This window comes from Thamnophis elegans, chromosome 1, assembly GCF_009769535.1.
Source record: "Thamnophis elegans isolate rThaEle1 chromosome 1, rThaEle1.pri, whole genome shotgun sequence".
Taxonomy (NCBI): Eukaryota; Metazoa; Chordata; class Lepidosauria; order Squamata; family Colubridae; genus Thamnophis; species Thamnophis elegans.
The window spans coordinates 141,197,994-141,400,594 of NC_045541.1; the positions used below are offsets into that span (position 1 = coordinate 141,197,994).

At 37.3% G+C, this 202,601-nt stretch overlaps 2 protein-coding genes across 3 annotated transcripts; one reads left to right on the top strand and one right to left on the bottom strand.

Moving 5' to 3' along the window:
* Positions 1 to 29,682: 29,682 nt before the first annotated feature.
* On the top strand, positions 29,683 to 52,369 carry CHGA (chromogranin A). The gene is made up of 8 exons (XM_032230725.1): positions 29,683 to 29,915; positions 30,869 to 30,915; positions 38,638 to 38,731; positions 38,950 to 39,018; positions 41,091 to 41,189; positions 44,439 to 44,972; positions 47,771 to 48,210; positions 52,170 to 52,369. Exons 1-8 carry the CDS (start codon positions 29,870 to 29,872, stop codon positions 52,251 to 52,253), a joined length of 1,413 nt encoding a protein of 470 aa, XP_032086616.1. The 5' UTR covers positions 29,683 to 29,869; the 3' UTR covers positions 52,254 to 52,369.
* Positions 52,370 to 54,443: 2,074 nt separating this feature from the next.
* On the bottom strand, positions 54,444 to 175,409 carry ITPK1 (inositol-tetrakisphosphate 1-kinase). 2 transcript variants are annotated; one of them, XM_032233340.1, is made up of 11 exons: positions 174,544 to 175,409; positions 142,640 to 142,664; positions 109,039 to 109,164; positions 95,891 to 96,008; positions 73,080 to 73,178; positions 71,616 to 71,656; positions 69,234 to 69,399; positions 66,090 to 66,182; positions 65,269 to 65,336; positions 64,513 to 64,675; positions 54,444 to 61,430 (listed from the first exon to the last, which is right to left on the bottom strand). In XM_032233340.1, exons 1-11 carry the CDS (start codon positions 174,636 to 174,638, stop codon positions 61,111 to 61,113), a joined length of 1,314 nt encoding a protein of 437 aa, XP_032089231.1. In that variant the 5' UTR covers positions 174,639 to 175,409; the 3' UTR covers positions 54,444 to 61,110. The 2 variants fall into 2 exon arrangements, with proteins under 2 accessions (XP_032089231.1, XP_032089240.1); XM_032233349.1 differs by lacking the exon at positions 66,090 to 66,182.
* Positions 175,410 to 202,601: the final 27,192 nt, after the last annotated feature.

Consider the following 202,601-nt stretch of genomic DNA (forward strand, 5'->3'; position numbering starts at 1 on the left):
TATATCAAAGGACAAATCATAGAAACAGAGGCTGTTATAGTTCTATGGTTGCTCTTAGATCTATTATTTTCAGTCTAAGAGTTTACTCTGTATTTCAGGACATTTTTACATATTACAATTGCCATAGGACACCTACAAATTATCAATGTCAAATGTGTAACTTCAAAATTTCTGTCCCTCATTAGCTAAGAATCTTCTTCGTTTGTATTTTAAAAAATTTTTTAAAAAGATTTTTATTTTATTTTAATTCCATACATATAATCACAAGTATACCATTACATCTGAACAGAATCTTTTTTGTATTTCCATTATTATATCATTCCCTCAATTCATAACAGCTGTCATTTGCTCTTCTGCTTTCAATAGCTAAGAATCTTAATCAGGTTAAATTCTATCAGGACAAGCAACCAAAACCACTCATGAATAAGATTTCAAACTTTATTGTTTAGCACCCATGTTACAAGAATCTCACCAAACTTCCTTTGGGAAGGACCAGATAAAGCTTCATAAATTCTGGGGAGGTCGTGCTTAAGCAGTTTTCAGGTGTGTAATAACACCAAGCTCAGCTCTTGCTTGAGCCCTCCCTCCAGCCTAGCTGCCAATCGCACCCCTGCCCCAGATTCTCACAAGTCTAAATTCGGGTGTCTTAATTATGAATACACATTTATATATTGTTCATATGTTATGCAACTGCTACATAAAATATAGGTGTGATGTCTCCTTTTCCTACAGCATTTATCAAGTTGTGTGGGATATAAGTAGCACTCTTTTTCTCTGCAGTAATAAATAACGCATTCAAAATTGTTTCTGTATCCACAAAATACCAAGCTAGAGAATGGGGGAAAACTTTGATCGGATGTGGGAAAATAGTGATATTAATGTTTTCTGTTATATGTAAAACATTCTCGATGTACCAGCAGCCCGTACTGGTAAATGGAAAATAGTCTATTCTTATCAGAGCAGAAAGTTCAGTAACGCTTCTGCACCTAATGAGGGTGGGCTGTTTTCCACTGGAGGGCATCCTTGGCACATATTCACCTTTCCTATGCTCAGTTTCAACATGAGATTAGAGCAAGTACAGCAGCTGAAATCACTTCAATATCTTGTGTCTGAATATATTGTAAATCTATTCTTGCAGGAAATGTCTGTCTACCATGTTCAGTAACAAGCACCGCAATCACAGCCATTTGGAAAGACAAGGCTTTTAAATGCAAAAATGCTACTTTACAGGCCACACAACCTATAACTGTTATATTATTCTGCCTTTCTTGAAGAAAGAACCAGAGCAGCATAAAAAATAAGGATAAATTTTTAATGACGATAAATGATACTTTAAAAAAACAAATCGAAACTTTCAGATGCAAGTTTGCTCTTCTGCTGATTATATAACCTGCTCTTCAACTTGCTGTCATGGTGACCCCCCCCAGGCTTTTAAATCCATAATTTATAATTATTACAATAAATCTTCCTCATTGTGTCTCACAGCAACCTTTCTGAAGACGCCTATTTTCCCCCCAAAGAATTAACATGACAAATGTCTACAAATACACTGTGACAAATATATGACTTAGAAAAGCAGAGAAGAAATGCTAGCAAAATACTTAATTTTACTTTACAGGGTAGGAAAGAATGAAAAAATTGTTAGGGACAGAATATTTTAACCATCTTGTATCAGTACATCTTGTAAACAAGATAGTTTTCTCTCCAAGGGCTAAACCTTAAACCTATTCACTCTAGTGTCTGAATATTAATATAGACTTGGAAAAAGACAACAAAGGAATATTCCAATTTTATTTCCAAAGTGCATGGTTGGGCAAATAATCTGGTGGTCTGAAAAAATTATATTTTATCTGTCAACTTTAAATCTGGCAGTTTAGAACTCTTCTATGAAATTCTGTTCATGACCCTCAAGGAAGCAGAATGCAACTAGGCTACTCAATGCCAACCAAAATGGAATCATATTATGATTCAGTATTGTGTATGAATCATATTATGATTCAATATTGTGTATTTGGTTATTTTATCAAAAATAAAGATGAAATCCATGCTTCTGAGTATTTCCTTCATTCCAGATCAATCTTATTCATAATTTCATTTTCAGTGAACTCATTTTTAATCATTAAGTTTTCCACAGAAAATGAAAGTCTTAATTGGGTGATAGAAATGTCCATTTGATTGAAACAATATATTTGACACAAACGACAAAAGTAATAAGTAATGGGGCTGTCACAGAATAATTTAATATTTGGAAAAAAGTAAAGCAAGGATGTCCATTATTACCCTTATTATTTATCCTAACATTAGAGGGTTAACAGAAATCAGAAAGAAACAAGAAATAAAAGGATTAAAAATTTAAAAAGAGGAATATAAAACCCAGGCATTTGCAGACGGCATAGTATTTATTTTAGAAGAGCCATTAGAAACAGGAACTAAATTAATTCAAAAAATAGAGGAATTTGGTAAAGTAGCAGGACATAAAATTAACAAGAGCAAAACAAAGTTCATTACAAAAAATCTTACTAAAAGACAAGAGAGAATTAGAAGAAACAATGGGAATGCAGATAGTAAAGAGAGTAAATTTTTTAGGAATTTGCTGACAGGGAATTGCTCAACAATCAAAGAAGATAATTATGATAAAACAATACAGAAAATTAAAAAAGATTTGGAAAATTTGAGAAAATTGCAAATTTCACTAATGGGAAGAATTGCTATAGTCAAAATGAACATCCTATCAAAAATCCTGTTTTTCTTCCAGGTAATACCAATAAATTTAGGGAACTTTTTTTTTTTGCAGATCTAAATAAATTAATAACACAATTCATTTGCCTAGGGAAAAAAACCATGAATTAAGTTAAAATTATTACAGGACAGTAGAGAAAAAGGAGGTTTTGGACTCCCTGATTGGGAGCTCTACTATCAGGTAGCAGCTCTCACCTGAATAAGGGATTGGATAAGAGAATACTAACAATAGAAGGGCATGCCTTTATCTGGGATGGGAAAGACAAAACTCACGGCTGCTTTCAAAGACACCAAATTAGAAATGCCCTACTTCAAACATGGTTAAAAATTAAAAGAAACCACTACAATAAAATCCCAAGTTGGTTATCCACTAGGAAGCATTAATTTACCTGAACATATAGTTATAAATAAAATAATAATATAGGAAGATATATTAGACAATCAGGAAAGACTAAAAACAAAAAAGAATTAAAGAATGAGGGAATAGATATAGATTGGTGGCCATATTTACAAATACAGGTGAGATATAAAAAAGATCGAGAAGCGGATGGATTCTATAAAGAGCCATAAGAATTAGACAAAATTCTACAGGGAACTGAAGAGAAACTGATCAAAAAAATTTAGCACTATCTACTAAGATTCAAGATAGAAGAAGTAGTAGTGCAAGAGACAATGATAGCGTGGGCAACAAATTTTGGATACACAGTAGAATTGGCAGAATGGAAAAATCTTTGGGAAACAAACTATAAACTAACAATGGCAACGGCATACAGGGAGAACATATATAAGATGTTTTACAGATGGCACTTACCAACCGTGAGAATTGCAAGAATGTTTCTGGAATGTTTCTAGAAGTGTAATCAACTACACGGAACGTATTATCATATGTGGTGGACGTGCGAGACCGCAAAAAAATATTGGACAAAAATAAAAGATTGGTTTGAAGAGATTACTGCACATCAAACTGGAACTATTTTTATTAGAAATAATTAATGGGAAGTATGAGAAGAAAATCAAATATCTAATTTCACATATAACCACGGCAGCAAGAATCTCATATTCACAGAATTAGAAAAACAAACATACACCAACAGAAGACAATGTGATAAAAAAAAATTGGAATGCGCCAAAATGGACAAGCTCACAAAAGAGCTAAAAGACAAAGAGGAAGCAGAATTCTACTTAGTATGGAACTTGTAGTATAATTGGCTAGAGGAAAGAGGAAAAAATGATAGTAACAAGAAGAAGAAAGATCAAGAAACTACAAAACAAATACAAAACCGCAGAATCAACAAGAGGGGGAAATACAAGATAGATTGTAGATGAAATAAGAAATATGAGAGGATCAAATTATATTATGTATGAAATAAGATGTGTAAAATAGGTATATAGATAAGGATATAGTTATACAAGATATATATGTATAGATAAAGGAAACACTATGGATATATAAAAGATGTAAAATGTGCTGCAAAGACAATATGATTGTAGAAACAAAATTATAAATTTAAAAAAAGAAAGAAATGTCCATTCTACTTACTTCTTACATATCTTTTTTTAACTTAATGCCTCAAAAACTGAAAAGGTTAAGAACTCAAGTTGGATGAGCTGCAATTGCTGTTTTTTTATATGTACATGTATATGTACAGTATGTGTGTATATTTACATTTTAGATTTATATAAAGTATCCATAAATCTGCTAAAAATGAAGGATTTGCCCTGTTTTCACAGCAAAACTCTGTCTTTACAGATTACATATCCATTAATTAATTTGGATTATAGAAATTCTTGTGAATATTTGCTGAGTTAAACGAATTAGGTATCTTCAACTGAATCAGAAAATGTGGGACCGTCAGCATAACTGATGTATCATTGAATAAGGAGGTTACAGCACAAATCTACACTGACTTTTCTTGCAGTTAGCTATTAACAATAGGAATATTTAAAATAGAGGCTAAGTCATCTTAACAATTTTAGTAAATTCATGATCAAAAGAGTTTTACTGAAGGTATTTTTGTTGCTTTTTAATGAACCTGTATTTCTTCTCAACTGTTTGTACATGTTCAGTGAAGTAAGGCTATATGAATTGATATTTCATAACAGTTAATATTATTAGTAGTAGCATTTATATTCAATAGTGCTAGAGAGTGGTATTTAACACACCCTCAAAAACTACTAATGTACCAGCCTCATAAGAACTTTGAACCTGAGCAAAATTTCTTTCTAATCCTCTGGTGGCTGAGCCTCATCTGGATTTGATGTTTTATTCTTTGTTGAAGAACGCTGTAGGATCTCTGCTAGCGGCTTTTTTTCCCAAATGCGACTTGTTTGATTAAAATTGCTTCTAACTTCCTTGCCTGTCTTCTTGTTAACCCAAACACCACCTTCCTCAGGAGTTATTTGCTGTAACCGGGGAGGTTTTTTCTCCTCCACCGGCTCCTCAAATCTTATCCGTAGTCCTTCTGGGCATGAACTTTCTGGGCCATAATAAGCTTCTCCTGGTGTCGGGATACTTATAGTACTGTCCTGGGATAGCTTTGCTTCTCTAAACTGATTGCTAAGTGTCAATTCCTCTTCTTTTGACAGCAGATCATCATTTTTAGATTTCTCTCCCTCCAGAGATTGGGAGAGCTCAAAGGAAGCCTGCTTATTTTCTGTGTCCCCAGCCGAAGGTGGTACTTGATCTTCAGCATCGGTACGTTTTTCAGTATCTCCACTTATTGCAGGTGTTTTAGGACGAAGAATTTCTGCAAGGGGCTTTCTTTCCCAAACGAGACTTGTCTGGTTAAAACTGTTGCAAAGTGGTTTGCCAGTTCTTCGGCTTACCAATGGTGGACTAAACTCACCATCTATTTCTTTTACATGTTTTATCGATGCTGTGTTACTGTGAAGGGAGTACTGACCAACAGAAGTATGACTTTTTGGCTGGCTTGAAGTTTTATTACTGCCGTGATGGCACTCTTCTGTCGTTTTTTGCATGTCACTGCTGGAAATAAAAGGCTGATCATGTTGTTCCTTTGGGTGTTCATCATTTATTCCTTGAAAGATACTTACTACTTCCGGACTTTGTTCGGCATTTTCTGAAATGTCCTTAATTTCTTCATTTGTTTCGTTGTTTGCATCCTCTGTATTTTCCATCCTTTTATTTTTATTTTTTTGCTGAATGTATCCCTACTTGTTGGTTGTCTTCTGAAAACTATCAGTCAAGAATACTTGAGAAATACTTGTCTTCTTATTTTATTCCCTTAAAAGTTCTTTCCTCCCCTTCTTCCCATATGAAATCCATTTGTATGGATGTTGCATAATCACAGAATAATCCAGAAGGGAAATAGAAATTATGGAATATATACCAAAACACAGAGTCCTAACTATGCTGGAAAGGGCTTCCTATGGTGTTTTCACATGTTTACTGGACTTACCACACTGTTCTAGAATGTAGGGTTTTCTATGACCTCATAGATTTTCTTTTCTATTCAGTCTAATCATTTTATATGTCAGTAGATTCATATATGCCAGTTACCTTTTATGCTCATCTTTACAGCTGAGAACGTGGTTTGCATAGAATAATGTGAAACTGTTCGCAGTGGATGGTTCTGTTTGTGGCATACTGGTCAAAATATGCAAAAAGAGAGTGTGCTGTGTTTATTGTAAGTAGGGAGTCTTCATGTGGCAGAGCTATCTAATCTGATGTTTCTTTTGCTTACTAAGAAGCATTCTGTGAAAGGGAAGGTACAAGAAGGTAGGAGGAAGGAAAGAAGGAAGGCTCCGAAACAATTTCCTCCTTGGTCATTTCCCATATAATTTGGTTTTGTTCTATGTTTTCTTATGTAGATTCAGGAACATTGACATTAAAAAAATGCACACGGCCTGAATAGCCTTTGCCTTTTCTCTCTGTGGCTCTGAGAATATTTTATACCTTGGAGTGATTTTTATTTCAAGAATGCCTATGTTCACCAGGCAAGCAACTTCTCCCAAGTGATATCTAAGTTTGAAAGGCGTCCACCTTTTTCACCGGAGGATCTATGCAGCCATTTGCACTCCACCCATTTACTTGTTTGTATGTGTGTTTTGGTGTGTTTCATTTTCTTCTCAACAAACCCTCAGTTCGCAAATGGGGGAGCAGGAATTTTGTTCCTATCTGGTAAATATAGAGGAGATTCCTTGTATTATTTCTAATATTGAGCCATAATTTGAATAGAGCAATCCTCCCATTCTTTGGCTCAGAATAATTGTCTCACCACCATCCCACAAAAATACCCTTTTCCTTGGTTGGGATAGGTTGGCTGGTTTCTAATTGTTCTTTAAGAGACTGAATGGGCCCAACTTTCTATTTTAAACTCAATAACTACATCCGCATAGATCAGTGTTTCTCAACCTTGGCAACTTGAAGATGTCCGGACTTCAACTCCCAGAATTCCCCAGCCAGCATTCGCTTGCTGGAGAATTCTGGGAGTTGAAGTCCAGACATCTTCAAGTTGCCAAGGTTGAGAAACACTGGCATAGATCAATAACTGGAAAAGCACACTTAAGGTGAGGGAACATTGTCAATCATGCTGAAGTACTGTAGGTGGAACCTGGTTATTTTAGGCCTGTTCTGTGTGATGTAACTGGCCACCAGGTAAGTGTTTTTCTCTTTTCTCATTGTATCAACTATATTTATTCTGGTGATAGAGCTAATGTGGTTACCATATTCTTCTTTGCCTTTGTACCCTATCAATAGGGCCATGTGGCAAAACAAACAGGTCTTTATGAAAGTCTTCTATTTGCTAGCAATCAGGGCAGGAAAAATAATAAGGAAACGGACACCATCTTTTCAAACTAATATCTTGTTTTATGATTATTAACACTGTTAATATACTGGGGGCTGAAATTATCTATTATTATCTTTCATTAGAAAAACAGTTAAATATACAAAGAAAGGCAGCTGGAAAAATTCTGTGAACACAAAGGACACGCAAGTTTTACTTTTACTGAGTGGGCAAATATAATGAGATCTTTCTCTTTATTTTTAACTTAGCTTCCTTATTTTTCTCCCTTGGACTAAAATATGACTTTAGCTAAAGTTTTGGGGTAATTTTTTTTAGAGCCCTTAATTGATTAATTAATTAATTAAGGCCCTTAATTTTGGATTCAGATATATATGTTTCCCCCCAAAACGAGAAAGAAGCATTCTCTTTTGCTGCCATTAGCTATGTTAGAAAATAAATGTTGTTGAAAGTAGCACAATGCTCTTTCTGCAAATGCAGAAAGATAGAATGACAAGTGATTTTGTGATTCAGGTTTATGCATTACTTATGGTCAATATTTCAAACAATCTGAAAGTGTTTCAGATAATGGCTATGTGAATGGTTAGAAGACAGGAAACCATAGGGAACAAAGGACATGGATATTCTTAGTTGACGTGGATATGCTTAGTTGAGAAGGAAAAAGATAGAGTATATGACAACAATCTTCAAATATCTGAAAAGGTCAAGGCATCTTTGTCATTCAGAACATAAGGCAGAGAAGGGGATTTAGATAAATGATTTCGATCAGGGGTGTCAAACTGGATCTGTTCAAGGGCTGGATCAGCAATGTAGTTCTCCGTAGGCCCGCCGAGGGGGAGGAGATGGGACGGATGGCTCCTGCAGCACTCTGCTGACCAAAACAGGGGGGGACATGTGGGGGGGGGACACACCCCATTTTGGCTGCCAAAGGCAACATGGGCCAGTCCTTTACTATTTCTAGGCCGGCCCCATGGACCAGAGTTAAGTACCCCACGGGCCAGATCTGGCCTGTGGGCATTGAGTTTGACACCTCTGATTTAGATTACAGGAAACAGTTTTCAGTTGCATGTTAGAGAATTATTTTTGAAAATAATAATAATAAGAATAGTTTGATTTTAGAGCAATTCCCTGGAGCGATGATGGATTCCTCTTTGCTAGATGTATCTAAGCAGTAGCCAAGCAGCCATTTGCATTCCTACACTAAAGAGAGGGGGAAAATGGCTGATGAACTTCTAATTTTAAAATCAGGTAAAAAAATGTTTTGATGGTTTACACATGTATGAAAAGTCCACAGACTTTTTCACAGATATCATTAGCTTCAAGTAAAGATCTCAGCAAATAAAGGCAGTACAGGGGGACGGGGATAAAAAAACCTAATGCTTCTAAAGAAGCCAGATCAAAAAGATACACAAAATACATAATGACTGCAAGAGAGTCACTTCTCTAGACTGGCATTTGGTTAGAACCAAGTTCCAGGTATAATTAAACTTTTCTTTTAAAGCAGTAAACAGTAAAGCAGTTTTACTGCGTTAAAATAAGTTCTTTATATTGGCTTGTAGATAATTCTCATAATACTACTTTCAACTTCTTCTTATCCCTCAGAGAGAAGCTCAGTTGAAACAAGGGACTGGCCTGCAATCCAGTGGTCGATTCTGGATCCCGTTGCAACTGGTACGCTGCGCACAGGGCCGGGCATCCTAGTCGGGCATCCGCACTGTACATGCATGTGCATGCCACTGTCCTGTGGCACTCAGCTGCTTGGCAGAAGTCACACGGGTGGCACGCTGTGCGTGCATGTGCAATTGGCCTGGTTACTTCAAATACAGCTCTGGAATGCGGGTGGGTGGGCCAAATGAGCCACCGTACCTGTACAGTGGCCACTGCTCCTGGCTACTACCGGTACAGCCATACCGGGCCATACTGCCCAGAACCCACCACTGCTGCAAGCAGCCCTTACTTTCTCCATGGCCAAAGGGAGACTAAACTTTGGGCATTCCTGATCCAAATCCCCAACTGCTTATCTTTTCAGAATATCAATCCGGGACCCCCAGTCTGTCTATAACAGTGATGGTTAACTTTTTTGATGCCAAGTTCCCAAAGCGCATGCCCGAAACCCCAAAATGCAATGTGAGTGCCCCCCTGTGCATGCATCTCCAGCCCTCCCTTGCCCATTTTTGGCTTCCAGGTTGCTGCAGGAGTCCTTCCAGGCCCAAAATGGGGCACTGGGGGCTCACACGGCGCTCCCACACCCGGTTTTGGCTTCCAGTTTGGTGCAGGAGCCTTTCCAGGCCCAAAACAGGGGGAGGGAGGGTGTTCATGCACGTGAACCCCAAAATGCAATGTGAGCACCACCACCACCACACACGCATTCCCCACATGCACCCTGCCCCCCGCACATGCACAGCAGAGACCCGAAGATCAGCTGGCCAGTGAGAGGTGTGCCCGCATACGCGGTGGAGCTGGGCTGGGGTGACAGCTGGCATGCCCGCAGAGAGGGTTCTGCATGCCACATGTGGCACATGTGCCGTAGGTTCGCCATCATGGGTCTATAATTAAATTTGTATCAAAATGCTGAGCTAGAATTTGTCAGGTTTTATTATTCATGCTACTACAGGTTATCAATTGTTCCCATTTGATACTTCTGCAAGCAGAAATATGCATCTGAATTAATCACGAACTTAGAAAAATATGGAGAGAGGGGGGGGAGGAGAATAATTTTATTCAAACCAATACTGGCTTTTAGGTTTCAAATGGTTAGAAAAGTGAGAATTTGATTCAGACATTATTTTCTGCTTCAGTAAGTTTTGTAGAAGCAGCCAAGTGGGAACAATTGATTTATTGATCTGATCCAGCAACATCTCATCATTCTGAATTTGATTGCCTTAACTGTTATGCAAAATGGGATTAAATTAAAATATAAAAAATAGGTGTTTAAAATGGTAGAAGTAAAAAGGTGCCTGCAGCATAATAACTGTTTAAAAAGCAACAGTTCACATTTTTTGGAAGGAAAGTATTGATTTTATTTCTATATTTCCAAAAAGAAGAGCCAAGAAATTTAGTACCTAGAAGGCTGCATTTTGCCTGTGCAACTTTCCAATATTAGGTAGTGAACATAGTGATGCAGGATCTCTGGGGAAAAAAAGGAATTAACGGGAACATTTTATTATTTCAGAAACTAAACACTATAGGGCAGAGATGTCAAACTCAAGGCCCTGGGGCTAGATCCGGCCCATGGGTGCTAAGATCTGGCCTGTGGGGCTGCCCTGGAAACAGCAAAGACCAGTGCCTCTGCAGCAAAAGCAGAGCTAGCCCGTTTTCACTGGCAAAGGGTTGCAGGAGGCCATTGCAGTTGAAAATGGAGTTTGCGAGGGCCGCGGGTGGCTGTCCCCAGCTCCATTTTTGCTGGCAGAGGGTTGCAGGAGGCCATCGCAGCTGAAACAGAGCTTGGGAGCCCATTTTTTCTGTCAGACCCTTCAGGCCATCACAGGCAACCCCCCCCCCGACCTGAGTGATGTTGAGCTGGCCACACCCACCTGGCCACACCCACCCCAGCCCCCCAAGGTCAAACACAACCTTGATGCGGCTCTCAATGAAATCAAGTTTGACACCCCTGCAATAGGGGACTAAAGATTTTAGAGAAAATATTTGCAAGCTTGTAAAAATATTGCAAAGCATTATAATAATAATTCTGCTGGCACTAGAACTGAAAAGATGATGTTTTGTGGATTTGTTTATAGTCAAGAGATGGGGTATGCAATGAAAAGATAAATGTTTGTAATCATGCAGGAGGTGAAGGGTCACTAATTTTTTTATATCTCTGATAAATGTTAGATGTTACTTCTTTAAATATTTCTTTTTCTTTATTCTTTATTCTTCTTTTTCTTTTTTCTTTCTCTTTTTTTCTTGTACATTTTACTCTTTTCTGTTCCCTTTTTAAAATCTTATTGTATTGGACTATATTTGTATAATTAGAATTTGCAATTAAATTTATATACATTAAAAAAAATAAGTTTTCAGCTGTGACATTCTGTATCCTTCACAGAACATGGCAATATGTAAGCTAACCATGGTTGATCTTGAAATGGCTAAGCAGAGTTTGACTCAGTTAGTATTTGGATGGGAGACTAATCCATAGCTGTAGGCTAGATTGGTAAATTAAAAACAAAAACATCCCAGAAGGCATTGGCAAACCACTTCCATATTATTGCTAAGTAAATTATTGAGAGTTGAGATCAGTTTAAAAGACTTTGTTTATTGTTCAAAAATAATTCCCAGGTTTATAGAACTTTTCCTGATTAGGAGTTTTTTTGGATAACTGGAGAGAATTTGTTCAACATTTGAGTATCCAAAAGCTGGCAGGGGGCTGGGGATTAATCTTTTTTAAAAAGGGGAAAATATCAATATATTTAAAGAAACAGGTTAAACTAAACTGGTTTCAGAACATTCAATTCTTCTGCAGGCTAATTAGCAAGAAAAAACAGGCAGTCTACTTTTTAAGTTGTACAGTATAATGGTGATAATTATGGGCTTAACATTTTGCCTAGCTTATTCAAAGAAATTATATTGTGTGTTGGCATGTTAGACTATGCCTGCGGAAAGCTGGTTTCAATCTAACCAACTTCACAGAAAATAATAATAAGAGATACATTTGAACTGCTTTAAGCTCCTTTAAAAAAATAAAGTGGTGGACATATATTTTAGTAGAGAAAAATGCATTATTTCACTGATCATTACAACCAAAGTGTAAAAAAATATCATCTGACAAGGGAGACTTGTAATAAAATAATATAAACAATATTATTCAAGGCTCTGGCAAGACATTTGGTGAGGAACCAACAGTGTATAATAATAAAATAAGAAACACTGAACTACAAGACGAACAAAATCCGAAGCATGAAAGAAAGCGGGGGGGGGGGGGGAACGACGACATATGATAAGTTTACTTCTACTCAAACAGGCAGAAATCATAAAGACAATTGGAAAATCATCAGATTTAATTCACTGACTCAAATATAGGAAAAGGGTTATTCCAGAGCTGTCAAACTTGTGGCCTGCGGGCTATTCCACGGCTGCCGCGGCCTCCATACCCATGCCTAGTTTAGCAAGGGGGGGGAAGTCCTGATACGTCACATGATGCCGCCGTGATGACACAAGTTTGACACTCCTGGGTTATTCTAATGCAGAAGCTGCATTTTGCTAAGCAAAACCTATTAGAATCAGCACCAAGTTCTCATTCAATACATATGTTTTCTTTGAGACTCTCACATCCATACAATCTCTACATATTACAACCAATTAGGTGTCATTCAAGGAGGACAACCAGCATGCTGGCCCAGTGGGATTGTGGCTGGCCCATTATGTTCCTCTGGAGTCTGGACCCTTCCCATGTTCATTGTCATAGAAATGGATAGAGACTCATTTAACTGAATAGATATTGTTTGAGACCCTGGAATTCAAAGTGCATGATAAATACTTCTAGGCAGAGTTCAATTGGTCACTCCTGGTCATTGGTCATTAGAAATGTGTTATCTTCCAGAGGAGAGCTGATATTGCCATGGGACAATGTGCAATCTTGGTGCTCCGAGATCGCATTCGAATTTCTGCCACTGGATGGTCCATTTGGACCTGAACCATCCCGCAGAGACGGTGATTGAGAAGGGCACATCCTGCTGATCTCAGGGACACCGCAAAATCCCTGAAAGATCCAGGAATAGCCCTTTTTTTGGTGACAGGAATGCAGTTAATGAAGCTGCTGAAGTTGGGACAGCTCCAGAACAGAAAGAAGGTGGAAAGAGAAAGTGTGTCAAACTGGTGAGGAAATTTTATTATTAGAGGAAGAGACTACCCAAGAATTTTTTTTAAAATTAAGTTAAGATTGAAGACAGAAGATTGTAGGCAGCGAGATTGATCTGCATTGAACTTAGTGTGTTATCCAGTTTCTAATTTTTTTTTCACGGATAGAACTTTTGCAGGGTCTCCCTATTTTTAAACTGAATGGATTAATTCTTTCTTCTTCTTTTTCACTTTTGCTTATACCTATGGATTAAAATTCTCCTTTTTTCATAATGTTTGATTTGATTGATTGGATTTTTTAAAATCTCCATTTAAGGGTTTTTTCTTTTTTAAGCTTTGAATATAAAGAAGATAAGAAGGATTATAAAGAGGGTTGTAACAACAGACGGAAAAGCAGTTACACTGCCACAGAGGCTGGAGGCTGGATACATTGTTTTTTCTTATTTCTCTTTGATCACTTGAGATTCAAAATTCTTTCAGTTTGTTTACTGACAGCGATAGTAGGAAGAGCACAAGTTGTTTATACAGGTGCCATTTGGAAGTTCTATCGTTAGCTATTGGAGGGAAGACAACATTTTGACTTGAAAGATAATAAATGAACCTGTTTGGAATTTATTAAAATAGCCTTGAACCCTATAGTGGTAGTGTCTGCAAAATTGAAAGAATGGCTCAGCAGGAAAAAGAAACTGTAACATTGCAAATGATTATGTTTGAAATTCAAAATCTATTAGTTGTGACGGAGAATTGAAAAGAGATTGGAGAATATCGAATACAAAACAGAAAAATCTGATGGAGAAACTGAAGATGTTTATCAAATGAAGAAAGTGGAAGACAGAGTTCAAAAGATGCAAGAAAAAAATGAGCAAAGAGATAAGAACACTGTGGATACTGACAACAAAGTGAGTGTGGTTGGTAATGGTAAGAATGGAATATGGAAAGGGGAGATAGATGTATTGGAACTCTACCCCAGAGTTCAAAGCATAGAAGAAGAAAAGAGAGAAAAATTGACAGAACTAAGGAGAGAAATCTTGACAGAAGCACTAGCAATAACCAAAGATAAGCTGATGGAAAGAACAGATGTTGGGTTTCAAGCTTTTATGAGATATGAAAGGAATAACATGTTGCCAAGAGAAGTCTATAAAAGATTTATTAAGAAAGTAACTAGAATATTAATGCTACAAATGGCAAGTGATATAAGACTGTACTATTACTGGAAAGATACAGAAAGGAAGGAGCGGCTTGGGTTCCCCGGGCAGCGGAAGGAGAGGTGTGGGGGGGAGGAGTGGGGGGGGAGTAGGAGCCAGAATGGAGGCGAGGAGGGGGAAAAGAGAGACACGCATAGCACAGAAGATGCTGGGAAAGCAGCTCGCTCCGAGTTATGGAGGTTGATGGGCAGAGCTATGGAAGCCAAGAGGTACCATTTCTGAGGTGTAAAACAAGGCGGGGAAAATAAAATAAAATAAAGGAACATGGGATGCGTGTACGCTGAGATTCCCTATTAAGACTGTTACCCATGCTTAGCATGGGTGTCTTAATAGGCTTTGGCCCCTGTCCTGCGGTCCCCTGCTGACCCAATCGCACAATCTGCTCTCCGCTCTGAGAAGGCACGAGCTTCTCGCCTGCTTTTGCGATTTCGCATTCTTCGCAGGAAACTCAGAGCTTCAGCCCTTTTCTCATGCTCATCTCTTGTGCACGTGTGCGCAAGCAAAATGCCCTCCTGGGCCAGGATAAAGGTGGAGGGGACAACAACTCTCCTCCCGCTGTTGCCACTGTGCAGTGAGGTCAGTAACTGAGTAAGCAGTGCAGGAGACTCCTCAACCCCAGACTCATGTCAGCGCGAGCCGCAGTCCCCTTCGTTTTGGCTCAGGAAGGAGGAGAATGGGTAGCAGCAGCAGCAGCAGCAGCTGGTTGGGTACAGGGAGGGAAGAGCTCCAGTTCTTCTGCGCTGCGCAGGGCTCTGCAACTCTTCCCTCTCTGCATCCAGAGACAGCTGCTCTGGTTTTTTCCTGAGCTAACACGAAGGGGATCGACCTGAGTCTGGCACTGAGTAGTCTCCTGCGCAGCGCAGTCAGCTACTCACTTCTCAGTGGCAGCAGTGATCCTGGCCCAGGAGGGTATTTTCCTTGCACGCGCAAGAAAGAGATGAAAGAGAAAAGGGGAGAAAGAGAGAGAGATAGAGAGAGAGAAATGAAAGAGAACTGGAAGGAGAGAATGGGTGGGAGGGAAAATAGAGGGAAACAAATTAGAGGGAGAAGAAGGAGAGGGAGAAAGAAATGAAAGAGAGCTGAAGGGAGAGAATGAGAGAGAGAGGGAAAAGACAGGGAAACAAATCAGGGGGAAAGAAATGAAAAGAAAAGAAAGAAGAAAGAAAGAAAGAAAGAAAGAAAGAAAGAAAGAAAGAAAGAAAGAAAGAAACTTTCTCAGACCTATGACGAAAGCAATGGCAAGCTAGATCTCTTGCCAAGAAAACTGCAGTTTGCCAAAAAGGACAAATTGGAAGCAAGTCTGATTTAAAAATAATAACAGAGATGGCAAAAAATGTATCTGAAAATAAGATTATTTATAATTTTGGCTAACATATTATATTGTCAAACCCAAAAGAAATCAAAATATATATCCTATTGCTGTTAGTACAATCTTGTCAGCTTCTATCAACTTAGAGTTCACTATGAAAAGATTACAGAGAAGCAATTTCCTACAATTAATAACTTTATTTTGGATTTGCTATCGTATTCAATGAGAAAGAAAGAAAAAGAAAGAGGGAAGGAAAGAAGAAAGGAAGGAAGAAGAGGGAGAGGGAAAATAAAAACAGGAGGGGGAGAGAAGAGAGAGAGACCCTTTTCTCACAGAAAACTCTGAGCCATGAAATCTTGGTAGGCATCTCTGCGGGGGGGATGTCATGTGACTGGGTGGGAGTGATGTTGAGTTGGCCACACCCACCCAGATTATGTGGCTCCCGGTGTTACATAGTAGCAATGAAAATAGTTTTATGGTTGGGGGGTCACCACAACATGAAGAACTGTATTAAAGGGTCGTGGCATTAGGAAGGTTGAGAACCACTGATTTAGAAGGAATAATTTGTTATGATCCAGAGATGATCAAACCTCCCTCAGGAAGCCTCATAGAAATTTTGGTTAATGTCACATGCATCAGATTTAATGCTGAAAGATGCCTCCTGCCCATTTTGTTAATAGTGTGTCTGTCCATATTTTTTCCTGGATTGTGCTCACTACAAACTAGAGCATATCCTTACAACATATATCATATTTTTCTGGATAGGCTTACTTGGTAAACCTTTCTTGATTAAAACCTCAGTTCAAACAGCTAAGGTTACTTTGCCAACTTATTAAAACTCATAGTCCTCATGTTATTTTTTACATAAATCAATTAATTTCATGCATGTTTATAAAGCAAGAAGCAATGGCAATTTAATTGGATGTTCCCTTTGTTTAGTCATCATATCTCATTTATATGCTGTGCCAGGATATTAAAAACAGATGCATTGCTGACAAGAATCTCACTTCATGATCCAGGAAATAATAAAAAATACCCATTAAGGAATATCCACTGTTGCACAACTTCTTTAAAATATAATAAGAAGGGAATTAAAACTTTTGATTAACAGAAACAAAAGCGATATGAACAAAAATAATTTTAAATCTGTCATGGAAAGAACAGAGTTCAAAAAACACCTATTCATGTTTATTTAAAATGAGAATTATATGCTTGAGTTGCCCTCAAGTTGCTTGAAAGGCAAGATACTGGAAATGGTGCCTTAAGGCGTATAATGTGGTGCCTTACTAAAGGTGCCTTTGTGATGCATGGAAGTGACACTATTTAGGAATCCAATATATTCCATGAGCAATTGCATGGTAGAAAATATGAAAAACAAGATATAAATCTAGTAAGCAAAGTGATAATTGCTTATCATTTAAACCATATTGCATAGTTTTATTCCATGTATGTTTACATAGAACACTATATTGTAAATTACTATAGAACACTGAATTGGGATGATCCACATCTGAAGAATTTCAGCAATGGACTCACGCCAGTATAGTATACCTTGGCAACATTAAGATGCGTGGATTTCAACTTCTGAAGAAAATTACATGCATGAAATTCAATTCCTGAGTTCTGAGGGTTGAAGTCTACACATCTTAAATTTACTAAAAATAATAATTTGATATATTAGTCATAGGACCCATCCACATTCAGATTCCTCAACAGCCTGATGCTCCATCGGGGAAGTGTTGAATGAAAGATTGGACAGCCATTTGTCTGGGAATCCAACAATGGAGAATCTTGCCCTAGGCAGAAGGTTGGACTAGAAAAATTCCAACCTTCTAATCCTATAAGTTTAAAATAATAGTTTTTTTTAAAAAGGAACAATATGTTGTTTAGTTAACTAGGACATATTTAAAAACCATTTTAATTAACATATTTAATCAACAATATGTTGAAGTCCTAGGTTCCAGATTGTAATGAAATATACAGAAAAGATGGGACAGGGAAAACCAGGACTTCATTCATGGAAAATCTGAAAGGACAATCGGGTTCTAACAGATGCCTAGAAGATGCATCAGTGGGCACTTTACAAAGTTCAGGGAGGAGAGTTTTCTAGAGTACAGGTCTGTCTGTGCCCAACCACAAGATGAATAGAATAGAATAGAATAGTTGGAAGGGACCTTAGAGGTCTTCTAGTCCAACTCCCTGCTTAGGCAGAAAACCCTACACCACTTCAGACAAATGGTTATACAACAACATCTTAAAAACTTCCAGTGTTGGACCATTCACAACTTCTGGCATTTACATACAACACAAACAAAGCATATTTTTTCTGATTGCCTTAGATGCTACCAAGTTTGTAACAGTAAAGGCAAAGCATCAAGTAGTCTCATCACAATTTTTTTGTGCACTTTGACAAAAGCTTGAAGTTGATTCAAGAGTTAATTGGTAAGCCATGCAGCTGCTTCAGGTGTAGAGAGTCACAGAAATGGCTTTAGAGAAACTACACCCTTTCTCTCTATATAATCATCAATCAGCTACAACAGACACAAAGAAAACATTAAGAAGAAACTCAGTTTCACACACTCGTTGAAAGCAGAACTCCAAGGCAGGTAGATTCCTCAAATAACAGGCTTATTGGATACATCATATTGGCATAGCCAGTGAAAACCAACTCTAAATCTGGTTACCAACTCTATCTACTTCCCTCTCTCAGGCTTCGTGACAACTATGAGGCAGCACAAGATGGCTTCAGCCAAGTTCGCTTCAGAGTACATGATTTACAATGACAATAAAGGCTATATTACTAGAGTTGACAGTTAGAGTTGCATATACTTGCCCTATGTGATATTGGTTTCTTAGTCTGATTCTCACCTAACACTCAGGTTGATTTGGGATGTACAGAGCATCCTCCACTGAAATGACCCTGTTGGATTTATGGGGAGTGTTAACTACGGTCTCTTCTTTGCACTGTTTTTTTCTAGACAGCCTCAAAGAAGCAGCTTTTACAGTTACCTTCATTCTGCTCTTTTTCTTTCCCAACTAAACATTCCTGATATTTTATTCATGTTAAGATGCCAGGATGCTTTTAAAAATATGTATTTGGCTTCTCTACTGTCATTGGTTTGTCAATTTTCATTTGTGCTAATGTCATCTCTCAGTAACACCGATCCCCCCCCTCCCCAACATCACTCATTCGGCTTGGTTTTAGCAAGGCTAGCCAATATATCTAATGACATCAGGCATGCATGATTTATCAGACATATTACTTAAAAGAAACTATGTGCCTCTTCAGAACAAAAACTTTATTCAAAATATCTACTGCATCCCATATCACTTCAGGCAATGGTAAGAGATCACAAGAGCTAGTACCAAAATGGGTTTTGGGGGAAGAAATGGCCAACTGAAGATGGTTCTGCTAAAAGGAAAAACTGACAACTCTAGCAAAATGAAAAACTAGCAAGTAGTTCAGCTCTTCATAATTCCTCTCTGGCAGTGGTGGGTTGCAGGCAGTATGCCCCAGTACGGGCATACCAGAGCCAGTCCGGAGCACCGGATACCATTCCAGTACAATGCTCTGGAGGCCCCCCCTGCCCACCCATGCTCCTTACCGGTCTTTAACATCTTCTGCGGTTCCGCGCATGGTGTGTACAGCACCTGCATGATGCTCCACTGAGCAGTTGGAGTGTCACAGAGGTTCGTGGAGGTGCTAAGATGCATGCGCGTGCTGCACGCGTCCATGTGCACACCACCGGGCCCGTTCCAAACATATTAGTTGGAACGGGATCCGGAACCCACCACTGCTCTCTGGACAAGAAGAGGACTTGAGATTTCCCCAACAGTGCTCCATATAGTCGCTTCTCACAAGGAGACCACAAGACAACACTCTCTGGTGGGTTTAAAGCTCTGGGAGATAGTAATAGCAATAGCACTTAGACTTATAAGCCCTTTTCACGGTGCTTTGCAGCCCCCTCTAAGTGGTTTACAGAGTCAGCATTTTGCCTCTTGCCTAAGCCACAGTTGGTGCCTTCAAAAGTATAAAGGGTTTGCATACTTCCTTTCGGGATCACTTTTGGAAATTAATTGCTTTTTAGCTTTTAGGAATCTTTAGATCATGTGTGTCAAACTCACGGCATCACGTTGCCCTCACATGATGTATCGTGACTTTTTTTCCTTTTGTGGAGCTAGGGCATGGCCTGCGCATGGCACATCCGACCTGCGGGTCACCAATTTGACACCCTTGCTTTAGATCAACAGGTTTTACAGCAATGACTGAGTTTCCTTCAATCTTAAATTCAAGTTTCATCAATTTGTACAGGTTGTTACTTGGAAACTAAGTTATAATATTCAAAATCTATGAAAAAAATGCTTCAGACAATTGTCAGTCAATTTGCTTTTGGGGACAGTATTCTGATGAAGAAGAATTAGATATTTTATTGTGCTATTCTTTTCATTTCCAAATAATGAATTACATTAAACTGTTTCTGTTTTTACTGTAAAAGCTGGTCAAAGACTGTAATAAAGACATTAGATTTGAATGAATATTCAAACAACAAACCAAAACAGTAATCTGGATAATTTCCCTATATTGGATTTACAAAAGAAGCTTACTAAAATTTGAAGAATTTTATGAAAAGGGATAAAGAAAAAAAATGAAAAGAAACCAAGTTCTTTTTCTTTGAAGAGACTAAAGATCAAGATTGTTAAAAGTACAGAATTTAAAGTGGGTTTATTTGATTAAAGTTAAAATGGATGGATTGTTGTCTCTGATAATCCTTAGGGGACTTTTGCTGATGAGGACTGAAATGATGAGATTTTAAGGATTTGTTTATAAATAAGAGATGAGATATGGGAAGAAGAGATTATTTATTGATTTTAAGAGAAGGCAATAAGTTACTAAAATTGTTTATATGAATTGTCATTTATTTATATATTTCTTTTCCTTTTGAGTAACCATGAAAACTGACTTGCATCATAACTCTTTTTAGCAACATTTAGCAAAGATCTCTGCATATTCAGTCATTTTGCCTCCACTGATATTTACAAATGAGCCTACAAATTGCACACATTTGCATGAAAAAGAGACATCCATTTCCTTTGGTCAAGTCTATGTGAAATGTGACCATCAACAGTTTGCAGTCACAATAGTTAGCATTAGACAGACTGTTTAAAATATTTATCATGCATGAGAACAGCTGGTAAATTAGATGAATAGTAGAATCACCATCCTCCTTGGAAACAAAAAATAATAATTCTCAGCTATAACCTTTTGCTACTTTTTTATACTACAAAAAACTGTGAGTATGACTGTTTTATGGTCAGGGGACGTAAGCCCTTGCAGCAGTGCTGGGATTCAAATTTTTTTACTACCAATGTGGCTTGGTGGGCATGGTGTAGCTTGGTGGGTGTGGCTTGGTAGGCATGGCAAGGGAAGGATACTGTAAAATCCCACCACTCCCGATCAGCTGGAACTTGGGAGGCAGAGAATAGATGGGGTGGGACCAGTCAGAGGTGGTATTTACCAGTTCTCCAAACTACTCAAAATTTCTGCTACCGGTTCTCCAGAACTGGTCAGAATCTGCTGAATACCACCTCTGGCTTACAGGTACCTTGTTTTAAAATTTCAAAAACTGTAGCAATCTTTCTAAAATAGGCCTAGAGCGGAAGTGTTTTTTTAATGTAATGACTGTTTAATGGTACTAATGTAGTGGTAGCTGAAAGAAGCATCCCATTTATAAGGTCTCCAAAGAAAATGGATCCAATTAATTAGACTCAGAGGAGGATGGAAGGGTTTCAGAATGGATAAATGTATTATTAGATTCTGCTTCATCCTCCCATTGGAATATATCTTTATAACACAGGCAGAGAAGGTGCCTAGGTACAATGGGGTGGGGGGGGAGGGAGATAAGATAGTTCCAAGGTAGAATGTTATGTTCTTCTCTTCTGAATAATCTTCTGAATTTTCTAATCCTTGTACTTTCACTTAGTCTTCATCAGGTACCCAATTAGGATCATACGCAGGAGAATTGGACGCATGATTAGCAAGTTACATCACTGTCCTGTCCAATAATATAATTTCATTTCTTCATTCTTAACTCCCTAAACTTGGTCTTCAGTGCTACCAAATTGCCTTGTTCTGTACTTCAAATGAATTTTTCTATGTCAAGCAAAGTGCTGCTACATTTTCCTTCCTTGACATATTTATTTGGTTTCAATTCTTTCATATTTTTGCATTATTAGGTACCTTGGGAATTCTAACTGGCAAGTGGAATATAAATACTTTACATAACAAATTCATGTCCTAATAAAATATAAAGTGAGTACAGATTAAGACTGATTTTCAGGATTTCTTGTAGTGCTTTATTTATGAAATTGGATAATTATGCAGGATTTTTACCAACAAGATCAGGCTATCATTGCTAGTGCAAACAAGCCTGGGGAAATTTATGCTAATAGGATTGATCTGGAGTTGGCTTTCCTATATTCAGCTGGATAAAATACAACGATTACAAGCCTGTGACTGCAAAAGTCTCACCTGACTTTCCACCCCACTCCAGCGAGTGTGGCATACAAACATTTATTCGAAGATAGATGGGTCCCAGCTTCATTAAAAAGAGTAACCCTGAATAAAGGAAGATGTGGACTTTTGTAGAAAGCATAGATTGTGAGCCAGAAAGTCTAAGGGCTCTGATTCACTTGCAGCTGTTGGGAAATAGCAGACACGTTCTTGTCCCAATGTTCCATGTAAATTAGCAAAAAATAAAGTCAGTTCCTAAAAAGGTGGGAAGTGGAAATACTCAAGTGCATGTTCTTGGCTGGGAGTGGGGTGCCAGCAGGTTTTGGCTGCTATCTTGCAATTTCTTTATTTACAGGTTACACTACAGCATGAGGGGGAGAAGGAGGGATCTTCTTTTTTTGGCTTGGGGGCTCTCTGAGTCTGATGGGAGGAAAAGCTGGATTTTGCATACATCATATCTGGAAGGAAGGAAGATGCAGAAAGTTTCTTAGCCTCCATTTTGATCCTTTAATTAGTTTCTCCACCAAGGAAGTCCCACCCGTTTCTTAAATCTCTCATATGCAACATGTGTAAAAATGGTCACAGCTAACTTGCCATGGCCAACTCACCACGGAACAAGAGTTACACTAATGTTGAAGAAATAGAATAGAATCACTAAAGAAAGAAGGCCAAAGGAGGGGCAAAATGAAATTTGAATGACAAAAATTAAAATATTTTAAAAACTATTTTAAATAATTAAATTGAATTGTTGAATTGTCCCGCAGTGAGTTGTTCTGCAGCAAGTTGCCCTGTGATGAGTTGGTCATGGTGAATTAGTCATGGTGTCATTAGTTGGCTATAGCAAGTTGTCCCATTCCAATGTAAAAAAGAAGCAAAACGACCTTCTTGGTCGTTTTATCCACACACCCTTTGCAGATGCCTCCCTATCTGCATGATCTTTCAACTCTTCCCTGCCCTGATATATAGCAACATTTACCTCTTCTTTCTTTATAGACTACGCTTTCTTCTCTCCCCCGCCCCCAAATCAAGATGTCTATAGTACAGGTAAGGTTGGAACAAGAGGATTGGAGAAAAATAATGGACTATCTCTTCTCCTGAGGCCCTGAGGAATGGAAACATGTGAGGCAATTCCCTTAGCAGTATTAATATTTTTGCCTTTAAAACCAAGGTAGGAAAAATTGAGACTCTCCAGATATGGATGGATTCCAGTTTCCATCTGCAATTATGATTGTAAGCTGCCCAGAGTTACCCCATGATAAGATGGATGGCCAATCCATTGTATAAATAAATAAATAGCCAATATGGGGATTATGGAGTTAAAGGCCAATAAAATCTGGCAGGGCATTCTAAAAACTTTCTGTTTACCACTCTCTCTGCTCATGATCGTGGTCCTTGGAAAAATGAAATCTAGCTAAGTGGGCTTTATGGAGTGCTTGATGCTCTCTGAGCTTAGTAGTTTTCTTACAGGTATTTTGTTATCAGGTTAAGTAATATCTTAACTGATATTATCTTCAGTTTAGTAATACCTTCAGTTTAGAAGAGAGTGGGGTTTGCTCCCTGTTTTACATACAAGATCTTGTAGTACCCTGACAAGTATCATGTCAGTATTATTTCATTGTGGTGGGGATGTTGTTTTCTTCCATATTCTCCATGGAATATATTATATATTCTGTTCTATTTGGCCAAGGCAAATTGGGCTTCATTTTGGCCAAAAAATCAATCATGTCCTGAAGCTATGGTTAAGAATAAACATTTGCTCATGTTGTGCAATCAGGTTTGAGAGTGGCGTGCAAACTTTATCACAGAAGCTACAAAACCTTTTCCTATCAAACAAACACATCTCCATTCATCCAAACATATCCTCTAAACCACTTTGATAAATTAAATTGTAGGGCATCTGGCATTTTTAATACTGATTTTATCATGCATCAAAGGATATAAAACCTCTCACGGTCCTTTTTTATTTGTTTATTTAACAAAGAGATATAAATATTCTTCCTCATCCTCGGCTGGATAAAAGATAACAGTCTTATTAGATTGACTGCTGAATGTTATTTCTTCTGAGCATGGATATTATATGCCTTGAATATCTTCCTTAACCATTACATCAACACTTACTGTAATTAAAGTGAACTGAGGGCCTCTCTTACAAGGACAAACAAGGTTACTGCTCACCATCATTTAACAGTGTTACTCTATTTTGGGCATGATTTCAAATGCTAAGATTTATTGCAGAGACTGCTGTACTTAGGTGCTCATTCCAATCTGCCTGCAAGTTTTCTCCTAGGCCACTTTTAAGAATACAAGGCACACATTTCAGGACTCATTGCCAAAAGATCAATGAGGTGGGGTCAACTTGTGGTTTGACAAACTTATTCTACACTACTGCATATGAAAGGGACAGTTTTTCAGTGGAGATACATCACATGGTTGGCTTGACAGATCTCTGGTTCCATTATTGTTGCAAACGCTTTTGTAGGTGGTGACCAAGATTGAGATCATCAATATGTGGGAGGAAAAACCTCCAGGTTTATACTATAGCAATAAGTAAAGTTGTTTAAATGTGCTTAAGACATCTATAGCTGTTATAACATATGTTTTCTCCAGAGTTACAATTTATGTCAACCACCCTGGCTTTACTGTATAATACTTCAATTTAAAAAAAATAATCATATTCACATTTTAAATAAGTAATCTACCTTAATTTACTAGCCCATTGACTAGCCCTTGATTGAATTGTAAGGAACACTTATTTTAATTAAAAACCTCAGGTTTTGTTTGCTTACAAATCAAGAACAATACAGCATGACAGCTGTTGCAGCAACACCAGATTTCACACACCTGAGTTTCCAACAGTACTGTGCAAAGATAAGCACATTAAATACTGTATATGTGGGAACAAGATATCCCAGCCATGATTGTTTGAACAACAGATCACTTTTCAGGTTAGTTAAAATGGACTCCTACTTAATAAAATTAACAGAACAGTAATAGTAGTTGATCACCATAGCCAGTTGGGAGAATACTGTAATTGGTTTGTTTAAGTATTGTTAAAGATCGTTCAGTTGGTAAGCATTTATATATACTAGATTGATAATATGAAATCTTATACAAACTGTAAGTGAGGATCATGGAGATGATGTTGAAAAGCCTTTTTATAAAAGATAAACAATTCTATATAGAATAGAATATAAAGATGTAATATCATTGGATGATTTCAGGATGATGTAATAAAATGTCATAATATAAATTTAATATGCCTTATGTTGAAAGGATGTAATAATAGCTAGGCTTAATGGATGTTTAATAATTATAACAATTTGTATACATGTATATTAGATTGATGATACTAATAATGTGGGGAAAACATGGAATTGAACATTATTAGACAATGTTATCTATGCTAAAATAATAGAATGGCTTAGAATATGAGGAAGCATAATAACAATGTATACAAAGATATCTTGATTGTCAATAGGTGAATTTTGATAGAATTCAAGTGATTACTATGGAAAGGACACAGAAAGACCTTGTAACCAATCGACACACTGTGTGTAGTTGAAGAGACTTTTATGTTATATTGTGTTGTGTGTTTGTGTTTGCCTGAAAATAAAAAAATTATTAAAAAAAAGATCGTTCAGTTGAGTGATTTAACAAAATTCCTAGATTTTACAATATATCCATCAGGTACAATATTTGACTGATTAAGGAAACCATTGCCTATCTCATTCAATCCAGTACAACTCTTCTTGCAACACCTGTGAGAATTTGGAAATTGAGAGTGAAGTTGAAAGATCTATCAGTCATAGACCTGAACTAAAAAGTGTTTCTTTACACAATTAGTTATGAAAATCATAATGCATATTGGATGCTTAGTAAGATTTTAAAAGCCACCTAAGCATTTGGGCGATCCTACATAGCTTATACATCTCAATGCAATCTTACCATTTGCTGCCTATGAAATAGAGGCTCTATATTGTAACATGTCCTTGCCAAATGGTAAGTGGAACCAACAGTTGCCCTTTGGACTACTGTATACATGCCCTATGGATGACTCCTTGATATTTTCTGCTTGTGCTTTATTCCAGCTGCTGATACGTTCTTCAATTTCTTTAGTCTTATCCCCAGAAGGGAACTATAATGAAGTAGAATTAAGAAGAAGAATTGCCATAAGGAGAGATTGACAATCTAAGATAAGAAAATATATGGTTAGGAAGCAACTGGTTACTATGAATGAATTTCAGTCTTTAGGACCAAATCAGTGATATCCAAAAGTCTTGAGGTAGCTTGCAGATATTGTCTTACAGCTTTTTTCTGTGTTCTCTGAAAATAAATGGACAATGGGCATGATATTTGAGAAAAAGAAAAGTTCCTATCTTGAAAAGGAAGAAAGAAATGACTGGGTAATGACACACTCATTAGCTTGACCGATACCAGGCAAAACTCTGGAATAGTTTATTTGTCATGCCAAAGTAGCCTTGTATCAAAATAGAGCAAAGCAGGAAAATCAACTCTACAGAACTAAAATCTAGTTTTATTGAGTTTAATTATAATAATAGAATATTAAAGGTAAAGATTAAGGTTCCCCTTGCACATATGTGTTAGTCGTTCTGAACTCTAGGGGGCACATCTCCGTTTCAAAGCCAAAGAGCCAGCACTGTCCGAAGATGCCTCCGTGGTCATGTGGCTGGCATGACTAAATGCCGAAGGCACACAGAATGCTGTTACCTTCCTACCAAAGGTTCCTATTTTTATACTTGCATTTTTACGTGGTTTTGAACTGCTAGGTTGGCAGAAGCAGGTACAAGTAATGGGAGCTCACTCTGTTATGCAGCACTATGGATTAGAACCGCCAAACTACCAACCTTTCTGATCAACAAGCTCAGCATCTTAGCCACTGAGCCACTGTGTCCTTTTAATAGAATATTAGGAGTCCAATTATGCTGTACCACTTCCCTCTTCTTATACCCCAGAGAAATAGGGAGGCATTTATCTAAGCCACATCCGAATATTATATTGTTGCTCTGGACTTTTAAAATGCCTGATTGTCTTTTATCTCGGTAACAGTTCTTGACATATTTCTCTGAAGGTTATCTTCCTAACTTTCCATACTGGATCTCCCATTTTGATAGAATGAACGGTTTCATTGGCCATAGGAGTACTATAGTGACAGTATACCTTTACTTCAGCAAAACAATCAACCAAGTTTCACATGAAACTAATAGAGAAGGTAGTATAGTATGGGCTGATTTATGTTATCATTAAATGGATACAGAGCTAATTGGACCATTGAATCCAACAGGTATACATTGGTTGTGCCTTAAGTTGGAAAGATGTGATGAGGGCTTGTAAAAGGAAAGGAAGAGGGCCCTGATAGACATGAGCCAGATGGTTTATATGTCATTTTTATTAGTTTGTCCACAGAGTAAAGAGATACAAATTTTGAGTTAAGAGAAAGACAAAAAAACCAATAGAAAAGTAGAAAAGAAGGAAAAAGAAAAAGAAGAGATAGACTAAAGACATTACCACAGTGACAAAGTGGTCTGGTCCACCTGGTAGGGTGACAATGGTTTACAATGTAAACCTCTTTTCTGGGCCCTGTACTGTTCAAATATGTATACGTGAAGTTTGAATAAGGGATCAAAAATAAGACTTATCACATTAATGGACAAGACAGGACAGAGAGCAGCAAGAGAACAATTTCAAGACTGAAAATGCTCTTAGAAGCTGGACATTGGGTAGGAAAAAAGGTGAATTTGATCAGGGACAAAATCAAAATACTGATTGTTATTATTGTAATTGTTCCTTGATTGTTAAGATTGTTATCATATCAGACATTGATTTGAAGGGGGAAGGGAAACAGAGTGCATAATGGTTGAAAACAAATCAAGAATAACCCAATAAGCATACTTGTCTGAACTATTCTTCAGCGAGATGCTGCTCCAATGGATATCTTCCATGTTCTGTTGGTGGAAACAAGTCTTTCCTATTTTGTAGCTGTAATGGCAGAATTGTGCAGAATTAAAGTTCGGGGTCTCCTTTGCTAAGTGACTGATATTATCGCATTATCTAAGTAATGATAAACAAAATTAAACCTGGGAAATAATGATGCTTCAATTAAATGTTCTTTGAGGAGGGACTTTATGGAGTTCAGAAGAAGCAATTTTACAAGAAACAAGAGCCCAAATTTAGTTTCAGACTATTGCTTCCTGAACGAGTCAAGATAAAATGTCAATTGGATTAGTAATTACATTTGAACTGATTATTTCTATAAATGATTGGCATAATTAGCACCTAATGATCAAAAGCTCCCATACGGTACTGGTCAAAATTGTGGAAACCTTTTGGAAAAGTGTATTTTTGAGGCTTGATGGCCAATAACACCACTTGTTTTGGAGTAGTACCATAAAATTATATATCAATGGAAAGAAAATGTAATCAAGAATGCAATGCAACAAAGTTTGTTCAATTATCTGTATTCTGTGAAAAGTTATAGCCAAACATAGCCAGCAATAAAACCCAGTTAATAGACGCAATCATTCAATCTTGGTTTCACATTATAAAAGCTCCATGGGAAGACATTGTAATTCATGCTAAAGGTTACCCAACTAAGTATTAACTGACATGGTGATAATTTTTGTATATCTTGTTTTTTTCTAAGTGTTTCACTTTTATTCTTTATAACTGCTATTCTAATAGCAAATCCTTCATAAACGTTATTGCATTACATTCTTGATTAAATTATCTTTCCACTGATATAAAATGTTATGGTATTACTCCAAAAAAGTTATTAGCCATCAAACCTCAAAAATACTGTACACTTTCCCCAAAAGATTTCTACAATTTTGGCCACTACTGTGTTTAGATGAGAAGGCGCCTCCTTCACAGCTTGGGAAGACAATCTCTCCCACTCCCGGGTTGGCCGTTCACTACACTAAAATGTAGTCCTAAAATGTATCAAGCACAGGATCCTAAAGATGCTTCAGAAGACATCCTGTCTTCTCTGTTTCTCAGTGTGAAGGGCTGAGCTTTCATCTCCCAGCTTATCCAGCACCAGAGACGGTCCAACACCCGCGCACTTTTTACAGCTTGGAAAGAGAGCGGTCGAACTTGCTGTTGGTTGCCTCTTTCTTCCAGATGCGAGACGCTGCTAGCTGCCGGCCCCGCCTTCCTCCTTTGCTTCGTTAGGTGATCAGGCGAAGGGTCAGTTTCACCTCACCCTGGCTTTGCAATCCCCGCAGAGGAGCGATTGGACGGGGCCTTCCTGGGAGGGGGAGTGAGCTTCCTCCTGACGCCGTTTCCGGAGGAGAGGGGGCCGAATATATAAGCCAGGTTGCTGCTGCAGTGCTCGGTCGGAGATTGTCGGCAGCCGCTTTCGAGAAGGCAGAGGATCTTGGGACGGGCAAGGACAGCGGATAATCTATTTCGCGACTCGGCGCTCGGTCAAGGTCAGCGCCCCACTCCCATCTTTTTGGCCCGCCGACAAAGCCAAGAAGCGCAGCCGGACGGCCCCACCCTTCACCCCGCAGTCCCTTCGGCCAGCGGAATGACTCGCGCGGCGTTTTTCGCAGCCTTCCTCCTGGTAGCCCCAGGTAAGCTCAAGAGGCAGGTGGGAGAACTTGTTCCGAGGCGCTGTCCTCTTTAGGCTGCCCTTTTCAGCACCAAGGACAGAGCCGCCGCGGCCATTGCCCGAATAGCCAATGTACTGGCCGGCGCGATGTGGTAGTGTTCGGCGCCTATTCGAACAAGAAGGCCTGCTTTGCGATGATGATGATGAGGAAGTCAGTGGTAGGAAATCTAGTGACACTTCATTAGACTATTGCCAGTGACAACAAAATCATCCTTGAATGTCAAGTTCCCTTTTACTAGACCCAAATGTGCTTTTTCAAGAGGCAACTTGGACTTTCTGGTTTTTCTTTGAAGACATTTAGCTTCTCATCCTGAAGCTGCTTCTTTAGAGCTGAAGAAGCTTCTTGGATGAGAAGCGAAATGTCTACAAAGAAGAAAAAAACCAGAAAGACCAGTTGCCTCTTGAAAAAGCACCTTTGGGACAACCATGACCTGGATGACTGAGAATCTCCATAGAATCTCCTTTTTACTCAAACTTTTTAAAGTTCCAAAACAGCAAAGCACAGTTGGCAAAGAGTTTTATTTTAAAAACCAAAAGAAATTGCAATTCTAATCTTCAGTCTTATGAAATGTCCATTCTTCTCAGTTACTGCTCTACTTGTGTCTTTGAATGCCATGTAGTGCATTTACGGACCATGGTTCCATTCACTAGTCAGACTCAACTGATTGCAGATTGAGTCCTCCATAAATTCATCCGCTCAGTTCATCCATTCTTTTTTTTAGTAGCAACTATTTTTTAAATGCAAAAGGTGAGCAAATTTCTGATGCTTGTTTTATATACTAGTGGTCTGGTTTACAGTCTCCTGTGTACCTCTCTACTGATTTTCTTCACACCACAAATCTATTAAACATACTGATTGGAACTGTCATAGACAATGAAATATTAAAGTCATTCTTCCTTTTCTCTCTTTCTTAGTCATTTCACTTCCAGTAATAAATCCAACAACTCAAGATGACACCAAGGTGAGTTGGGGGGAAAAAAAGATTTGAAGTAGGAATATTGTTATGTATTATTGGTAGGTATGTACAAATCTATAAATGTATGATCTATCATTTTTAAACCTTCTTGAAATAATGGGATTGCTAAGTCTTTTCACACATTAAATTTTCAAGTGTACATAGAAGTTTTGTAGATCTAACTATGAAAAGTAATTGCAATAAATATTTTAAACTCCGTATATAATTGCAAGTGCATCCATGAAGAAATAAAGAATGTGTGCAAATATACAGTTATAAAATCAGGTTTGTGCTGATTTTATAACTGATAGAGTGTCTGAAATGAAACTACAGAGAATTTTTATTTGTTATAATTTTTTGGCTCCTGTTAACATGCATGGCAAATAATACAATGGGGAAATTCGTTTAGCTTTCAGAAACAGTTATAAATGCTTTTCTTAAAAGTATGAAAATTTAATGGATCAGCTTTTCATATATATCCTGTGTAAGTTCATTGTCAGCTAGACTTTACCTGTTGCTTTTTAAAAACTCAAGAGTTGCTGACAGCATATTGAAAATGGTCATTACAAGTCACTAGATACAGAGGAGGCAATATAAATCAAAAGGAAGAGCCAAAGGAAGAATATACATATTTATATTATTCAGGTGGCCTAAAGGAACAGTAAACTCCTGATAACTGAAAGCATACATGGTATATGCATAGTGGCGATGAGACAAAATTACCGAATCTGGATTTGAAGAATTATTTGCATGAATGATATTTTTTGCCTCTGAACTCCAGTTGGTACTGACATCTTTGGAATGTATTTATTCTTCTTGCCAAGTTATCCATAACATTTAATCTTGGTGCAGTTTTCTGGGGCACATATCAAGATACCTTTGATTGAGAAAACTGTGTATTGTGTATGTGATACGCATAAAGTATATCAGGCTTGTGTGAATTGAACGACATGGTGCCAATGGAGTGGAGGGTTTTGCTTTTTGGTTTGGTTTGGGTGTGAACTAGATGTTCCCTTTCATGCTTTTAAACTTTCTGGGCAGAAGGGTTGGGTTCAGAGATTGCATGAAACTATAATGTGATGGGTGGTATAGCTTACCATGATGAACCCAGATGCTGTATTTTGTGTAAGCCATGTTTTATATCTTAACACAATGTGTGAATTCATCTACAGTGGTATATATATATATCTACTGTGTAACGTAAAAGGGACGCGGTGGCTCAGTGGCTAAGACACTGAGCTTGTCAATCAGAAAGGTTGGCAGTTCGGTGGTTTGAACCCCTAACGCCGCGTAATGGAGTGAGCTCCTGTTACTTGTCCCAGCTTCTGCCAATCTAGCAGTTCGAAAGCATGTAAAAATGCAAGTAGAAAAATAGGAACCACCTTTGGTAGGAAGGTAACAGCATTCCATGCTCCTTTGCTGTTTAGTCTTGCCGGCCACATGACCACAGAGACGTCTTTGGACAGCGCTCTGGCTTTGAAATGGAGATGAGGACTGCTCCCTAGAGTCAGGAATGACTAGCACATATGTGTGAGGGGAACTTTTCCCTTACTATAACATATATACAATTAGAATCTGGAATATTTTTTCTACTGTGTGGCAAATTGGATGAACGATATACTTCTATCAATTATGAGATTGAGATATGAATACATAGGCTATTTCACAGACTGCATATTAACAAGTAAATCCATTCATGAAAATGAATTCATACATTTCTAATTACAGGTTGCCAATGCTTGATTTGAACATTGGTTGATTTTTATTGAATGGATACAGGGGCAAGTTGATAAGCACATGCCTGGCTCTATGAATATTCTTCCCAGGTTAACACCTTCCACATAAGGCTAAAGTTGACCCAAAATCCTGAGACTTGTAGAGGCTATCAAAGCTTCCAATGCTGGGTCTGATATCTACTTGGGGCTTGTCTATGTGTGTGGCTTCCAGAAACAAACAGTTTATACTCTGAGTTTACAGTCAGAATAGTCAATTATTTTGTTTAATATGCTGGATTTTCAAAATTGCTGCCCTCTTCTAATTTTCCTAAATAGAAAATGTAGTTATTTTCCTCATTTTTAATGTAATTAATGACAAGGGATTTCTCAATTTTCCCTTGATGGAAAAACAACAACCAGGAAACATTTCCCAGCTTCTTTGCTGTATTAATTATCCTTAATCTCTACAAACAGACTATAATTTCCAATACTGTTAAAACTCTACACTCTGCAACTCTATCCAGTTTCTGCCAGCCGGGTGGCTGAGGAGCTGTTTGGTTTAGAAGTCAGCATATCCAACTAGCAGTTTTTGGAAGATTTCAAACATCTTGATTGCTGTCTTATTTGGAAGCCCAAAATGTTACATATTCTTTCATTAGGAGTACATCAGTGCTTTCAATGGCACTGTATTATGCAGATTGCCTAATGATTTGCTCTTATTATGCCATTTATGAGTTTCCTAAAATGCCCATAAATTCCCCTCTTTCTATATATACAGTAGATGCTTCAATATGCAATTGAATCTGTGATGCATTTTCTTTCATTTTAATGATGCCATCTGCAGCGTAACTCTTGTCCATGGGTTGAATTCATGTGTTGCACTATAAAAAGACATGCTATGCTATAGAATTCAGTAACAGAAAATAGAAAAATACTAGAAAAAGCACAAAGCAGCATATTGTTGTCAAAGATAAAAGAATATGGCACCTGAATAATATTTGTATAAAAGTTCACTATATGATATGACATATAATGTCAGATATACTATATGTGGACTAGATATAAATGGGTTTAAGCAGGTTTTTGCTGGATTGTGGGCCAAATATAAGTGACCCTTCGCCTCATAAAAGGAAAGCACTAGAAATAGATTGTTGTACAATCTTGTATAGGTTCAGTCAAATGGAAATGATCTGAAAAAGCAAAAAAATTGAGAGAGAAGAATAGCATAAGGTACACACAGAAAAAGAAAACTCTTCTTGCTGGTAGAAAAATGGATTTTATTACAGCTGTATATATTTTGGATACAAATCTACAACACAAAGAGGAAAATAGTACATGAGCCAGAAAACCTATTAAAATAAAGAGATTTATTTTAAGAGAGAGAACCTGGAAATAAGAAAAATTTTCCTGACAATGAGACCAATTAATGGAAAAACTGGAATTGTGGATGAGGTTTTCAAGAAAAGTTTGGACAACAATTTGTCCAGAATAGCATAAGACTTCCTGCCTTGGGCAAGGAGCTGGACTGGGAGACTTCCAAATGACCTTCCCACCCTATGATTCCACTATTTTATATACAATTAATACTTAAACAATCTATTGGATATTTTTCTATAATGTCCAAATATAATCTAAAAACAATTAAATACAGTATTATCCAAGAAATCCAATGAACTATATGGAAATGAGAATGTAATAGACTATTACGTGAAAATGCTGGGAATCTGAAACCAATAGATTGTTACATGGGGGAAAGTCCTATTGAAGCTCACAGCAACAAATAGTTATAGTTCAGTACCATTGGTAAACACTCGGCTCATTTACTGTACCACAAGATGTTTTCCAATAACACTATTTCTCATTTAAAAGCGCTTGAAAATCAGTGGGTTCCCTTGTAAACACAAACGAAAAAATTCCCCCGAGTTGAATTCTACTTCTGTGAGTGTGTGGCCACATCCACACAGAGAGAAATTATTTGCCACCTAGGATGTTTTGCAGTCTCTGCTTGGAAGTCCTTGGTGATCACATTAAACAGGCCCCATCCAGCTTAGGTTCTAAATCCAGCCAAGGTCAGCCATATGTTGTCTCTTGCTGAGACACGTAGCCAAATTCTAATCTAAAGTTGACTTCTGTAAGCAGCCCTTCCAGCAACTGAGACTCATCTAGCATAGCTGACAATGTAAGAAGGTCAAATATATGATTATACATTCACCCTACTTCCACAGCAAAAAAATACCAGCATCATCCTTACTAAGTTCTCAAGTAATACAGCAAAGTGCAGCTCCACAAATGAAGTTTCTATGGCATGGGTATCCAACGTTTTGGTTTGGCTAGGCTATACTGAGTGAAGAGCAATTATCTTGGGCCACACATAAAATATAATATGGTTAATGTATATAAATAACAAATGTCCTTTAAAATATATTTTATTATATTTTGTGAGGCTGCATTATTAACTGTTCAGGGCTATATGTAGCCTACAGAACATGGGTTGGACATGCCTGTTCAATGGATAGATAGATGATAGATAGATAGATAGATAGATAGATAGATAGATAGATGATAGATAGATAGATAGATAGATAGATAGATAGATAGATAGATAGATAGAAGAGAGAGAGAGAGAGAGAGAGAGAGAGAGAGAGAGAGAGAGAGAGAGAGAGAATAAGGAGTTATTTACTCAGTGGTTCTAAAATAAAATTCTATTATCCTTAACTTACCTTCAAATCAAATAAGAAAATAAGCAAAAGACACAAATGAACCATTTCTGAAAACAGGAAAAAGTTCAAAGCTGGTCCCCCTGAATTTGGCACTTTGCTTTTATATCACATTGGTTATTGTTAGAATAATATGAAAGATTCTCACTTCTTTTTGTTGGTGTTCAAACTACAAGACAAATTTAGGGCAATAATTCTAATTTTGCTGTTTGCTACACAAAAATTCCCCACTCGATACCTTTCTGATTCCTTTTGTTCTTTTCTTATGACTGCACACTGTTTACTTGAAATGAAGGTTTTTGAAATCCTGACAGTCATGTTTATTTGATGGAATGGAGGTTAATTTCTAAAAATAGATATTTTTTTGCTTATATAATATGAATTAGCATTTCTTGGTGCTTGCTATTTTAATATTTTAGGTCAATTCTAGCGTTGTGTGTTCCACATGCACTCAATATCTATCTATGCATAATAATAGAAAGACAGTTCATCTGAATAATCAATTGTTTAAACACCCACTTCTTCAGATATTCATTTGTTCCTTTAATTTGATGCAGTCTTCGAAAGACAATCAAAACCTTCATATTTTCTCTCCCACACATGTGCAGTCTGTTGTTATGTGCAATTCTTTGATGAAGTTTTAACACATGCTTAGCAATGAAAGGCTTGCCAGTTCCAAATAAGAACAAAATGTCTAAATCTCCAGCATAGTGAAAGACAGAAGTAGATATAGCTTTGGCAAGAGAAAGAAAGTTTCCCTCGTTATTTGCACAATATGGTTGGATGATATTAGAACACCTTCAAAATATTAATGTGAAACTTGCCAAAAAAGTTTCAGATGAGGGATTAGTAATTTTCAAGGATATCAACCAATAATATCCAAGAGTGCCTTTCTAAAATGAGTTTGATAAGTAGGGAGATGTAGTAGTTGTAATTGTTGAGTGGATTGTTCAGAAGTTTGAATTTGATGTTAGTTATAGCAGTGATCCCCAACCCCCGGTCCGCGGACCGGTGCCGGGCCGTGGAGTACCTGGCACCGGGCCGCGCAGCGGCTGGGGGCCATGATCGCTGCAGCGGCCGGGGGCCATAGTTTCTTTCTGTATGCAAATTAGGGCTAACTGGCACAAGAGGTGTTACTGGACCGCTGGTGGCACTCTGATGTCACCAGCGGCCCACCGCCCCCCTGTGTCCAGCGCCGCCCTTCTCATTCCTTTTCAGCGCTTCAGCGCTGGCCGATTCCTGAAAAAAACCTAAGAGCGCCTGCGCAGCTACGTAGGGCTAGCGTAGACAGCGCTAGTAGCGTAGCCTTGCACTTTATATTTATGTAATTGTATTTTATTTTGTAAGGCATGTTTAAATACAATAAAATAACAATTGTTTAATCAAAACAATCTGATATATAAACAATCAATGTGTCGTCGCGAACAACGCCCCCCCACCCCTGCGCGCGCTCAGCGGGCCACGGTAAAATTATCAAAGGCTGACTGGTCCGCGGCAATAAAAAGGTTGGGGACCACTGAGTTATAGGATAAAAATATCTATCTATACTTATCTTTTCTGTTTATAACCCCCAGGTAGGCTATAATGGGTTTTCGTAGCGAGCCATGGAGGTGGCTTTGAGGGAAATATTCAGAAGCTGTTACAAAAATAAAAAAGCATTCTTTAAGGCCTGGGAAGGGAGACATTATTAGGAAGAAACTCAGGATGGCTTCTCTTTGACTCACTCAAGTATAAGAGAAAGAGAAGGGGAAAAAACAATTAGACTTGCAAGATTCTAATATAGAATTTAGTTCTAATCTTTTTGTGAAATCTGTATCCTGATCTGGACAGCTTCAAAGGGCTGACACTTTTAGAAAGAGCTTTTGATGGATAAAAGCAAATAAATTGAATCATTCCACACAAGATGGAGATGTTGTACATAGAAAAAAACCCAGTAATTCAAGCAACAGGTCCAATTTTTCTTGGTGCAGATGCGAGGTACATGAAAATCAAGAATAATACTTTTCTCCAATTGAAAACCAAGTGAAAGTTTCTACTAAAAAAGTCTTATAATATAGATATAAATTTCATAGGTCTTTTTATTCAGTGTATTTAAAATAAAGCCTTAAATCCACAATAAGAGAGATTTTAAAAAGCAGACGTATATCATTTTACAACTCTGCGTGTGCATTTATCTAATTTCTAATCCCACAGATATCATTTGCTGGCTGGTGACCCAGACTTGTTTATACAGTGACCTGACCTAGATTTTACCAATAATATATTCGTCATTTAAAAAAACAATAGGTGGGCTTTACAAAGATTAGTTCTCTCTAAAGAGTTCTCTATCATAACTTTCTGTTGGATGATATCCTTTATTAAAAGCCTGCTCAATTCAAATTTGATACAAACTAAAGTATATGGGAAGAATATAGGAAGCAAAAAGGAACATGAAAAAGAACAGCATAATCAGTGGTGGGTTTCAAATTTTTTTAGAACCTCTTCTGTAGGTGTGGCCTGCTTTGTGGGAGTGGCTTTCCAGCCATGTGACTGGGTGGGAGTGGCTTGCCAGCCATGTGACTGGGTGGGCATGGTCAACTTGTAAAATGTGGTGAAACTCACTTAACAACACTCTTGCTTAGCAACCAAAATGTTGGCTCAGAAACTCTGGCATTTGAAGCACGCAAGTCTTAAAGCTGTCAAATTACAAGACTCTTGCACCCCTAATCCTTTAGAAAAAAATCCCAGGGGTGTTCAAACTTGACAGCTTTATGACTTGTGGACTTCAACTCCCAGAATTCCTCCTCTCGCTCTTCGTCTTGATGATATGTGGACAGGCGGGGGAGAGCTGGAACCGGTTATGAATGGCGCTGTAGATTTGTGGAACCTCTTCTATAGAAAAGGTTAGAACTGGCAGGAACCCACCCCTGAGCATAATGGAAAAAGAAACAAAACACAATTTTAATGTCAAGGATAGTAATTCCGACTATGAGAAAATAGCAAAAATTATGCTGAGAAGTTGGCACTGCATTTAATTGAAATCACAAACAGATTTTTCATTCTAATGGGACAATATTATGTTAATGTTGGATTAGAATTCAGCATGGCAGAAAGGAATACCAGGTTCAAAACCTTCCTAGCTTTCAAGCTTTATGGCTAACCAAAGCCAGGTGGCTCCCAATCTGTGCTATTTCACAAGATTGTTGTACGGATAAAACAGAACAGGAGTGGTGGAGGGAGAGTTTCACATATAAAACAAAACACCATGAAGGAAAATTTAAACCTAAAATCCATATAAATATATTGTCTTTTTCTAGGTGATGACATGCATTGCCGAGGTTATTTCTAATACAGTAGCGAAGCCAAAACCACTTTCAATCAGCCAAGAATGCCTAGAAACTCTCCAAGGAGGTACATTTGCTTTCCAATTCTCTTTTAAACTATTTAGAAGTTAACAAGATTGAATGTTAAAGTTTTAAGAACATGTATGTCAAAAACCATTTTTAATTTTTTTAAAAAAAAAGTTGAACTCAAGTAACTGGTTTGCCAATAAAACTATGATGAGCAAAACCATTGCATGGCACCTCAATTTGTTGCTACTAAAATAATAAACCCTTCTGTTCTTTCAGATGAAAGAATTCGCTCCATCCTTCGCCATCAAAACTTACTAAGGGAGCTTCAAGAGATTGCATTTCAAGGTACAGTTCTGTTGGAATGTTGTGCCTTTTGTGTATGGGAGCTATCTACTATTATGGGAATTTTTAAAAATGTAATACAGATAGGATTATGTCTATACATAATGTGAAAATGCCACATAATATTTTCCCTGGTTTCCAAAAGGGGGAAATAGAAAATGCAGCAAATGACAGACCAATCAAGTTGGCATCAATGCCTGATAAAATTGTAGGGCAGATCACAAGGAGATTGTAAATGCTTCAAGAAAATATAGTAATTAACAGGTCAGCATGGATTTGTTATGAATAAATCTTGTCAGACCAACCTCAGGTCAGAAAACTCAGAGAACTACTTTAATGGATGTTGGGAAGGCTGTATATATATAATATACTTTGATTTCAAGAAAACATTTGATAGTACATTTTGAAATGCTGTCCGACATAAATAAATAAGTAAATACTGATAACTATGAGCTGGACGTCATGGGTATGGATAACAGCTGCCTCAAAAACCAGTCATTTGGGAAGCCAGCAGGAAGTTGCAAGTTGCTCTGTAATGCTCTCCCATTCCTACCACTTTTTGTACGGAGAAGCCATGCTACACAATACAAGATTCTGGTGATCTTGTATTTTATAGTACCCACCTGCATGCAGCACCCCTCCATCTGCACTCAGTAACACTCATCTGCCCAGTTGCATTCATGTCAGGCTGCAGCTCCCACCTCCAATCCACTCACACTTGCACTGTGCCACAGCACCTATTCCCCACTTGCCCTCCTGCACTTGGTAGCATTTACCTGCCCACCGCCCTACTTGCAAGCAATCTAAGAAAAGACTTGCTGTGACTGGGACTTGCAACTTCCCGTTGACTTCCCCATTGAGTTCCTGTTGGAATCTGTCAGAAACTGGCAAGTAGCTTCTTCCCTATCAACCTGTGATCCTTGCGTAACAACAACAACAATTGGAACTATCTGGATTGCCATCGCTAAGCAATCACATGACATTGCATTTTATGACCAAATCATTTAACAACAGAAATTCCAGTCCCATCTATCAATGTTAAGTGAGGACAACCTGTATATCCATTGACTTTAAGGGAACATACTCCCAGGAAGCTTGATCAGAAATTGCACTGCTATCGTCATCATGATGAAAGCAGAATTGTTAATGAAAGAAGTATGAATTAATGCCACAGCTGGTATTGATTGTAACCAGGGGTGGGTTTCAACCGGTTTGCAGCGGTCCCAGCGAACCGGTTGGTCGGTGAGCCCGGAAGTAAGTAACTTCCGGGAACGGCGAAGGGCCTGCCCACCCGCCCGTGCTCCTTACCCAGTTTTGATGAGTTCTGCGCTTCCATGCATGCGCAGGACGCATACAGCGCCTGCGTGATCCTCCAGGAGCAGCTGGAGCATCGCACAGACGCTAGTACGCATGCGTGCACTGCGCGCATGCACGAGGACGCCGCCAGCCCCGTTCCAACCGAACCGGTTGGAACAGGGCGAGAAACCCACCCCTGATTGTAACTGTAGTTGAAGTCATAGTTAAGTTAGCTGACCGTGTGACATTCTGTGCACATGTTTTTATAGTAGTATACATCATAGTCATAATTATTCCAGTTGTAATTATTCTTTCTCCTGCTCCCCTATTACTAAATAGGAAAGATTTAACAGAATAACAGAAAACTGCAGAGTTGGAAGAGACCTTGGAGGTCCTCTGCTCAGGCAGGAAACCCTACACCATTTCAAACAAATGGTTGTCCAATCTCTTCTTAAAAACTTCCAGTTTTGAAGCGCCCACAACTTCTGGAGGCAAGTTGTTCCACTGATTAATTGTTCTAAACGTCAGGACATTTTTCCTTAGTTCTCTTTGATTAGTTTCCATCCATTACTTCTTGTTCTGTCTTCAGGTGTTTTGGAGAACCGCCTGACTCCCTCTTCTTTGTAGCTGCCTTTTAGAATTTGGAATATTGGATATTGGAACCCTTAGATTTGACTCTTGGTATACTATGCATTTGTATACCAATATTGATGACGACAACAACAACTAAAGAAGTGCTGAAAACATGTTTATATTCTTCTTTTCCATTTCTGAAACAGGAGCAAGTGAAAGAACAGAGCAGCAGAAGAAAAACAGTGGCTTTGAAGATGAGCTTTCTGAAGTCCTTGAAAGCCAAGGCAATGGGAACACAGAAAGAGGTTGATGTCAGCATAACCTCTACATAATCCTTTCCAAGCAATGTAAATGTGGATGTTATTTCAAATGGCCTTGGGACACACACCTGCCTCACAGCCAAACTGGTTTCTGTGACAACTGTGACCAGGTCATCTCCGCACTGCTTGGTTCACAGCAAGGACAAATTTTGATAGCATCTAAAAACCTTCTGTAGTGCTGATCTTAACCAATAAGGAAAATTATGTTACAAACAGCTACAGACACCATATAGCAGTGTTTCTCAACCTTGACGACTTTAAGTCCTGTGGACTTCAACTCCCAGAATCCCCCAGAATTCTGGGAGTTGAAGTCCACAGGACTTAAAGTCGCCAAGGTTGAGACACACTGCCATATAACTTAAAAATTTTGGAGGTCTTCTAGTCCAACCCTCTGCTCAAGCAGGAGACTTTATACCATTTCAGACAAGTGGCTGTCCAGTCTCTTCTTAAAAACCTCCAGTGATGAAGCACCCACAACCTCTGAAGGCAAAGCTGTTCTACTACTTAACTGTTTTCACTGTTAGGAAGTTTCTCCTTAATTCAAGGTTGATTCTCTCCTTGATTAGTTTCCATCCATTGTTTCTTGTCTTGCCTTCTAATGCTTTGGAAAATAGGAAAAAAGGGAAATAGAAAAAAAAAAAGAAATTTAACAATTTTTCAAAGTGGTATAAGCCAGCTCCCTACACTACTGGATATAACCAAAAACATATTCAATATAATACAGCAATCATTTAACAATTACTGTTAATGCCAACAAAAACAGAGAAATGTGATAAAATATAACCAGGTGTGCAGCAGTCAAACAAGCTAATGTAATCCTAGGCTGCCTTAACAGAAGGAAAGAATCACAATCATGTGAAGTCTTAGTACCACTTTTTTATGCTTTAGTAAGACCACATTTCGAATACTAGATCTGGTTTTGGTCACCAAAGTATAAAAAAAAGATGTTGAGATTCTGAAAAGAATGCAGAGGAGAGCAACAAAGATGGTTAGGGGGCTGGGGGCTAAAACATACCAAGAATGATTATAAGAACTGGGCATGGCTAGTCTAGTGCAGAGAAGGACTAGGGGTGACATGATAGAAGTTTAGAAGTTTAATAACATTTATATGCTGCCCAATCCCATAGGACTCCGGGCGGCTGACAATACAATAAATCAAAAAAAAAAAAGAGAGAGAGAGAGAGAGAAGAAAAGAAAAGATAGATTTAAAAAACACACCATGCACTCCATTTCTGAGTGGGGCTGGACCATATTTTGGAGTCAACAGCCCCAGGCCTGCCGGAACAGCCAGGTTTTAGTGGCTTTACGGAAGGCCGAGAGAGTGGGAACGGTTCGGATATCTGCGGGAAGATCATTCCACAGGGCCAGGGCAGCTACAGAGAAAGACCTCCCCCGAGTAGTCGCCAACCGGCATTGCCCGGTCGACGGTACCCGAAGGAGGCCCAATCTGTGCGATCTTATAGGTCGTTGGGAGGTATGTGGCAGGAGGCGGTCCCGTAGGTATCCAGGTCCCAAGCCATGTAGGGCTTTAAAGGTAATGACCAGCACCTTGAAGCGCATTCGGAGACTGATGGGAAGCCAGTGCAGCTCGCGGAGGATAGGTGTAACATGGGTGTACCTAGCAATGTTCCAATATTTGAGGAGCTGCCACAAAAAGAAGGGCTCAACCTATTTTCTAAAGCAACAGAAATCAGGACAAGAAGCAATGGGTGGAAACTAATCAGAGAGAGAAGCAACCTAGAATTAAGGAGAAATTTCCTAACAATGAGAACAATTAATCAGTGGAACGGGCTGCCTTCAGAATGTGGCACTGGGTCCTCCATCACTGGAAGCTTTTAAGAACAGACTGGACAGCCACTTGTCTGAAACGGTAGAAGGCCATGATGGTGAACCTATGGCAGGTGTGCTAGAGGTGGCACACAGACCCCTCTCTGCTGGCACGCGAGCTTTCACCCCAGGTCAGATCTCCGTGGCAGTTTTTTGTGAGCTTCTGTTTCCCTGCAAACGACAAAACAGAAGTTCACGAAAGAAAAAGATCTTTCCACTTGCCACACTGCCGGTGTTGGGATGCCCCGCCGGCCAGCTGGTTATTGGGTCTCTGCTGTGCATGCATGAGGATGTCTGTGCACGCATGTCCCTGCATGCATGTTTGCACATGCGCACACTCGTGCGTGCACCTTTCAGTTTGGGCCTGCATGCACACACAGTTTGGACATTTGGTGTTTAAAAGGTTCACCATCACTGGTATAGGATCGGCTGCCTGAGCAGGGGGTTGGACTAGGCGGCTTCCAAGGGCTCTTCCAACTCTGTTATTCTATTCTGTTAGAAAAAGGAAGTACAAATACCTGAGCTGTTTTACCTTCCTGAGTTACATTTCAAACAGTACTTCCTCTGATTGGTTAGATAGTGTCATTGATTCAATGAACATAATTTTGGGCAAACTCCAGGAATTAGCAGAGGATGGAGGGCGGGGTGTTGGGCGTGCTATGGTCCATGGGGTTGCAAAGAGTTAGACACAACTTAGCGACTGAACAGCAAATTATCTGATGTGTCAATGTACATGAAGATTTCTAGGGTTGTGGGAAATTAATCTAGTGTTACATTTGTAGCAAACTAATCACTTTATTTAAAAAAAATGTAGGAGCAGAGCCAAGTTAGTCTGTGATGGCAAAAAATCCAGAGTCCCAGGATACCTTTTGGCAGACTCAAAGTGAAAATTTTGAAAAACTTTAAGAATGCATTTCAGTTATATTTATCTTATCCCATATTCTAAAAAGAATTCTATCTAGACATTCTTTTGTTTGCATCAGAACAGGAAATAATTTTTAATGTACGCATTAAAAAAATCTTCTTGGGAATCCTTAACCAAGATAAAATGAAGAATATAACTTAATCCAGATCTTATACTTTTTAAAATTATGGCTAAAGCCCAGTGATATAGAGTATCAATTTACTCCAATTTATAGCTAGGATATTAGGGATAATAAACTCATATGTTAGTGGAATAGAATTAGAAATAGAATAGTCTGATCTACCTTTAAAGCATGAAATTCAATCTTGAAATAGTAGATTGGGGAAAAAAATATGCTGCTCTCTAGTTAAATAATTGCAGGTAAGAAATATATAATGTTGTCCAAAAGGACATTTGAAATTGATTTGCTTTGAGTTTGCAATTCTATTTTAATATGGCTTTCAATCCATCTTCGGTTTGCTTGTCCTATTTTTGACCTTCAGATCCATCAGAGGACACCTACAATGAGAAGCCAACGGCCTCTTTGGCCGAGCTGGAAGCAGAAAAGTCTTTTCAGAGTAAACAGGATGTTTTGAAAGAGGAGGAGAGGAATAGCTTGGAAGAGAGAGAGCCAAGGAGTCAAGATGTTGATCCTGATGATGAAAAGGAGAACATAGCAGGATTTGAGGGCAATGAAGTTGATGAAATGGAAGGATTGCCTTGGAGTGATACAATGGACAATCACATCAGTGACATCAGAGAAGATGATGTACTTAAGCAGACACAGCAGGAAGTTGAAGAAGTTGCAGGGACAGAGGAATCTGAGGATGAGAAGGAGCATGTTTTCAAAGAGAGTCAAGAGGAAAGGAAGGAAGAAGAAGTTGACAAGATCAGAGAGCAAATTGAGAAGGAAGAAGAGGAGGAGGAGGAGGAGGAGGAGGAGGAAGAAAAGGATGAAGAAGAAGAGAAAGAGAGGAATGCTTCTGAAGAGGAACATCCTACCACTTCAGATAATGTGGATGATCAAAGGGAAGATGGTATGTCTATTAGTTTCGGCTCAAACTCAACTTTTAATATGTGGGGTCGACCCATATTTGCCATCTTTTAGATTTTGGCTGAAGCAAGTTTATTGGGGAACTTACTTGCTAGATAGCTTCTCCTTATTGCTAAGATGACAGATTTTGCAATCTTATCCTGTCAGCGCTAGTAGCTTTGGGATTAACTAAAGCAGAGGATCTGGATATAGATATCCAAAATGATAGAGCCAACGTTCCCCATAGCTTTTACAGCATAATTTCCCCTTCTCCCAGGACTGTTCCTAAGTATATTTTTATACAGTCCTCACGGTAAACTGTTTTCTTTGGCCCATATTGAGGCACTACCTATTAAGACAACATCTGAGCCCTGGTGTAGTATTGCAGACAAACTCTACCCACAGCCTGGAGTTTGATCCTGACTGGCTTAAGGTTGACTCAACCTTCCATCTTTCTAAAGTTGGTAAAATGAGGACCCAGATTGTTGGGGGCAAAAAGCAAATAATGTTTTTGCATTATAAACTACCCAGAAAATGCTGTAAAGCACTATGGGGCAGTATATAAGCTTAAATGCTATTGTTATTACCCCATAAATCCCTGGGATTGATTGTTGGCTTGAGGGTGCTCCTTCTGCCTTTTAAAGTTTTAAACTTACAGTAGTTATGCCCCATTTTTAACTTTGTTTTTATCTATATTTTTATATGGCTGTATGACTTTTATTTATAAACCATCTAGAGCCACTTAGGTGAAATGGATGGTGTATAAATTTGATAAATAACATGCATAAAAATAAATATATAAGTCTCCTATATGAAAACCAAACTTGTTTTTGGGCAGATTTGGAGCTAGAATCTGTCTCACATGCTATTAAAATGTCTACTTTACAGTCAACGATTATTGGACTTAATACGTGTACACAACTCTAATTTTTGTTGCAACCTGGAAGCCATTACTTTTCTTCTGGGTGATGACTCTTGAGAAACCTCAGAAAAGATTGCAACATTTTTATAAATAGCCCTGGTTATTGCAAACCATCTGGTTCCTCCCTCATGCTACTGTATAGCAACTGTTAATTATTTCAGCATTTATCTCACAATTTTTATTCCTTTTTATAGATTGTTAGTCTTTTTTCTTGCATTTGGCCTTGGACCAGGGGTGGGTTCCGGCATGGGCGCCGGAACCCACCCCTGGTCCATGCTGGTTCGCTCATGGGCGTTTCACGTGCGCTTGATGCACATGAGCAGAAGCAAAAACCAAGATGGCGGTGCCTATGGTGCCGCCCCGAGAACCGGTTTGAGGGTGTGACAGGCCTGGGTTGCTGCCAGTTCCAGCGACCCAGGCCACCAAACTACTACCAGTTTGGCCAAACTGGACTGAACCGGTAGGAACCCACCACTGCCTTGGACCATAAATGAATTTTGACTGATTGCATGAATATGTTGGACATTAATTTTAGTGAATTTTGTAAAAACAAACAAACATGCTCCCTACATACATTTATTTCTAGCTTCAGCAAATAAAATTGTCACCTTAGATATTCCCCAATCTTCTCCAAATAATAATTCAACCTTTCATAACATAGTGCCTCCAGTTGTGTAGGATTTCAATTTCCAGCAAATGGATATGAAAACTGGGAAATTATAAGAATTACAATCCAGCATTTCTGCAGGAAATAAATTGGAGAAGACACATGTTCTTATTTGAGATGCATATTTGAGCCCTGCAGCAAACAGCTTTCCTAAGTACTGGGGTGACAACCAAGATCATCTTGTTTCTATGTAAGCTCTTAATAGTAAATGACAGGAACAGGCGTCAAAGGAATGGAAATAGTTTCTTGTGTTAAATAGGTCTCATTAGGAATTTAAAAGTTAGTATCGGCAATTAATTGACAACCAGTGGTTGCAACATATCACGTATGGAGTAAAACTGTGTTAAAATATGTTGTATCAATTACATTTCTAAGCATGAAGTTGATATTCTAATACTGTAGTTGTTTCTGTAATATTCTAAAGTCTAAATTACAGTGGTTAAATCTGCAATCCTGGGCAAACAAATGAAACAATTCAAAGCTGATAGGAGGCTCACAGAGCTATAGCAATTGTTCACATTGATTGAGAGTTGTAGTCCAGGGTATTCAAATATATATGATTGGGGGCAGTTGCCGCATGGAAACTATGCAATCCTTAGATAAAGTATTGTGATGGTGCAATGGTTAGAATGCTGTAGTGCAGGCTAATTCTGCCAAGTGCCAGCAGTTCGATTTTCACCTTTGATTCAGCCTTCTATCCTTCTGAAGTTGGAAAAATGAGGACCCGGATTGTTGGGGGCAATATACTGACTCTGTAAACCACTTAGCATTGTGAAGTGATATATAAGTCTAAATGCTATTCCTATTATGATGACAATTGAAATACCCACCTGTGCATACTCTGAGCTCCTAATAGATTTTATATCAACTATGTATAACAAAGCAAGTCACACAGAAGATGGTTAGCATTCAGCATCATTTTCTGTCCCACTGAAAAAGAATTAATTTGGTAAACTGGGGTCAGTGCACCAAATCTCAAAAATGGCTTATCTTTTTACACAGCACCAGATGATTGATCAATTTTATGACATAGCACCATTTCACGTACTCTGCAAAGGTGATTTCACATCCTAATACACTCCAATTCCTTGTATTTTAGATTGCCATATGACAAGGCTTTAAATCAGCTTTCTTCCTTAGTGATAGCACCAAAATCTAACTTCTGAAGGAAAAGAAAACAGATGATTTATATCTAATTCTATTTTCCTTATAGATAATCAAGATGATGACAAAAATATCTCAGAAGATACAGATAAGTATCATAGTGTGAAAAGTACAGGGCATCATTTTCTAGATGGAACAAGACAGGATGATGACTCCCCCCATGACAGCAATTCCAAAAGTGAAGAGATGGAAAAAAAACCTTTCCAAGATGTAGAAGATGCTAAGAGATGGAACAAGATGGATGAACTGGCCAAACAACTGACTACTACAAAGCGTGCAGAGGAGAATGAAAGTGATGAAGATCCAGATAGATCCATGAAAATGGCTGTCAAATCCCACGACACACGTGACCTCCATAGCTCTCCAGAAGATGAAGCAAGGCGGCTGCAGAAGCATCATTCAAAAGAGGACAGCGAACAAGGTTTTCCACTTCTTCCCATCCCTGAAGAAAAGAAGGATGAAGAAGGAAGTGCAAACAGGAGGACAGAGGTAGGTTGACAAATTCTTGTAGAAACCATGTTTTGAATGAAGTGTTAAAAGCCAGAAGAATGCTTGAGAATTTCTCTTGTTGTAAATTTTGAGCTTATTTTCTAGTCAGATAATAGAAGATGGGAAAACCAGAGAGGTTGCAGGCTTCTGCAGAAATGCTGACAGCAAAAGACCGGCCATCCACATACCACACTTGACCATGTCTTAAGTAAATTAGGGCAAGAACACTCTACCCCTTCCAAAAGAAATTCACAGGAATTTATTTCTCCTCTGAAATTGTAAACCAAATCAAGGGAGAATTGATACTGGAAAGTGCAGGGCAACTTTTCTGCACTATTTCGAGCTATTTCAGGGTTCCCTCTTTTATTCTGTCTTTTTCCAAATTGTAAGGTTGTGTTTTATAAACTTTCTACAGTGATGTCCACTGGAGGCGGATAGGCAAAATAGGAAAGATAGTGGTTGTCCCATGATAACCCCATTTATACATGCATACAATTGTCATCTTGTGATTGCTACTCAGCTCATTATGTGAGCTGAGATGGATGTAGCAGAGAGTCTTTTTATTGTATCTTTAGAGGTAAATGATATCTAATATAATTCTTTTGTATGAAATATCCTGAATGTTTTAAGTGGGTTCTCTTATGCCTAGAGAGTGACTGTAATGTGACTCGATGATCTCTGGATTCAAGTTCACAGTTCTTATAATAGTTCAAGCCTGTAACAACATGCCTGTAATAAAGGAGACAAGGAAAGTTGTAATAAAAATTGCCCCAGCATGTAGTCCTTATACTGTAAAGTATATGTCTTAAATTTCAGTAATTACATGGGATATTATAAAAGCTGCTCTGGTCAAAGATCCAGATTCAAAAGCTAGAAATCATTCTATTAAAATGCTCTGAATCTGAATAATCTTTAAATATATTTCCAAAACCCTTCTGGATGATAACCAGACTGAGCTTGAGGGAGAGGTCAAACCAGTGGTGGGATTCAGCCAGTTCGCACTAGTCGGGAGAACCGGTTGTTAACTTTCTAAGCAGTTCAGAGAACCGGTTGTTGGAAGGAATCTCCTTTTGGTTTTTCCCACTTTACAAGGCTAATCCTGTAAGGAAGGCAGGAAGGAAACATTCTGGTGTTATTTCTAGCCTAATATTTATTGCCCTGCTTACAGAAACTGCCTCTCCGGTTAACCCTTCTTACATTGTAACAGCTAAGGCGAAGCGCCTATCAACGTGAGTGACATTGAGTTGGTCATGCCAGGGGTGGGTTCTGCCAGTTCTAACCTCTTCTATAGAAGAGGTTTCACAAATCTAGTGCCATTTAGATCCGGTTCCAGCTCCCTCCCCCCGCCAGTCCGTACATCATCAAGATAAAGAGCGAAAGGAGGAATTCTGGGAGTTGAAGTCCACAAGTCTTAAAGCTGTCAAGTTTGAACACCCCTGGGATTTTTTTTTCTAAAGTGTTGGGGTGGAAGGGTCTTGTAACTTGACAGCTTTAAGACTTGCATGCTTCAAATGCCAGAGTTTCTGAGCCAACATTTTGGTTGCTAAGCAAGAGCATTGTTAAGTGAGTTTCACCACATTTTACAAGTTGGCCATGCCCACATAGTCACATGACTGGCAAGACACTTCCACTCAGTCACATGGCCAGCAAGCCACTCCCACAAAGCAGGCCACACCTACAGAAGAGGTTCTAAAAAAATTTGAAACCCACCACTGGGTCAAACGTATCATAAATCATGAGTCCCTGTCCACCTGCAAGAGATCTAAGCCAGCCCACCTTGAATTCCTTGCTTAACTCCTGCACATTCCCTTAAGGGTCACTTGGCCAGATTCTTGTAGAGCGTTAAGCTTGCAATAAATCTTTATACTCATTTGAACTGCCTGAATCTCCTGGTTTTCCCAGTGCTTGATAGCCCTTCGCATTTTGATTACAGCTTCAACCCAAGGACTGAAATAAATAATATCCTAAACATTTGGAAACATTGTTATGGCCCCTTTTTAGGGAGTGAACTAGAATTACTCATCCCTGTTGACAAGTCACCGGCTGAAATACTATTCTCTGCATATTGACCCAAAGTAGCTTGCTGCTTTAAAAGAAAGCAGGAGATGCTTGCTCATTCTTCCCCTTTTATTACATAGAAGCCAACAAAATTAGCAATTGATTCTTACTGCAAAACTGGGCATTATGTCACTTAATGCAGTGGCCCCCAACCTTTTTGGCACCAGGGATCAATTCTGTGGAGACAGGTTTTTCTGTGAACTGGAGAGGGCGTGGTTTTGCATGCTGCCTGCAATCTGGTTGCTGGCATACCACGGACCAATGCTGATCCACGGACTGGAGGTGGGGATCCAACTTAATAGCAGTAGGCCAATTAAGTAGTTTATAGCAGAATACGCATCTCCGTCTTTGATTGTTCTATCTCTCTAGTACCTTCCACTCTTTATTCAGTTCTTTTACTACCAGTTCCTTGACACAAATACTAGCGTAGGAGGACTGATGTGCATTGAATGAGCTGAACAGTGGCTTTGTGTGTGTGTGTATGTAGGTCTGTCTGTCTGTCTGTCTGTCTATCTATCTATCTATCTATCTATCTATCTATCTATCTATCTATCTAATCTATTGATTTACTTTTATCTCCACCTCTTGATCAAGAGACTCTTCAGGTGATTCCACCTATTATATAATTTAGTGAAAATTATTAGGTAAGATATCCAGCTTGCTTTAATCAGTAATGAAGCAGCATCACCATCATGCTGTTACTTAGAGGTGGGAAGGAAACAAGTGACAGTCCAAGGCAGTTATTTCATTTGGCTGCACAATAGAGTGAATTTTGCTGAAGACAATATATAAAGGATTGCTCCTCCCTTTTCTCCTCTGGTGCTCTGTATTTGCAAAGCTTTGTACCCAAAACAAAATAAGCCCACTTAATGAATCACAAAACCAGGTGATTATTTCTTTTCTTCTAATCTTAACTATTTTGGCTTGCTTTCACCTTTCTAGCATAGGTTTTCATGGAATTGCAATAACAATGCATCAGGGAATCAACAAGATAACCTTGACAACAGTTGCTCAGGTACCAGTAGGAGAAGAAAACTCTTTGCCATCAGCTGAGTACAAGGAGAAAAAGGAAGAGGGGGATTTTTTTTGTCTCATTGCTCCATGCTTCTTTGAATACTCTTGACTGTATGGATGAGAGGAAAAAGAAATATGACAGGGGCACATCCATTTAGACATGTACATCCATTCATGAAAGAACAATGGTTAGGCTACTAAAGATAGTAATTGTCAGTTGTAATTATTCATAAAGTATTGTATTTCACAACCATTGTATTTCACAACCATAAATTCTTTTTGGCATCAGAAAAATCTAAATTGGCTTTTTCTTAAGAGTTTTATCTTATGGACTGAATTCAGCAGACAGGATCTTGTGAATATTCTTGTGCTTGCCTCCATGGAATCACTTTGTGCTGCAGGCTGTGCCCTTCCAATATCCAGAATGGTAGAATATCCTAAGAATGAACCCAGAGAAGAATCACAGTAGTAGACACTGAAAGTTGAGGTTCAGTCCTTGGCTATTTTAGGTTAGGCTGATAGATGGGAATTTGTAGAACCATTGCCAAATAGTACAGACCACTCCTCCTTAAACTAGAACCTGTATCAGATATAATGTCTCTGCTGGCATTTGATACAGGCTAATGAATATAGGAAGTGAATTTGACTGTTGAGTTATGAAAATTATATTCCAAAACACCTGAAGAGTGCTAGATTGGAGGAAGATAGATCCTTACTCCAACTTGATAGAAATCAACTTTATAAATGCACCTAGCCAACATTGGCTAAATTCCCCCAAGTTAAGCAGTTTTGAATCCGTTGGTTAGTACATGGATAGAGATCAACAGTTAAAGCGAATACATCATTCTGCTTTAATGATTTGCATCATTAATTTTTTTTTCTTTTAGGAGCAAGAACTGGAAAGCTTGGCTGCAATTGAAGCGGAACTGGAGAAAGTTGCTCGCAAGCTCCATGCCCTGAGAAGAGGTTAATGCACCATAACATGGGAGCAAGACACCAGAAATGTTGGATCACTGTTTTAAACACTGCATTTTATTTTAAAATAATAAAGTAATAATGGAGGAGGTGATTTTTTTTTTTGCAAAAGCCTGTATTGCAACAAAAAAACCCAGCAATTTCTTTTTTTTTCTAGTGATGCTTTCTTGCTTTTTGTCATAATTTGCTTATTTACTTTCTGCTTGCTTAAGTAATTATTTTATTTTGTAATGTTTTGATTACTGCATAACAAGCAGTATCACTTAACTCACGTATTCTCTATTGCAAAAAAAAAAAAGATTGATTTATAATTTCCTCTCCTGTTATTTCTTTCCCCCTCCTCTTTTCCCTTATCAGCTTTCTAGAATTATTTCTCCCATTAGATTTCCTGGATAAAATTACTTGCAATAACTTGTTAACCTTCTGATTTAAAGATAGCACTCTTGACTGCAATATATTCTATATAAAAACTAAGGATAAAAATAAAGACACAATCTTGGTCTCCCTTCTTTGCCTAATTCAGCTGCAATCTAATGTACTTTTAGGTAACATTTTTGCAAAGGCTCAAGACAGTGCAATGATTAAAGTGCCGATTCTGGATTCTGTGTATAGATATAGCTTCACACACAATTCCCCTGGTTTGTTGAATAAATTTAATATTTTTAACGTAAGTTTTTAAAAAGTAGTGAATAAACCTGGCCTGTATGCAGGGTGACAAGGAAAGTTGTATTTTCTAAAGCAGGATGGACAATTTGCAGCCATTGGCTTAATAACTTCAATAAGCAATTGGCTTAATAACTTCAATAAGCATCAATAACTTTTCAAATAGCCTTTTCTAGAAAGTGAAGCTTTATTAGCAGTCTACTGAATTGAGAAGAAGAAACAGAAAGACAAAGATCAAAACCCATGTTCATTCCTAAAATGTAACTCTTTTTAATGAACTATTTTTGCCATCCACAGATCAACTCTGCCAGCCAAGTGAAGGAGTATAAAGCAACAGTATTCATCAGCTGGATAGGTCATTTTGATAGTACTGTCAATCAGCTGTCCCAGTGCCTGGAGGCCATGAGGGTCTGGATGGGGTAATAACAGTAAATGGCTATGGATATTTGGGCCTCCTAGAATTGGTGAATGGGAGTTGCCCCTTCAGATAGTTTCTGGAGCAGTTCATAACTTCCAAATACAATTAAAAAACATAACCAACACCCAGGGAGGGATGTATTACCTCACTTAGGGCCTAGTGAGCAATTTGAGGGGCTTTTAAATGTGCAACTTCTGCTTGAAAAGCAGGCGATAGCTCTGATCGAAAAGGCATTTACGTAGATCCAACTTTACCCTGATTGTACTGTTTGGCCAGAGATGCTTTGGTCACTTCACATATGGACTATTGTAACATGCTTTTATACCTCAGATCTTGAATACCTCAGAAGTTGCAGCTGATTCAGATTGCAGCAATTTGGGCAGTCACCGATATGCTTCAGTATATCCAGCTAACATCTTTGATTTAGGAGATGTACTGGGGTTAACAAAAGGCTTTCAAGTATAATTCAAGGAGCTGCTTATTACTTTTAAACCCTTAGCTACTTGAAGGATTAGCTCCCAGTGTTAATCTTTTCCAGCTGATCTGATGGAACAGGCTTTTTAACCCTACAGTCCCCACTTTATGCACTCCTGAAATCTTACACCAGAAAAGTTGTCTTCCTCATCTGCTAGTTTATTTTTATCAGGGGTACCAGGAATGCAGCCTCCAACTTTTTTGCGTGACAATGTAATTTATTAGATTTGTAGGGAGGCCCAATTCAAATCAGCTCTGGACAATGAACCATGTTAAAAATAAATGAAAATGATCAAAAATGCCTTGGTATACCTCCACGACGACATGAATACACTTGAAGGCCCCACCCATAAAGCTAATTGAAATCCTGGGAGAAAAACCAAGTTTTGAGAGCTTTTTGAGGGTGGCATCTTGCCAGAGAAAAGAGAGTTCCATGGTCCCATTGCTTGACATTTTATCAACAGGACCTGGGTATGTCAAATCTCTCTGAAATGGAAATAAATGCTTGGTGACGAAGTTGAATAAATTCACACCATGTTACAATCTCTCAGACTATACATAATTTAGGTATTCAAAGGTGCATCAACAAATCCAGATATATAATATTTCAGTCATTAACCAGAACACAGAATGAGGTTTTGTATAAGGCATTTATTTTAATCATGTTTTTGGAAAATGGAGTTTTCTCCCTGAAGCAGACATTGAAATAACAGAGGAGATTTAAGTGCATTTTAACTCTATAGTTAAAATACTAAAATATTTGTCACAAGTGTTTGGCAAGTAAGGATGAAATGAAGAAAAAAATTATGGAAATCAATGATTTAAGCAAGAGAAGCACCATGTGATTATTGAGAAGGACGTCAGTCATGCACTACAAGTAAACAGCCAAGGTACTAATATTTTTGGTTTTATATAGGGCTATTTTTAAAAAAATGAAATCATATATATTTATATGCATGTATAAATATGCATGTGTGTATCAGTGTGTACACACAGACTCTCTAAATACAAAAAAAAAATAATTTTATGAAAGTAATTTTGTGAACAGGGCCAAACACTCACAACACTCACACTTGCTATAACACTATCTAAAATAGCAGAAGACAGCACTGATATCCTTAATTCAAATGGGACATAATAAAGAAATGGTCCAAGATAACTTCAACTTTGAACTAATAAAATGCTTAAGCACACCTTAAGTTTTTGTAAAACATTCCACAAATTCTGTCCCATCCAAAAAAAGTAAAAAGGAGAAGGGAAGAAGAGAAGGGATAAAAAGAAAGAGATGTACAATCCATATCAACATAGAGATGAGTCCAATTCAGTGGGACATTGACTGGAATTGAACATAGGAGGAGACATATGAACTATATGAAAACACCAAGGAAGAAATCTAAAGAACTGGAAAAAAATACATCCCATACTTTTACTGCACTTTTTCATAAAAGTGATAAAGATTATCTCTATTAATTAAGAGTGTACACAATCTGAAATATATATGTCACTATTTTTATACTTACATATTTGCATTTTATAAATATGAGTCCTTTCACATACTAAACACGAAGGTGTTGCTGTGCAAATGGTGAAAGATACAAGTGCCAATGGGCCATAAACTACTCACAAACAAGTCTCCTTCTACACCCAATATCCTTATCATTACGACATGTATTTTGGTAGTGTCTTCTAAAGTAAAATCTAACAGCGCATTGAGAATTTATGTCTCAATTTTTCATTAAAAACAAATTGTTGGATTATGTATTGGTAAAATAAGAATAAACAAAACAATAGATCACAAGGAAAATAGATGTTATTTAAAACATTGGGTTTGACTATTACAAAATACCGGTTGGTCCTTTGAATCTAGCAAATAAATATGTTCCTTGACCATACTAATTCAGACTGCAGTAAGTTTGTACTAATTGAATTTTTCACTATAATCATACTGCAATATAATTATGAAAATTTGAATTTAATGGAAACTGAATTTAGTATTCCACAATCCAGAAACAACTTCCTCCTCTTCTTGTCTATTCTTAGTCCCAACTGCAAACAGAGTAATATTTTTATAAAGCTATTCTTAAATAAGATGTGTTAGCTAACTTTATTGAGATACTGAGGAAGGAGTGCTCTGTTATTGAAAACTGAATTGGTTTATACTGATTTGTCATTTTGAAACATAATTCAAAAATTAAAGAAGACAATATTTAGTAAAGAAATGTAAAGAGCCTCTAAAAAGTCAGCACTCGGTTTCTTCAACACAATCATAGGTAATTCTTGCCCTCATAAGGACCACATTTATCAGGAAATTTGATTTTTTTATATTATAGTAGTAAGATTGAACTGAATCAATGGTCAATTACATATTCTGACAGACTTAAATATTACTTGCAAATTACATCAGGAAAAATTAAATTTTGATACACTTTTAAAAAAACCAGTACTTATAAAAATGGAAGATTACACTGTCTCAAAAGAAGTGCTTTTGTAAAGGAAGTGTATTTCTTCTTGAACACCACCAACTTTACATATGATGGGTTCAAAAGGAAAACAGTCTGTAGACAACAAATTAAGTAACTCATTCATATTTATATGGGTGGAAACAGGAGGGAGAAACTAAGAATAGAAGGGAGTAAACAGTTATATGAAGTCAGCAAAAAAAAAAAAATCAATATCCTGGTATTGTAGGTATGTCCAACATTCTTTCTTCATTATGTATAACTCAGTGCCATGAATAATTTTCTTAAGACAGGCTACCATAGCATATTTTGAGAATAAAAAGTAAGGAATGTCTATTTCCTTTGAATACCACTGGGACACCAATAGTTACTGCATTATATTCCCAGTGTAATGGCTCAAGACACTTTTCTAGAAAAAAAAAGGGATTTAATTGATGTCAAAACACCAACCTGGCGCTTCTGAAAACAGCATTATTTTTATTCTTTAATATGTTTGGGAGACCAAACTCAATCCACAGGTGTCTGACACATCACGTACCTGTTTGCTCTTGCCAGCTCACACAATGGTGTAAAAGGAGAACAGGCTAGCAGTAGAACTGAGCATGGTATAAAACATTATGCGAAAAGATCTTATAAAATGCTCAGAACAACCTACAGTAATCTGCACTTTTGAGTTATCAGGCATGGAAGGGAAGCTGCCAACTAGTAGATCCCTTGCTGATGATAAGAGGCTGGCTGATTTAGAAAAATCTTGATCTGCTTATCCAGGTGCAAATGAAAGAAAAAGCCCAAGATAGAGTTATCTAAGAGTGGAGAATTTTATACTACATGTCTAAAAAATAATTATGTTACTCAGACAAAGCACATGTTTTGTTCATGTAATTAATAATTCTAGTTAATCATTTCTTAGCTTAAGTTCATTAAAAAAGTAGATTTCCAGTATTTATTAAATGAATTATGATTTATAACTGATTATATAAAGCAAAGGAACAACAGCATATATAAAATGTCAATTACCATATTTTGAAATTAACCTGAAAAGAGGTTTAGACTCTTTTTTAATATGATCTTTAGATCTTTAATATAAAAAGTATAATTGTTGCAGAATAAAAATTTGTAAGTTTAACAATTTTCAGTACCAACTATTTCTCATTTTATAGCTTGGATAATCTAGCAATGGAGCAGATATTATTCACTCACATACCTCTAACATATAATCTTCCTCAGATTTTGAATAGAATGTGATAACTCAGATCTACTGAGGTTTTTACATTTTAGCTCTTTTTAATCACATTAAGATTTTTACATCCAAACACTTATTTCTATAATAAGGAAGATGGACTGGTTTCTGGTAGAAGTTTAAAGTATATTACTGAAAATATACTTTACACAAAGAAACATTCTAATGAGAGTCACAAAATATTATTTGTAATGTATATACTGGAAAGTGGAAAAAATGCTTTAAAAGTTGCTTCTTATTTTCCTGCCACGAGTGGAGATGCAGTTATGGATAGTTATGCTTCCTTAAACAAACTAAACATGGATGCTATTTGTGTACATTTAAGTCTGTCTACTTTAATTATCCTTCAACAACATGCATTGGCCTACATGCATTGGCAACATTTTTGCTATTACTCAACAGACCCTCAAAAGTAGAGGTTGGTCTTTTGAGTTGAAACAAAAATTGGAATCATACAACCAAACTACAACCCTCCTCTCCCAGGGCTTTCCAGAAGAAAAAGGACAGACACATTTCTCTTCAATCTCTATGAGAAACGCGAGGCTGTTCAGCGCATTTCAGTTCTCACATAAAATTGCCTTTTGGGAAGAACACATGGCAGTGTATCTAGATTGAAAAAGAGTTCAAGAAATTTGCTGCAACAAAACAGAGATGAAATAATTGATTTTGCACTCATTTTTTTTAGTACCATATGTTCAGCGCTCTGCAATGCAATAGCACACTGTGCTCTCTCTGGAACCTGACAATATTATTCATATTTTATTCCACCCCAAATAGTCTGATAGAAAAAAAACCACAGAAAGGATTACAAACTGTTGGCTGGCCAGCCCACTTGCAATGCTATCTTATTAAACTAAATGCAAGATGTGAACAACTTTGTCTTTGTTTAAATAAGCAGCTGTTACATCAAGGGGTGAACGAAGCTGACAACCTATTTGGCTACAGAATTAAATTAGATTCTAGTTAAAGTCAAGATATGAACTGCACTTTTATCAGATATACTTTGTATTAAGACTTTGGAGAATTTACGAAATATATCATTTGTAAATAAATATAAAATGTACAATTATGTATCAGTAGTTTATTTTGGAGAAATAAAACAGTGCAAAATAGGCTAACCAAAATTTAGAAGGCAGCCATTAAAAGAAATTCTTCCTCATTACTAAAAATAGGAAATAGCAGAAATATATTTAATCTGGATCAAATAGTCCAGGTTGATCAACAATTTTGAAATGTCTTCTAACTAAACCAGATGGAACATTCTTTTCTCCAGCTTGCTCGCCTAAGAACTGAAATTTATTGCATAAATGATGATGTGGGTTTTTTTTCCTTAAAATTAAAAATAATCATAATAACCCTCTGAATTAGATAATAATGTTCCCTGAAGACATGCCAGAAAAACTAACCTATTATGCCTCTTCCCTTGGCTCTCTCACAAGCTGTATAAAAGAATAAAATGGTTTGAACCCTGTTGCAAATTGTTAAGTTTCTTGATCCATGCACGCAGCAGTCAAGGAGTGTGGTAATGTTCAGTCCAGCAATGAAATACTCTTGCCTTAATTAAAGTTACAGGGGAGTGACAGACTCAGGTTATGTTCAAAGGTGCTTTTCATCAGGACAATTTTAGCTTGAATTGTGTGAGTGTGTGTAATGTTAAAATCCAATCATTTTTTAAAAATATCAATAACTTTTAATAGTGTTGCTATTTTGAAAATAAGTTTTATGAAAATATGTCTGACCTACTTTTCACTCCCATCAAAGGCATTTAAAACATGTATGGACAAATATCAATAATTTATTGGGAAATTGCAGCAACTGTTATTGAGATAGACAATAATTCAGGATAATCATATGACTCAAATTTGAATTAGAAATAAACAAAATGACTGTATAGTCTCATATAAGAAACCGTTCTACAAATATTGTCTTCTCTTCAGCTATACCTATTGCAGAATTATGAATAACTTTAGAAACAATACCACAAAGGAACATAGCAATTCTCCTTCCTATTAATTCTTGAACAGTTTCCTGCACTTACACCATAATTTGGAATCATTTCTGGTCCTCCCTTTTTAAACTCCCTTTCATATTTCATCAGATATTTCCATTTTTTCCCTTACTCTAAAAACAAAGAAACAAATAAAAAGCTGCCATCAGCGGAGGAAAATATATTAATATCAGTTCATACATATTAAGAAATGGGTCATCTTTATAGGAACTGAGAGAATTCAAAACTTTCTTTAATCCAACAAAAACACAAATATTACCAATATATTATCCTTTTAAAAATTGGGATTCATGTGTACAACTTGTAGCATGTATGTCATATACATTCACACTACTACCTGAGTGTGAATTAGTCCATAGATCTCTAATTCATGATGATCAATTTTTCCAAATATATCTAAATGTGTAAAATACTTTAACAATGTTTCTTGAGACAATTTAAAAATTCTTTCAAATTAAGAGTCCCAAAATTCATTCAGTACCTTTTCAAATTCATGACCAGTTCAAAGCTGTACAAAGATGATGTGTTGAAAGAAACAGAGTTAAAGATCACTGTTGTTTTGTTACTTGTTCTTAAAATATAACCAGACTGAATTACAGGTTAGATAAATATTACCCTTATACTGTATCTCAAATGTTCAATCCCACAAATGATAGACCAGAAAGGGAGACAAATTACTGCTGATTTACTTCAACAAATTTACTTTTACTTCTACCCACCACTAAGGAAAAATTCTTGTGCATAGTAGTGCTTACAAACAGGCCCCTAAATCACGTTATGCTAATCCACAATTTGAATTTCTTGTTTAATATGATGCACAAACCCACCCTAACAAAGAAACCTGATTTATAAATCACAGTGAATGGATCTGTGCATCATACAAAGCTAAAAATAACCCACCCTATCAGTTAATAAATATGTGAAAGAGATGTCCTTTAGTCTCAGGATCAGTAAAGCAGCAGAAAAAGCCAAACTCCCTAGCTTGTTCTTATGCTAGATGTGGTAATCCTCCAACAATTAGGAAGTCCTCTGCCCCCAAATGAGATTAAGGGCATCAACCTATAGTTTTTCACAATAGCAAGCAAATACCCAGGCATTCTTCTTCTTTAGGGAAATGGGAAACTATCTGAAGAACTTTCTAACTTCAAAGTTTTCCACAAAGAAGCAAAATGCTGATCCTGGGTATGCAAGTTTCCTCTGGATTTAGGTGTCCGATCAATGCATGTTTTACTCTTTGGAATGGGCTGGAAAAAAGATGGAAGAGGGTTAAATCCAAGTGTGCAAATTTTCAACACAAATTCTTATCAATCCAGGACGATTCATCACCCAACTCTGGTCGATGATTACAAAGAAAAGAAAAAGGCATGGGGAAAAAAACACAAATCCATCCTCCCACATTAAGATATAGTGTTTAAGATACATGCACACAACAGGCACCCATACATGGATGGATAAACTCACTATAGAACTATAAGAGGAATCTGTTAAAGTGGACCCATATCACTAATTTCACTTTCTTTCAAAAAATTACACTGAATTCACAGCCCAGGGGCTGACTGCTTTCTTTTTCAGTCTGTGGCAGAGATAGGGATCACTGAGAGGAAGCTTTTGTGGCCAACGTGGCCACACAATGCTGCTGAAAGCTTGGTGACATGGATGAGTTACAGCCCAGCCTCTGGTGCTGCAGCTTGACTGAGCTGTTGGTCTCGTTCTCCACAATCCAGGGGTCTTGGCTTGCCATGCTCCGGCAGCCAGTGTTAGCACAGCATGTCCGCTCCCCCACGAGGCTGCTGCTCTGCTCTGCCAGGAATTTGTTATGGTTCAGCTGGGACAACTCTGGAGTTTGCTCCTGCAGAGTGGTGGCTATGTGGTTCAGGAGGTCAGTGAAAAACTCTGAGACACCTTCATATCCTGAAAGTAATGAAGAAGTCAGGCGATAAAACATTAGCTATGAGTACCTGTATGCAAATATTACCAATATATTATCCTTTTAAAAATTGGGATTTTAAAATCTTGTTAAAGTTCTCTTCCCCCTTCGCATGCAAGAAGATGGCACATCACCTGTAGCGACAATTCATCAAGTTGTGTGCTTTATCTCCTGGAAATATCACTTTTTTTTTCCTTTTAAAAATGTCTTTAAAACATCTCCCATGTTTTATTTCTATGGCCCCCAAAACTGTTAAGTGCTCTTTTTAAAAGTACAAAAGTTTTGCAGGCATCTCTAAACAAAGGAAACTCTAAGAGACTGTTTCCTTTCTCCTGACCAATGTCATTGATATTAATTGGTGCATGACTGCTACTGAGATAGGCATAGGACTCAGATTAGATGGAAAGATTCACTGGGGGATTAAAAACCTTGCTTCTCCAAAAGTGATGCTACAATATAGTGATATAAAACACATTGCCAGATTCCTGCAATACTTTTAGGAGATATTCTTATTTTTTCCAGAGAAATGATAATTCCTCTTGACACAGTAGGATAAACATACTATAGACATTTTTACTATGGCAATAAATGTTAATCTAAACACAGGAGAGAAGTATCCTGAACTTTTTGTTTTGTTAGTTAAAGAGTTTAATTCAAAGAACTAACTTTCCATTTTCAATCAAAGGATTATGCTGCTCTTCAATTTAGCATTATATGGTGTTCCATTCCACCTCTTGTTCTCAGGAGCAGCTCCACTCAGGAGTAAGTGCATTGTATGTAAAATGAAATTTGTGGTACATAAGTGCTTCTTATAAAATCATTTAATGTAATGAAAATCTTATTGCATCATGCTTGTCAGAAATACATTTGCTGTTGTAAAAGGTTTACATGATCTCTTTATGCACAGTGCAATATGATCATTTGGGATTTATTGGGATGCTGCAATGCAACAGAAGTCATTTTAAGTGCCTTATGAAGCCATTTTCATTGGAAGGACCACTTAGCTTTGGGGCAGAAATATTTTTGTATGCAAGAGGCCACCAGGGTTTAGACTTAATGGTCTCAGAAGCTGAATTATTCCTCATTCCTTTTTAAAAGCAAGGAAAATTATAGTAGTAGCAAATGTCTCCTATGAGAAAATTTATGATTTAATTTTCTGAAGAAAATTAGAATGAATTTGCTCTGCAGAATTTTGAGAGAACACTCAGTAAAAATGGGAAAGAACAGCTTGGACGCCCAAGACCAAATAGTACATCTAATTTCTACTGGCACTAATATCAAACTGAAACCATGCAGAATTGGGAGAATAGGGTGGGTTTGTTTTTGTGAAACACATCTCAAGAATCTAACATTCTTGTTCATATCTTAAACAGACTAACAACAGAGTTCTTCTGAAATGTTCTTGAATTTCAATGTATACTTTTTAAAAATATACGTTTTTAAAAACCTAGCATTTCTTTTGCTTCCATTCATAGTTTGGTATGATTCAGTTTTTAAATGTGATAAATTAATTAATTAATTAAATAAATAGCTTTGCAGCCTATATTCCCTAGAGTACCAACTTATTTGTAGACCAAAGGAAATCTATAGAAAAGTAGTTGGTTTTTGACTGATGGGAAGTCGCCCAAGATCTGGGAGTACTCAAGTGGCTGGAAATACTTAATGCTACTAGAGAAACCAAATGGATCTAAATTGGATGGTGATTGATCATATCTAGAGGCAGCCAATCAGCTGAAAAGAGGTAAAAGGCTGTTGTTAATTACATTACTAATGAAATCAGCTACAGAGTTGAAGACAATAAAAATATACTGAAGCAGTGAATAAAAGCAAAGTCTGCTTTCTGCATTAATTTACAGTTTCATAAATACACTTTAGGTAATCTTCCCACATCTTAAGTGTGCCTCAAATACACAGATGGACACAGGTGTCCTTATTGACAACCATGCTAGTGCAGCATTATGAAAGTTGAGAGCCACACCGTTAGGCACCCAGGTTGAAGAAAGTTAGACAATTCATGATAATATCTGAATATGTGTTTTACCAAGTTACTATTACCTTATTTAACTTTCCAATGTTAGCCTTAGCATGATCAAAAACAAGACATCACAGAATTGCAGTCCAAAACATTAAAAAAACACAATTTGCCTGCAGTGTATGTGTTACTTTATATGTATAAGTAGTCTTCAACTTAGAACCACAATTGAGCCCAAAATTTTTGTTGCTAAATGGTACATTTGTTAAGTGAGTTTTGCCCCATTTTATGACCTTTCTTGCAACTGTTGTTAAGTGAATCACTGCAGTTATTAGGTTGGTACACAGTTTTAAGTGAATTTGGCTTCCCCATTTACTTTGCTTATCAGAAGGTCACACTGCAATTGTCATACATGCGAATCAGAATTTTAACCGTGTGGCCATGAGGATGCTGCAAAGATCATAAGTGTGGGAAATGGTCATAAGTCACTTTTTTCAGTGCTGCTATAACTTTGAATGGTCACTGAATGAACTGTTGTAAGTTGAGGACTACCTATACTTAGAATTGTAAGGGGTCCATTGCATACTTTGAGCTTCTAACTCAATGGAGGATCTTACTCATGCAGATTACCTGTCTGCTCTTGAACTTGCTAAGGCAAGAATAAAATTCTGACTGACATTTTGATGCTGAATCTAGATCCAAAAACATGGCTCTGCCATTTTCTTCATCTAAGCCTTTAGAGTGAGCATATTTTAAAAATTTTAAAGGGAGAAGCCAGAGTTTGGAATCCTCAGGGTATCTCAAAAATACTTTTTTATTATGATAGAAGTGGAAGGAATTCTATTATTTGTATTTAATCTGATTTGATTTAATCTAATTTACATAAAATTTATATATTTATTTTTTTATCCTGGGCTCAGCCACTTTGTCTTGACCTTACTGATTTTTCGAAGTTGAATTCTTGGTATACCATTGAAAGGACAACTCTGGTGCTTTGTCTGAACAAAAATTCTCCACTCTTGCTTGAAATGAATGTTAACTTGGAAGTATGATATTTGTATTTTGGTGTATTGTATATAACAGTTTGCTCTCACCTGGAAATGCATTGATATCAATGACTGCATGCTGACCAGTCTGATTATTAATTATAATGTCAATGCCAAAGAGAGAAATTCCCAAAGTCTGCCTTAGTGTCTTCGAGATTGATCGGATAACGTCGTCATTTGGTCTTTCAAACACCCCTTCTATTTTATCAAGCTGCAAAAGAAAGACAGAATGAAATTGTAGAGGGATACTAAAGAAAAAACAGGTATCCTTGCATTTCCTCCAGACATGAAACACAACATCTGCAGGTATCACAGATCAATATTTTAAAATGTCTGAAATCTTGCCAGAAGGACAAAATCCCATAACTCTGGGGACAAAATGTCAACTTTAAAGTGGCAGGGCTAACAGAGGCAGTGGACTGCAGGGCAGCCAAAAGGACAGTGATGCAGAGGGGCAGAGAAGTGGTGGGTTGGTGGGAGAGCTGAAGGCCTCCCTGCGGCCATAAGTGCAGGTGAGCTGCAAGAGATCCAACTTTGGGGACCGGGCATAAGGGCCATTCACCTAGAGACTGTAATTTTGATTGGTTGCTGAATGAATGGTTCTTAACCAAGTATTATAATTCCTATGTTTCAAGGAAAGAAAAACATTTTCAGATACTGTATGTTTGTGAAAGATTTTGGATGATTCTGAGCTTCCGTTTTCCTGCAATAATTCCTAAAAATAAACTTGAGAAGAACAGAGTTAAATTGAGAGGAGTCTATTGGTAGAATCAGTGTTTGGAGAAAGAAGTCTGGAATACTTACTGCTGTTAAGATGGAAGAGGATTCTGGTTTTGATACATTGTGGCTGTTGAAAAATATTGACTCTCTATCTGTAGATTGGAAATTAAAGAAAAAAAATATATAAGTTACAAACAAATCTATAGAACTAAAAAAAATTACATGCAAGTACCCAAAAATTGTTCTTAAAAGTTACATTCAAAATCACTACTTAAGTCTTAAAAATATTTGAATCTACAAGCACTAGAGGGCGCTATAATCCAGCAATTTTATCCATATTTTCAACAAATAAAATCCTTGATATTTAAACCATTCCTATTTGTACTGAGCTCTATAATCAATTGCCATAACGCAATGTCCTGGCTTCAATAATTGACAAGGAAATGAGTTTTGTTGTATAAAGGAGCAGAGCTTTTATCGGGTTTTCTATTTATTTATTTGAAAGAATAACAAATTTAAAAAATGGAGGAAACGGCAGGAATTGCTGGAGAAGGGAAAAGATACCTGTGTCGATGCTTGCTTGCTTCAAAATAATAATAATAATAATAATAATAATAATAATAATAATAATAATAATAATAATTCAACAATGAAATAAGAAGAAGCATTGCCTTTTAAGAGTTTGTGCTGCTTATGCCCAGTCAGTGTAGACAGGTTGTTTGTGATCAGCGAAGAACATCTTGTTCATCTACTTGGTCAGGGATGTCTGTAAGATAATTCAGCAGCCTACTGTTTGGGCTAATTTTGGTAAAGCTATCTTTCTGCTGCCACTTTGCCAATATATTTGCCTAGAACTCTGATTAACACTCCCTTCTTTGACTTCCATCTCTTGGTCTGTGACTTACAATTTGTCCTATTCTCCTGGTATATATCTCCACTCCAAGCCCATTGGGAGATGCGGTGGAAGAAATGACTCGGTGTCTGGAGGCTGTCAGGGTCTGGATGGGGAAAAACAGGCTCAGACTTAACCCAAACCAGATGGAGTGGCTGTTGCTCCAGAAGCCAACTTCTCCATCTTTGACTTGATGGGGGTTTTGCTTCGCTGTGCACTCATGTCCCAGTCATTTCTAAATTAGGCTACTGTAATTCATTCTACATAGGGAAACCACCCAGAAATTTTGGATGATCAAGAATGTATGTATTACAACACATATACCCAGAGGCCAGTTACAATATTGGCATATGACAGCTCTGCACTGGTTACTAGGTGGTTTGTGAGTGCAACTCAAAGGGCCAGTCACTGTAAAGCTGTATCCTCTGGGCCATACTGTAGAGACCATTCCTGCCCCCCCCCCATGGTTTTAGACTGTTCCATCTGAACTAGGGAGCACCTAATGATCCCTGTGTACCACAAAATACAGTCGGAGGTGACCTGACAAGAGATGTTCTTTGCAGAACACCTCCTTTGGAATTGATTGCTCCCTGAAACAAGGGTGTACCCATCCTTATGGTTTTTCAGAAGCAGGTGACCACATAGCTCTTCCAGAAGATCTCAAGGGATTATATAGTCAGTGGTGCCAAACCAATTGTCAAATTAATTTGTAGTTATTATGTAAGAACCCTAATTTTGAGAATTAGATTATGAGTTTTATTATATAATAATTGATTTTAATATTAATTTTGCACGGGGTTTATAAAAGAGATCCTGTAAGCCATCTAGAGTCTGTTAGATTTCAAGTGGTAGATCAATCACATAGGCAAATCAAGAAATCAAGAGTTTCTGATACTGCAGCCTATTTGCCAATGTAAATAATTAGTCATATCTGAAGTACTCCCAAAAGAATGAAGACGTATTCATTGATTCGTTAGAAATAAGCAAAAGATGAATCATTTTCTATCCATTGAATTCATGGTCCCAAGTTTTCATTTCAGGTGTCAAATGAAACATTAAAAAATAAAGATGCAATTTTTGGCTAAAGCAAAGTGTGCATTGGCACTAAAACTTATGCTAGAATATGTATCTAAACTGAAAACTTGGATAAGGTTATAGGCTTTAACAAAGGTTATAGGCTTTAACACCCTAAATAGATATTTGTTGATTAACAATATGAAACTACTTCCAATGTTTTCTATTACATTGCATAAGCTAAAAGAATACAAAAAAGCAAAGCATAAAGATACAAAAAGCAAGAGGAAAAGTAGATCATAAGTAACAACATCGTAAAAGGTAATTTTGGTAGCATAATCACTCTTCCATTCCATTCTCTTTCCCAATCATTATACACAATTTCAATATTTATGCTATGGTTTTATTACTTAATATTAAACATTTGAGATTTTTGCTTATGTCTGTTTGTAATTTTGTTTGTTTTAAATTAGACTCTTTTTCTAAAAGCCATATTCTAAATGTCTGAATATGCCTTGCTGGGAAATGCACTGTATATAAGGGAGCCTTTCCTGCTTAAATTTGATTAAATTTTTATTGTGAATATATATTGTCAGTTTTGTTATTGCTGCCCCAATCTTGTATTGTCATTGTTGCTATTGTCAGCATATAAGTAAAAAAGTATCAATGTTATTAAATTATATTTTCTGGAATTATTCCCAAAATTATAGGAAATACAAAACATCCCAATTCAGGGCACCTGACAGCCTTGTTATTTCTGAATTTGGGTAAGAGTCTTTAAAAGTCACTGATATTAATGGGTATTGCTACAATATAGAAAGCAGAAGTCAAAAATTGACTATGCATTGTATGAAGAAAAAAAATCTAAAATAAATATTCATGTTGCTAAAATCTAGAATCATATCTATTTTGAATGGAACTTTTTGAAGGTACTGAAGGAATGTGGGAATAATTTTATTAATTGTTTGAACAAGAGACTACTAGGAATGACCACAGCTGTAGCATATATGATAACATTTTAAAAAAAACCCTGAAGAATCCAGTGATATACCTTAATAGCATGTACACTAGGAATTGAACTGAACCCAAATTAAACTTTTCATATCAATTTTAATCAATTTTATATTATGGTTTGTTATCATGATGTGTATTGATTTTTAGAGTTTGTGACTTTGGCAAATATCCTTTTAAAAATATTTCACCTTGTAATTTTGCATACGACTTTGGATAAAATATTTATAAATCAACACAGTGATTCAATATAAATAGTTAACTAAAAACCATACCTATTAACAGTTTCCAAAAATGTTTTGTTCATAGGAAGTAAAGAAAATAAATAAATGAAATCACAGTACATTTTAACTCAGTGCATTTTTTCTTGAATGATATATCATAATCAGACCATCTAGATATTATAAACTATTGTAAGAATTTTATTAGTATTATTTCAAGCAAATAGCAGGTGAATAAAATATCAAAGCCTTCAAGAAAGATCATAATATGGTCAATCAATCAATTAATCAACCAATCATTTATATAACTGCCCTTTTCAAAAAATGTGACTCTGGGCTCTTAACAATAAAGTTCAGGTAGAATGTACATATCATGCAGGGAAGAGTTTTCCAAATTTCTTAAAGAGAAAGAGTTTGGTGGAGATGGTCAGGGTCAAGTATCAAATAAAACTTGAAACCAACTGCATCTAGCAAAAGATTTATGATGCCATAATCTCAAAACCTCCATGGAAGCTAGACAGAATTAAAAACATGTAGGAGTTCCTAGTCATAACAATCTCTTCTGCTTCCATCTTGACTTGCTTGTTTTAGGAAGACGTCTGTGATGTCCTCCCCTTTTTCTCTAGTTTTAGATTAGTACTTTGGTACATAAATCTGAATGTACATGGCAGCTGTTGGCAAAAACAGTTGCTATCTCCCAAAGAAATTAGTGCTACAAGGGTTTGGGAGGATAAGGGAGAAATTTTAAAAAATATCAAAAAAATCCAAACAGTCAGGGAAACACTGAGTTCAGTCTTCTTCAACTTGATGTCCTCTACATGTTTTGTATTAGGATTCACCAAAATGGAAAATGGTGTTCTTCAGATTTTCCCACTAGTAGATCATGTTAAATTACTACTCCCAAAGCTTACCAGAAGTGCCTGCTGAGAAGTTCTTCACGGAGGGCCTCTTCACTACAGTATATGACTCCCCAACCACAAAGACTTTGTACAGGACAGCATTGTGGTTGATGAAACTTTGAATCACACATGGAGGTTGGATGGCTTTCAGGCCTTCCCGGTTGAATATGATAGCCATCTGAAAAATAAAGATATGACTTGCAATTACAGTCGTACAGATGAAAAATACATGTTTCACATAAACAAGCATTGTATTTGGTGGTTCCAATAGCAGTATGCACAGCATGCGTGCATACATATAGCTGCTGCTGTCGGTGGCATTAGTATCCATTCAGATGGTTTTAAAAGGGATTGGACAAATTGATGGAAGATTGGGTTATTAGTGTTTATTATTCTTGATTTGAGATAGCAAAACTTAAATACAAGCTAAGAGGGAGCAGGAATGGAAGATCATTATTGCCTTCCTTTCTTTTTGTTGTGAGCTTCTTGAATGCAGTTGATTAATCATTGTAAAACACATAATGTTGAAGTGTTTGAGATACTGGCTTGGTCCAGTTGCATAAAAGCCAAGTATTCAAATAAACTGGGGTGGGGGAGAGAAGATGCAGAACTGTGCTATCCAGTTTTAGATTTAGATTTTAGATTTAAAGTTTATTTATATGCCACCCTTTTCCCTGGGGGGACTCAGGGCGGCTCACAACTTAAAAGGGGGGGGGGGAGACAAACTTTTGACAGTTGGAAATACTTGGCAATCTGTCTTTCCAATTTACATCTGATTTCTTATTTAGACTTTCCCCCAAATTTAATTATGCTTATCTACTGCTTCGTTATGCCAAATCATTTCAAAATGGTTTACAATAAAATATACAATAAAATACAGAGTAAAGCAATTATGTAATGGGATGAAAATGGTAACAGTCATTCTACCTGATCTTCATAGATCCTTTATTAGGTCAGGATATTTCTCTTGTTCTTGTGAGATCTTTTAGCAGCATTTAGAAACATTGTTCATTGGTACAGAAATATTGGTATCTGTAGGGTTACCTACAGTTGGATGTACTCCACTTCGGTGCTCTCAGTGAGAATACAGGTTAGTCCTTGACTTACAACCACAATTGAGCCCAGAATTTATGTTGTAAATGAGGCATCTGTTAAGTGAGTTTTGCCACAGTTGTTAAGTTAATCCCTGTAGTTGCTAAATTAGTAACATAGTTGTTAAGTGAATCTGGCTTCCCCATTGACTTAGATTTTCCGAAGGTTGCAAAAGAGGATCACATGATTCTGTCACATTGTAATTGTCATAAATATGAGTCAGTTGTCAAACATCAAATGTAAATTACATAATTGTGGGGATGCTGCAATGGTCATGTGTGAAAGATGGTCATAAGTAACTTTTTTCAGTGCCGTTGTAACTTCAAACGGTTGTAAGTCGAGGACTATCTGTATCCAGTTTGGATCACTGGGGCAAGGAAGATGACAATTCTATGGTTTCTCCAATGCAAATCTCACAGGGTTTGGTGCTAAATATGTTATTTAACATGTCTGTGAAACTACTGAGATCATCTACCAAACTGAGATGAGATACCTTTGAAGATGACCCAGAAGTTGCAGCCAGTTCATAAGTGACAGCTGAACCAATGACGGGGTAACTCATCATTGCAGGTTGGCACCATTGTCAAAGTCTTCCCACTAGTTGCCAGTAGGCTTTTGGTCTCAACTCAAAGTGCTGATCATAAACTATAAAGTCCTATGTAGTGTTGCATTATGTTACAGAAGGCATTTCTTTGCTAGACTTAAACCCATTCATGAAGTAAAAACATTGTGAGAGGTCCTTGAGACTACCTCCCGCCCCGCCCCTCCACCTGTTTTAAGAAGACTAAGTGACAGGACTTTTCTGTTATAGTTCCCATATTTTCAAATGCCTTCTCTTCATGGGTTTTTGTAACCCTCTCCCCTCGGCATTTTGTAAAGCTGTCAATATCCTATTCCACTTTTTTATTACCCAAGTCATTGTTATTTAATGGCAATCATCTTAAGAGTATTTATTAGTCTATGTCTTTCTCTTTTATGTTCTATTTTGACAAATGCTGCCTCAAACCTGTACATTAGGATGGGTTATAAAATTGCAAATAAATAAACAAATGATGGACAGATGTGTATAAGTATGTATAACCTGGCCTTCAAAATGAGAGAAAAACAGATTTGCAATATTAATGAAGCCATAAGACTATGAAGAATGACTTTTATGTATTCATGAGAGACAACAAGAATAAAACCTCCTTACTTTTCCTTGAAGTTTATGAATCAAACTCATAGATGGACTAGTTCTCTTAATTCTCAGCCAAAGCAGTTTTTCTAAGTACATAGTATATGAAACCCTGTGCAAATACTTACCTCATGAGAGTTGGTCCCATGGGCGACTCTTGTCTTACAAACTTCAATAATAAAAAATAAATAAATTGTGAGTCAGTACAAAAGAATATACACAGAGCACTTCAGTACCATTTCTAACTAACTATTGATTTAGTGAATCCACCCAACTGAATGATATTAGCACTATTGCTGCCCTTCCCTTGAAATAAGCATTCTTTTATCTGGCGTTTTCAGCTTCCCTGAAGGCTCTGGAGGGCAAAAACTGGCCCTACGAGCAAACTGGAAGTGATTTCTGGGTTCCCCGTAGGGCTGATTTTTGATCTCTGAAGCCTTCCGGGGACTTCAGGAGGGTCTCCTGAAGGCTCAGGAGGACAAAAACTGGTCCTACAAGCAAACTAGAAGTCCGTTCTTGAATTTCTGGTTTGCCCATAGGGCCGGTTTTTTGCGCTTTGGAGGCTTCAGAGAAGGGCGAAAAACAGCCTCAAAAGAATGCCAAAGTCAGCTGCTCAGCATGCATGTGTTGACAGGGCAACGCCTTGCGTGCCCTGACAAATGGTTCCGTGTGCCACCTGTGGCACACGTGCCATAGGTTCATCATCACGGCTATAATAGATATACTATAATAGGATTGGATAGGGATAGGAATAGGGATAGAATAGTTTATTGGCCAAGTGTGATTGGACACACAAGGAATTTGTCTCCGGTGCATAAGCTCTTGGTATACATAAAAACAACTAAGTAATATAACCATAAGATAATAGTACATCTAAGATTCATGTTAGTATAGCATAGTTAAAAATGCAAAAAATAATTCAAGATGTGCCAAAACATTTCTCTGTAGTTTTAAATGGGCATTAGGGCCTTTTTCTAGTAAACCAAAACCAACATTATACATATTGAAATAAAGGCAGACACTTCCAAAATAACTCTGATAATTCACCTGCAAAATAGCAGAGACAGAGAAAATAAAGAAGAGAAAATAACATACTATATTACAGAAAGACTTTATGCACGATATGCACACATAGCCTTTACATATTTTTAAAGACAGATCAAACAAACTCACAGAAGAAAACATTAGTGTTTGAATTCTGATTGTTACAGAAAACTGTATTTTCATCATCTTCTGTTTAAAGATTTGAGGAAAGTGTTTGCCTGGCCTCTAGGTATGATGGATAGTGGATCAGATGAAACACTGACTTAATCTTGCAAGACTCTTAACATATGAATAAGATATCTTTCATTGTCACTATGAGAAAATACTGTATATTCAAAGATAAAAGAACTAAAATAGGGTATAGTTAGATCCACAGATTATTTTTAATAATTTTAATAGAATGAAAGCATATAATTTTATTCTCCAGCCACAAGCTATTTCCTGTGCAAGTCCTCTCCCTCACCCAAGGGTACTTAGCTAAATTGCGGTAGTGGAGGAAATGCTTTACAACTTTACTATTAAGTAAAATATAAAAACTGTTCACATACTGAATGGGAATGCAATTCCATTTTTTTCTATTTGCTTCAAGGTGTCTTCTCCACATGCATTTGTTAATTCCATAAATGGCGGAGAACAGATTCTGTCATCTGAGAAAAGAGATGGAAAAAACAGTCCAAACAGTTTATAGGTGTTTTCAATTTATCCCAGTTCTTGCTTTCTGTACTTTAAATACTCCTCAATTTTACTCTGCTTCTTTCAGCATTTTCTATAATACTTCCATTTGAGAAAGATATTTTGTGCCTGTGGTTCATGAAAGCTTCAATTCTGTTAGTCCTTCCAACAAAACATTGTTGCTCATGTCCTTGCTCACACATAGTGCAATGGTTGTGTATACAAATCTAACTGAAAACTCTATCCAAGCAAAGTGACAAAAATTAGTCAAAATTATCTCTAAAACAAATGTTTAAGTCATATCAATTTTATCTCGTAACAATATTTATTCCAAATATTTTACATACAAGAAAAATGCTTAATATATCATTTCCCAAATGCAATATTTTTTTTCAGGAGAATCTACAGCAAATTGATGCCAAACTGATGACAGATATACAATGACATCATCATACAATACATTTATTTGCATCCAAATTTCTAATGCAAGTACATAAGTCCTAGCATTTGTATAATGTCATCACACACATTATCATTTGCCTCCTTGTGGATACCAGTGATAAGTTTAAACAACAAATCCATTAATTAGAATGGAAATAAAAAAGTACTTATAAAAGTAGTTGGATCATCTGATTCAATAGCTTAAATATATACAGGTTATGCTAAAAGCCAGGCCCAAAAGAAATTAAATTATTATATATACTATATTACATTAAATATTTGAGTTGCTTGCCACTTTATTCTAGCATACTGCTTTGATGAATCACATTTGAATATTCTTAGTGCACTAACAATATTAATAAATAAAATATTGTGATTGGTCTATGGGACCTTGGTACACTCTGTATATATTTAAAATATAATAATAAACCCAAGCACAGCCAATTGGACCAGGAAGTTTTAGGTATCATTCTTCCTTCAGAAATTGTAGAGAATCACAGATATAATCTTGGAAAAACTATGTGACTGTAGTTGAAAAAACATGATTTAAATCCAGGACAGGAAGAAAATATTAGAAGGAAATTCAGATCAGTTCTGCCTGAGTAAGAGAAGGGAGGGAGGAAAGATGCTGTCAAGGCTTTCAAGATTTGGTAATTCTAACCTGTAAAAATAAAGTACCAGTCATTCTGTGGAGTCTGTTTCCTGATCTGGCCTATACAGATAGTCCACAATTTACAAGGGCAATTGGGACCAGAATTTCTGTTGCTAAGCAATATGGTCATGAAGCACAATTGCATTGCTCACTGATGGCAATTCCTGCAGTCCTAGTTGCCAGCGAATAAGTCAATGCTTTTACACTATTAAAATCATTAAAAATGAACTGCAGATCTAAATGTATTACAAGTTTCAGGTCTGTAGGCAGGTGAATCCAGACGGCAGAGTGTTGGTGAGGGTTCATTAGAGGTGCAGCGGGGCTACGCTATGGAGGATGCACCAGAGGTGCAGCATCAGTGTATCAGTGAGAGTAAGATAGGGTGCACAAGGGTGAAAGGGAATGCATGAGAGGCACTGCAGATGTTGGGGAGGCAAGGGACTGCATGAGAAGTATCGCATGGATTGAGGAGGATGCATAAAGGTGTGTGCCAGAGGCAATGCACACTGGAGAGGGCGTGAGGATGTGCACAAGAAGTGCTGTGGGGGTTGGTGCGCATGAAGGTGCAGCGCATGTTGGGGAGGATGTGTAAAGAAGGCATGGGGAGTGTCATGGAGGGTGCCTGAGGATGTGCAATGGCATGGCACGAGCACCAAGAATGGGGGAGACATACCTAAGTGACTTATGACCTTCCTTGCCCACTTCTCAAATGACTTTCTGGGGAAGCTAGCAGGGAAGATTGCAAATGGCAAACACATGATCATGGAATGCTTGAAAACCAGTCATAAGTGTGAATGGGTTGCCAATCACTCAGATTGTGACCTGGGTGCCGGGACAGGTGGAAATCCAAGGACAAGGTCATTGTAGATTATATTCATTGTCTGAATGTAAGTAGAAAGAAGAGAGATCATTTTATGGTTTTACTGTGGAGTTCAATATCTGAGTCAAATATTGCACTCTGCATTTGATCTTCCCCAATTCAACACTTTTGAACATAGAATATCTACTAAAGGAATTCAAATGGATCCTGAAAACTACAGTTCATAACTACATAGAAATGTAAAGGATGCAGAACATTTCTTTGCTTATTTGCTTATAATAAGCTTTGCTTATTTCTATTTTAATCTATTAAAATAATTAAAAATGAACTGCAGATCTAATTGAATTGCAACTTTCAGGCCTAAGCTGCTTCTATAAGATGTGGAACTATGATACTATTGATATAATTATATAATACATTAGTGAACTAGTTTTGTGCAATAGTTAAAATGTTGGTCTACAAACCAGGAAACTGAGTTCTAGTGCTGCCTTGCGCATGAAAAACCAGCTGGGACAGTCACTTTCTCAGACCAGCAAATCTCACAGGATGTTATGGGGGAAATAGGAGGAAGGAGTATTGCTATGTTCACTGATTTGAGTTGTATATGGAAAAAAAAAAACTAAAACAAAAAAATGCTTGCAGTTATCGAGGCACGAAGCACAGGTCTACTCTATACAGTTATCTATAGAAACCTGTGGAATTTGGAAGTTCTGCAGAAAAAAACAATCTCTCACACCCTGGCAAGTCAAATGGGCACAATTTTTCCTCTCATTTCAGTTTTCATATCATATATGTACTCCTGACTCATAGAAAAAGCTTCCAGATGCCCAATCATGGAAACTTGAATATGAATTTCCCCACTCATGTTCTCCTTCCACAATACTGCAGCCAAGCAACTTGGCTTTTCTCCAGTATTAGACCCTTCTGACAGATCTGAAGCAGGGAGACAGATTGTAGACCAGATTAGAGTTCAACGGAAACAATTGTATATGTCAGGGCTTGTATGGATGACCTCCAGGGACCTCACAGACTTATTCTTCATCTTTTACTTTAAATGTTGGCAATCCTTTTCACAATGACCATTTACACAAAGGCATATTTAATACTCTGTGTTAGGTGGCAGAGTTCTAGTGGCTGAGGGTGACAGTAGATGTCAAAGATCAGATTTTATCAAGAATGCTGCAAATATATATGTCATTTATACTCATAAAGGTTTGTGTGAGAGTTAATGTATTTTAAAACGTACCAATACCTTCAACGAACTAGTAGGCGGCTTCCACCTGAGACAGCTTGAAAATGGTCAGAGCTATGGGAAAGGGGATTAAAATAACTCTATGATTAACCAATGGCTATTGCAACGCTGATCTTCGTAGAGTAGGTGTATTTTATATCTGCTTTGCATATGATGCCTTTGGGAATCAGCATTTCCCATCAGATCAGAGCAGTTGAGAAAGGTCAGCCAGGAAGACAGGCTGTTGCAAGTTCACTGAAAGGAAACAAACAATCCTTTCATGAAAAGTGGTTAACAACAAGGCCCTTTTCAACTACCACCTCATTTTGGTATGAACTCTGAGGTTCAATACCTGTAGCACAGGGAGGTGTGTGCGCGCGCACACACACACACTGACTGAAGCAAGGCTATTGTTACTTCTAGTGTGGCATAGCTAGCTGTTAGTATTCAAATGAAATGCTCATAGAAGAGCCAGCAATGGAAAGGGTTTTTTTTGGGGGGGGGAGGGGAGAATAGCAGCATCTTTTGGCCCTTTCTTTTGGAACTATTTAACATTTAATGAGACTCAATTAAGTTCAAGGGGATTGAAGCTGGTGAGGCAGGACCCTCCAATTCTCAATGCACATCAGAGAAAGCCATTTTGTAAATAAGGCGCTGTGGCAATAACCTTCAGTCCAGGAAATGTGTAGCCTGAAAGCTACAGTTTTAAAATGGCAGGAGGGATTGAAACTTTGGGGCTAATATGGAGGGTAAGATTAGTATATGTTGTTAGAAGAAAACTTGTATGTATGATTTCTTAATTCTGTATAATAAATCTACTGATGTAACCTTCTTGAGTTTGCTTTAGGAAAGCAGAACAGGAAGAAACTCTTAAGTGCCATGGCTGATATAAAGCCTTGATAAATGCACTGTATGCTTTATGAGTTGATTTATGACTGGAAAATTGTAAGAGCATAGGAAGTTGCTTTTAACCAGTTCAGACTATTAGCCCGTCAACCCAATACTGTCAATTCTGACTGACAGATCTCCACATTCTTAATGAGATAAGCAATTGAAGCTGAAAAACCTTTAACATCTGAAACAGATTGTCCACCACTGAATTAGTGTTAACGGAGTTCATTTAAAGAATGGTACTACTAGGTTTTAAGAGGCTTCTGGGCCCCATGGCTTGGTGAGTGAATGTTCCAAACTAGAAGTATGTTCCGGATGCCGTCGCGTCCTTGTTGGGCATGCACACTGCACACGCAGGCACACGCCACCGCCCAGTGACACTCAGATGCTTGGCGGAGGTCACGCAGGCACCACACGCTGTACGCGTGTGCGCAATTGGCCCATTTGCATCAAAAAGCGGTAAGGAACGGGGACGGGTGGGCGGGCCAAACGAGTCACTGTTCCAGTAAAGTGGCCGCTGCTCCCAGCTACTACCAGTATGCCCATACCAGGTTGTACCTCCTGGAACCCACCACTGTTCCAAATCCCTTGTGCCCTTTTAGAGTAGCATTCTGAGGGCCAATCTTTCATTAAGGCCATGTAACAATGAGATTGCTGTTGACCTAACTTGACATTTTCCCCAAGTGAGATGTTTACTTATTAGTTGTTGATACTGCTGAAATTACCAACATTAAAAAACATATAAAATCCAGTAATAAATAATCACCAACAAATCACTAAATAGAGTCCACTACAACTGGGCAGTCAATGAAATTAAATACTAAAACAAAGAAAGACAAACCCAAGCTGCCCAAGCTCCAAGTGATCTTAGAAAAAGCTAAATTTTTACCAACTTCCAGAATATCATTAGTGTGAGTGCCCCAATGGTTCTTGGCTACTAGTGAGGCAACAATAATTGCCCTGAATCACAAATGACTATTAGCCATGATTCAGTATGTGTTTGGCTATCTGAAGTGTTTTATACAAAGATAGATATTTCTTTGTAAACTTCAATGTGAATAGGTATAAACAAAAAATCTTGTCACCAAACATTATAAACAATCCCATCAACTCAATGATCACGAGAATCTCTATGTATGGAGTTTAATTTGACTATTTACATATTTAGATGCCTCAAGGTATTGAGTGGGAAAAATTTTGTATTGCTGTAACCAGAAATCTACTACAAAACTGCAAAAGAATTTTCTTCATCTGGATTTATGCTGCCTAACAAAGAATCTGAAATATATTATTTTGTAACAAAAGAGAAAATGCTGGCTCTTTTTCAAAGAAACACAGCTAAATTCAACAAACAGAATACTTCTTACCATGGTCCAATATGGGTTTGTGTAAAGTAGGATTTGATTTATTAGACAATCTATTTCCTTTCTGTCTGAGTTATTTAATATCATTCTCTACACTCCAATTTATTTTCCTTTTGAACTGTTTCCATAAGAGCCGAGGTGGTGCAGTGGTTAAATGCAGCACTGCAGGCTACTTCAGCTGACTGCAGTTCTGCAGTTCGGCTATTCAAATCTCACCGGCTCAGGGTTGACTCAGCCTTCCAGCCTTCCGAGGTGGGTAAAATGCAGACCCGGATTGTTATTGGGGGCAATATGCTGACTCTGTAACCCGCTTAGAGAGGGCTGAAAGCCCTACGAAGTGGTATATAAGTCTAACTGCTATTGCTATTGCTAAATCTGCTCTACTGCTCCCCCTCCAATTATAGTTGGATAAAATCAAAGACGTCTCTCAACATAATCATTCCGGGGAGGGGGGGGGACGAGCAAATGAGCTAATGTCTGTATTTCTGTACACATTACTAAAATCTCTTGCATTTTTAAAATTAGAATACCAGAACAATCTTAATTTATAAGGGATAAAGGAGTCAAAATATTGTCATTAGATTATAACATGAAAGATAAATGAATACTATGATCTAACACTGGACTGAAACCAAGGAAAGGCATTACACATTTTAAATCATGTAACAGCAAAGGTTTGGCATTTCTGGGTCAAACTGTAGATGGTTTGGTTGATTTGGCAAAGTACTATAAATATATTTAAACATCCAGCTTTTAGAAAAGACCAAATCTTACTGAGCGATCTTACCGAGGTGGCGCAGTGGTTAAATGCAGCACTGCAGGCTACTGCTAGATCAGCAGTTCAGCGGTTCAAATCTCACCGGCTCAGGGTTGACTCAGCCTTCCATCCTTCCGAGGTGGGTAAAATGAGGACCCAGATTGTTGGGGGCAATATGCTGACTCTCTGTAAACTGCTTAGAGAGGGCTGAAAGCCCTATGAAGCAGTATATAAGTCTACTGCTATTTGGAGATTGTTCTGTTTCGAATTGCAAATAAGAGGTCACTCACTACACACATCTCATTGAAAAAAAAACCCTACCATAATTATATTGCCAAACAGAAAATAGGCTATACTTTTTGTATGGGATTTAAATTTATTTCTTACCAGGTAACATTCATTTATCAGATAGTCTACCTGTATTGTGTTAGAAGCTGACATGTGCAATGAAGGCAGCTCATTTTAATAAGCCACATGTTTTCTTTCTTACGTAGTTGTGATGCTGAATGTGGGGATTGACTCATTAATTAATTAATAAAAGTTATTGGGATAATCTTAATTGAATAATCTTTGTTCCAATAATCTTTGTATAAAATAAATTCAGAGAGAGAGAGGGAGAGAGGGAGGGAGGGAGGGAGGGAGGGAGGGAGGGAGGGAGGGAGGGAGGGAGAGAGAGAGAGAGAGAGAGAGAGAGAGAGAGAGAGAGAGAGAGAGAGAGAGAGAGATTGATTTGATAGTTGTAAAATGCCAGGATTTTAGTAACAGCAATAAGAAAACTAACCAGGCTTCATTCACTGGCCAGAGAACAAGCAGCTGCAAGGAGCTAGTTAACCTCTCCTTGCCAAGAAAAAACATTTTGCTCCATTCACGCCCATTGTCCTGGGACTTCAGCCTCTGCTACCAGCCAGGAAAAAAGGTCACTGCAAAATCTCTGTCAAAGAAAGGCCACCAGCAAGCAATGATCAGCTTAGCCCCACTAGATAGGCATGTTTCTTTACAATACCATTGTATATTGGTACTTTTTTCTCTCTTTTCCCTTCCCTGCTCATTTGTCCCCTGTATACTTAGTTTTTAAACCTTTATTTTTAACTAGTGTGGGCCACTTAAGAATAAAATATTTGTCTTAAAAATAAAATTATAATATAATCTGATTAGGATTATAAACAGTAAAATAATAGCAAAATAAATGTTCCTAATTTATAAGCAAACCCATGCACAAATTAAAAATTATAACATGAACTGATGTATTGCATAAGCATTACTACATGAATATTACTACAATAGAAAATCAGCAATTTAGGACTGGTTATAAAGAAAATATTATGTATTTTCAAGTAAGGTATAATTAAGATATTGTTTCTTATTCTGCAGCTATGATTTGCACAAAGTGTTCTAATATCACAACTGCAGTGTTTACTTGATTATTTTAAACTGGTCGGATTAAATTAAATCCCATACTCTTATACCTATTAAAATAATCTTGATAAAAATTCAATATCTGTGGATGCAATAAACTGAGGAAGATCGTATTAAATCTATCCAAATGGCTCAATCAATTGGAAAGATATAACCAATGAAACAACTGAAAAACCTTCTACTCCTACTGAATTATTGAACCTCTAACAAAAAAAGTGGAATAGTCTACTTCAATACGTAGGACAGAATACTTTTCTAAAATGGATCCAGCCACAATATGGAATATTGTTCAATTAATCTATCTATCCCAGTACTGTCTATTATAATATGCAGCTCTTGTATCACCTCTTGAGAGAAACTGAACTAGTATGGCTGTTACTCATTTATGGCTCCTGAACACATGGAAGTCCACTATTAACACAAATAGGGTTTTTTTTTTTAAACCTTCAGAATTATCTACTAACATGCAAATATAAAGATTTAATCCTCACAGAAATTGTAGGTTATTTAGCATATGGTTTTAAGCAAATGATATACTTATGTCTTTGGAAATAAAGGAATCTACCTTCCCTTCCCTGCTAATCCTCATATAATAGGATGAATTTATTCCTAAGTAATTATTTTGTTGTCATTGAAAGAATATCTGGTTCCCTGCACCTGTTTCCTTGATCACCATGGCTATTAATTCATTGCAAAGAACGTCTTTCAATAAACATGCTTATAGATGTCTCTCTCTCTCTCTTTTCTTTTTAACACAATGATCATTTGATTTGATTTTCTTTAAAAATGGAGAAATATATTCCTTTCATACCAAAATATACAAAGTTTTTCAGCCAATACCCAATGAAAGCGGCATTACCTTCTTTCATTTCCAAAAATCTATACTCATGTTTCCCTTTTTCCCTTGTAGCACAACTGTAATCTAACACAATGAACAGGTAAAATTGCCAAGTTTTACCCTATCTTCTTTGATGAGGAGGGAGAATCTTTGGAACTGGAAAGTCTTTAAAAAAAATATTGGGTTTAATTTTCTTGAACTCTTTAGGTTCCTATTGATTAAAAAAGGCACAAGAAACATAAAGCCTACCATTGGGAAAGGTTTTTAGTGCAAGATTTCAGCCCCAGCTCATGTCAAACAAGACAATAAGGTATAACATTCTTTGTATCAACTTTCCTCAACCATTGCTCCCCAATTCCCACCTAGAGGATCACAGTTAGGAAAGACTATTTGCATAAATTTCTGTATGTATGTATGTATGTATGTATGTATGTATGTATGTATGTGTATTTCTTGACGTTCGAGCACAATTGAAATTTCTGTTACTAAGTGAGACATTTGTTAAGTGAGTTTTGCCCCATTTTACGACCTTTCTTGCCATGTTCTTAAGTGAATCACTCAAGTGTTATGTGAATCTGGCTTCCCCATTGACTTTGCTTGTCAAAGGTCGCAAAAGGTGATGTCATGACCCCAGGACACTGCAAAAGTCAAAAGTACATACCAGTTGCAAAGCCCAGATTTTGATCATGTGATCATGGGGATGCTGCAACAGTCATGTGAAAAATGGTCATAAGTCACCTTTTTGAGTGCTGTTGTAACTTCAAACAGTTACTTAATGAATGTTGGTAAGTCAAGGACTACCTGTAACTACCTGGGTGTTAATTAAAACAATATTAAATGAGTTCTAATATTACACATCTTGACTGCAGCAAGAATTGTATGTGCACAGCAGTGGAAGAATGAAAATACCCCTACAGAGAAGATGATAAGGAAGATACTAGTCTGAGGAAATGGACAGACTAACGCTAAAAATAAAAGATAAAGGAGATACAGAATACTATTCAACATGGAATAGATTAAATCGATGGTTAGAAACACGAGGTAGAAGTTGGAATGCGAAAGAATCAGCTTAGGTTGACATGGAATGAGATATTATGTATGAATTATTATGTAGGTATTAGAATGATAGATGACATACTAGAATATGATGGTCAGAAACTACTGTACAACACTAGCACTGTTTAAAATAGTATATATGTTATTCTGTTTTTATTTTGTTTTATGGTAAGTGGAATGCCAGGACAATTACACTGTATTCAATATATTTATATGTAAACAATAAAAAATATATCTAAAACAAAGAAACAATATTAAATAGATATGAAACACAAAAGCTAGAATGTGAAATGGCAATGGAAATATGTATATGAATGGTGCAAGCTCCCTTCTAACCTGCAATAAAAAGTGGTCGTTCTTTGACTTCAGTGGCAATTTATGTCATAAAAAACTTTTTCAAAGAAGAAAGTTGAATAGATGATGAAAGTTCAACTATAGCCCAGACTTTGTGATATCCATATAACATGTCGGTTTAGATATTCTTAAATAAAGAACCACCCAATTAAAAACCCTGAACCTAGATGGAAAAACAAAGCAGATAATTTTCTGCAATTAGACACCGGAGCCATTTCCAGTCACATCAAAGAAATAAGAGCATGGGCCATGATAGTGAATTCTAGAATTTGTAGTCTAGCAAATCAGAAGGACATCAGGCTGATAAAGAATGGTTTGAACTAGAAAACTGCATCTTTTTTGTTATGGGTCATGGCCAAGGAGGACAAACTGGTTTCCAGTTTGCATTGCTTTCATCTTGATACTGATCTAGTCAAACTTCCAAGATACATTTCATTACTCTCAGCACAAGCCAAAATACAAACAAACAAAGCCCATTCTCCAAAATGGCACGGATTGATAATATTTTGGACCAAAGGAGAGGCTCTTTCAACATTTTGCAAAATTGTTGGTGTGAGTGTTCTATTTTTCATGTATCGCTGTATAAAACTTACGATGCCATAAGCACTGTTTTTTTCTTCCACCTTCTGTTTGCTGGGCATTTTATTTGGGTAAGAAACAGGAACACTGATGTGTCATTACTGCATTTGGGAAATCTAAAAGACATTTCTTTTATTGATGGGACAAAACTTGCCATAATTGTGGCCAATCATACAGTGCCTTGAGTCAAACTAAACCATAGTTTGAATCCTTCAAAAATATGTATTTTGCATTTTTATAAAGAAAATAAAAGACATTGCAACACAATTGAATACTGAAAAGTTGCAAAATCAAAGGGAGAGTGAGGTAGTCTTCAAAATTTTAGTATTTCAAAAAGAACTAAAAAAAGGACTATAGTATCCCACTTTTAGTTAAAGTTAAATAAGAAAATTGGCATTACACAATAATAAATGTAATTGAACAATAACAATGGTACCAAGAGAACAATTTAAGAAATTAAACTCTTTACAGTTTTTAATGAGCACATCAATCGTTGTAGCACATCTACACACACTTTATATCAATTATTTATTTATTTATTTATTTATTTATTTATTTATTTATTTATTTATTTATTTATTTATTTATTTATTTATTTATAGAATTTATATGCTGCCCAATCCCGAAGGACTCCGGGCGGTTTACAAAAAGAAGAGAAAGAAATAAATTATAAAAAAAGACAGATTTAAAAACACAACACATGCATTCGTTCTAATCGGGGCTGGACCTCAACAGTGAGGTCAACAGCCCCAGGCCTGCCGGAATAGCCAGGTCTTAACAGCTTTCCTGAAGGTCATGAGAGTGGGTAAGGCCCGGATCTCTGGGGGTAGCTCATTCCATTTTTAAAAAATTTCCATTTTTTAATCTATGTATTATTTCAGGAGCATATGAAAATTTACTGAAAAATCTGGGATAAGAATGTTTTTGGATTCTGTGTTATAAATAATTACAGGATAACTTAGGGGGAGGAAGTAGAGGAACAAAGTGTAAAAAAGAAAGGCCATAAATATAGAGAAAACAACTGCCTTGACATTATCTAGTCAATCCATCTACAAAAACTGTGTGCATATGGAAACTTTTGGAGTTAGTAAATAAATCAGGAATAAGTAGCAAAACTAAAAACAGCTCTTCTTGTTTTGGAAACAGGCATGACCTTTCTGGGACAGTTGAGTCAATAAATATCTAGCCCCATAAATTTTGAAATACAGTAATTAAGAGATTTACAATTAAGAAAGATGAATAAATTATGTTTTGTGTTAAATTCTGGTCTCAGACTCTGAGGTAGGTAGGTAAGAAGGAAGGAAGGAAGGAAGGAAGGAAGGAAGGAAGGAAGGAAGGAAGGGACCCAATAACTCCAAGATCTGTTTCATCCCTATGATATTCAGTGTTTCCCAAACAGCCATGCACAGGAGCTATAACGTCAACTGTTGACAGACAAGCAAATTCCAGAAAGCCACAATTTACAGTTTGCTTTTTACTCTCTTCCAGATATTAGTCAGGCCAAAAAACATTTCATGAAATCAAAAGGGGGACTTGGATTACTCTGCAAATCTGTGTTAGATATGGGTGTTTCTATGGGGAAAACATACACATTTAGATCATTGTTCATCTTCCAAATGTATACAGTGACTTACTGCTTGACAGTAGTGAAAATCAAAATCAGCATTGGTAGAGAGAGAAAATACGACTTTTGGGTGAAAGTAGGAACACAACTACAACTAGATCTCATAGAATCCCCCTTCCCCCGCGATTCACATACACTTTGAGAACACTGAGCTTCAGATTGCCAAAAAATAAAATAAACAAAACAGCTTTCTTCAACTGTCACTCTCTAGATGTGTTCCCAGGAAAGTGTCAGGCTTAGGCAATAAGCAGATGCCTATAAACAAATAGCATTGCATATCTTTATTGGCTGGCCCTTTTCTGCAGGCTAACTCACTTGTGGATGGCTAAATCAAAACTCGTATGAAAAAAACTTCGTCCTGAAATCCAAGCAGGATTTTGGCACAAAAGCATTTGAAGCATGAGGGAGTCCTCTTATCTCTGGGGATTGGCTGCAAATGTCACGTGCTGTAAATGTTTCATGCCAAAATCCTTCTTATATTTGAAGATGGAGATTTTTACCCAGTCCCCAGAAACCAGAGGGAGTCCTCTTACCAGGTGGCAGAGGTTTATGACCTTCTCTGCTGGCTTCACCATTAAGCCAGCAAGGAAGATTGCAAATGGTAATCACATGAATGCCAAGCGCCCAGATCACAATCACAGAACCATGGGTATTTTTTTCAGTGGCTATAACTTCAAGCATGAGTCATTAAGTCCCTTTGTTCATTGCCGTCATGATTTCAAACGGTTGCTGAACTAATGATTGTTAAGTGAGGACTACCAGTGAGGGACAGTTAGCCACAAAGTGATTGCTGTAAGTGACCAATTTAATATCTGCTGAAATTACCGAAAAAGCGAACATCTCCCTTTCTGTTGCCTATATTTAGCTTCCCCTACTCAACATATAACACTTACTTTGCTGCTTAGCAGACTGCCCTTTTCATCAAAAGATAACTGAAGTAATTTCTTCCCAAACCTTTCTGTATTACCATGTTCATTCTTCCATATTAATGGGATTATCCAAATTTAAGTGTTTTCCTCTGATTTCCATGCTGTTTTGGGAGGGAGGTGAGAAGAGTGCCTTTAAATCAATGTTGACTCCTGGAGTGGAGAAGCACTGCAGTTTTCTCAGGAAGGTTTTTTGGGAGTGGTTTGCCAAAGTCTCCTTGCTTGGGCTGAGAGTGACTGGCCCAGTCACCCAGTGGCTTTCTGCCTAAGGTAGGACTACAACCTGGAGACTCCTGCTCTCTCAGCTTGATACCTTAATCACGATACTAAACTGGTCCTCTCCTTCCATGCATTACACAACCACAAACATATGTCATGCTTCTTTTCTTTGTTGCAAATAGGGAAAGTACACATAATCCCTCTGGACTAGTCTCTGACCTGCTTGCTTTTATATCCCACTCCCATCATATCTCTCCTCTGTAGTCCCGCACTTCTCCTCCATGTGCATTTTCAAGGTCATGCTGCAATGTCCCCTGATCTTTCTCTGGGACATAGCTGTCCCTCCAAGTGTCTCCTACTTACCAGCTCTTTCTCCTATTAGTCAAGAGCTTAGAAAAGCATTTAATCTGCAATCAACAGCAGGGACCCATTTTAGTGGAAAAGCATTGGTGGCAGGAATGACCCATAAAGCAAAATAGTATTTCAGCTATTTCTCCTACTTTTTCTCTAAAAATGCCTCTAGGGCCATAGTAGCTCAAGAAAAATGCAACTATATACAGCAATGTCCTGTATTCCAATGTTATAGGTATCTTATTCCAATCTGAAACATCACAATAAACATTTCAAGAGAATACTTGGCCCTTACCTTCAAAGTGCATCGTCATCAAATGATTAATATTATATGGGAGTTTTTCCAAAACTATACTGAATATTTATTAGAAAATGTGGCATTGGAAGCTGTAACTCACGGATAAAATGTTTCTCTACATGGAACAATATTTCTCAAAATATTCCTGTGACACAATTTACTTTCAGTTCTATTATTCTGATGGGAATAAGTCTTATCAAAGCTGTAAAATTTAAAGGCCAGGTTTCAACACAACTGCCCGAATACTGACATGTGACCTGCAGGTCCCTTCCAAAAGTTGTCCCCACATCATAACTTTTAGTATGATAGAAATTAATGTTGAATATGTGTGGGATTAATTATTGTACATCATAATTAAGTTAAAATAAGTGAAATCAATTTTTCCTGTAATAACATCTACTTTTTGGACTGTAGTTGCTAGTACTTAAGGTTCAAAACGGAGTCCTGGCCCAGAAAACAACTGCTTTTATAGCTTATTTATAGGCAATCAGAACTTGCTAACAAGGAATAAAAGTAGGGTTTTTTAAAAAAGAAAACTCGGTCAGCTGCAGCAGGTGGCAGCACTTCTCTGAATTTGGTTGCTAAGAAGGGTCAGACCCAGTTATTACTTGTATACTTAGAACCCAAGGAAATGTGAGGATTATAGGATACAGCGGGAAGATGAAGAAATGTCTCAGAGGAAGGCAAATGCAAACCACTGTTGCTGAGATAAAATATATATTAGCACTTGTGTAGCCATCAAGAGGTACGATATTTGATGGTTTCTTTAACGACTTGAACTGAAAAACCTGGTGGGGAGGTTAAGAGACTTGCAACCACAATTGAGCCCAAAATTTCTGCTGCTAAGTGAGACATTTGTTAAGTGAGTTTTGCCCCATTTTATGACTTTTCTTGCCACAGTTGTTAAGGGAGCAGCTGCAGTTATTAAGTTAGTAATACAGTAGTTAAATGAATCCAGTTTTCCTATTGACTTTGCTTGTCAGAAGATTACAAAAGGTGATGACGCTGGGATACTGTAACTGACATAAATATGAGTCAGTTGCCAAACATCTGAATTTTGATCAAGTGAGCATGGAGATGCTGCAATGGTAGTAAATGTGAAAAATGGTCATGTCACTTTTTTCAATACTGTTGTAACTTTGAACAGTCATTAAATGAACTATTGTATGTCTAGGATTACCTGCATTAAGATAAAAGCTAACTTAACTTAAAGTGTACAAATCCATTAATGTGTTCATCACAGCAGAAAGAAGAATGGGACCAACATTAATATAATTAGGGAGGGTTTTAAAAAATAATAATAATGCTTTAAAAATTATTACAATATATTTATATGATTTAAGAGAGTGTGTATAAATAAGGGAAATATACAAATTAGAGTAAGGTATTAATTGCAGAGGCAACCATTATTTTCTATATTATTCCTCTGCATCACAAAGCAGTAATCCTTTCTCAGAGATTTTCAAAAACTTTAAAATGTTGATGAAACAGTTATAGGTAAAATATAGCATTCTGATAATTCCATTCAGTCTGTTTTTTCTTTTCATCCTAACATCAGAATGCCATCTAATCACAACTCAAACCAATGACAGGATTATCTAAGAATGTACTCAATTCATAACCTGATCAAAGAAACAACTCATCAACAGAAGAACAGGATACAACTGAATGCAAATCCTATGATCTTCTGGCATTTAGCTGTGCAGTACATAGAAGCAAACTAGCTGGAATTAAGTACAAAATAAGCAACTGACAGCAGCTATTGCATTGTAAGGAACAATTGTATAGATTATTTACAAAATTTCTACAAATGTTCTTTCCACCATTAAGTATCTTTGAAGGTAATGTGTAAACATAAATTTGTCATCCTGTGTTTAGCATTATAACAGTCTTCTGAAACATAAACTCCTAACCAAATTAGTGTGGAAGAATAAGAAATGTAAATATTACTGAACTAGATCCTGTCATTTCAACACTATGTTAGTAAAGAGAGAACCACAAAATAGTTATCTCCCATTTAAAGTGTATAACAAAAGTGTAATTTCTTCTTAGGAGAAGATAATGACTGGATAAATTATGTGATAAAGAATGAAAGAATAGTGCCATATCATAAACTGAGATTAAGAGTTAATTCTAGATCTAATCAGGTTGAACTCTAGACAGCCAGACAAGCATTTTCATAAACGCTGACTAGTAAGATTTCAATAATTCTTAGCCAGTATGAAAAGACTGAATTAAAGAATTCAGTTAACAGATTTTCAAATTTAACATTCAAATAAGAAGCCTTTATTAATGGTGCACACGAAGTGGAAAAGGAATAGTAGTAAGATGTAGGAACTAGGATAATATAGCAAACATACACAAACTTGTAACTAACACACATTTACAATAGATTTATTTTTAAAATGGTTATCAAAGCAAGAGGACAGAGTACCTCAACACTGGGGAGTTGGTCTCTGGAAATCTGATGCTGGCATTTGAATAGTCAAGTTAATTCTAATTTTATACTTTACAAATGGACAAAGAAGAGTATAGCTCAGAAACATTTGAATGTAAAAGATCACAGATAAAATTGGTATATTAATGTTAGCGTTTATCACAAATAATTGTAATGCCAATACAGGTGACTGGGCCAGATCTTTATTTCAGAGCAGATGAGACAGGATCTGCAGACACTGACATTTGTTCTTTGTCGTAAGTCAAGCCATTTCCTTATCAGACACTGGATCATAGACACCCTGGACCTTTGTGTGGACTCTTTAAAATGATCAGTCATGTAGTTCCAGAGAGTTTCTAGAGCAGCATTTCCCAACCTTTCTGGCTTTACGGACCAGCAGGGGGGAGAGAGGGAATGGTTATGTGTGCACAGGTCCATTTGCATGAATGGCAGGCATATGCACCTGCCTCTCACATAAATAGAACTGGGTGTGCACTCACCCACTGTTTTCGCAAGTGGAGCAGCGCACATGCGTGCGCCTGCCTGCTGCATCTGTAACATGATTCCGAATGGGCCAAGGCCCAGTAGTAGGCCACAGCCCAGGAGTTGAGGACCCCTGTTCTAGAGAATGCTTGAGAATGTTCGTGAGAATTTGGTGTACAGTACGTCTCATGCCAAGGTCATTTCTGGAATTCAGAGATGGCTAGAGAGAGAGAAAAGATTGCTCTTGTAAAATCTGCTTTTGCCAAGAGAGTATTCCTGCAAGTGGCTCCTTGGTTTATCAAAGACCTAGACAATGAAGGAACTGAAAGTACCTTCCTTAGAGATAAAATGGAAAACCAAAAACAGATCTGAACAAGTTAGAACTTGAAACTAACACAGCAACCGCCTCCTGAGACTCACATACTCACCCACTTTTCATTGCTACTTTTCCCCAGTCTGTCTGTCTCCTGAGGACATTAAATATGGTCCACAATGACCAAAAAGGGGTCTACCCATGATTTCAACCAATCATATTTTCTTAATTCTTTTTCTGTCTTTGAGCAGTGATTTGTCTTTTCCAGTTCTGTAAGGCTGGATAACTTGACTGAAGAGCCTTCTGTTGCCTTAGATTAGTTTAGGTATTATGTGCATGAATTACTCAATGACAACAACCTACCATAAGCAGCTATCATACCACAAAAATTAGCAATGTCGAGACTTAAAACATCTAATGCTAACTTTGCATTCAGCTGTTACAAGCTAATTACCTTTTGGTGGATGCATTTAATCATTACTTGGCAGAGGGATGTGTGTATGTGTGTGTGTGCATGTGTTTTTGAAATGGCAGGAAAAAAATGTTGAATTGAACCAGAGATTATGATATAAAAGAACCCAATAATACCCTGCAGTTAGAGGCTTTAGCTCTTTAATCATGCAGTACAATTTTTAAGATTGTGTTTTGGCAGGTGGAAAAGAATTCTTGTGACAGCTTGTTTCTACAGTAGCCACATTCCAAAGAATATAATCTTCAACATAATCAGAAGTATTTTGACTGTAGCATAGATTTCAACATACTCCACTTTCATAAAATACAAACATTTTTAAGGTGCCCCCCCACCCCAGTTATCTGTTACTTATTTTAAGCAACAGAAGATGTTTGCATATATTTGCAAAACACCAATTATAAATTTGAGGAGGAAAATATATTTTAATATACATCCATGTGCTTTCAATGCTCAATTTACTACAAATTCCCCTGCAAAGTAACAACTATGTAAAAATACATATTTTCTACAAACATTTATTCTGACTTCAAATTGCTTGGAAAAAATACAAACAGGTTGATAGTTGGAGAAGTATATAGTAATAGGAGCTAGCTGATAATACTCAATGTGTTTCCAATATATTTAAGAAAGAGACATAGGGAAGATAATGTGAAACTTTTTTAAAGACTGTTTCAGAAAGCCAGTGATTAGCAAGTAAAAAAGAGCATATGTCATAAAATACAAAATTAAAGAGAGAGCAGCTTGCATTAAAAAAATTACGATAAAAAGTCAAGAAATGCTCATATTAACACGCTGTATCCATATTACATATTAAAAGAAAATAGTTAAAAAAATAAAGAAAGAAAGGCAAAATGATGCACTATCATCAACTGATTCAATACAATACAATACAATAGCAGAGTTGGAAGGGACTTTGGAGGTCTTCTAGTCCAACCCCCTGCCTCGGCAGGAAACCCTATACTGTTTCAGACAGATGGCTATTCAACATCTTCTTAAAGACTTCCAGTGTTGGGGCATTCACAACTTCTGGAGGTAAGCTGTTCCACTGATTAATTGTTCTAACTGTCAGGAAATTTCTCCTCAGTTCTAAGTTGCTTCTCTCCTTGATTAGTTTCCACCCATTGCTTCTTGTTCTACCCTCAGGTGCCTTGGAGAATAGTTTGACTCCCTCTTCTTAGGGGCAACCACTGAGATATTGAAACACTGCTAAACTAATAAACTAATAAACTAACTATCATGACTCACATACCGAGTTCCTGCAACCGTTCTTCATATGTTTTAGTCTCCAGTCCCCTAATCATCTTTGTTGTTCTTCTCTGCACTCTTTCTAGAATCTCACATCTTTTCTACATCATGGTGACCAAAACTGAATGCAGTATTCCAAGTGTGGCCTTACCAAGGCATTATAAAGTGGTATTAACACTTCATGTGATCTTGATTCTATCCCTCTGTTTATACAGCCTAGAACTGTGTTGGCTTTTTTGGCAGCTGCTGCACACTGCTGGCTCATATTTAAATGGTTCTCCACCATTTAAAGGGACAAGATCCCTTTCACAGTTACTACTGTTGAGCAAGGTACCACCTATATTGTTCCTGTGCATTTCGTTTTGGTTGCCTAAATGTAGAACCTTACTCTTTTCACTGTTTTATTAGATCGTGCCCAATGTTCAAGTTTGTCAAGATCCTTCTGTATCAATTCTTTCTGATTCTGATTCAACCCATTACACTCTGCATATGCTCCAGAGATTTAACAAAGTGACTAAGTAAAATCACTTAGGACCAGGAGACAATATCCTCAGCCAGGGGTCGTCCCCATTGGGCCATGAATCAGTACCAGTCCGTGGCCTGTTAGGAACTGGGTTGCAGTGGGCGAGCAAGCCAAACTGAAACCATCCCCCCTCCCCCAGTCCTGGTCCAAGGAAATATTGTCTTCCATGAAACCGATTCCTGGTGCCAAAAAGGCTTGGGACTGCTGCCCTAAGTTGACTTTAAGGGATTCATTCACTCATCTTCTTCACAGATCACCTATTATCTGCAGTTTAAATTGTAAATGAAATATAGACATAACACTTTCAGGAACTCACAAATTTTCTAGAGCATTATTTCATTACATCCAAAGAACCTAGGTTCTGGGAAAACCAGAATTGCAGTAGAGCAGACAAGGGAAACTTATTTCTCCGAGGATTATTGAATTACAATTTTCATCAGCCCCAGCCAGCATAGTGATCACTTATGTACCGTAAGAAATACTGTGCTGTAGTGCAGTAACATCATGAGGGTCACATGTTCCTCATTCTTACACTAGAGGACAGAGTGTATTTGAGATGGCATCTTTCAATATAGTTTAGCATTAAAAATACATAATAGTACACATATTTTCAGTACTAAATACATAGATTGGAAAATGTATGCAAAAAATAATTTTTCATTATTTCTTAAAATGAAAACAGAATGATAACATCTTGAAACTGAACACATATGAAAATTGATGTAGATTGTTCTGTTGACTTCTAGTAATGAAATACACAGGAATTTGATACGGCGGTCTGTTCTTATTAAACTCATCTTAGAAGACTTTAAAAATTTTAAATAAACTTATTGTACTGCTTTCCCTTCATTTCATTCATCCTCTGATTTGTGAATGGACAGAACACCAGACTGCCAGCATACCTGTTCTTCAATTCTTTCTAAAGAAATTAAAAACTAATTCTAATTATTAACATTGTGAGCATATTTCTAAAATTAGCTGAGTAAATTTACCCATAAAATAAATATGCAAGATTAATTCATTAAGTAAATTAATTATATATTTAATCACAGAAGTTTTCAATTTTTAAAAATATCTACTATATTAGGGCTGTCTAAAACCATGCTGAAAAGGTACTCTGAGAATTGTAAACCCAACAGACCAAGTTGGAAAATATTGTATTAGGGGTTTTATGATACTACTTTTATTATTCATCTTTATTTCGTAATAATTATTTTTCTGTTATCTGTGTATGTGTGTTTATGTGTATGTATATACGGAATAGTTCTACTATTGGATATTTTACTATATCTGACCTTACAACTTTGAACAAATAATCCTCTTGGTCGCACAGTCAGCCAGATATTTAGACTGGATTTGGCATTTTTGTCTACCAATTGAATCTTTCCAAAGGCCCTGGGATAGGTAGGTGTGTGTCCGTGTGTGCGCGTGTATGTGTACACAACTCTGTAACCCCTTACATCGGGGTGGAGTCAGGGCAACTGAATGGAGCTGAGCATTTACTGGCCGGATGCTCTTACTGACGCACAGGTGGAGCTCACAGCACATATTTTCTTTCTGCGCTCAGAGGGAGAAACATCTGCCACTACCTAGGATTGAACTCACAGTCACCACTAGGCCACCATGCTGCTTGGATAGGCAGATCTTATTTAATAATACTAAAATTATCAGGATGTAACTGGTTCCAAATAAAACTACCTTTTGCAATTGACTGATGGTGATTTTGTCAATGATGATTGTGTTCAGAGGGTGCTCCAGTTGTTTTGGAATTGCATCCAAGGCACCTATTATTATAGGTGCTATCTTTACTTTCTTTTGCCATAATTGTTCTACTTCTATTTGCAGGCCTTTATATTTTGTGATTTTGTCCAGTTCTATTTTTTTTCCTGCTGTCTCTAGGTATTGCAATGTCCACTATCCATACTCTTTCTGATTAAAAAAGTCTGGAGTGTTATATGACAGACACTTGTCTGTGGCTATTTTGGGGTCTCATCAGTTGTTGCTACTTTGTGATGCTAGTATTTGTAATATGTCTATGCGATTTTCTTCCAGCAGTTAACCAGGTGGTCCACTGTTTCTGTTTTCTCAATTCTAGCTTTATACTCATTTATTCTTAAGGTTTGGTCTCACGCATCCAGAATTAGCCTCTCTGTCTCTTTCTTAAACTTTCCCGCTCTTAGCCATTGTCAGGTCTTGTTATCTGCTTTGTCTGCTAGCTTTTTTATGTACTAGTCATGTAATAATTTTTGTTGCCATGACACTTTCCTATTCTGTAAGAGCAGCGGTTGCAAAGTGGTTAGAATGCAGTACTGCAGGCTAACTCTGCTCACATTGCCAGGTGTTCAATTTCTTTGATCCTGACCAGCTCAAGGTTGACTAAGCCTTCCATCCTTCTGAGGTCAATAAAATTAGGGGCCAGATTGTTGGGGACAATAGGCTGACTCTGTAAACCGCTTAGAGAGGGCTGTAAAACACTATGAAGCGGTATATAAGTAAGTGCTATTTCTAGTCGCTGTTTGGCTATTTCTTGTAGGCGTTTGGTCTTCCCACTACTCAGTAACCCCTTCTGGTATACTGGCTTCAGGATGTTTTCTTCAGTATCTTCTTCAGATATTCTTTTTCTAACCCTTTTTCTTCTTCAACTGATGGATGTATTTGCAACACTCCATATCTGCCTATGCTTCTTGGTAAATAGTCTCTGTCAACATCTCTGCATGGATGAAAGGCATGATTCATTGTCATTATTTTTCTGGTCTTGTTATCCAGAGCTTTTAGTTCTGCTCGAGTCCAGTCCACTTTCCAGCTGTTATCTAATGACTGGAATTGAATGACATTTCCGCCACTGACTTTGGATTTTAAGATCTTCACTCTTCTGTTGTATTAACTACTAATGTTCTTCTTGACTTTGTTGCCAACCTGAAAGAGACTCAGGTATTTGTAATTATCTTCTTCATTCAGACTCTTGATGTTATTTCCACAGAACATTTGGATTCCTTTAGTTTTCAGTATTATACCTCCGTTGATAGCAAGGGTGCCATGTTTGTCCAGTCCAAATATCTTACTTTATATTTGGACAGTGTTGAGCAGTGATGCCATTTTAGATGGAATTTATTTTATGTTATTATCTATGTTATTATTTATCTTTATATATTATTATACTAAGTTTTTTTCTGGTATGTATGCATACATGTATGAACGTATGTATGCAAAAAAATCTACTACTGGATATGCTTTATCTATTTTATAGTCCTAGCAATTGTGGTATTTCTTGCAGGTATAAACTATTTCCTTTTAGTAGGAATGTATTTCTCCATATGCAAACACAAATGGAAAATACATAAGTTTTACCAACCCACCACTAGCTTTTAGTCTCCCAATAAAAAGTTTAGAGGCTTACCTTTCATATACAGTTCTATCTGTCTAATAAGTTCGTAAGACTTTGATCGGTCCAGTAATGTCCTGATAGCAGGAAGAGGATCCAGAATTATAGTTTCAGGATGAGCATCAATATATTCCTAGGGAAATGAAGAAATGGCATGTGATATTCTTCAGAGAAGAATTACTGTTGGAAACTTCGTATATGATAGAAAGATACTTCCACTACAGCATATCTTCAATTAACAATAATTGGATTTCAAGTAGCAATCATTTAAGTAATAGATGGTATGATTCTCAGCCATATCCCAAAATTAAAGTAACACAGAATATGGTGAATATATAGTATCTGATAACATGTTGGATGACAACTCCTGAAATTCCCACTAAAAATGGTATGCAAAAAATGGTATGCAGTTCCAAACAATTGGAAGACAGCAGGCTAGGACAGTTGATTTATAATTCCTCTCATTCCTCCTATGTTTGTATACAAAATTTTATTTACAATAAATATGCTAAAAAGTCTTATTTTAACATTGATGATACTTTCACTGCAACGAACACTAGCCTAGTAATAGCAGAAATTAAAACAATTTGTTATAGCTACTGTAAATTTAAAATAGTTTAATTTTTTTTCTATAGTTACTAATCATGATGGATAACCATAACACTTCCCAAGCTAGACAGTCAAATACTGAATATCAGGTATTGGAGCCGTAAGTGATGGATTCACATTGTGATTGTGAGTTCCCCATAAGTACATGACTGTGAGAACAGAATAATGGACAATCTAAATCTTCTTAAATTGCCACTTCATACAACTATGAAATCTTGATAGCAATGGAACCATTAACAGCTGATGAAGTTAGACTCATGCTTGAAAATATATATATATATATATATATTTATTTGTTACACATTTTGTGTTATATTTGTGCTGATAAATAAATAAAGGGAGACTAGTATAGATCTATTTCAAGCTATTTGGCTCTCATCAGCTAGCCATACCCTTACTGGGATTCGAATTTGATTCCATTCTCTGTCAATCGGCTCGTCACAAGAGTCCATCACGACAGAAACCCAATATTTTTACTGTTGCCTTTGTTATATTGGGTTTCTGTCGTGATGGACTCTTGTGACGAGCCGATTGACAGAGAATGGAAGCAGTTAGCTTCCTCCCATAATTGGGGCATACCAGGGGTTGTGACTTTAAATGTATGTATGTATATATGTATGTATATATGTATGTATGTATGTAATTCTGCTAACCTTATGCCTAAAGACTTAAGACTGTATGCAAAATGTAGTCACTTATGCAATATCTCAAGTTCAGCAGAGTTACCAATATGTCACATCTTTAATCTGATTAATCTAGATCTATATTCTAAAAAGCAAATTCAAAAATCTTTTAAAAACTCTTCAATAATTAAAAAGCCCACTAATAATCTCCTGACTCCAAAATGCAAATCAATTCCAACCTTCAACTGTTTTATTTCTGTCTTTAATCTGTTTAGTGCTATTTATGCCAGAATAGCAAGGATACAGATTCTATTTATATACAATGCCATGTTAAACACTTAAAGGGCAGTAGGATCAATTTAGTCTGAATACTGTGTGCGTACGCCTTCTATTACATTTTTAATACTATATAATCTAAACAACAAGAAATAAAGATATTTGGGAAAATGAACCTTTGCTTGGATTTCAGGACAGATATTTATTAAGATATCTTAAAAAGCTCACAGAAAATCAACAAGTAATTCCTTCATTTGTGAATCATCAGAACTGCTTGCCAAAGAACAGCGACAGTAAACTTAGTGAAGAGGTGGGTTTCCATCATTTTGCTTTTAAAACATGTGCTGCAAAAGGGAAACTACAATTTATATCTCTACTTTTAAAAATGTGACCTATATGTCAAACTGTTTATCTTCAAGTCTTTTTTGTGGAAATCTTACTAAAACCTGAAGGACAAATATTTTTAATAAAAATATTCTGATGTCATCTAAACTGTAAGTGCGTATGAAAGTAAGAATCAGACTCATGATTCTTCATTATTTAATAATATATGCTGCTCCAATTAAACAATACTCTGAATAACTTGTAATTCCATATCTACTATAAAGATTTTTTAAAATGACAATAACAAATAGAACGAAACATTACAAATTATAACAAAGATATAACAAACCTACAACCATTGCTACTAGCATTCTTCAGGATTGACCAGTCCATATCTTTAAAAGGTCCTCTCAAAGAGCTAAGTTGTAATGCCATTCTGAAATTATATCAGAATTGGGGATGTTCTAGAGCAGGGGTATCGATTTCAGTGAGGCATGCATTAAGATTGTGTTTGACCTTGGGCAGTCAGGGAGGGCGTGGCCAGGGAGGGCGTGGCCAGGGTGGCCAACTCAACGTCACTCATATTGGGGATGCCTCTGGTAGCCCGAGCGCTCTGCCAGAAAAATGGGCTTCCAAGCTCTATTTTGGCTGTGATGGCCTCCTGCAACCCTCTGCCAGCAAAAATGGAGCTTGGGAGTGCTGCCCGTGGCCCTTGCAAGATCCATTTTCGGCTGCCTCTTGCAACCTTCTGCCAATGAAAACAAAGCTCAAGAGGGCTGCATGCAACCCACCCAAGCTGCCTTTTCTCTGGCAGAGGCATTGTGGGCCAGTCCTTTGATGTTTCCAGGGCGCCCCGCGGGCCAGATCTAAGCACCCCGCAGCCGAATCCAGCCCCGGGCCTTGACTTTGACACCCGTTCTAGAGATATGCTGTTTCAGAGAAGTGGGAAAATGACAGAGAAGGTCTGTCCCTTCTCTGTTGAGAATCACAAAGACCAAACAAAGAAGTAGAACGATTGTGGCAAACAAAAAGATAGTATTGATATTAATAAATGCCTTGGGTGCAATTCCAAAACAACTGAGCATGTTGAACACCATCAGCATTGACAAAATCACCACCAGTCAATTGCAAAAGGTAGCTTTGCTTGGAACAGCTTACATCTTGTGATGATTCTTTTAATATCTTTAAACAGCAACATCTGTCTATTCCAGGTCCTTGGGAAGGACTCAATAGGTGGACAAAAGTGCCAAATTCAGTCTAAACCTCTGACTGTGCAACCATTCATAATAATTTATTAAATGTATATGCTGTCTGACTCCCAGAGAGTCTTCCCAGTTTGTTTTACATAAGTTAAAGTTGGGTATGTTAGCAAAAGAATAAAAATAATCTGGCTGCAGCAGGAATATAGAGTAATTATGAAATGTGTATTTTAAAGCAAGAAAAGATATGGATAGGAATGAAAAGACCCTGGATGAATTTGGATTGGATTAAAAAAAAAAGAATGACCAATGTGAAAGAAATACAGCAAGGTGGCTTGGTCATAGGAGAACAAATGAGGATTGAATCACAAAATAAATATATAAGAGTGGAGTGAAAGAGGAAGATCAACAGTTGCTGATGTGACACTCAGAAAAGAGGCAAGTGAGAATTGTGAAGAACAAAAGGTATTGTATGAAGCAGAGTAAGGACGTAACAAAAGCAAGAATGATTAATAAAGATAGTAAGCCATTAAGAAATATAGTGAATGATTATTGTATAAGCTACATTTAGCTATGTTTCTTTTTCTGTTTATCTCATGCTTTTTTTATTTCACCTTATTTCCACACCCTCTTCATTTCTGCACTCTTCATAACTTTGCTCTTACTTTGAAAGTAAACAGCATGACATATATTTGTATAGATGTATTGCCTATATGCATATAAACAACAATTTTTTTACTGATTAAACTCATTAATTCTTTTTGTGATGGAATGACAATGAATGCATGTAAGCAAGACTATATAAAGAACATTTGAAAGAGGAGCTTTGAAAAATGTGTTAGTGGAACATTAGTCCCTGAAATGTTAAAGTATTCTTTGCAAGGCAGGTGGGGTCACTTTGTGGCCGCCAGGTTACCGACTGTACAATATGTGTGTGTATTGTTTCTTTGATGACAGCCCTAATGGAAGTATGGTCTCTGCCTGCGCAGACAAGGAAAGGCAACTGTTACCATTTTAAAAAGAGGCTCTTTGCTTGCATTAAAACATGCCACAAAACAGGAGTTTGCATGCATATGCTGTAGATGAACTGCTTATAATTTAATGATGGGGTAAGCTGCCTCAAGTCTACATGGAGCTCCCCAATAGACATAAATTTTTAAGCACCAAAATTAGGCGTGGTGATTTTCAATAGCCACCTAAGACAGAACTAAAGATAGGAAAGATAATACAAGAGTTTTTATAAACATTCCCATCCATACTCTTTCTCTTCCCTCTAAACTCAGAAATTATATATAAAAAAGAGGCTGGAAATCACTGTATCACTAGGAGACTTGTGACCCACTAATATGTTAAGAAACTCAGGTGTGGCTTCTGCCCAAAAACATTACTCATTGCTAGTTTAAACTAATATGTAAAAACATTCCTGACTAGACATTATTAGTCCAGTTTATCTTTCCCAAATTTGGAATCATGGGAATTGAAAATACATGGAAGATTCAAATTGAGTGAAGGCTAATCAAGCCAAGGTGGCGCAGTGGTTAAATGCAGCACTGCAGGCTACTGCTAGATCAGCAGGTCAGCGGTTCAAATCTCACCGGCTCAGGGTTGACTCAGCCTTCCATCCTTCCGAGGTGGGTAAAATGAGGACCCAGATTGTTGGGGGCAATATGCTGACTCTCTGTAAACGGCTTAGAGAGGCCTGAAAGGCCTATGAAGCGGTATATAAGTCTACTGCTATTGCTATTGCTATTGCTATTGCTATTTTCTAACTTCCTAGTTCTTGCATGGGAGCATAAACTAGTACGTAGCATTGATAACTTAAAATTGGATGCCTTTTAATTCTGAGAAGAGTTGCTCAGTAATTCTTTCACTTAAAAGAGTGGGCTGAAACAGTTTGGAAGTAAACAGGATCAATTCCTAACTGCAGAAATGCGTTCGTTTAAATTTGAAACAGATAATGTGAAGAAATTAAGGAGAAACATGTAATACTTTGGAAACAGTTAAAAATTACCTGCCTGCCACTTTGAGTTATCATATTGAGTCTGAGAGGGCAGAAAGTCAATTCCAAACAATAAGGCTGTACAAATCCTGTTTTAACTACAAGGCAAAAATAATTTCAATGCCATTGTTCTATTAGGAACAAGCTTGCTTTTAATTTTCTACATATCCGGGAGAAAGAGAAGGAAATACAGCTAGACACAGTATTTTTCCAGGCTTTGGCAATAAATGAACAGTTGTGTGACCATGTCATCAACGGAAATATGCAACTTTTAAAATGCAAGCGAGGAAAATGCCCCCTTGAGCAACAGCAAAATAAAATGGCTATATTAAGGCATTGCATATTTTTAGCTTGACCCTGGATTTCTCCATCTGTATCTCTATTTTAGTTAGGCCCAAAGAGTAAAGCTGATGAGGAATACCTATTACCTTAGGCAGTTTGTTAATGGCTATGTCTCTTGGGAGACCAGCTTAGTTATTTTCACATGGGGAAAAAAATTATAGAGGAATAGTAATCTTAATCCTGATGGAGGATCGTTTTTTAGGGCAAAGATTTATAGCAAAGGCTATATTCCACACTCTGTAATCCCATTTGGTGAACAAGAAACTAATTACTAGTTCATCTACAAAGAATAAGCAATACTGTAGAAAGAAAATATAGATTCAGAGTTTCCAAATTAGTTTTCCAAAAACAGAATTCTAGGCAGGTTCCCTAGACTAGTATATAGTTATAGTTATCAGCAGGACAAAATAACCGAAAATATGTATTTTCTTCCTTTTTTTTTTTTTTTAAATAAATGAGCTACTTTTTGGTGACTAGGAGCTGCACTTAGCACTATTTAAGTGGCCAGAGGGATGCAATGGGGAAGGTGAAGAGAGGGATGTTTCATTCCATCCAAACCTGACTGGATTGATCTAATTTTTTGAGCATTTTTTAAAAATACTATGTTGTCTACTTTGGGGCTTATATAGTTGTGTGCTATTTTTCTACCTCAAAATGGCACCTTTTTTTAGCAACCAAGTCACCAAAATCCAATAGTGTTGTCAGGGGAGGGCTCTCAATACCACAAAATTTAACTTTGGAGGTTGTGTAAGGGGCACAGAGCGCTTCTGTTTGCAGAAGGATATGCAATGGTATTCTCCAAATCTGAAAAAGAAAAGGGAATTGATCCAAACATGGCAGATGAGGAATGGATGGGTATTTTAATGTAATCTCTTAATAAGGCTTCAGTCCACCAGTTAGGTGAGGGAAAAAGTCAAGCAGTCCCCATAGACCCCATTTTAATATATTCTCTAATAAATGAATTTTCATATTTGGTTTCCAATGTATTATCTAATCCCCCTTTTTTGCATTATGCCTGATTAACAATTTGCTTCCTGGCGTATATTGCGATAAGGAGCTTGACAACACATTGGTGAAAGTATATGTGCAATCATCTGCATGTACTACAAGAAATGGCAAGAATCAAAACACGAATGATATTATCATATTCATAATTTATATGTTGGTGATTTAGATCTTCCCTTCCAAGTATTACCATTTTTTTACTCAACAGGCCCTTCTGTAACATTTTTTCTTTTATTTTCAGGAGCCAATTCCTAGATCTGCACTCCTGTCAGTCTCCCATTTCTGATCTGCATAATCTTCACAAACTATGTACTCTTTGTTGGTGCATTTGACCTCAAGCTCAGATGATGATCTATGGAGAGATTCAATACCTAACAATGGACTGCATTGTCCACATTTCAATATCTAATTTTTTACTAATTTTGAGGGCGGACAATTATATTGGAGTGAATATAAAAAGTCAATTACACTTCATTCAACATGAGTTCTTTTTCAGCTTTCAGTGCCAATCTAAGAAGATGGTCTTTAAGTTATATTTTTCAAAATAAACCTTAAATATTTGAAAAGTTTTTATAAGGTGCTCTAGGGTATATACTTAATTCCCTCTTGTTTTGGGGGAGAGGGGTGATATTTGATGAAGCTTTGCATAAGTTGGATGATGTCCAAGAATGTATTCAAACCTCCCCTGCAGTAATGTGCCATAGAGGAAGACTACTAGCTCAAAGAAATTATTGATGTACTCCTCCAGGAACTATTTATTCACACAATGTCTTATAATCAACACAAAACTTCACTTCTAAATATTAATTGTACAAATTTATGAACTCTCTCAGGAAAAATTGTATATCTAAATTATTTTTATCATAACATACAGAGTGTAGTGATTATCAATACTTTGTTTAAAAGAAAGCCTAAGAAAAACACCAATTCTTTGCATTTGAAACAAATGAGTATATTTTTAAAATATTTACACAGGAAAAGACTCATTAGTATATCTCAGTCTTATTTTACTTGCTCAAATAAAATAAATATAACATTATTGTTACAACTACTTTCAAGCCCTTTCTAGTACTTTTCCATTCAATAAGATCAATAATCTTCAGAACAAATTAAACGCAAAGCAATTATGTTAAAGCATTTGAGCAAAAGGAACACAGAGCACAGAGCTGTAGCTCTGGGCAACGTACATTTGAAGCAATGACAAAATCAATAATGCTTAAAGAACTGATCATTGAACTAAAAGCATTCTACAGACTACACAGAGTGTATTCTATGGAATATCAAAGAATATGGTATACATTGCGTAATGAAACGGATTGGCTGCCATACAAACATGCAGCATCTAAATTAAAACAACAGCAACTAATGTCTATTTGCTAATGGAGAGGAGATAAAAGCAGATCTAAAGAGAACATTCACTGATGAACTCATCTTTCTTGTCTTTTATTCTGGAAGAAAAATAATCCAAGGAAATTCATTACCTATCTTAATTTTTTTACAGCTTTTTGAAAATTGTTGGATAATGTCCAATGAACTGAAGAAACAAGGATGAAGAAGAAAGAAGTTAAAGTAAACTAAAATTACTTAAAATGTATGTCTTTCATAAAAATCTGTATGTGAATTAAGCAGAATTTGTAAAAGAATCCTCTATAACCATGATGGCGAAACTATGGCACGCAGAGCCATTTGTCAGGGCATAGAGGCTTGCCCTATTAGCTGGCCAGTGCGCATGCGTGCACTTGGCAGCTCACTTTGGCCTTCTTTTGAGGCCATTTTCCGCCCTCCGGAGGCTTCAGGAGCTTCCCTGAAGCCTCCGGAGCACGAAAAACCAGCCCTACGGGCAAACCAGAAGTTCAGGAATAGACTTCCAGGTTGCCTTCAGGGAAGCCTCCTAGAGGCTAAAACTGGCCCTACAAGCAAACTGGAAGTCCATTCCTGAACTTTTGGTTTGCTGGTTTTTCACGCTCCAGAGGCTTCAGGGAAGCTCCTGAAGGCTCCAGAGGGCCTCCAGGAGGGGCAGGTAGACTGAGGAAGCCTCCAAAGGGCCTCCGTGGGGGGGGGGCAGGAAAGCCTCTGGGGCCTGGGGAGGATGAAAAAAGACAACTCAATTTCATTGAAGGCCACATCAGTGTTGTGTTTGACCTTGGGGCGCATGGCCAGCTTGACATCACTCGTGTCGGGGGCGCCTGTGGTGGCCCAAGTACTCTGCCAGCAAAAATTGGCTCCTGAGCTCTGTTTTTGGCTGTGATGGCCTTCTGCAGCCAGTGAAAATGAAGGTGGGGGGGTTGTGTACGGTACCCTGGGTCCTGTTTTCAGCCATGATTGCCTCCTGCAGCCATCTGCCAACAAAAATGGAGCTCTAGGGGCCACGTGCGGCCCCCTGAACTTCATTTTTGCTGGCAGAGGGCTGCACGATGCTGTCACAGCCAAAAGTGGAGCCTGGGACGATACTTGGGCCAAGATTAAAACATAGGAATTGGAAGCCTTCAACAAACACATCAACTCTGTGGACAGATTAAGTTACTCGGAAAGACGTTAAGAAAAATAGTCTGGCCTTTCTGGATTGTGCAGTATACCTTAAGGAAGACAGAAGCCCTACTATTGAAATTAACAGAAAGCCTGCACCCGCAGATCAATATTTATATTTTGATTCTCACCACCCACTGGAACACAAAATGGGAGTGATCAGAACCCTACACCACCGGGCTAAAAGATTGCCTATCACAAAGATGGAAAAGAAAAAGAATTAAAATACGTCAAGGAAACCTTCAAAACTTATAGCTATCTCAACTGGGCCTTCATCAAATCCAAAAAAAGACCCAGTAGGAGTTTCTTCACAACAGAAGCAACTTCGTCATTTCATACTTTGCAGGAATATCAGAAAAGCTCAGGAGGATTTTCAATCAACTGACTATATATGTGCACTTTAAACCCAAAATTACACTAAGGCAGAGACTTGTCCACCCCATGGATAAAATACCCAAACACAAACTGAGCAATGTGATATATGCAGTGAGATGTGTGTAGATCTGTACATTGGAGAAACAAAAAACCATTTCACAATCAAATGGTACAACATAGGAGAACAAATCCATTAAAGCAAGATTCTGCAGTCTATTTGCATTTGAAAGACAAAAGTCACTCTTTTGAAGACAGCAATGTCCACATTCTGGACAGTGAGGAGGAGTAGGAACGACATCACCTATCTCCTGTTTACAACACAGTCCTTTCAGGAGTTCCAAGAAGGTTTCACACCCACTTGCACTATTCAGGTGACCCTGATGGTACAGATACACCTCCAAGTGGCCTCAATGACTCTCAGAAAGTATGCTAACGAACAGATGACTGCAAAGAAGATAAGTCCTTCTATCCAACACCATTCACAGAACTGAAAAAGCTTCTTGGATGAGAAGCAAAACATCTTCAAGAAAAAACAAAATCCAAGTTGCCTTTCAAAAAAAATCACCTTTGGGACAACCATCCTGCCATTACATTTATCAGCCTATTCAATTAGGATGGATATTTCCTAACTTTCTTCCTCCAACATTTTGATTTTCTTGAGGCTTTCCCCTCTTCTTATCTGAATGTTTCCTAGACAGTATCCCTTCCCTCATCCTCCAAGGTTATCCACACATTCCATTACAACCATACAGCAGATTAGCAAGAACAACCTCCAATTCCTTCTGAAACCCATCCAGGTCCATCAGTCACCAGGGCTGGATTTATCTAATGAATCCAGCCTCTATGCAGTGGGTACTTGCATTACAGAATCCCATAGAAATCAGGGCATGATATGACCATGACAAGAGAGACACCAAGAACTCACTCCCCTTCAGATCACATAGCCACTGCTCTGGAAGGAACAACAGATCTGCTGTGAGCTCCCTGTCCCATGTTGAGCTCTGGATGATCTGGGATAGGCCCATGGTGATCATGGCCATGAACTCTCAAAACATTTCAGACCCCATTCCCTGAGAAGGAAAGTTAAAGTCTCCCAGAACCAAGTTTGGGGAACTTCACTACCAACTGAGAAATGGAGTTCAGAAAGAGAAGTTGTTATGCAGCAGAGAGGATTGTACAACATCAAAAATTCCAACTGATCTTTAGAAACCAACTTAATGAACAGGATTTCACATCTGGGGACCTGTGATGCAGCATTCCAGAAAGCTGTAAGAGATTCCTGGATGACAACAGTCATAATGTTACCTGGCTGATGATATATCTGAAACCCAGCTGGGCATATCTCCAAAAGAGCAATCACTTTCCAGAAATGGTGATACATGACAAGCTGACCCTCTCCATTAAATCACTAATGAAGGAGGCTTATTACAAAATGACCTAGAATTCAGTAGCAGCAGCTGAAAGCCAGGGCCATTGAATGTCTGTTGAAAAGGTACCAGAGTTGAGACCAAGGAACTGGAATACAAAACTGGCACAAGACAACAGTCCTGTGTTGCCCAAGAGTGGCCAACTCCTTCTCCCATATTTTCCTTTACCTTTACCCATCACTGCCATAACGCTATAGCCTTCTACCATTAAAATCAATTAATATAATTAAAAACAAATTTAAAAAAATTAATACTATAATAAAAAGATGGGAGACTACAGTCTTAACTACATACATTTAACAGGCTCCTCATTTTTGGGGGGCTCCCTAATTCCAGTGGTAAGCTTTAGAACAATGAAGGTACTAACTCTTAAAAATAGGATGAGGCCACTGTTTTATTAATCTGTGTGACATAATCAAAATATAATTTGATTTATTAATAATGAGCCCAAGGCCTATCCAAATATGTCACACAATGCCACAGAGAAATCTACTTTGAAAATCTAAGCAGAATAATATCTATGAATAATAATTTTACTGACTTTATTCCTAAAATATTACACAATTGTGGATATTATTTTGAATAGTTCTTCATTTAAGTACATTTCACCTTGAGGTGTGTCTCTACAATATGGGCCAAAAAGAAAAAAGAAAAAGAAAAAGAGAAGAAAAAAACAAAATTTGTCAAAACATTCAATCTAGGTCATATATTATTTGTACAAACTGTGCCTCTTAAAAGGAATACAAGAAACTAGTCATACGTTCATTTTGCCTTTTAAAGATAAGTAACTTAGGTTTTTAATTGCCTGGCCTAGTTAATTTTTCTTTTGCTTAGACAGTATAATTTCATGATTATTACTCTTAGTCTTAAGGGAAGAACTACTCGTTTTATATCTTATTTATTCAAGACAGTTTTACAGCCAAGCTCTCACAATATCACTTTAACATTTCTGAGCCAAGGACTAAAGTCCATGCAAGAAGAATGAGATAAGATATGTTGGATATATCAGAAATTATGAGATAAAAATTCTATGACTCACACATGTCATATAAACCCTTAAGAAAAGACAGCAATGAAGTAAGAAATGTTGAAGACCTTTTTAAAGTTGCTTATATAAGGAGTTAAATCAACTGCAATTGAATTCCATAAATATTGGATCAAGACAATTTTGTTCTTTGTGTAATAGATTTTATTAGCAGATCCTGAAAAAGGAATTAATGTATTTGCAATGTCATATAAATAAATGTGGCTATTAAGGTAATAGGTTCCAAACTCTTTAGAGATTTAAGACTAACATAAACAATTTGAATTGATAACCAATTCAACTGATGTAAATTTGTGTTTGATAATGTATTGAGAGTCTCTAACTCCTTAAACATGGTCATAGGTGTCAAACTGATGGCCTGGATGTGTCAGGCACAGGTCACCCCAACTCCAGTTCCACAAAGGCAAAAAAAGTCACAATATGTCATGTGACATGATCGAGTTTGACACCCAGGTCACTTTAAAGTGACATCTTTAAAGTGTCTAGAATAGATTAACTAAGATCAATTTTGGCTGATAATGAACAAACCAGAACTGACAAAAGGCTCTCCTGGCCACTGCCAACATTGTGCCTCTTCGGACATCAACATTTTCCTTACATTGAGATGTCCTTTAGATTATGCATGTTGCCAGATATTAAGCCAGGGATATTAATAGCATATTATAATTTACAGAGGTAAGTGGTTTTTGGTAGTATGCTTTTGTTGAACTTAATATTTATTTTTGCTTGCAGAGAATACATTCGCCCCATCTGAAACTTGGAACAAAATTGTTTGACCAAGGCATTGCCTCTATACAACAGTGCTACCCAAAGGTGGGCTGCTGCCAGTTCGGTCCAGTTCACCTGAACCGGTAGTGAAATGCGGGCCTGGGTCACAGAAGTGGCAGCGACCCAGGCCTGACATGCCCCTGAACTGGTTCTCTCGCTGCTGCTGATGTTGCTGCCATGTTGAATTTTAGTGATTGCACGTGCGCAGTTCCCTGTAAATTGTTCTAAGCATGCGTGCAGAACAATTTCCATTGAACAGGCACGCGGGGGAGGGTGGTGGTGTTGCAAACCGGTAGTAAGACCGGCAGCACCAACCCCAGGTACTACCATATACAAAATTATATTGCAGTCAGTAATGCAGTAGTTTTTAATGTGTGATTTGCATATTTGTTTTATTTATTCATGTCCCACTTTTTCATTGTTTTTGAAAGATGTGTTTTTAAATCTATGGCAACATGAAGTTTTTCAGGAGAGGAAGATTCAGTTGTGATAGCTCCTTCACCATTAAGGTTAAGAACACGTTCCATATTCTTTCTTTACATAAAATATTTTTAGGCAATTTTCAACTGTCACCTAAAAGAATTGTTTGAAGATGGATTGGAAAGATAATGTAGCTGATAATTGCATATAATAAATACTACTTACCTGGAACCTAAGAACCAACTCCAATGACTGGCTGTCATTTTGGTCAGCTTCAATTAGGACATCTGTCAGTTTATGTATGATCACATCTAATGGGCCCTGATCTTCTATCCGTTTGGTAAGGTCGAGCTGAGAAAAATGTGATAATGGAAGAAAAAAAGAGGATTATTCTATAAAGTTCTAAATCTGCCCTTCTGATATTTCCTTATTTCCCAATAACTTAATTAATAATATTTTCCACCTCCCTCCCACCCTGGTCCCACCTTCCCCATCTTTAATTGGATTGTAGCCTTTGGCTTGTATTAACTTATTTGTGTTTTTAGTATATTTATTTTATTGTATTTATTTCATCAAGCATGAATTAGATAAAAGATATAAGTATAGACATGATTGAAATGAATACGAATACAAGGGAATATTAGGACAGAGGAGGTAGGGACGTTGGTGTGATTATGCACACCCCTTAAAGACTTTTTAGGAATGGGGTGGGGTCGACAATAGACAGTCTAAGGTTAAAGTTTTGGTGGCTTAACTTACTATCGTTAAGCCATTCAGAGTTATGTGGTAAGAAGGGCAGCCAATAAATGTTATATATAAATAAAAATAAATTTTGAAGGAAATTCTTATGGAGCATAATTGAACTTAGGGAATCTCTCTCAAGCAAAATTGTAATGACTTCTGCATGGAACATTCACCTACAAACCATGAGCTACTTTATAAGCAAAGCTGCTGTCAGGCAAGGATGGGATTTGTAGGTTTATCATCTGGAATCAAAGCTGGAGGGATGAGGGTGACTCAGACAAGAGATTTGTAGACCTTACAGCAGAGTATTTTATAGCACTGTAAACACTTCTTAACCTTTCAGTTGCGGTCCTAAATGCTGAACTTGAAATATTGTGTGTGCAAAGCCTAGCTTTATTATTTCCCTGTCTATAATTCATGCTGAAGTTTTCTGAAATAGTTACAAACAGTGAGTATTCAAGGCAGTCAACAAAAATTAATTCCAAAATAAAATAAACCAAGCTTGTATTCATATTTACTTTAGCTATATGAACTACAAAATACTTCATTTGGATATCAAGCCAAGCCATGCAGTAAGTATGAATGTGTCATAAATGCACTGCTTGCATCCAACTGCCTCTAATTCTGCTTTGCTAGATATGGCTTCACACTAGTCATAGTGGAAAACCTGGCTATCTGGACACTTAATCCTTTATTCAGGAATTGGTTTACTCATCAGAAGGCTTATGGATATGACTCAGCAAGATTAGTCTTTTTTATTCTAGACAAGAGTGAAGCTAAAGTTAAATTCTACATATAGGTTCATGTTCCATTATTTAAATTCTAGATTTTTTTCTCCTGTTTTTCTTACTCAAAAAGTTCTTTAACTAGTCTCTTAAAAGGCTTTAGAAGACACTTGATCTAAATTGACTGAATGGTTTTCCCTAGCCCTGTCTTGCCTATCTTATTTCTATAATTAGCATACAACACACTTACTACACCTGATGCACAAGATTTTGAAACTGTGTGATTGAGGCAGGAGATAACTACAATTTGATTATTTAGAACATGTTTATAATAACCATTGTTGTGGCTTAAATGACATGTGACCATGGCTGTTGACTGACAAAGTGTGATGGTCTCACAGAATACATACCATTAATAAATTTCCTACTGAATTAAGGATTTTGAAAAACAAAAGTGTATTTGAGTATTTGAGTATTTGAAAATTTATTTATTTATATATCATAACTTATTATTCTTCATATATTATTTATGAAAATAAAAATTTAAACTATCTTGCCTATGAGTAGTTATGTTTCTACTAAATAACAAAGAGATAAAAGAGTATAACATATTGTTGACAGGAGCCAAATGGGAAGCTTTTATTTGTTAAATGTATATGCTGTCTATCTCACTATCAATTATATCAAAACTCTTCCAGAAAAACCTTGTGGTATATAAATTTGTAGGTACATACAGGATACAATATGTTACAAAATGGAGAAATAACTATTATTAGTGTCAGCTCTATATGTCTAAAGTGAAAAAGGGGAAACATAGAAATAGAGTGGTTTCTCACCTATCAGGAATAGGGACTTAATAAGAATTCCTGTAAATAACTTTGGGAAAAGCAAAAGGCCACTAATACTGTTAAGAGGCTACTGCTTATTATAAGTTATATTCCAATAGCTTCCACAGGGCTTTCCACTTGTGGAAATTGTACTTTTATCCCTCACCAGTTTAAATTCATGCATGTGATATACAGAGAAACACAAACCTGGATATACAGAGAAACACAAACCTGAAAACAGACATAAAGTTGAGTTTTGTATTACCGCTGCAATGCAAATCAAGTTATCAGTTACATTTCAGAAAGGGGAATTGAGTAACAATAACCTAAAGCCTACAAAATAAAGCCAGATTTTCCAAGGGAGAGGGGCATCTAAATTAAATTAAGTAATTAAATGCATGGCAATCCATAATGTGATTTATTTGGTTTAGTATATTTGGTTTATTTTACAAACTATGATTTAAACAAGCTTATTACAATGAGTGAACACAAATATTCTATTATGTATGTATGTATGTATGTATGTATGTATGTATGTATGTCTCTGTGTGTGCATATCTATATCTATCTATCTATCTATCTATCTATCTATCTATCTATCTATCTATCTATCTATCTATCTATCTATCTATCATCTATCTATCTATAATCTATCATCTTCCAACCGCTTGAAACGATAGATAGATGAGACCAGCTAAAAAAGAATAAAAACTATTATTAGGAGGATGGTGGGTAATGACTGTACAGAAAAAAAATGAATCAGGAAAACGATTGTACACCACAAGTATTTAAAAATCATATTCCAATATCTTATATAAAAATTATGAAGGCAAATCCTCATTTGAACATAGAAATTTCCTGCTGTCTCTTGAAAGTGGAATGTCATATTAATCTAGCTTATAATACTAATTTTTCTATGGGGATGCTAAGACTTGACATTGGAGCATTGTATTATTTCATTGCAGAATATTATGAACCTGTTCTCATTTTCTTTTCAACTGTTAAATACAGACCTTGGTGCCAAATCATCACTTTGGAGGTGAGAAATAGATAAGATTTTGAGAAGAACATTAGAGGGTGTATATATATATTTTATAATTACACGGCTGCTCGGTCAGGAGGCCTTACATTTACAGGATCAGTGTGATTTGGTACATCAGTAAACAAAATCCTATGGGGAGGTTTTAGCATATGTCCCCAAAATATTACTGGATTTAGCCTACATGGAGGAAATTCCACAGTATTGTGGAATATGGTGTTATCAGATGTATTAATGATTAGTCAAGCAGTTTATTTACTGAATGTAAATAAACCTGTATATTCATTATGGCTACAAGTACATTTCCACCAATTTGCTGCTTCTAATTTTCTTTTAAAATTGAGCCTAGAAAACAAATTTAAAAACCAGGTAAGGCTTGCTTGCCAGGTGCCAAAAGAACTGCCCAGGTGCAAATAACTTCCTTACTCTTTCATAAGAATTGCTTGAAAATGAAGGGAAAAAAAGTTAAACATTCAATAAGTTCAAGAGTTCTACAATGCATACTATATGCATATTTACTTAGATATAAGTGATATTGTGTTGCATAAGAGTTACTCCCTTGTACATATGCACAGGACTGCAGCTTCAAAGTTATATGTATTTTCAAGAGGTTTATGAATTTCAAATTCTCCCTTTCTTACCAATCATCTATCAATAGTAACAAGAATCTTATATTATACTATAATACATAATATGATGAAGATTATTAAAAATAAGAGGAAGTAGAATTTGAAATAGGGCAGTATAACAGAAGTCTAGATTCCTATATGTTAATATTCTGATAGCTATAACACATATATACAGTCCTTTTTTAACATAACATATACTGAAATGCATAAGTAAAGTCAAGAGGTATTATATATGAAAAGTAGTCTATCATCAATTTTATTTTGTTCTTTTGCAAAATATCAAATATTAATATAGTATCAAATATTCTATAAATACTAAATAATAGTAATTACAATACAATATAATAGCAGAGTTGGAAGGGACCTTGGAGGTCTTCTAGTCCAACTCCCTGCCTAGGCAGGAACCCTATACCGTTTCAGACAAACGGCTATCCAACACCTTCTTAAAGACTTCCAGTGTTGGGGCTTTCACAATTTCTGGAGGCAAGCTGTTCCACTGATTAATTGTTCTAACTGTAAGGAAATTTCTCCTCAGTTCTAAGTTGCTTCTCTCCTTTTATATACAAGATGCGTATAAAATCAAATCAAAGTAAAATCCTTAAAGAATGCATAAAATATGTTTTCTACAAAATTTCTGTGATGGTAAGATATATAATTAAACCTACTAAGTAAGCTGTAATCTAAAATTTAGAACGTGTTAATTTAATTCAGTTCAATTAAAACTTTATTACTGAAGCCAGGAGTCAGGAAGACAAATATTAATGAACAGCCTAGCAACAATGATACATTATATATTCAGAACATTATAAAAACAAGCTAAAAATTATGCATACTCTTCTGGGAGACACCAGAAACCATATAAGTAATCTAGACATTACCTCCTATCAACCTTTACATGTGATCACTGAAAAAATTGCGATATTATGTGTAATGTTTCTCATTTGATAGGAATAAAAAGGTGTAGAGTTGCTCCAAGTGATCTGGGAATTGCAGGGAAAGATGTATAAATAATACTTAGCATGGGACTTGCTATGAAAGGTATAGTATAAGATATGCTTAATGTTCACTATTGATCCTGATTCATAGGAGCTAACACAAACTAGCTGTCAGGGTTCCAAGTAACACCCCAGCGAAAAAAGGCTCCAAGGCAGGTAATACTATAGATGGGAGTACCTCAAATCTTGCTTTTACATATCTTCTATATTTTAGGATTATAAGTAAGATGAGTATCTATCAGACTTCCCTCTAGAGTAAACCAAATTTTGCTGATTCCATCTGTTTGACAGATTAATTCTTGATGATAGCCTCAGTCGATTGCTTTATAGGTAGTCCTCGATTTACAACAGTTCATTTACAATACTGAAAAAAGGGACTTATGATCTTTTTCACACTTACAACCTTTGTACCATCCCCATGATCATGTAATCAAAATTCAGATGTTTAGCAACTGGTTCATGCTTATGACCCTTGCTGAGTCCCAAGGTCATATGATCACCTTTTGCAAACTTTTGACAAGCAAAGTCAATGGGGAAGCCAGACTCACTTAACCACTGTGCAACTTATCCACTGCAGTGATTCACTTAACAACTGTGTCAAGAAATGTCATAAAATGGAGCAAAACTCACTTAACAAATATCTTACTTAACAACAGTAATTTTGGGCTCAATTGTGGTTGTAAATTAAGGACTATCTGTACTTGCTCATTGTCTATTAAAACCCTACGTGATCTTAAGCTTAGGTACTTGAGGGCCCATTTGTCTCCTATCATTTCTATACAATATGTTACATACAGTTAGCTCACTCTGTGTCCTGTCAATGAAGCAATGCCATCTAACAGGGCCCCAGGAAGAAGGCTTTCTCTATTGTGGAATTAGCCCTCTTGAAGAGTACCCTGATAGAGTTTTATATGGACCCTCACTCCTACTTCTTTAAGGTAAAGGTAAAGGTTTACCTCACACATACAGTATGTGTTAGTCGTTCCCGACTCTAAGGGGTGGTGCTCATCTCTGTTTCAAAGTTGAAGAGCCAGCGCTGTCCAAAGTTGTCTCTGTGGTGATGTGCCGGCATGACTAAATGCCAAAGGCACATGGAACGCTGTTACCTTTCCACCAAAGTGGTCCCTATTTTTCTACTTGCATTTTTTTAACGTGCTTTTGAACTGCTAGATTGGCAGAAGCTGGAACAAATAAGGGGAACTCACTCTGTTACACAGCACTACGGATTTCTTATTGACAAGCTCAGCGTCTTAGCCACTGAGCCACCACATCCGTACCTCTTTAGCAGCCTTCAAAAAAGGATGAAAACATGGACATTAAAGTCTACTGCATAGATTCTAAATGATATTCCCACTGAAAGGTAACAATATTTTGCCTGATATCTTCCAACTATGTCAGCAAACATTTAATAATGAAAACTAAGTCTGCCTGTTATGTCTGCCACATAGACAGACAGATAATATACAACTGGTGTTAATCTGAAGAAGGAGCTTATTGTACATATGCAGTTGCCCTGCAGGATTCTTTTCATTAGAACAAAGAAATCTTGTCAATTTATGTTCGAATGATGTCTAGAACTCTATTTCAGATCAAATAGGAAGTAGACAAAGCATATTTGCAGTTTTCTGGCCTGTTATAAATCACCAAATTTAAAAAAAAGGTTTTGTAATACTGCTGATTTCCTTTGAATCAAGCTTAACTCCTAGTGGATAGATCTGTTTTTGGCGACAGTACAGAAGTGTTTTGTCATGGCCTAAGTCCCGGGATCGCATCATGCATAGGCCACGCCCACTCCAGCAAGTATAAAAACATTGCAATATATCATGTGATGTCACATGACACGATCGAGTTTGACACCCTTCACTAGTCCATATCTCTGAAATTCTCAAGCAGTTCTCCATCTAGGTACCATCTAGAACTGACACTGTTAACTTCCAATCCTAGACAAGGTTGGCCAGCTTAAAGTGGAGAAACTCCCACATGTGACAACTTCACTGTCTTCTATAGAATCTCTCATATCCAACTATTTCTTTGTCTTATTTTCTTGTTGCTGTAAATGGTTTAAGTTGTAAGGTTTTTTTTAATGTTGTTGTGAGAATGAATGTTGTAATAGCTGGGGAAAATGCCAAAAGGATGTTTTGTTCCATATTAACTCTATTTCTAAATTAGTTTTTTTATATGATTAAAAAAATAAAATAAAGTCAGGAGCGAATAATAAGCTGAGATCAGCGAACATGTCAACACATGAAACCCACACATTTTGTCTCTGCTTCCCCCATTCTTTTCTTCCTCTCCATTCAATTGCACATCTTCTCAGCCCTTCAAGGTAGGCCAAATACAAGAAACAGACACTGCAGAAGCTTCAGGGAGGCTATTTTATAGTAGTATACTAACAGAATCTTTAATATAAGAAAGTAACAGTCACGTTAAATAACCATTCCATTACACAAGTATATTAAATAAAATTACATGAGTTGTGAGAACAAGCATTCCTTCTTACCAGGGCTCAAATAAATAGACTGTATGAAAAACAAACATATGAATACATATGTTAAAATATGATTTTACTGATTTTGCTATTCATTTATATTTTGTCTAGAAGTATCTTTCTATGCATGCACATGTCTTTGTATTCTGCCTTTTATGATATGACTATCACAATACAAAAAATTCCTACCTTGCTATGAACTATTCACTTCAGAAAACATATCCAAATGTGAAGCAGCATAAAGATCAATCTTGTGAGCTTTATTTTTTTTGCATGAGAAAATTCTTGCCCTTAACGCTTAGATAAGGAAGAGATTTGTTCCATGTGGTGTACACTGGCTTCTAAATATTAAATACCTTGCCTAGATCATAATTTCTAATAGCAAGAACTGACAATATCAGCCAATTATTAGACAGATTATAATGTTTGCAAGAATATTTCCAAGTTCTAAGAACAAGTTGTAACTGTAAAAAAGTAAATATTTCTAAACTGAACTGAATTTGGATTCTTTCCATGTTTTCTTTGTATGCTGGCACAAAGTCTTTATGTCAACAAAATAAAGCTTTTCTAACAGAAATAGCTTCTTCTTAGTGCATATTTCTTATGGACTTCTGCTGACCACAACTATAAACAGAATGTCATTTTCTGACTGGAATTCCAGTTCTCCTGTTACCTGCTTCTTTCAGTATTTCCCTTTAAGTAATATGTATATTTGACACAGTAACACTAAAACATTAATTTTTGGCACTAGTTCTGTGTATTGCTTATATATTCTGATTCCATAATCAGCAAGAAGAAAAAGAAATCAAGATGTGGGAGTTTTAATCTGAGGCACCCAATGGTAGAATTGAACAGTGATAGAAAATATGGTGGATTTTAGAAACAAAATAGATTCTAGACAAAACTAGACTAATTAGACTAGATTAGATTAATATAATTTTTAATACACTCACATACTAGAGTTACTCATGCAATTGGATTCAGCAGATAATAGCACAAACTTAAGCTTACATCAGCTCAGAAACTAAAGGCCTGCATGTGAGACCACCAGAAAATTGCTGGGCTTTAAGCAAGACTGCAGGTTGCTTTTTTACGTTATATAAGGGAATGACAAACCACTGCCATACTATTACCATTTACAGAGAATTGAGTAGTACCAAAATCTCTGCCACAATTTCTCCTAAAATGATCTGATTAATTTTTCCTTCTTCAACCATTTTTCTTGTACAATTATGTCACAGCTGCTTTTCTGAAATTTATAAGTAAATATTTTAAATTTGGAAATAAAATACATTTTCCCTATACTGTTGGAAATATTTTTTACTTTTTGTCTCTATGATGGTATAATTTCAATTAAAATCAACCCAATCTTTCTTAGTTGGTTGTATGGATTACTAAAGTATAAACCACATACTGTGTAAAATGTTACATATTACTATTTTTTTTATCTCACTGTTATTCTGTAGACTGCAACAACATATTTTATATATAACAGTTTAAAATTGTTTTACATATTTTCAAAATCAAATATGGTTAATATGCCATTGTAGATTAGAATTAAAGTTTAACATTTTAGGATTTGGTTTTTGTAATATTACACCTTATCTTAGGCACAAAGACAAATAGTGTTTGTACAATCCGTATTATTCAACAGAAGATTTATGGCACAACATAATTCCATAAATTGTAGTTCAATGCTTTGCCACTGATTTCAGTGCTTCTGGCATTGGACTTGACTTCTGAACAGAATGTACAGAGCTAGCCTTTACTAACCCTGTCCAAAGTCTATATGCAGTATTTCTGAGGCAACTGTAATAATTAGGGATTATTCTCTCAGGGTTACGAAGTCAGAAAACTTTTCATTTATTTGTAACTTGAGATTTCCACTTAACAAAGTGCATTAAAAACAAGCCTCCATAACGATATATAACACAACTGATTTATTTCTGTCAAATCTTATCTAGCTATCTACAATACATGTATATTTCTCTGGCTTTTGTGTGAAAATCAGGACAATATAAGTGATTCTCCTCACATATTATTTGAATGTGTGTTGAAATCAGAAATTTAACTAAGAAAGTGCACAGAATAAAACCTGCTGGGATTGAAAGCAGTTAAATCTTTTTTGGGTAAAAAAGTGGATGACAGAAAGGCACAAATGCACAGAGTTAATTTAGTCATTCACTCATTTCTAGCAGGAGTGGTGAACTTGCATATTCAAAATAATTATTAAAAATGAATTTTGAAGCAGTGTAATTCAGCCAAAAGCGTATAATTGCCTTATCAAAGAATTTGTCAAAAAGAGTTAAATATTAGATAAAAGAATCAAAACTGCACATTTTTCAGCTTTCAAAACTGGCACTGAATTGGATATAGTAACAAATCAGACATAAGAACAATGCAGAGGACATTAGAAACTAAAAGATGATCTTACAGAGGTTATATTGGCTCTTTCAAAATCTTCGTATTGTTTTTTCAAATTGTTAAATCAATACAAATTGAAACAATAGAAAATATTGGGAGAGAAATTTGATATAAATTGGTGCATATAGCATGCTCTCAGATATATAAGATTTATTTAGTATCTCAGACAATGTATTTTGTGCAGTAGCCTGGTTGCAAGATACATACCACACCCAATTTAAAGTGTTCACTATACAGTACAAAATCTTACATTGCTTAGGTCAAGATTTCTACTGAACCCATTTTCACCTTATGATCTGACTTTCAATAGGGCAGCTTCTGAAAGCTCCAACACAGATACATTTAACACCTGTATTTCTGGGGAGGGAGGCATGGCCATAAAGTACTGCACTTTGGGGTCCTACAGGGTTCTACTCCCTCTCTGCTGCTTTTATTTGACATCTTCATGAAAACACTGGGTGAGCTTAATACATTCTTAATACACTGACAAACATCATCAATATACTGATGATATACAGCAACACATCTCTACCAAGTAATTCCATCCAGGCACTTCTGCAACAGCAGGTAAGAAACATATTTCTTCTTAAGTTTATTAAAATAATTAACATGTTTTTAAATCTTAAATATTTTTATTATTTTGATGTATTTCTTTTCCTCTTCAATTTTCATTTGATATCGCCTTGGCAATATTATAGCATGTAAATATTTGTTGAAAACAAACTAAACCTTTTCTTCGTGTCAGTTATTTTTAGATTATTCCCAGTTTTTAAACTAGAAAAAATATTCTGCCTTTGGCAAGCCTCTAAGAAACTAAATCTTATTCCACATATAACCAATCCAAATAAAATGGAGCATGAAGAAACATGAAAACCCAAAACAATATTCTGCACACACTTTACAAAAACAATTTCGACTTTAATTAAATTAACCAGCAGGTTCACACATTTTTCAGAATTACCAGAGAAGCTTGCAAGTAATTCATAGCAATCATCATTTCCAGCAACAAGTCTTAGAAATCTTGGAAGACTTTACAGAAGCAGATTTCAGCTTTCTTGTGGAAAACTCTAGCCACTTATTGATTGATTTTTGTTAGCTTTATATTCAAGAGATCAAGACAACTTACAAGAGGATCTCTACTTTATCCCAAAAACAACAGCTTTTTGAGGTAGGTACCTGAGAGAAAAAGGCAAACATCAAGAGAGGTTTCCCTGGCAAAAGGTAGATCTGAAATTGAGTTCATGAAGTTCTATAGTAAAACCTAAATTATTGTACAACTTTGGCAACTAAAATTAATTTACATGAGCACATTTCTATTCGTGTCCACTTAAAAGAAGCACTATCTCAGGTTTTCAAATTTCTTATTTTTACAAAATATCTTCCTTTGCCACTATTCCTTTTTGTTATCATTGCATATATTGTACAGTTTTATACTATGCAAAATTATTATTTGTAAATTTTAGGAAACTTTTTGTCAAACAGGTATCCCCAAGGAATGATATATATCCATGGAGGACATGTGAAAGCTTCTCCAAAATATAGAACAGAATGATACTTTCCTCAAGCCAACTATTTTTTAAAATCTAAGACTCCAAAATTTCTATTTAGACTATTATGTCCAATACTTTCCATGCTCATTGGGCTGCATGGAGGGGAATGGGAGCTATAATCCAACAGTTTAAAGGGTCTTCTAAAAGATTTTTGGTCAAAACTGCTTTTTATCGTCAAGATTTTTGGTCAAAACTGCTTTTTATTGTCAATCCTAAACCAAGTTTGGATTATACCACACTGGCATTTAATATGGACATCTATCATTGCACTACAGAATTTCTCAACAGTTCTGCTTCTCCGGCTGTCAACTTGACAGCAAGAATTTTTTCTTGAAAATTAGAAGCATTAGAAAGAGAGCCTGTTTTATAACAAAACTTCATTCAGTAAGCTCACTAATTGGCTGTCCGTCTTTGTCACTAGCCAAAGATTTGGGAACAAAAATATACTGAAACCTTTTGTATCCAGATACAATAAAAAACACAAAAGCCAGATTCCTATTTGGATGGTTTTTCTTTCTTTCTAAATAAAAAAGCCCTTTTTTGATCATCAAAAGAGATGAAACCACTTCCACTTTAAATTCATTACAGGACTCTACGCGGTAAACCTATTATTAGGAAGAAAAAAATTGAATTAATGAGAACATTTAAGAAAATGCTCATAAGATAGAAGTTTGGTACAAACCAGTACCAATCAATACTAGTTTAAATTAATTGCTGAAGAATTCTCATAGAGCCAGGAAATAGGAATCAAGGCAGCATTCTTTGCTTACTCATATACAGCTATAAGTTGACAGCTGGAAGAAGATGAATTCTCCTTCACAATTGTTTTTCAAGAAAATATGTGCTTGAGTACATATTTTATTCAGGTTGAAAAAAAGACCATGCTAATACAACATGAAGGAATGTGTCACTTTTTCTTATCCCATCCTTCTGCAATTTAGCTCATGAAGCTTTTATTCTCAGCATCCACTGTTCTGCATACATTCTGACATAATGTATGAAATGTTGGTTATTGCTTTTAAAGCTCTGAATGACACAGGGCCAGATTACTTGAAGGACCATCTGTCTCTGAGAATTATGGCCACTCCAAAAGATGTAACAGAAAGGTCATGTTCCTGGTTCTATTAAATAGTGCCATCTTGTAGGACCAAGAAGGCATGCCTTCTCTGTCACAGTTCCTGGTCTATGGAACAGCTTCTCTTTGTGATGTGGAGGGCCCCTAATCCTATTAGCCTTCTATTAAAACTTAGCCCCAAGGCATTAAGGTCACGATACTGGAAAAGACTATCATGCATGTGTCTTGTTTTGTGAAAATGTTATAATGATACATAAATTTCTGATAATGCTTCTGGGGCAGTTAGTATCTTATTAGTATCTTATTTTGTTATAATAGTTAAAGTTATAGACCAGGACTGGGAACCAGGACTAGATCATTTCAAAACAATGAAAGTAAATTCAAATCCATCCTCAGTCATGGAAACTCACTAGGTAACAATCCAATCCAATCTATCTAATCGGATTGTTACTAGATAAAATAGTGAAAGATTCCTAGGTAAGCTTCCTTAAGGCTTTGGAAGAAAAAAATAGAATATTTAAAATTAAATTAAAATCTCTCATATAATTCCCAGTTGTTTTGCTGGATTTCCACTATATTACATAAAAGCCGGTAATGATGTTTATTTTTGTAACTTCATTCCCAACATTACAAGAATAAGCACCCCATCTTTAGAGAGGCATTGCAAAAGTCACTAATAAGTTCGTGTTAGTAAACTGAATATTAAGAGGAAACCTCTGGAAAAGGCTAATGAATCGATACCAAATGAAAACAAAGAACCAGTTTCTTTCCTTCTGGGTAGCAAAGGAACTAGAACAGCAACACAGAGAGGACTATACTTTTGGGCTCCATCAATAGTTTCCTAACTTAACTGGAAAAGTGCTTAATTAAGAAACAGGAATATTCACTGCTACCTGTGAAATCAGTAAAGCCTACACTAGTTATTCAACTGCCTAGTGGGCTGAAAATACAGAGCTAGCATTCTGTGAAAAGGTATCTGGCTTCATTTTGGAGTTTTTGAGTTTTTCCATAATTTTGACAGATATTTTTTTTTGTGCACACTAAACTGGCAGTAATACTGGCAGCAACCCACCCCTGCTGTGGTTACCTCATTAAATTGATTGAATTTGGGAGGAGATCACTTTTTCACATTGACATAGCACATGTTGGAAAATAAGTAAAGCCTGGTGCTATTTATTTATTCAGACATCATTTATATACAAAGAGAGCCTATATCAAGCTATGATAAAAGTCAGTGAAGAAATATTAATACATTTGTCTGCAACATATATAGGACAAACTGACAGGAGAATAAATGCACGCATCGCAGAACACAAGAACAAAGTTAAGAACAAAAGAAAAAACTTCCTCCCTTTTCCAGCACCTTAAAGCTACAGGACATGAAATTAATTTTGAAGGAACCAGGTTAATCTACAAAACTGTACACTTCAACAAGAGAATAATTAGGGAAGCTATTGAAATAGAGAAACATCCCCACAACATGAATAAATGTGATAATACCTCCCGCCTACCAGACATCTGGAAACCAGCCCTAGTCAACAAACGAGCCCCACCCACCACCCAGGCTGTTACAACATGAAACAACGGACACACAGCCAGCACCAATCAGCACCAATCTACCAATCATGATACAACCACACGACCAATCATTCCACTTACTGAAACAAAGCCAGCACGCCACCCCCCCCCCCAAGATTTATAGAAAGACGGCAGCTCCGACCATGCTTTAAGGCCAAAACCCAGCCTGAGGATGGTGAGTCAGACCTCGCTGAAACGTTGCCAAGACAATCTCAATCTTACATGGGAAAAGACCTGAATAATACAACAACAACAACAACAACAACAACACCACACACACACACACACACACACACACACACACACACACACACACACACATATATATATATATATATATATATATATATATATATATATATATAATGTCACAACCCCTGGTATGCCCCAATTATGGGAGGAAGCTAACTGCTTCCATTCTCTGTCCATCGGCTCGTCACAAGAGACCATCCAGACAGAAAGCCCAATATTTTACTGTTGCCTTTTTACATTTGTGTTGTATTTTATTTATTTATTTATTTATTTATTTATTTATTTATTTATTTATTTATTTATTTATCAGCACAAATACAACATATATATATGTGTATGTGTGTCTGTCTGTCTGTCTACATTGGGTGGATGTGTACACCTACATGTATACAGATAGACAGATAGATAGAGACAGACAGACGACAGATAGAAATTACATGCCTACATATATATATATAAACATCTGCATAGCTGAGTGGGTTTGGAGAAATAAGACCTCTATTTTGTGTCAAAAGCTGACAGAAGTTGGAAATCCTTTTAATATACCTGTGCTGTGCTGGAGATTGTGCTGTTTTACTCAGTAGCCAAACTGAATGCTCTCGCTATACCTATGTTAAGGAGTGGATATAAAAAGGAAAGAAATGAAGATTTGGGTGCATAGATTTTGTTATCACATAGCAATCTGATATTTGGATGCATTCTCAAATGCAGCAAAAGTCAATATGCATTTAAAAGTCCTGGGATGTCACAGTGAAGGTTTAGCAGCATAAAAACAGGAAATATTTCAGCTACAGAGGAATTGAGTGGGCAGTTGCAAAGCAAAACTTTACATTTCTCTATATCCTGCATTTTAAAAAGCAGAAGCATGTTGTTGTTGCTTCTTGTATGGAAGTGTCAGCAAAAAAAAAATAGCCTTTTTGGTCATTAATTTTACTTAAACAGTGCAAGTAATTGAAGATTTATATCGAAATTGATGAAGAAAATGCAACAGCAGGATGATCAATAGGCTTATTAGTTGTGGATTTCTACATTTATATATTAGAGCCAAAGCTTATATATTGACAATAAAGACATGCTACTACAGACACACTGTGAGGGAGGTGCAGTTTCTAAATTTGACGCATGCATATATACATAATCTGGCAAACTCTTTTCCTTTAAAATTTTGTATGACTGTGGCAGTCCTGCCTTCATGACTTTGTGTGTCATCCTTCTATGATTTTTTTACAGCCACAATGATAATTAGCTCTGAAGTTCACATAAAACCATTATCAACTACTAGTCTAATATTGCGGGGGTGGGTGAGTGTTGAAACCTTGATTATATTCCATCAAGGTATCTATGAAAGTTAACTTTTACAACAAAAAGAGGAGAAAGTGCAATGCCCAAGGGAAACACCTTGTACACACACAGTCATTTTTATTATTTGCTATTTGAGGAGATGACTGTAATATGCTATTAAGCAAGCAGCTCAAATTATAGGAAGTATATCTAATGAGTAACTGAGAATCTTGATAAGGAAAAAAACTACCCTTACTTTTAGGCATTTGACCATTTTTTTGTTCTTTTTCCATGAGCACCTACCATGTTGTCATTTTTGATTTCCAGGTACAACCCAGAGTCTCTCCTTGGCTTACAAAACCATTCCTTGTGAGGATTTTCTTGTTTTTGTTTTAAAAGCAGCTATCCTCGACTCGCCTGTGGTGCCCGGCTATGTTGTTTCCACAGCTAAATACCTACTTTCAGTTCTCTTGGACCAACTTAGTTGCTTTATCAGCCTAAAAAGATAACTGTTTCCTTCTATTTTGAAAACCACTTCTTCGTTTCATTTTATCTCCATATATGGCGTAACCAGTATACAAGTTCCTTATTTCCCTGTTGTGTGGTAGAAAATTACGGAAATGTCTCAAGTTGGAAGGAGCTTCCTAATCCACATGCTGGAGATTGGCATATTAATAAATCTTATTCTTGGTTTTTATTTTGTGTCTTTGTGTGTATGAGGGAGGGGGGATTGCCCATATAGGATTTTGCATTAATATGTCTCTCTATAGCTGCCACTAAAGTCCAAATGGCTGCAGCACCTCCACAAAGCATGACTTTAGGATTTCATTTTCTTATTTGATAGTTTACTCTTAACTGTACATTTTATTCTGGATCTGTTTAATGAAATAATTTCTGAATGTAAAATCACTTTTTAAATTTATAAACTATGAGTAGAAGATGACAAACAAAGGAGATACAAAAATGGAAGGTCCCTAATCTTTATTACAATAATTAAAAATAAATTATTGTTACATTATCACAAATTAAGTTTTCTTAGTTAATGAACTGAATTTTAACAAGAAATGCTATAACAGAATATCACTAAATTAATTCAACAAAAAGAACAAAATCTGGAAGCAAAATTGGATTCCTTGAAACTTGATAAAACTGAGAAATTACCGTATTATTTTGGAGCAAAGATGCACCTTTTTCCCTCAAAAAAGAGGGTCAAAATCTGGGTGCGTATTATACACTAAATACAGCATTTTTGGCCTCCCGAAACCCTGCCCCTTCATCAAAATGGGCCTGCATAGCCTTTAGGAGGCTTTCAGGGTGCTCCTGGGGGCTGGGGAGGGCAGAAATGAGAGAAAAATGGCGTGTTTTTTGCTCAATTTTGCCCCTCCAGCCCTCAGGAGCAGTCTATAAGCCTCCTAAAGACTATGTATGCCCTTTTTTTTTGACAAAACAGGCTGTTTTTAAATTGGTTTTTGCCCCCCCCCCCCACTCCCAGGAGCACTCTACAAGCCTCCTAAAGGCTATTCATGCCCTTTAAAAAAAAAAGGCACGTTTTTGGGAAAAACAGGCTGTTTTGGGGAGGTCTATAGAGTGCAAAAACTTTTTTTTAATTTGCCTCTTCAAAATCTTAGTGTGTCTTATACTCTGGTGCGTCTTATACTCTGAAAAATACGGTAAATCAGATCACCTGGATAAAGAAATTTGTAGACAGGACAATGACTAATTAAAAACAATTACATTTGGAAGTCAAATTAAAAATAATGGAAGAGAATTACATAAAAATAATGTAACATTCAAAAGTATACCTCAAGATTTGGGGAAAGAACATTTAGAAAGGAAAATACAAAACTTACTCAAAACCTTTCTCAATTTGGATATAAATGAAATTTTGGAAATTCAAACTATCTACAGAATAAGCTTGTGGACAGTACAAAGAACACTATCACAGCATACTTATTCAATTTGTCTATATTAAAACAAAATAAGCAACATTAGAATTTAAAAGTTATATTTCTTTAAAACCTGAGTTTTTATCAGATATACAGATAGTCATTGACTTATGACCTGGATATACAGATACTCCTCGATTTACAACCACAACTAAGCCCAGAATTTATTTTGCTAAGTGAGAAATTTCTTGTGAGTTTTGCTTCATTTTACAACTTTTCTTGCCACATTTGTTTAGTGAATCATTGCAGTTGTTAAATTAGTAATACAATTGTTAAGTGAATCTGGCTTCCCCATTGACTTTGCTTGCCACAAGTTCATAAAAGATGATCACATGACTCCAGGACATTGCAACTGTCATAATATTAACCATTTGTCAAGCATCCAAATAGCAATAGCAATAGCAGTTAGACTTATATACCACTTCATAGGGCTTCCAGCCCTCTCTAAGCGGTTTACAGAGTCAGCATATTGCCCCCAACAACAATCCGGGTCCTCATTGTAAATCACCTGACCAGGGGAATGCTGCAACAGTCATAAGTGTGAAAAATGATCATGTCAGTGTTTTCAGTGGCGTTGTAAATCCAAACAGTCACTAAATGAACTGTTGTATGTTGAGGACTACCTGTACTTAGAGGAAAGATCTGAGATTCTTGACAGCTGTTCTCCAAAGAAAAGGATCAGACACAGATTGGCTGCAATGACAGGCAACGCTCATCCCGGCCCCCCAAGAGCAAACAAAATCCCAACGTGACCTGCAACAGGATTGAGTTTGACACTCCTGGTATAGGTTCTCCTCATTGGGCAGGGGATTAGACTAGAAGGCCTCCAAGGTCCCTTCCAACTCCATTATTCTGTATTCTGAACATTATACCTAGAAAAACTGGTACATGTTTACCACTGGTATGTTACTTCAGCATTGTTAAGAACAGCAGTTAATTTTCTTTTAAAAAATTGAAAATTTATTGATCAGGCTACATCATTTTTTAAAAAAATTAATAACAATAAGAGGCTCCACAATTTTGGGAAATGATTTATAACAGAATGAAAGAGTTTCAAAAAGTGAATTTCCTTTCTAGTGCTACAATTTTTATTAAATACTACAGTACTAAACCTAATATTCCAGTGAGCTATACTGAACTAGCTTTGCACCTAGTAACTGCTGCAGGGATATTTTATATTTCTTACTGCAAAGTATATATGGATCTTTCTGTAGATAAATGGTTATTTAAATTGTGGAAACACATCTCAATGAAGCTGCCAGGAAAGTTGTAAGTCTATTGCACATGGCAGCAGCCATCCTGAACACCACCATGTTCTCAATGGCCACTAATGCATCTTCGTGCACCCACTTGTCTAACTGCTACCCTGTTTGTGACCTGTCTGGGATTTGCAACTGCCTGTCGGGTCCCCCTACTTGTTGGAAGCTGGCAGGAGGTTGTGAGGAGATCTTCACTTAACCGTAACAATGCTGGGATTGTCATTGCTAAGCGATGAAATCATGTAATATTGTATTTTACAGCATTGCTTAGTGATGGAAATTGCAATTCCAATTACAGGTAACTCACAACTTATGACCACAATTGGGGCTGGAATTTCCAATATAAGCAATCATAAAGTGAGTCAGCATGGGATCGGACTCAATTTTTTTATTACGGTTATTAAGTGAATCATGTGATTAAGCATGTCATGCAGTCATTAAGCAAATCTGGATTTCCCTGGTTGACTTTGCTTGTCAGAAGCCAGATGGGAAGGTCACAAACAAATCAAGATCACATGATTGCAAGATGCTGCAACCATCATAGATATGAGCTGCTTGCCAACTGCCCAATTGCAATTCAGATGACTGTGGGCGTGTGAGTGTAATATGACATTCATAACTTCAAGGGTGGGTCTTAAGTAACTTTTTCTGAGAAGCCGTGAAACTTTGAACTGTTGTTAAACGAACAGACATAAATCATGGACTTTCTGTACCATTGATAGCCAAGGACTACCTGTATCTATTCCAGTTTTTTATCTTCAAACTGGCTGAGGCTGTAATTTTTTAGCAATCATGACACAGATACAAGAGGCCATAGGTAGCCTTGCAGCCATAGTTTATTTTCCATCAATTTAAAACATGTAAACCATAGCAAACCAGTATCAAATTCTGGAAAAGTAACATTAAATAATTCTTCAAATTCACTCAGAAACAGGTATTAACAGATATTAACTAAAGCCAAGTAAGTCACATATTGTTGACTTTGAATTGTTTGAGCAGTCTCAAAGGAAGAACACTGGGCAATACAGCAACTACTACATGATACTACTTTATAATTCGATGAGAAATGAATACACAGCAAAATAATGTCTTTGGATAGTACTTATGTCAACCCACCCAGAGAACTGCAGTGTTAGGGCAGTTTTGAAGTACAAGAAAGAAAAGAATTGTATCAATAATACTTTATATGGTACACTGAGAACTGTCAAGATAGCCTTGCTTTTTAAGCCAATATGATATTCCATCTATCTAAAACAGTTTCATTATTATAAAATACTGCCCATGGTAACCTAATTTTTAGTAGCCATCTTTCTTAAAAGGCCCTAACATCTTGCATCTGAAAATCATATTTTTCTAGGATTTATGCTAATGCCTTGCATAGTTTTTAAGTATAAAGGCAAAAAAGGATTCTAAGGATGTTATATACAAAATTACAGAAGAAAATTTTATTATGCAGTAGAATAAAATGCCAAGTTAAAAAAATAAAGTTATCACTCATACTGAAATCATTTTAATTACTGCATGCATAACTGTCTCCTGTATTTGATTAAATATCAGAATAAGAACAGAAACAAACTCAGCTTCTTAATGGGACAGCTTTCAATCTTATTTCCATTTTTAAATCATAACTGTTAATGGTTACCATTTCAATCTGAAAAAATAGAAAATGGTGTACATTTATTGGCTCCAACCAAAACTACAAATAATTAAAACATTATAAAACCTTTTAATTAGATTTTCTCTTTTCTAATGCTTTAAGCACTTTTAAAAGGTGAGTCGTTGCAGAGAGGGTAGGCTTGCAATCTCATGTCCTAATATGCAGACAAATAGCTTATTTGAAGAAGGGTGAGACAACCTCACCCTTTATAGTGGTGTGATACAATTCTAAAAGAAAGGTTCAAAAGCTCAACTCTTAGGGCAAAAAATAGAATGCATGCATAAATTCAAAATCCTTTAAAAATGGTATTAGCGAAACCAGAAATCTTAACAGTTAGATCTTACAGTTAGAACAGAAGTCTAACAGTCAGATCTTAACAAAAGTGTAGCTGAATATGGTTGTTGGTAGAGGGCTCACAAAAAAGAATCTCTTCCTTGATTTTCTGTTGCAATGGAGAAAATAGGATTTGCTCTAGGTGCCCTTTAGACTTGTATTAATTGGAGGGAGGGAGGGAGAGACAGAGACAGAGAGACAGAGACAGACAGACGGAGATGTGAGTGCTTCAAATTCCTCTTGAAATCCATAGAGATCAAAAATGTTTATATTTTGTTTGAATCATGTTTGTTATGTCAAAACATAGGGAAGCATAAATAAAAGCAAACAGAAGCAAAATTTTAAGACTATATCCAGAGACCTTCTTCACCACAACTCATCTATTTCTGCATTTATTTGTATTACTTTTCTTCAGTTTGAGAATTGGGTAGTAACTTTGTGTATTCTTCAATTTAAGTGGTGTTTCTTTTATTCCTTTGTTAACATGTGCACATATAAAGGATTACAAAGCCTTTATTCTTGAATAGTTCATAACTACACAAAGCACCGGTAATTTTTTTTACAGCCTTTTACTTAGTATATTGCTTCTCTTATTACTGGAGAGCCATGACCCGAAAATTGCAAAAGGCTTCTCTCAGTGTAATCTTACACCCACACAAAAATTTAATCCTGTACCTATTCAAAAGCAAGCTCAAAGAGATCTACTGTGAGGGAAGCAAGTAAAGGATTGTACTTCTTGTAATGCTATGGCTTTTAGAAAAGTATTTAGACATTCACTTGCAAAAAAAGAAAAACTCAACATTAATACCTTGAGGAATTCTAAAACTGTCTTGAATCACATGATACGTTAAACAATGACAACATGACTTAGAGAAATATGCGAACTCATACAATTTGTCAAGTTCTATTAAAATTCTGGATGGTCAAAGAATTATTACATTGCATAAAATTGTAATGTGGTTTGGTGAACTTTTGTGTAGTGCATTGTAAAAATGCAAGCTACAATGATTCATGCATCATAGCATTTAGTTTAATAGTTTGCATAAGTCAACCAAGTATAGCGTAATACAAATCATTTTATATATAATATATAATAACTAAGGATTACCAACATGATCGCCAATGTCCGATGACGGATATGGCACAAGAAGAATAACAGCTACAGGTAGATTACGTATTATACTAACTAGGTGTTTGCTTTATCAAGTTTTCTAAGCCATCCCCTGCTATACTGTAAATTATTAATAAACCACAATGGACGTGTCTACATGAAGCAGTAGCCTAGAAGAAATTAACCAGATTAGCTTGATGTATGAATTCAACTAGAAATGTACCTATGTGTCCTCCTTTACGGAGGACAGTCCTTCTTTTGAAAAATTGCCCAGAACTAGTTTATATGAAGATTTGAAGTTAGCACTGAGTAAGCATGTAGCTAATCACCCTTCTTTAGTAGCAAGATGTATAATATTGTGTCTTCTTTTAACTGACATCTATATTTAAGAAAAATAATTGTTCCTTAATTTTCTTTTTACAATGCATACTGATGAATGAAAAGATGAATAAGCATAATTTAAGGTATATAGCCTATGTGGGAATATGTAAAGAACATTTAATTAAAATATTTAGGAAAATTTTAATTTCTACTTATTAATAAATATGTTAATATTTACAGCATTTATTACTGCAACGTATCTTGCAGTTTTATGCCAGTTTGAAAATAGATACGCAGCCATACTAGAAGAAGATATGAATGTAAAATTGCTGTGTCAGAGGCACGCAGCCTACTTGTTATAATGAATTTTAAAAGGTTTAATTCATCCATAGTTGCCTCAATCCCTAATCATACCACTGGCTTACTACCCTAATGATAGTGACACACAAAATGCTAGTTTACACGAATTTATCCAAGACCACCTTTTCTGTAAGACTTCTAACAACTTAAAAAAAAAAACTCAGTCACAGAATCTCCAGGTTTCTTTTTTATCAGTAATATAGCCATCGGCATTTCCTGAAATTTTATTCTAAATTTACAATATTTGTCTAATAAATTATTAGACTGTTTACAGGAAAGAATTAAAATTCTAAATACTTAATACACAAGTGCATTTTACAAACACACACACACACACACACACACACACACACACACACACAAACAAACTAGCAAGGTCATGCAGGCTCCATTAAGACTCAATTCTTTACCCAGTAAAACTTTCTTTATTTGCACCAGTAGCCATCTTCATTCTTGTTCCTAGTAATTAGATTCCCTTCTGTTTACTCAAGCCCAACACTCTCTTTTCTATCCTTTTCTCAGCGGATTCTGTCCAAGCATTCTAAATAATTAGCTAATATTTAGCAAGAAGACATTGGAAAGCAAAGGGGAATTGCTAACCTTTCTATTAACAACTGGAATAGTGATTTTTTTCCACCAGTGGCCTAGTTGTTGTTTTTTCTTCCTTAGGATGCATTTGTATGAACTGAAAATTCTAGTTTCATGAAACTGTCACTTTAGATACTGAATGGATCACATAAGTTATAACTATATAGAGAAGAGGGGTGTGATGGCTCAGCGATTAAAGACCCTAAAAAATTGCCACAAGAGAAATTCCTTGAGGTTGATTTTTAGGATCTCAATGGAGTTTTTGCATAATTGAAGGGCATTGTGCAAATATACATAAATATTGACATGGCACTTGTTCCCTATGGCACATCAATTTCCAAAAATTAAAAGGGCCAACTACCTGATGAGCACCATGTTGTTTATCCTTGTCCACACATGTACAATATACATTGTGTATATGTACACTTTTTTTCTGGCTTTACCTCATTTTTTAATTTATTGTTTAAGTAGTTTTGGTTTCATTGCAATGGTTTTAAAACTTTACTCTTTTTCTTTTTAAATTATTTTTGGATTCCTCTGGGAGGAAAAGTGTAGAAAATAGATATTTTACATTATTTTTTTTTCCAAGTTAATCACTGGAAATGTCATCTGGCATTTTGAGTTCTGAGATTTCAGAATGTAATACACAAGATTATCATTAACATTTCCATATACCAGTTGCAAGAAGTATTATTTTAAAACAAAAACATTTTTGTGTAGACACCATACAGTCTTAATTTATAATTTGTTTGATCCATCTATATGAAATGGAAGTTTTTAAACTAAGATAAATAAGCAAATAAGGGAATTTACAAAACTGTAGCTGTTTACATTTTCCTATATAGTATATGTGTATGTGGGCATATTTACACACACATATACATACACGTATGGATGTTGAAGAGTCAATGTAGTGCAGGTGTATCAAACTGGTGGCTCATGGTCCAGATGCATCACACGCAGGCCATGACCATCCCAGCTCCAAAAATGGGAAAAACTTCACGAAACGTTGCATGATGGCAATGTGACATGGCGAGTTTGACACCTGTGATTTAGTGCAATGGTTAAGGTGATGAATGAGGAGTGGAGAAATCAGGTTCTAGACCTCTTTTAGCCAGATAAGCTGATTGGGTGAGTTTGGATCAGTTACTCTTGCTCAGCTGTAGATCAGAGAACAGAAAAGCATTTGTTTACCAACCTGCACTGGATGGTAGAATAGAATGTATAACTTTTAATGAGGAATAATTCACTCTGCAGCTGATTTGAGTCAGGCTAAAAATAATATTTAACATTTGTATGACTCTTGTACTTCTTTGTATAAACTTAACAACAAAATATATGAACTTGTTCCATATCCTGAAGCACTAGGTAAGTATTTGGGAGCTCTATAAGAAATACTGGAACACTATTATATGCTTATTAATTTATATACAATCATTTCCCCTTAAGTGTAATGAGACTTGAGTCACCATGCACAAACAAAATGTGTCTTTGTATGGAACTGCTAGAGTGAAAGAAAATAAACACTACCCCTTTCCTGGTTCTACAGAATCACATCTCCAACATCATTTAAGCCAAGCTCAGCTTGCTTGGAGGGTTTCCAGTTTAGCCTTCATGTATATGTTATTGAGAATTTATTTTATAAGCTCACTTTCCTTGGGTATATTTCTTAACCTACTAACGTTTCACATAAAAATAACCCCCTCAATATTTCAGAAAAACAAGTGTTGCCTAGCAACTACTGCAAACTATTTTCAGCAGTCTTTTACTTAGGCTGAAGACAAATGTACTTCTTTGTAGTATTGTGATGAATCCAGCTGTTTCAAAACTGAAGGGAACTTTTCCCTGTGTTCCCATTTCAAAGTAGTAATTTAAGAACATACCTACAAAACTTGTAATTTCTCATGACACTGCTGCCCTATAAACTATATATTTAAAAACATATCCACTCCCATTTTCTATTAAACTTTTTCTGCACCACACATGACATTATATAAGTACATTACAAAGAACTACAAAGCAACAGGCAATTGAGTTTAATCCTCTATCGTTGCAGGAATACAAATTAAAGGGCCCCATACAGATGGGACTCTTTCTTCCATTTGAAAGCCTCCAGGGAAAGAAAAAACTCACTGACCTCTGGGTAACTGTCTTCATTTTTGAACTGCTTATTACTTTGGAAAGTTTTTTTCTAATGCTTAATCAAAATTTGCCTTCTTGTAGCTCAGACCTGTCAAACTGGCAGCCCTTGAGCCTGATATGACCTGTGCAGGCCATACCCACCCCAACCATGCAAAGGCAAAAAGCATCGCAATATGTCACGATATAGCCTGTGATGTGAGCGGGTTTGACACCCCTGACCTTGTAGCTTAACTCAATTAATACATGTCCTGTCCTTAGAGCACAGTTTTGAATGTCTCTTGTAAGTCTTTCAGGTACCTTATCTCCCTTCAACTTCTTAAGGCAAAACATGGCCAGCTCCTTTAACTTCTCTTCATAGGACTTCACATTCTTCTTTGAACCTATTCCAGTTTGTCTTAACCTGTAATGTTCGGAACTGAACACAATACTTAATAGAAGGCTAGATTAATAGTCTAAAACAGAATTATTTCCATAATTTAGAAACTATAAGTTTGCTGATGAAGCCTAATATTGCATTAAGCTGTTTTGCAGCCGTGATAAATTGTTGACTTATATTCAACTATCATTCTAAGATAGTTTTCACAAGTATTATTTCCAAGTCGCATACAGCCAATCCTCAACTTACAACAATTTAGTTAGCATCAATTTGAAGATACAATGACACTGAAAAAACAGCCAGTTGTCACAGTTATGACCATCGCAGCATATCCATGGTCACATGATCAAAATTTGAACACTTGGCAACCAGGATATATTCATAATGGTTATAGTATCCTAGGATCATGTGATTGCCATCTGCAACCTTCCCAGCTGGCTTCCAATAAGCAAAGTCAATGGGGGAAACTTGTAATTAATTTACAAATGGGATGATTTATTTAACAACTGTAGCAAAAAGGTCACAGAATAAGACAAAATTCACCAACAACCAAACCACTTTGCAACAGAAGCTCCAGTCTCAATTGTAATCATAAGGCAAGGACTACCCATATCCCTCATTTTATATCCAAGCATGTGACTACTGTTTCTTAAACAAAAATGTTTGTATATATGTCTTTCTTGAATTGTATAATTTTCTATCCATTTTTCTAATCAATCAAACCAGAAAATGTTCTCTCTCAGAACACATTCCTTGCAATTAGCAGTTTTTCAGAAGAGGACTTTTCCATCCCTTGTAACAAAGCACAGCCTCTTAGTAAATCCTGCCTTCCAAACAGGTCTCACTTAATTCCACTAGCAAACCCCTCCTTGTAGTCCTTTCTCACTTATAGTGCTTAACCCAGCTGCTTTATATTCCTTCTATATCTCTGCTTAATTATCAGGATACATTCAAACACATGCAACAGGCAATTAACAGTTCTCAGGATATACTTCTTGCAATCAGCAACTATTCACAGTTGAACAAACACTTCTTCAGAACTATTTTCTCTTCCATTCAGTCATGTCTGATTTCTCAGAAACTTCCTGGACAAGGCCTGTGGTTTTCTTGGCAAGATTTTTTTTTAGAACTGGTTTGTTATCTGCAGTTCAGCGGTTCAAATCTCACCGGCTCAAGGTTGACTCAGCCTTCCATCCTTCCGAAGTGGGTGAAATGAGGACCCAGACTGTGGGGGCGATACGCTGACTCTGTAAACCGCTTAGAGAGGGCTGAAAGCCCTATGAAGCGGTATATAAGTCTAACTGCTATTGCTATTGCTATTTCCCATCAAAGTGATACATATTTACAGTATCTACTTGTATTTTGCATGCTTTCGAACTGCTAGATTGACAAGAACTGAGATAGGTAATGGGAGCTCACCCCATCACGCAATCTCGACTCTCAAACCTGGACTGTCGGTATTCCAGCTGACAATCTCAACATCTTTAAACATTGAACCATACGAATTGCAATTCATCAAGAATTAGAAAACAAATAAGTCCCATATTTTTCTACTTGCTACAGTTATTTTTAGTTTGTTTCTTTACATTGCATGCTTTATGATTTAATCTTTATTTTGTTAACCACTCAGGGAGAATGACTCATGTCAGCAATATGAGAATTCTATGAGACTTAGCTTAATAGTATGCAACACTGGAAATAAAAATTAAAAGCAACTCTGCTGGTAAATACAAATATTCGTCCAATCAGTTCATTAAATATTTAGGATATTTAGCATTGCTATTTTTCTTATTAATATAAGAAAAAAAATTTAAAAATTGTAAACTTCACCTAGCTAAGAATTTGTCCATTTTCAGAAATAAGAGTTTCAGTTAAATCCCTTAAGGGTATATATATTTACCTTCAACATTTTTTCATAGCAATCAGAATAGTTCAGCAGCAGAGAAGTGACATCTTTAAGTACATCCTAGTGATTTAATGCTAGACATTTAGTAAAGATTTATCAGACTTTGCTATGTCTCCCCAAAACTCTTTTGCAGAAACAAGCAAATATATAACCAGAAGACAGTGGATATTCAAACCTCTAACATGAATGTGTAATTTTTTTGCTATTAAGTAACGGAATGCTTAATTAGTAAAATTATACACAAAAATGGAGAACAGTTCACACTGAACTGAAATAGCAAGCACATCAGTCAAGGATAAAGACAAAATACATTTGAAAAACTACAATGTTCTCTTGGACATAAACTGCTAGTTCAGATTAAATCACAATAACTTTGAATAACAAAGTTATCACTAAATGTAAGGGCTCTTCCTCTGTGCAGAAGGAATGAAACAAAGGTGGGTTGTTTCTCCTCAGTTATAAAGGAAAGCCATTATTTTTATGGTTTTATATGGGATCCATCCATGCTGTTTTATTGCATGCCATGATGCTCTTGGAATCCATCAACATGACATAATTTAAGATTTGATTTGCAATTTACTGTGCTTTGATCTCTCAACATAATCAATTTGTTTTTAAAACACAGATTGGCAACTTGTGGCGCTTCAAACATTGTTGGATTCCATGAGCTTTAACTAACAAAAGTAAATGGTGAGAGATAACAGGTATCGCTACCTCACAACACTTCATCCCATAGCTATTTTTGCTGTAAATAAGCACTTCTATAAAAACACAATTCAAAGTCCATTAATGCAGGGGTCCCCACCCTCCTGGCTGTGGCCCACTACCAGCCTATTCAGAATTGGACCACATGAGTGTCTGGCTGGAGTGTGTATCCCTGTGCTCAGCATGCGCAAGTGGCAGACTGGCAGGCACACAGCCCAGTTCCTCTCCTCCCCAAGCTGGACCGTCAAGCTGAAAAGATTGGGGGACCGATTCATGAATGGAATAGCATTGGGTTTAGTATACTCTAGAAAATAACAAGAATAAGAAAAAATGTTTTTGGCTGTGCAAAGGAAATAAAAACATAGCAAAAACCAAAGCTATGCATTTGTTTTCATATATACTAATCTAGGGATTTACTCTCTAAAAGTGTTTCAGATTCATGGTTTACCTAATCTTAACAGGACTTGATTTAATAATACCTGGATCAGCTACTAAAATATAGAATGTTGCAAGGATGTTATTCTATTGTTGCAAGGATGTTATTCTATTATTTGTGAATTGACATTTTAAACCAAATCTTCAGATTACTTCTGGCAGACTACAGCTTTAGAAGAATTTATTAACCACAACGCTGATACAGTGAGGAGGAGAGAAATTAGCACCTTTCTTCTGCAAATGTATTTCAGATCTCACTTTTCAAAGCAAAATTAAATATTAAATAGAATATTTTAAAAGATCTTCTATTCTACCAGCTATTTTAGACTCAATAAACATATTATAATGTCTATTTCTTTGTACTCAAAACTGAATTTTCAAACTTCATATAAGCTTCATATGTTAATGTAAATTTGTGTTTATTATGAAAGGACAACATAATTTTTTGACAAATATGTTCCCTATCTTGATTTTTTCACCTACAGTACAATAATTTTTAACTAATTTAATTTAATTTAACTAATCTATACAGATCATTTTCTAAGTATATATTGCAGTTTAAGATTACATGAACATCTCATTTTAAGCAATGTTTGCTTGGGCACCAAAAGGTATTCACCCATCCTATAATTTGTAAACCATGCTTTGTTCTTTGGGAAAGGTTCTGACATCACACTAATTATGAAAAAGAAAACAATGTTTGAAGAGGTTTAAGCCAATAACTGGCTGTTTTTGTTGCTGCTAAAAAATAATTCCTGCATATTGGCAATTCTTGTTATATGAATGACTACCATTAATAAGCTTTGACCTGAAAGACCACTACTAACAATATTAAATGATCAACTACCCATCCAGAATGATTAAAGTTATAGATGTAAAATCACAATAAATTATTTTCTCTAAAAATGAAAGTTGCTTTCAATATGTTTCATCACATTTTCATTTCTTGGAGTGTGTACTATACCACATTTTGATTATTTTTTACAATAGGTTTTCTACCTCATTAATGGTCTTGGGTGGCTGCATACCTCTAATCTGATTATAACTAATATTTATTATCAAGGTCATCAGGTCAACAACTCTGACCATAAACATTTTGGAATTGTATTGTTTATATACTTTATTTATGTATTTTTGTTACATTTATTTGCCACATTTTCCATCATGAGTCTATCATAGATGACTTGCTACAATAAAGAAGAACAAATTAAAAAAGTGTAAACAAAACAGAAGTAAAATAATAGACATCAGTATGATAATAAAAGATGATTGGGGGGAGACCAGAAAACGATGGAGTCTGCCATCAATCCAGAGCTGCCTCCAGTGTGGAACTTTAGTCCTTGTTTAGCTCGAGAATGACTATACCAACATTTTAAATAAAAAAATTTAAATGGATTGTATTTCCCCGTGCACAAAATACAGAATTACAAATCCTTCAGCATCCCCTCCTTAATCCACACACAACAATCACAAAGCTTGATTTGCTTAGAATGGTAATCTAGGCTAGTGCAAGCACTACCTGAGGTATTCCTGAATCCTCATTATAGCCATACTGTCCATACTGTTTTAAATTCTTTAATTTGATCTTCCTCAATTTGATACCTTAGCCTTTCTATCCAGCAACCTAAGACATATGTGAGACAGGAGGTTGTTCTAAGCAAAAATAATATATAAAAGCATGCATTGCTCTACCTGCAAGCTATTTCAATGGACTAATTCACTATGCAGATCAGCCATGTTTTATTTCCTACATCAAATCAGGCAACAGGAATTTTTGGATTTCTAAAGTAGCTTCTCTGATTTCAGATATAAATATAATTTTTTCTTCCATATGCCTCTGTAACTATTAGGTATATTTTGAAGCATTAAATATTATTGAATAAAATGAATAAGTTTATTTATAGGCCGCCCTTTTACCTGGGGGGACTCAGGGCGGCTAACAACTTATAGGGGGGGGGGATACAGACAGTAACATATAACATAACACATAATTAAAAAGTAAACAACATTCATTCATTCATTATGGTTTTGAAGGATAAGTAACAGAAGTGCTTCTAATTTGTAGATTACAAAAGGCAAGCTACTTAATTCTTACAATAAAAGCTATCACTTTCTATTAGTGTCACTGAAATTAAAAATGTTGAGGCACTGCCAATCAGAAAAATCAGACTGCAGAGAACAGCAACAAAGATGATTAGAGGGCTGACGACTAAAACATATAACGAATAGTTGCTGGAACTGGGTATGTCTATAGTCTAACAAAGAGAAGGATGAGCAGTGACATGATAGCAATCTTTCAATATCTGAGGGGCTGTCACAGAGAAGAAGGGATTGACTTATTCTCCAAAGCATCTGAGGACAGGACAAGAAGTGACATGTGGAAACTTAGCAAGGAGAGATCAAACCTAGAACTAAGGCAAAATTTCCTGACAATAAGAACAATTAATCAGTGGAATGGTTTGCTCTAGAGAAGTTGTGGGTGCTTCATCACTGCAAGATTTTAAGAAGTGGTTGGATGGCTATTTGTCCAGAATGGAATAGGGATTCCTGATTGAGCAGGGGATTGGACTAGGTCTCTTTCAACTTTACTATTCTGTATTAGACATTGATCTAGAAAATTTCATCATAGACACTATCTCACCATTGCTCAACTTCAGGAAGATACACAAGTTTTCAATTAATGCATATGTCACAAGATATCTCTTACTAAGAACAATGATCTATGAGGCACTAAATATTTATATGTTTGAAGAAATTTATATTAAAAAGAACTGTGTGGTCGCTATTTCACTTTGTACTATTTTTTCGGTAGGAGTGTTTCCTTAAAGACTTTGAATGGATTTAGGAAGTATATAGGTAGTCCTTAATTATGATAGCAATTGAGAATGGAATTTTTATTGCTAAATAATGCAATCGGAAAGCAAGGTAGGTGCAATGAGGGTGAGGAAGGTGTGCAAATGGCTGGCATGTCATGAGCGCAGAGAGACAGGTAAAATGTAAGTGGGATTGGAGGGGAGGGTCAAGGAGAATGTGTGAAAGGCATAAGTCAAGATGGTTGTGCGAGGAAGTGAAGGAATATATGAGAGACACAATGACAATCTGGAGATTGCACTGTGCTATGTAAGAAGTACAGGTTGGGGAAGTTGTGTGAGGGTGCCTCAGAGGCACTGCATATGTCTATGCAAGTGTAAGATGGTGTGTGAAAGGCATGGTGGGTTCAGAAAAGGTGTATAGGGTTGCATGAGAAGCATGATTCAGAGAGGGCACGTGAGGGAGCATAAGGGTGGAACGTGAGTTGGAAAGGGTGCATGGGGGTATGAGGGAGTCATGATAAGGGTACATGAATGGATGGCATGGCATGAGCTCAGAAGGGCTTGGGGAGGATGCATGGATGTGGGCGATTTATTGCAGTGAATTGCTGTTTTCCCTGCCAGCTTCCATTGACTTCCAAGACAGCAGGGAAGTGATCATGGGATGCTGCAAATAGTAGTAAGTTCAGATTGATTGCAAAGTGCCCAAATCATGACCATGTGATTGCAGAGGTGTTGGGATGGCTGGAAGTCTGAGGGCCAATTGTTCAGGCTATCATAATTTCAAGCAGTTTTAGCTTAAGGACTACCTGTATTAAAAATAGAAGAGTTTCTATACAGCAATGCAAGCCCAATTTTACTTGTGGTCTTCAATTTGTGCAATACTAATAAATACAATATGAAGTCAATCACACTGCAGATTTCACTGGATTATAGAAAAAAGAAATAAAAGAAGGAAACATAATGTACTAAGAGAATTACAGAGATTTGAAATGGTCTATCTTGCATTTGCAAAGCTACAGCACAGATTTGATCTGCATAAAAATTAAAGGAATGGAAAATACACAATGTCAATTAAATTAAAAGTCTTGTACTTCTCTCTATGAAACATTGCTAAATTCAGTGAAAACCAAGTGGCTTCCACCTGCCACACTGTACAAATTGGAATAGTTGTTCTTTTATAACACAAATAACAAATCTTCCACCTTAAAACAAGGAACATTTTAAATACAATAATATTTGGGGTTACTCATATATGCAATTATTATTCATAAAAATTCATAAACTACAGATAATCCTCAATTTACAACCACATTTAGGGCCATAATTTTGCTTGTAAGTCATGACAGTCATATGTTGAGGCACGCACATAACCAAACATTTTTCTAGTGGTCGTTAAATGTATCAAGTGGTTATAACAGGCATGATAGTTGGAAATAGTGGTCATGTGAACATGAGATGCTACAACTGGTCATAAACATGACCTAGCTGCTGTGCCCAAAACAGGACATAAAGCACCCTTTCCAAGGCCACTGTAACTATTCTCTCTCCCCCTCCCCCCAATTTTTTAAATTTTATTTTAGTACAAATAATCCATCTTCCATTAAACAGTGTATCATCTGGGTACAAATGTGCAATAACAGTTAAAATTTACAATCATATTCATTATTTAATCTATTCTTAGCTTAATACTAACACATTAAATATCTGATACTTTACATCCTTAGTTCGCTTAACTCTATTAGCTCTATTAACTACTTTCTATATTTTACTCATCTACTTTTATATCTGATTTTTATATTTATCCTCTAACCATCGATAAAATGTTTCCCATATCCCATAATAACCAGTTTGTTCTTTCTCTTTAATTGCCAGTGTTAATCTATTCATTTCTGCACATTCTAATATTTTCCTGATCATATTCTCCTCTGCAGGAATCTCTTCACTTTTCCAGTTTTGGGCAAATACGATTCTAGCTGTGATTATTACATGAATAATCAAATATACATTTTCTTTACTATAAGTTTCTGGTAAAAGCCCAACAGTAATATTTTATCTTTCGATATTTTCAGGTTTCCAATATTTCAGATTTCAAGGCCAGTGTAACTCTGAACAATTGTTAAATGATTGATCAAGAACTCCCTTTATTCAACTTATAGTGTTAGGTTTTAAAATTATTTTATATGTGTAATATATAAGATCAGAAGAGATTGATGCCATACAAGCATAAACATAACCATTAAAATAGAAATCAAACATAATGCACTCACCTGTATAACCTCTATCCCTCTTTTCCTGAGGAAACAAAAAGGAAAAAATATTAGAGAAATACACAACCAGTTATAAATTTAATATTAGTAAAACAGTATTTGGGATTATTTTACCCCTGAATGTTTAAACTTTTAATTCAGCATAAGAAATCCTTTGCTAATTTAAAACTTTTATGGTTCATTTCTAAACTATTTACTAATTTGTGAACAAGTTCTATTAAAGTTAATGGCATTTCATTTTGAGCAAAGTTTTGATTAGAAGAAATTTTATAACTCATCAGAATTATAATTCAAGCGTTTTACAATCCCAAATTCCAAAACAAAATATAATAAATGCATCAGGATAAAGCAAAGCAGCCTTTTTCAACTTCAAGGTCTAAACTACAATTTGGTAGTACAATTAGCATAATATATTCTATTCTATTCTATTCTATTCTATACTATACTATACACTACACTACACACACTATTATATTATACCATACTATAATATACTCTGCATTATACTAGCAATAGCAATAGCAATAGCAGATTTTTATATACCGCTTCATAGGGCTTTCAGCCCTCTCTAAGCGGTTTACAGAGTCAGCATATTGCCCCCAACAACAATCCGGGTCCTCATTTTACCCACCTTGGAAGGATGGAAGGCTGAGTCAACCCTGAGCCGGTGAGATTTGAACCGCTGAACTGCTGATCTAGCAGTCAGCTGAAGTGGCCTGCAGTACTGCACTCTACCCACTGCGCCACCTCGGCTCTCTTAAACTATATACTATACTACACTACATTATATACTACATACTATACTATATGTACTATACCAGTGGTCCCCAACCTTTTTATCGCCGCGGACCAGTCAGCCTGTGATAATTTTACCGTGGCCCGCTGAGCGCGCACAGGGGTGGGGGGGCGTTGTTCGCGACGACACATTGATTGTTTATATATCATATATATTTCATTTATATATCATAAAATGTTAGATGTTGCATTGTTTTCAATATGAATTTGTAAATATATGCCAAATAGATTGCAATCGCTTTCTGGACTTCCTTTAAATTTGCAGGTAAATGTTGCAATAGATATATAGCTCCCATCAGATTGATGATCACCCAAAAATGTTATTCATTGAATTCACTGTGAATCCTTTCTTAGTAAGTGCATTCAAGCCAGCCTACTACTAGCTGGTAGCCTCTCTGTCCATTCACCAAATTATCTGGGACAGGGGTGTCAGAGTGACATCGAAAATGTCAAGGTAATAGCCATGACTATGAAATTAAAAGCCTATTTATTCTTTTATTTGCATCACATAAAAACCAAGATGGTTCCCATCTTGAATTTTTCTAAATACATCCTACATACAACCATGATGCAGGAGTTTTCATTCAGCAAGAAAAAGGAACCGGTGACTTGAGCCAAGTCAACATCTGGAAATCTTATCCCAGTCATATTCAACCTAGCTTATTTTTTGAGATCACCTCAAGGCGAGCTGGAGCGGGACGCGCTGCGCCACGAGTTGGAGAGCTTGGAGAGGCTGAGCGCGCAACTTGGAGAGCTGCGTCTCCGCCGCCTGGAGCCCGAGCTGGCCCGGCGGCAGCAGCAGCTGGAGGGGCTGAGGGCCGACTGCGCTGCTCTGGAGGCGCTGCTGGAGCAGCTCCTGGCCGAGCACGAAGGGCTGCAGGAAGCGCGCAAGCAGCGGCCGGCCGCGCTGCTGTCTGCCCCGCGTGTCCTCCGGGCCGGGCGCTCCGAGAAGCGGCAGTTGGCCTCCGACTACGCGCTGGTGCTGAGCTGGAGCTGCGCGCAGAGCCTGGAGCGATACGAGGCCGAGTTGCGGGCGCTGCAGGAGCTGGAAGGGGGCCGCCTGGGCCAACAGGACCTGCGCAAGCTGCGCGCGCAGAACCAGGAGAGCCGCCGGCGCCTCGAGGAGCTGTGGCACCGCTGCCGGGAGCTTTGCGTGCTGGGCGAGCGGCTGGAAGAGGAGCGGCTGGCGCAGCAGAAGAGCCACGGCGCCCAGCTGCAGCGATCATGGCTGCGCGGCCCGGTGCCAGGTACTCCACGGCCCGGCACCGGGCCGCGGACCGGGGGTTGGGGACCACTGTACTATACCAGTGGTTCCCAAAGTGGGCGGTACCACCCCCTGGAGGGCGGTGGGATGACTTAGGGGGTGCTAAGAGGCAAGGAGGGAGGCAGAGGACGCTAAGAGGCAAGGGGGGGCAAGGAGCCTTTTCGTTGGCATTAACTCCTGGCTCTAGTTTCCAGTAGTTTTGGGTGATGGTTTGTCTTAAAAGACACTTAAAAAGAGCAGCCTGTCTCCTACCAGTTTGCCCCTGGAGTTCATGCAAAACTTGTTTCGTTGTTGCCCACGTCGAAATTCCCTTTGGCCATTGCTCCGCTGCCCCCTTCCCATCCAAGGAACACCACCCACCACCCCCTTTTTTGTGTCGCTGGAGGACTTTAGTTGCCACACACACATATGGGGACCCCCGGACCCAGGATCGCCCTTCGTGCGCCCATAGAAAAGAGGGCTCCCTGCCTGTGGAACACAGTACTGCTGCCCTTGGCACACAGTGCGCGGATCGATGGAGCGCACGCCAACTGACTTGCTACCCCGAGGAATGCATGGTATGCAAGAGGCCAGAAGCAACCATTCAACGGGGAGTTGGGAGGACGGGAGCGGCCCATGTCTGTGGCGTGCTCAGGGAGCATGCATGTTCTGAACTGTGGCACTCGGTCCGGAGAGGGGGAGAAGCCCTGTGTATGCCTAGCCGCCGCATGGGAGCGGCTCGGTGTCTTCCGATTTAGTTGTTTTGATTCCCCCCTCCTCTGCTCGGTTGCGTGCTCTCTCTCTCTCCCCCCTCTCTCTCTTGCTGGGCGGTGGTTGAGGCTGCTGGTAGTGAGGATCAATTCTGCTGTTGCTTAAGTCGCCGTGGCGGGCAGCAGCAAGAAGCAGCAGTGGTAGTATCGAGTAGATCAATGAAGAAGGGGCATTTATGGCAGGCTGGCCAGCTGAAGCTGTAGGCTCAGTGCGGCTCCTTCTCTGCCCCCTGCCACAGTCCCCTTGCCTCTTAGCGCCCCCTGCCACCCCCCTTGCCTCTTAGCACCCCCCTAAGTCATCCCCCCCCAGGGGGTGGTATCGCCCACTTTGGGAACCACTGCTATATATTAAACTCGTATAATTAGTAGAGAAATGGGATAAGCAACCCATGGGTGCACTTATTCAAGACACAATGTTATTTTCCCTATTTCTACCAAAAGTATGCTGCCCTATACCCTACCTATCACTACAATGTTGTGAACAAAAACTGGGAATTGGATCACACTAAATATGCTACTTTGAGAATTGAAAATTGAGTGATATATAAATCTACAAAATAAGTAGGTTGCCCTTAAAAAAACTCTATAAAATATAGCCCACTGAGTATCCATTGTAACCATCAAACCACAAATTCTTTTTTTCTTAAAAAACAAACATCAATTGCCAAAGAGTTCCATATGGAAAATAAAAAATACATCTCCTTTATGCGGAAAACCCTCAGTTTTTATAATTGGAAAACCCTTTCAATTGGAATACTTATGACAATATGAAAATTTCATAGAATCTTTTCACTATCTTTTTCTGTTTTCACACACATAAAACTTAAAAGAGAAAATATATTGTTCTGAAAAAATGGTTAAGAATGAACAAAATTTTAAAATAGTTATTTCATTAGACTTAGTAATGCTTTGAATCAGCTTAAAAGTGATGATCCAAATCATGTTTGTATTTAAGAAAGAACTAAAAAAAAAGACTTTTAAAGACTTTTAAAGTTAAATAAGAAAAATGGCTTTAATCAATAATAAATGTAATTGAACAATAACAATAGTGCCAACAGAACGATTTAAGAAATTAAACTCGCGACAAGTTTTACTGAACACTTCAATCATTGTAGCACATCTACACACACTTCTTATAAATTTCCATTTATCCAATAATCTATGTATTATTTCAGGAACATATGAACATTTACTGAAAAACCTGGGATAAGAATATTTTTGGATTCTGTGCTATGATTGCAGCAACTGTTGCAACTTATTATAGCAAATACATGTATTTACAGGATTGCAAGGCTATAATAGAAACCTTCAATATGAAACTTCCCTACTGTGGCCACATGATCCTGGAAACATACATGGCTGCTTTAATGAGTTGGGAGTCAGGTGATATATTTGTTAGTGGGGGTTCTGAAACACCTCTTCCATATCAAATTTAAAGCCCTATATAGAACCCAACAAATATTTGAGGCCCTATATGGAACCCAACAAATATTTAGTTATAATTACTTTAAGAAATTATATTTCCATAGATTCTTCCATACATTATCTCAAGCTTATATTTGATATTCCTAAAAAATCAAATTGGCAATTAGGCAAAATGCAATCAATTCCAGAAATTCGAATACTTTTCCCAAAAGCAGCTCAAAAGCAACTGAGAAGGAATTTGCAGGAGTTAGTAAAACTATAAGAAGAGTAAATATTCCATGTTAGAAATATGAAATGATCAAAGGGAAACAGCAGTATAACAGCTAAAGAATGTGCTCTGGGGAGTAGAAAGAAACCAACTAAAGTCAAGCAAACTTACTCTGATTTTTTTTAAATTGTATGACATATTTTATGCTTCAGTGAGTGTTAATCAAGCATGTGAATGTTGTTTTTCTTTTTTGACTTTTGAACTGAAAAGAGGTTGACCATGATATTATTTTACTAGTGACCATAGTTTAGTGGTATTTCTATTGCAAAAACGTTCAAGTAATCTTGCACTGCATTGATTCTCTGAATATTTCCTTAAAGATGGATCAAGCAGCAAGTGACACAATAATTCAGGGACTTGATAACTCTAAATGTCAGAGTCTGAATAAAGTAGTTTCATCTTTTCTACAGTCTTTTTTTCTAGAAATGTTGATATTAAGATTTAATGAGAAACAAGGTTTTATTAAAATATACTGGTTATATTTTAATATCTTATTATTATTAAGATTGGTTTATTTACTTGTATCCTACCTTTATTTTTTAATAAATAACTCAAGGCGACAAACATGCTACAATACTCCCTCGTCCTCCTATTTTCCCCACATCAGCTCTGTGATAGGAGTCCCAGCTGGGTTTCATGGCTAAGATAGGCAGGACTAGAATTCACGATCTCCCATTTTCTAGCCTGGTGCCTTTAAGCACTAGACCAAATATTTATTCAAAGCATTTCTAATATACAAGATCATATGAGTAGTAACTTTTGTCAAGATTGATAGTGAAAGATGGCCTGACCTTCAACCTAATCAGGATTCTTCAATGCATAACAAAGCACATTCTAAATCCTTTTCCTCTTGAGCTTGTGACACTTGCAGTCTTTCTGTCTTGGATTAGATTAAAAGGGCTTTGGCAGTATAAAGTCAGCAAGGCAAAAACCCTGTTGAAGACCCGGTGTAAACTGGATAAGACCCCCCTACCTCTCAGTTTTTAATCATGCAAGGAGAAGGTTAGGAAAGGGAGATTATAGTAGAGACAATAAATTTAGAAAAACAGAACTTGAACTGTTGTCAAATTTTATAAAGGAGTGAGATTAGTTAAAAGTCTCACAATGAAAAAATAACTTGATATAAAGTCTAAAGCATAATCTTGTTGATTGAAGATTTGACTATTTAAAAAGGAAAGTCCATTTTTCTCTTATTATTAGAGCTTGTTACCTAAACAATGCCAAAAAAGAGCTGATTCATGATAAAGGAGATATGAAAAAATAGAGGAATCTAAATAACTAATCATCCATTGCTTTTGGTAGTAGAATGTTTTGAACTAGAATGATTACTTAGTTTCTTTCGTTTGGCAATACACACAGGAACAGAGCCAGTAATATCTTTAAGAGGTTCGTATATTATCTATGTGGCAGTATTCTACAATTTTATTAATACACTGAATCATTTCAGTATTCTCCAGCAAATGAAATTAAAATGTTATTTTTTTAAAAAAACTAGTCCTAAAATAGTCATTCTTGTATTTATTGACTCCAAATTAATTTAATCAACATATTAGATTAAAAGGGCTTTGACAATATAAAGTCAGCAAGGCATATTAAGAGATTCTAAGGAATCTCCTAGAAGAAATAAAAAGTCATGAACTTTGGGAAATTTTATTTACTTGTTTCTTTATAAGGTTTATCTAGCCATATAACCTGTAAAAAATAACACTGGGCAGTTCACAACATTACTTTGATACAATATATTTAGATGCTAAATAGTTTATTGCTTCTTATAGGTTTTATACTTATTTCTTTGTTAAATTTATTTGCTGCCTATCTTGCCGTGGAACTATTCTAGGACGTTTACAATAATAAAAAGGATTACACCAATAAAATGAAAGAAATGAAAAACGTGTAAACAGGTAACAATGAGAATTTCCTAGGAAACAATCAGAATTAAGTCACTGCATAGATCTGTGTCATATGAATCAGAATACTGAACTTCAAATCTGAATGGCATTAATTGTAGCCATGAAATTTTGTTACAGAAATGCACAACTTAGAATCTTCTTTCAATTCAGCTCCTTTCAACATAAGGAAAAATGTACACAGTTATCTGACTCTCCTGCCAATCTGCAGCCGGTCTCTTTCCCCATGTTTAGATTGTGGTCTCCTATACTGTGTTTAGGTTTAACATGAGGACAATGAGAAGTGCTGGGATTCCTATTTTCCTAAGAACATTCCAGAATTTAATAAACTCAGCATACAAACCACATGAAAGTGTAGGTTCACCCAATGTAGTTTTTTTTTTTAAAGATATATGGAATATTTTATTTTCATTTAAACAGTGCCTAAAGATAAAAGTGATATAACTGAAAAAAAATGAAAAATTGAGCTTGTAGTGATTTATTCAACAAGAATTAGCATGCATCATTTCTTTCTGTGACCCATGTAGACATAATTTGTGCAGCTTTTTTCTAATGGTAGGTTCGTGTATTGTAACATAAACAGTGGTAAGAGCACTACTACTAGATCTCATGATGAAACTTTGGGGTTCTCAAACTTTTTTGGCATCTTGCTTTCTGTGGTCTGGCAGAAGCAAGTTAGTGGTTGTCTGAAATCTTCTCCTCTTAAGGATGATCTTCCAGGCAGTGAAATGATTGATGTAGAATTGCTTGACTATCTTTTTAGTCTTAAAATCCCTTCCCATACATAGGCATATATATATCACACACACACACACACACACACATATATATATATATATACACACACACACACACACACACACACACACACACATATATATATATATATATATATATGCATAATGGCTAAGACGTTTGCCTAAGATGCAATACAGCACAGGTTTGAATCCCAGTAAGGGTAAGGCTAGCTGATGAGAGCTAAATAGCTTGAAATAGATCTATACTAGTCTCCCTTTATTTATTTATCAGCACAAATAAAAAACAAATATAACAAAGGCAACAGTAAAAATGTTGGGTTTCTGTCGTGATGGACTCTTGTGACGAGCCGATTGACAGATGATGGAAGCAGTTAGCTTCCTCCCATAATTGGGGCTTACCAGGGGTTGTGACACTAAATATATACCTTCTTCCCTGGCTTCAGCTGATAAGGAGGAGACCTGTGGCATAATGGCTAAGACGTTTGCCTAAGACGCTATACAGCACAGGTTCGAATCCCAGTAAGGGTAAGGCTAGCTGATGAGAGCTAAATAGCTTGAAATAGATCTATACTAGTCTCCCTTTATTTATTTATCAGCACAAATAAAACACACACACACACACACACACACACACACATATGCCTATGTATGGGAGTTTTCTTTCTAAAGGTCTCAGAGAGCTTTTAATATAGACATTGTGGTATCACACCCTTTAACAATGAAAAGCAAATCAAACTAAATGTTTGAAGTTAAAATAAGGTTCATGCTTCACAAATTTTCTCTAAAAATATTTCCAGATTTAAACTACTCTCTGGCTAGCAGTCAAGGAAACGTGGGCCTGAGCATGGCCATCAAAATAGTAGTTTATTCTGCATACATAATGGCTGCTAAAATCTTGCTTGCTAATTCATACAAATTAAGATTATATGAATACAAAATGGAATTTACTTTGCAAGCCAAAATAAATCATATCTATTATGATACAGAGAAATTATTAATTATATGACTGGATTTATACACTGTGTTAATGGTTTGTGTAATCATTACTTATTGAGTTAATGACAATTAACTGACCTCACATAATATACTGCCCAGAGTTATACTCAGACTTATTTCTCTGAGATAGGCAGCCATATAAATGTGACTGATTGATTGATAAATCAATAAATAAATTGAAAACTATAAACAAGGGGTTATAAGATACAGAGAGCAAGTTCATTTACCATACAAATGTAATATGATTTTATTGGTTTTTGTTTGGTGTATTTGTATGTTCAGACTGTAAACAAAGCAACTACACTATACATTATTGACTATTCAAACAGCAATGGCTACAGAAGTTTTAGAAAATAAAACAAGTTTCCAATGGAAATTACTCTAATTTATATGTAAAAACAAAAGTCTAAATTTCCATTTGAGCAGAAGGTAAATTAGGAAAAGATTGTTCTGAACATCGCAGAAATGTATCTGAGAATACATTTATGTTTCAAGGATTATTGTTTATGATTAATTTTTACATTTATAGTATTAATATGTTCATATAAACACTCTGAATCAAAATTTCCAAATGTTTTTTTGTATTTTTTTCCTTTTTGGTAAATAGAAGGTTTTAACAGTTTGCGTTTCATGAGAGATATGACATGACATCCTTGAAGACCAGTTAGCAAACTTTGCAAAACATACTATACTAAGATTATCTAGCTACAAATATGCAATATGCTGATGAGCACTATACGGTTGTTATATCAGCACACAGGAAGAGTATTCTGAACTGGAATCAGTTAATGTTTTTATTTATGCTACTTATGCAGCTGTCCATATTACATACAATAATCCTTTAATTTTGCAATCACCTAATTACCACCTGACCCAAGGCAGTTTACAAAATATTATAAGCAATTGCTTGTGTGTGTAATAAATAAACTATTTACAAAAGGACATAACAATGCATCTCCTTTCTACCTTAAATCTTTCTTTAATCTCAATTTATATTTCCAAGTATCAAAATTAAAATGTAAAGTCTAATAATGCTTCTGCTGGTCTTGTGATATATAAATAAACTTCTTAGACTGAAAAAAAAGTTTTAAATTATTTAAACATACTTATAAATGAAAAAGTGGATTATAAATTGAATAAACAAACATGAAGACAAAAAATTATGTTAGCTAAATAACAAGAAATTATCTTCTTCCAAATGTGCTGGATTACAGCTATTATCACTCTGTGGAAGACGACCTGCGGTATGGTTTACTGGAAACCGAGGGCATCACCTTCCGCTTATCCTTGTTCTCAACCAAAACTGAGTCAAGGGCCTCCTCAAATAACTTGCACCCTTTAAAGGGGGCGGAAGCAATCTTCCACTTCGAACGCATATCCACTTTCCAGTGTCGGAGACATAAGAGCCTACGAGAGGTTACATTAGAGGCCATGGCATGCGAAGCAAACTTTGCAGCCTTAAGGGTGGCATCTGTAGAATATTCCACTGTGGCTACAATTTTGTTTACGTTGTGTCGCAGTCTGACGTCCCCTGCTGGGAGCCTAGTGAGTAACTGGCAAAGCCAGGCAATCGTGGCCCTATTAAACAATGAGGCGGAGGTGACCATCTTAATGGCCCAAGCTGCAGCTTGATGGGTCTTGTGGCAAGCCCATTCAGGTCTTAAGTCCTTCTAGAAGGTCCAGTGGAAGCACTGAAGAGGAAGTGAGTGCCTGAGTTGGAGGATCAATGGAAGGGAGCTTAAGAAGCTCTTCCATGGAAGGATCCACTGAGTAAAGGCATTTGTCATTACCCCTGGGGGTGGCCAGGGTCCCAGGCTGGACCCACTGGCGTTGGACCAGGTCCTTAAAGAGTTTGGGAGAAGGAACAATTTCCTGGGCGGGAACCTTCTCATCGAACAGACCTTTACTGTGATCCACACGATCTGCAGCTGCCTGATCCGCAGGCACCTCCACCTCCATGTGAGTGGACACCTTGGCCTTGAACGGGATTGACTTGAATAAGGATGGTTGAAGCAATTCAGCAAAGGCTGGTTTATCTGGAATGGGGTTCTCATCATCCAATAAGTCATGACCCCCCAACATCCTCATCGTCCCACGCCGATTCAGCACTGGCCACCAATGGGGGCGGAGATGAAGGCCTGTGGGAGTACTGACGCTCTCCAGGGCCCTGAGGGGGCTGTGGAGCTAGAGGGACCTGAGGAGCTGGAGAGGTCTGAGGAATGGAAGGTGCTGGCTGTGGAACCTGTGGTTGTGCCTCGCGCCTTTGGAGGCCCTCAGCTATCCCTTGAGAGATTGCTGTAGCAATGACCTCCTTCATTTCTGCTGAGACGCCTGGGCCCAAGTCTTCTACTGGGTGGGTCCCTGCCACAATAGGCCTGAGATTGGAATCCCTGGTCAGAGGAACAAGAGAAGGAGAACCCTATCAGAAACCAGGTCACACTCAAATAGGTTAGCACCCCCTCAAGGAGGGGGAAGGGGACCTGAACCCTCTGGAGAGGGAAACCTCTCTGGAAAACCCCCCACTCTCAGAGATAGAAGGAGGAGGAGGGGGGCACCAATTGGGTCCTAACCAATAGGACTTCCTGGCTGATCTGACTTGTGCCACTATCTGTCTTTGGGCCTTTGAGAATTCCTTTTCCAGGGCCTTTTGGCACCTGGCTACATCCTTTTCCTATGCCTTGGAGGGCTTCTTGGAATAAGGCCTGCTGGCCCTGGTCTCTCCAATGGCTTCCCTAGCTGTCCTGCCCGCCTTCCTAAGATAGGGACCTGTCAGATTAAAAGACTGGCCTGCCGGAAGGAGATCCACAGAGATCTCATCCACTATGGTGGTAAATCGGCTGCTACGTTTGTCGGGCAGAGGTCTGGCAAGTAGAGTGATTGCTGGTAAAGATGTCATAGTGGGCAATGGACTGAACTGAAAAACTGGAGATACCGGGAGACCAGGAGGTATGGTCAGAAATTTCAATCCAGTCCATTGGGCAGAAGGACAGAATTTAACCCTTGCTTGGACTTTCCAAGCAGTGCACAGGAAAACAGGTGATTATTCAAGGCTATTACTCAGTAAGATACAAGTCAAGCTTAAGTATGGACAGAATTGTATAGAAGCAGCCACAGAGTTTCCAAAGTAGATGATTCATTGTACTACAGATACCACATGCTGGTGTATTAATAGATCAAATGACTATGGTAAACTCAAAAAATTCAGAAGGGAAATATTGGGGCCAAGATGATAGTGTGCCTGAGTGGAAAATTTCCATTAATTGTAAGGAGTTATATAGCAATTAGTTTAATATGGTTCAAGGTACTCTGCAAAAATAGCAAATAAGAGCTGTGCATAACTTAAGAGTCATTATCTTTGCCATAAAGAGGATAATTTAGCAGAAATGTGTTTGTCTTTAAAAGTTTTAAATGTCATTTACTGCAAATTAACTATCATTTAGATAAACATCCTGGGCATGCCTACCAAATAAACATTACAGAAAGAAATATCACAATAGTATTTAGGAAAAAAGTAGAGCTATTAACTAAAATTCTGTTAGTTAAATCCAGAAAGTCTTCCTTCTGTCTGATTTTGCTTTATGTGACATCTCAGACAGAACTATTACTGGGTTCATTCATATTATCACCAAGTCACATTATGATTTGTTTGGTTTTGGTTTGACATTTTGTATGAATCTGGTCCTTATGCCTTATTTATCAAATTACTTTAAAAACATAATATAGTTGACTGAACCAAAACAATATATTGAAGTTTTTGGTTTCTTTTTCCTTTTGGAACAGGTACATTTTGAGAAGAAAATTCAGCAATTATAACCCTATTTAGGCACAATGGTAAATCATAATGTTCTTTTCATAAGAATTATCTGCATCGTCACATATTTTACATATATCACTCTTCCCCTCTAAAACATCTGCAATGTTAACACTATAGAATAAATGAACTTAAATATCATTTTTGCCCGAAGTCAAATTCAAATCAAAGTTTAAAAAATTATTTCACTTAATTGTAGTTAAAATTCACCAAAGTTTCAATCTGAACATCACATTGTAATATAGTTAATTTAAAACCAAAGTGAAAGCTTCTATTTTCCTTTTTATTGCCATATTAGATGATAATGGAAAGCAATCTCAACTTAAAGTCTTAATAATGAAGTTAAATCTCAACTTAAAGTCGTAATATGTAGTGAATGAAGTGCCTGGTAGAAGCAGGAAAAGAACCTCCATAGACCAACTGATAGTGAAGGCACACAGCCTATTGCTGAAAAATATGAAGATACTCAAATGGGTAGGCAGTATCTTGATGATACAAAATTTCAACATGCCAATTATAAACTGAAGAAACCTGGCAATCCCTGACCATAGACCGCTTTCAGTGAAGATACCTCCCACAGATTTTGGGGTAATTTTGTGAACTTCTTGAGATTCAAAGATGCAAGTTATAGCAAGATTTTAACCATGTTTTCTATTGTCTGGTTGCTAATTCTATTGTCTGTATGTGTAGGCAATGTCTCTTTTTAGTTCAAAGCAGGACAATGGAGGAGGAAAAAACCTACCAAAAAATTAAGAGATAAAAGCTGCTATAATTTCTATTTAGCAGACATGGGGTTTAAGGATATCATTATAGCATCTGTTCTCAATCCCAGGCAGGGCTACAAAAGTCTTTTGTGAGTTTTTAATAATTTTTATGGTTATGGTACCTTTTTGCCTTCATAGCTATTCACCTGGAATACCTCTAAATATACAGGCTCTTATTTTGTACCACAATGATACTTGCATACTACCAAACCATTAGCCTCCTTTTATACATCATTCATATTTAAGCTAGACAAATAAGAAAAATGACCACATATTATTAACGCAAAACAAACCCACTGTAAAACTATATAAATTAGCTTTAGCAACTATATAAAGCAATAGTCTCATTAATTTCTAATTTGAGTGCAAAAAGCTTTCACAGCCACTTCAGTTGCTCCTAGACTGAAAATTACTCAAATAAAATCAACATGTTGACTAAACATATGTGGGAATTTGGCTGCTCCTGCACATGAGCTACCATATTACTTTTTAGTAGCTAATACTACCTTAGTTTCTCAGTTTTTCATAACCATTTACTTTGAATACTCCAGATTGTCTTTAATTAGCAATGGTTAAAATCTTCAGCTCTATGGCAACAGTTAAAATTAAAACTGCCCTGAGGAATAATTTTAAAAAGGGATCATTTTGGGCATCAAATGCAACCTCCTCCTCAGTGCAGGAATCCATATGAAAGTATCCCAGACAAAAACAGACTTCCTCCTCTTAAACAAACCAAATTACCAGGAAGCTTTTTTGAAAATTTATCAGATTTGCTTTCTTAAAGTTACAGCCATTGTTCTACATCCTGCAGTCTGGAACAAGAGAGAAGCCTTGACCTTCTTCTATGTAACATCCTTTCAGATATTTGAAAAATGCTGTCATATTCCATCCAGAACTTATTTCCCGAGGCATAAGAAAGCTAAGCTCTTTCCATTTATTTTCACAGGTCTTTGTTCTAGTTCCCTGATCATCTTGGATGCCCTTCTTTGAACTGTTCTAATTTATTTAAATCCAACTTAAATTGTCATGCCCAGAAGTAGGACAATACTCAGTGTGTGAATGCGTATTAAAAATAGAATGTAATCGAGCAATTACTTCCTATGATTTAGAAATTGTATTTCCAATTATGTAGGCTAAAATTGCTTTGCTTCTTTGTAGCCACATCATACTGCTAGTTCAACACAGTTTACAATTAGCTACTATTGTTAGAACGTTTCTTGCAAATATTATTAATATAGGTAATATTCTACCCTATAATGGTACGTTTGGTTATTGCTTCCTAAGTGACAAACTTCAAATGTCTCTTCAATTTGATTACTTTCAGCCATTTCTTTATCAAAGTCATTTTTAATTTTGTCTTCTTACATATAAGTTTTTTCATAATTCATAAGTTTAATAATTATCCTCTCCATTTCTTCATCCAGATCAATCATAGTTCATAAGAATGTTATCATCTGAAAATTTTAGCTTTTGTGGCCCAATTATATTAATATAATTCAATATTTTCTCCCCCAAATTTAGTAACTATAGTACACTGTCTTTTAAAGAAAAATTATCCTTATTATATTTCCACCAAAATGCTGTTTTTGACAGTCCTTTTCTATACAGGTAGTCCTCAACTTACAACAGTTCATTTAGTAACTGTTCAAAGTTACAATGCTACTGAAAAAAGTCACTTATGAACATTTTTCACACTTATAACTGTTGCAGCATCACAATGGTCATGTGATTTACATTTGGGCGCTTGACAACTTACTCACATTTATGACTGTTGCAGTGTCCTGGAGTTGTGTGATCCCCTTTTCCAACCTTCTGACAAGCAAAATCAATGAGGAAGTCACATTCATTGAACAACTGTGTTACTAACTTAACAATTGCCATGATTCACTTAACAAATATTGCAAGAAAAGTTGTAAAAATGAGGCAAAACTCATGTAACAAATTTCTCACTTAGTAACATAAATTTTGGGCTCAAGTGTGGTCGTAAGTTGAGGACTACCTGTATAAATTGTAATGGAATCCAATAAATTCTAAATTTTACTTTTTTGATGTATAAGTCATAATTTGAGGTCCACTGATACTCAATGAAACTCACCTATTTTCTAGAATTGTAGAAAAGATTTCTATCTCTAATTCTTAAGTCTATTCATTTCTGGAAATTTCCATATCTATATGGAATATGTGATCTATTGATAACAAATATCTATAAAAACTAATAGTTAGATTTCTAGTTTTAAAGGATTTAACAAGTTATTCTAGTATTTCAGAAGCTGAAAAAAAGCTGCTGATCCACAATTGTTAACAAATGTAATGATAAATATTGCCACTGGATTGATTACACCTGATAAATGATATTTGTCTCTTAACATAGAATATGTTAGAAATCAACATCTATCAATTGATCAAAAGTCAATATCCTCTCTTCTACCTAATTTTTCCATATCACCATCATTTCCTCAATTTTTAAGATTTGGCTACCCCTTAAAGTCAATTAAGCATTGGGAAAAAAAGGATTCAATCTTTTTTATTAGATATTACATTGCACAGTCTTTTAACTGATGTAATTATTTGCAGAAACACTAGAGTTTTAATATAATTAAATCCTAATAATATCCAACCAATCAAAGATATCAAATGTATTCCAAAGTTACTTAAATCAGAAAATTAACAGATTGTTGGTTTCCAGTACTTAATACTTGACAATAGGTAAGCGTGATATAGCTCCTGATATAGCTCCTGATTCAAAAAATGAAATCCTCCCTCATCAATAGGTAATTGCATTTTATATAAAGATATTCTCAGAATCATAGAACCGCATAGAAATCTGTAAACAAAGAATTTATTTTTTGAATATATTTTGCAGATATATAAACTGGACTTCTTTTCAGAATAATATTCATTTGAGAGCGTTCAACTTTACCCAAGGGTAAAAGTTATTGATTCCGATCTATCAAAGTCTGAAGAATATTTTGCTGAGTTATATCCTTTACAATACAAATACATAAATATTTAATAGATTCCTTACACGTATAGAATCGATTTTCCTAAAATGGATGGATAACCAAAATTTCACTTACAGGCATCAATTTCAATTTGGACCAATTAACAAAGTATACTATAGTTTTGTATTTCCTTAGAAATTCATAAAATTATTACAATATAATCATCATATGAGTCTTTCACTCTAAAGCGAAAGTTAGTATGTTTTCTCCTACTCTATCATTAGAGGAACTAGACAAAGATGTCTACTTTAGTCCTTAGTTTTAAATATCTACATGGAACTCTTGGCTCATGCTATTAGACAACACAGGGAGATTTATGGAGTAGTACATAACTTAAGGGAGACGCGATGACTCAGTAGCTAAGATGCTGAGCTTGCCGATCAGAAAGGTCGGCAATTTGGCGGTTCGAATCCCTAGCGCCATGTAACAGAGTGAGCTCCCATTACTTGTTCCAGCTTCTGTCAACCTAGCAGTTCAAAAGCATGTAAAAATGCAAATAGAAAAATAGGAACCACCTTTGGTGGGAAGATAAGAGCGTTCCGTGCACCTTCGGTGTTTAGTCATGCCAGGACATGACCATGGAGACAACTTAGGACAGCGCTGGCTCTTCAGCTTTAAAATGGAGATGAGCATTGCCCGCTAGAGTTGGGAACAACTAGCACATATGTGCGAGGGGAACCTTTACCTAACTTAGTTGAATACAACTTGATTTTATTTGCAAGTTTATGTATTAAATTTATATGCCACTCATCTCCCCAACTGACTGGTTTTGGGCAGCTTACAGAATCTAAAAAAATAAATTGAAAAGTAATTACAATTTTAAAACTACGCATATTAAAAAATGTGAAGAAAAAACCCACCAGAACCAATAAGATGAATAGCATGGTGGTAAGGTCTTCCCTGTCAACCACATCTAGCAGTGAATCCCCCCCCACGTCAACCAACAAAACCAAATTTTAATACCCTTCCAGAAAGGTACTAAAATGGAAAATTCTTCCCTCCATAGAATGGAAGGCTTCCGACACGACCTGTCCCCCATGTTTATGCTGTTCTTGCATCAGTCTCCAGGAATATCAAGACCACTTCATACATTTATCAAGGAGGCCACACTTAACAACCTACCTAGGCATAAGGATTTAGGAGCAGAAACTCTCTGCTTACTCACCTAATGTGCCTATTCAGATTAGGTGATAAAAGAAACCAGACTGGAAAACATATATACAGTGTCCCCCTAACCAACTTGCTCAGACTACAGAGGCTACTTGGATAAGGAGCAGAATGTTTCAAACCAAAACCAGGGCCTCGAGGCTGTTAGGGACTGGATGGGGGTTAACAAGCTTGTACTCAATCCAGATAAGACCGAGTGGCTGCTGTGCTTCCCTCCTACTAATTGGCCAAGTGTTCCACCTCTCAGGCTGGGGGGTCAAACAGTATACCCCTCAGATAGGGTCCGCAACTTGGGAGTCCTCCTGGACCCACAGCTGACTTTTGAACACCATTTGTCATCTGTGACCAGGGGGGCATTTGCCCAGGTCCGTCTGGTGCACCAGTTGCGTCCCTACCTGAACCGGGAGGCTCTCACAACAGTCACTCGTGCCCTTGTGACCTCCAGACTAGAGTACTGCAACGTGCTCTACATGGGGCTGCCTTTGAAGAGTATTCGGCGACTTCAGCTTGTCCAGAATGCAGCCGCGCGAGCGATCGTGGGTGCGCCTCGGTTCACCCACGTAACACCTATCCTCCGCGAGCTGCACTGGCTGCCTGTTGATCTCCGGGTACGCTTCAAGGTGCTAGTTGTCACCTACAAAGCCCTTCATGGTATTGGATCTGGGTACTTGAGAGACCGCCTACTGCCAATTACCTCCACTAGACCAATTAGATCCCACAGACTAGGCCTCCTCCGAATTCCATCAGCGGCCAGTGTCGACTGGCGACTATCCGGAGGAGGGCCTTCTCTGTGGCTGCTCCGACCCTCTGGAACGAACTCCCCGTGGAGATTCGTACCCTCACCACCCTCCAGGCCTTCCGCATAGCCCTTAAAACCTGGCTGTTCCGACAGGCCTGGGGCTAAAGACTCGCTGCCCCACTTCAAATGGTATGACTGTTGTGCTTTTTTAATTATGCATGGTTTTTATGTTTTTTGTAACTTTGTTTGTTTTTCCCCTCCCTTTGAGTTGTGAGCCGCCCTGAGTCCCTTTCAGGGAAAAGGGCGGCATACAAATAAATTAAAATGAAATGAAATGAAAAGAAGTCCAGTTGCTATGACTCAACTTCCAGTGGCATTATATGTGCCAGCCTATATGTGAGGCCTCAGTGTGTGCCACTGCATTCTGCACCAGATGTAGTTGTTTCTGAGAAATGGTTAGGGCGTGAATGGCCATGCGCAAGGCCTCATGATCCAGACAAAAGCGTAGATGATATTCCTTTGTTTATTTCTAAACTTCACAGAACTATTCCAATCCCAATGAAAAAAATAGATGCCTTTAGTAAAAGAGCAGGATACTCCATTCATACAAATCAATCATGACAAGTAAAGGATTCAGGACTGATCCTTGCAGCATTCCTTTTCATACTTCTCTCCAATTTTATGAGGAATCTTTCTTGAACATTCTTTGACTATGATTTTCAAACAGGCAAAACTATGGATTTCAGCATTATAACTTCATTATCATGATGAAGTCCATAGTTAATTAGATCTGCTGTCATGGAGATTTTTACTAGATGCTTTGCTAAGTCAAGGTGTATTATGCTTATAGAATTCCCATAATGTAGTAAGTAGTTACACACTATTTTCATGTTATTTTTCTGAAGAATAAAGCATAACAGGAGTGCATAAGTATGATTTTCCTCATTAACAGTTGGGATTTTGTCATCTTCCCTGAACAGTTGGTATACTGAACTTTTAGTTTTATTTTGAATATAACTCAAGAAGCCCTTTTGACTGTCTTAGCATATATTTATTAACCTTAACCAACTGTGTATGCTTGCCTTCCACGTATCAGCTCCAAAGTGTGGAGTTAATTGTATAGCCTAGTTACTACTTCTATGGATCATTTCTAGTTTTCAGAACTTTACTAAAATTGTGAGAACCACTGTGTCTGTCCTCCATTTTTTCTCCTCATTGGAATTGTCTACAACTGTATCTAGCACAGGTAATTTTCAACTTCTGATCAGAATTAAGCCCCAAATTTCTGTTGCTAAGTGAGAAATTTATTTAAGCGAGTTTTGCCCCATTTCATGACGTTTCTTGCCAGTCATTAAATGAATCACTGCAGTTAAGTGAATCTAGATTCTCCATTGACTCAGCTTGTCAGATTGCAAAAGCTGATCACATGACCCAGGACACAACCATCATAAGTAGTGACAGTTGCCAAGCAACTGAATTTGATCACATGATAACAGGAATTCTGTAATGGTTATATGAAAAGTGGTCAAAGTCACTTTTTTAAAGTGCTGTGGTAACTTCGAATGATCACCAAATAAACTATTTTTAGTCGAAGACTACCTGTATCTCCTAGTTTCAGAATTTGTACCTTTTTCCTGTTCCCATTACTTTTTCAGCCGTTATGATCTTGATTAACATTGATCTGAGTTTATTAAAATTTACTTTTTTGAAGTCAAGATATATATGACTTAGTTTCCTTTAAAATCAAGAATTTCAACATTACATGGTTTCTTTTCCACGATGTTGTTGTTACTTCCAATTTTTCAAATAGGTCTTCCCTATTGATTAGCATCAAGATACTATAAGTGTAACTGATTCTTTTATACTCTCTTTACTTTAAAGGAGAAAATTGTACACAAGAAAAGTCAGTAATTTCCTGGAAGGTTCATCCTTAGTAGAGTTTGTCTTCTAACATATGGTAGGGAAATTAAACTCTCTCATTATTATAGTGGGAGAAAATGAACCATGTCCTCTCTCCATAACTCTAATTTAATTACTCCTTAAGAGCTCTATAAATGCCCCAGTTGCATTCTTATGAGTCAATTAGAGGCCTCCAAACTTAGAATGTACAAAGCATAGAGGCAAACAGTAGAAATGCTGATTGTAGCAAAGCAAATAAGTAAAATGACTTTTATTTCCATCTGCCAAATATTACAGCACATTTGGATAATTGAGAAAATAAGAAACAGATTCAGCAATATATGTCTTCTATATGATTATTGGAGTTATTGTACAGCTTATTCTTTTGGAGCAGTGTGACAGAGAAAGGAAGAGAACTGATTTTATTTTTTTTCTTTTATTAATTAAATACAAAAGAAATAAAAGGAAGGAAGGAAGGGAGGGAGGAAGGAAGGAAGGAGATAAAATGTACAAGGCATGTATAAATATGTATACATACATAAAAGTTCTGTGTATGTATTTGAATGAATAATAGCCATATTTCATTAGTATTACCTATATTGTAATATGACAGTAAGTGATATTTTACCTTAAGTATTTCTGTGTTCATAGAGGTTCTCAAACTGTGAGCTTTTCCCACATCCAGAGCAATAAGCAATTTAGAAAGGAATTACAACTTTTTTTAAAAAAGAAAAAGCAATTTGCACAAGCAAAGGAGGAGTTCTATTAGTATCTGCTCTCAGTTTACTTAGACAAGCCCACAACTGGCCTATGCAGGCAAAATAGAAACTAAAGCCAGAGCAAGTTTTAACAGGTAGTTAAATATATGGATCTAGTCTTCTAATAGTCAATTATTTATTCATGGAGGGCTCCACAAATTCATTTATAATTTAGGGAATCACAGTCTCACAAAGTTTGAGAACTCCCCTTTATTATAGAAGAAAAATGATCAATACTTCTGGGAGAAAACAAGATATTCAGGCTTCAATCCTAGGCAGCTGCTAGAAAAGAACTTAAAGACAGCTCTCAACAGGTAAATACATACATCTTAATATCATAGATCTCTGCACACATAGCTGAGTTTTGAATGTCCACTGTTGGGCACAATTTTTACATGAACTTATACAATAGCTTCTTATACGATATTATATTTCCCTGGTTCTTCCTTCATCTCTTGTGCTACAATCAATATACCAAAATCGCTGGAACTCTTATTCAGACACCATTCATGCACAAAATGAGCTGGATCCTACAATATTCTCTAATCAAAGGAGTTAGAAAAACATAATAATTAGCTGACAAACGTGGACAGTTTCGGTACTCCCCCCTCCCCCCTTCCCAATGAGTCTAAATACTTAACAGAAAGTTAACAGAAGAAAGCAATGAAGAGGCTGGAATTTATACCCATTTGCTTATCCCTTTTTTTTCCAATTTGGATTATTTATTCTTGTATTCTATTGCTGTCAAGTTTTAAATGAAATTAAATACTCTGAATGCTCTGCATCTATCAGAGGCAAGGAAAACCAAGGCAATTATCTCTATATAATAACAAGTATCCCTGGGAGAGTTAGTCAATAAAATAATATTAGGCTGTTACTTTTTAACTTTAAGGAAGAAAATATATTACAGGAAAGGGGTTATGTGCCAGATCTCTCATGAAACAATGCCCTTTGTGCAACTGTGTACGTTGAAGGCAACAGGCTAATAAGGAAGTAACTGATTCAGAGTAAGCAGAAAAGAGCAATGAGCATAATGAGTGCAAAGTTACTAGGTTTTGTTTGCGCCATAGCTTCCTGTTACTACAATGCAGTGGTAACATTGGAAGATTGAATGGAGACATTAAACTTTTAGTCAATTTGTCTTTAATAGGAAACAGAGAACTATGTACCAATTTATTTAGTGCCATTGAATAAGAATATTATTTATTTTCTTCAATGGATGGCAGCTATTGGTTTGGGTGTTGGCAAATGCATTTCATTTGCTGGAAGTACATTTGTTTTACCTATAGAACTGATACAGGGTTTAAGATAAATATGAAACTGCTATGATCTAATATTTTTAAATGTATTAAATAAAGATTCTCTCCTTATAAACCCAAAGCTTCGCAGTGTACAATAATACAGATATAACAGTAACAAGCAAACATTTATTTTGACCTATCTACACAGATCAATGGACATTTGCTGCAAGAGAAAAAATCAGGTTCTCAAAGAGATTATTCTCAGAAGGAAAGGGAAAAAGAGCTATTATCTAAGATTGCTAATCCACCTACCCACAAGAGGTAACAGTGGCCAATGGACCAGCAATGGAAATTTAGAGAACAAGTTGAATTATAGCTAATATATTATTGCAGACTAATTCCGCTGATTGCTGATTGCCAGCAGTTCTGCAGTTCAATTCTCACTGGCTCAATGTTGACTCAGCCTTCCAAGGTGGGTAAAATGAGGACCCAGATTGTTGCAGGCAAAATGCTGACTCTGTATACCGCTCAGAGAGGTCTGTAAATGACTCATCCTTCCAGGCTGGCATACAGCTCAATACAAGCAATATCTCCAAAAGGAGCTGCTGGTGCTACCTATCCTTGCTTTGGAAATTTCGGCTACTGAATACTATAACAGTGTATGATACACAGATATATTTTTCCAAACCTGAACTTGCAGGCCCAAAATACATTTCATGAAACTCCCGTTATTCTGGGTGTGCTGAAGATGACGTACTCTGACAAATCAAAAATCAAAATTCTAAGCACAAAAATAAGTTTGGGGAAATGTTTGGCACAGTCATATGGTACGTAATAAATAAATGTTTCATCATATAGTTTCTCTTATTTTATAATTGGGCAAATCATTTACTAGCAATCATCAGCATGTTGATAAGTGACAAGATTAGACATGACAGAGTCAATCTTGGATACTCCTCAAGCATAAGAATGTCATTAACCGTGAAGAACTATATTGAACTCCAACAAATCTGAAGTTGACATTTCCACTTTTGAAAAGAATAAAATTTGCCTTTCACTTATGTACAAAAGATTATAGACCAAACTTCAGCTACTTTCTTTCAAAACAGAAAACTGGCAACCTTGTTCACCCTGCCCCACTATGTAGATAAAAAAATAAGTCAAATTATTTCAAAAACAGAATATCCAAGTATACCTAGCTGTCAATTTGATTAATGAACTCCTTGTCTGTACGACAGCTGCAGGACTAGCTAAATAATTAGTCTCACCCAATTTTCTTCAATCTTAGTGAAGCTATCCCAAAGGGCAGCTGCTTGTCATTTTCGTAAGAAGGTTACTAGTTACTGAGGTTTCATAGAGACAAAAACTGGTATGCGTCACTTTAGCCACTGTTTATCCATGCTTTAGAGAATAAACCACAACCTAATGAGTGTGTATAGCATGCTAAACCATTAACTACTACCAACCACATTGACAAGCAAGTATAGTAAACTATAAACAAACAAATCATGTCTTGGCTTAGCATGTGTGTAACCAAGTCAAAGACTTAATGGGACATAAAAGTTAAAGCATTTGCTCCCTTATCAATTCTTTTCGGAAAGTTACATACAGGCAGTCCTCAATTTACAAGCATTCATTTAGAAACAGTTTGAAGTTACAATGGCACTGAAAAAGAGACTTATGATCAGTCCTCACACTTATGACTATTGCAGCATCTTCAGAGTCATGTGATAAAAACTTGGTTGCTTGGCCACCAGCATGCATTTACAATGGTTGCAGCATCCTGGAGTCACATGATGGCAATTTGCAACTTTTCCAGTCAGCTTCCAAGAATCAAAGTCAATGGGAAAAGCCAGATTGGCTTAATGATTGTGTGATTCACTTTAAAAGTGTAGTAATTCGCTTAACAACTGTTGGAAAAAAAGGTAATAAAATCACATGCAGCTCACTTAATAACCGTTTTGCTTAGCAATGGAAATTCTGATTGTAAGTCGAGGACAACCTGTATTGCATATTGTATAAATATTGTACTAGGAAAGGTGGGAAATGAGGCAGGTGTCCACCCTCAGCTACAACAATTGCTGGATGTTAAAAAATTAATTCATAGAAGAAACTAGGCTTTTTTAGGTCCCCAAAATGATATTAGCCCTGACAATTTGGTAAAGAAATAATGTTTTAAAAATATTAAACACGAAATCATACAGTAGTATGTTTACTTTCGAAGACTGTTATCATAACACACCATACCTTATCCTGGCATAAAATTTCATCTCCCACAATTCCCCAATCATTTAGGGCACCAACCTGGGTAATGCTGATACATTGTTAACATTCTGAGTCACCTGTTTGAGATTTTTAGAAATTCGAGTTTAACACAACACACTAGATTCTGGCAAATAATGCCAACATCTCACTATCTCACTTTTGCCAATAAAATGCCACATGTTGTCTTATTAGAAGCTAAAAAATGTTAAAGAATGATACAATAATGGCTTTCAAAAGTTGTCTGTGGGCTTTAACATTAAATATAATAGTAGAACATTCCAGCCAGTGTATTTTATTTTTACAAGCTATTCATTAATGATTTCTCGCTGTTCTAAAGTCACATAGGAAACTATTTGTACTGAATCAGACTACAGGTCCAGAAGCTCATTATTGATCCTGCCAATCTTTCTGATTTGCTGATTTCCAGGTCTGCTGGATTAGAACCCATCTCATTTTACTAATGCTGGATGTATGGGCATGGTCTACTGTATTTTGGGGCTATCTGGTTGAAAAAGTGTCTATGCACAGATTAGCAATAGTTTCCTAGATTTTCAGAAATGAGTCATTCCTGACCAACGACATGAGTTGACCTTGGGACTTCTAATATGTGTTTTACCACATAGTTCTGGCATATGTTTCTCCAACAGAGCAATTGTCAACTTGATATCCATGTAAAATGATCAACTGACATACCATTTTTCTATGTCCTTTTAATGACAAGTAAGAAACATTTAGTTTCCACTCATCAATCACTAGTATCAGGAGATACTGGTAGAAAACAAGCTTTCTTTCAAAAAATATTGCTTGAATATACAGGCATTACTTTTTAGGCTTTTTCATATTGAGTTGTTAAGGGGACCAAAAAAATCAAGGACAATACTATTCAATTTACTTATCAAACACTGCATAAAATATGCCATTCAGTCAAATCATAATTTGCAGGTCATCTTCCATATTGACTTGTAAAAAAAAAGCTGTGGCAATCAAAGACAAAAATTATGATCCACTTTCTCTGCATCAGAAGCTATTCTGTCATTCTATAAATGACATACTTTAGTACCCCAGAGACTTTCCTTAAAACGTGCACTATTTCTATGAAATATATCCTACTAATAGTGCCTCAAAATTATACCAAAAAATGAAAAAAAAATCCTATTCAAAAACTGCTCTTACAAGGATAGTTGCCTCTCACTTAATTTTTATTGTTGTCCTGTGCTTAATAAGACTAAACCATAGTAAAAAAAATAAGTAATGTTTTGTTACGGCAAATTTATTTTCTCACAGTTCAAGAGAGCTCCATAAAATGTCTCTGTTAAATAAAACAATGGCTACAAGAATCAACATCATCTACAGCACTTTTCTATTTTCCTTCTTACATGAAATCTCTGTAAGAATTTCAAAATGCAAAGCCTATCTTTATAATAATGTAGTATTTCTATTTGCTTAAAAGGTAATAAATGAGAAACATAATATGAGGCCACTGCTTGTTAAAAAACCAAAACTTTAAAAAGTGGAATTTCAAGGCCTGGTATAATGTATGAATCACATGCGTAAATGTGATTCTACACATGTCCTCATCATAGGACTGCCATGGAGTCTGTTCATTATGGGTTGTGACAGCTGTTGAGATGGCCTTGCTTTGACAATGTACACCCGCTGCTCTCCCTGATGAGGCCGCTAAACACACAAGTCATTAAGCTGAGCTTGAGGTGCCTCAAGTTGAGGAAGGCCCTGGGAGACATAGCGTAGGTCCAGGCTTGCCTGCCCTAGGCGTCCCAAGGCATCCACCAGGGCTACTAGAATATTACAAGGAATAATAATAGAATCTTAAAATTATGATTAGAGATTCCTTCTCCTGTCTTATATCAAAGAAAATCAAGGCAAGGCAATCTTGAATTTCTTTCCTGCTCACTCCTGTCTTCAGGTTAATTTATGAAATGGCTTTTGAATGTCTTCTTCAAGATCATCTCCCTACTCACACTTTCTTTGAACTCTCTTGCCTTTTTCCCAGTGGGAAAAAAGAAGCCCCAAAACTTATTTCTTGACCAAAGTTTACTTTGTGTTTCTGTCTATCTAATAGTAATCCAAATATCATCTATGAATTTGCCTACTCAGAATGTTTCTGTGTGAAGAGACAGGCAGGAATAGGTGACGTTCAATGGAAAAAAGAACAGCTTAGGTAAGCATTTTAGGAGAAGATTTACAGATAACAAAAGAATTAGCTTCCCTATATATACAGATTCTATTTTGCAATGCCATCTTGCATTCCAATTATGTTGTTGCTTCTATTTAGAAAATATGCAATAATGAATATGGCAAAAACTCTATATTATAGAAGTAACTCAAGCAACCATCTCCCTTCCCCAATTCTGTTTATCTATTTAAATATTCAGATCAATTAAAACTACACACACTCATACAGAAATCACAGAATACATAAACTAGGTTGGGGGTGAAATGGGAAGCTGAATGGGAAGAAAATCACTGTTGTCATAAATTAAATGAAGAGACAACCACATAACAAGGCATATTAAAAGAGCTCCAATACAAAAATTTTCCTGACTAGAAAACATTACAAATTATGATCTTAGTGCTTTCAATAATGTTTCACTCATCAAGATACCAACAATATTTAATAGAATTCATTTCTGGCTTTAATACAAAAATTGAACAAATCAAATTAATAACTAGAATAAGATTTATCAAGATTTTACAACTTCATTAGAAGAATTATTTATCTCTTCTACTGAAAACATTTGATTATTACAAAGCAGCATGCCCTTAAATGTGCTTAATATTAACTTTGGAATCTAAAGTAATCTTAGTTGGCACTAGGCAAAGATCTAACAAAGAACTATTAAAACTCTGCAATTTTTAGTTTATCAAATTTCCTGGAAGATATACAATATACTTCATTAATTTTTAAATAGGTAATTAATATATTTTATATTTTGATCATGTCTTATGCTAGCATATCTAATAGTCTATGCTCAATACTACCAGTGTTTAATTAAATTTAACCTAAACTAGATGATCTATATAATTAAAAAATCTAATTTAAAAAATGGAAGTATGTCTTTAATTCATTTTCCAGGAAATACTTACCCTATCTCATCTATAACGAAAAAAATCAGATTCAGCAAATAACTTCCTATTTGCTCCAGTGGAGGGCAGAAACATATGAAACACTACCTTATTACTGTCCTGCTTCCAATTCTTGAAGTATGGTAAAGGTTTCCCCTGTTGTATCTGACTCTAGCGGACGACACACATCTCCTTTTCTTAGCTGAGGGAGCCAGCATTGTCCGAAGATGTTTCTGTGGTCATGTGGCTGACGCACGTGGAACACTGTCATCTCTCCACCAAAGCAATACCTATTTACCTACTTGCATTTGCATGCTTTTGAACCACTAGGTGGGCAAAAGATGGGGCAACTAACACATCCTGTTGGCCAGTGCTCGTGTCTTGAACCTGGGTTGTTCAATCTCAGCATCTTTAACTGCTGAGCCATTGCGCCCACATAATGAGTAACTAACTGCACACTTATTAAATATGTACAATGAGTGTTTTAGCTTTTATTTTCAAAAGCACTGACACCGCCAAAAGAAGAGGCAACAACAGTTCATCATTTAATTTTCTTTCTGGGTATAAACCAATCATGTGACCATCTTGAAAAGGTTCACAGACTTGGATATTAGAAATGTTCAATATTTTAAACAATTGCTCATATTGTCTGAAGATTGTTTTACAATTCTTTTTCTTAAACTAGTAATATTGTTCTGAATTGAAGTAGGATAGCAATCTCACAAAAACTTTGAAATACGGTGACAAAAATAATGTTCCCTTCTGGCTTTACTACTTCAATGGTAGTGGTGATACTAGGATAAAAGTCAAGACACAGGCCTAACCTTGGCTTTACTGAGTACAAGTTCGATACTTTTTGGATTTTTGACATGTCAAGCTCAAAATGAAGGAGTGCTGCCAAATTTAAATCTATATATAAGTGGAATATTAACAAGGAAGTTCAGTGTAATTACATTTTACCAGATCTTAAACACTACCACAACCACTAGTGCCAAGGAAGCAATTAGGGGAAAAAAGGCTTTTGCCCAAAAACAGAAAGTTCCCACAGAGAATTTTTTAAAAATTACCAATGAAACTATTTTTCAATCTTGAAACGTTAAAATGTATGCACTTCAACTCCCAGAATTCTCTAGCCGGTTCCACCACAAAACCGCAGTAGACTAAAGCGCGCTCGACAAAAGCGCGTACGTGACGTCATCACAGTGCGATGAAAACAGCACGCTGTGAGCGGTAAACTTAAAATTAACGCGTAAATCTAAACCTAACCCCCCCAAACCTAACCCTAAACCTAACCCTAAGCCTAACCCTTAACCTAACCCTAAACCTAACCCTATACCTAACCCTTAACCTAACGCTAAACCTAACGCTAACCCTTAACCTAACCCTAAACCTAACCCTAAAGCTTAACGTAACCCTAAACCTAACCCTAACCCTTAACCTAACCCTAACCCTAACCCTAAACCTAACCCTTACCTTTATGTGAATCGGCTTGCTTTAAAAGCGCTTTTTAAAGCGCCCTTTTTTCTCCGCGGTCGTATTTGTCGCGCTGCTGATGACATCACATACGCGCTTTAATCGGGCGCGCTTTAGTGGACCGCGGTTTTGACGGGTCATGCTCTAGCCAGCATGCTGACTGGGGAACTGTGGGAGTTCAAGTTCACATATCTTAAAGCTGAAAAATGCTGATCTATAGCATAACTAAAGAGGAAAAAAAACAAGATGTTGCAAAATATCACACTAATATTGATATTATTTAATAAATCCAAAGCGGACAATATTGTAGTAGGTTGGCAAAGGAATACTAAAAGAAAATAAGGATGTAGGGAAGCTAAATTTTATTTTGTTTTCACTGTAAGTCTATGTTTTAATACTTTTTAGAAGAGTTTTAGGAATAGTACCACTGAGAGGGTACTGAGGCTATCTAAACTACTGTATTTTTCAGACTATAAGACATATCAGAGTATAAGACGCACCATGATTTTTGAAGAGGTAAATTTAAAGTATAAAGTTTTTGCACTCTGCATGCCTTTGGGAGGCTTGTAGAGTGCTCCTGGAGGCTGGGCAAAAACGGCCCGTTTTTTGTTCATTTTTGCCCTCCCCAGCCCCCAGGAGCACTTTGCAAGCCTCCCAAACCCTCTGCACGTCCATTTTTGCAAAGGGGGTAGAGTTTTGATAGGCCACAAATGCTGTATTCAATGTATAAGCTGCACCCAGATTTTCACCCTCTTTTTTGAAGGTGAAAAAGGTGCATCTTATACTCTGAAAAATATAGTAAATACTGTACTTACAAAAAATGGAGTTCAAATTAAAGCACATAGAGATTCTGTTTTAGTATCTCCTATGAATAAAAGCTCATAATTTCTTAAAATAATTGATCCCACTATTAAATTCCTTTATTAAGAAGTATTTTCTATTTTTTTTTAAAAAAAACCTGCCTTCCTACAGATTATTAGTCCACCATCTACTGGGATGACAAATGAGGAGTTTGCACCTTTCATGTTATTTTTCTTCTGCTAGACTATTTCTATAACAACTTCCCTCAAACTTCTCTTCTTAAAGTTGCACACACACACAGTTTCTGCAAACCTTCCTGCTGACCTTAATCTATTCAGATTAATTTCAATCTTCTTAAAAGTGTTTTGCCCAAAATTGAACACGTGATATCTGATCAACAAATACAGAGTAAAATATTTTCTATTAATTGGAAGTATATTTTGCAGTCTAATGTCAAGAACGCCTTTTTATCACAGCATTCAGTTTATAATCAATTATAATTTCAAGATCTTTTCTATAAATTCTGTTGCTGATAAGTATTCTAATTGTGTATTATATTTCCCTCTCTCCTCCAAAAACATTTTTTTAAGATTTAACAGAGGCAAATGCAATGTTATTTTCAGTTAATTTCTTCAAGTGTTTTTAAGTTTGATATTTTCTAGCGTAGCTATATCACCCCACTTCTAGTAATCTGCAAATTTTATAAACATACATTTCAGTTTCTCATCCATGTCATTAATATACAGTAATAGGCCCCAAACCCAACCTTGTAGCTTGTTCTTGTTTCCTCCAATTTGAAACATGAATAAAAGATAAGCACTTTTTCAGTGCCATTTTTAAGCTAATGGGTAATATATAGTCCAATATTTTAGGGAGATTAACAAGCTGGAAGGATGTTTGTCTCTTCTTTTTTCCCTCATTAAACAAACATTCAAGAATTCAAATACTACATTTATAGTCCAAAATCATTTGTCAAATTTAGATATACTGAATAGATTTTATTTTTGTTTATACAAATAAACATATCTGGAAGTACCAACAAAGATATGTCTGCATAAAATCCATAAAGCCTCAGTTATTATCTGTAGTAAATGTACATTTGCTATTGGTTTTAAACAAACATTTTTGATTTGCAGATTTAGCTGATCAAGAAAGATAACTCTTTCAGAAAAAAGCAGCAACTACCAGTAATAGGATATCATAAATAATACCGGCTTTGTTTAGTAACTGCTTGGCACTTAGTCACTTAGATGACATGGGAGGTGCAGAAATGTAATAAATAACCTTACAGATGTAGACTTTCCTATTTAACCACTCAGAAATTTCCCAAATATCCTTTTAACACTACTATCTGTAAGGGGATGGTTATATGAAAAATCTCTATAGCTTTTGCTATATAGCAAAACAACTAGCTTATTCATCCAGTTACCAGTAAGAATCATTATATTAAGTCCCAACCAGAAACAAAAATCTTTCTTTATAATTAACAAGGTCTGAAAGCTTGAACTCAAAATAGCCTAGCAGAGCCAGAGGGAGGATGGGAGGGAGAATGGCTTTTGAGTTTTGTAGTATTTAATTGGGAAAAAAAAGAATACTAATCTGTAGGCCTGTCTTAGCTCAGGCATATGAATTTAGTACTGCACTTAGAAGGGAAAGAAAAATAACACTGAAAGGATGCAAGGTATCTTTAAAAAAAATGAAGCAAAACTGAGGAAGGGAGATGTGTGTAAACAATTGTACAATGTTTCTTCCAAAACAGCTTTATGGAAAGCCTAATTTTACAGTTTGTTAACTGAGTCTTTCAAAGCGAAGGGATCTGCTTTCATGGATCAATTTATGATGTTATAGTACTTAAGCCTGGCAAAGAAAATTCAAAAACATCAAAGAAAAAAAAAGAGTGGCTATAACTTTCCTCAGTATGTATTTCAAACATGTATCACTCCTAAAACTTCACATTATGCAGGTAGTCCTCGATTTACAACATTCATTTAGTGACTGTTCAAAGTTACAACATGCTGAAAAAAAGACTTGTGACTGTTTTTCACACTTACAACTGTTACAGCATCCCTACAGCCATGTGATTAAAATTCAGTTGCTTGGCAAAGGATTCATATTTATGATGGTTGCAGTGTCCCAGGGCAACATCGTCTTTTGCAACCTTCTGTATTACTAACTTAACAATTGCAGTGATTCACTTAACAATTGTGGCAAGAAAGGGCACAAAACGGGGCAAAATTCACTTAACAAATGTTTCACTTAGCAACAGAAATTTTAGGGTCAATCATGGATGTAAGTGGAGGACTACCTGTAATAGCTAATCTGTTAGTTCCATCAAGTGAAACCAATTCAACTGAAAGCTTTTCACACTCTCCTTGGATCTTTTCCTTAATAATCTGACATTTTTCACAAAGCTGAATACCCCAAGTGAAAAACATTAAGTTGTCCAGCCAACCTGCTTCAAAACTATGCTGGCTGGGGATTATGAAAGTCCAAAACATTAACCTAGGTGGAATTTATGCACATCTTTGATAGTTAGAAATAGCCATGTAGCGCCCCCCCCCTTTTACTGGGGTAGTATCGAAATGTATTAAATAGATAAGTACAGTATTTATCCAAGACAGAAGCAGAAGCTGGAATACCAACTTTCCTGGAGCCCTGGAGAAAGGACAGCGCATTCTCACCCAAACAACCCCACATACCCCCACCCCAAGCAGCTAATCTAAGATGCCAATCCTTACCTGCAAAGATCTGCAAAGGCTTGGAAATTGAGCTTCTTGATTTTCTTCTCGCTCAGCCAATAACCGACCCTTTTCCCTTTCAAAAAGGTCTGCATCTTGTTGCCCCCCTTCAGCAGAGCATGAAAAAAGAAGAATTGGGAAGGATTTCCCCCCTCTGGCCAAGGATGCCGACACTTTACTCCAAAGTAATTATGGCCGTTAAGAGGACGCCCGTTTTCGGTTTCCCAAAAAAATTAATTAAATTTTTTTTTTAAAGCGTGCAACTAGGGAAAAGGCGAAGAGGGGGCCCAGCTCTTCAACATTTCATCCAGAGGCGGCTTTGGGGGGAAAGCACCGCAAGCCTCGGGCGGGGCGGAGAGGTAGGGATGGAAGAGAAGAGGAACCTCTCAGCAGCCATCAGGAAACTTCCTCAAGCCACCGACGGGCATGGCCGAGGCAAAGGAGCGAGAGCGGAGGGCGGTCGAGCGAGGGAGCGAGCAGTAGCAGCAAGTTCGGTGCAACCCTTTCCTGCAGGCCCTCCGAAAGGCTCGGCGAATCCGGAAAGGTTCCGAGCCGGCGGGAAGGTGCCTCCGGCGGAGGGAGAGTTTCCCTTTTCCTCCCGGCCCTGGTGAAGGAACGGACGGATCGGAGGGTAGTTAGCGACGGCGCGGCTGGGCTTTTTCTGGGGAAACCGCCGTCTGAGGCGGAGGCGGCGGCACTTCAGAGTTTATAAGCCAGAGAGCTCCGGCTGGGTTGGGCCGGGCTGGGTTGGGCGACGCAAGGGGCGAATCGAAGCCGCCCGCGCGGCTCGGCTCCTTCCTCCGGAGCTCTCGCAGCCTTTCAGAGCTCCATTCGCCCGCTATTCTCTGCCGCCTCCACTTCCTCCTCCTCCCGCCTCCGTCGCCGCCGGTCTCCTCCTCTCTCCACCTCCGACACCGAGGGGAGGGAGGGGGCTGAAGAACACACCCTCCTCGCCGCCGCCGCTGCTATGGCACCCGCGTGCGGAGGCGCTTGCCCGCGAAAGGCACCGCTGCCTTTCTCCCTGCGCAGCAGCGGCGTCGGCTCGTCCCTTACTGTAGCCTCCGCGGGGGATGGGGGGGTAATCGAAGTTCGCCTGCGGGGTTTCGGAGGCTGCGGGAGAGCGAGGTTGTTGATTTCGGCGAGCTGATCCCCCTTAACGTGGCTGCTCGCTTCCTCGGAAGCGAGCGAGCCCCATAGACTAACGCGGCTTACTCCTCCCGCGTAAAGAAAACAACCGCCTTTAATGAAAAGAAACACCCGCGCTGCTCCCTGGGCGTCCGCTTGGAATGCTACCAAGCTAAAGGCATGAGGCAGCTGTTCCGTGAATCTCCCATTAACAGGTTTTATTGTGGTTGGGGGGGAGAAAAGACGGAAGGGCTCCCCAAGAAGGATGGCCTCATCTGAGCTTTGGGATCAGCTCCATCAATCGGGCAGCAAAAACCTGGTATGGAAGAAAAAAATAATGGGATGCCTTCTCTACTCCCCACTTTTCAGATCGGGCTGGAGGTTGTATTCCCTTTCTTTGTGGGATAGGAGACCTGTTTGTGTTGATAGTGTTGCAAATAAGAGCATTCTAATATAATATAGAAAAGCCACCCTTCATCGTTTTCTGAAAACAAGGGGTAAAGAGGCAGAGAACGGCAACCTTGAATTTCCTTTCCTTCTAAGACTATGCAGGGACAACGCAAGAGGCTGGCATTGTCAGGCATAAGGCAGTAGACTAAGGATCTGACTGTTACTGCCTTTTGGCCCTAGGGAAGAGCAAAGACAAGGACAAGAGAAAAATATGCAACTGGTTGTACTTCATCTTCTCTTCTTTTCTTGTCTTCCCTCCCTCCATTCCATGCACACCAGAGGTGGGTTGCCAATTTTTTTACTACTGGTTCGGACATGTGCAGAATGGTCATGCGCAGAAGCATACGGATGGGTGGGCGGAGCCTCCTCCTCCCCTCCCCCCCCCGCTACTACCGTTCGGCCGATCCTGACCGAACAGGCAGCAACCCACCTCTGATGTACACATCTTTTTAAGTAATATAAAACAATCTTGTCAAAACTAATGTCATCCAGTAGCTTTGGATTACACCCCATACAAATCTACGCAGTTTGGTTGGAGGTTTGTAGTCCAAGACACTTGAAGGGCACCATGATGGACAAGTTTAAGATTACAATTGACTTTAGATATCGTTGTAACCCATCATTTGCTTAAATATGACTTAATGGATAATAATTGGCTGATTTCCTACAACAAGGTAAGTAGTTGCAGTAGCAGGGTTCACACGTTGAGTATGTCAAAAGTAAACTCATCACATTATGACTAAATTTGATGTGTGACTCCAACCACAAGGACACAAAATTATGCCAGAGCTGACAAATTTGGTATAAACCCTAGTTCCAGCTCTCCAAAACAATGGCTATTTTGAGGTGAAACACTATAACAAAACAAAGTTGCTTCAAATGCAAATACACTGGGGAATAAAATGATGGTGACTGTGTAGCCAACAAATTCCAAACTTTATAATTTAAGATATCATATAACACAGAATGCTTTTCTTGTGCCATTTGGTCTGGCCACGTGTATCTAGGACCTTGGACTTTCTAGCCACATTTGCTGGGTGGAGGGAACAATCCTATAATAGTTATACGTTATATATTATATAACTTAAGCAGAAGGCAGCTATTGTAAAAGCATATAATTTTGCAAAGCCTCTCTATTATACTGTTCTTTTATTTATTTGAAACTATATGTTTGGACTAGGCCAAAAGCCAAAAATAAGCATATGCTCAAATTTAATTCCAAATGAATTGTTGGGATTTTTTTTGAAGCCACAATTATTATCAAACAGTAGTTAGTATGTTGAATTAACATTTTTTGCTTAGTTTTCCCTTGTAAACATAAAATTTCTGAACCTCAGCCAAACCTATCTGAATGTATTCTCTCTTCATGTTTCTTGGACAAAATGTATGATAAGAAGGTAATAAATACAGACCACACTGACATGATAGAATAAAAAAGTGAAAAAGTATACAAAGCAATTTTTAGACAGTCATATATGCACAGTTTTCAAAGAATTTGCAAATGCTATATGAGTTAGTTAGTGATGGAGCATGTACTTGGGTTTCAATCTCATTGAACTGAAATTACTGAAGTTTGATTGAAACATAATGACAAAAGCCTTTCCAACCAAAAAAATATCACCAATCATAAGAGATACCGCATGTCCCTGAGAATAAGCACTAGGGCTTATTTTGGGGAAAACATGATTTCAGGGTGTTCAGCCCAGCTGGGCACCCCGCCCCCAGTAAACACACGAGAGGCAGGAAGTGCATGGGGACCGACAATATCCGGCAGCAGCTTCAGCCCACCTGTCCCTTGGTTGGCACACTCAAGCTGTGCAGCCGCCTAGCACAGGTGAGTTCAGCAGCAGATGGAGGCAGATTTCCTGTAGCCTGTGCAGCACATCTGCATCACCTGTGCTGCACAGGCTACAGGAAATCCAAGAGTTGGTGGGCTGGAATGGCTGGCCGCAGGAGGCTCGTCTTCACGCGGCAGCACCAGCAGTAGCCAGAGGCGTGGGGCAGAAGGCAGGCAATGGCGATGCACCACGCAGGCTGCAGGCAATCCTAGAGACACAAAGATGAGCCTCCCGTGGCTGCCCACTGCTCCGGCCCACCAATTGGGTTTTCCCACAGTCTGCACAGTGTGTCCAGATTGTGTGCCTCCTCCAGGGGTGGATTCCTCCTGGATTGCCCCAGTTTGCGCGCACCGGTTGGTCGGTGAACCCGGAAGTAATTAACTTCTGGGAACGCTGGTACTGCTCCTGGCCCCTGTCGCTGCAAAGCGCCCTTGCTGACAAGGCAGCGCAACCCGCTCGGCATGTAGAAACAGCAAAAGAAGGAACAGGAGAGGAGTTCCAAGCGGGGCTTTTCAAACAGCCAAACTCCTCTCCTGTCCCTTTCTTTTGCTCTCTGAACAAGCCGTGTGGGTTGCGCTCCCTTTTCTTTCACAGCCAGCTCGTTTCCAATTGGGGGAGGGGGAAAGAAATCAATTTTTTCCGTCCCTCTCCATGGATCCCCACCCCAATTGTAAACAAGCTGGCTATGAAAGACAAGGGAGCACAACCCGCACTGCATGTACAGACAGCAAAAGAAGGAAAAGGAGAGGAGTTCCAAGTGGGGCTTTTCAAACAGCCTCCTCTCCTGTCCCTTCTTTTACTATTTGAACAAGACGTGCGGGTTGCACTCCCTTGTCCCGGCTGCCCCGCTGCCCGCGTGCGCCTATGTTTTCCAAGGCATGGAGCGATTCCAGAAGCCATCCGTCACCCCCATGGAAAACATAAGCACGCACGCACAGCCTGCACAATTACAGCCCCGGACAGAGGAGACCCTCGGAAGGAAGCCAGAGGCAGCGGGGCAGCCGGGTCCCTCGCCCTCAGAGGGAGGAAGGACCAGTTGGGAGAGGGGCTTTGGTCCTGCTGCCTCTGGTGGATGAAGCTTTACTGGCCCGCGGCAAAGATTCCATCCCTCATCCTGGAGCCATTGGTCTTGGGATGGTCTGCGGAGCCCCCCAGGGAAGAACACCGCTGCCAGGTACTTTTAACCATATATTTCCCCCCCCCCCATGTCTGCAGAATGCTGCAAAAAACCATGAATACAGACCAGTTGTTGAGTGTTTCAAATGTGATCGGAACACTCAACAAGGTGACCACAGTATGTGGGTGTGTGTCTGTTTCTGTGTCTATGTGTGTGTGTGTGTGTGATAGAGACAGACAGAGGCACAGAGAAATAAAGGGAATGAGAGAGAGACAGACACAGAGGGAGGGAGGAGAGAGATACACACAGAGAAAGAGAGAGAGTCAGACAGACAGAGAGAGAATCACAGAGAGACAGGGAGGGAGGGGGAGAGAGGCAAAGACACACACACACACACACACACAGACTCACACAGAGAGAGAAAGAGGAAGAATGGAAGAAAGAAAGAAAGAAAGAAAGAAAGAAAAAGTGAGAGAGAGATGAAAGAAAAAAAGAAAAAAGGGACAGAGAGACAAAATGAAGGAAAAGAGAGAAAGAGAGAGGGAAAACACATGGCCGGCAAGCCACTCCCACCAGGTCACATGGCTGGCAAGCCACTCCCACAAAGGAGGCCACACCCACAGAGTAGGTTCGAAAAATTTTTGAAACCCACCACTGGCCTCCCCCCACCTCTGCCTCTACCTGATGCTTGGAGAGATAATCAACTCACCTGCGCTGCATGGGCTGCGGCTTGTACCAGACACCGTTGGCCATGCTCACCGCCTCCTGTGCTGGACGCACAAACACAAAAACAAACCTTCACTAGGGCTTATTTTGGGCACAAACATAAAAACGAAAGTAGAGCTTATTTTCAGGATGTCTTATTTTCGGGGAGACACAGTAATATTGATCAATATTGATCAACAGAGATAAATATAGCTTCTTATTAGGGTTAGTAGACAAATATTAGAAAACACTTTAATTCTTGTGTTCTGAACATATACACAAACTGAAATCAGTTATCTAATTTTCCCAATTGTGAGATTCATTTTACAAAAAAAATTGAGAAAGCTAGATTTTGAAGAATTAAAAATCAGGATAAAGATTGGAGGAGGAAACATTAACAATCTTCGATATGCTAATGATACAACTCTCCTCTCAGAAACCAAAGAAGGCTCGGAACATCTGATCAAGGAAATCAAAGAAGAAAGTAAGAATTTGGGGCTCTTTCTGAACATCAAAAAGACCAAGCTCATGATCACTACAAGGAATAGAAACGTTAAAATAGAAACTGGCGATGAAGAGATAGAATGCGTTGAAAAAAATCATTTCCCTAGGATCGCAGAGTGCTCAAAGTGGTGAATGTAGCCAAGAAATAAAACATTGGATAGCACTATGATGATGAACATGAGCTGAATGTGGAAAAGCAGGGACATCAGCGTGACAACCAAATGTAGGTTAGTCCGCTCTAATGTGTTCCCCATGGCCACCTATGATTGTGACCTTAAAAAAGTAAGACAGGAAGAAAAGCAATTTGTTTGAGCTGTGATATCTGGAGAAGGATCCTGCATATACCTTGGACAGCAAAGATGACTATCAAGCACGTACTGGGGAGCATAATATCAGACATGTCACTGGAAGGCAAAATCATAAAACTGCCTCTCACTTATTTTGGCCATGTCACGCAGGAGAATTCACTGGAGAAAGCAATTACCGTATTTTTCAGAGTATAAGACACCTTTTTCCCTCCTAAAAGAGGATGTAAATTTGCGTCTTATACACCAAATGTAGCCCTGCCCACCCATTGGCCCACACCCTTTGCCCTCTGCCTCCCAGCAATTTACCTCCTTGCAGTAAATGGAGAAAATGGAGCTTGCAGAGGCTGCAATAGGGTTTGGCAATCCCTGAAGCCTGAAACAGCTGATCATTGGGAGGCCCTGCTTAAATTGAAATTGAAAGTGAAACTTGCTATTTGCTGCAAGGGGCAAATTGCTGGGAGGCAGAGGCAGATTTTTCTTCTAATCAGGCGAAACTGAAACAGGCTGTTTGTCATTTGCTGCAAGGTGGTAAGTCAATAACTATAAATGCCTATAGAATGTTCAAATTATTAGACTTATTTTTTAAGACTGCTTTATTATTGTTCTAGACAACTTAACAAAATGAAGCAGCTTTTTAAAATAAATGCTTGATCTGCAGAGGCCCAGGGCTATTGTATCTTCTTTTAAATAGCAGAGAATAACTATATTTCCAGAAAGCAAATCAATTTTAACAGCATCTGTACTAGTATAGTCTGAAATTTAACACCACAGTGTATATCTTCTGTACTGTTTGCTGCAAGGAGGCAAATTGCTGGGAGGCAGAGGCAGATTCCCCCCCCCCCACTTTGTTTTCCTCCCCAAAAGCTAGGTGCATCTTATACTTCGGAGCATCTTGTACTCTGAAAAATATGGTATGTTTGGAAGAGTTAGTGGTAAAAGGAAATCAGTTGCCAAAGGACACAGTGGCTGGACATCATCAAAGCTGATACTAGTCAGAACATAGAAAAATTCAAAGAAGTAGTGCAAGATTGGAAGATGTGAAGAGACCTGGCCCATAGAGTGGGTAAGAGTATGACATGGCTGAATGGATAACATCATCATCATCATCGTCATCATCATCATGTTGGCAAAAATAAAATGTAACAATTCTGTTGGGGGAGGGGAGTACAAAAAATGTGCAAAGTATAATAAAAATGTGCCAGTTTGGAAATATTTCCATATTTTGATGCAAAACAATTCACAAGCTAATAGAGCAAAAAGACCAAACAAACAGATCTGAAGTAAGGAAAATTAGAAACTGGAAGAAATCAAACTACAAAATGTGTATTTCTATACCATTAGTGTTTCTTCTCCCTTTAATACCTTACTAAGTAGTTTGAAACTAATTTGCTTTCATCTTCACTTCTGCCAAACTCAAAGAACACCATGAACCAATCAGTGCTCATCCTTTCCCTTCAGTAAACTAATAAGAAACACATCATTCACTTGGTATCATGTCCCCTGAACTGTCACAACCATGAAATAACAAAAGCCCATTATTTCCACACAAAAGTGGTATAATTTAATTGCTAAGATTTATGACATTTGTCTCATAATTTGCCCTCAAAATTGGAGAGGCTGTCATAGGGGATACTATCCACAAAGAGAATTAATTGTAAAAAAAAAATGTTTTGAAAAGCCTTCCCTCCCCCAAGCTTCCTAGTTATTTTGGCATTATTTCTTTGAAATAATTATAGCATATCAATATATTTTAACAGGCATTTTTCATAATGGTTATGAAAATTGCATGTTGTCATAATGGCTGCATTGGTGTTTGAGAAAGATAAGTGGTGAAGTCACTGGAAGCTCCAGGAATCAGATATGGGGTATCTGGATGATGTGGGTGGACAGGGTGGAAGGAAAGGAATAGTAATGATGACTGGACCCAAGAGGAGGAGTGAGGCAAAAATTCCTGAGAAAAAATGTCTCGCATCTGCAGTCACTAACTACTTACTATAAACAAAAGTAAAAACAAAAGCACCCCCTCCGCTCAAAATGACATTGTGACATCAATTGGTGCCAAAGACGGTGCCCAAGAGATATAAGATAGTGATGTAGGAGTGCCCAATTTCACCTATCCTTATTTCCACTTCTTTCAATGGTCATGCTGCTAGTATGAAGCTGTTTGGAATTCACCTCCACTTTGACCTTGAGAGAGAGTCAAGATCTTTTTCAGCACTCTAATTAATAAGCATAGATAATTGACTTTTTTATTGGAAGATTGCTCAGTTGGGACTTAGAGAATTAAAGTATATGCCAATAAAATAGGAAGCAAGCCCTAACAATTGGTTTCTGTTGAACCTGCCCAGTCCTCTTTGTCTAACTTTGCCCTCGGCCTGGAGTGTGTGCATTTTTTCCATAAGCAGACAAGTGAGCAAATCAGTGAATCCAAGGTTTATAAGGAACAAAAAAAAAAAAAAAAAAAAAAAACCCAGACGGAAGATGGTGTGGCTATTTTATGGCCTTCTTAATGGAGATCTTGGAAAGTTTGGTCTCCCAGTTTTCAGTTTATGTGGATAACAAAACTAAATCTCACTTTCTGTAGCCCATGGGGTTGCCCTTCCATCTGTTCCCCCTTCATGTAACTCAGTGTTTCTCAACCTTGGCAACTTGAAGATGTCTGGACTTCAACTCCCAGAATTCTGGGAGTTGAAGTCCGGACATCTTCAAGTTGCCAAGGTTGAGAAACACTGATGTAACTGCAGGTTCTTTTTGCACCTCAAGGAGCAGGAAATGTTTTTTTTATCCTGGTGACTCACCAGACTGGGTGTGATTTAGTAACTCTTCCCTGCTATTTAAAAAAGGTAGCAAAGGTCGGCTTATAGGGGAAACATGAGAGTACGAACAGGAAAGCTTGATGGAGAAATGTCGTAATATACGTGCTTCAAGTATAGTAAGCAATACTGCTGCTATTGTTTGCAATAACTGGAAAATCAAAGCCTAAGGGGTAGCTTTGCTCTTATGCAAAGCATGACACTTAGTTATGGTGTTTATATATAAATTCCCGAAAATGGGAGTGTGAAAATTCAATCTCTTGTTACTGCGCTAGATGACACTTGCTAGCAAGGAAGGAAGGAAGAAGTTGCACTCTTGTTATTCTGATTGAATTAGCACACTGGAATTTACAAATTAGGAAAATTACAGCCCAGAACCAATTAACTGGAAAGAAATGATGTTGCTCACCTACACAGCATGGGGCCAGGTTATTTGAGGGACCATATCTTCCTGATTATGTCTACCCATCCTGCCAAGTGTGGTCCTGTCTACAAAGAAAATCCATCTGACAGGATCTAGGGGGCACACTTTCTACCTACCAAGTACTGGCCATCTGGATCCCTCCCAATCTGAAGTTAGCTGCAATCCTTATAGCCTTCAGGAAATCTCTCAAAATGTGGGTGTATGGGGCGTGGGTTCAGCAACCTTGAGGATCCGCTGGTAATAGGGAACCTACACACTAGTTATACTATATTTATACATCTTTCCTCTCCTATTCTTATTGGATCCATGTTTGTACTTTTAATGGAAGTGTATGCTGCCCAGAATCACTTCGGGTAAGATGGACAGCCATGTAAATTTGGCAATCAAATAAGTATAATATTAAGAAATAATACAGTTGTTTTGACTTATCTTGTTGTGCACACTTAGCCATTGTGGTTTATAGACACTGGTTTGCCTTAGCATATTATGGATATTCATTCCAGAAAAAAAATCTTAAACAAATGTGGCTTAATACAGGATTATTATCCACATCAAAGGATTAGAAGGCAATTAGAACATGCCAACAGATAGTTCCTTGACAGATACATAATAGTCTCCAGAGCAGGTGCCAAATCCAAAGGCCTCTTAAATACAATTAAAACAAAGAAACATGATGGCTAGGAAATTCTGGGAATTGTTGTCATAAATTATCAGGAAAGCTCCAGATTGGGGGAGGCTGCAAGTAAACAATGGGTAGTTTGTTGCCCTTTAACAGAATCCAAAATTTTTGCTTGAATCTGTCAATTTCCTTTGCTTCCTAGTGTAACACAAACTTCTCTCTACATAAGTTCTCTGAAAAGAGAATTGTCTTCTTCACTTCTTTTTCCGTCCCTATATTTTGCAGTACAGAGTACTGATATCAAAGAACAATCTCATCTGGCGGGGGAAGAATTAAGCTTGTGTTCCCTTCATTCTGTTCTCTGATTTGGAAGTCCTCCATATTTACTTTTGGGAAAGAACAACAACATTGTCGAGATGGGAAGCTGCCTGCTATATTTTTCAAATAATTCATCATTTAACCCACAGTGCCCTCCGAAGCTCAACATGTTTAATAGCGTCCTATTTTATTTTTTACAAATCCCCCCCCCCGCCCCCGGCCTTGATTTGTTGGTCCCTCAAAGATGTGTAAAATATCCAAAATTCCACCAGCAGGAAGTGGCAAAGAGAGAATGTGTATAGAAAAGCTGTTCATGTACCTTTCATTTTCATTTAAGAGGGAAAGTGTGCAAGTTTGGTATTATACGATAGTATGATAGTTCTGCTTTTATTTAAGAATATGTATACTGTTGTTTCTTTTTGTGATTTTTTCTTTTTCTAAGAGGCAACTTCGGTCTTTGAGGTAGTAATATTTATGTCAATATACGGAAAATAAGCAGTGGGGTGCCAATATTTGTCTTTTGCATCTGATCAGCATTGAACTAACTGGTGCTCCAGCTTTATAATATTTATCTTGGTTTGGATCCGAAATACTAACTTAAGGAACTTCAAACAAGGAAAATTTCCAAAATGATGCCTTCCGGAGGCTCCTCTAAATCCAGCAGAGGAAATGAAGTAAAGTTAGGAGGTCCCCCTAATTGTGGAATGTTGCAAATTTTTTATTCCTTTTTTTAGACTCTAACAAAGGGATTTATATTGAGCCTTTAAATAAGCCTTTCTCAATTGGGATTCCACAAGATATTGTGATTTTAAAAAAAACATGTTTTTTGAATTTTGCCCACTGTGAAGTGCAAAAGTTTGCAGAGGTGGGATGAGTGCATACTAATTACATGAACATTCTACCAACTGTAGGTTTAATAATTTTTACACATGGATTCCCTGAGACTTGAAAATTGTTTCAAGGAAGTCAGGGGAAAACGAGAAAGGCTGATTTAAACTAAAAGCTTACTTGATAGATTGATTCTTTTTAATGCAACTTATAAAATAAAATGTTTTTTTTAATTAATATTATTTTAAAAATCTTAAAGAGAGCTGTGATGAAAGATACCCTTTCATTTTTAGCATAGAAGACTTTTGTCAGCAATGACTGAGAGTCAGCAGTTAAGAATGAAATAAAAGTAAAAATTATGTGAGAGTTGGAGAATATGCTGCATCATCTTCCATTTTCTACTCCTATATAACATGGTAGCCATAATAGATCTATAAAGCTCTATATGACCTGGGTCCTGGATATTTTACCATCTTTCCTCAATAGTTTCTGCCACTTTATCCATATAATTAGGCAGCACCTAATAAGGGGCATTGGCTATGGCAGCTGGCATTTTCTTCAGCAGCTCTCTTCTAGAATAGCTTGACTCTTGAATTTAATGGGTTGGGAGAAGAGCGAGGGGAAGAGGAGGGAAAGCTGCAACATTCCACAATTAGGGGGACCTCCTAACTTTACTTCATTTCCTCTGCCGAATTTAGAGGAGCCTCCAGAAGGCATCATTTTGGAAATTTTCCTTGTTTGAAGTTCCTTAAGTTAGCTTAGGTGATGATCATCAGAGAAGAGAAATCTCAGCTCAAAGGAGAAATGGAATTTGAGAAAGTGTCTCAGATGACCCTCCCCGGTTTCTATAGAATAAAGGCAAGGAAAGAAGAGGCACATTCAGAGTTGCAAGATTCTGTTACTTTAACCCTATAATAGAAGCAGTTTTAGCATTGATCACTAGTAGTCAAGTCTGATCTACCTTGAAGGGATGACACATGGATGGCCCACTCTCCCATGGCCATATGGAAGCAGGTGAAAACATGGCTCTTCTGGAGATATGTAGTGGCACAACAGTCCATAATCTAAGCTTTTTACTTTTAGCATCAATTGAAAATTGAATTGGAACTGCTATTTTAAGTAATTATTTTGATTCTGTACCAGGATTTTATTAAGTAGGTTCATCTAGAGACTGGTTGTTTTCATACATAAATATCACAAATAAATAAATACTTTTCCCTTCCCCCCCACCAGGGGTGAAATTCAACCGGTTCTATTTGGTTTGGGCGAACTGGTAGCACTAGCAACAGGAGGCTCCGTCCACCTACCTGGAGGTCATCATGTCCTGTCTTTGAAGCTCTGTGTATGCGCGGAAGGTCCTGCGCCTGCACGCTCATATTTACAAACAGGTAGCGAAGGTAAGTTGATTTCACCCTTGACCCCCACCATTTATTTTCAATGTGGGGGACTGTTGCAAAAAGAGAAGGCAGAAAACTTTATTCTTATGAATTTATTTTAAGTTCATTTACTTTAGGTTCTAAGGCTATTTACAAATAATTCCCTCCTCTCTAGCAGTCTCTACATCCCCTCTGAGTGTTGTTCAGAAAGTACCTCTGTGCCTTGTTGGAACCTGAGGAATTCCTTTGTATTGTATTATATTTTCTATTTTGGTTTGGTTTTCTTGTACACCGCCCAGTCGGGTGGAGTCGATAGTACCTAAATTGAATACATTAATTAAATTAATGAAATATTTGAAGTGGTGGAAAGGGTGAAGCAAAGATGCACTATAATGCGCTTGTTTATTATGTCCATTCTTCTTGTTGCTTAATATAAGATTCCTGAGAGGAAACATAGTACATAGTATTCTTACTAGATTTGTAGAGGCGGGGGAGCAAAGCAATTAATGTGAATCTTATCTTACAACTATTCATAATTTGTCAGCAAAAGGATTTCATGCTCTACCATCAGAATATGGGAAGTTTATAACAAGTCAGGCTGAAGATTAGGCTAGCTCAGCATTTATTTCATTTCTAGTTATTCTTTCATTTACTGGATTTTATAAAGTTGCCCAATTCAAACAATGTGACTGTGTAGAAAAACAAACAATAAACCCAAAGAACCACAAAATATTAAAACACGCACAATACACAAATATAAAATGCAAAATTTAAACCGTGGAAGAGATAGCAAATTCACTTTCTCAGCCACATTGGAAAAACGGGAAAGACTAGAAATTAAATCAAGACCTTCTATAAAGGCAAAGCAGAAACTTATCACAGAGGGTCTTTCCTTAAACTAGCAGAAGGCTCTGTGAAGGACGAATGCCTTCGTATTGGAGTTGCAAATAGAAATAAATATACATGTACAGGTATATTTTCCTGAAGTTTGATTTGCTTCCACCTTATAGATTAATTACTTTCTCTACCTGGTAACATAATACAATTTTTATAGTACCTTAACTACTGGAAACTCCACAGGCACTACTAGAATTGTGTGTCCTTACAACTGTAGATTTTATATTTGATTAAAATTTTAATAGCAAACAGCTCTGAAACACCATGTAGCAGATCTGCTGGGATAAATCAATCTGATCTTATTTATTGACATTTTTCTGGGGAAATCTGCAAAAAAGTAACTTTTTTGCCTGAAACTCAGTTAATATTAGACTCCTGTAAAGGTAATCAAGTTCTGAAACTATGTCCAAATACTAGTAATTCCTACATAAAGAAAAACAAAGAACTATCCCGATAAGACAAAACTCCTTCTGGTCACAAATGGGAATTCATCTTGCTTTAAATTAATATGAATTCAGTTAGGGTTAGACTGATCCTTTTTCTCCCAATGCCTGTGTATTTCCTGGGCTACAAATTTGCCTTCTGAAAAACAAGGGGTAGGCCTACATACGCAGTTTACAAGGTCAGATTTTATATCTTGGGAGATGTGGTGCCAAGGCTACCCAAAATGTCAAATTTTCATTCATTATGGTAATATTCCACTTGGACTGGTATAATCTGCTCTATATAAAACTACCATGTACTGTAAATACTTGGAAATTTAAGCTGGGCTAAAGCTGAACTGATATTATTTAAGTGAATTAGGTAAATAGAACATATGACTCTTTAAGAAAAAAAATTCACTGGATTCTTTTCTAGGCAAAATTCATGGACATGTGCTTCTTATCCACAGTTTCAAGTTGTATAGGAAACCAAAATGAAGCAAAAGAAAGAGATCCATTTCTGCCAGTTGAATGGTTTTTTCATTGCTAACACTTCAAGTAACCACATGATATCTAAATACATGAATATCATCGAAGTACACAGAAATCAAAGTGACTATATTATTGGCACAAGGAAGTGGAAGAATTCAATTATAACAGCAAATATGAGGCTAGGGGCTACTGTGAAACAGATCATGTACTGCTCATATGTTTCAGGTTAAACGAGTGAAAGGAAAAAACAACTAATTTTCATGATATGATCTTGACTATACACCCACCCATTTTCAAGGAGATGATCAAAAATTATTTTGTAGTCCGGAACCTCATTGAGAGGGAACCAGAATCTGGAATGGAATCAAAGAAGCTGTTAAGGATGAATTAAAAAGAGAATGTCAAAAAACCAAGATACTGGAGAAGGAAAGTTTGAGTTTAAAACAAATTGTGAAGATGGATGGATGGATGGATGGGGAAGGAAGGAAGGCAGCCAAAGCCAAGAAAACAAAGGAAAGAACTGTTAGAACAAACAAGAAGCAATATTATGATATCTGTAAAGACATTGAAAATGGAAACAGACACCCAAGGTCTCTTCCAACCCTGTTATTCTCTGTTAATAACCTTCACAAAGATTAAGGGGACTAAGATTAAATATAAATAGGTCCAAACTAATGACAACAGGTACAGCCTTAAAAATGACAGTGGAGATACTAAAATGATGGTTAATTTATGCTTTTTAGGGTTGATTATCAACAATAAAGGAACCAATATTCAAGAAATATGCCACAGACTAGCATTTGGTAAAGCAGCTATGAGGGTTTTGGAAAATATATTTGGATATGTAGATATATACCTACAGAAATCAAAATTATGTTGCAATGGTTTTCCTACAATACTCCATAGAAGCAAAACCTCAACTTTTGATTTGAAAAAGCAAGATAGAAAAAGTACACTTTCAAAAACTTTACTGTTGATGTTTTCAAACTTCGGTGTTGGAGAAGACTCCTGAGAATACCAGGGGTAGCCAAAAAATAAGCAAACAAATGAATCATTGAACATATTGATACAGAGTTCTCACTCAAGACACAAATGCCAGGCTTTAATCATACTTTGGACAATTCTGCAAAACCAGCATCTGTGAGAAGTCTATATTGTTGAAAAGGTGAAAGAAAAAGAAGCTGACCAGCAAGGCAGATGGACTCAATTAGAGTGGCAATGGATGGAGGAAAAAGGGTGAGGTTGGGAACAGATTTCATGGAAAAAATTATGTCAAAGACTAGACACTATCTGGATGACACACAATGTCAATTTCAGAGAGTACTGCAACTCCTATATTGTATGTGGATCATTACAAACTTAAGCTGATTTTTTTTAAAAAAAATAAAAAAGTGTGCCATAACACCGCCGACAAATAGCATTGTTTATTTAAGTATGCCAAGCCATTCTTTTGATCTTCCACAATGCCTTTGAGTGATTGTAGGTATGGAAATTAGAAAAATTAAAAAAATAGGTACGTATGTAGGTAGGTAGGTATACAAATCTAGTGCTCTTTGAAGTGCTAGAAAAAACAACAATGAAGAGGAAATGAGTAAGTGTAAACAATGAGAAGCTTAATCATGTTTATGGATGAAACCTACTAAAGCTGGCATTCAATTAATACCAAAGAGGTTTTGAATTTGTAGGAGTAATTGAGTGGTCCTTTGGATCTTAACTAATGCCTCTACATTAAAAGACCAGACCCTATGAATAAACAAATGGAAACAGTGAAGCCCAGAATGCAAAAGTTAAACAATCAGTCTTCATTCTCAGAAAATGCTTATTACATGTGACCTCAGGATGTTTGGATGGAAGGAAGCTCTTCTGAGCAATAAAACCATAGAGGAAATTCTGTGTGCAGGAAAAGGTGACAGAATAAACTGGTCATACTCATCATCTCATCAATGGGCAAGAGTCTCTCTCCATGGAAGTAATTTTGTTGGAGCACCCATGACATGATATGCTCTTAAAATTACAAAAGCATCACAAAAGGTACAAAAGGATGATTTATTCCTAGCCTATACCATTTATTTATAAAACATTTTTTTAAACCCTGCACTTGGTCCTAAATCTTTAAGAAAGTTTGCACTATCAAGTTGTATGTTTACAGTATAGGATAAGATTTTCCGATTGATGCCTGTGAAAATATCATCACAGCATTATAGAACTGCAAACTTCCTTGATTTAAGGCACTGGCTTCCCTGCCAGAAAAGCTGGAAGAAATGGAATGGAGCAGGTAATGGGAACCAGTTCACCATATTAATATGGCCTTAGGGACAAGCAGCCCCAGCAATGTTTTGTTAACATTCATTATGTTAAATTTGTCTAAAAATACTGGGACCAACAAATCTTCGCTGCAAAAATGCTTAGCCTAGCTGTATAGTGTTTCTGGGTCCTTTTTCATAAATGACACCAATGAAAATGGACCAGATTTAATCAATGAAAAAACACAATTAGTTCATACAGCAATTTCAATCTTTGCTACAGCTATTTCATGTAATCTTGATTAGGTCATACAGTAAAAGGACATAAATGCATATCCATCACCTATTTCCTTCTGAGGTAAGCAAGATTATAGGAAACATAGAATAGGAGTAAGAAAAAGAAAGGCAAAGCAATTAAAGTTATGACATAAGGAAAGAAATGCAGCTAAATCTATTTAGTTTCTCAGTTACTTTTTTATTCAATTCATACTTAGGACCAATTCATTTTTGCTCCTATCACTTCTTATACAACTCATTCAATCCTGATGGGATCAGGAGTCAAAATTGATTCAGCCTTCCATAATTTGGAGGTTGGTAATGTGAAGACCCAGATTATTGGGGGCAATGTGCTGACTCTCTAAACTGCTTAGAGAAGGCTACAAAGCACTGTGAAGCACTATATAAGTCTGCTATTGCTATTTTACAACTCATAGTTCTCAAGTAGTCCATTCCCATTGCATACAATTTACATTTATGTTTCTCCTTACTCCAACTCTCACTTCCATATTATACAGTAGATAAATCTCCATGCTTACACATAGTCAGTGTAAATAGTTTCAATAAATATTCATTCCTTACATCAGATCTAATACAGATCAAATAAATCTACACCACTACTTATCAGTTCCACTCTACTAGATCAGACTTCCATTAATTTGTATTTCATACAGTGTTCTGACACATACTCAAAATCTCTGAAAGTCATTTGTTTTACCATGTACTTCTAACTGTATTTCACAGCAAAAGATTCCTATGATATACTGTTGGAATTCATTCTGGATGTTTGCGTGCAGGACAGCTTCGGCTGTCTGAAACACACATACACAGGGATGCAAAAACATTGCCTAATGGTCATAACTCACTATGCAGCCTAATGTAACAAGAACTGTGTGAGCCAGCTACTCCCACACATGCCCTTTCTCCCCCCTATGCTGTGCTATAGCTTTCTGTTCCCTCTCTCCCCCTCCCAATGCCATGCAGCTTGTAATCTTCTGTTCCCCCTTTGCCCACCCTTTGCCATGATGTGATTTTCTATTGGTTTATTTGTAGAATGCTGTGAACTTTTCATTAGCTTATTTGTGCCATGTGTGATTATATATGCCTTTTGATACGCTCCTTCTTGATGACGCTGTAACTAACTTTTTCTAATAAAAGAGCCCTTCGAGGATCTTTCGAGGCTTTTGCTCATCCCAAGGAATTTCGTCTGGTGTTTTCCTTTTGATTAGGCAAGGACACATGAGCAGCCCACCAGTGTGGCGACAACGCCGCAACTGGTGACCCCGACGTGATCTTGCTGATCAAGCACGTCGCCTCATTTGGCACCCCCATTGCTTACCGGCGAAGGAACGCCCCTTGCATACCAGGACCGGCCGTCGCAGACGGAGCATCCTCCCAATCGTGAGTTATGGGGGCAGAATTCTCTAAGCCTCAGGTTGCGCACCTCCATGAACTTAGAGAATTGGCCAAAACCTCAATATTAATCTTAAAAAACAATGGGAACTTTCTCCCCATCCCTTCGAAAAAAGACCTTACTGACCTTCTCAGGTATATTTATCAAAATTGTCCCACATATCCTGATAAGGGCTCAATTCGAATAGCCACTTGGGAAAAATTAGGGAAGTATTTCCATGACCCTCCAAGGGCACCAGGGAAAATACTTTCCACTTGGCGGATCCTCATGGAATGTTTAAAAGTTCATGAACAATTCGTGATGGGGGGACCAGACACCCCCCCGCCATATTTGGAAACTTCTTCACTAAATTCACACTCTGAATCCAAAGCTTCCTCCTCCCTTGTATGCATGCCTCTGTCACCCTCAGTCTCTGAAGCTCCTCAGCATTACATCCCTTTAGAAGACGCTTCTGCCTGCTTTCCAACCTGACTCACTGTCGGGAAACTAATTCTGGGGCATTCAGCCAGCCACACACAAAAGGCTGCTTCTTATCTTCCTTCTTATTTCAATCTCTTGGCAAGTGAACCTATAGATGCTCCAATGCCTGGCTCTTCCTATTTTCTTCCAGTGATCCTGGCTACCTCTCTTTCATTACCCCCTACGATGCCTCTTTTAGTCTTTCCTCATCGTGATTTCATGTCTCAAGGAGTTCTTGCTACTCCCTTTCTTACTGACTCTTTTGATTTCTTTTCTGTTGCTTTGATGACATTTTCCTGCCTGAAGCACCTGAATCTTTTTCACAGATGTTTCACAGAGCAATTGATTCATAGGATCTGAATTGGAATGGAGAAAAATGGTTTTGTGCGTGCGTGAGTGTGTGTGTGAGTGTGTGTGTGTGTTTGAGGGAGCGAGGGCTCCAGTAAGGAAACTAGGAAAATAGGTAAATTATGGGGACAGGTTGGGCAGTAGAGAGTAAAGAGTAAGTGATAAAAGAGTGGGAGAGAGGAAGAAAGAAGAAGAATGGAAGAGAGAGAAAGAGAAAGAGAAGAGAGACAAAGAGATAGAGGATGAGAGAGACAGAGAGAGAAGAGAGGAAGAGGAAAGAGATATCCCACAGCCCTTACAATACCCCAGTGTTTGTTATCAGAACAAAAAACGCAGGAACAGTTACAAAAAGGACACATTGAGCCCTCCCTGAGTCCCTATAACACTCCTGTGTTTGTTATAAAAAAGAAATCTGGTAAATGGCGTTTTTTGCATGATTTGAGGGCTGTTAATAAAATTCTCCAGCCCATGGGAGCGCTGCAGTGCGGCCTCCCCAATCCAAATTTGATTCCCCAAGAATGCGATCTCATGATCATTGATTTAAAAGATGCCTTTTTTTCTATACCACTCCATGAAAATGATCGCAAACTGTTTGCTTTTACTGTTCCAGAATTTAACAATTCTAAACCTGCTTCTCGCTTTCAATGGACAGTCCTGCCTCAGGGAATGCTCAACAGCCCCACCATGTGTCAATATTTTATAGACAAAACTTTGCAGCCGTATCGGACGGCACACCCTCACTTTTTAATTTACCACTATATGGATGATATCTTGGTAGCGGCATGTGGGCCCCCAGGTACAGTTTTGGCAACATTACCTTTTTTGACTAACCTTCTCCATAAAAATGGCCTACACATAGCTCCAGAAAAGGTTCAAACAGCACAACCTTTTTCGTACCTGGGTCACAAGCTTTTGGCTTCTCATGCTGCACCTGCAATGCCAAAATTGGACTTGCCACACACTCCCACATTAGTACAGTTACAGCAATATTTGGGCTCCATTAACTGGGCACGCCCATATATGGGGCTCACAACCCCTCAATTGGCTCCATTGTTTTCTGCATTAACAATGGGCAAAAACCCTGCAGATGTTATTAAATTAGATGAAACACATCAGCAAGTTTTAAAAGAGGTAAATGAGGCACTTGTTCAAATTTGGGTGGATCGTCTTCAGGATAACACCCCCTTAGCTTTCATCATATGTAACACTCTTGGGCTCCCAACAGGAGCTGTGGTGCAAAAAACTTCAAAATTATTAATTATTGAATGGGTACACTTGTCTCACACCCCAAAATCCACTATTTCTCAGAAACCTGCACTTTTTGCAGCTCTAATTACAAAAGCCCGTGTCAGAACAAAGCTGTTGGCTGGAATTGAACCTTCCACGATTTTTGTCCCTTGTTCTTTATCAACTTGGGAGACTTTACTTGCTAACTCGGAAAACCTTCAATTCGCACTTGCTGACTGGCCAGGTGAGATTTCTTGCCATGCACCCCCCGACCCTAGATTGGCTCTTTTGAAAACTGTTCCCCTGCAATGGCACACTCCATATTCCCCTCTCCCACTTCCTCAGGCCATTACTATTTTTGCTGACGGAAGCAAAACCTATGGTGCTTGTGCCTGGCAGGAGAATGGTCGGTGGTGTACAAAAATTACCCCCCCGCAGACTTCCGCTCAGCGTGCGGAGCTTGCTGCCTCTATTTTGGCTTTTTCCACTTTTCCAAATAAACCCTTTAACTTGATTTTGGATAGCCTCTATGTAACTCAGATTGTGAAATCAATCTATGAGGCCTATCTTTCTCCCTCATTGGAACCACAATTACTCTCGCTCTTTTTATCTTTGCAAAAGTTAATTTCTGCTCGCACCCATTTTTTCCATGTTTCCCACATTCGAAGCCATCAGCCCTTCCCTGGGCCTCTCCAGGAGAGCAATGATGTTGCTGACGCTGCGGCATCAGCCCCCCCACCCCATGTCAATGTTTGTTCTGCTATCACACCATGGGAAAGCCATTCTTACTTTCATCAGAACAAAAAAGCGCTCATAAAACAATTTGGCCTTACGTCAGTGGGGGCATCTGCAATCATTCAACAATGCCCAAATTGTAGTCGACAAGCTCATTCCCTCCCTATGGGAGTTAATCCCAGAGGGACAGAATGTTGCCAAATTTGGCAAATGGATGTGACTCAATATCCATCCTTTGCTCCTTGGAAGTATCTACATGTAATCATAGATACATTCTCTGGCTTCTTGTTTGCTACCCCACAAAGGGGGGAAGCCACAAAACATGTTATCAACCACTGCATTCGAACCTTCGCATCGCTGGGACGCCCAAAAGAGATAAAAACAGACAATGGGCCCGCTTATACCAGTGCAGCATTTGCTGCTTTTTGCAACCAATGGGACATTGTGCACAAATTCGGCATTCCATATAACAGCCAAGGACAGGCAATGGTTGAGCGCGCTAATCAGACTCTTAAGCATGCCCTTGATCGCTACATTGAAACACAGGGGAAAGCGCCCCCTAGCCTCCCAGCTTTGCAAAACATTCTTAATCTTTGTCTCTATACATTAAACTTTTTAAATCTCACCGGTCAGCCGCCTTCCTCAGCAGCAACTCGTCATTTCGCAGCTCCACCTTCTGCTGACACTCTTCGACCACCTGTCTACTATCGCTGCTTGCCTGACCTGACGTGGCGAGGACCTGCTGACCTGATTATCTGGGGAAGGGCCTATGCTGCAATCCAACTAAAAGACAAGGTTCTTTGGATCCCAGGACGGCACGTAAGACCATATTTGCCCAAACCACCTACACAACCACCTACACAAACACAGAAGCTGCCTGACCATGACCAACCAGCAGGAATCACAGCTTGAGGCTGTCTGTGTCTCTGACCTGGAGAACAGGGCAGAGCACCCTCCACCCTACACTCCCCCGGAGGAAGTTTCCAAGCCTTTGGACTGCAGACCATTTTCACATCACATGATTATCTTTGCTTTATTTATGGTCATTTTGTTTTTGCTTATCTGGGTTGGGGAATGTCAGGCAGTTCCTGCTGGGGCAAAGGATGCCTCCACCCCACATCATCGGCCCAAACGCACAATGGATTGGCATGTAAATGAGTTTCATCTTCTTATACATAACCTTACCCGTATTAACAATCTGTCTGATTGCTGGGTTTGTACGCACGGCCCTGCCTCTAATATGCAGGGCTGGCCCATTCTAGCCTCTGGAACTTTAAACCTCACAGGCTGGAATGTTACTGTACTATATTCCACAAAAAGTAATCGTGCACATACTATCTACGATTCTGCCCAGTATATTTTGACACATCGGGTTTTACCCCCTCTTGCCCCCATCTGCATTACATGGTGGAATGTCTCGCATGAAGGTTATGAAGCAGTAACTATTGGTGGTATCACCAAGCAAATCCCTTTGCCCCGCTTTTCTGTTGGGGATTATCCCCACTGCAATGCTATTTTCAAAATTACAGAAACTGGCTACGATTGTTCACACTTATCATTACCTGAGCATTTTAAGTGTAGAAAAGAAGATAGTATAGTCATAGATTTATTCTCTAACAGGAGAGGGATGGTTGCCTTTAACAGAATACAGGAACAAATCTGGGGCCATCATGGGTATTATTTGTATGGGTTACCACCTGGCCTGTACTGGCTTTGTGGTCATTGGGCTGGGAAGGTGTTGCCCCCTGTATGGAATGGTACTTGCACTATTGGAACTCTGGCACCTGCCGGAATCTCAGCACATCCCATGTCTCAACCCGATAGTGCCTGGGAGAAACAATTTGGGTGGGCCAGACAAAAGAAAGCAATCGATCCAGCTTTAGGTTATGATCCTGACAATATCTATCTGACAGAAGGTGAAAGATTTATTGCTATAGCCCTACCACTCTTGGGTGTCGCATGGAACGTTAAACAACTGCGTATCTTATCCGCTCAAATGGAAACCCTAGCTAACACCACGATATTTGGGCTACAAGCCCTGCAGGCAGAAGTTGACTCTTTAGCTGGAATTTTAACTCAACATAGATTAGCTTTGGATTACTTGTTAAGCAAGGAAGGAGGCCTATGTGTTTGGTTGAATGCTACCTGTTGTCATTATTTGAACCAGTCCGGAGAAATTGAAACCAGTGTGGAAAAATTACATGATATTGTTCAAACAGTTAGACAGACATATAAGGCCTCGGACTCCTTGTGGGATTGGCTGACCTCTTGGCTACCTAATTTTAGCTGGTTGGGAAATACTGTCAAGACCATTATAACCCTTGTTGCTTTGCTGATACTGTTGTGCTGCTGTATTCAATGTGTACCCTCTTTATTTGCAATGTGCAAGAATATACTCTCTAGCTTGGCTCCACAGAAGAAAATTCACATTGTCAACCACATGGAGTTACATGAACAGGCAACCCCTTTCATGGGGAAAGATCCCTTCCGCATGCCCAGCGATGAAGAGGGAGACGCTGCTTTTTAAAACAAAAATATAGGAGATGTTGGAATTCATTCTGGATGTTTGCGTGCAGGACAGCTTCGGCTGTCTGAAACACACATACACAGGGATGCAAAAACATTGCCTAACGGTCATAACTCACTATGCAGCCTAATGTAACAAGAACTGTGTGAGCCAGCTACTCCCACACATGCCCTTTCTCCCCCCTATGCTGTGCTATAGCTTTCTGTTCCCTCTCTCCCCCTCCCAATGCCATGCAGCTTGTAATCTTCTGTTCCCCCTTTGCCCACCCTTTGCCATGATGTGATTTTCTATTGGTTTATTTGTAGAATGCTGTGAACTTTTCATTAGCTTATTTGTGCCATGTGTGATTATATATGCCTTTTGATACGCTCCTTCTTGATGACGCTGTAACTAACTTTTTCTAGTAAAAGAGCCCTTCGAGGATCTTTCGAGGCTTTTGCTCATCCCAAGGAATTTCGTCTGGTGTTTTCCTTTTGATTAGGCAAGGACACATGAGCAGCCCACCAGTGTGGCGACAACGCCGCAATATACCTCCAAAATGATCATTCAAAATATTAAGTGGAAAATGAGATCTTAAAACCTATCAGTGACCCTGCATTCAACTGAAATGGGTTGTTCTTCCTGGCATTTTTTCTTCTGGGTTAAGGAGGATTTCTGACTGGAAATAAAAACCCACATAAGGAGGAAATCCTTCCAAGGTGTTGCACAAAAATACTGTATAACCTGCACTTCACTTTAATTTTGAGATTATCCTAGCCTTTTCCATAGCCACTCTTTTTTACAGGAACTCTGTGGTTTGTATTTTAAAAAGTGGATTGTTGTTGCTGTTATGCATGATTATGATCCTCTATTGCACAAGCAAGTCAGACTGAAATAAAATATACAGTCATATTTATATCAGTAGTAATTATTTATTACACTGTCATTAAGAGTCTGAAGAGAAGAAGAAAAGGGTAGTAGGCAAGTGAAATAGCAAAAGTCTTTATGATTTACCTTTCTTGAAAGATTTTGCAATATTACTTTTTGGCCAGGAACTCCACATGAATGGAATCGATTTGTGCTTCTTTCTCACAACATCCTAACACCTCTCAGAAACTGGCTCAAAAGCTCAATGTCACTGTTCCCATATGGTTCTAGAAATTGTGGAAAATACAATTATTGCTGGTTTAGCAAAAATGGATGGAAAAGCAACATCTTCATATGTTAACCAAACAAGCATATTTATCCTAAAATGCAAATACTGATTGTTAAGAAGCTCTGGCATAATAATCAGTACTTTTGCAAATTGAAAGATTACTCTGTTAAGTGTAAAGAACAAGCTGTTTTTTCCCTCAAATCTCCACAATCAAATTTATCAAACCTATTCTAGAATCACTGCAGCGCTTTAGAATTTATTCAGGAAGATTGGCTTTCTTTTAACTTATTGTGCTCCATCTAGTGGACTTCAACAGAATTTTAAGCACAGGAAAAATAGTAGCAGTTACTTACAACCAACCTGGGCTTGCCAAAAGATTTCCTATGTGAAAAGAATAATCCATCTCACATATGTTACCATGTGTATGATTCCTTTAACATGTATGAAGACATCATGCTGTTGAGACAAAAATGGTGCTGGCGTGGCCCAATACTAGGCGAATGTCATTTAGTTTTAATCCTACATATTTTACATAGTTTTTACATGTGCTATATTTTATGACCCAGTTTATAACTATTTTATTTGGTCAGTATTGAATTTTATATGGTTATAATATGAAGGTGCTTCTAACACGAATAAAGAATTTGGTCTGATTCACCCGGCATTATATGCCATGGTTTGTTTACTTTCACTTATTAATTCAACCACAAGGCTGGATTTCCATAACAAGTTAAGCAAAATCCAATCAATGTAATAATGTCCTGTATGAATAAAACCAATGAGTTGTATATAAATATGCCATAATTTAACCAGAATGTGTCAAAATAAACATTATGCTGAGTTCATACAATTAAAAATTATTCAATGGAGTCTCCAAAACCAGCATAATATTAGAAACAAATGAGAACATTCATTCATTCATTCATTCATTCATTCATTCATTCATTCATTCATTCATTCATTCATCACCTTTAGAAATTGCCAATCTCCTTCACAGGGTCTTTGGGCAGTCTACAAATAAAAGTTTAAAAACATAAACTGAATATAAAAAATTTAAAATAGAGGCAAGGATGGTAAAAAACTGATGTTAAATATGAATTAAAAGGTAGAGGAGGGGCTTCAGCATGTACCCCTCTGAGCCCCAAGAGAGATGGCAGAGCCAAGTCTTTAGACATTTTTGAAAGACCAGGAGACTGGAGACCAGCCTCACCTGTGGGAGGGGGGAGACTATTCTAAAGGGCGGAAACAACCACAGAGAAGGCTCGTTTCTTGAGCTCTTCCAGTCAGAATCCTTTAACACAACATACCTTTCCTGCCTGACTAGGTGGGATGGGCTGATTCAATGGGATGAAGCTGGTTCTATAGGTAACCTGGCTCCATGCCATGTAAGACTTTAAAGATCATAACCAACACCTTTATCGGACCCAGAAGCATACTGGTGTTCAGTACAACTCACTCAGCACAAGTGCCGTTATATGCACAAGTGCCCAACATTGATACCTTTTGTATCAGCTGAAGCATCCAGATACTTTTCAAGGATAGCCCCACGTAGAGTCCATTGCAATAGTCCAAATGGAAGATGACCAGTGCATGAGTGACCGAGTATAGAGCCTCCCTATCCAGGAAAGTGTGTAACTGGTGCACAATATAAAGTAGAGTAATGGACCTCTTTTATCTTAAGAATAACATTTAAATAACACTTTTATTAACTCCTCAAAAGCCCCAGCTATGGAAATTATTCCAAGAGGTCTCCAACAGCAACAATTAGATAGATATAACAAGCATTCAGTATAGTTAATTTCCTTTTCTTGGTACATTATATTCTGCCGCTTTCATAGAATTCTACTTGTTTTAAGGACAATTTTGTAACATGGTTTCTTCATGTATTCTAGTGCTGTGTGATCTAATTGATTGGCTTTGGAAAACAGATGATTCAGGGTGTTTCTCAAAATACTTTTTTGCCTAAAATAGATGACAAGAATGCAGTTCCCAAAGCAGTTCCTCTCAAGACACCCACCCTCCCAGATTTACTTAAGTCTGGTTCATTTGACTGGCTGCAAAGTTGGCAATTCTGACCACTTTTTAAGTATAGATATTTTTGTCTGAAACTATAGACTGTGGCTCCTGTGAAAGCTTTTGGGCTTATTTTATCCAATTCCCTTCATGAATTTAGTTGAGTTGGATGCCTGCGAAGTTGCTGTTCCAAGTTATTTTTTTATATTATTATTTATTTTTATTCTGCTATGAATGTTGATACAAATAATCCAAGGCAGCTTACATATCCAAGGCATGGTCTCCTAGTCCTGTAGTGATTTTAACTGACTGGACATGAGAGTTCAAGGTAGTTTTGCTTCTTGGGTCTTAATTAAGTTATAAACTTACAACAGCTAAAGATTTGACATTCCTGTTGCTCTTACTGATCTTTAATACATCCAATCACTTCTGGTATCAATATTATTTTAAAAGTGCCACTTCTATTCTCATTTTCATATCATTTCCACAGATGACAATGCTAACACTGTTATCATCTGGTTTTTCAATATTCTCAAGCCTGATATGTTTGTTTACTCTTTATTGTATGTATGTATGTATGTATGTATGTATGTATGTATGTATGTATGTATCTATCTATCTATCTATCTATCTATCTATCTATCTATCTATCTAGTACATATACTGTATCCTTTGATTGGGTTATGTCTTTGTCTAAATGTTAATGAAGCTGCATCTGCTGCTTAGATTCTTTGCACAAAGCCCAGCCATGCATTTCCTGCTCATGTGTCCCACTGTTGTGGTGTCATGCCAACTGCATTCACAATTGCCAACAGCAGACACTGCAGAACTTCCTGGTATTCTCTCACCGTGACAAGTTTCTCTGAGTATCATAGAATTAGCTCAGTGTAACAACCAATCTAATAGGTGGGCAGACCTTATCTAGTGAAAGGGAGTTGTTAAGTGGCATAAGAGGAAGTGGTCCAGAAAGCCCAGCGTGATTCAAACAATCACATGATTTACATTCAGATGCTTGACAACTCAGTCATGTGATCATCTTTTGCAACCTCATCACAAGCAGTCAGTGGGGAAATCAGATTCATTCAACAACCGGGTTACTTATTAATTTAACAACTGCAGTGATTCTCTTAACAAAGGTGCCAAAAAATCATAAAATGGGGCAAAAAAACCCTCTCTTAACCAATTTCTCACTTAGTAACATCAATTTTAGGGGACTCAACTGTGCTGGTAAGCAGAGAACTATGTATACTACATCACAAGACTGTTACCACTTGGTGCAAAATTATTTCCAGAGAAGAAAGTCTCTCTCCCCCCTCCAAATCCTTGGGGGAAATGTCAAAAAAAAATTACCTATAAAACTCATGGTAGCCATTCGCAAATAAATCTTTTTTATGATTTTTGTACAAGATATTTTACAAAATCAGGTGACTCAGTGGCTGTTTGTC

Coding starts and splice junctions, on each gene's coding strand:
- CHGA (XM_032230725.1), top strand. CDS start 29,870: ATGACTCGCGCGGCGTTTTTCGCAGCCTTCCTCCTGGTAGCCCCAG. Junction 41,190..44,438: donor CAATGGGAACACAGAAAGAG/GTTGATGTCAGC, acceptor TTTGACCTTCAG/ATCCATCAGAGGACACCTAC. Junction 44,973..47,770: donor GGATGATCAAAGGGAAGATG/GTATGTCTATTA, acceptor TTTTCCTTATAG/ATAATCAAGATGATGACAAA.
- ITPK1 (XM_032233340.1), bottom strand. CDS start 174,638: ATGCAGACCTTTTTGAAAGGGAAAAGGGTCGGTTATTGGCTGAGCGAG. Junction 109,165..142,639: donor GAGGGATAGAGGTTATACAG/GTGAGTGCATTA, acceptor CATTTTTCTCAG/CTCGACCTTACCAAACGGAT. Junction 65,337..66,089: donor CCAGGAGAATAGGACAAATT/GTAAGTCACAGA, acceptor TCCAATCTACAG/ATAGAGAGTCAATATTTTTC.